A 288,358-nucleotide genomic window follows, 5' to 3' on the forward strand; every position below is an offset into this window, starting at 1 on the left:
GATGACCATAAGTACATAGAATTCAAAATGATACCCAGAGGGCTGCACGCCTGACAAAAAGCACCCCAGACTGTTCCACGCCTTCTGCCTCTCTGATTTTTCATTGTTTATTGTTATTTCCCACCCACAGGCTGCGGCAGGCGATTCAGTCAGCCCTCGGCTTCTGACAAGGTTTTCTGGGAGTAATGATGTAAACTGTTTCAGCCGCCACAACACAAACGGCCACCCTGTCTGCCCTCCAGATTGACAGGCAAGGTCAGAGTCTGCGTCAATGCGTTCAGCAGGGACCGTTTAGTCTGTCACACTTATTTCCATCATATTAAAACCTCTTCCTCCTTTTCCTAAGTGCTCATTGGAAAGGTATCCTTGGATAACATCTTGTTCATTAGGCAATTAATGGTGGAGATTGCGTTGTGGACAGAAAATTGCTTTCTGAATGTGACTTTGGTTCGTCATACAGATATTGTAGGCTAATAGCACCTGCCAAGGAAGGTTCTGTGAAGGAGGAAATGTATTCCTCCGCTCATTTCCCAATGGTTTTTAATAATTCAGAATCCCCATTAAGATTCATGTAAGTCCACTTTGATTTTTCTTTTAAACAAGTAGCAGAACATGTACTTGTAAAGTCATCACATAGAGCAGAGCAAGTTGAAATAATGATGTGACAGGATATGTTATGAGTGTGTCAGGAACTTGCCAAAGAGCTTTAACGGTGGTGTTTACTCCCTCACTATTCCTGCCATTAGATCATTGTCGCCAAACATTACATCTTTTACAGTAGCACAATGCTGTGTGCAATGCTACTTTCCTGTATTTAGCTAACTCTGTTGACCCTAAAACAAACATTGCTGTGCTGTTATTGTTAGAAAGGGTTTAGCAGTAAAGCTTTCCTAATAGCAACATCAAAGTTGGCCATCCCACAGTTATCATATTGAAATGTTCAACATTATTGGATCAATTTAAAATAAATTTTGTTGCAATATTCATGTTTCTCAGAGGTTTCATCCAAGTGTAATGACATGTTTTTGTATTCTCCCCCCACCTTCAAGTTATTATGTGAAATGTATCTCAATCATATTCACATCATTTTGTCAAATCTTTGGTCAAATTTTAGGTACTTAAATTCTGTAAGATCACTCAATACTCAAATCTACTCAGTTCCCCCTCTGCTTGAGCTGTACTAAGTGATATTGCTAATTAGTAAATGTTAAAAAAAAAAAACTAACATGGTCAATTTGGTGAAACAATAATTCTGATAAACGTATCAGGGTTAGCATGATAGTTTGCTAGCATTAGCATAAGTGTGACATTTTTACTTCAGTTTATTCTCCGGAAAATGTCCAAGTATGTTTACAAAAATATAGGATCAGATTAAATGTACAATAAGAGAGGCTTTTATACGTCTTGCTCACCATTAACATTCAGATTATATTAACTGTACGTGTCACACTGAGAACAGCTGCTGACTGCAATTAACAATGAACATGTTTTTAACTGACAATCATCTAGGTACACTTGGAAATATAATTTCATATCAAAAAATGTAATCTTAGCAAATTGTGTGAGAACTAACTTTAAGAGGCAAGGATTAATTACACTTATTGTGCAAATGTGGAAACAATGGAAAATTAACATAACAATGTTTAGGCAAACTTGTGGGGGTTTTTATGTAGTTCAAACAGTACAACATACTTTTTAACAAAAAGCAAAAAGTCAATAATTTATCATCATTTTATTCAATCCTCCCAAAGGCAAATGAGTGATTCCTGGCATGGTGTGTGAAAATCATTTAATGATTTGTTACCACATGGTTCATATATCAACAAAGCTAGCAGCAGTTTTTTGGTGCAACATTCAGCCTGGGGTAGATGATTCCCCTTCTGTTGCCATTTCAGGTCGAAAAATGAGCTTCGATTCCTTTCTTTTGAGTTCAGCGTGTATAATATGAAATCCTGGGGAAATGTAATAAAAGCAGGGGTAGAGGGAAGGAGCTGAGCCGGGTGGGCGTTGTTGGTTTAAAAGTGAGGATTTGATGCGCATTAGGACCTCGCCCAGCAGTGGTAGGTGTCTGCCCAGAGATAGCACAGGGGAGGTATTGGAGCAAGCATCGGCCCCATATGAAGAAATCTGGAACTATTTGGACTTGCTGCATTTAAGCATGTGCATTTTTACATTCAGTCTGCACCTGTATGGGTTTCTACGGTCATGTTATGTGCCCATGGGGACAAACGCTGTTACCCCTGCAAATGAATTTCAATTTGAAGAAGTGATCTTTTGTGTCATGTTGCTATTTATTAGAATGTTGTTGTTTTTGCCTATCTGCTGTGTTTTTTTTTTTCTTCTTTCCAGTGGCAGATGTGTTGTGGTGGGTGGCAGCTGCAGAATGGAGGAGCACAGCTTGCTAAGTGATTCACCCTGCTCCTGGCGTCTCCGTTACCCCATGAGTCTTTTCACTGACAATGTTTTCATTTCTATTTGCTTTACGTGTAACTGGGATGGTTTGGCTTTGACAGCTCTGTCAAAAAAATGACAGAGCTGGTTGAATAAGGGTGGAAGGACCTAATGGTATGTTTGGAGGCTATTTCAATTTACACTAGCCTTTTTTTTTTTCTTCAAATTTCTCCTGTGAAAAACAAGGTTGTTTCTGAATGTGACACCATGTTACATTTTCAGATGTTGCTGGTGCTCTGTGTAAAGAAAAAAAAAAGATTCTGCACATGAACTCAGTATGTAATGACATTTGTCATTTCTTTCATCACAAGCATAACAAAAGCGTACACATGAGACATGAGAAAGCCCCTAAAATTAAACTAATCTATAACATCTGACACCATAGTTAAATAAATGTTGCAGTCCTGAATCAAACGTATTCTATCAAATAAAAAATACAGAAAAAACAGAAACTGCTAACATATTTTCTCGATTTAATAAAAATACAACGAGAAAGTTTGTTTTAAAATAGTGAAAAAGTCAGAGAACATTTCTTGGTTTCAAACACAGATCCAAGAAGTCAATTATTTATAGTCACTTCTCCACCAAATTAAACTGACTTCTTACAATGTAGCTCTTATCTACAAAACTTGCATTCACTTACCGAGGCATGCCGTAGTGGTTGCAACTTATATTTGTTAATAGGGTATTAAATAGACCAAGGGGAAGGGAATTATATTTGGGAAGGAAAATGGAACATCAAATAAACATGAAAACTCAGTTTAGTTTGTATTTATGTATTTATAGCTTCACCTGATCCAGCTCATCAAAACCCACTGGATGGCCTTAAACACATTCTATTCAATCAGATGTAATCAGGGAAAACTGGTACTTTGGTATTCCCGAGGACATTTTAGGGTCTGTTGGCGTCAATTGTTTTTTGCAACCCACTTAGATGGAATTAAACACACTGTGGTGGTTGGACAAAAGCTGGGATTTTAGCGTTCCCATGTTTTTGGTAATGCACACACCGGAAATAACAGTGTAGAGAGGCATTCATTTCTGACAGCAGAATTGCTGTTTTGTTCACTTCTGTCAAACAGCACTCTCGCCCCTCACCAAAATCCCCCGTTAGGTTCTCTCATACAAATGTCCCCTCTCTTTACACTGCTCTCTCTCTCTCTTTACACTGCTCTCTCTCTCTCTCTCTCTCTCTCTCTCTCTCTCTCTCTCTCTCTCTCTCTCTCTCTCTCCCCCTTTGAGCCATTCATACTGTTGATTCCACCTCTAGAGGAATACATCAGGCATAACGCCCTTTTCTTTCATCAAGGCAGCAGCTTTAAAGTAATTTTCCTCCTCTCACAGGGAGCCAAATGGAGACGAGAAGATGTCGATTCTCTCATCTCTTTGTCTGTCCCCTTTGATCTCTCTCAACATGAATTCCCAATGCACAGAAAGTAAATGGGATTTTTTCTCTCTCTCTTTCTGTCTTTCTCTGGAGCATGGTTGATCATACAAAATTGACCAGAAATGACTCCTAATGACCCCTGTGTTTTACTCGTACAAGAAGAAAGGATACCTAAAAACACACTCCTGGCTATCATCCCTCATTTAAATAAAGGATGAATAATTCAGGGTGCACTCATATTGCTAACAACGCAGTGCACCAATGCTGGGCATAAAGAGGGATGTTCATGAGTGTGAGTGGGTTTTTTTTTTGTTTTGTGACACAGGACAAAGGTTTCAATAGTGTGCACGTGCTGGTGTGTGTTGTCGTACATCGCATTAACAGACAGCAGTTGTGATTTATCTTGTATTCCCAGTGCAGGGGCCCCTTCTATCTCACTGGAAAGGTTAAAGCATACAGCCTGGAGGCGGTACAACAAAGGTCAGCACGCAGTTTAGGGATGAGGGATAGGACGATGGAGAGAAAGAAAGTGAAGATATGTACTCCTGTCCTCTCTTAAGCCTCTGAAAGCACACACACCCCTGATTTTTTATGGCAGTGTTTATCTTTTATTTCTCTATTTTTCATTTTCACAACACATCCAATATCACACGCCATAAAAGTAGATGACCTTGGGAAGCCATCTCCACATATTTAATGTGAGAAAAAAGGGAGTTGTTTAGTAAAATGATGGCAGGTAACAAAATGGAACAGTAAAGAAAAAGGCGTTCTTTAAATGGACCTCTCTCCAAGCATGGATGTGCTCAGCACAGAGACAGCTGGTGATAAAAAAGTGAGGTGCTAGGACATTAAAGACGAGCAGGAGAACAGAAACAGAGAGAGGTTGCAAAGAAACACCAGCGTCTTTGGTGAGTCAGATGTGTTGAGGTGATTTATCTGCTTTGGCTGTGTCCTTCACAGGCCTGATGCCCTGCAATGATACAGCGGGAACAGGTTGCCCCCTAGTGGAGAAGCAGGGGAACTGACTCGCTCGTCTTCTCAATGTCAACTTGCCGTTTTGAAGGCATAATCTACGACTACTCAACAAACAAAACAAATATGTGTTACTCAGTCTGTTAATAATGTATTTGTTTTGTCAAGAAAATGTATAATGAAGATGAGAGAGGCGATTGTAAATGTGTAGTTTCAAAAGCCCCACAGTGACTTTTGGATTAAAGATGCATACCATGCCAAGGCAAAGAGCTTTGTGTAAATTTGGGCAAGAAGTCTTTTTTCAATGCTCTTGCTTACTTTCTCTTCATATTGTGTCTCTCTCTATTTTGTAACTGGTCGAGGCTAAGGCTGAAATTAGAGTGAATATATCTCATTTGGTTGTTGCAAGATTGTCTAATTATACTTTCAATGACATTTACCAACTATATTTGAGGACTTTATTCAACCATTAGTAAGCTAAACCTTTAGCCAAAATAGACATGAAAATAATGTTATGTTCTGTATTCAATATAAGTGGAAGAACTTCTGGAATTTCTTACGCAAGGAATTGCCAAAAGTATATAGTAAGGTGTCACTGAAGTCTAACTTTGAAACAAATGTGAGAGAAAGCAAAACACCACAGCAATATCTATTAACAAATTATACATACTTTAATGCCAATATAATATGTTTTATTTCCAATCAAGTAAAACATCTCAGACATTTTTATAAATCCAATCCAAGATTCACAGAAATAAAAAAAAGACAGGACATTTATATCGGAGCTAAAATAACGTGTGATGATAGAAGAACATTTTTCCCATTCAAAAACAATCAGTGCTTAGCTCTAGATGTTCTCCAGGGAAACTGAGACCAGGAGAAACTCTCACTGGCCACCATGTAGAGTAAAAAAAAAAAAAATAAAACACATGAGAAATGTGAGGATATTTGTCAATACGAGGAGGTATCTGCACTTTAAATGCCTGGGTTCAATTATGAGACCCTTTAGAGGTCAAATGATCCAGTATGATGTTATTTTCATAAATACAATAGATCAGTTTAAAAAAAAAAAAAAACATAGTACATGATCGTTCCTAAAATACATTGTTTCCCCAGTCAAGTCAAGGCAAAGATTAGCTGATAAAGGCAGCAGTTGAGGTATTTGTACTTCATTAGGTCTGCAGTTATCTACTGAACAACCACACGAGGGAGCAGTGGGAGAGGCTGCTGAGGATTCCCTGCCAGTTAACATATTATAGTACAACCTGTCTCTCAATGAGCGTTTTATACAACACTGAGAATAATGCAGGTCTTTGTCTTGTTATAGAAGCCTAAATGTGATGTTGGGCTTTCTTTGAACCATGTGTGCATCATTTCAGCCATTTAGTCCCAAGCTGTAAAACATCTTGACAGTGCTAACACTTTTACTTTAATTATATTAGCTAATTTTATTGTAATGCTATAAGGAATCATAATTAATAAAATTAGCTATAATAAAACTTCAAACTGCCATCATTTTTATTGAGGCTCCTTCTAAAAAGGTTCGAGAAAGACCTGCCCCCTTTTTGAAATGTAACTGCATTTTTGTGTCATAAATACATTTTTGCTTGGTTTTTGTGCAAATATTTGACGATTTGTAAGATGTGCGGGGACTGTATGCAACGTGGTTGACATAGTTCAGCTAAGTGACAGCTTTGTTCAAACATCCACCTAAGGCTCACCCATAAAGCAATAATATAACATTTACGCCTACAGTAGGCTATTTCTAATTTATCCGCAAAAAGATGTTTACAATTTTGTGGGATCTTCAGCTGAAGCCTGCTGGTACGGTGGATATTTGTGCCTCACCGTTGACTGGGCACAAGCTGACTGTCTCCAGTAAGCCGTGATAACTGTGCAAAAGACTCCTTGCAGGTTTCAGCCAAAGAAAGGGGAGGGACTTCTGCAATCAATATGAACGCGAGGTCTTTAATTATAACGTAGGTCTACGTTTTTAAATAGTCATATTTTACAAATAGCCTCGCATCGATACGGAGCCTTTGTCCACATGGAACCTTCCGGCTCACGCTATTCGCGAGGACAAGGACGGTAGTTTTGTGGAAATGATTTGTAATTTATAACAAAGTTTCTGTTCGTGGGGCTTTTACAGAACAATTTAGTCGCAGACTAATCGTCCGAGATAAAAGAACGAGAGGGGTCGCAGCGATGTCAAAGAGAAACAGCAGGATGACGAAGTAAATACTCCCGCTTATAGTTGTGAAGGGAGTTGTAGTTTTTACATGCTCACTTATTCCAGTTCTACTGTGTAGAAATCTTGGTGGAAATGTTTTGGAACAACTTGACAAATGTTCTAGTTGGTATTACGTTTACAAAGGAAATTGTAAGATAACTAATAATTTTATAATTATAATTTTGTGTCAGAAAACTCAAGTAAATGCTAACTGAAATTATTTGGATAAGCAGCTCGCTTAATAGAAATACATCAAACCAAGCCCAGTTTGACAATAAATATTAAAATGTTTGTCAACATAGGGTCATAATTAAAACATTCAATAACCTTTTACAACAGTGAGCTAATGCAAATGACTCGGGTGTTAGTGTGAAGTATTTACAAGTAATTACTGTATGATGAGCACACATTGAATTTCTTGTGTTCTTACTTGTGCTTTCGGTTTAGATAATTTGACCAATATTTAGTCTATTGTAAGATCTGTGAAACGTGTGATGACTACATGGGAAATACTTTTTGTTTGGTTGTCTCTGGTTTGCTTGACTGTAAATTGAAAACAAGTGGGGAAATATTAAAAACATAAATCTATAAATTTGTTATCCTACATGCAGCCTTGGCAAACACCTATGACTACAGATTGATTGTTACTACATTAAGGAGAATAATCTTATAAAAGGTTACTCGACTGTCTTAAACTGAACTTGACATTAAACAAGAGATAAATTATTACAATGATTGGAAACTAATATAAAGCTACTTACAACAATTATTCTCTATTTTGCCATCTTTGTTTATTTTGTGTGTCTGCAATAATGCCAGCTAAGTTTGAGTTGTAATACTGTGGTTACATGCACAATCAATTTTTGATCTCAAGAGTTAGTTTAAAAAAAAAGAAGAAGGTACTGATAACAATATTCATCTTCAAAAACATTTTTTTAGAATGAAGTCTACGTAATGTCACCATTAGTACAAAACCTATAGATTTCTTTTATGTTAACAATGACGCTTTAAAGTACAAATGTCCTTTTTTTAACAGGGGGCATCATCTCCAAACCACACAACTTCTGATTATCTTAGGCTGTAAAAATGGCTGACAAAGTCCATTACCATGGAGCCCACAAGAGAATAAAAATCTATTTGGTCAGAGGTAAAAAAAAAAAAAAAGAAAAAAAAAACTGAGATAGGCACTCCTCGTGTGAAGTACAATCCAAGTCTTCTCCACCTTAAGCCCATTCTATCAAGTGGTTACAAAACGGTAATGATGAAATACGTACAAACTAAAAATAACAGTCCATGTCTCTGCAAAATGTGTTCATAAGGAGTTTTTGATTTAACAAGTCAGTATCTAGCCCAACAAACGGAGGTAAACTTGCTGTCTGTAGCTGAGTCATGATTTATACACTGATGAGGAAAGGCAGAAAAACTTGACAAACTTGCCGTTCTGAAAGCTTGTGTTAAAAACCTTCAAAAAGAGATCTGATTGTAAGGTATTTTTGGAGTCACAAGTGATGAGCCATTTCAGGGCTGATTTGCTGAGAATGCAGAGCGACTCGTGCGAGCAAGTGGCAGTTTAGAAAAAAGAAAAAAAAACTGCATGCAGGAGGTAGGGGGGACTGGGAGGAGGTCTGAGCTTGTGAAGGAACAGCGTATATGAGGTAGGCTTTTGCTGTAAACAAAAAAAAAAAAAAACAACAGTTTTGTAGTAAAAGGGGAAGAAAGACCAGGGAGTCTGTGGCAACACAAGGGAACTTCTCACACAATACCTCAGTACAATAGAGACCTAAAAGTTAATCATACAAGCTCATCAAAAAAAAAATACAAAATAAAAAGAAATGCTCAACTATGTATAACTCAAGAGGTAGTTGCTAAAAATCAGTACATAAATCAGTCACATATGTCACGTCACCGTTTCTTTACAGAGTTTGTTGAGTCTGTCAGTGGATGATTCCCAAAAGAATAAAATACACTTTTTTTTTGGTTAATTCCCTGAGAACAGTTCATCATCCTGAGAGGAATTGTGTGTAAAAATGTAAAAATACACCATACAAAAAGATGTTGCTTCCATAAAGGTTTGAGCATGGGCTGTGCATGTGTTGTTTGGTCATTCACTTCTTTTTTTTCTCCTTTTTTTTTTTTTTTTTTTGCTCCTCTCATGCTGCATTGTTGAGATTTGATTTTAATGCACGCACACATTCAAAAAGCTGTACATCCAAACAATTACAACTGCAGTGTTTGCACTTCCAGCAATAAGTCTCTCTTATTGTGAAAAGGCAAGGATAACAAGCACTTCAGCAAGTCTCAACTTTTAATAGCCTTCAAAAAATAATAAAGCCAAACTCTTTGGTATTGAAATATACCAAAATAAAGTTGGTTGTCCACTTAGAGCTTAAAAAACACACAAACACACACACACACACACACGCTAGATTCATATCATCATACAAAGTTATTTTGATTTGTCAGAACATTAAGATACAACTCGGAAGTGAACTTTTTGTGAGGCGTCGACTTCAGATAAGCTCTTTTCACATTCAATATGGTCAGAGAAGAGTTGTTAGGTCACAAATAAGTGCCACTAAAGCCATGCTTGGGAGTCAAGTTATACCAAAAGCAGCACTTTATCTCTCTTTCTCTCTCTCTCTCTCCGTCTCTCTCTGTTTAGAGTGAGTCTAAAAGCAGCAGCAGTGACGGCGTCTCTAAAGAGGATCGGGCGTTACCTGGCTGGTGCTGCTAAACTAACAACTGGTAGGCACAGATGGAAGAGGGACATGTGGTTGGATCTCACTGCTGGGAGAGCAAAAAGGGGGAAAAAAAACAACAACAAAAAACAGCTTGACCGTTTGCGACATTCATCTTCAAGAGGAATAAGTGGTGAGGTATTTCATAAGTAGAGCAGCTGTGATGATACTGAAAGGGTCTGAAACTACACCTTTAATCAAACAAGGTGAGTGTTGGGTTTGTGCTGGGTCGGAGAGGTGATCTGCTGACTAAGAACACGTAGAGTAAAAAAAAATAAAAATCTGATTTGTGGTTAAATAGAGAGAGAGAGAGCTACAAGATATCAGACAACAACAAAGTATCCCATGCAATATACAGGGCTATTCACCTATGTCAGCTAATTCCTTATAATATACGCATTACTTAAAGTTAATAGAATTTCAATTATATCTTGTGACATTACATATATATTATGACTTATACTATGATTTATAAACTGCCATGTTATTTCAAACTAATAATGCAACCAAATGGAAGTCTAATGATCAGTCCATTACTTTTGAGTCTAAATCATCTGGGTTATATGAAGTCATATTTAAGGCGTGACTAACTCTAACAGGAGGATACTGAGTGTTAATAGTGTCGACCCCAGTCTTGTTTATTTTCTACGCATGCGCACCCACACACACACACACACACAAACTCTCAAACACACATTCTCACTCTTTGACAATCAGTTGGTCCAGTCTATTTCATGGAGGAGAGAGGTATGTAGTGAGTGTTTTCAAGATTACAGAGAATGTGTTTTAGCAGCCCGTCGTCTTTTTAGAAAGAAAGAAAAAAAACCCTCTGCAATCCATGAAGTTTCCCTCTAGATCATTAAAAACCAAGCTGATAAGCTTTGGAGTCTAGATTATCACTCAGAGAGTCTCGAGCTACCGTGTGCGCTGAAAGGATGCATCATGTGTCTACGGAATGATCGGCAGATACAGGATATATGTTTACGGCTTTACGGTTAACAGGAAGGAAAGCATTCAAATATGGCGGACATTTGGTCCAAGAGGGATCAAAATAAGGGGGAGAAGGAAAAAAAATCATCGAACCAAGATTCATACCATGTTGTTTCACTGTTGAGCTGCACTGATTGAAACAAGAAAAACAGTCATTCTCTCTGCAGTCACCTTTCCAGCGGTGGTTGCCATAGCTGCACCAGATGACTACAAGTCAGTCACTTGAGTTTACACATGTCCGTACCCCGGTGATCGTTGCCATAGCTGCGCTGGTTTGAAACATAAAAAAAAATAATTAAGTATAGAAATCAAGACCTCCCATTTTTCCACAGGTGTGAGGTAGATGAGGGGGGGGGGGGGGGGCAGGGGGGGGGGCATCAGGTATCCTTGATTCAGAGGAGACATGAGGGTAAGGGGCTAGCGGTGAAAAGGTTCACCTCAAACTGGCTGTTTTCAGGATTTCCTCCACCTCTGGGTCCGGGGGCCGCGTGTGTGGGAGTCCTCGGGAGAAGAGGAAGAGCCCTCCAGGGGAGACGAGCCGGAGCGCTCCTCCTCCTCGGGGGGGCAGAGGTAGGGCCCGGTCCCCGGGCTAAAGGCCGAGGTAGACGCTTGTTGTTCCTGAGAGCCTGAGGCGGGCGCCAGCGCCTTGTGGGGACATTGAGCCACCATGTGCGTGATGCTCTGGCAGTAGTGGCATTTCTTTGGCTGAGGGGGCAGGCCACACTCCTTGGCATGGTGGTCCAGACCTCCACAGTTATAACAGCTAGAGGAGAGAGGACACACGGGGTAATGAGAAACCAAATCCAACAACACTAGTCATGACTGCTCACTTATTTGAATCTTGAGACAGAAGTTCAGGAATGTTTTGTTATCCTTTGAACACACATTGAAGTCGCAAGAACAAGAAGTCGAGAGCACCCAAAGTCAAATCTTTAAACGATTGGACGCTGGACGCCAAGTTAGAAATACTGAAGATGATGAAAGGCTGCTCAGAATCAAGACCAATCAGGCTGATTAAATAATATTCCAATAGTGGATGCAAATTATGACAAAACGATCAATTAGATTATATGACTACAGAGAGTGCTGTCATCAAAAATGTCCATCATGCTGTGATCCATAAAGGACGCACACCAGTTGAAGTAGAAAGATTGAAATCTGGGGGATTAAATATGTGGAAACAGAAGAGATCAATATGATTGGACTTTTATTTTGAAAGTTGAGGCTGTAGGTTAATAATAATAATAACTTTATTTATATAGCACCTTTAAAAACAACTGCTTACAAAGTGCTTTACATATAAAAACAAATACAACATCATTTAGAGAGGAACAGAGGTAAACAGAGGGACCAAACTAAAAGTAAAAGGCTCAAATAAAAGAACTGAAAATAAGACTGAAGGGGGGTGGGGGGACATCCCTTCACAGGCAGAATGAGGATTAAAGAAGAGTGTGTACTATAATGCTGTGTTATTGTTGTGATCCAGATCGAGGTTTATTTGAATCATCATGCAGACAGGATCAAACACTTCCTGACTGAAATGAAAGTGAATCATCTTTCGGCTGTTTGGGCTGCGCTGCAACAGGCTGCTCGTTTTGTATTGTTGCGTAAGTGCTCATGATGGATTAACGCTGGGTCTTTGTAACATAACACAGAGTAAGGTGTTTGACCTGCTCTTTGTTAAGTGTCTCAGGATAACACTTATTATGAACTGGTGCTCTACAAATAAAGATTGATTGATTGAGTGGTAACCTCCTTTGAATTTCAATGTGACACGTTTCAAGTTTTTTTTTTTTTAAATGGTGATTAAAAATGTTTGATTGATTGATCGCAGTAGAAATAACTCCAAAGTTTTGAACAGATTTATGGTCACATTTCTTGATGACACTTAATGATATTCAGCCTGAGGATACAACATAGTGGGACTACAGGAAGTAAGAAGTCCACTATTCTACTATCTAAACAGTCTTACTTACTACCTGTTTACCTTTGTCAGAGAGCTAGATTACCTCACTTACAGTGGGTACAATCCTGGCAAAATGAACTTTTCAAAAGCAAAGAAAAGCTCATTTTGAGAACATATCAAGCTAGTGACAGCTTGAGTAACTTTTTCCCTGAAGAGGTTTTTTATGGGATTTTTGTATAGCACTCACAGCTGCAGGCACTGCCCCTCTTTACCTACATGTTTGTTTTATGCTCTTTAGTCTGTTGAGGATGTAAATATGACGTACCACTACAAATGACCAGATTTTCAAACAGGAGGTGCTGATAAAACATATTGATCGGTATATTGATCTCTGCTTGTTTTAGCCATTACTACTAGTCACTGGTTACTTCGTGAACCTCTCACGATACAGGAGTGGATTGCAGTGTTTCCCACGAGGTTGGAGTTGGAGCAGCGGAGGTGAAGTCGAACAATAATTTAGTTTTTAAAAGAAATCTTTACAGTAATTATTAGCATTTATTGGACAAAATAATCGTCTGACAACTACACTATTGTCATTAATGGCTCGTTGGTAATGGCAAAAGAAGGGAGGAGTCAGAAATGGACCAAAGAAAATGAACACTTTATTTTAGTTCTTATTGCATACCTCTTCCACAGTATTTAATTCTTCATATTAAAAAACTGCCTCATTGTTGTGTAATATTGTCTGCCTTTCAAAAACTAAACAAATGTCAAACAATAAAAAAAAAGTTACAGAATTCTGTAATTTAAAGAACAACTGAGGACAGTCCCTAGTGTAAAAAAGTGCATCCTTACGAAACCTCCTAAGTTGTATCTGCTCGCCACTAGATGGTGCTACAACACAAGATATCGCTGTGAATGGACTGAAAGCAGCGCGCTGGAAGACAACACAGTGTTATCACATTTGACAAGGAGCAATTGGCTGATGAAAGACTGGAAAAAAGCTGTGAAAGAAAATCAGCTCGATGGTCCAGCCTGCCCGGATGCTGCCGAATATTTCAGCACAACATCAAATCAAAGAGACATTTTGAGTGGGTTTAGGCATTCCATTTTCATTAACGCTGGTCTGCTGTGCTCTACTCTCCTCAGGCCACAGAGTCACGGACATGTGACTCATCCTCTGTTTAGTCATTTTCTTCATACCAGTTAAACACATCACTGGGCTTCACGATGACTTGATGTTCAAATAATGTCTTTACAGAGAAGCTAGCCACATAATCATCAAGCTGAGGTTCACTATGAATACATTCCAATTAATCCAATATGATGGCTAATGCACAAAGACAAGCACGAGCACAGAAACCCAGCATGTTAAAAAAATCACTGCTACTAGAAGAGAAATGTAATCATGCCTGTTCATCCTCAAAACATCTTAACATGGGCTAAAATATCCACCAAAAAAAAACTCATCTTCATGCTCTCTCACTGGAAATAAACGCAAGTTAAGCTGGCAGAAAATGAATACATTCATAGTTCTGGTTGAAAGTGTATTTCATTTTGTGGATTTTTGCATTTCTTCTTTATTAAAGTTAGCTTTACGTTAGAGCTGGACAATCAAAACCGACATTGAGCGTCTAATCGACGCATTCTTGCCCATGTTAATTATTTCGATTATTTTCAGGGCGGAGTCACGTGACGACATGCGCATTTCGCAATATGGAAGCAATGTCTATTTTGTCTTTAGGGAAGACGACACGGAACATAAAAAAATCAAATGCAAACACTGCAAAAAATACTAGTTATTTATCTTCTACTGTTTTAGAGAAGTCTACTTTAAAACTAAAATTTGTCATTACAAGTGATTTCAGTTTGAAAATACTCAAGATATTCGATCCTCAGATATTCTCTCTTTCATCAGAAAACATTTCCCGATAGTTGCGCACATTTACGTGAGGATCATGTTCTGACATGTCTTTTCTACTGAAATGAATGTCAAATAACAGATCTTAACATTCTACAGTGTAGTGTTTTTAACTTTTTGAAAATACCCAAACATTTGAATTTTGCAACAAGACTTGAGGAACAAACATTTTGTCATCGTTCTCTCTGAAATAAAGACCGTCAGCACGTATTCAAAGATAACATGACTAATTATTCGTCTATGCTGTATATAAAGAAGCTGGAAAGCACCTTAGACACTGGTCTAATGAAGACAAGATGGCTGAACATATTTGGGAAATAACTCATAGCATACCAGAGCAGTGTTGTTTCATTTAATGGAGACATTGTCTCGAGGAAGCAATGTTTTTGGGAAGCATTCCAGATGTGTACTTCAGTTACTATATCCACAAAGGCTGAACACAACTCCTCCATCTCGAACACCTTAAGAGCTGCACACTGCAGTACACCAGCATGAAAAAAACGATTGTCACAGCACATGGTTGCATAACAGAGTGGCCAGCAGGGGTCAGAGCAGTGTAACTGCCACAGGAGCACGCTCACAAATTACGTCACAGTCATCTACCTGCCATGTCTGAATCCAACACTGCCTTGGTGCTACCACCTTAGCAGAAGGTAGCGACACTTGACCTAACACTGGATCAATTATCCCAAATAAGCTAAATTATTCAGCTGCGTAAACCAATCAGGGAGCCTTTTCTCTCAGATATTGTTTCCTCATTTCTAGCACAAGCTTCTTCTTTTTTTTCCAGACAGAACATTGGATCTTACAGGAAACAACAAAAGTGGTATAAAAAAAAAGAGCTGGACTTTCATCATCATGTGACTCCTTCCCAGATTGTAATTCTCGCCTCCGCCTGTCTCGTTCACCATACGTCATTCTGTCTCTTCTCTGTTTTCAACCAGCAGGCGTTTTCAAGGAGCTCCACATGGATCCCTCTGGCAGATTTAAGCAAAGCAAGATTTTACTGAATACAAAACAACTGATTGAGCTGACGCCGCATTGAGATGCATATAAGCCCAATCCATCTCTGTGCTAATGCTACCTCTAATGTAAAAGCTGGCAAATTGACATCAAACAGCGGCGATGGCAGGCAAAGTGCTCTATTCAATTCCTTATTAAGGTGCGCAATAACCATAGCAACAGGCATATAGTCTGGCAGATTGAATAGATCTAATCTATAATCTCAGCCCACTCAGAAATCACTCGCTGCAGTGAGATGTACATATAACATATGTCTCCTCCCGCTAAAAGCAGCTTTCTCAATGCAGCACTGCACTCTTTTTTTTTTTTTTTTTTTTAATGGTTGAAGCAGAGACTTATGGGAAATAAATGCATACATACATACTGTGTAGCACAACATCTCTGCAGACATAGAAAAAAAATACACAAAAAAATGTATTTTGTATGATTCCCAAAATTTCCCACACTCACCGGTCTCCCTTTGGTTTGCGTTTCTGGAGTGGGACCTTCCCTTTGGGTCGTCTCTCGCTGCCCGCACAGGGTCCCCCACCTGGTCCGGTCACCCGCAGGGACTCCAGCCCCTTGGAGGACTTCTTATAGGTGAACTCCACCTGCTCACCCTCCTTTAAGCTGCGGAAGCCCTCCATCACCAGTTTGCTCTGTTGGGAGGAAAAAAAGCAATTATCCATTTAAAAGCAGGCTGGCGCTTATAGCTCAATGAATTCATAATGATAATGCGTCCAAATACACAAGGGTCTGTGTTAAAGAACGTGGAGGTTCAGTTTTGTTGTAGGCTACGAGTACTATAGAGGAGTGCTCATGTTACGTGACATTTTATTTCACAATAAACATTTGTCTCTTCTTTGATGGCATGATCTATATAATGCTGTTCGTGATGACAGCAACACTCGCACAGGAACACAGCAGTGAGATCACATTCATCTGAATCAATGACATATTTTTACCTTGACTTTTTTTCTCTCACTGAGCTGACAAACAATGAATGCTATATCTTCATTATGTGAGGGGAAATGTAAAGAGAGCCTCAGTCTGAACATCATTTGTTCAATGAAAAGACTCCATTTTGACTTTCTGTCAGTACAGAACAAAGCTCAGCAGTCAACGCTGCTTTAACACTCAAATATTGTTAGTGGCAAAAAAAAAAAAAAGAACGAAAAAGACAATCAGATCAGAGTGTTTTATCAAGAAGGTCTGTTCCAAACGTCTTCTTGGAGGGTTTCGTACGAATTGCTGCATGCAGCAAAAACACAACCTCCAGCACCGCATAATGCACACATCCATTCAAACATGGTGGATTGACTACAAGCGGTTAGCTCCAACTGCCATCACAGCCTGTGCACAGAGGGACTTATCGCGCACACGGCATCTTTTCTTTACTTTCTTTATCTACTTTTCACAGACACACCACTTCCTATTCCTTCTGCAGGGAGAACAGACGAGAAAGTCGCAACCAAGCAACCCTTTTTTTTTTTTTCTCTCTTTTTCTTTCCACACATCCACCATCCATCTTATCTTCATGATCGCCACTATTGATTTAGTTACTCCATAACCACCGGACAATGATTTATGTCTTCATGATGGCACAGAACTGACTGCTTATATGCACTGTTCCTGTGACCTTCATGAATCGCAGCGAGCCCTGCAGATCTCAGCATAGGTAAACACACCCACACAAGCACGCATTGTGCCGAGCAAAACCTACTACCTACTATACATCGAGGCCTAAAAATAACAATGCAGGCGATCTGTAAATTCAGCGCCCGCTGTAGAGGCAGATGTGTAGGAGACAGGAAGAAAAAGGAGCAAATGAGCAGAGGGAATCAAAATGTGAAACAAGAGAGGAAGGAGAGAAAATGTGCTCAGCAGCGTTTTTTTCCTTCTATGATGTCTGTCGACGACAGCACCTACAGGTGCTCCATACGAGCTCTATTCAGAGATATAATGGAAATGTAAGAGAGCAGAATAAGTGGGAAAGGTAAAAAGAGAAGCCAGGAAGTGACAAAGAAAGTGTGAATTAATTAAACACCAAGAATAATGTTTCAGATCTGCACCTGTACGTTACACGTGTAAGATTACAGTGACGTGGGAACATGTTTCAGATTGCTTCGTTTTATTGAATGTTATTTAAAAAAATACAAAATAATAATTCATCATTTTAGTTATAAAATAAAAAAAGAAGGGAACAGTACAAACTGTCTTTGAATTAATTGCACAACTTTTAAATTTCAGAGAAAAAATTAACTTTTCAACATTTTATTTTGATATTTTAAAAAATAAATCTTTTAATCTACCTGAAAACCCAACTGACTTAATGTCACTAAAATAATATTTATAATAAATGAAATGAATGTCACGGGATTGAATTAATTCTAAAAGCAGATTTTTCGGAGTTACTTTAAACCTTCAGAATTTCTAAAGTTTGTGTTTAGATTTAAAGTTTCAACAGTGAATAAAGAAAAATTTTGTTTTGTTTAAAAGAAAATAAACAGGTTGACTTTGTGAGATAAGATAACGAAGGCAACATTGTTTATTTATGGCCAACAAATATGTACTCCTAGAATAGCTATAAATCTGACAAAACAGTTGCAGACATTTACAAATGTTTTTCTTATTCACGTGAATTGTGAGATTTATTTTGTAACATGTATTTGTTCAGAACGTAACTTTATTGCTTGAATTAAAAATGATGAATAATTAATAGCAATGACTAAGATTAATTCATTACAACCAACTGATATCAGATCAATCAAAAGATTCAAATTATGCTTCAAACTTGGACAATTAAAAAGTTAAAGACGGACAAATCTGCCTTTAAATTGTCTTTAAAGCTCCTTAACACTGTTTCATGTTTTCTTTACTTTTACTTAAGTAGTGCTCATGTTTTTAAAATAACAAACACAAGAATTTAAATCCAATCATTGCTTTTCCTCTTAGATTGTCCTCTCTGGTACTCTGGCTGTGAGGTTAGTTAGAGTTAGAGCTTCGATTGGAGCCGATTGCTGATGGAGGACTCGTTCAGATATTGGATTTGGCTTTGAGGAAACGATGAGGATCAGGGGATGGGAAGGAGCCAAAGCAAAGATTTGGAACGTATAGGTGGGATTTAAAAAAAAAGAATGAATGATGAAGGCAGAAACACACTGAGTTTGTGGCTTTAAGCAACCAATTAAGATCGATGACAAGTGGCAGTACTACTGCTGCTGCAAAAAAAAAGAACATTCCACAATTCAATAAACAATTTATGTGTATGTACACACAACACATACATACCTATTCTTTATAAATACACTGAAGAAGCTCAAACATTCATAACCCTGCTCTTAAACTAAAATCCCACTTAATAAAGATTTTAATCATTAGACCATCCAAATGACTTTAAGACTCTGCTGCTGCAGAGACCAGAAAAAAAAGCTCATTCAAATGTGCGCCCATTCCCCAAACGCCCTCTGAATAATGATGAATTATCATTGACTGGTCTCCAGACTGTACGGTGGTCCTTCCTCTCCTGTCTTCAGACCACAAGCAGCTCGTCTCTCCAGGTCAAAGTTGAGTGGTTTGTCTCAGCACCCTACCCCCTCTCCAACCCCGACAATGCCCACAATGCACCAGTGAGGAAACCACACAACCCCTTTTGTTCTGCAGAAACGCAGGAAAACACATATACATACATTCTCACACACACACACACACACACACACACACACACACACACACACACACACACACACACACACACAGTCTCCTCGATATAAGACAAGGTGTCCAATCGGGCTTCTCATGTCTCAGATGAGTTTAGTTTTTGTGAAGAAGCTCAGTCTCTCCATAGTTACATAATAAAACATAGCATGTGGACATACATATGTCTGTGTGTGTGAGTGTGTGTGCGTGCTTCCATGTGTTTGACAACAACAACAACTTCACAAATCAGAACCTGTAACCCGAGTCACCTCCTCTTGAATGACATGGCGGGTGTCTTGACCCGTTTCAGTTTACGCACAGAGGTCATGAAAGGGCACGGCCACGAAGAGGGAACGAAAGAACGTCAGAGAGAGAGAGAGAGAGAGAGAGAGAGAGAGAGAGAGAGAGAGCGTACGAGAGATCACAAAATGGAGGAGTGGCCTGGAGCATGGGGGAGGTGGATATGGGAGTGGAGGAGTGGGGGGGGGGGGGGGGGGGGGTGTTTCATGGAAATGCCTCCAGCGCATTCTGTTCAGCTCCAATGGAGGAGCAACTCCTGATCAGTGGCTGGACCTGGGGGGAGCCCAGGAACAAAACCCCCATTTGATCAGGAGCCCCACAGGTCAGCAGCAGAAATCCCGGGGTCAGCGGTATAACCATCCCAGCACCCCTGCCCCCCCCCCCCCACCAGAGTGGCAGACCACACCAGCTCTCACACTTTCACTCAAGAGCCACCAGACCTAAAAAAAACTGAAGAAACCGAGCCTTAAAATGGACACCGGCTTCGTCTAGAAAATGCTTGCAGGCTTCCGTATATGTAATAAATATCTTCCTATAGCACCACATGTGTATGTGTAGGATGGAGCCAGCGATCAATACAGACTCCCAACATCCTGGATAGAAATAGCCCTCCTTTTCATCAGCCAGGCCCTCGTCATCACCAGGCCCAGCAATCAATACAGGAAGCTGTAACGTGAGGGGATGAGGAAGTGGCAAGAGAGAGAAGAGACCCACCATCCTCTGCCTGTCCCTCTCTCTTTCTCTCACCGTGGCGACCACCGGGTATGGAAGGGCTAATTATGGGATGCTTTAAATCAGAGGTGGCCCGAGCTGGATTTTGTTGGCGTTAGAGAGGAAAAAGGAGGTGCGTGTGACAGGGATGGCGGTCACCATGTGGCGTGGTGCCATTAAGTAGCTTTTTACACACAGGAAATGCTAAGTGGACAAAGCTGGGCCAGATCAGCTCAGATGGACATAACCCAACAGGACGCATATAAACCAAAGAAGAAAGAGGGGAGAGAACAGGAGCGGCGGAGAAGAGGAAAAAAAAATAAATACGCCGATGAAACCCACCAACAGAGCTGCTCTTCTGACGCTGACACCCAAGCCCTCCTCAACACGTTGTCATTAGTGGCCCTGACCCCTGAACCCTGCCCAACCCCCATCAAACACTTAAAAGACTTCATGTTTCCCCTGCCTCAAATTAACAACATCCAACACCCCCGATTATGACTGGGGCAAATATTTGATCTGGGGGAGGAAGCACTAGATCATCTTGCTACGTTTATCAGCATGAGAGAGGAAATGAACCTCTGAGGTGACTGGTGATAAAACACACAGCCTGCTAATAACTGCAGCCATTCAAAACACGAGCACGCTTACAAGACACTGAAATGTTTCACTTCTTTCACAAATGTGAGGAAGCAACTCGAACATAAGGAAACTGTACATACAAAATTAAAAATAGCAAAGATATATATTAATATATTAACCATTAAAGGCAATGAGGTTCTGTGATATGATAAATGATCCCAAATTTGGTGTGAAGTAAATGTACCTTCTGTGTTTGTATATAGTCAGTACTGCTTTTTAAATACAGCAGAAGAGAAGATTTTAAATGTAATATTTAAAAATCAAAGATGTGACGTGTTGCACTTAAACATGAAGCATTTCAAAAACTATTTCAGACAAAAGTAGACGCTCAACAGATTCTTTATTCTCATTTGCTCTGCACTTTTTTTCCTCTTCCGTTCCTCCTCTCCTTCCTGCAGAGAATCATTTCTTTATTAATTTGTCATCAGTTGGCAGACAAACAAATCATCACAAAAAAGCTATTTGAGGACCTGATTCTTGAGGGGTTTTTTTCCGATGGATTATCTTCTATCAACTGTGTGAACAGAGTGTTGTTTTTATATATTCATTGTTTCATATTTCATACTTTTGTCCCCTACTTTACTTTATATTTTATTTCAGACCCATAGGTGAATATAATAAAAAAATCAAAAGAAATACAAATACAGGATATTAAGAAAAAGGAATATAATCAATCTGTTTTACTGTTTGTTATAACACAAAGACACTTTTACACCAGTGTTTCCAGAAACACAAGGAATATCTTGTAATTGGTTTCATTTCTTCTTTTTCAGTCAAATAAAAAAACACGTTCTTTTTAAACAAATATTGGACTCTCCAGTGTTCAAGGTAGCAAGTGAACCATTTTCTCAGGTTTCAAAAATGAATGAATGAATTATTATTGCAGATGACTGATTAATGTCATTTTTGGTAGTTGCCGTTTGTTTGTGACTTGAGGAGTCAAAGGGAAACATTTGAATAGTTCGATCTTCTGCTAAGAAATTCAACTAAAAGAGAAACCTTAAAGGAGTAAATGTCCACCCAAGGCTCATCTATTTATTTACGTAAATAGGTACGGTGCACATTAATGAACACAAACATGTTAATATGCCAGATTATAGCCATCGGCTCATTCCCTCCCTCGGCAGGTTGGTGCGTAAACAAAGTTACATAAAACCACGATGACAACCACATATGATTTACTGCTGAATGTTTCAGTCTGTGTCGATGTATTTAATCCAAATTGAATTAAATTAAATAAATGTCAGGGGGTGTGAACACAGCCAACGCTGTGCGGGCACTCTCTTTGTGTTTCAGGTGAACTGCGACTTGTTTGGAGCCCTGCTCTGCTTTCTATTCCGCCACCTTTCCAATTACCAATCATCTCTGCTCTCTGTGGCCAGCTCCTCAAAAGGAAGTCACATGACTAGCCTTTCTTCTTCTTCTTTTTTTTTTTTGCGTTTTTTGATGTGCTGAAGAGAAGGCAGGGTTGGTGGAGGAGGAGCAGGGGGGAGTGTGTGTGATGGTGGTGGTGGTGTGTGTGTGTGTGTGTGTGTGGGGGGGGGGGGGGGGGGGGGGGGGGGGGTAGTGTGGCTGCAGGAGAGACAAAGCCTGATACTGGCTATCTGGAGGCAGGGATGGGTGGGGCCTGCATGCCAAACGGTGACACGGACCAGAGGTTAATCTCACTAGGGGCCCACTTTAACCTCGCTGCACAAAACACACACACACACTCTTGCACGCGCGCACACACACTCAAAAAAAAAGAAAAAAAAAAAAGAAGAAGAAGCTAAAACATCTTACAACGGTTCACATGTAGACATCAACAACCTGGTGGCAAGGAGGGGAAAGTAAGATCCACACACACTAACTTACAGGGGGCTCCATAAATTGAACACACACACTCGGGAGAACAGCAGCAGCAGCAGCAAACTGTTCAACATTTCAAACTGATTACCGACAAAGGGCAAGCAGCCCCCCACCTCACCCACCACCCCCTCCTCACCCCACCCAACCCTCCTGCCTTTTTGTCTTTAAAGAAATTCCTCTTTTAAAAGAATGCCCGAGGAGAGAGCACCCCCCGTGTCCCAGCAGGAACTCACACACACACACACACACGCGAACACACTTATAACACATGAAAAAAAACAAAAAACACTGAGTGCAGGTAGAGAAGAGGTTGACAAACTAACTAGATAATGAAACGGCTTTGTGTGTAGAATCACTAAGCAGAGAGGTGCAGCGGGTGAAGATGCTTAATTACTCCCCCCCCCCTTCCCACTCCTCGCTGCTTCTCTCCCTCTCTCTTTCTTCCTGACACACACCTTCAAAAAGGAAGTGATCAGATAGGAGCCCTGATGAAGAGGCCTCCCAGGAAGATACCCTCTCGCTGACTCGTACACACTCTCACCCCTTCCTCTCTTACCTCCTGCTCCTCCACTTGCTCCTCTTTTTCAAACTCTCTTTGCGTATATGTTTTCCTTCTTGGCTACTGCTGGCTGCCGCCGCCCCCCAACCCCCCCCCACCACCACCACCAACACTTTTTTCCCCCCACATCCCTTCTCTTTCCCTCTCCTATAGGAAAACTCCTCCTCTCTTCTTCTCCCCCTCTTTCTCCTGTCCTCATGCTCACTCGTCCCCCTCCCAATCGCTCTTACACCTCTCAGCCCTTCTCTTTTCAACACACAGGATCAGAATCGTGCCGGAATATTTTTCCACTCATTTTTCTTTGAATAACCGACAAATAACCTTTTATCACACATGCAAAAAAAACAACCTATGAAACGATGTATGCGTCTCTTACAAAGTCGGATCTTTATGCAGGTCTGCACTGATTTAAAATATTCCCTGAACTTCCATTACACAAATGTGTATGTGAGATTTAACATGTCGGATAATGTGTAGTATTTTAATGAAACATACATCCCACACATCAGAATGGACTAAAAACACCTTCAAATAGCATCTGTATGTGAAAATGGCTTCTGAGTGACAGCAGAAAGACAAGAGGGAGGAAGAGTGGCAGAAAATGAGTGACTGATTTAATGAGAGTGGATAGATGCAGAGGAACTGTCTGTTTTGCATACAATGTGCCTATGAATGCATATTGTGCACACTACATGACAGCTGTTTTGTTTCAAACATGTAGCTAAAAAACACTTGTGTAAACATATAGGCCTAATTCATTTTGTCCCGTAAAAATAGTTTTTTGGGGGAAATAATTTGCTCTTTAAAAAAAAAAACCATTTAAAATTGAAATCAAATGTGCAGTATTTAAGAAAATTATTATCACATGCAAACACTTTCAACATTTTCTTTTTCACAATCTTGATATTACAAATTCATAGTTCAGCTGAGGCTTTAAAATCTCTTCATGCATTTGAAAGATGTTCCCTCATGGCAGCAGCGTTTCCTGTGCTAATACAAACTGCTGAGATGGAAACCATTCGTTTGACTTCTGCTCCGCATTTTAAGCTTCTTTCCTCAACAAAACTTTCCTTCCTGTATCTATCTTTCTGGAATCATCCATAACATGTCTGTCCGGCAGTTTTCGACTGGATATAGATGCACACATTCAGTCGATGGAGCCACAATAAGAAGATATCAATCAAAGAATGAACTGATACTGCAATACTGTGATGTGCAGCACTTTCATAGGAATCCTCCTTTATTTTAAACATTTAGAAATCATATCCTCACAGTACAGGCAGGCAAAAAAAAAAAGAAATCAAATATGCGTTATTATTTAAAGTATAAAAATCCACCTCATGACATGATAGGTACACCAATGTTTCAGCTTAATTGATTTTTATTATCACCAAATTTCCTGCAGATTTTAAACAATTTCATAATAATTGGGTTTACGTGAATGTTCATGTTCTTATATGAAAGTCACAATAAAATATCCGGTACTAACTTTCTATAATAGCGTTGAATGAAGGTACACAGAGACTTCATTAAGAGGAGAAGACATGAGTGCAGATCAGTTTAAATCATTGGAAAGCAACTCATTTAAGGGGGAAGGAATCAACAAAAACGTCCCCCTTTATTGTCCTGCTGACTCACAACAAAATAGATGGGGGGGGGGGGGGGGGGGTATTGATTAAGCTCAACATCCAAATCAGAGGACTGCAATGCAGCTTTTAAAAATCCCAGCAAAAGCTTATTTAAGTAAAAAAAAAAAAAAGACTTAAAGGGAGACACATTCAAACATTTTTAAGCACCATTTATATTCTTAAACACTCTTTTACCTGTTAATGATCAGTGGAGCCTTCTCTTTTTATCTGCCTCTACATCACTGCTGACATCTGACCTCTAATGCCCCCCCCTTCCCACCAGTTCAGCACAACATCCTATGAATCAACAATAAAGACACCTCAAGGAGAAAGGTGTCAAATGAAAGAAACTTGTGAAAAAAAATGTGTCTCATCCTCTGCTGTTACTCCATGACAATTTTAGAGACACTTTACAGGACTGTTAAAAAAAAGCACGATTAAAAAAAGAAGGGAGGACAGGCTGATTGTGCTCTTTGTTTGCTGCAGAAAAAAAAAGTCGAAAAACAAGGCCTGAGAAATGAACTCTATGTGCAATAAATCATGGAAAGCAGTGAGTGGAAACCTAACGGGATGTCGTGTTGCAGTTTAACTTGCATGCTGGAGGAACAAAACAAAACTGAAAGGAGCTTAAAACACGGCCTCCAAGTTTATACGTTTTTCAAAAAAAAAAAAAAAAAAAAAAAAAACCATGTTGGCTGAGTGCATATAGGAAGCGAGCTCTGCTGTCCATTAGATCCAAGTGTGAAACAAACCGTGTCACAGCCACACGACATTTCTTCCCTTCCCTTTAGTGCAGAGGGAAGCAAAGGGAGGGAGGAAAGGGGGGAGAGAGAAGGACGCATGTTGCTTAAAGAGGAAACTTAAACGTGTTTTTTTGTCCAGCCCGTGGACAACGTGTGATTACACACTAACATGTTGGCCAATGCAAAACATCCGGATGGTACAATGTGGAGGAGGACTAAAGGGGGGCATGTGGGGTTTAAGATGCTTGGGGAGTGAAGTGACAGTGAAATAGTAGGAATAAAAAAAAAAGGAAATTTAAACTAATCAATCAACCACCGTTGTTTAATAGGGGAGATCAGATCCGGGCGAGGCCATTGCAGATGTATACCTCGCGGGGTTTCGTGGTTTATTTTGTGTCTTTTTTCGACGGTAACTTACTTGGTGGACGAAAACATCCAGAGGGGGGTCGACGGGGCTCCCCTCGCTGCCGGTCATTGAGATAAATCCAAAGCCCATCCGGACGTTGAACCACTTGCAGAAGCCAGAACCCGACAGAACCTGAGGAGGTCGAGTCCGGTCCTCCTGCTCGGTGGACTTGGCGGGGTCTTCTCCGCCACCTTTACCCGGCCCTCCTGGAACAATTCACGGGTTGGAGAGGGAGCACACGGAAGAAGCAAGTTAGAACATTGTGTTGACTGTATTTACAGGATAGCTATACATCCACCGTCGCGCGCGCTCCCGATATAAGTTTAATGGGCGATGTTGCGTAAAAACAACTTTCTTGAAGAAGCGAGGGGGGAATCCCCCTTCACTCGCAAACAGTAGCCTATGTAAAGTTCACGGCCGGTACGTGTCCTAAAGGCTACTTCTGCTATCTCGACAGTATAATCGGCGCGTGGCGATCGAAACATATCGTCTGAAGTAGTTTGTTACTTCATGACAGATGCTCAACTCTGTCGCGTGCACAGGCACGCTCAGCATAGTGGAACTTGTGCTGGATTTGTCTCGTGCATCTGCAGCCCGCTCCTGCTATAGTGTGTGTGTCTGTGTCTGTGTGTGTGTGTGGAGTTGTAGTCTACGGTATCCTAAAGGCAGGTGTACACATGGTTCCTCGAGCTTTACCAGTGGGCAGAACAAGCAGACTATACGCGCTAACATTGTTCACATCTTAGCGCAGCGAAACATGCTTCAGATGTGTTGCTCGCGAGGGGCGGCTCGAGTCGGTTTTTCTGATTTTTGAGGTTTTTTTGGAAGAAAAATCGCGTTGCACCTTGCCGCCTCTCAGCGCCCCCCCCAACCTCTCTACTCGGCACGGGAGGGGGAAAAACTATGCAGAAAATAGGAAAAATAATTGCAGAAATAACCTTCGGCCATGTTTCCCCGCGGACCCTCTGCGCCCAAGTTGCGATAGAGAAGCTTCCTCTGCGAAAACGGGCTGCGGTCGTCACCATTAATCCGACATCCTCGATCCCATCGGTCACCAATTGAGCTCGCATGGTACGGCGTGCTTTCTGCCTTTTGATATTTTTGTCATGTCTCTCTTTCTTCCCTTCAATCCCTTCCTCACTCACACCACCTCTGTTCTGCACTCTCTCTCTCTCCCTCTCTCTCTCTCTCCCTCTCCCTCTCTCTCTCTCCTTCGCTCTCATTCGCTCGCGAGCTGGCTGTGCCCGTTCCCGTAGTGAGCACACGTGACTTCGTCAATTACATGCTTTCTTGCTACTAATTTCTACCCTGAGAGTGCAGAGCACAGAGGGAATCGCACTCGCAACCTTCACCATGCAGCAGTACCAATTTCTTTTAACCTGTAAGTTGAAAACAAGCAATGTGAGTTTGAATTAATAAAAGGCTGCGTACTGTCCATTTACAGTGTGCTGTAGGAGTGATAAAAGTGCAACAGAAGGGGTTGGTGTGGCCACATGAAGCTATTATACCCTGAGATTCGATTAGATGGGATTCAATTAAATTTTAATGATTCCTTTGGGGGAGATTGATGTAGTCATAGCAGCAGGAAAAATAGAAAACATAACATAAATGTGAAGAAATATAGGAAGAAAAGAAAACTATTAAGAAACAACATCTACATAGGCTATGTTGATTTACACATCTGTGAACCTTTAAAACAGATGTAGTGGGATTTGAGTACGTTGTGCAGAACAGAACAAGACTAAACTTAAAAATAGCACATTAGGTTGTTATGCATATCCAATAACATAATAAGCATAATGTCGACATAGCCTACATTAAACAATGCCACCGCAGCAGTAAAACAACTGTCATAAATAAAAGTCATTTCTTGACATAACCTTAACAAAGCAAATAAAAAAGTTACTTTTCTGAATGTTCAACTCAACATTTGCAAGAAATATAAGTGTTTCCTGCCTACACAAGTACTTAAAACGCAAAGAATTTGGAAGATGACTTTTACATCTTAAGTTGTTTCAATAAAACATGGAGACCTAATGGTTGTCTTTATCTAACACTTAAATGTGAACATGGGTTAGTGAGTTTTGTATTTTACTTGAATGAAACCAGACATAACATCAAGCAAAGCCAAGTGAGCAGACTTCCCTTTCCACCCCAGACCAAAGTATCTTATCAAGTCCAAAATGTAATGCTTATTCTCCATGCTTCCATTCATGGACTTGTTGTTTTGGAGCTCATGTTCCTAACGTAGGACCAGTTACCTCCCAGCATCATATACTGGGCACCAGAGGAGAGCTGAACTCACAGCTTAGGAATGTGACTGGAAAACCCAGAAAAACAAACCTGGAAACTGCAGAACAGTCTCTGATCTGCAGTTGTCAGGAGAAAAGTCAATCGTCATAAATACTTTACAAAAATTTCACTGACATATTGAGTGAGCATTTAATGTGGATACGCTTGGAGCATGTACACAGAGAAAGATTTGCCATCCATTTAGAGAATGTGTTTCAGTTTTTGTAAAGTTCAAAAGGACAAAGGCACATTTTTAAGTTGGCTCTGAGTGTGAACATGTTTGCTTTTGGTTTAACATCACCAAGTCATCCTTGGAAATCAAATAGAGAAAAAAAACAAAAAAAGAAAACGTGTGCTTGGTTGTCAGTGTGCATCATGTATACATTTTTTATGTTAATCTGAAGTGAAGTTAAAGATATTTTAAACATAACTCTTATCTTTATACTTAACTTTAGCCAGTTTCATTCTTCTTATTTTATTGAAGCGCTTATTTTCAGAAACATAAGTTTAGATTCATAAATTAAAACTCACTTTTTGATCCGACTCTTATCTTCCCAAAAGTTCCTTTAGGATATTTATCCAATCTCAAGTAACACACTCTTCTGTTGTCACTTTAGTGTCTAACACCAATATTAGTTTCAAAACGTGTTATCGTACTTTAGAACAAAGAAAGTAACAACAGTTTCATGAACATTACATTGTTTTTGTACAACTTTTATCCGGCTATACATCACTCCTTTTGCTTTCAATGTTTTAACTTTAATAACTAGTTTATCTTTCTTTAGATCCCCGTTCAGTTTGGAAACTTCAGTCATGCTTTGAACTGTGAAAATAAAAACTTCAACAATGTTTTTATAGCTTCCTCGATGTACACATCAGGTCCTGATGACTTTATTCTTTCTTGTCATTAAAAAAACAAACAAACTTGAAGTTACATAAACAAACAAACAAGAGATGTATTTATAGCGTTGTTCTTGCCTTAGATGACATAACTTTGGTTCTGTGCACTTATTTATGCTCGTCACTTTAAAATGTTTGTCAAGTTTCACCAAAACATTTCTAAAGTTGTTTCTTCTTCACATGATGTTTGTCCGATTGATTCATGTTTAATACTTTAAACCACCAAAGTGAATCACAGAAATAGCCTAGAACAACTTTTCAGCAGTGACTTTCTTCTTCCTTGACATTATGTATTTATTTGGATTTTCTGTCCTACTGCTGTACATATCACTTTTTTACCATTTATATCAGTGCACATAAGGAATGATGTCACTCCCCCACAATAGATAAATGAATAAAACAACGTGTATAAAACTGAAGTGTTAATCTTTTCTGAAATGGTGTATCTTGGATTTTTTTTTTTAAATAAGGAAAAAAAGACAACTTTATTCTCAAAGTTGATACTTTAATAAAACTTTTACTGAACAATCAAGTTCCACTCCATGTCCACCAACGTGGGGGAGACAATGCAGAGCAAACATGCGGTTACTTGAGGCCACACAGCAGATCAATAACAAGCCTGAAAAATACTACGCTCATTGAGAAACGTCCTTCTTATCTCACAAACTACCCTGGTGGGATGTTTCTCAGAGGGGTTATTCCCGGCTACGAGGAAAAGAGAAAAAAACACGTTGGAGGAATGAAACAACAACAGGCCCATCTCCACCCACCGGGGCTAAAGAGCCCACCCTCTGGAATTCACGAGCTTTCCCCCTGCCCCCCATCCATCCCTCCATCCCAGCCCCCGCGCTTGGGCCTGTTTTTGAAGATGCTTGCAGAGGAGGCCTCGCAGTGGCCACAGAATTACTGTTTGGGTCACAGGGTTGGATACCAGCGTCAGATGTTATCCACTCACTCATATCCTGACAGGACCTTTCTGATTAGGACATGTCGGGGGAAATCATTGCAGAGCAGCTCACTGACGTGTGCAAGGAAAGAGTCAGATATGGCTGCTTAGGGTGTGACTGTTAGTCAAAGGAAGAGAGGAAGTGGTGCACTTTGATGAGGCTGAGAAGAAAATATGACTGATCAATGCTGATAGACGTTTGAGTCTGCTAGTGATTTTTGAAATGTGATTTATCCCTTCTTAGTTTGTTTAAAAATCCACACCAGCTAAAAAGTATTGTCACAAATTGAATTTGGCGTTTTAAAACTAATCTATAGCAGACTAGCTGTAAAACTTGTTTTTGATTCTAAAAGTTTTGATCCACATCAACCAAAAAAAAAAAATCCTAAAACTGTCATAAAGAAAACATGAAAGCACTGAGGATATTTCCCCTGGAGATGATTAAGTATTTCTGATTCTGATAACACTTCAGAGTTTAAGGATGGTAAGGATAACATTGTTTTAATCTGTAGAGCTTCTTATTTAATGAGATCATTCACATTCAATAGAGCTGCTTTTTCTTCCTGATCTTTTGCGTTAAATTTGAGGTTTCCTTTGGTTACACTTCCTTGGTTTACATTATTGTTGTTTTTTTTATTTATTCACACATCCAGAAGACTTTCTTAGGACAGCATTTTTTTCCTGGTTCTGATTACAAACTTCTTTTTAGATCTTTGTTGTTCGAACAGAACTTAAAAAAGAAATGCATCAAGTTTAAGCAAACAGAAACTAGACATCACTCTGATGGATATTTTGTCTTTTAATCTCCACAAACTAGAAGTGTAACCTTTTATCTCATTATTAAAGTACTAAGGACTGTGGATACTTTTATTTGCTGCAGGATTTGATTATTTTAAAAGTTGTTTGAACTTCTTACCAGCTATTTTCTCCATTAATGCAGAGAACCATCTTATATATTTTTTTTACTTTAAGTTCTGCCTAAAGTTAGCCAGGATTTTTTTGTTGTTTCTTCACAGCAAATTGTCCCAGTACACATTGTTGACAAAGTGAGACAACATTCACATCATCACCAGCCTTAGCTACATCTGTTTGCCGTTTCTGTGCCGCATTAGATTGGTTTAAACTGTTTTGAGTTAAATACGATTTTAAAAAGTTCTACTAATGAAAAGGAGCACATAAAAAAGAGGAACTTCTCAAAGTTTGAGTTATGTTTTCATGAGTTGGTTCCTGTTAAAGATCCAGTTTTGACAAAGCTCTTTTAATAACGTATTTCATCCTAGCTAGGGATGTAAAGGTGAATCGTGATAAATCGAATCAAAGGTATTAAGGTTCACATCATTACTCCGAAAAATGGGGCTGATGGCAGCTGTAGAGCAGGATTTTGAAATTGAGGACGCACTACTGTTTGAAGTCAGAGGTGTGGAAGCATTTCGGCCTCCCCAAGACAGAACATAAAGGAGGTGAGAAGATAAAAGATGAGACAACAAGTGTGTGCAAATATTACAAGAAGACAAGGAACTATTGAAATAGAGAAACAGAAACATCTGAACACTGACCCTGTCCTTTACATTTCCTTTATCTGGGTTTAGAGCAGCAAAACAACAGACTCATTTTGGCATTAGGCCTGTGCCGAAACATCAGTTTCTGTTTCACTTTATAGTCTTGTTGCTGTCTTGGACTTGGAACTGTGTTTACTGTCCAGTGTCTTTTTTTTTTTTAACAACACAAATAGCACAGCCAACATGATGCAGCATTTAACCAACACCACAATGAGAAGCTCCAATTACCTCCACTTATTGAGAGGCAAAAAACATGAAAAGGCCAAGCCACACTGAAAAAACAGTTAGCAGCCCCTCGAGGGATTTTTGTCAGTCATCATTAGTTTTCAGTCTCATTTTGTAATATAAAAATAAATTGTAAAAGAATCATCTCTTGAACCCAGAATTGTAAATAGTATCGTGAGTTTATTGAATCGTTACATCCCTGTTTTTTTAACTGAACTTTAAGACTAGTATAAAGTTGTCAACAGCATGGTTAAAGATAGAAATTTGAGTGTTAGGTTTTTCTGTCGCACTAGATTAACTGATATGAATATATCTGACACATGAATAATGTATGTTCATAAATATCAGGATACAAGAGAAAAGAAAACATCAAATGTTTTCTATTTTATGAATGAATGAATCTTTGTGAAGTGTTCAGTCAACAAAGATTCAAACTCAGGCGGTGTGTTGGTTTTCTCTCCCTCATCAAAAAACAACAACAAAAACGTGATCAACAGAATGAAATGTATCAACATGTTTGCCACACATGATGGATTTATGTCCATCTTTGTGTGTGGTGTTTCACAACCGGTCACAATAAAACATTTGTAAAGAAGGGATAAGGGAAAGTAAGAGAGAAAAAAGAAAGTCAGTGTTTGGTGCAGTCAACAAGAACAGACAGCCATCATTAAGGTCTCATATTAAACCGAGCATGTCACTTTTCGAACCAAAATGCAACATTGCTCATTCATTCTTGATTACAGACACAGTCAAGGAGAAACTCTGAAAGTCTGCGTTTGGAGCCCTTACGACTGACTGAAGTGATGAGAGTTGAATTCAGTCTGATCTTCTACTTTAGCAGTTTGGTACCTCCACCAAAAACATCACCAGGAGCTTTAAAACTCCTTGGTAAAAGCAGATTCCTGAGCTGTTTGAATTGCAACTTTCTGAGCAGACTTCGGACTCTGTCACCCCATCTAACCCCACCCAACCCCCACTCCTCACTCTGTAGGCTCCCAGAGGAAATTTGCCTTTACCCTGATGCTGTCAATGCAGTTCAAAGGGTTCATTGAGTTTCCCTCTTCCCTTTTACTCCTTTCTTTTTCAGAGTGGGGGTTATTTTTCTGTCGTTTACTTCATGCATTCCAGACACCAGTCTTTCACTTTTTTATATCCTCCACTGAGAAGCATAAACAGTGTTACAAAGGCAGCTCATCTGCTCTCAGTTCTAGTTAAAGAAAAGAAGAATGTGGACATTTGATATGTGTAATAAAGACAACATGATTAATTTCAATATGTATTCCTCATCAAGAAATTCTAAACTATAAGGCCAATATGAATGTGCTTAGATTTCATTCATATAATCTAAGAATTTCTTCCTCTCAAAGGACAATTGGCAAAATCAATAGGCCTACTTTTTCAAAAGTTATTTCTTTAACATTTACTCAGATTTCGTTAAGAAATATTTTGAGTCAACGAAAAAAAATCAGATCATTCTAAAAAAAACCACTCCTGTGCCACGTGCACCACACTTAGCTTTTCATTCACAAAAGCAAAGCCAAAAACTAGTGGTGCGTTTTCTGTTTGTCCATGCTTCACAGGAGATCCATAACTTCGAACTCTCGATTTTATTAGCAGTTAATTCTTTGTAAAGCTGCATTTAATGTCTTCACAAGAAACATTTAAACCGAGAACTTTCTCGAACCTCTGTGACTTGTTTCCTCACTTTTTGATCTACTATGATTTTATCTACTTAAAGGGGAAGAGGGCAGACACATTTACAAAATAACATGTTGGGGAAATGATGCCTGACCTGTTTTCTTCTATCCGAAAAGTCGAACCAAGTAGTAGTAAAGAGGCTGCAAATATCCGATGCATTATCGGTGACGTCAGAGATAGGGGTGGGGGTGGGGGGCTCTGGAGCGGCTCTGGAGCTGGTTGCGCCATAAAATGAAAACTGCGCACAATGGAAACAAATCTGCGTTTATACTCCCCTGATTCAACATTTCAACGATTCGTTTTATTTTTTTTCCTGCTGGGATTCTGCGGGTCAGTATGACTTGATTCACTTTTTCTTTGTTTCATTGAACTTTATCTTTTTAATGTGTCCAATCTGTTGATCAGAAATGTTTCCTTGTCCACTGACAGACTGATCGATCGATTTTCTTAACGGAATATCGAAGTATTACTTTAAAATATTTATTTAGCTATACTCTAGTTAAAGATGACTCAAGATGATGGATAAACATTGTTTGTAATCACTTTACGCTTTCTTGTAAGGACTGCAGTTTTATTCATGTTTTAAAATCAATTCCTTAATCGATAACTTTAAATGCCATGCGCGCGCATATTTAACTTCAAAACTTTATTGAATGGGTTTGATAAAGGAGCCGATCCATCACTGTGTCATGTTGCTAAAGGCGGTCATTTCAGGTCAATGAAAAGCAGGTTCTACAGCTTCAGGGGGTGAGCTCAGTTCAAACCAAATACCATTCAAATTTAGAGCCATTTGATGGGAAATTCGAGTACTGGAAAAGAAAAGGTTTGCTTCTCAAAAACAGGGGAAAAAAGTGACTTACCTGAAGGAGAGGGAGCGGACATCCTCCTGTTTATGAATGAATGAGATGGCACAGGCAGGAGAAGTGTTTCTCCCCTCTGATGGATTTTTATGTGGAGGGGAAAAAAAGTTTGAGCCTGTCTGACTTGAAGCTTGTCGACGCTCTAGTTTGAGTTACATGTTCAGGGTTGACTTTAACCTGGCAGCGTGAAGCCGAGTGACCGGCTGGAATCAAAGAGATTTTTCCATGGATGAATATTTTATATAGCGACTGTAACACAAGCTGCAGCAGCCCGAGGGTCAGGCAGATTTAAGAGAGTGTTACAATTACTGCAGGAGCCTGCCTGCCTGCAGAGGTACACATCTGGAAACGCATCCCCAAAATGATCTGTAGATGAGGGACATTTTTCATTGTCAGGTCCCTTTTTTTATGCTAAAGCCTGCTTCTCAGAGTGCTCCCCATTTTCATTCTCAAGAAAGTACTGGAGCTGAAGTCGACTGCAAAGGGAGCTCTCATTTGAAAGTTCTCAAACAGGCAGACGTCATTTTAGGCTAAATCAAAGCACGTCCAAGAGCTTTATCATCATGGCTCCTCAGACCATGTGGCACCCATGTCCTCCCCCATCATTCTCCCAGGCTCGAACCATCTCTCACTCTCTTGATGATAAGTGTCCTTCTACCCCTCCCAGCTTATTTACAGGCGCTTAAACCAATCAAAATGATTCAGAAAATACAGGATTACAGGAAGGTCTATAATAATTTATAAGCTTATATCTTAATGCAGAAACAACCAAAAATTCTGCTTTTCTCTCACTCAGTTTAGTACAAGAAATACTGTCCCAATCCAGGGAGATGATAAGACCAAAGAACTGTAGGAATACTATAAATAGCGCCATCCAAAGGTTCCCTAAAAGACTGCCCACCGATGGATGGATGGATGGATGGATAGATGGATAGATGAATAGATAGATAGATAGATAGATAGATAGATAGATAGATAGATAGATAGATAGATAGATAGATAGATAGATAGATAGATAGATAGATAGATAGATAGATAGATAGATAGATAGATAGATAGATAGATAATATGATTCAGAATGTAACTAAAACTTTCAGCAACATGTTTAACATTTCTGTTAAAGTTCACTACACACAAAAAAAGATTGATTATTATCAGAGAGACAACAGATTGTCATGTTTAGTTGTAGGCTACAACTTGATATTTATTCATATTTTTAACGCATGTTTTAAATTCAATCAGAGCTTTGTTACTGACATATTTGTTACAAATTATCATAAAAGACCACAAAGCAATTGAGAACAATTTAGCAACAATGTAAATTCATTTATCTATTGTTCTTCCGCCAAGTAAAATAGTACCTCAGCAGTGGGTGGGCAGCGGTTTCCATTCGGCGCATTAATATATCAGAGTTACCCTAGGTATGTTTCTATTGGGTGTTAAGAACGTCTGCAAACGTGTCAGCCAATCAGAAAAGGAAGCTGATCCACCAGGTTCGAGGCAGTCGAGGACTGACGTAGAAAATCAGGCCTACATGTGAAAGTTAGGCTTTATGCCCTTTTTTTAAATCATACTTCTCGGACTAGACTACACACGAACATGAAAAAAGGCCTGCTGGTTTTCATCCAATGCACCAGCAGCGTTCTTGTTCTTGAGAGTAGGACTGATATATGATTACGTTTTTGAAACTCTGTGGGCCTGCTTACAGTATCGACACGAGTGTGCAGTCTCCTCAGGGTGCTACAGGACCGCGAGGCGCCCTCTACTGTTTTCATTATGTGCGCGCGCGTGCATGTAGACGCGCGCAAAAATAGGCCTAAATGAAAACATGATATAGGCTATGTAACTTGGTTAATGTGCTTATACCGAAAACAGTTTTCTTCTCACACTCATAGTGACCAGCTACGTCACCGTTTTTCATTCAGTCAAACATAGCCTATATTCAATAGGCTTTATATGTTGGATTTCCTCTCCTCTTTTTAAACCTACTAAACTATTTTTACATATAGTATCTTATGTGAGAATAACTACATGGACTGAGAGGATACATGCTCCCAAAATGCAGAATGTGAGCATTAAAAATGTTTTAAGCTGACGTTTTTGGTGTGAAGGAAAGATTTCCTTTAAAAAAAAAAAACAATTCAAATAATATTTGTTTTTTTAAAGAAGAATCAACTTTGATAGCTGTTTGAGGACAGATTGAATTTTTAGTTTTCCAAGTGTTTCTCCAATCAAAGCTATAGTGAACCATTGCTTAGTTTTGTAAATTAAGAGCTTTCTTCATGTAGACTTTAAATGAATAATAAATCTTAAAAGTTAAAACTATCAGTCATATTAACTGTGTTTTGTCTATTTACTTATCTTTTAAGTGTTTTTAAACCATTTTTGATTAATTAAATGTTACATAATTGGATTAGTTGGAAGAATTAGGACCCTTTAAGACTTTAAATCACATAATTTTTTTCATTAATTTCTGTTTTTTAATGACAAAAGTTGAATCTGTTTTTTTTCAAACAAAGCAGAAATGTGAATGTAAACGTCAATTCTAATTTAAATGAAAACTGATTTGTTGGGGTTTTAGGAATCCAAGTACCTTTTGACAAAAGTATATATGACATAGCCAAAAATAATTTCATTCAAATAGGACTAATGTATTGATGTTGTTAAATTCTCTTATTAAAGTCCATGTGATATTTTTTTAATACTGTTCAGGCATTTTCATATTTTTGTTGGCTTAAAGAATTTAAATGTTTCATTTATGTAAGTTTAAGAAAAGAGAAACCTTACAGAAACAATAGTCTACAGCCTCATTAGTTTTGTAAATGTTTTCAGTGTTCTGTTCCAGCCTTTCACTGTTTAATTTCTGCTATTAAACTGAATGTAGGTATTCATACTTTTTCTAAATGGAAAAATAAAATGAAGAATGATTCTAGGTTGTCTTTTGTCTCCTCTTTGTGAATATAATTTTCATGTGAGATTACAGCAGACTCAAACTCAGGTTAAGGACATGGTTTGTGAAGTTTATTGATACTCTTTTATAAAATGTCCTCCCTGAACATGAAAGAGAAGTTATTGAACAAGAAACATGCATGTTGAGTAATTCACATGGGGCCCTCTTTCAGACCACCCTCATTTTCTGCTCCTGCAGCACGTGTTGGGGGATTGTTCAGGAGAGCTGGCTGCCCCCTGGTGGAGGAGCTGATACTTACACACTCACTGAAACAACAGCAGCTGCATTAATTCACATTTTCTCTTTCTAATCTGGACTAACAAAACATCAGAATGCTTTAAAGTGAATCCAATCGTTTTGTTTGTTTGTTTTTTCTCAAAAATATCGAATTTGAGTATTTTCTTTTATTATCATAATGAAGTAGCTAAACGTGAATCACAGAACATTATGACACACTGTGTTTCATATCATATTTATAACAGCTCCAATTCTGAATGCAGTTCCGTTTCTATTTGATGTATGCATATACTGAGGCCAACTTAAATGGTTTATCACAAATTTGAAGCTCCTCAGTCACAGGAACACATGCATCGATATCTTTCATTTTGTCATTAAACACTCCTAATGTGACAGAATGAACAAGTGTGATGAATCACTGTTTAAAAAGTTGTTTATTGTAGTTGTGGCATTGTGTTTTGTTTCCTCTCAAAGGTAAACAATCAGCACATGTCAAGAGGTAGAAATCATCAGTCTGAAAGAAAAGTGGGGACTGACATTTAAACACACACACACTCTTCCACACAATGCAATGGGGGGTTTTTTTTGCCTCTTTTTTCCGCACACACTCACAGCAACACTGTCGACTTCCAGCATCACGTTGCAATGAGCTGTTCCGTCAGAAATGTACACGCTAAAGACAAACATCCAACCGTCTCCGTCCTGTGCACACAAATAAATAAAAATGTATGTTGATGCGCCAAGAAATGATCTTGACATAAATGGTTGCCACTTGTACCTTTTGACTGTAACAGCTGATTGGCTGATTAATGTAACCATGGAGATACGCCCAATTTTTGACATCCACCACAACACAAGCGATACTTTTTTCCGTTGGATACAAAAAAAGGCCAACAGGAGAGTGCTATACGTTGGCTGAGATCCTGAAGAGTTTGCGTCCTTACAGGCTCGAAATGAGAGGGGGAGGGGCTAAAGGAAGGGCCTTAAACACATGAGGTCCTAAAAAAGTGGTTTCAACTTGTCCTTTCACACATGACCTACACTACGGGAGATTGTGGGAGTGCCTTATGTAAACCATATAAGGATGAATCCATATTAAGAACCCAAGAGTAGAAAAGAAACTGGCAGCTGAGGCGAGAATTCCAGATTTAAGAGGCGAAACTCTGCTCAACATGGACATCCTCAACCAGCCGCAAATATTACCTGTTGGGTTTGCACATTGGCCAGAGGGGATTTTAAACAGACTCTGATCAAGAGTACGTCCATGGAAGTCGGCTTAAAGTCCAGGTGAAAGGATCCAAAGTTGTCGGGTATAAAATATAATGTTTAGGAGTGCAGGTCATGTGGGAAAGGAGCTGAAGACAAACAGAAGAAAAAGATAAAGTAGCTACATGAAATGTCAAACATCCGTCGGTGTAAAGATATAAACACTGTGTGAACATAGATGCTTATGGATGAGAAAAGAAGAAAACACACTTTGACTGTAGTTTTCAGGTTATTTGACCCAGGAGATGTTGAGACAGCGAGCGATAAAGGCGTAGGTGTCGGCCACCTCCTGGATGACCTTGCTGGTGGGCTTCCCTGCGCCGTGGCCCGACTTCGTGTCCACGAGGATGAACAGGGGGTTCGTCTGCTTGGAGCTGCGGCCCACGATGTGCTGCAGGGTGGCGATGTACTTGAGGGAGTGCAGAGGCACAACCCGGTCGTCGTGATCCCCCGTGAGCAGGAGCACTGCAGGGTACTGGACCCCGTTCCCTTCGGGGATGCGGATGTTATGGAGCGGAGAGTATCTGGAAAAGAGGGGAAGACAAATGGTACAGAGTTCAGATAACGGAAATCATCCCTTTGATGTTAAAAAAATTGCAATGCAATCATTATGCAGAAGAAACAAACCAACTCTCACCAACTGCAATGCAGAAACAAACTAAGAAGATTAAACAGATGTGGTTAAATACAATTACTGTTTGTTTGCATTTTGAGAATAGACTTTTATTTTGAAATTAGTCACCGTTTGCTGTAACAGATGTGCTTTAAAAAAAGAAAAAAAAAAAGATTTTTCAAATGTCACTCAAATAGAGTTCCATCAGTGCAGGTAAAAAAGTTCTTCACGGATCAGAAGAAACAACGTCTCAAGATAAGATAATATAACAGGATCAGAGTGCTCGTTAAACTTCAGGGTCATCTTGTCACATCACAAATACATCATATGGCTTCCTGAGCACTTACTTGATGAGCCAATCAAACTGCTCTTTGTCTTCTGAACAGCCGAAGTCTGTGGTCCAGGCGTGACCGATGGTGAACTTGTGAAATTTGAGCATGTCCATGACGCCGACCTGAGCCACGGCACAGCCAAACAGCTCGGGTCGCTGGTTCACACAGGCGGCTGAAGGTGGGAGCAGACACACGCATACACACAGACACAGACACAGACACACACACACACACACACACGGGGCTCAGAACTCTGCAGCTACAACTCATAACTGACATGAACCCCTAATTGTGTTTGGACACATTCTCAAAACAGGAACGTTCCCCACAGACGAACAACCTTTGAAGGAACTCAGTGTTTCCACACATTGATGAAAAACAAAGTCCTGACCCCGCCGAGCATTTTACCAGCTGTTTGTCTAGATCACATTAAACTGCAGCCCATCTTAAATCCCCTGCATGCCATCATAATGTTCAAATGATGGGGCCTCACTGCTCACTGACATGGCGTCGGCAGCGGGCTTGAAAGCGAGTGATGCAGCATACGTACCAACGAGCAGGCCACCGTTGGAGCCCCCGTTTATAGTCAGCTTGGAGGGAGACGTGTATCCCTCCTTGACGAGATATTCAGCGGCACACTGGAAGTCTGTGAAGCAGTTCTGCTTGTTGGCCAACATGCCAGCTGAAAGACCAAATAAACAGGATGTTAACCGCTGTTTAAGATCGAGAAAGAAAACTTCAGAGCAGCAGAGTTTGAGGAGAGGCGAGTGAGCATCACTCATTTCCAACGATTGGAACAAAATGTTTCCAATCTCGAACATCCATACAGTAATCTTTCAAATACGCGTGTCGCACAACAGCCTCACCTTTGTGCCAGGTCTCGCCGTACTCCCCTCCTCCCCGGATGTTGGCCACGGCCAGGACTCCCCCGAGGTGTCTGACGAAGATGAGCCGGGAGACGCTGTAGCTTGGCGTGATGGAGATGTTGAATCCGCCGTAGCCGTAGAGAAAACCCGGATGGGAGCCGTCCAGCTTGATGCCCTTCTTGTGAACGATAAACATGGGGATCTGAGTGCCGTCCTTGGAGGGATAGAAGATCTGGCAGAAACACGGGGAAAAGACGGGGTCACCAAAGAGGACTGAGGGGGAAACGGCAGGAAACAAACTGGAATCTGAATTCAAGCGAGGAGGATTTCATTCCTCTAGAACTTCGGTTTATAAACTCAATGAAAACACAGAAACGTGGTTTTGGATTACCTGGGTGGTCTGGTAGTCAGACGGGCTGAAACCTTTGACGGTGACCTCTCTGAAGACGTGCGGCTGCAGCGGCTCCTTCGTCAGGTCGCAGTGGTAAATGATGGCTGAGGGCGGGAGAAAGGAAACACCGTCATCTCGTTTATCCGAATATCTTTGAGGCGTGCGTTGGGAAATGTCTCCCCAGGCGTGCAGAGCCACATCATGTACCGTGCGAGTGGCTAGCGGCGTCTGCTAAATAAATTGTGGAAATCGTACCCGGGGAGAGGAAGGAGGTGAAGTAGTAGAAGATCTCAGAGTCCCTCTTCCGTCCCGTGAAACCCACCACGGAGCCGACATCCAGAGGGAAGGTCCTCAGCTCCTCCCCCGAGCTCAGGCCGTACATTTTTAACACATTCTTCACATCGTGGAGGAAACACACAAACAGGTAGCTGGAGTACGTACAGGTGGCAAAAACTGTTGGGGAGGGGAGGTGAAAAGGAAGGAAGTTAAAATATGTAGTCCACTTCCTTGATAGTACATGCCGTACAAGTGTTGCAGAAGCTCACCAATCACGTCCTTGTCGTGTTGGGGGATCAGCTCCTTCCAGTTGCTCGGAGCTGGAGAGGCAAAGTCGATGTTGATGAGGCGGTAACGCGGGGCGTCCAGGTTGGTCTTGAATGTGAACACCGTGCCCTCGTTGGTCACGTACTCGTATTCGGCGTCAAAGTTGTCGATGAGCTTCACCCACGGCAACAGACCTAAAAACACACGGGGAGGGAATCAGAATGGGACGGCGCTGAACGTGCGCACTCTCGACTTAAACCCAGACGATCAAGACTTTGAAAGACAGACTAAGAGAAGTCGATCATATTTCCTGCTTAAAACTATGAAATAAAAGATCGTACATATCTCATATTAGTTTAATGAATCCCTAAACTAAGTCGACAAAGATTTACAACGCAAGACATCAAACATGTGTCCAATAAGAACAAAGAAGTCAAACACATGAATGACCTGAGTATTTGGGACAAGTGTCACACACCTGTAATACCCTGAGGAGTGGTCTGAAGGTCACAGTACCACAGTCTGTTGACGGGATCACAACCTTCCCTGATTGACAGCAGCACATAGCGTCCATCATCTGATACCTGCAGAATACAGGACACTTCTAAGCACCAGCAGAATATGAAAACACACACACACACAGAGAGAGAACCTATCCAGACTTTAAACTTTACCTCTGCTCCACTCATCCATTTCGGATGGTCGGGGAATTCTGCGCACAGCACGTCGTCAGACTGAGGAGTTCCCAACACATGAAAGTAAAGCTTCTGGTGCAGGTTAGTGGACGTCTCAGTGCCTGCGCAAAACCAAAACCATTATTTTGATTACTGCCCTCTAGTAGTGGAAAAAAAGAAATCGGATAATCTTTTTTTTTTTTTTTTGCAGCGTGTCAAAAAATGCAGCCTCACCGTCGCTCTTTCCCTCCTGGTCAGGATACGAGTTATAGAAGAGTCCCTTCCCATCGTGAGTCCAGGACATGCAGCTGAACTTGACTCGCTCCAGGCGGTCTTCTAGAGGCGTAGCGTCCTCCACCCGCAGGAAGCGCATCTCCACCCAGTCCGAACCGCTCGCACTGGTGCCATACGCTAGGTACTCCCCATCCTCAGAGAACGCGTAGCCTTTAGGTAATCAGAGAAAGAGAGGCTTAGTGTAAATACAAGACAGCAGGTGCAGTTAATGTAATTCAAGGATTCCACAAACAAGACGTCAGCACAGATTCAAATCAAAGTTTTAAACCACTAAAAACAACGCCAGCAGTCTTTATGATACCTCGCAGTGCAACCGTTCCGTCATCTGAAAACGTGTTTGGATCCAAGAAGACTGTGGGCTCGGCGTCCAAGTTCTCCTGCACGTACATCACACTCTGGTTCTGGAGGCCTGTGTTGTAGAAGTGAAAGTACCTGAAAATGAGAGGGGAGAAACTGTGAACTCATGTTCAGAATCAAGCTGTGCTAATACATCTACTGTCGAAAGCAAATCAGTATTCCCTAGAAAGCATGGATGTGAAGTGTTTTTTTTAAGATATTCCTTTCATACCCGACACACACACATGCACACACACATGCACGCACGGAACTGAAGTCTGAATGTGATCATGTCGTACCTGCTTCCTCTCTTAAAGGGACAGCTATACTTGGGGTAGTCATACAGCTCAGTCATCCGCTCCTTAAACAAGTCTCGCACCTCACAGCGCTCTAAATACGGCAGCGTCAGCTGGTTCTGAGCACCAACAAATGCCTGGAGAGAGGAAAAAAACACACCAACACAGATTTTAAAGAATAAAAAGTGTTTGATTACATTTGATTTTTGTACCACTTCATCTGAATACGCTTGCTGAGTGTTTGACCAGAGAAACAGGCTTTTAGGAAGAGGCTTTACGTTGCATCTATGATTGTGTTTATGTGCTCATTAGTGTCACGGTTTAGATCTGGTTTGGGATGTGATGTTTCCATGGGAACAAGAGAAACCTGCACACATAATAATGACAGTATCTACCTTACTAACCCAGGGTGTTTACAGATGTTTGCTTAAGATAATCAATATATTATCTATACACAGGCGAGGTTAATCACGTCTATTGTTATTCTGCATCCTGGCTAATTACAATCTCTCACAGCTCCTTCAGATTTAGCCCCTCACAGGACTTTGGCTCTACCTGAGTCTTTTCACTGTCCGGGTCTTCCAGCCAGCTGTATGGATCTGGCACTTTGCGTCCATGATAATCGTCCACCTGAGAAAGGTGAGACAGAAATAAACGGTGAAAATTATGAACAAGGTGTGGCAAAGAGCAAGACACTGGTAAAGCTAACAGACCTGCACCTCCTGGTGAGTTAAATTAAAATAAACATAGGAAACATTAGCTTGATGTAAAAAGGTGCAGTATGGCAAACTAGAGGCGGTTGCAAAGTCAGTCTTGGTTGTCAAACACAGCTAAGCTAACTAGCGTGCTAACAAAGCAGACGCCCATACCAATGAATGAAAAGGCATGATGATTAAGCAAGCTAGGCTACTCTGCTAGCCGGATCTACTCACCACTGCATCGTCACGGTAAGCCTGCGGATACTGGAAAGACATTTTGGATGTCAGCTTTCGGGAGTCACGTATCAAACAAAGTCTCCTCAGAGAGTGAAATAGCGGTTTTGTAATGACTCTCTGGATCTTGCAAAACATCAATTCAAGGCTCTGAGATGCCTCCCCTCTCTCTCTGCTTACACACAGTCAACGAGCAGCTCAAAGAGGAGACCGCTGTCTGCTAAGTGAGCAGCACTGATGATAGAGCGCCCTCTGTTGGTAGAAAACAGACCTCACAGCAGACTTCAGAATAAGACACGATTACTTTATTGATCCTATAAATTCAGGCGTTTCAGCCGCAATACAGAGATACAAAAAAAAAAGAGACAAAAAGCGAATTTAATAGTAACATGAATACAATTTGCAAAATAATATAAGAAGATATATTCAGACGACTATACATAATGGGGTGAACTCAACAGGACAATGAAGAAAATTATGTGTAGTGGACATGTGTGTTCAGAGGCAGTGAGTTATGTAAACAGCAGCAACAACAGTTTAACAGTTATAAAGTATAATATAACATAGTGTAATAAATACAATATTCAGTTATGATACTGAGTTTAGTCTCATGTGGCTATGGGCGTTCAATACCATCATATCTTGCCTGTGTCCCAATGCTTACTCCCCTTTTCTCCTGCTTCTTTTTCTCTCTCCAATGAATACAGAATGGATCTCCATCTTTCTTTGTTGACGTTCATCAACAATCTTTGGTTTTCACAGCACGCTTAGCAGGGCAACGAGAGTGAGCGCTGTCAGACAAGGCCCCTTGTCAGGAAGCTTTTCCTACTGTCGTTGCAAAATGTGTGCACACTTAGGACGATTGCTTTTGTTTAGCTTCAGCCCTCAAGGAGCTGCAGACTGCCAGTTAACAAGCAGGGCCTCTGTGTACACTGGAGTGGCTTCGTACAAAAAAAAAAGATGTGGCAAACTAGCCTATGCTACAAATACTAAATAAAATGTTAAGCATGATCAAACATCAGCCCTTTTGATATGTGTTACATTATTATGGGGCTCCTACCTATTGAATGGTTGTTTATGCCTTTTTATATGTTCCTCACATTTATACTTCTAGATTCAGAAGAGAAAAGACACTCAAGGTGCTTCCACTGCAAAGTTGTATAATTAAGCTGTGAACTGAACAATTTAAAGGAACAATGTGTACACCAATATGAATTCATCTATAAAACATCTTGAAAATAGAGCAATAGTTCAGACTCAACACTGTCCATAGTCCTGCAGAGATACTAGAGCAGTTGTTCATTGTAACTTAAAGTTTCGTTTGAGGTTATCTGAGTCCACTGGGAATCTCCATCACCACTCTTATCTGTGTGACAGAAGGGGGAGAGGGGTCAACCCTTCACTCCTCTGTCTTTCTGTTCATCATCCTCCCCTCCCTTCCTTCTTCCTCCGTATTTAATCAATCAAGCCTGATCTGACCGTCATTATCACTGGCACCTTCTTCAACACAATGACTGATAGCTTGAGATAAGGCTCACTGAGGTAGCACCAAACAGGAGGAAATGAGTCGCTCCCCTCAGGTTAATGATTCATTTTAGGGGATGAGATTCCTTTTTGTTTTAAGGGTATCGGAAGTTTTGGACTTCATCTGGTTTTATTTTGAGTTACTTATACTTAAAAAAAATACATGTTCCCTGCAGAAATTGAACACTTAATGCTTGTTCAAGTCATGCTTTCTCATAAAAGGTGTTGCAGTATGACACATTATTATGACTGTAAGTCATTCTACAGCTATGCAGATAAAAGCAACAAGACAGGTTTAATTACATGGCAGTAGTTCAGTCAGAAACAAATCACATTGTTTAGATGCCAGTGCTGATGAGACAGTCAGATGTCCAGGAGGAGATTCCAAAGTATTGTTACTTTCAGATTCAACTTGAAGCATGTCAGAGCTGTCACGCTTTGAGCCACATGTTGCATGAAGACGATTTGACAGTTTGGCAGTTTTGTAAGGTTGAACAGACAGTGAAAGTTGAACATACGGCTGGTGGAGTGCGGGGAGGAAAATAGAAATCTTTGTCTCTGGAAAGAACATTTTTGTTTTTGTTTCTTCCTCTATTCCACACTATTGTGGTCTCCTTAATTTGACCTTTGTATGGTAATGTTTTGTAGATGGATGTTTTTTTTGGGGGGGGGCAAAGCATTCATGGTCTCCCCCTCCACTTTATTCTTTTTCCTATCCTTAAGCTGTAGTCAGGAATACCCCTCAATGCCCTGGGAATCACCTCCTGTTTGCCTATGTCAGCCTCAGATTTGGGTCAAAGACCTATTGTCCTCTGACACCTCTGTTTTCCTATAACAAAACAGAAACACAGACAGATTGAATGAATGAGTGTGTTTGTGCTGGCATTGAAATACTGACTTTATATGCTCATAGAGTGGGTGGGTTTTATGTGTTTGTGTGCTCGACATAGACTTGGGTTCCTCAGGAAGTGGCCATGCATGACTTGGACCTTCTTGTTCCTGTGTTTTTCCTCCATTGTCCAGAGTCAACAGTGATGTGTCGGAAGCACCTGTCTCTGCTGCAGAGGACAGAGGAGGATGGCCACCTGTTGTGTTTCAGTGAACATGCAGGGTGACAAGGTCATTCATACGCGGATACAGCTTCCCCCTGTGAAGACGTGGACTTTAAAAGAATAGTTTAGACTGTTAGTATGCCGTCTGATGAACTCATAAAGCAGAAATCATGACTAATGGTGAAGTTTTTACGTCATAACATCAGATGAACCATCTCGTTGTTCCACGATGAATCATTTTACCCTGTTGGTCAATCGCCGCCCTCTTTTAAAGGCAGATAGATTTCCTCTTTGATGATATGGCACATAGTCAAATGCCTTCATCACGTTGAGAGGACAAACCGTGATAAGCTGGAGACAGATTCTGATATCCATCAAACTTTGCATGATTAATAAGAAAAGCATTTTGTTTCGCTATTTAGACTTAAACAGGATTCTGGCTCGAGATAAAGGGTTGTAATCAACCCATCGTGGCAGCAAAGAACAGCCTTTACTTACTTTGGATTTCTTTGTTGATCTTGAAGTCTACTATTGTTTACTACTTCCACATCTTCCAAATGTCTATCCATCATTATGAAACATTCCCTTGTTTATCCGTTGGTCAATTGCACACCACTTTGCTCAGATTGAAATATTTCCACAACTAGCATGTATTGCTATGACATTCTGTGCAGAAATATAATCCCAAGTGGTAAAATACTGATCTCAGTATAGATTACCCTTGGGCTGGTGTTTATGGTTTTGAAGAAAGGAACACATAATAGATGCCATAAAATGAAGTGAAGGCGTCAAGAGTTTGCCTCAGGAAGTCCATATTTTTTAAATAATCAATTGAAATATTGAATGTAAAAAGACAATACTGGAATATTGGGCTTTTTGAATATTTGTCAATAACTTTTTTCATGAATGGTATGGCAAAGGACAAGGTTGCATATAAAGATGACACTCTTCGGTGTATGTTGCTTTTTTTTAAAGTCACAGATACCATGATTTGTAACGGATGCACGTGTTCCTTATATTCTCACCAAACCTCAGTTAAAACCTACTGTCGCAGTCAAGTCACAGTCATCCAGCCTAATAATAGTAGTCAAAAAGGATCCTGACGCGACACAACAATACACAAGCAATAATAAGGACGCTGAGATCACAGAGGACAGCTTCCTGTCTGTTTCTCTCATTCAGCTGTCATTAGCAGGGCCAAGATAATAGTGTCTGATCTGTTCTGCCCTGTGTGTGATGTGGTAGAGGGTCAGTCCAACCTGTCCAGTCCCTCAGATGTCCTCAGACAACAGGATGTTATGGAGGATCAAGTTGGGGGGGTGAAATTACTACGTGCTGAAAGAACGGATGTAATTGGTCCACAAATTAGAGGAAAAGCTAAATGTGTTTGTTATTTAATGTTTGAAGCAGACGTTTTCTCAGTTTAAAAAATCTACTACTTGTCACTGCATTTTCTGGGCATTAATGAAACTAAGTCTGAGGTTTACCAGTCGTGATTTCATTTATGTCTTTTTCAGGAGGCTACATGTAATAAGGTTCTTTCAGTATCTATTCAGACGTACAGTCTTGATTTCTTTCAGCAGTAAAAACAGTGTCAATAAGATCAAATCAGTCAGCCTGACGAGAAGGGAAGTTTGTCATTGTTTACAGCGATCATGTTGAAAAGGGAAAGAGAGCACTCAGGTTCCCCAAAGCCAACTTGCTGAAAGAGCTGAAGATAAAAGGAGGACCTTTACAAAAACACCATTGCATATTTATACTGCTGGTAAATCCTACAGAGTTGGTAATTTCAGGAGAAAGAAATGTTGATGTCATGTCTGAATATAGATCTTTATCTTTCTGTCAAAACAAGTCGTGTCTCCATCTGTCAATTCTTCCTTGTCAGACTTGATTGTGCACATCATGCCCCTACACTACACATCTTAGTCTTACCAAAATAACATTTCTAGACGGATCCACTCTCACCACAAACATCTGAAGAAACTTTCTTGTCTTACTTAGTCCAGCTAAGTGGTAAAACAAAGCTGAGATCTAATGACGGTTGAGGAAATGGTTTGTAATCAGGTAAAGTTTGCTCTGACCAAAGACAGAAAAACACAAGTTTCCCCTTGTCATTAACACACAGGAACCAGTGTCTGTCCATCATCTGCACTTGTCCTCATGATTTTTTTCTCTATTTCTCCTTTGAACTTCACCTGCTTTGTTTTCTGGGTTTGTCAGAAAAAAACAAAGAAAAAAGGGAGGAGGGTGAAGGGGAGAAAATGGAACGTATTGCTTGCGTGCAGACGGATATTATCCTTTTAAAAGGCAAAACAAATATGTGTGTGTGCAGGCCCTGTAATTTAGCTGTTGACATGTGCACTTACAGTGGGGATCTGGGACCCTGGTAATGACTGGGACAGGTAACACTGGAGACAGGTGGAGGACAGTGCTGTCTGACTGGTCCTACAATAGAGAGAGTGTGTCTGTGCATGAGTGTGTTCAGGGTGTCGGACACAGACTGAGGTGTGCAGACAGACACAGTGGCACCTGATGATGTCACTGATGTTGTCAATGAGTGGCAGTAAAGTTTTACAATGGAATCCATTCTTGAGCAGCCACACAAACAATTTAAAACACTGTATTGTGCAACCTTAGTACCATTCCTCCATACAATGAAAATGCAGTAGGCCTATTGCACTTGGTTCTCATCAATATGTGTAATGAAGCATGTATATGCTTAAGGAAGGTGAAACTATGGGGAAATATCCTATTCTTTATTGTAACTTTCCAAAGAACCTGGTTTGTCTTATCTGTCCATTTCCATTTTTGAATCCATTTCTGAAATGAAGATAGCCAGCTTAGTTTATGCTTTTGTGTAAAAATCTAGATTTACACTTATCATTAGCTCCTTTTAGTACCATACATTGCTAACTTAAAGCAAACGTTATGTGGCTACAGCAACAGGATCTGTCATTTCTGTCACCAAATATGTAACAACTCATGGACTTGAAATTGCAGAAAAACTCGAGTCATGATGTGAGCTAATGAGTACTATAAGAAGACACCACACTATTTATGGTTTCTTCTCTGGAAAATGATAAACACCACCCCCTCTGAAGGCTCCACAAGGCCACTAAAAATCCTGAGCACAGAGGATAGGTAGACCTGCTAGCTTAGCGCTTTACAAAGTTGAAAACTGTTAGCTTATGTTTGTTTTAACACAAACCCTCAAGTTAATCATTTCAATATTGATGGTTTTGTAGAAAAAGTGAACCATGGCATTATTTATTATCCATCTTAATTTCAGAAAGTTTCAAAAAGTTGCTTACACAAACACAGTTAGTTTAAATTAGATTAAAGACTAAAAACAGAGGGCAAACTGCAGGCTAGCCAAGCTGTGTTTAAAAGGCTATAGTAAGAATAGTTGACTACTGTATTTTGTTTTAAAGCAATGGTGTAAATAATTGTACCAATGCACTTTTTGTATGATTTCAGATGAAAATCTAACATGTTCATTTGTGATCTTAAACGGTAGGCCTAGTGGTTTTGTGACTCAAAACATCTAATATGGCACAAAGTCAATTTAATAAGTGTCCTTAATTCTCAAACAATATTTAGCCTAACAATTTTATGCATTTTCATAAAGCGTTTGGTTCTTTTTGTCAATGAACATTTTTCTTCCGTTATTATCACGTTTGATGTAGTGATAGTGCTTTGCAGAACAGGTTTCACTTGATTCTTTGTTTGAGGTTTTATAAAAAAAGCACCAGATGGGATTAGTGTCACAGACGCAGACTGAAATGAATGTATATATTGCATCCGCTCTGCTCCAACAGCAGTCACAGTTGGCAACTCTGAACGTCTCTATTTGGGATGTCAGGGAGGAAGATGGGAAGGCTATGTGTCTGAGAGGGAAAAAATTAGGGGAAACTCTATCCTGTGCCAAAGTGAGACAGCATGGATCGGGTTCACCTCTGTTTGTTCAGTAGCCATCCAGAAATATGGCAGGAATCCGAGAACAGGCAAGGGTGACTGAGCTCAATTGGGTAGCTGCTCCTGAGAGACAGAAACAAACAGATAGACAGTCAAACATATTATCAATCATACACATCCATCAAAAGAAACATTATATTCCACAACACATTTCATTCATTTCATTCTTTTCTTTAATCTGAAGAAACCTCTCAACTTCTGTAGGAGTGTGTTTGTGTTGGAAACGTGCAAATTTGCCTGCATCCTTCCCGGAAGATGCGTCTCAATGCTGGTCATTATGACAGTCTGCCTTAGTAATCAAGAGGAAGACAAAACAATGTAAGGGGCCTTTAATAGAATCAGGTGTGGCTCCTGGGGGGTTGACACTTCCTCAGTAGCACAACTATCCACCATAAGAGGTCAGCTCATTTGGTTTTTATCTGAAATTTTCTTTTTTTCCCTCAGGACTTCAGGTTTCAGTTTTACTGTAAAGCTGCAACACTCATTTATGAACAGTTGAACTTGTAAAAAAGCAGACAAGAAAATACTGCCATTGACTTCTTTGGATTTGCAGTTGAAGGTGTTAAGTGTGTGCAGTATTCTCTGCTAAAGGCCAATTTCTAGTTATACCATTTTCATATTAGTGTTGGTAATCTGTTGAGAATGGTTGAAAAACAAGGCTCAAAGAGTCAAAAGCAAGGGTGGGAAAAAAGGAAGCACTTCACTTGAGACAAAATACCCAGAAAGGATGTTTTTCTTTTTACAGTGTATTATGTAATTAAGGGTCAACCACTATGGGTTAAGGTCCACTGTGTGAGGACATACAACATTTTCTTTAAACGAGGAAGAGGCAAGTCTTTTTTTAACTTTAAAAGCAAGTACTTGTCAACCTTTATACCTTTTAAATCACAGATAAAATATAGTTAACATGTAACCATTACAATCGATGAAAAAGAAAACCAGGAGCCTGATGGTCATGACAGCTCATTTTAAACGGCAAGAACTAACATTGACAATGCAGGAGTGTCCAAGCCTGCATAGTTATTGACAGCCAACAGGCTGCTACTTACTGTCGCTAAAATAAATCAGATGATGGAAGGGAAAATTAGTCAATCTGTCATTAGATTTTTTTTTAACCTTTGTAAACTATTTGCTGGTGACTTGCTGGTTTCACTACCAGTTTCAATTTTCTTTTTCCAGCAGTTGTGTCCATCTTCTGGCCAAAGGATTTTTATCTTGTGCTTTCAAATCAAAATAATGTATATACACATTAATTGTGTGCTGGTCACATACTCAGTAAACAGTCTGTAACAACAAGGCAAGCTAAACAGCAAAATGATCTCCACTTAACACATGTTGATATGTGACAACATTATTGAGTTATTTAGTTTTATCTCCTCATATATAGTCCTTGTTACTGATACCTAGAGTGAAGTGAGCAAACAGCTGCTCATCAGGGTTAAGAACGTGAGGCATTACAAATGTTAGCCTCTTTCAATGACACCTAACCTGACACTATGGGCACATGGGATTTCCCCTCACTTAATTTCTTACCTGCAGCTTTCAGCTTTGGGAGATTTGACTTGCCTCATTTCAAAACCTAAGGTAGTACAGGCTGTTAAAGTGAAACCAGACTATAAAAGAATAATACAACTCTCTTTTCTAAGGCTCTCTGCTTAATATTGTCTGTGAATGTGGACACCAACCTTGAATGTAAAATAAGTAGGCATGCATATGTCTTAACTATGTTGACAGTTGTGATATTGTCAATCACTCACAGGTTACAGACATGTACACAGTGGGTCAGCCGAGTACAGATGATCGTGTTCTTTTTCATCTCTGTGGGTGGTTTTGAAGATTTGAATAGACATCTGTTGAGAAGCGCAGTAGCATTCCTGTTAGCCCTGAAACCACGATAATAACCCTTGGCTTGTCAACACGAGATCATCCACCGGTTGAGAGGAGACGGTTGGTGGACTAGGTGGGTGGTTTACACCGGCATGGTGCAAACAGTAATTCACACCTGAAATAAAAAACAGGGCACAAAATAATATGAAAAAAGACTCAGAATTATCTGGGTTTTTTTTTCCTACTTAAAGCTTCTGTAATGTCAGAAAACTCAAAGTGACCTTGGACAAGGTGATGAAGAACTGAAGAAATGAATGTGCATATGAGTGATTTCTCAACCACAAGCTGAGAGCAGAACGGTAAAGGAAATCACTTTAAGTAACATGAAATGGATGTGCAGTTTGAAGAGGCTGACGGGCTGATAACAGCACAGCATGACAGGAGAAAAAGTGAGGGTGGCATATTGTGAGACTGAGAGTAGGGGGACTGTGACAACAAAATAGCTGTGATAGAATGCAAAATATTTATCCTCCAGTCAGCCATAAAACTTCAGAAATGGGAACGGTGGAGGTCGCTTCAAATGTTTCAAGCTGTAATGGGTTATAAAATGGGCTCGGGCGCAGACATCTCAGCCAAAGATCATTGTCCTCATCCCAGGGGGAGGTGACAGGGAAGGAGTGGTCACCTTTAGTGCTGCTGCGAGAAATGACCCAAGGCAGGTACAGACTCAAGCATGGAAATTACAGGGCTTAAGAATTCTACAACATTTACAGAGGCCTCAAAGGCAACCTGAGCCTCTCTGTATTTACTGTATTTACATTTACTGTTGACTAACTTGACCAACCTTCTTTCACTAGAAGAATGCCTGGTCTCCTTTATAAAATATTCTTTTAGAAACACAATCCCACGTACCCCTTGTCACCGTTTTGGTTTTATTCAATCAATCATGTAAGATATAAACATAAAAGATTACAGCCTCAGTACCAGGTGGATTTGCAACTTTGCTTATGACAAATAAATCATTGTCGATTACATGTAAAAAAATTCAGCTACAACCAGGTCCTTTTCTCCATTTCTATTAAATCTATTGTTCAATAACGCTTACATCACACAGAGCAAAACTGCAGGTTTCAGGTCTCTGAGGTACTATTTTCCTTGAGTACAAAGAAGTTCAAATGAAACCTGCCAATTGGTCTCTCATTCGAGTGATGTAAGAGGGACATGTCTAGTAACGTTATTGAATTAACAAATAAAGAGATCAAATTAAGCGCCGCATAAGATAGTCAAACCGATGTCTCAGAATCAGGGTGGAGGCAGACATCAAGAAGTCTGGTGACTAAAAAACCTGAACACGTCAAACCAAAAGTTTTTGTAGGGCTGGAAACGGTAAGAACAAGAGGTCACACTTGGGGACATGAAACTTGTCAAATAAAAAATGACTTAAAATGAAAAAGTAGAACTGAGTGTTTATTGTTTATTGTTATTGCAGAACAGTCCTTACATTTCACAGCACATCTGTATGAGCATGTGACAAATAAAAATCTTGAAACTTGGATTTACAAGATCTACAATATATAGACTTGAATATTTCACAAACTTACGCTCTCTGCTTTTTAGGCTACCTGTTCTGATATGACCAGTAGTGTGAGGTGGAAAATGGTATAGCTAACTTTATTGGGGTTTTTTTAAATATAAGACTTGTGTAACTGACATGACTCAGAACACAACTTAGTTCACTTACATTACATCTCTTGTCTTTTGTGCTATTACTACTACTTAGTATCGACAGAATGCTAACTTTAGCAGTGGTGTGGCTACATATGAAAATAAAGAAGCTAATAGAGGCAAACAAACCGGGCATGACTTCATCTCAATTAAAATTCATAAAAAGCCTGCCTAATGAATGTTCTTCGTAAAACCTTGAGACATGACGTGAAAGAATATACAAATGTATGGTTCATTCAGAAGCTAAGCTAACCTCTCTGCAAACACACTAGCATCGTCTCAGTTGGCACAATAGGTATTTTTGACGAACCAAAAATAATTTTGTAGTTACTTTTATGCATATAAGGCTTTGTAAAAGTTCTCTTAACTTAGTTTAAATAGCTGTTTCCCTGCTGCAGGAGGCATGAGCATAGCTTAGCGACATGACCTGTGTCGTCTTGCTTCTTTCCTTTAAATTTCTAAAATGCAAATAAACTATAATGCTGTAGTGATACCCCAGTTATTATCAGTTAGTGAGCTTGTTCTTCTTGTCCGACGTTCCCCACATTTAGGGACATTCGTTTTCATGTCTCTATGAGGCTACTCATCATCCTGTCATTTAAAGAATGCCATGTCAAATATCAGGTAGACCAACTACCGACATCCACCCACACGCAACCAAACGTGTGAGTGTAATCGCCAGCCATTGCACGAGGCTCACACAACTCATACATGGAGTTTCTGATGTTATTTTGTGGATAACTTGCACAGCTTGAGTAATGCATGAGTAATATATGTAGTAAAGAAGAGGTTCAGATTGAGAGGCATTACAGAGGAGGAGGAGGAGGAGGAGGAGGAGGAGGAGAGGAGAGCTGAATAGAAGGTGACGAATGAGATGACTGAAGGCACGGAGAAAGAGCTGAACAGCAACAGACAAGTGGATTTTAAATTACATGGTGGCTCATGTCAGCAGCCATAATTAGTAGCTTGGTCAGGTGTGATGAGTTGGACAGGAAGCATGAAATGAAGGACGAAACACCGCAGGAACCAAGAAGAGTTTAGGAGCAACAGGATCCACTTGACACATGGCAGAGCAACATGAACTTCCCCGAAGAGGAGAAAGTCAATGAGGACAGTGTGCATAAAAAAGTGCAGTGGAAAGTCGAGGGTTCGATCCCCAGCTCCTGCAGCAACATGTCCGATGTGTCCCTGGGCAAGACACTGAACTCCACATTGCTCCCGCTGCTTTGTCAGCAGAGTATGAATGCGTATGAATGGAATTAGGTACTTCTGATGGTCTCACTACATTGCAATTTTAACAAGTGCTGCGAACAGTTCAGAATTTTGGTAAGAGGTTATTTCAAGTCAAATTCCCCGAATTGTTCAATGTGAGAATGACGGATCCTTCTGGTCTGACGTTGTAATATACAGTTGTTGGTATCAAGCTGCTGCTAACACAAGATAAAAGGATCTTAATATCGGGGATATTGTCACCCAAACAATCCATTGAGAACATTGAGGTTTCAGTGAATTGTTTGGCTAAATATTTGAATACAAATATTTAACCAACATTTTTTGTCAAGTCACTATTGTTTGTTTCTCTGAAATAAAAGCTTTCTGATTATTTTATTGTTGATGTCTTGAGTCAAGATTGCAGTTTCTTATCTTCCAAGTTTTTCTCAGCCACAGGAAACTATCAGTTAGTTAGTTTTTCACAATTGCGCCTCAGCTCAGTCAACATCAGTGAGTGTCGAGAGTCAAACAGGAAACAGTCGTGCATTGAGTGGAAGCCTTTCAGTCTGGAGCCAATGCTGTGATGAAGAGTTGAATTTTGAAGGTATTATTTAAGATGTGTCGATTCACCTGCTGTGTTCAAAGTTAGTTTAGATTTAGCAGCAAAATCACAAGAAATGTTTTTGAAAATGAAGCTTGAACTGAAATGACTTCTTTTGAAAAAAAACTTTCCAAATCTTGCTTCACTAAACACAGGCATGATCTCATCTACTCCTTTCTGTGCCCTTGACTTCCGAAACACAACACAGGTATGACTGAAGATGAAGTGGGTGGCTGTCAGAAAATGAAGATGTATTTGTCTGATCCGGACATAGCTGTGTGACAGCCAGTGCACCCCCCTGCCTGGAGAAAGCCTCACGCCTGGGGGCAAGAGAGTGACACACACACACACACACACACTTAGAAAAACACTCTCCAAGGAGGAGTCATGGGGCAAAGGGGAGGAGGGAGCAGCAGAGGAAAAGGGAGTGTATTTCTCTCTCTCTCTTTTCTGTCTCAAACACTCACCTTCCCTCCTCCCATACAAGAAGCTAAGAGTCAGACACTCAAGTCTTGAGTCGTGCAGTGACAGGTACACAGGATACTGAGGTTGTGTGAGAGACTGAGCGAGAGAGGACAAGAAACGGAGAACAGATACTGGTTGCACAGAAATTCTTGAGGAGGGCACTGACAGCCTGCCCTATGTGTGGCTCCTCTCAAGGCTTCGCAGTAAGTGTTCAACGTACTCTTTATATCATTATTTGATACACATGTAAAAATATAGCTTGGACATATAATCATTCAATATTTAAAAGTAATACATCTTAATTGATTATATTCTACATGTCTATATTTTTGTATTGCAAACTCATCAATGACTAAATTGGTAAAGAGAGGTTTCTAAATTCAACCTTTTACATGTTCGAGCCACGTTTGAGCGACAGCTGCGCAACTTTGACTCTTGATTTCCAGGGTAAATTTAATGCTGTATCACCGGGTACGAGGGTTTCACTTTGAGTTGTCACGCTTGCAACAGTCATTTCAAAACAGCTGTAGTGACACACTTCAGAGAAAAATAAAACGTAATCCATACATCTAATCTGTGAACTTTAAAATGTGTTTTTTAAGTGCTACTATGTGATTGCTTTGTGAGTTTCGAAGGATTTGTGACTGCTAAACTATTTTTAGTTTCAGTATTTCTATTTAGGCTATCAAATCTAAGATTTGTTTGTAAAAAAAAATAAAAATAAATGTTCAGGATGTATGAAATTTCAGCCCTTCAACATTTGAGTAAGGATGTCAATTCACATGAGTGTTTACCAAATATGACCAGCCTTATCTATCACTATCTCAGAGCCAAAGTGATGAGCACGTGAAGGGAAGTGCTAAGATACATCTCTGAACATATCTGCATTGTCTTTTAATCACAAGTTCTCTATCATCGCCTCTTCTTCTTTCTATCTTCACTCTTTCAACACTTTGTCAATCTGGGAATTACATTTTTATCACTGGTCCAGCCGGGGGGGTGGGGTGGGGTGGGGTGGGTTGGGGGTAGATAGCGTAGAGAACGGGTCGGAAGAAAGAGTCTCGATCTGGCTCAGAGCCAAGTCTCAGCCAGTTCAGAGGAAGTCTGGTCGATTCACTGTGAGCGCTGATTTCCTTGTGAAAGTGGTCTTGCACCGGGGATGACGTGCACAGGAACCTCCCTTATAGCCCAGGGGTTGTGATTCAGAGAGTCACAGGATGCATGGGACAGTGGGGGCGATAGGGGAGTGAGCACGAAAGGTTTCTCTTTGAAGTTTGTTTGTCCGGTAGGACCAGTTGATGGGAAAGTTAGAATTCCAGCTGGGAGTCTTTCTCCTCAACACCCCCAAACTTGCAGATGCCTCCTCTATGTCATCTCTCACACTCTGGAGTTTAATTTTAGCTCCATTCTAAACCCGACTTCCCTTTGTAAGACAGCTGTTTGTGTTGTCTCTGTTTTTCCTGTAAAATATGACATCAAAGGAAAATGGAAAGATGTCTTTAATCAACAATTACAAATAACTACAGGCATAATAACTATTTTTTAAAAGGAATTTTTTAAGGAAATACAGAATGGCAACATGTTGACATACTTCCCCACTTTAATATCTCCATCTTTTTCTGCAGGCCTCCTCCTCTCAGTGCAACACAGGCACGCTAACATCAGAAAGATCGCTGCAAAGCTCAGGGATTATCACAGCAGCGATGCCAGAGTCACAGGATGTAGACATGACATCATGGAGAGAAGAACACTTTGAGGAAAAGTGCACTTACATTGTGAAGGACCAACCAATTGAAGAGGAGTCTGAAAACAAGCGCTGGACACGAGCTGAAAGATCCTTACCCCGGAATCTGGTACTGAAACGCTCCCAAGGCTCTGCAGAGGTATGCAGCAAAGAAGACCATCTTTGTTTGTGTTTTGAGCAGGAAAACTGCTGTACAAAGCAGGAAAGAGATTCATAAAATATATATAGGTGGCATAAACATGTACTGCAGTTGTTTATGTTTTGATATAACCGCAGACTCTTTGCGTCACACCAACATCCTGCCATCCACTCATCCATCCTCAGACGGGAAGTACTTGACATGTTGTTGTCTAAATTTGGCCTTTCCTTTCTGCTATGTATGTGTTTAGGCAGAGACAGGCCTGTCCCTCAGCAGGAACAGAGCCTGGGGTCTCAACGATTAGTAGCAACCTCAGATTCCCAACCCTTTGTCCAAGCACACAATTACACCATAAAGCAGGGCGGCCAGGACTGGGACCCGCCTTATGGATAAAGCTATAAACTACATTAAGGATCAAGTGTGTGGCAGTGACAGTGATTTATAGTGGAGGATAGTTTATGTTTAACTGGATGGACAAGGGCAGTGTGGGCATGATCAAAGATTAACCCAGTGGCGTATTCATGAAGAGGAAACATTAAATTTCCTTAAGCACAACGGGGGTTGAGCCTCTGTCAAAGAAAGATGGTAATCAGGTGAGTTCAGAGGAAGTAAGTGAGGCGTCTGCGGCAAAATACCTGCGCCACCACTTTGACCTTCAAGTAAAGTCTGTCTGAGGTCTGGGTGACGCGAGGAACAGTATACGTTACAGTAACCTGTGACACAAGGGCACCTGGAATAGAGCCTTCAGACACAGCCAATAAAAGAAGGGGCTGAAACTCGCAGGATAAACCGGAGACATAAAGCATATACAGCAGTTCATCAAGCTATATAACCCATGCCAGTATTACACTAAGATGAAAGAGAGAATACATTTCCATTGCTTTAGGGGGTTTTCAACAGAGCTCAAGGTGTAGTTGACTGGTCAGGGTGTGCCCATGATACCTTATCCTCTCTTTCACACCCCGAATGCTCGAGACTGAGGACTGAGATTTACATCTGCAGCTCGGAGATCAAGAGGAGTCGTGATAGTTTAATATGGCGGAGAAACAAAAGATAACTTGGTTGACTGACTTTTTCTACATGGACAATTCGCTGACTGATCTCATCATTTGTGTTGACCACCCAGAAGAAAAAAAAAACGGGGCATTAAGAGTCAGATAAGAAGTTGGCATCCAGGAGTTTGCACATGGCCTCCAACGTGTGAGCTTCTCCGTTGTTTGATGATTTCATGTCCATCTTGTCAAACAGGTGCTTGGAGTGACCAGCAAAGAGGTGATTCCTAAGGGAACACGTTTCGGCCCTCTCGTCGGAGAAAGCTACACCAACGAAACGCTTCTGAAAGATGCTGACAGGAAGTACTTTTGGAGGGTAAGTAAGGCCCATGTGGGTCTCTTGACGAGTGCTTGCATGTGAAATTCATCTGTGTGTATTTCAAAACTATTCACATCCTGTACCTCCATCTGGAGACACTGCTGTGGCTCTTGCGTGGCACAACTTAGCAGCTGTGGTCAATGCTTGACATCCTGTGAAAGTATAACTCTGTTTATCAGTGCTTCAGTCTTTTGAAAGGCAACAAGAGCAGATGTATCAGTGTGTTTGCCAGTTCACTTCATGACTTTCTGAGGTCACACACAGCTGTTAGGTTTCAGTGACGCAGCGGTTCTCTTCTCTCTCCGCTTCTCTCGGCAGTGGTATCACTGCCAGTAAATACACCATAAAGATGTCCCCACTTCTCCAGACTCACAATTCTCATACTGACTAAGCGAGGAAGTGGCTTTGAGCCTGAGAACGGTTGTCTTCTAAAGCAGCGGCATCAGGACATCTTCCATTACACACAAGCACTCGATGTGCGAGTCAGCAACCATGAAATCATGCAAACCCAACCGAGGCTTGCAACAGCCATAACACAGACGACTTGTTGATGTTACAGTCATGACTCAAGCGACGGCACGGCTTCAAAGATCAGATAGTAAAAAAGGACTGACCTTAATAACAACTTGTTTAAGTCAGCTAAAATAAAAAAAGGCTTTGTAATAGCTCAGTGGTTGCAGTGATGATTGCACTACAAAGGTGAGAGAATTAGTGGGCGTGATAGTAAACCCAACTCTGCGATCCAGTCATACAATGAAACTCTTGTTCTATAATGATTGTGCAGATGTGTCAGCTGAATGATCATATTTACCATAAAGGTGTAGGGAAACCTGTGACACCCTGATTTCAGATCCAGAACACTTCGCGATTTTGATCAGACGTAATTATCTCAATACTTGTGGTTTTTTTTGTTTTGTTTTTTGTAGATTTTCTCTGAGGGGCATTTACACCACATCCTTGACGGTTTGAACGAGGAGCGGAGCAACTGGATGCGCTACGTCAACCCGGCCTGCGCTGTGGAGGAGCAGAACCTGGTTGCTTGCCAGAACGGTTTGGAGATCTACTTCTACACCATCAGACCACTTCAGCCAGGTCAAGAGCTTCTCGTGTGGTACTGCCCTGAATTTGCTCAACGCTGTAACTACCCTCCACTGGGACAACTGGCCATTGACAGTATTGGTAAGTTTCCAGGAGAGATAGGATGCAATTAATAACTTGAGTGTTTCTGGACACCTTAATGCAATAGGAACCATTCTTGAGCTCACGCTGAGACACACTGTCACTGTCGAGTAAGCCTGCTCATCAAAGAGCCGGGGCAACTGACACACTCTTTGTGTGGTTTTTTAAGAAGTCTCTCAGTCACACCCACAGCCCTTTTGTTTGGGAGGGACACAAAGAATAAGAGTAGAGTCCTGAAAGCAGAGAGGGTCTGTCTCCAGGTATAGCCATAATACTTGAGTAAGATAAAACCATTTTCAGGACTTTAGACAATGTTTCAGTTTCCCTTTAAAAAGAAAAAAAAACTCCACACAGAAACACAGCTGGCCGCTCTTTGACACACAATGCATTTGGCTTTCATTCACAAACACAAAGAGCACATATACTAGCACCCACCATACACCAAAATACTCATTTTCATGCACGCTTCTACACAAGCTCACACAACAAGAGGCGACCTGAGGTGCTGACAGCATTCTGGCAAGACTCTTATTTATTTGGCCCTTTAGGAGGAAGAGAGGTAGGAAGCGCTCTAGTGACTACTTGAACTTCCTGACAAAGGAACCCGATGACAGATTGATATCTCAGTGTTGGCTGTTTGTTTGCTGGAAGCTAGACGCTCACAAAAAAGAGGGGGGGGGGGGTAGCACAAGGAGGAGATAAAGGTTGCTCTGTGTCTGCAGGGGTTAAGTAGGTGAAATGAGCATACATACTTCTGTATTTTGTTTTTCCTTTGTTTGTCAGCTCATGTCCTTCATCTGTTCTGGAGCGAGTCAGTTGAGCTAATCCCTCCTTAAAACTTCCTGTTGGAAAGAGAGACTCCAATGCAAACAACATGCTGTACCCATTAACTATGCACTATCAGTATGCTGATCAGAAGACAATTGTTTTACATGTGGTGTCCACTTTCACACACACACACACACACACACACACACACACACACACACACACACACACACACACAGACAGCTATTAACAGCCTGGTATAAAATGAGTTCAGATGTCCAAAGCTCATTTCAGTCAATAAAACTGACAGGGGATTTTTTTTCAAAGGCCACTGTTTACATATAATAAGGTAAAGTAATTTGTGCATACATTTGCATAATCAGGGGTCAATTGAATTATACATTCTAATAATAAAAATAACACATTTTATTTGTCGCCCACTTTTCATTAAAACACATCTTAATAGTGCTACAGAAATAGGAAAACATGATCATGAATATAAAAGCAAGTAAGCGCTTAAAACATTTCTCTATTGTGTATTTGTTCCACAGAACAGAGTCAAGCTCAGGAGAAGACAACAGGGAAACGAGGACACAGTGTCTCTGAAATCCTCCGAGACGAGCCTTCCAAACCTTTGTCTCAGACCAACCTCTCAGCAGCTTTTCCCCTGTGTCCCCGTGTTGTCTACCCAGTCCAGCCCCACTCTGAATCCATCAATGGCCATAGATATGTCCCACTGCAATCCCTGCCATCCTGTAGCCCTCCAGCTCCTAAAAGGCCAGCTCTTTGTAGTCCTTCCTCCTCAAGATTGCACTTCAACTTTCAGCACAGTCAGGGACCAGTCACAGCCAAACCTTACCAGCCCTCTTTGCCTGATCAGGTCCATTCCACTCTGAGGCATTCTCCATATTTACCACCTCACTACTCACTTGGCCAGAGCAGCATTCTACCTCACTCATACTCTCTGTACAGTGAGGGACTGAAACCCCACCTAACACTTCCATCTCCTTTAATGCCTTTTAATAATTATGTACACTTCCTGCACCCTGTGGCCAACAGATACAAAGACTTGACACTTGCACTATCCAACACCAAACAAGACCTCATTCTTTCACCAACCAGGGAGCTCAAAGACAACAAAGACCTCATATCCAAAAGGAAGAACTACCTCAGGATCCCCTCGGATGATCTAGGAGAATTTAAATGTGCAGACCTTGCTATGCCTGCCACAAAAAGTGCCTCATCCATGATCACCTCACAGAATCGCAAAGCACTGCCCTCGCTTGCACCTGGAGGGTGCTCACCACCAGTGGCCATGGCCGCCTTTTCAGACTGTCTCCCTTCCAAACCCACCTCTGCTACTCAGAGAAATACAGAGGATGCCATGGACCTCAGGAAGACCAAACTAGTTGGGCAGATGATTGGCTACAAAACCCTTTCTTACCCCCTCGCAAGGCAAAATGGAAAGATCCGGTATGAGTGCAACGTCTGTGGAAAGGTCTTTGGGCAGCTATCCAACCTCAAGGTTAGTTCCTCTTCATCATATTCATACAGTTAATGTCAACTTCCCTTTCACTACGCTTTACATGGCAAGGGAATTCCCACATTTACCAGCCAATAAACTCTGACGTATACCTCCTTAGGTTCATCTACGAGTGCACAGCGGGGAGCGACCATTCACGTGCCAGACCTGCAATAAGAACTTTACTCAGCTGGCCCACCTGCAGAAACACTACCTTGTTCACACAGGAGAGAAGCCTCATGAGTGCAAGGTATGGCTACAGTTCACACATATGTAAATATGCACGTCAAAGTTCATTTGGGGAACAGCTGGAACACAGATAATCTGTCTTTTTATTCTTATGACTTTAAAGTCAATATTCAGTTAAAGCCATGCACATAGTTAGCTCAGTTTAGCATAAATACAGGAAATATGGAGTATATGGTAGTAATAAAACATAATTACATTGAGTTTTATTATTTCTTGCTCTTCTAGACGGTCTGAAGCTGCTCTTGACGATATAACAGTCATAACATAAACCAAACATATGCACATACCATAAATATGTTTTCATATTACAGCAAATTATATGTTACTATTAAGTTCACAACTCCTCCTTAAAGTTAGTATGTACAGCTATTTTCAGTTTCCTAAACATTTTCTCCTCGGCTGTTTTGATGCAGGTGTGCCATAAGCGATTCAGTAGTACTAGTAACTTGAAGACCCACCAGAGGCTACACTCAGGCGAAAGGCCTTACCAATGCAAACTCTGCACAGCCCGTTTTACACAATTCGTCCACCTTAAGCTGCACAAACGCCTCCACACCGGGGAACGACCTCATAAGTGTCCTCGCTGCCCCTGTGCCTACCTACACCATTGCAGCCTCCAGGTTCACCTCCAAGGCTTCTGCCCACTCTCCTCGTCGGCTTCCCAAAGGCACACCCCAGAGGAGCTACACCGGGTCAACTCTGAGATTGAGAGGTTTGACATGAGTGAGACAGCAGAGCAGCTTGAGGCCATGGCTGCAGAGGCTGTACTGGACAAGGGGAATGTCACTGATTTTTTTAAGATGATGGAGGTTCATAAATCTGGCCACAGGGAGGACGCAAGAGAGGAGACCAAGCTGAACATGTACGAATCAGCAAAGGCTGTGCAGCTGCTGCATCTTGGCAGCCCTCTACCTCTACATGCAACCAACATCAAACTGGAGTCAGGCTGCACAGCAGAGCCCTAAGACAGCTCTGCTAATCCAACCATATAATCCTTACAGGTCAACTCAGCAGCTGTGTGTTACAGCCCTATCTGTAGAAGACCCTAATCTCAGCCATGCATTGCCTAGCCTATACTCTACAGAGGCTTTAGCGTGTCAAGAATCAAGATGTCACCAGCATGGCCTGGGACCAGAGACTTGATTGGTTTAATTCATACACCTTTGTTAATTTATTTTGTTGCTAATATTATACAGAGAAAGACTGTAGACATTTTTTGTTATTTTTTTGTATCACTGGAAAATCTTTATAAACGGAACATGAGACAATGTATAAAAGTGTTTACCTTTATTTGTCATTTCACTGTCTGAATGTTTTGTTGGGTGCGTGGTTCCTAACTAAAGTAATAATTCCTGCTAAGGGTTGGCAAGTGTCAGTGAGCTAAACGTCAATAACAGAGAAAACCTCAGTTACTTATGAAGTTTATATGGACTTGCTTTTTATTTGTAAACTCTTGAGTCTGGTAAAAAAAAAGGACCTATGAACTACAATAATCGTAACCCCCTTGTCTTATTGGTAATTACGCTCCTCACTTTGTACAGTTTGTTTCCACGTTCTTGCAGAAATAATCAAGGGATAAGTAGAATCACTCTCAAATAAAACAAAAGCTAAATATTAAAGACAGGTAGACATAAAAAATATTTGTATATAACACTTTCTTGCCAAAGGCCTGCCACACTCTGCACAACCCTCTGTGATCCTTCAATTACTCGAAAGAGTATTAGGTTACCAATTGTTTTAAGTGGCAATATGATGAGGCTATTTCTAACTTACAGTGCATGCTTCTTCAGGGATGATGAAACACCTGATCTGGTCACGGTGTATTCATCAGCTACCATTTAACCCACTATACTGTAAGAACATTAGTGGATTTGTTAGTATTGTGCTGAATATATTAAACTTATTGTACACCAACAAATATCATGTAGGCTATATTCTAATTAACATAGTAGCCAGATATACTTTGAATAGGGGCTTTAATGAGTTCAATTATTTTTTCAAAGAAGATGAATAGACCCTACAGCCCAAGGTGGCGGGAAGGTGAGCTGTTTACACTAACAGTTGGCCATTGGTAAACTGATTCCCCTTTAACACCGCGCGCGCACTGACGTCATGTATTTTTGACGCGCGGAGGGGCAGGCAGCTGCAGAAGAACAGAGCGGACGTACCCGGGGTAAACGATGCCCAGGATAATGTCACGGGTTTATTCGCTCTCCCACCTCTCTGTATCATGATGAACGCTGCTGGGGCGGTCGTCCGCAGGATGCCCTCGGCGGCCCGGCGGAGCGGATGCTGGATAGCGTGGTGCCAGGCGGCGCTGCTCGGCATGTCGGCGCTGGTTATCGTAGCCGAACGGAGCGCTCGTAAGTGGGCATAGAATTCCACGCTGTGTCGTGCTGCTATTTCTGCTGTTATGGGTTTTGAGTGAATATGAAAAAAAGACAGGGGAAGGCTGTTTTTTTGCGAGTATTTTTCATAGGCTGTAATAATTGCAAATGCTGTTGCTCAGCCATGATGCTTCGTGCTGGAGCTTACCCAGCAGCAGGTTCGAAACAATTCAAACCTGCTATTGCACCACCGCTACTGCTGAATTGGCGAACCCAGCTCTATAGTTCCCTCTTTGTAATTTGTCATTTGCATGTGCCAGGCTTGGAAGGTTTGCCAGACTGGGGCTCTATTGGCCCTCCAGGGGTCATTCAGCAGGGTCACATGATTACATTTCCCGTTGACCCCTTTAGTAAAGGGGAGACCTGTGGACTGAACACTCACCTTTTTTAATTGAACCTGGACCTATTTACCGAAACTGATTTTAATTTTTATTTTTTTTCATCAGTATCACTGCTAATGTTATCTTTATTATGAATTCTGATGGTAATGAGAGCACATCTGGAGTCTACATTGAACAAAGCCTGCAGAACTCTCAGGTGTGATGATTGCCTGACTAAGCAGATCAATGGGGCAAGGACAGAACACCGGGAGGATGAGGTGACTGCATGAGTACAAAGTGTGACTTTGTCCTCAGCTACCCGTTCCTAGAGGCAGAAATACTGAGCTTCCTGTTCCACAGACCCCACATTTAAGTCAGCCTGTTACTGACAAAATGAGGCGTAATTGAAATGATCAATTTAGGAAGAAGATGCACTTTCTTGTCCTTGACTACATTATTCGTATTGTGATTTCAGGGAAATAATTGGAGACAGACTTTGCATCATCCTGTTAGAACAACTCCCCTCATAATTAAAGGACAATTCACTAAAGGAAATATGCAAGTGTGCTTTAAAGTCTTAAGGGGACTCTGAAGCTCTGCGTATACTAATACGCATGCTGGGTTTTAATGTGCTTCCTTTAAAAACGGCTTGACCAAGAAGAATGCATAATTCTGCAGTCTTGACTTAAAAAAACATTGGCATAGAAACACTAAATACTTACAGCTCCTTGCATGTGCATCTCTGTATCTGCATGTGTGTTATAGTGATCTACTGTATCGGGTTTTATCTTTGGAATGAGGAGACGCAGTGGGCGGGCCTCACTCTCGGCCTCTTCCTACCGGGTACAGCGGTTCAACTGCTCAGTGTGAAATGGTACTATGATGATGGTGATGACAGGCGATGCTACCTCTCTGTTATTCACATACTGCACTTGGGCATATTCAAAAGGTAAGATCAAAGCATCTCCAGATTGTGAATTGAAAACACCGCATCATTTCTGTAAAGACAAAAAAATACAACAAAAATCTATTTTCTGTGTCATTGAAACCTTCACCTGGAGGTTACCGTATCACTACTCTTGTCTCTGTCTCCCTCTTCTGGCAGGTTGTGGGACTGCATGAGGTCTGTGTTCCGCATGCAGGACTCGGTGGCGGATCTTGGAGCTGCGGTCATGCAGCAGGCAGATGTGGCTGCTCTCTGGCTGCTGGAGGCCCTCGTCCTCACGCTACCTCAGAGCCTGCTTCAGGCATATGTTGTGGTGTCAACTGATGTGGGCATCATGTCCCCAGGTATACTGACGACAGCATATCTACATCTTGTTTGTAATGTTTGAAAATAGATAATGTATGATTTTTATATCCTACTCTCTGGGTTTTACCTTCAGTGGCCTACTGCTGTGGCCTGTGTGTGCTGTCTATTTCCTGGGCGCTGGTGCTCTACAGCAGAGCCTGCTGTCTGATACGACCAGGCCACCTGGCCATGCCTCCGGCAGCCCTCCTGTGCCAGCTGGTGTGGAGGGCTGGCATGCTGGGTGCTCGGGTCACCTGCCTCATGTTCTTTGCCAGGGTCTTTAACTGGTGGGTCTGTGGTGTAGCAGGTAAGCAGCAGGCTCCACGGGCTGATACTTGTTGTCTGCAAGAGGAAGAGAAAAGATGCAGATATTGATTATAAATGATGTACAGAAACACAACACACACATATCAGTTTGAAATGAATTAATCCAATTATCCTCTTTGATGCAGCATGTCCTATAAATCCAGTTTTCACTTCCCTGCATCAGTTTCTATCATATGCATGTATCTCCTAATGCCCCTGTATCTCATTGTCTATTTTTATGTTGACCTCCAGGTTTTCACTGGCTCACGGCCTCCTTCTGGCTGGTTTCACAGCAACCAGACATCTGCACCGGCCCTTGGTGTTGGCGGGCTTTTAACGCCATCATGGGGCTTGTCCATGTCTTCCTCTTCCTCAATGTTAAAGATGGACCGTCGCGCTTCCGCATGGCCAGTTTTTATGCAGTAAGACGTGATGAAATCCAGTCTTGTTTTCACTCTTAATTTGGACCGCTGTTGTCAGCATGTTGTTTTGTGTTCCACATAGAGTGCTGCCTCATTGACGTACAGATAGGGGAGCTATACCCTGCACGGGGGATGTTGTTTGCATCGTCATCCTCACTTTTTTCGTCCTCAGCTTTCAGTGACTTGCAGCAGTCTGCTAATGACTGATGGTTTGACCTTCTCTTCTTTAGTTCATGTTTGTAGAGAACGCCACTTTGCTGTTGGCTGCCTCTGACTTCCTTAGCGAAGCATCATGGGACAGCATGACCCTCCCAACCACAGTGCTGTGCAGCTTTCTCCTTGGTGAGTCCCAACTCCTAAAAAATAGTTTCATAGCAATTAATAGAGGTAGAACAAACCTCATCTGTGGTATCAATAAACCATATGTTCTTCAGTTGAACACGAACAACTTCAGTAAGCAATTCGACAACATTGAGGAGACATTAAAGACCTAAATCAAAGAAAGTAAAATATTGTTGAATTATATAAAGTAAGTCTGTTATGTTTAAAATAAACATAAAATAAAATAATATAATAAATAATTATAATTCAAAGTCAGAGTGGATGTAGTGTTCTCCTCTGCAGCCCTGGTAATTTGGACTCTTATGTAGTAAAGCATTTGTATTACTTCCTTACAGTTTGTCCCTTGTGCATGTTTATGTTCAACTATCAGGAAAAAAAACAGGTTCCAGAAGGTGTGTACAATAATTAAAGTTAGAGGACTAAAGACTAAAATCAGGACATGAAAAACACATTTACTTCATAGAAAGTTCTCCAAACTGAAGTAAGCATATAAAGTCTTCTGCATACTACACTTGATCATTGATAGTCAGTTGTACAAAGAAAATTGCTTTTTCTCCCCCCGCTTCCCAGGTGCTACCTCTCTGGTCCTATACTACAGATTCCTCCACCCGAAGTCCACAGAGATCTCCCAGGGAATAAACCGCAACCACATGGGCAGCACATGCATCGAACAAGGGGAGTCCTCCTTCTCTCTCGGGGATAAAAGCCTACCCGCACCCTCCATTCAAAACCACGGAAGCTTCTCGCTCTCAGGTGTAGCTGGATCTCTGCTTGAGCACCCGGGAACCTGCGGAGGCCAGGCTAACAGCTGCTGCCCATGTTACCACCACCACTGGCTCCTCATCCGCCTGGCTCTGAAAACAGGAGACCTGGGGAAGATAAACAGAGCATACGGGGCAGGCGGAGCGGCAGCCATACTGGACTTGGAGGAGTACAACCAAGAGTTTAAAAGTAACGAGGGCATGACCATCACAGCAGGAGGGGAGGGCATCTCCACCTCTGAGTCTCAGGGGAAAGGCCTTGCACCTCTCTCAGACTGTAAAGATGAGTTCCAGAGTGTGAGCGAGCCCACATCAACAGAACCACATGAGGAGGAGGATGACAGTCTGGAGATGGAGAGCCCGATGGAATCACCAACATCCGATTTTAAACGTAGCTCACCAGAGGGAAAGTCTGTGTTCGGAGACAGCCCAGAACCTTATTTCTGTCCAACAGAGTCAAGTTCAACCTTATACTTCAGCGCTGATCCTCAGTCTCCAAGCAGTGCTAGTAACCCCCGTTTGGATCGGGACACTGTCGAACAGGGTGTACATCTAAACTCCATACCAAGCGATCCAGCCCTTCACAGGGATGTGCGTGGACTCATGGGCCGTGTTGGACCACGCTGCACTTCCACTCCTAGATTGGACTCTGGAGTGTTCGACTCCCCATCTAGTGTCCCTCATCTCACAGGACCCAGGAGGCAACTTATCATGTCCCGGAGAGATGAGGACGATAGCTTCTAACATCAAAAGAGATCGTTGAAGAGGAGACCACCAACTGTTTGAAGGCTGATTTATTGACTCAGTGCTGTCGGATTAGCTGGCCAGCAGAAAATTCACCTTTCAATGTCCATATATACAGCACACATTAAAGTGTACATATGAGACAGTTTTGGGGCACTGCTAAGCTAGTCTGTATTTTTCTCAACTACGGTACTTTTTTGAAACGCACTGCTTTGCCTTGATGCTGGACAAACAAAAAATGAAACCGTCAGTGTATTCATCAGACATCTTGAAGATGCTAGAAAGGCTAGTTGTCCAATAACGTGGTGTACCGAGCTTAGACACACTGTCTACCTGATATCAAGTAAACTTTTTTTTTTAAATTAAATCTTTTGGCAGCAATTAAATTAAGAATAACACACACAAAGAAGAAGCACAGGTTCTGCTGGAGTGCAATGAGATATTCAAGAAGTAGCATTGAGATATGCCAACACATTTCATTGGAATTGTGCTGAGTCTTTATAATTCAGACAAATGAGGATCTCTATATTATATACAACAGCTTCTACTACTAATTGTAATATTCATAGCAGTTGTGTAAATGGAGGAATAGTTTGACTATGAAGAAGACAAATGTTTGTTTTCTTCATCGTTTCTGAGTGTGAGCCTGAGCTTTGTAGACTTATTAAAAGCACAAGTATCTACTGTACCATATTTTTTTTGCTGATTTGTTTTTTTGGTATTCCCGTTTTAAAAACCATCCCGATTTTTAGAAAACAATATGCTGTTTTTTGTATTATCATGTCAACTGACATTGTATTACGCAGGGGCTAATGTGTCAACTTGGCAAAGCTGTGTTGTTAAATGTTTTAAACTTTATTTACATGTTGACCATGTAATTAATACAATGTTTTTTGAATTGACATGTTGAGAGAAAGTAAAAATGTCTCAGGCACTGACTTTTAAAAGCTTTCAAATGTCTTACGTGTGACAAAAAGAAGAAGGCTTTTGAAGTACTTGTCATCATTTTTTACGTTATCTTGATTTCTTTTTCTAGGGGACAAATGCTTATTTGCTGTTCTGTAAAAAGGGAAGAATTCCATAAACAAAACAGATGTGTGGCTGGGTTTCTCTTGTAGCCAGTTGACTGCCTATATTCAACTTTGAACTGTGAAGTGAAAGGCCACTGGTGGCTTAAATGAGCAATAAATACCCTTTTTGTTCGGGTGACTGGAATTTCTTTTGTTGTTATTTGAATATTTTATCTTTTGTATTTAAAAGTGTGTAAATATGTCGTTGAGATGCTGTGGGTTTCCTGTCTTGCCATGTCAGACAGAACACAGGTGCTGATATTACCATAAATGTGTAAATGGCCTCAAAGAAGGTATTTATGGTACTTGCCCTTTAAGAAGTCGCGCATGCGCAAATCAGTGAGAAAGTTAACTCCTGAACTTCGTAGTCAGAAAAATTCAGATTTATAAAATAGCAGGGAAAACAGCATTGAGTTGCCATGGCATTTCGGCGGAGAAACAAGAGTTACCCTTTCTTCAGCCAGGAATTCTTAATTCAAAACCATGCCGACATCGTCTTCACTTTGGTGATTTTCGTTTTGATTGGATTGATGTTTGAGGTGAGATGAACTCAGGATTATCTTTTCTTTTTCCTCGTCCTGCTCAGCTGTTTGAAGATGGCAAGCCCCGCTGCACATGCAAAGATGTAACTTGTTGCGATGCTTCATTGTGTCAAAGTAGTGTTTGAATGCATCCGAGCCTTGCAACTTGTAGCCTTGTGAGTGACAAAAGTTTCGCGGATTTATAGTGGCTGCAGTTTTTACAAGTATTGTTAACCATAAATGTGGCTCTTTGTAGGCTACTGTAAAAAAAACTATTCTATTATTTCAAACGCGTTAAAACTGAAAGGTGCTTTTATAACAAACAAATCGAAACGGTTTTTGGGCTTGTTTTTAACTATACAATCGAAGTTTTCATTGTTGCGAAAATAGTTTCTTTAGTAACAAACTTTTTAATTGACTTAGTCATAAGTGGCCTCTCACAAACAGCACTGTGTAGCTTATATGCTTACTAAAACTCACGTTTTACCATCTCTTGTTCCAGTTTCCATCTAAGACAGTCCGCTGCAACATTTTGATTCAGAGATTTGTTAGTTACCACAAAAATCTGCTCGACAAGGGAAGTTGGTAGTTTTTTGACTTTCAAATTAAAAGCGCTGCCGTTTGCTGAGAAGGCGTTTCCCTATTAGTTGGACCATTTTCATGTTTTATTTTGAAACGCAACGAAGGAAGCCCTTTGACTTTTTGCTTCAAGCTTAACGGCTGTAGTTAACTGCCACGTCTCAATCTCTGAGCCACTTCTGCTGCTGGTTGTGTGTGCTCAGCTGAAGTGAAGACTACCTTGACCTGAGGGATTTCACCACTGACATTCACTTTATGAATGAGTTAGGTGTCTCATCGGCATTTACAGCGCTTAAAAGGCCTCCCAGGACGCTTTGCATTATACTTTCAATCCGGAACTTTGGTAGTTCACACTCAGCTGGCCGAGAGAGAAATAAGAAGGGGATTTCCTTTTTTTTTTTTGTGTTTCGGAAAAAAGGGAACAGCAATGCCACAGCTTGCCTTTAATTCGGCTTTTTGACGATGACAGATCACCTGTGGTTTACTTAAGTGCAGGAAACTGACTGGTGGTGCCAAAACTGACACCAGGGTACCAACAGGATCAATTGTCACTCATCTTATGAAGTACCAAGTCATAAAAGAAAACTTTTATTAAAATCCCACCATAGTGCTAAGTTTTAATATACATATCAGAGCTCACACATTAATAATAATAAAAAAACAACAACATGGCACTACATTTTTTTAAGTTTTCTTTTAACACCCTTTGTCCTGCAATCATCTGTCAACTGACAACAGCTGATTAAATCATTTAAATCATTAAATCATTTTTCCAATCGGTTTATATATATATATATATATATATATATGCTGTCTTTTTGTATGAAAAACACTTAAAACAGCTTTATATTACTCTATTTCTTTGGATTATGAGTTTTACAAAATAAACATTGATCTATTGCATATTCCCTTGCATGCTTAAAATAAAATAGTGTTTTAGCTTGGTTACCACTTCGATTTTCTGCTTCCAGCAGGCTGTCATGATGCCACATTTACACCCGAACACCTCTCATAAACCTTCAGACCTCGATGACACTCTGATGACTGACCTCTTGCTCGACTTCTTCTTCACATAAATTCTCTGAAATATGTTGCTAATTACCATGTTGTCTAATTTCCAGGCAACAGCCAAGACGGCCATACTGTTCATTCAGCCTCAGTACAATGTCACCACACTGTCACCAGGTACGCAGTGCCGTTCAGGAATTAGATCCTTAAATATATTCATTTTAATTCACAGTCTTTGAACTGCAGAATAATCAACCCATTTCGAAAATTAGCACACGTCACCGTTTAACTTTGGGTGCTGCTGCACGTTACATTATTGTACACGTGTTTTAGAACTGTGATAACATAATGAGTTGACGAACTTGTTGAACATGCCTGTCATTGCAAACAAGCTGTGTGTTTGACCCCTCCTGTGTGTGTTTAGAGGGAGAGTTGACGTTGTACCATTACGGTTGGAAGGATGGTGCCACCATCCTCTTCTACTTCTTCATTGCCATTATCCTCCATGCAGTGGTGCAGGAGTATCTGCTGGATGTGAGTATACAGTCACCGCACAGTTATTGCACAGAATATTCCTTTTGTTATAACACAAAATAATTTGAATTTACTCTTCAGGACCTTAATTCTCTATGTTAATAAAATGGTGTGCTTGTCTTTAGAACAGCTTCTCATCTGAATTCATGGGCCCGAAACTCAAAGTATTTAGTTGAAATACGTACCTAAATTGTACAACATAACATGATTTCTTTAGCACGCACTTAACTACATGTTTCTTTTATGTCAACTGTCAGAATTGATGGAAATTTTAGATAAAAGAATTCAGTTATTACTGCTGCATGCAAAGTTGTTTTTTTTCATGCAAAATCCGACAGCAAGCCAGTTTGAGTTTGTCTGAAAAAGTGGATGCACCAGGAAGCAGGAAGTAAGATTGGAATGTGACACCATCTCAAAATCTGGGCCTGTGAGTCGGTGTTTGGAAGTAGGCCTTCGAGTAAGGAATGATGTGTTATTTAAGCTCCATCAGCACAGTAGTTTCAGACGCGTCTTGAAAAGGATAGGTTCTTCAGAGGAGGGTTTTCAGCAGCAGCTATAAATAGCGCCTGCTGTCTTTTCTTGCTCTAGTTATTTGTGTTACTGTGACACTTCATCAAGCATGACAGTGACAGAGATAACATGCCATCCATTCTGACGGCTTCAAGCTGTTATTCACTGCATGATCTTTTTTTTTTTCATCATAATGCAGAAAGTGAACCGGCGCCTCCACCTCTCCAAAAGCAAGAACACAAAGTTTAATGAGTCGGGTCAGCTGTGTGTATTTCACCTGGTGTCGAGTGTGTGGAGTTTTTACGTCCTCATCACAGTGAGTGGTCACATTGTACTCGGGAACAGTGACGGAAAGGTCACATATTCATAAAAGCATACAACACTCAAACAAAGAACAGCTTCAAGTGCGTTTTTTTTTTTTTTTAATCTTTGATATCCGCAGGAAGGATATCTCCTGCATCCCAGCAGCCTTTGGGAAAACTATCCCCATCTTCACCTCAGGTATGACTCAAGCTCAAGTGGAAGTCGACATAAAAAAAACCCCTGTTTTTTGTTTTGTTTTTTTGAGACAGCAGTGAAAACTCCCTTTTCTAGTTTACTATCATACACATCTAGGAGTCAGCACATTTGAGAAACTATTGCATATTCACTTAGAATAATCCAAATTAGGAATTAATAATCCCAATTCTCTCTTCTTATTTTCTTTGATTCCCACTGTACAACATAGGACACCTGCACGGTTACTGTTACTGTCGAGCATAGTTGCTGTCTGCTGTTTTGATTGAATTCATCTGTAATAATAATGCTGCCTTGCATTCGGTTTAATAAGATCAATTCCTGTTACAGACCAATGGTTTTTGTGACCTTGCTAATCTAAATTTAAACTAAGGAAAATAGATTGAGCCTTGAAGGAATCAAACACTCAAAGAAATAGATCACTGTAGGGATTTGAGGGTTCAAATTCTTGTTGGCCTTATTTGATTGGTTATGTAGCTCTTGTTTTAGCTCCTCATCAATTCTGCAGTGTTCCTACTTGCTACATGAAACCTCTAAGCATGCATAATCTCAGAAACGTTCACGCAAAAAGAGAAGCAGGGGTTCCTATTTCAAGTCGGGATAACAAAAATAACTCACAGTCAAACTGTGGCTTCCTACGAGGTGGATTCAGTGTTTTTTTTTTTAACTCTTTTAAGTCGTGAAAAGATACAAATCAAATCTGTGAATGTACTTGATGTATTTCTCTGACTTTCTCTCCGCCCTGCCTGTTCTTCTTCTTCTCCTGTTCGTCTGTGTGTGTTTTTTTTCCGCTGCAGGTTTCAGGTGAAGTTTTTCTACCTCACTCAGCTGGCCTACTGGCTCCACGCTCTGCCAGAGCTCTACTTCCAGAAAGTACGCAAGGTCAGTAAGGAGGCCTGGGAACCACAGGAGCTCTGGAGTGTGACTAGATAAGCTGCCTGTGTGTTCTGCATGTGTTTGCATTACACCGACAGTGGCTCGGAACAAAAACAAGCCGGTGTTACAAAGTGCTGCACCTTTTACAAAATCGCCTGTTTGATTTTTCAGGAGGAGATTTCCCGGCAGCTGCAGTACATCTGCCTCTATCTGCTGCACATCTCTGCAGCCTATTTGTTAAAGTAAGCATCCAGCAGCGGAAAACCTGCAAATGGAAAGTGTTGTTAAGAAAAATGCATGCAGTAAGAAAACAAATGCTGAAGGGAAGTTGTTCTGTTTGACTGCCTCTGTAGATTTAACAAAAATGGAGATTCTTTGATGTGTTTTTTTTTTATTTCTAATATCTGTGCAAACATGGATTACTCTTTTTAAATCATGTCTCACCTGCCTTCTCTCTTCTTTCTCGCGCAGTATGAGTCGTGTGGGTCTGGTGCTCCTCTTTCTTCAGTATGTGTCAGAATTGAGTTTCCACATTGCCAGGCTCTTTTACTTCACTGATGAGAATCATCAGAAAATGTAAGTGTTGTCACTGGACTTCGTTCATTCATTTCCATTATTATAAACTCGACTTAAAAGAACACGTTGCTCTTCTCTCCTCCTCTCTGAGTTGCTGTTTCACATCCTGTTAAACCCTTGTGACTCATAATGTCTTTGTGTGCTGTCGTGTGCCAGGTTTGACCTGTGGGCGGTCAGCTTCGTGTTTACACGGATGGCTACTCTGACCCTGATGTTCCTGGCCGTTGGGTTTGGTTTGGCTCGAGCTGAGAACCAGGGGCTGGACTGGGAGACGGGCAACTTCAACACTGTTCTGATAAGGTACTGAACTCTGTGCACATACGAGGACAAAGATTCATTCTGTGGGGCTGCTGTTCTATTTTACAGCTACTGTAATGTCTGATGTAAAAACACACGGCGTCGTCTAGTTTACTGGTAAAGAGCTGACTTTGTACGTTTTTATTGTTTTACAACAGAGATTTTGTCAATCTTGAAAATCTCTCTTCACAGACACAGAAAAGCACTCTGCTCTGTTTTAAATGTCAGAATTAGAAATGTGACCTTTACACCAGCTCTAAAAACAAACAACACATCCAAGCACTAGAAACCAAATTAAATCTAGAAACTGTTTAACTGTTTGTTTCCTTTGTATTTTCAAAAAAATGGCAATAAAAATATTTTGGGGGGAGAAATGAGACCTTTTTTAAAAAAATAAAATAAATGAATACTTCTGTTAAAGTAAACATCTAGTCTACAGTCTCAGTCACACTAATCTTCTTGCCTTGGGGCCCCTCCAGGATGATCGTTCTCCTGCTGGTATGTTTGACTCAATCCTGGCTCCTCTGGAAGTTTATTCGCTTCCAGCTGAGACGCTGGAGGGAGTTCAGACACGAGCAGGCTATTCGAAAGAAGACCGCCACAAAACAAGCCCTCCGGCCCCTGAAGAGGGACTCACGTGAGTTACAACACCACACGTATATAAATGCACACTGACGTGATCTTCTGATAGATAGTGACAGAAGGGGTCATGTTTTAAAAATATTGCGTTAACATTCATCTGGGCTTTTTGCGTCCTTCTTTCCCTCTAGTTGGTCATCATGAAAACGGCGTTCTTAAAGCTGAGAATGGAGCCTCTCCTCGGACCAAAAAGCTCAAATCCCCTTAAGATATCACAGTGACGCCTGAGCAGCAGCCTTGGCGCCGGCTGAGGTTTCTCAGCATGAGGAGGCTTGCGGACGCTGGCCGCCGAGCTTCTCGTCGAGTGTGTCCTGAGATGTTACAGGGACTCAGTCGCGACAGACTTCGGCTTGAATGCTGGAAAAAAACAAAAATCCACAGGAATCACTCGAGCCCTAAAGACATTTACTCTTCTCATCATATCAGTATTTTTATTTTTATTTTTTAATACATTCACGCAGTTTGCTATCCCACCCTAAGGTGCACCATTATACGCAGAATGATTGAAACGTAAAGTGAACACGGTGTGCGGCACACGTTGCTGTGTGTCAGTGTTGAATGTGTTGATCCTCATTCAGAAGTACTGTATCGGTCGTAGTGTTGCCTGATGTTGCAGCTGTTTTTTCAGCTCTCGCCATTGAGCCAGCTTTGCTTGTTTTCTAGTTTTGTCTATTGGAGCAGAAACATGTTACTGATGATGTTATGGTATGAGATGAGCTCACTGTGTCATGACCTTAACACAAACTCCTCACCCTGACAGGGCAGGAATCCTAGAACAGTCCTCATCATGATGTATCTCTGTTTAAAAAAAAATCCTATATTTGTCACTGGTCACATAATCATCGAGCATGTATGATGGACATTACAGCATGTCATTCCATGTGTTTTCCTTTTCTATTGTTAATTACTTTATTAAATAATTCATTTTTCTGAACTACGTTTTAAGTTGGGAGTTTTCTACTTGTTTTCATATTTCCATTTGCTTAATATATTAAAAGGTTTCATTTTTAATTGATCTGTTGCAGTAGTGAAACAACTGGCAGATGTCAGATTGAAAATCGAGACAGAAATGCAAAGGTTTCACCAGTCCTGATGGTATGGTGCAGGTTGACTTCACACACAAAAAAAAAAGCCCCCAGAGAAAACCTGTCCCTACTTTAAAAGAACTTTGAATGTGCCAAGCATGAGTGTGGTGTTTTATTAGCCCAACCAAACAATTGGTGTATTTGATCAACTCCAGAAGCCGTCACCTTTTTCAAAGAAGACTCAGTGTTTTATAACGGTATATATTTATTAAGACTCACAAAAAGGTTGAATTTATAGGCTTGTGGTCGAGAATTAGGGGAACAAACATCCCTCCAGCCTTCTCTGACATCAGGAAGACATTTCTGCTACATCACCTGGTTAAGAATGACAAAAAGAAGGAATCTAAAACTTTAAAGAAACACAACAGATGTGATTTGATTGTATCCACACAGGTACGTTTATTTAATGGCTGATGTGATTTTCACCATTTTGGTCAGCTGTCTGGTTATTAGCCGTCCCCACACCCAGCTTCTGGCGCAGAGAGTCCAGTGTCTGAACAGGAATTTGGCTCGAGATGGAGTCAAGATACTTCAGCACAAAGTAGTCGGCATCCGTTAGCACAAAGCGATGGCTGAAAACTAAAAAACAAAACAGAGAAAGTAGAGGACGACGCCATGAGCTGAGCTTGTGAGTTTTACTATGTAATGATTTTCTACAAGAAAACTAATTTGGCTTAAACAGGACATATTATCCCCTTGTTCAACTTTTCAAACACTCCACTTGTGGTCTAAATGAAACATCTGGGCTGTGGTCCAAATATAACATGACTCAAGAACCAGAGGAGGTAGAAACCAGCTCTCTGAGAACGCTCTGTTTTGGTGTGTGTGTCTCTTTAAATGCAATGAGACCCCCTGAGTTTTCCCAGTAGACATCACTCCTCTGTAGCAAGAATAGTAATGGTGAACCTGCACAAAAGTTTTGCTCTAAGCTGGAGGTGGAGTTCATGGGTGGATTTACACTCAACAAAAATATAAACGCAACACTTTTGTTTTTGCTCCCATTTGTCATGAGATGGACTCAAAGATCTAAAATTCATTCCAGATACACAATATTACCATTTCTCTCAAACATTGTTCATAAATCTGTCTAAATGTGTGATAGTGAGCACTTTTGCTTTGCTGAGACAATCCATCCCACCTCACAGGTGTGCCACATCAAGATGCTCATCAGACACCATGATTAGTGCACAGGTGTACCTTAGACTGTCCACAATAAAAGGCCACCCTGAAATGTGCAGTTTTTGCTTTATTGAGGGTCTGGGGACTCAGAACCAGTCAGTATCTGGTGTGACCACCATTTGCCTCATGCAGTGCAACACATCTTCTTCGCATAGAGTTTATCAGATTGTCAATTGTGGCCTGTGGAATGTTGGTCCACTCCTCTTCAATGGCTGTGCGAAGTTGCTGGATATTAGTGGGAACTGGTACGCGCTGTCGTATACGCCGGTCAAGCACATCCCAAACATGCTCAATGGGTGACATGTCCGGTGAGTATGCTGGCCATGCAAGAACTGGGACATTTTCAGCTTCCAAGAATTGTGTACAGATCCTTGCAACATGGGGCCGTGCATTATCTTGCTGAAACATGAGGTGATGTTCATGGATGTATGGCACAACAATGGGCCTCAGGATCTCATCACGGTATCTCTGTGCATTCAAAATGCCATCAATAAAATGCACCTGTGTTCTTCGTCCATAACAGATGCCTGCCCATACCATAACCCCACCACCACCATGGGCCACTCGATCCACAACATTGACATCAGCAAAGCGCTCACCCACACGACGCCACACACGCTGTCTGCCATCTGCCCTGAACAATGTAAACCGAGATTCATCCGTGAAGAGAACACCTCTCCAACGTGCCAGACGCCATCGAATGTGAGCATTTGCCCACTCAAGTCTGTTACGGCGACGATCTGGAGTCAGGTTAAGACCCCGATGAGGACGACGAGCATGCAGTTGAGCTTCCCTGAGACGGTTTCTGACAGTTTGTGCAGAAATTCTTTGGTTATGCAAACCAATTGTTTCAGCAGCTGTCTGAGTAGCTGGTCTCAGACGATCTTGGAGGTGAACCTGCTGGATGTGGAGGTCCTGGGCTGGTGTGGTTACACGTGGTCTGCGGTTGTGAGGCCGGTTGGATGTACTGCCATATTCTCTGAAACGCCTTTGGAGACGGCTTATGGTGGAGAAATGAACATTCAATGCCCGAGCAACAGATCTGGTTGACATTCCTGCTGTCAGCATGCCAATTGCACGCTCCCTCAATGCTTGCGCCATCTGTGGCATTTTGCTGTGAGACAAAACTGCACATTTCAGAGTGGCCTTTTATTGTGGGCAGTATAAGGTACACCTGTGCACTAATCATGGTGTCTGATGAGCATCTTGATGTGGCACACCTGTGAGGTGGGATGGATTGTCTCAGCAAAGCAAAAGTGCTCACTATCACACATTTAGACAGATTTATGAACAATGTTTGAGAGAAATGGTAATATTGTGTATCTGGAATGAATTTTAGATCTTTGAGTCCATCTCATGACAAATGGGAGCAAAAACAAAAGTGTTGCGTTTATATTTTTGTTGAGTGTATTTCAAACTTTGTGGATGAAGAGACACTCAGATTACTCACATATATGTTCAAAAATGCTGTAAAAGTGGATTTTTTTTATAACATAAAACATTTTTTAATAACATATCCCCTTTAAGTTTTGGTTCCAGATAGATGTTCGTGCATGTAAAACGTGAAGAATAGATTTATCAACAAAGGCAGTTCAGCAGAAAGATTACCCTCCACAGTAGCTCCAATAGCGAAGTCTGCAGGTGAGTAGAACTTAGGACTTTCAACTGTAGACTCAGGCTTGGGAATACGCGTTTTTTCCAGGAACTTGCCCCCGATGATGCCAGAGTTGCGTGTGGGCTTTTCAAAGATACTGATCATGTCATCTGACAAGAAGAAGGACACCACAAAACGTCGGCCCTCGTCTTCGGAGTTCTGGGAGTCCTGGAATGTCACAGACACAAGACAGAAAAGAGAAATAATGTTTATTGTTTGTTGCAACCACGCGTCACTTAGAAAGTGTAGTGAAAGAAAAAGCACAAACAGTCAAATCACGCCACATGCCGTCTTACCAGCCTGGCACTGAAGCGCAGCACTTTGTTGCCGTTTTCTAGTATCTTTTGCACGTTCTTTTTGGGAGGATCAGGATGTAATGACAAACAGTTCTGCAGAGAATCTTCGAGTGAACCGAAACCGTTGTAGGGAGGAATCTCCTGTTATCACATACAAAAAAATGATCAAGTGCAACAATTTAAAGTCGCAGACCCTCAGAATATAGGAAAACTAAGAAAATCTGAAAAAAAAAAAACATTCCAGTGGATCACCTTGCTCTTCTCCTGAAGTCTGTCTGACTTCTTCGGTATCTTTATGGTCACCATCTCCAGCTCCGGGTGGTTTTTCTGGTAGTACTCTTTAGTAAAGCCATCGCAGTCGTACAACTGGAAGCGACGACCCAGCAGTTTGATTGTCTGACCCAGCTGGAAGTCTTTGGGGGAGTTGTATTCATCCACTTCTTCTTTTGAGACTTCCAGCACACAGCTCGGAAAGACCCCTGGACACACGAAGACAACACCCACATGTTGGATTTTCAATGATAGCTTTTGACTGGCTTATTGTTCATTTCAAATGTCAGGTTTCTTAAGGCTTGTTGCTTTCTTACGATGTTGCCTCTTTGCGTTATTTCAAATACTCATATCTCCTCTCTTTATATTTCTTCGTGGCTCAACCTTTCTTGTATGTATTAGACCAAATAAAATTCAGCATCGAGCGCCTCACCAGACTTTGGTTTGATTTTCTTGGGCAGCTTCTGTCTGCGCATCAAGATGGGGAAGGGATCACGGCCACTGTTGGGCTCATGGACCTCTCTGATCTCCACTGTGTCGTCTACCAGGAAGTAATGGATTGTAACAGGTCTGGTCTCCCCGTACAGAAAGTCTGACTCGTCCCACATGGCAAAGAAACGCAGCACCTGACCAAGAAGAAGTTTACCTCAATAAGGTAACCTAGTGTTGCAGACAAATAATGCTCCCTGGTATTTTAAAGAGCCAAAACAACATTGTGGAGGGTATTAACACAAGCAGATGTTCTAAATGACTTGAATAGGAAATATTATGTCAGTCCTGGAGTGAAAGAAGTCTCCTGTACCATACGATCCAGGGTGAGAAAACGATACATGGTGTCGAATTCAGAGGGTGTTGTGAAAGAGGGCTGGGGATTTTTGCGACGTTTGCTATAAGGGTCTTCAGGTATCGGCACAGGGTCGTTGAGTACAATGCCCTCACTCTCCATGAATTCCTACAAACGACAAGAGAGATATCCACTAGTTTGTTTGAGATACACAGCTCACGACAAAGCAGGAGCATAAACTCAGATGAGTACCTTTGTAAAAGTGTCACATTGTGTGAGGTGGTACTTGACCCCATACACCTCCAGATCCATGCCGAGGTTGAAGTCTTTCCAGAGATAGTGATCTCCGTGTTCATTCTTGGGCAGTCGCTGGCGTTTGAGCCTTTTCCCCTGTGGTATCCCAGAGTTCTCCACCACTGGCTCAATGATGCACATGCTGTCATCCTCGAGGTAGTAGTAAATGTCAACGGGCCGTACGCGGTACTCCTCGTCAGTGGAGTAAATTATGCTTTCCTCAAAATAAGCTTTAAAGTGGAGAACCTACAAGACACAATTTTGGTGAAGAAAAGACACACTTATTAGTTAGACAGAAGCTGAAGGATTTACATTCAGGCATTATAAGTGTTACTGTACCTTCTTGTCAAGAGCAACATGAGCTGGGATGAACTCTTCAGTTAGGCTCTGTGCAAAGGAGCCATATGTAATATCTGGTTTTTCAAAACACATCTCACTGATCTCCTGCTGGGTCAGCTGCTCTGACAAGAGGGGATCCTGTCCAATGCCCACGGCCGGGCGGCGAGGCAGAGCATAGCCATTCTTATATTTCAGAGTCTGAGGACGATGGAAGGCCGACTTCTGAAAAGAAACATCATCAGGAGGAAGTCAGTGAACTTTAGTTTTAGATTCAAAATTGAGATTAGTAAGTACAGAATCATCAAACACGGGACATGATAGAAAACTGTCCACTGTCAACACGTCATCAGTGGCGTATCTTTGAATCAGGGGGTATTTCTGCCTTTCAACACCAAAAGAGGGGAGACGGATTATCCAAGCAAACATTGAGTCAAGTCAAATCAAGTTTATATAGCACATTACAAACAGCTTCAGCTGGCCAAAGTGCTTTACAGGCACACAAACTGATACTTTCCTAGACTAAAAATAGTCAGGGACTTAAATCATCAGAAGGGTAAAAAAAACAACCAGTCTTTTAAATACAAACCATCAAAAGGGGACGAAATAACTATATTGACGTATATATTAACCTTAAAAAGACTGTAGAAGTGTATTACATTCAAAAAGCACATTATTGTGTCTTGTCAAAGTGGTATGCACAATACTGTGATACACGAAGTGATGAAGGAGATTTTAAGGTGGACATACTGATAGGAGCTGCTCTAGTATTATAAAACTGTGGGAAAAAATCTTCAACAGGTAATTTTTTTTATCTCACAAATCCTACGTTTATGGTAGACTTTAATGCAAACCAGTATCCATCTGCAGGTGGCAATTTAAACTACCAGTTTAAAGTGTTTGAAGCCTGCAAAACACCACTCAGTGACAGAAACACTGGAGGAATGAAGAAAGTAAAGCGAAACCACAAAGTATCATTTCAATACAGTTATAGCCGGTGAACATTAATGTTTGAATCATATTATTTTAAACGGGACTTTATTTAAGTAACGTTATTTATCTTGGATTAGGACTAAAGGTGTAACTTCCATCCTTACCGTCACATCATGGAAAGTGTATCCCGGCAAAAACGGTAACCCGTGGCTGTTCCAGTTCCAGGACATTGCACTTTTCGATGAAGATTTTTTGGATTTCTTGTCTTAATAACCCTAATTTGTGGATAAAACTCGGTTACTACGGGTGTTTAAACCTCGGGAACAGCAGTCTCTGCCGTAGTAAGTTTGTAGTTTCCATGGAAACGGAACGAAAGCAACATTGAAAATACGAAAGGACATATTTCTAATTTAATTACAAAATAAATTAAGAGCAAGGGAAGACAAAATCATTATCCAGAAAACATCTTATCAACGTTAGAAAATAACAAAGATTGAATTTGCACATTTAGTCGCTTTTCAGTGACATTCTCTGACGAGCAACCGCTATATTTCTCAAACAAAAAAATTAAGTCCACTTAATACTAAGACAGTTACTTGGTAGCCTGTTGTTGTAATAGACTGTATCATCAATGATATTTTATTTACCCACGCTTAATTTATAGCCTACAAACTCAAGATCACTGTTCACCACCAGAGGGCGATCAACCCCAACACATCTCACTCATCTCAATGCCCACAAGTGTTTATATATTGGCCTACACAATCTATTCATGATGCATTTTTTGTAGAAGATATATCACCGTGAAACAACATCAGTTCTTTTCTGTATCCCAAATTTAGGAGTTAATCATAACTATTCATAATAACTAGTATAAGATATGTCATGTGGGCCTCTCCATTGCCATTTCCACGTTCATCCTACATGCAATGGACTTGGCCACAAAGACAAAATGTGAGGCAAGGAATCAAGAATGTTAAAAAAAAAAAAAAGAAAAAAAAAAGATAAATGACATAAGAAGATGTGCAAGAAAAGCAAACAGAGATCAGTTTTATTTTTGAACAGTTTATTCCAAGCACAGGAGTCATATGTTGGTCTCAATTTACCAGCTATTGGCACTATTTAATCCCATTCAAATTTAAACACATTTAAAACTGACTTCATAAAAACTATATGTGGATGACCCTAATATGTCCTGTGTGCTCTCAATTAAACTCTCAGTCAGGAAAATAGCAAGCCTTTTTCTCCAACCTATTTTACACTTGAATCCAGGGCAGCACATACACAACTGGATTGACGATAGCTTATTATAAAACTGGCAACACGATTTAAGAGTTTGCATTTCCACTGTTTTCATTTCTGGTTCCTTCTCCAGAGTACTGTCACAAGCATTTGACCGACACGAGACCTCACATTTGTACAAGAGCGAGGAAAAAAATGGAAATTAGAAAATTAAATGGTAGAAAATTGCTATATTCTGAAAATATTTCTAATTTTGGCGTACATATTTGATGAGATAAATTTGGGATACCCAATTGATAAATCATTTGACCACCTGATACTCCAGCTGCACTGTCGACAAAAGCAATTTAACTGCTAGAAAAGGCACTGCACTGTGAATTAAATGAACTGTATCAAAAATAAGCTTGAATCACTAAAACCTCTTTGAGGCTCTTTATAGATAAGATAGATCTAACTCTTTTTCTTTAAATGCTGACATCACTGTTTAAATGGGCTGATCCCCCTTGTTCAGGAAGCAAACATCAACCAAACACAGAAACACTAGGATTGCATCCCTGAGGTGCCAGACAACCTTCGCAATAAGTATAAAAATATCTCATAAAACAAACCATACTTGAGAACAAAAAATACACAACATCAATAAACTATTAAATATTATAAAATAGATTTCATATGGGGTTGAGATGATTTCTCAAAAATATCTTTTGGTTTAATTAAAGTTCAAAAGGCAGCATGGTTTTTCTTGAAGATTGTCTTAGATTGTCCCACTGCCCAGTACAATGTTTTCTGCTCTCGCTCACTCTCTCTTTAAAGTCCACACTTGAATACTGGAGGTTGCTGAGCCGGAGTCTCAGGCTTCTGCAGTTCAAACAGACTCATCTGGCCTTGGTCCTTCAGACACCATGTAGTCTCTGCATGCCTGTGTGTGTCTAATGTAGCTTACCCATAAATCCCCACTTCAAAAACAGCGTGCTGAGGTCATGGGCAAGGCTGCATAGCCTTTCACCCCTTGCTTCCGGCAGAAAGAGGGCAGCTAAGAGGCGAGCTTACCATGCAGAGAGGGAGCTTATTCCCTTACAGCTTATGATACCCAGAGGAATATGCAATCCGACTTTCTTCAAGTCTGCAAAAAACTGCTCTCAACAACGCGAGTCCACAGTTACTTCTGCCTGCTGGCTTGTAAAGCTTCATAAGGGCCAAGTGCATCCTTAAGTTTGTTCAAGTCCCTTTGCAGTCTTTAGTAATACCTGTTGAGGCTCCGTGTCCCTGGAATATCTGGCTGTCCGTTCATCCAGATCTCTCGTATGATCCTCTCTCTTTCCTCCAGCCTTTGCGCCCTCTCTAGCTCCTCCGCCGACGTGAACACGTTCATGTTGAGCGTGCGCTCAAACCGCCGGTGCCGTCGAGCAGACAGGTCCGAAGTGGTGTCCCAGTCTGAGTCAGAGTCGCTGGATTCGGAGGACGAGTCGGCGGGACGGGCTCGTTTTTTGGTGGGAGGCCGCTGCCGGGGCTGGCAGTCGGTGCGACAGGAGATCTGGACCACCAGGGCGAAGAGCGTTAGGAAGAGGCCCAGACACACGCCACAGACGAAGAAGAGTGCGGCCCTCTCTGGGTGGTCTGTCATAGGGGAGAAAAAGAGATGAAGTCTAGCTTTCTTACAGATATATTGCTTTTATACAACAGTTCTACAAACTACAAGAAGTAGACAAACAGATTCAACCTTTTGAGGTTAAGTTCACCTTCATGTGACTCCACCAACACAACTCGGTTGTGACTGACTGGGACATTTTCCTGCACTGTTGCTACCTTGTTTGTCTAAACGTGTCACAAGACCAGCTACTTCATGTTTCGTACAATTATCTACAAGTTTACAGTTATCATCAAACAGTAAACTGACACAACAATAACTTCTGTTGTAATGCTAATGAACTGTGTGCAGAACCCCGGAGATGGAGGGATACTTGGTTTTTTTTTCTTTCTAAGATTTATTTTTTGTGCTGTTCGTGCTTTTATTCTAGAGAAAGCACAACAAAAAGAGTCAGAAACCCGGGTGAGAGAGAGTCTGTGACAACATGCAGGAAAGGAGCCACAGGTCGGGCTAGGCTTCTGCACACGGGCCTGATACACCAAAGTTAAAAGTCCCACTGCTGTTAAAGTGAATGAAACTTCTTGTCCAAACAGATTACTTTGTCCAGTCTTACTGTTGTATAATCCTCAATAACAACCTTTATATCAATTCTGCTCAGAAAATTAATAACTCAAAGGCTGATTTTGTTTACCTTAGATAGCTTTAGCGTGCTTATTTAACTGCATGTCTAATGCATTTCTCAATGCATAAGCTGTTTATTTAGGTTCATCTGAGGTAATAAAGCAGGAAGTATTCACAGTATCTCAGCAGCTGGCTGAAGCAGGTGACTGACAGGGTGTATGTGGCGGTTATCTCACATCTTGCATTCCTCTGGCCTACATTTACCCTCCTTTCAGTCCCAGGAAAAAGGAAATGGGGGATATTACCAGAAAAAGATAGCATGCCACACGCATGTGCCATTCATGAAAGCATGCACTAAAGCTGATAATGATAACAGAAAGCTAGATCCTGTTCTCACTAACTTTAATGAACTTTAATGAAGATAACTCTACCTGATATGTAAGTGTAGGCTGCCAGTGCGTTGCTGATGAGGGCCATGTTGGTGCTGGGGTTCATGTCTGGGGGGCGTTGTGGACTTTCCCCTTCTACAGCAACTCCTCCTCCTCCTCCTCCTCCTCCTCCTCCAACTCCTTCTGCGGGCCGTGGAAACTTCTCCTCGTTCGGGTTCGTCTCCCTGACCTTCTTCCTATCTGCACGAGACAAAAACAGTTCATTTGACAACCCTGAGCAGGATGTTTTTTAAATAAGAAAGCAGTTCTGTTTTTGATTTTTTTTTCAGAGCCACATTTACAGTCAGATGGTGACACCACTGTTTTGGTCATTTACAGTAAAGTAAGTGTATTGTCTCCAAGGTATTGTGACTACAGCATTCAGACCACTGAGTCATCACCCTGTGAGCTTTGTGTGGGTTTCATTTCAGGAAAATATGCTTCTGTAGAAAGGATACATCACACATAACAGACAAAAACACACGCATATTCTCAGGGAGTTGTGTGATTCAGAGGATAACACAACATCCGCTTCTGTAGGACTCATTCTGACTCAGGTCATTAAGAGACAGAGAAGCACATGGGAAGACTTTGCACTTTGGCAACAATTCAAATAGCTCCCTCCAGAAATGTCAGAAAACTATTTATAGACGGGAACAACTGCTTCCTCCTCTGTCTCTGGATTTTCTTCACAGCGTGGCTCCTTAAAGTGTTTACATGCTGCAGTGTGTTGGGTGTGCAAGAGCGGAGGAGAGGAGATGAAGGACCAAAGGAGTGCAGAGTGATTTGATTACTTTCATTTTGCAAGCAGTCGCCTCCAGTTAAAACCTGAAGGAGTGTTTAGGTGTTACAGTAACTGTAGCTCTATGAGTAAGCAAAACCTCACTGAAAAAAACCAGCTACTCTCTTTGGCTAAATAAACAAAAGCATTCAGTGCAGTGCTCCGAAAGTCATGTTTAGATGCATGATTTTTGCCCTGTGTGTGTAAGCATGTTTCGGTGAACTGTCACACAAACACACACGCGCACACACACACACACACACACACACACACACACGGATGACCTCAAATTGCAGCGCGTCGTCTAAGGTGTGTCAGGCTCACTTTATCTGATAAATGCAGTTTAGACTGGAATTGCTCAGCGAGGAGGTAAATGTTTCCACCTGGACCCACTGCTGTGATGAAGCAAACATCAGGTAACATTCTGCCAACAGACCACAGTCTGTCTCTTTTTAACACACTTAAAGAGAGGCAGACAAATAGTCAACAGAAAACACATAAAGAGTGCAAAAAAACAACAGAATATGAATGGAAAATGAAGCTTTTCTTGTCACATGATTAATTCAGAAGAGTATATGCAATATATTCGATGGAAGACATGCTGCTTCGGATCGATGAGCTCTTGCTCGTGCAGATATATCACTGCAGTAACAGGAAGTTAGGAGGCACAAATATAGAGACAATAGAAGTTAAAAACTTGCATTTTAATTTCTTTAACTTGATTTATCAGTTTCTGTTTTTACAGAATCATCCCATTCTGCTAAGGAGATATCAAGGTCATACCGTTTTATTTTAAACTACTGATGCCCTGATGCCCTGGCAATGTAATGGTGACAAAAAGTCTCCAGAATGTCCCCGCAACCAAGCCAAAAAACAATTCTGCCCACGTCACCTCAGAGTTTGTCTTTTCAAGTCTCTGTACTGAGCTAATTAGCTGTTAGCTTAGATTTAGCAGCTTTTAACAATTTCGTCCTCGAACCCTTGTCTCACTGACACATGAATAAAAAACTAACAGTAAAATCTATTTCTTTACATTCTCCCTTTTGTGTAGAAACAACAACACATGAGAACAATTAAGAGAGAAACTCAGAATGTGGGATATAGATAGATAGGAACTTTATTCATCCCATGGCAAGGTTCCCTCAGGGAAATTCAGTGATATCAAAGCATATTTACACTTAAACACTGATTGTTGCGCCTTCATATTCCTCCCTTGTTTCTCAATCTTTTTTTTCCCTCATCCCCTATCAGAACATCAGAGGTAGAAACAGGTTTATCTGGAAAAACCCGGAGCAGGAAATGAAGCCACTCATGTGTTTCAAACTTGACAGCAAGCATCTCCTGTCGGCTCCCTCTCCTGAGTCTTTGTCCATCCGTCTATCCTGCTAATTAGTACAGAGCCGGTAGACGAGGAGAGTTCTTCAGTGTGCTGGACATGGGCTCATGAATGAAGCTTTGTTGAACTTTCCTTCCTCGCTGGCGTCTCCTTGTTTTCACTCTTTCATTTCATTGTTCTTTCTCTGTCTCCTCCGTCTTTTTCTCTTTATGGGACTTTGACCATATAGCACACTGTGGGCACATATAACTGGCTCTTGGAAAGCAGTATATTTTTAAAACCAATCATCATAAATGGTCCAAACCGACGGCTCATGGCTCTGCTACATATGGAAACAGTTGAACTCGTGTGACTTTAAATATACATACATATCTGGCCTGACTTTAGACCTGAGTTACTGTTTGTCTTGTTGCCTGGGAGGCCTCGGGACTGTTCAGTGTTAACTGCCCTCCACGGGAGGCAGCGAGAGTGAACACGCTTATGTGTTTGTCGTTTGGCTCACCTGGAACAGAGTCCGGGCTTTTGACTGAGCTCCCTTCAGGAGGGCTGTCTCCCACTATGTTGGGGTCATGGGCTCTGGGTGGAGGGGAGAACACCGGTGGTCTGGATCCCTGCTCCTGGAGCAACTTCTTTGGAACTTCAAAGAGAAGAAAAGGTGGAGGACAAGAGGGAAGGGGTGAGGGAAACAAATACAGACACATTAGAACAAATCAAATCAAATTTAGCAAGGAGGTTAAACATTTTTGTTTTTGTTCTTCATAAAGGCAGAAATGTCAGGAAATCTAATCTGGTTTGAACCTTTTTTTTTTTAACAAATCTACCAGGTTAAGAAATACCAGTAAGTCTAGAAATAGTCAAAAAATAATGCTGTGCATATTTCACAGGCTTTTTGTTTTGGCCAAATGGATGTCAAGAAAAAAAGTTGTAAATCCAATGAAAAAAGAAAAAAAAAAGAAAAACACAAGTTCCCATTTTGCAGATCTCACACACAGAGAGCAGCCTCAGTATTTATGGAGTAGTGTTTCTCACCATCCAACACATTTCCTAAATTCACTGTTTGTGGTCTCCATCTCACCCAGAAAAAAAACAAAACATTTCTGACACTCAACTGCCAAAGTCCCCAACATGTTCTTCAGTTTGTATCAAGCATTGTGTCTGCTTTCTAAGGTACTAAGTAAAAAGAACAAACCTAATCAACGACGCTGCAGCCAAAACAACGAGCTGTAAGATGCTGAAATGCAGGAATTGCAGAGTCAAGTGAAAAGTGAGGATGAGGTCTATTTTTTTATTCAAAAGGAGACATATCATTTATCACCATATAAATACAGCTCCTAATTTACAATCCAAATGAAAGGGTTTCTTGTAAAAAATAGAAACCTGTTTATATATAAAATGATTGTGGCTGAAATATATTTTTTTCCATTTAGATAATTATGAGAGTTTTCCTCAGGCTCTATTCTAGGACTGTGGCTGCAACTTACAATTTATTCCCATGCCATTTCAGTTCCTCAAAGCCAGAAGTGGACCTGATTAAATTGCTTGTTATGTCAAACAGGCTCTCCAAAGCCAAAACCAAAAGTTTCCTATATAGATCATAAAACTTTGCAAAATATGCTGATTTATGGCTTTTTTGCTAGAACCATTTAATTTGAAAGAAGGTTGCAATTTAGTTTTTAAATGATTGATTAATTGCAAGTTTCAGCTCCATCATTGACTGTACTTTAATTGAGACCGCACAGACAAGTCCAACATTTCCAACAGTGTCAACATCATTTAAATGCATATCAGCTTTCCCTAAAGGACTTCATTCTCTCCTGGAGTCTAAAACATCTCTTAAACCTTTAATTTAAGCTCAAATAAAAATGACAGACGAGTATTGTGACTGAGGGTGTAAGAGCTACAATAGACTACATCAAAGATGGATTTATTGTCAGATGGGTGGAGCTTGAAAGCAGCTATAAATGTCATTCTTTTAGCCTTAATACAATCCAAATGGACAAGTAATTTAAATTTCAAAAAATGTAAATGTGGTCGAAATAGCTAATTTCTGGATCATCACACACTGTACGGGGTCTGAGTGAAACATCCGTCTGGATTTTAGGAATATAATTATTTTTTATAATAAGGGTTGTGGCTGACCTGACTGACGGGCATGCATGTTTGTTATGAGGCTTAAGCCCACTTCAGCTCCTAGCTAGCTTCACAAAAAGGTAGTTTGAGACAGCATTTCTAATATGGTGACACTGATGGGTTTTAAAAGTCATCTTCACAAACCAGTGGTTGATGTAACTGAGGCTACGTCCATTTGTATATCCAGTCTATGGTATGAACCAGACAGTAAACAGCAGGATTCGTACACTCCTCGTGACCTTGCACTTCAATTCCCGACAGTTATGCTGCCCCCTCCTCCTCCTCTTCCTCCGCCTCACCTTCTCACATCCCCGAACCTCACAGTGTACTGTGAGTCAGAGAGTCTGCACTCTTTCCCTCGACACAAAACCCACAATGCAGTGGGCTATACATTCCTGCCCTCTCACATGTGGTTTCGGAGGCCTGGCCACACTCTGGTCACTGGGTGTTTGCTCTGTCAGATCAGCCATGATTTACAGCTGCACAGATGACTGTCTGTCCATTGGCCATTCTTAGATTTCCATTGCTTTGCACAAACTAATCAACAATGGCGAATAATAGCTGGAGGGGTTCTGCTGACATCAGTAACAGTACAATTATGACATGTAATTCTGGTGAAAACAGACCGTTTGTTTCAATGCCGACGAATAAACACACAGATCAAATTTCCAGAAACCGATTTTGGCAGCTGTCCAAAAGTCAATCAAAGAGCAGGAAGCAGCAGAGCAGACCTCACAAAGCTGCGCTCCACTGGACACTATTTATGACCTGGATCGATGACAAGTCGTTTCCTATTGTAAGCAATGATTAAAAGGCTGAAAATGAATTTTTGACTGCAGACATTTACTGTACAGTACTTCTGATTGTTTAATGACATACGATATTTTCCCTCAAGAGCTCATACACAGTCATGATGGACAGGATGTTCTAATGTACATGGCGCACGCCTTAGCTGAATTACACCTTCAATATGTTATTGTTCTGTGATATTTTGAAAACCAATTGATTAACTTGCAGAAGTATTGGTGGATAGCTACATAAAATAAATTGTACTAACATAGGCGTTTTTTTGTTTTGTTTTGACTCATAAAGGTTCCATCTGTCATGCTATGAGTTGCATGTCCCAATGGATATTAGCTCTTTTTTAAATGCCAAAAAGGTTTGCTTGGATGCAATAACGTTTGATATCAAGCTGCCAAAGAGAAAATAAATCACAACTGAGGATTTTTTCCTGGTGTCATTATCAAACTATTACATTTAGTTTGTACATCTGCAGTTGGAAAAACAGGAAAGACTGGCATGCAACATTTAAACATGGCTTAGTTTAGGTTTGAGTGACAACATTAGGCCAGTGAAGTATTACATTTTGTAACACACGACTGATTTAATCCCATCATAAAAGAGATATTTGTCTCTCACTAAGTCATGTAACAATAAACAACAACAAATACATCCAAGTATCCAAAGTCACACTCTCAAGTACTCGAGTACTGCAGGGAGCGTTGATGTGAGAAGGTTTTAATGCAGAGCTGCTCGACTGAAAGTCAACGACTTCAAAGAGCTTGTTCAAATGTGTCCCTTCTTCGCCTGCCATGAGGGAAGATGTCCTGAGGTTAATACTAGACTATGAAAGGAAGTAAATGATTTCTTGTCTTTATTTAAATCTGCTCAGGCTGGCTCACCTGACAGACAGCAGGAAAGTTCATATGGTGTCAGGTTTAGTAGCCAGTTGTTAAAACATATGGTCTTACATTTAAATACCTCTCTGTAATTGCATCATCCCGTGTGGCAAACCGCACCAATCTGTCTCATAAATAGGATAAAAAACCAAGAATTTGAAACTCCCATTTTCTCCCGGTCTGGTTGGTATAAACTAAATAAACACAGCTCACCACATGGTGGTGGAAAACGCAGAGAAATTAAGAGTTCCTCTGCCTTGCTGACCCGTCCTTCCTCATCCGCCTGACACACTAATCACAGATCTTAACACTCCCCCCGCTGCCACGTTGCCACCGTCCCCGCGCCACGCCACGCCCTGATTACAGCCTTCTGATTGGCCCTAATTGGCTGCACATGTGGCCCAGGGTCACAGCTGAGAGACGCCATCATGTGGTATATATATACACACAATGCACATTTCAATGTAACACATGCAGCAAATGTTCAACACATGCAATTACGGAAATAAAGCTGCAAAGTCAATAATACCATAGACAAACCCAGCTAAAGATGGCGACGTATAAATAAGTCTAGATTTCAAGGAAACGACTGACAATAACTTGTTATAGCAGGAAAACATTAAAAAAAAAGTATAGTTTCATGTCTGCTTTGGGCCTCCGTACTCATCCAATTATCATTGTACATCGGCTCCACACTGTTGACATAAGTGGGCACAGTACAGTCAAATGACTCCTGCTGCTGCTATTCTAAAAATAATAGTCAAAAAGCTGCAATCTCTCGACGCATACAGCCTCAAACCACACTTCAAGAGCCAAGCAGTGAAGAGAGAAACAGTAAAAAAAAAAAGAGAGTGCAAGGGAGAGAAATCGAGAACATAAATCACACGCTGCACTGCAAGCCTGCATTATAATAGCGTGGTCATATAAACGCATTGCAAATGAGTCTAAAACATAAACTCCACTAAACTGGACCATCTCCAGCCCCAAACTTCTCTGAGCTCTGGATCGCCACGGGATGCAAAGACACGAGGCGGGAAAAGAGTGCCCATAACAATGCCTGTGTTTACACTGGCAGAGCCTCGCTTTGTTTTCACTGTGGTCTGTGTGTGTGTGTGTGTGTGTGTGTGTGTGTCCACTGCATGTGTGGTTTCGTCCATGTGCTGACCAACGCAGTCAGGACAAAGCTCTCCGTAAGCCCGAGCGGATATAATGAAATATTAAACCAGGCTAAATCTGAAATGTGATCAGACCTGGGCCAACAATTTGACCATATTTTAACCTTTTTTTTTACGTTTACATGGGGGGGGGGCTGCAGTGTAGTAAATATCTTGGAGGTTGTTTCAGAGCTTATTTTGAGCTCAGTCTGCTTTAGCTCTCTGAGATTTTGGCCCTAAAATGACAGCTTAACCTACGATATGACTTTTTCTGTGGTGCACTCTAAGCTCCCCTAATGTGGTGAACCTCGTCTAAATGATACTCTTATGAGGGTGAAGCTAAAGTCAAGAACTGCGTGCAACTTGACCCAGGTCTGGTCTAGGTCGAGATTTACTGTATAATCATAAAAGTGCGGGACGGGAGTATGAGAAACTTCAAAATCAATTGTGTAAGACTGAGATTGGAATAGTTTGCAGCTACTGTAAATGAAGGAATGGAGAGCCCTCGATAACTAAATGATCGAGATTACGAAACGAGCTAATTTTAGATACTCATCTTCAGTTCAAGGTATATCTCTAACACATTCTGGCTGAAAAAAAGGTTGGAAAGGGTGCCTTTAAACACCGTGCTGGGGTGTGTGTATGTGTGTGTGAGAGAGCATGTGTGTGTGTGTGTGTGTGTGTGTGTGTGTGTGTGTGTGTGTGTGTGTGTGTGTGTGTGTGTGTGAGCATGTGTGAGCAACAAATCCAAGCAAAGCGTCTGGTTTCAATCAGCACACAGTGAGAGCTCGCTTAATCTACAACATTAAAGCTCTGTCTGAGACCCACTTGATACACACACACACACACACACACACACACACACGGCAGCGCCTACAAAAACTTGAATCAATAATTCTAAAAATGGACTTAAGAAACACATTCAGACATCACACAGACAGACACGCAGACATCTGCCCGCTCACATTCACGAGTCCATCCGCACACACAAGCATTTTCCCTCAGCTAATGGGATTCCAGCAGAACAACTCGCAAGGTGAATAGGGCAGAACCTGAAGGTGTTGAGATTGCATTCTTCCTCCTCTCCTCTCCCTCCCTTCTGTTTTGTTTTCCTCCCTCCGACCCCGAGCGTCACTCTCTAACAGCAACCAGCTGACAGCAGCCGATTGAACGCCAGCGTGTTTGTCTGCGTTGAAAACCTCACATGTAAACAAATGTGTGTATTGTTAATAGTCTAATAAAGGACAGTAAGTTTGGAGGCTTTGTTGTCATGTTTATCCTTCCCCACACTATCTACCTCCGTGAAGATAAATAGCTACATGCGTCTACATTCTTGCCTGAGTGTGGGTCACATGATTAGCACACTCGTTACCCTATACTTGTATATGTGTAATGACAATAAAGTTGAATCTCATCTCATCTCAGTCTTGTGTATACAAAGTAGAGCAGGTTTAAGGTCCGGAACCTTCTCTACTACTTTATAAAGTTACCTTCAGAGTTTGTGACTGGTCACCATAAAGGAGAGTTATATTAAAGAGTCTACATGTCTGCACTTGAGTGACGTTGGAAAGAAATGGAAAGTAACCAAATACTTTGTCAGTGTACTTATGTGGAGTTTCTTCATCCTAAACTGACTCAATAATGGCATCATTAACTGCTGTCTGTTTCATCACCAGCTACAAACTCCTCACTGAAGCTTTACAGTGAAATAGCTGTATTCACTTAATATCACATCTCTGATTCAACAGACAATCCTAACCTTGCTTTAGTATTCACTTTTGACAACTTATTCTTTAACGCCAACATTTGAACACCAATTACTCGTACCAATTATACTTTTTTTGATACCTTTCCAAAATTAAAATTACCTTAAAAGTCTTGAATATAAGTCGCACCAGTGTGTATACGCCTGATTTTGCGGTTTACATCAGCTTTCAATATTGAGCATTTTAATTCATGATAACTGGAAAATGATACATGAGACGTGTTAGCATGATAAATATCACATAACATGACAACAAAATGTAGAATTATCCTTCGTCTCACTATTACTTTTATACTGTAGTTTATTTGCCAGAACTTTTCACTTTAACTTCTGTCGAGAATTTTACGTGTCAGTACTCTGGATGAAGTAAAGAACGTTTGCACTTTTGACACCACTGTCGAAAAGAAATGGACGATTTGTTATCATACTTTTAAAAATAAATTCAGATGGATTTGGGGAAAACAACTTAAAGGACAAAATCAGGAGATAAAAATAACAATTAATAATCTGCCTTTTAAAATCCAGACACAAATGATGGCTATGGTACCAAAAGTACCATCCATGTCCTTCCTACCTTAGGCTGACGGTGAAAATCTGCTAGGAAGTTAAATACAATAGATACTTGTAACTGCGTAAATGAGACACAGGCATGGCTAAGAACAACCTTTAAATAAAGTTATGAGAACCATCTCCAAAACTCAGAGATCCTGGAAAACTTTGGTTGAATGGTTTGTTTTGTCTAAAAAGAAATCCTGAGTTGGCAGGAGCTTCTGCGCGCCAATTAGCGATAAATTCATCCGTTCACATTACTGTGGCGTTCTTATGAAGAAAGACAAAGCTAGGTGGTGACACATTTCAAAAGCATCCAGAATCTGAGGTTTTTGAGGGTTTGGAGTAAATTCCAGGATGGAGAGCGAGAACACAACCCCCCACCCTGCCTCGCTGAGACCCCTGCCCTATATTCAGCAGCAGGATTTACCCCCCATTTACTTTAATGGATAACACACATCCCCTCTGCAGATGACACACACTGATGCCGCAGCATGAACGCAATCACTCTCACTTCACCACAGACATCAGCTATTACTCCAACATCCCAGCTGTTTAGGCTATTTAAACACCGCACATGTGCACACACACACTCAGCTGGTGTCATTAATAGAGATGCAGAGACAGGAATAGGTGCTCCGATGACAGTGTGGGGTGGAGTTACAATGCAGACCCCACACATGCTAGAGTGCAAATGATGTCATTTATACAAAGAACATAACCTTGGTCAAAGAATGACAGTGAATCCCTGGTTCTATTCTCATCATCAGTGCATGAGAGATGATGTTTGTCTTTTCTGTTCACTTCTGACTTCAAAGATCAAGACAATTTGCACAATCCGTTTGGTTCTACTTTTCACGTTTCACAAAGTGTCGTGTCTGACACCTACCCCCGACGCCGGTTACATTAATAAATAATCAAAACAGAAATATACAGAGAAAATCAATCTTATTTCAGATGGTTTTGTTTGTTGTTGCCGGTCATGCAGTGTTCATTTTAGTCTCTTTCATTAACAGCTAAAAACTAATCAAAGGAGCTTTAAGAACCCTGAAATATATAAAAGAAATTTTTTATTTAACTTTCTCTGTTGACGTGCATTGGTCTAAACTCTCTAGTAAACTATCCTGAGCATCTTCATGCTTAAGTAAGGTGGTCCTTATAATTGTAACATGCGTGTAAAATATATCTTTAAAAAAAGGCGTCTACCTTTTTTTTTTTTAAAAATAAATATGACTCTTGGTATAAGAGCTATAAAAACTCATAAATCTGAAGACGTCCTGACTGAGATATACATTTCAAAAATCTACTGTCCACAGCTATTTGACAACTGCTCTCTGATAGCTCCAATGTTTTTTTTTGTTCTGTCTTCATTGCCTGGACATGGGAGATGTGGGTCCACTTTGAGAATCAGCACAGCCTCATCATTATCTGATGTCCCACTGGGTCAACAAGGATGTAACCAACGCTGAATCATCAAACCACGCCGCCCGCCTAAACTCACTCCTCCATAAAGTTATGAGGTAATGGGACGCTGAGTTTTGCATGGGACAGAGATCTGCTGAGGTCGTCAAATGACTTAAAAAAAACAGTGAAGCCAGTGATTTGTCATTTGTTGTACGTGATGCGGATTTGAGAGAGGACAGATAGGGGCGGGACTTGTCTGGGCGCAAACATGACAGAAATAAAAGCAGGAACAACAAGCATGTTCAAACATATGTCATGGTTGATCTAAACAATGGAGCTATCTTTAGCTGAGGCAACAACTGGTCAGTCACTAATCAAATCAACACTTTGAGAATTGTAATGTTCAGGGAGCAGAGGAATGAATAACATTTGAGTGAAGGATAAACTAGGATTAGTTAAATATAGCCCTGACTCAACAAAGTGGTCGTTTATTTGTACAGTGATCGTAGATCTCTGTTTTTATGTGACTACTTTAAGAGATGAATACTGATTCTCTCTCTCTCTCTCTCTCTCTCTCTCTCTCTCTCTCTCTCTCTCTCTCTCTCTGCGTAAGGTGTAAAAACTGCGAAATTCATCTGAGAATTGCGATTCACTGGCAAATACTTGGGGAGTAGATGGCAAACTATTATATGCACCAAGTGTCTAAACGACCAATAGGAATGCTTGATTTCAGTACGTTCAGAAAGATTGATAGTAAGAAAAATCTGATCAAATGCACATGGTTAACTATAAAAGATGGCTTTAATGAATAGAGTCCTGTATCTTTGGTATGTGAACAAGTTCCAAGACAAATGTTTTCGGATCTTTTCAATCCAATTTAGTGCAGAGTCGACATCATGTAAGTCCCAAAGGTAATACTGTACCAGTAAGAAACTCTGCTGGACTCGATCAAACAACAGAGACTCTTCTTGAGGTTCAACAAGTTCAGCACTGACTTTTGTGAAAGGCCTCTTTCACAAAGTGAACTCAATTAAAAAGTAAGTTGGAGGCACACGAACAACGTTGAGAAAATAGGTAGAGATATGGATCCAATCTTGTATCTTACATCCCTGTTATATAAATGTCTGGGTCCCTTAAGATTTCTTTGTCTTTTCAAAGCTCTTTTCACCTCTCTTTTTTTTCCTTTTAGGACCATGTGATTAATTGTGATTTAACTGTTATCGTGATGAGCATTCCCCAAAAAGACACATGGCAAAAGTCTGAAATGATCGCATTAAAAAAGAAAATGATTGTGTAAACACGTAATGATTTCTGATCTGGCACACACATTTATTTCAAAATTTGAATGGAGTCCTCGGTAGTATTCATGCTTTACACCATATTGAGCTCAAACTAGCTTTAAGCTACCATCAAATGTATTGGAGCGAACTTAGAAGTGAAAAAATCTATTTAAGAAAATGTATTTTAGATTCAGGAGAGTCATGTTGCAAACATGGCTAATGTTTAAAATATGAGACATAAAAACTAAGACTAAAAGCTTAGGCACTCACTAGTCTTAATTTAAAGCTTTTCATATTGTTATTGCAAAACTGAATAGCGTTATCTTTCTTACATCGTGCAGGTCTAGTTACTTTCAGGACTTTCACATTCATTATTACAAACAGTGACCCTTGGAGTGGTAGAGAAAGGTCACAGCTTACTACACTTTAAAAAGAAGGAAAAAATGCTGTGCACTGAGGCAGTTAGTTGGACCAAAGAGTCCAAGGACAGTAGAAATACTGTACGAGTAGGACTTCAGAGTCACACACACTGTGTAGAACACACTGGCTTTTCAGTAAACACAAGAAATGATGACAAGCCATTATGCTAAATGACGAAGGATAAACCCAAGCAAATAACACAGAAGACTTTGTGTCAGCATCTGTGTATCATTATGAGCTCTATGATTTGATACTGGCCACCACTCTTCTTGGTTTCCCCTTTATCATTTTGGTAAAACCACCTACCTCATATAGCGCTCGTCTATCATAGGTGTGTGTGAGCCCTGTCATTGTCAGGTAGTTAACTGTGCCCTAAGTGACAGTAAATCACAAGCACGAGTATTTAGTCTAAGTCATACCTCTTCCACAGAGAAAGAACTGACGAAAACCTGAGCATACATAATGTAGGAGGCAGAATAAGAGCATGAGGCGTGTTTTTTTCTCCATGTGTTGACAGGGTGCTGCTCGTATTAGCGGTCAGGTCTGGAAAGAGATAATGGTGGTGAGGTCTGGGTCAGCCGGAGTCTGTCATCAGCTACAGCTTATCACCATAAATACTCATGCATCTTATCCAATGTCTTTTGTTTAGTTTGCTGCTTACTAGGGTTGGCATGGAATTTGGTATTATGAAATTCTTTAAAAGCAATCCATCCATCCATACTGTATCAGCAAACATGCCAGTCAATGGGTTAGATTACATGACCCCACAAATTAACCCTTGACAGGTAAATTCTGGTGCGAGCAGAGAGTATTTTGTTTGTCCAAGCTGGAAAAAAACCCCATTTTCCACTCGTATTTACACAAATATTTTTTAATTACAGAAGGATTGGATGGGTACTCGGTCAATATCAAGCCATCAGTTAGGTTTCAAAATAATCTTTGGAAAGATCGCATTGGTATATCTTCAGCTAACAGGTGATTTTCTGTATCAGAACAGTATCACAATGTACAATGTGTCTGTGGTACTTTGGAAAAATGCAACAGGTTTGAACAAGTGCTTTCCATCAAGCTACCTTCTGTAACTAAACTGGACTGAACTTGTCCCATCTGGACACACTTTTGACATCACTGTACTACGAGCTATTATTAGAGCCAACTCCGAAAATAGACCGTAGTAGCAGCTGCTATCACTGTGCAGCTGTTTGCGATCAAGAAAGAATAGAGAGGGTGATAAAAGAGGGAAGAAGAGGGGAACAACCTTCAAAAACATCTTTCCATTTCTTCCCCAAACCCCAAAAGTTTCTTTGACTAACAGGAGGACATTTCCATCCCTTCAGCAGAGACTTTCTTATGCGTTTGTCCTGCTGTCTTTATTTCCTGTTACATTCAGTCTGTGTCCCTTCTTCTTCTTCTTCTTCTGCCCCCGTCAACCTAAATGGTCTTAAAACAGCTTGAGCCACAACAGATGGAAGTCAAGTCCCTCAGGGTTACGAGAAGAGCAAGAGAGGAACAGACAGAGGGGTAGAAGCATTGGCCGCCACAAACACTTTTACAGCAGTCTTTAAAAGAAACACCTGCTGCCATTGCTGAAGTGCCAAGGGAACATGAGAGATCCTGCAGTTTGTAAGTGCAGCTCTAATGAAACTGAGCTAACAGATTAATGGCAGTACACATTAACGTATAAGTCCTGGAGTCTCAGTCAACTATCCTGTACAGGCATACTGCATAGAAAAACACAACTCAAATGTCATGCCAGGGAAGTAGTAGAGGATAAACGTCCCACTTTAAATGTAAAGTTAAGGCACTGTGTACTATATGAAACTACTTTTAGCAACATGGAAAGTAAAGGCCTCTTTGAATCAGCAAAGCTTTGTTTGGTGAACAAAATCCATATTGTTTTTATAATGTCTTTGCTCTGTATTCAGAAAAGAGATACCAAGCAGTATCACAAAATCCACTTTGAGATTATTCCTTCCATTTGGCTGTTGTGTCAGGGGTGGGAGAAGAATAGAAAGACTAAAAGGTCAGGTCCAGAAAGAACATTTCATTTATTGCTAGCCCAGGGCAAACCTTGATGCATTCTTTGGTAGCTGCCAACTAACGTTGATTTTATTGAGCCCCATCCCAGAATGCAACTGGTTCATGTGAGTTGTCAAGCAAAACTTCTGGAGCATGACCTGAAGCTTGGTCACGTCGAGTTCCTTCCCACAACAAACCACTCCAGAATATTTGACAGATCCAAGACTACTTCCTCTAGGAGGTCCCTTAACTCAGATTCCCCCCCCCCTCTGGTGTTGAAAAATTAAGCCACCAAGAAGTGACACAATACTGTTGTAGCTGTTTGTCAAGAGGTTAAATGGCCTGTCTAAGCCATTGCAGATGTCTGTTATCAGGCAACCTGTAAATGAGTTTGAGGCAGCTTCTGAAGTCCACTTCAGAAACTAATAGGTGATATGACTATGTCATCAGAGTACAACATAAACCTTTTCTGGATAAAGTGCCACTCACAAACGAATCAGAGTTAAGTGCAGGAAAGTCTGTTTCAAATGTTTCACCATAAGGTATCATACTTATAGCTCTAGTCCGGTCCTGACAAGCAACATGAGTTATTGTACCTGTATTGCACCACAGACTGTGCTTTTATTGTATGAAAATGCAAAGTGTAGTAGATCTCTATTTGAATTGTTTGACAGCTTTTTAGAGGTACAAAGATAAATGGAAGAATGACAAAGAGGCAGGATAAAGGATGGCTGGATGGAGTAGCTGAACAATATGTAGAGACTACCCATCATACAACCTTGAACGCAGAAACAAATAACTCTCTACCCAACGGGAATCAATCTCTGTGCTCAGCCGAGAAGATCCGTCTTCTCAATCCCCGGACCAGCGTGCAATATTTTCATTCCAGCTGTGCTGTAAATCTTTCCGGTATCAACCCTCTCCCAGAGGGCCAACTGGGGCTTAGAGAGCTACAAAATGCAATATGATCCACAATGGGTTTGTCCTTTTTCACATTGCATTGCTGGTGGGAGGTTTTGTGCAGATATGACATAAGGCAGACGCGTACAAGCACAGACTGACATACAGGTCAACATTTGGCACTTTAACTCACACACACATTAAACAGAACACCTCTGCAGCACATATATTCAACCCTGAGACAGAATAGGGCAGGAAGTAAGAGTGGGAGGGATTGGAAGACAAGGAGAGAGGGGAAATTGATGGCTCTCCCTCAGGTTGATGCAGGCAGATCAGCTTAAACCAAACAGTCTGAAGTATTTGCTTATTCTACTGATAAAAGGCCGACCATACAGAAGTCCAATATGAGCTATACAGATGACTTGGACAGGAGAAAGATGAGGGAATATATAGCAATGGTGTATTTTAGGGGAATAGACATATTTAGCTTATTCGCTTTGTTTCAGTTGCTAAACAAACTTGGAATTTACAGAAATGCATTGCTCCTTTGTGAAACTTATTCAAAAACCCCATCTGTTAAATGATCATTGACATTCTAACACTGGTATTTCCACTAATTAAAAAAATAACATAAAACACCTTTTCAAGTGAGTCTTGAATCAGATATTGAATTTCCCCCTCCATTATTGCATGAGCCAATAATGACATGAACTTATCAGACCCGAATGATTTTTTTATACTAGGCTGCAAAAAAGTATGTTTCCGCTGTAATAATGGTCATTTTTATTTGTATGTTTATTTGACTTCCAGGTCATTTGAAGGCAGCCTCAATGGACACACTGCACAGGGGTAAATCATGATGATAATGAAATGTTATTTGGAGCAGCTTTTGGAGTGCAGACTTAGTCCTCCTTTTGTACAGTATTTCTGTCCAGCAACCAGTACTTGTGAATTTGGGTTTGCATGCCGTTTTTTGTTTTTTTTTGCAAGGCTAAACTTAAAACATTTCTGCATCTGCGCAACAGATTTATCCTTGTATCAATTCTGTCAGCTAACTTTTATAAAGAAAAAAAGCCAATAATCAATTTTCCCAAAATGTTGAACTATTGCTTTACTCTCTTTCTTATGAATTTATCGAAATGTATGCTGACAGATATTGATGCTAATGTCTAGCCTATTGAAGAACATACATTGTAAAGTGGTTCTAGCGGGATCAGTGATTTGGAAATGCTGGAAGGAGGCAGGAGTCTTTCTAAAAGGATTCTTTAGAAGTACAGGACCACCCATAAGTTCATCAGATCTGACCTTTATAGGGCAACTGTCATATTAAGGCATTTTATGAGCTGAATAGAAGAAAAGAAAATCTGGGATTGAAACATTAAACATGTGGGTTTCTATAAAGTTTCTAAAGGAGTGCTGTGGATCCTTAGAAACTCTTTTAAACGTCTTTGTTCATTTATGATGCAAGAAATCACATGTAGTTATTGCAACCTTTGATCTGACACAGCTAATGTTTGTGTCTTTGTGGGTGGATGCTACCAATGAAAACTGAAACACTCCCTACGTATGGTCCTGAATATGTGTACACTCTGTTTTCTTGCTTAACTTTTTGTCATATTAGACTGTTATTATTATTAGTTATAGTTAATATAGTATCAATTCCTCATTTACACATTTCAGACAACACAATAAGATTTGGCAAAAAGAATTTCAAGCTGGAAGATTATTCATCAACTTTGCTAGAACAAGGTCCTGTTGATCAACTGTAAGCCATTACGCCCTGACCCACCATGGGAGGTAGAAACAGAGGCATAACAGAGGGGATGTACTGTATGTGGGAGACAATGGCAAATGTATGTGTATGCATCAGTGCGTGTGCCATCTGTAAGCAACTACTGACAACAAATGTGGTTGCTTGCGTCAGCAAGCTCCCAAGAGTTTGGATTGCATAAAAGTTGCATCCCAAAATGGTTTGGCCAAAGCTATAACCAGACCTGTGGAGGTCTGGATCCACAGTGGCCTCTCTAAACAAACACAACTTGGAGGTCTGGCGTCACTTTTGCTGGCCAATGTCATTATGCACAAAGCAAACACACTGGCAAAGAGAGAAGTCCAGATTTCGAGTGTGGACCTGGTGGGGGCGGGGGGGGGGGGGGGGGAATCCCCATCTGATAGAGAAAAAGTGAATAGCTAAGGTGCCTTTTTGCGAATGGACAGAATGGGCCATTTTTGCCAACTGTCAAGCGTCAAAAAACAATACTACCTACGACTAACTGGAAGTAAAGGTGAATGTTCAGACACCTTTCACTTTGCCTACTTCATAGTCAAAGACAACAAGTGAAAGAGGAGAGTGGGGTTTATCCAGGTTCATGCAGCCAGCTCTATTACTGTTATTAGTGGAGAAAGGCCAAGATCCAAACAGCGAGTGCCACTTTGAAGCAAATATGATCTACCACTGCTCAGACAAAAACAGCTCATTAAAAATACCAGATAACATATCTGCAGGTTTTAAGATTTTTCCACAATATTTACACATTTTCACTCAGAAAACCAGCGTCAGGGTTTTCAGTGATAAGTTCAAAACAAAGAGTCTAACAGTCTTAATCTAACAAGTATGAAAAAGAGCATTTGGTTGTTGACAAAAAATAATGCATTACCACATCACATACACAAAACAATAAAAAAAGCAATCAGTTCCACAGAAGTCAAAGGTTCCCACACATTTCAGTGAAAGAGTGTTGAACGTATCACACATGGATCACATGAGAGCACATGGGCCACCTTGTACCAACATAAATGACAAGTTATATTAGTATAGGAGCTAATCATAAACCCCACAATTGTACATCTCCAAGAGAAGCAGAACCCAATCGGGCGCTGGTGTCGTGTTGCAGACAGGAAACAGATGGCCTACTGGGGAAAAAAAAGAAGAAGGAGAAAACATGCCAAAGAAGGCCAGAGAGAATGTTTCCCTCTCTCTCTCTCTCTCTCCCTCCATCATGCATTCATCCTCGGTTGGAAGGCAAAGTAGGACTGAGGCCATAGTGGTGTTTGGAGCCTAGATCAGTGGGTTCTGGCTCGAGATCAGAGTGATGGAGTTCTCTGGGAGATTTTTAAATAACAGCCCAGCATGGCTGTACTGTACTGGTATAGACTTAGCCTGTGGGCTATTTAGGATTGTAGGACACAGCCCAATGGATGAGATTATATTTAAAACCTTTTGGTAATAATTCTGCCATCAAGTCCAGCTTTAGCCATTAACACTTTAAAAATAATTCCTGCAAAATTCAGCTCGTCTAAAAAGGAATCGATGGTCTCACGGTACAGTAAAAGTTAGTAAAGACACATTGCATGAAAAGCAGTGAGTATTTTCTTTATTATTAGAGTGTTATATGGGTAAACTACAGTCAATAATAGCTTAACTTAAAATCAGGAAACAAGAAAAATACCCTGCCTGTCTATTCCTTAAGTTAGACTGCATTAAATAAGTTCTCCACTTGTATCATATCTTGTTTGTTTAATCTCCAAAGCAAATCTGGCTCCATCCAGTTTGAAAGTATTCAAAAACAGTGCTTAATTATGTTTGACTACTTGTTAAAATAATTAGCTTCCCAGTTACATTACATAATATTTCAATAGTCTAAATGTTGTTAGTTTTGGTAGAAACATGTTTAAACATTGATAAGACCACGTTATCTGTTCCTTAGTATTAATGCTAATGAAAGGCAACTACCATAACCTCTAGCTCCATTCATTGGAACCCCAGATGTGGGTGTGATATTTATCCTTGTAATTATTCGAAAGGAAATTTCAGTTCTGATTTAATTTTTCTAATCATTTTAACTACTAACTAGAAGAAAAAAAAAACTACTGAGACTTGATATGTCTTGACATTTCAGCTTTGATCTTGGTGAGTATACAGTGTTAGAGAGGGTGAAATGATGGCCAAGACTTCAGAGATCCACACTGCTCTAGTTCTTCCTTTTAAGCCAGTGAAAATAAGCGGAAAAAAGTTGCAAGAATCCCTGAACAAGATCAGACACATTTAACAGATGATCTGTAAAATTGACTTCCTTCAAAACAACCTCTTGACCTCATCCACGTACACAAGGATGACCTGTTTGCTGCTGATGGCAGATAACCCTTGACCCTAAAAAACAGCAATTAGACATCAATATTGTCTTGAAGAAGGTCAGTCTCCACAAAGGACACATTGTTACGTGGACTGTCCTGGACTCTTTGAGGTTGTGATCCTTCAGTTGTTTAGTGGAGCTGTTTGTCTGGTTTTTCTGAATCTCTAATCTCAGATCTTTATCGTTCGGAACCTTTTAAAGTCCACGGCAGATCATCTGATGTCTGGACAGTCCGTAAAATTTACATTCAGGGACTTTAAGAGATTTCATGGGGACTTTTATTCAAAGCCTCCTTCTCAAGGTTTTAAATCATGTTTAAAGCCATACCTTAGCAAATATCACTAGTTACATTTTTAAATACCATTTTTTAGCCCTCAAAAAATTGTAAAAAGCTCCTGTGAAGAGTGTTCTGCTGGTTATCAAACAAACTGAAGGTTTCTTTTTGACCCAGAAAAGCAAGCATTGTCAACAGCAACCAGACAGATGATTTCTATATTGTTCTTTTTAATGACTGAGCTGCTGAAGAGTAAGGCTTTATAATGAAATGATTATCTGCATGCTGTTTTTTTTGCCACTCAGTGAGTGATTCATTTGACGGTAGAAAGAAAGCAGGATAACATTTTGTAGACGCAACAAAATCATAAAAGAGATAAGACATACTGCTTTGTCTAGGGGGCGGGGCAAAAATAGACACAAACCGAAAGTTCCTCAATGGAGCTTTAAATAAACTTACCTCACAGTAGACGCAGTCATCTAAAGGCCTGTTTAACATCTGCAGCTAGTCATTTATTGCTTCATTCAAAAGCCATTGGCTGTAAAATCTACAGACTACATTTAAACATGTCTGCTAATTTATAAAACCTGAAGAACGGTGATAAAACTACTAAAAGCAATACAACCCAAAACACATGTTTACTGTATACTTTAAAGACATGTTTAGAAACTCCTTTCAGCGTCTTCAGTTGGATGTTTGGTCTTCATTAAACATGCACCCTGTAATCCTTCCTCATAACATTTCACCCTTTATTAGAAGTTTTGGTGGATTGTTGAGGAGTGCTCTGGCTTTTTGAAAGTCTCCAGGCTTCTAATGAAGCATGAACCAAGCCAAGGTTTGAAAACTTAGCTGATGTGAAAGGAGTGTGCCGTCTCCCCTTTATTCTCTTGCATTGTCTTTGTCTTCTCTTTTGCCCCCTCACGTCCATTAACCCATAAAAAGAAAATGCATTCTTCCTGTGTTAGCCATAGAGTACGACAATATATGCTGATGATTAACTACTTTATTATGAATACCCCCCCCCCCCCCCCCCCCACTCCTCTACCAATCTGTCTCTCTCTCTCTAAGCCAACCGTGATTTCTTCTTCACACTACACCATTAAATCCTCCTTTAAATCAAGTTTTTTTTTTGCCTTTGTATGCCCATGCAGCACATGTTTCAGAATCACAGCCATCCTCTCCTCTCAGAACAAATTGAGTTTAATGGGGGTGAGGGGGGCGGGGGGGAGCAGTGGGAAACCAAAGAGAGGGCTGTAAAACACACCACATGGTACTTCTTGCCAGTTCCTACGAGGAGAAGAGCGTTACTCTGACATTATTTCTTTACACTTAATCCAACTGGAACACACACCAGCAAGAACAGACACTCACTGAAAGGCAAAAACACATCTGAACACGTCATGTAATGAGGGATTTTTGTTCATACTAGTTTACTCTGTTCGACAGGAATACATGTATTCTTACATACTAAGAATGACTCTGAGCAGAACAAATGTCATTTGTCTTAATGTCTTAATACACCAACTCTGTGATGTGTTTAATGTGCCTCTACTTTCAGCATACATTGTAGACAACCAGGCCAAACAGGGAACTAAACAAACATACACACCTTTGACATGAGCACACATACTATGGTTGGTATGCTCTTGAACACTGCTCTTTTTCTGCTCTCCTCACGATGCAATGCTGTGGTTTAATTAAGTGGATGACTGCAAAGGTTCCTTTAAGGGCAGTGAGTCCAGGAAAACACACACACACACGCACGCACACGCACACACACACACACACACACACACACACACACACACACACACACACACACACACACACACACACACACACACACACACACACACACACACACACACACACACAAAGGTTTCCTGGGTGAGCATGTCTTGCTAAAGGGCAACTGAAAAGGCAGAACGCCAGGTGAATAAAACCATTCAAGCAGTTCTTTGGTATATTGATACTGTCCAGGCCTGTGCCTGACCTGGTCACACACACTGCTTTATAGACCAGACGCTGTACTTCACTGTTATCATTGCACAGTTTTTCTTACCATTGCAAGACAAACAAGAGTAACAGCATATCTAAATATCCCTCGAGACACATACTTCCTTGTACTGACATGGCTCATCTCATAAAAAATAACCAACTCCTGCATTTCTCATATGAAATCTAGTGGCAAGGATGGTCTAGTGGTTGGGTTACGCTCCATGTACAGGGGCTGTGGTCAAAGGACTGGTCCCCAAATAATAATATACTCCTTACATTTAACATCTTTCATAATTCCTAAGTGAAAAAATATTGTTAGTGCAGTGTTTGGATATGTCAAGTGATTTTTTTTTTGTTAACCACAATTCTTCAAAACCAGACGCGTGAAAAAGAAGGTACGTACTCATTGATCATTTAGTACAAGACTTGATGGATTTCACTTTTAAAAACTTACAAAGACTTTGTAAGTTGAGAGAGGCTTTATAATCCACTAGATGTTCTTTTCTACAAGGATCAGATATCTCCTGTAATATCATTTTTGACTCTCCATGATGATCAGTGAGTCTGTTTTGGATCTTTATAAGTTCCATCGTCATGTTCACAACTCTCTGCTGTAATTGTCACCCACCTCGCTGACCTTTTAAATCTTGCAGGATCCAGGGAACTTAACCCCTGTATCTCACTGGGAGATAAATGACTCCCTACAGCTAAAAAACACTCTTCAAATCCCTCCATGCAGGACCAGTCATAGAGATAACACCGATATAAGAGCTTTAATGAAACCCGGTTCCCCCAGGAGAAATCTTTTAAAGCACAAAGAATTGGCACGGAAAGTTTGTGAACATGAACTAAATTATAATGGTGGGACCTTGCTTTTGGAAACAGAACTGCAGTGCGTACAGTCAGCTTGTTAGCAGAGAATTGTGATGTTGGGATGTTTAGGACTGGGGGTCCTGGCAGTTGTTAAAGGGGACGAGTCATGGCAGCAAGATGTGGGGAAGATAATGGCATGGAGTTGTCAATGTAAAACAGAAGAGGTGGTTCGGTGCAAGAACAAGGGTAGGATATGGGGGGGAAAGGAGAACTCCTGCACCCCCTGCAAGCAGCTGCATATTGGTGAAAGCTTTTTTTTTTGGGGGGGGGGGGGGGGGGGGACCCACATCTGCTTTAAGTATCAGGAGACCCATTTACCCTCTCTGCACACTTCAAAATGACTTCTATTTCAGAGGACTTTCTGAGCCTTGTTCAGGACGGAAGGTGGAAAGGAAGGGCAGTAGGAAGGAAAGAAAGAAAAAGAAAACAGCCAACTTCGAGGGCCGAAGCCATTAGGAATGCATGCTGAGTTTTATAAACAGAGAACGGAGAAGAAAAGGATCAAAAATCAAATCAAGGGCAGGGAGAAAAAAGATGAGGGTTGGAAAGGAAAGAGGGCTTTGCTTTTCTGTGAGAGAACCAGGCCAGAGCTTAGTCCAGTGCCAGGTTCCATTCAGACTAGACAAAGTAAATAAAACCGCTTGATGAGAAAGAGCAAAAGGAAGCCAATGGAAGGCGGAAAGAGCGGTCCAAGCAGGGGGGTACGAAGCTGTACAAAGTTACAAAGATGTGGGAAGAGAGGGAAAAAGGTCTGTCTTTCTTCGCTCTCTGTTTTCACAACCCAGCAGTCCGCCTTATCTGATGGCCAGACACAGATTTACACAGATTATCGCAGGACTGTCAAACATGAACTCCAATCTTTGTGTGTGGGGTTGGAAAAGGAGAGGGTAAAGAAAAGAAGGGAGCAACGCAGAGATACCATTCATCTTCCCCATTAAATCACATGTCATCTTAATCTCTGCTTCTATCTCCAGAAGGCTAATCTGGAATAACAAACAAAAAGTGAGCTAACATCAAGCTAAACAAAACCAGCACTGAAACAGGCTTGCTTTTATTCCTGTTCCTGTGCCGTCACACTCCGGCCTGCCCTCTTCTCTTCTCGTAACACAAACCACACACTAATTCATAAATTACAAACAAAGAGTCCCTTGTGGTTTGGGAGGGACCGGGCCTGCGCTGCAAACTGGCGCTACAGGGGAACGGCCTCGCGTCAATTAGAGGAGAAAAACTGTAGGTGTGGATGCATGCACAAGCCAACAGTCTCACACACTTACGGTCCTGCAAACACGGCGCACAGACCTGGTGTAGACACATCAGGCAAGAACGAAAGCAGCGCACGGAAACTGATGGCAACATTGTCTAAAAGAAGCAGCTCACTGGGCTTCTCAGCGCTGTTAATGAGGGGTGATGTGTGTTAAGGTTGCTGTGAGTGCACTGCTGGGGGTTTTTGGCTGCCGCTGTGTTGAGCTAAAGGAAAAAATGTGTTGAATTTAAGGAAAGGTTGCTAAAACTGTGTACGTACATGGATTGAACTCCAAACGCGCAATGATTTTACGCATCATTAAAAACTGTTTAGAGTAAACAGTCTGAAATGAGTATAATTGAAGTGAACTCCTTTCCTGATGTGTTAAATTACAAAACCTGAATTCAGGGTTATAGCCACTTCCTTGCTAACAGCTGTTAGCTATGTTGTTTAATGTGAACTTTACCTGGCCTTAAGGAGAGGTTGATATCAGCACAGCAGCTAAAGGCTTCGGTAAGAAAACTCAAAAAGCTGATCTTAATTCTATTCCAAGAAGTTACAGATCAGTGCATACAGTTTATAATCCATACACAAGGATTTACAATCTTTGGACACGGGTTTGTAAACTGCGCGCACAGGATCTGTGCTGTCAACACTATAACTATTCAAGCTTCCCCCCTTTATGATGTCTGAGGTTGTTAGTCACTGTTTGATTATGGGCAATGAATCAAATATAAAAGATTGTGAGCACATTTGATAAACCATGTTCACAGATTTATAAATAGATTTGACTTCTTCTTACTTGAGCCTTCCAGGGCTCTGTAGTAATCAAATCAAGTGTTTAACCTGGAAAGTAGGAGCTTTCCTTTAGTTGTTTATTCATCAGGTGGTTACATTGTGCTAAAAAAAAAGGAGAGTTTTTGTTGACGTTTGTAGATGTAGTGTCTTTTCAATGAGCTCATCTCTGCTGCTTGCCATGAGTCAGCACAGTGAGGGACAACTCAATGTTGTTGTTGGTGGTTTTACTGTATTGTGCCCTCTGTGGTTAATTACTGCAGAGTCAAACGCCTACCAGCGACACTTTAGGAAAAACACACAGAGCATCAGCTGAGAAATAGAGTTCTTCTCTTCCCGTTAAAAGGTACCAGTGCGAGTGTGGTGCTGTGATCTCATCTTGTTCCTCACTCACCTCATCCGTCCACGCTTGACAACTAACACTCCCTGTCAGAGTCTTATCCAGTCAGTCATATTCACAGCTGAGCTCTTGGGGAACTTGTTTCCTCATGTTTTACAGGAAACGCACACCAGCTTCCAAATAACAAACACACACAGCAATGTATCCATATGCTACTCCATGACAATGAGACCAGAAACAGCCACCACATTCCTGAGAGTAATGCAATTTTTCGGGATTTAAAGTTATTATCAAGCAAAAAAAGTAACACAGTCCCATTTCTGAAATAACACAAACGTAGTCAGGCAAGAAAGCAACAGGCAAAATGATCCAGAATACAGCCGAGAGATTTGGAAAAAGTAGGCAATGTTTTAACTAACAATTAATCTACTGATAACGTGTAAAGAGAAATCCCCATTAACATCATACAAGTTGTAAGTTGTCCAACAGGAGAGATGGTACCCGACTTAAAAAACACAAGAGCAACAGGCGAAGCAATCCAGATACTGAAAGATCGAAAACGTGTTTTCAGGCAGAAGTGGAGATGACACTTACGAACACATAGCTGAATGGAAAATCCTCTGGGGTCCAGGCTGTTACTTTCTGTCTGAACGTGTGTTTGTGTGCGAATGTCTGGCTTGTCAAACACTGCCCCCTCCTCCTCCTCCTCCTCCTCCTCCTCTCTGTCCCGCCAGGAGAGCTGACTCTAGCTTTGCCGTAAAAACAAGCGCTCACGTGAATATTCCACCGTAGGATTCGATGGAGCCCAAAAAAGGAGAAGAAGAAAAAAAAGCACGTGGGAGGTAAAAGTAAGAGGAAAGGCCCTTTAAAAAGGTACGCTTCTTTAAGGTGACTCCCCCCTTTGTGGGAGTTTGAAGAGTTTCCTCCTTTTTTCTTCTCATCCAGAGAGACTCTAATGCTTCTCCTCTTCCTTCCTACTCTCAGGCAGAGGGAAAGTTAAACCTGGCTTTAGACAACAGGAATGTGACAGCAGGAGAGAGAGAGAGAGAGAGAGAGAGAGAAAGAGAGAGAGAGGTGGTGAGGGAGGGAGTGTGTGTGTAAGACAGAAAGGCATGTAGTGTCCACCTACACAGCCTGCTGCTGTGTGAGCGAGCAATCACAGAGAGGTAGGAAACGGAGGGAAGGAGGAGGCAAAATAGAGGAGGAGGGGGCTATGAGTGTGATCATGTGTGTGTATGTGAGAGAGAGAGAGAGAGAGAGAGAGAGAGAGAGAGAGAGAGAGAGAAAGAGAGAGAGAGAGTCAGTAGTGCAGCCCCAGGGAGTGACACAAGAATTTCATTCAGACAGGATTGGACATTTGGTAATGTGTGTTGTATAGATGAGAGGGTTAAGGCAATGTGACCAGACAAAACGTATGTCAATAGAAATGTGTTTCTCTACCATTTTACATAAAATTGCATCATCCCTTAAACATTTGTGGTTGAATAAGGTCCTTGTAGGCAGACTTAAATCAACAATCGAATCATATATTTTTGTAAAGTTGCCATTTTTTAAGATTGATTTGTGGAATATTGTAGAAAATGTAATTTAGAACATTTCTTAAAACAAACAGTGTCCACTTGATATTCTTTTATTTTTGCGCATATCTTCTCAATTGCTCTTCAAACAAATGTTCAATGCCACAAACTTTAATCCACATTTGCCAGTATTTCTTAAGATTAGCATTGTTGTTAGCTTCATGTAAAACAATCTGGGTTTTTCATAAACGCATTTCTTATGAACGCATCTATCCTTACAGGATGTAACATAAACCAAACAGTTTTAATGACACGAAAAGGGTCACAATTCTTTGTTGTAAATTCTCCATTGATTTGAAACATTTGTGCGTTATACCTCTAACCTTAAACTTTTATGAAGAAGGGGATTTTTTCCTTCAAGATTTTTCAGTACTGACAGTATTCAGTCAGTATTTTTTTTCTTACTTTCTAATAATGTCATAAATACACTCATCTTTTTGCTTGCTGCCTTGTTTTTTCCCACCTGTCGTGACACATTTCTACACTCCACGGCCACAAATAAACCCCCAGCAGGAGGTGTACGGCAATGCGATGTGCAGGAGCATCCTTTAGTGCACGTGTGATACAAACATTGCAGGAAAACACGGCTCAATAATGCAACTGGTGGCCCAAAACTAGTTAATGACGCTGAAGTTCAAAGTTTCAGAGGGTACACATTTGCTCCTCTGCAAGCCTCTGATACTTATAGACACACTCCTTCCCGTGAGAAACCACAGACATATTTAAATGTATCTGACACAAGTTTAATTCTAGCTTAAGATGCCCTGGGAATTTCTCCCTCTGGTTCCCACCTCCTGAGACTGCCCCTACTGACACACACACTCACACACACACACACTCAAATTCTCCAACTCCCCTTTCTCTGCCTCTGTCTTTATCCACCACAGGAGGAAAACTGAAACCAGCCACAGACTGGAAAACATTAGTCTGCCCCCCCCACTCCTCTAATTCAACACACTTTACATACAAAGTAAAACAAGAATGATGTATTACAAAACACGTAGTATTCACCACGAGCACAGAGCGACGGCATAAAAGAAGTGAACACAGTTTACAACTACAACTAGCTGACAAGGTTGGCAGAGAGTTCTTGTCCAGAGCTTTGCTTATTTTGCAGTTTCCAAACCAACAAAGAAGCCGTCGCTTATTTTGGAAATCAGGCCAAGTGAAAATCACAGGACGGGGGATGTTTGTGTGTTTGTGTGTCTAGTGCTTGTGCATGTACTGTGTAATCTATTTGTACATGTGTGTGCGAACATGTAACTGTATGAATGGTAACTGACTGCATGCTCCTATTATCCTACACAAACAGCCTAAAGCCAAATGCAGAACATTCCTGGGCTCTGGAAAGTGCTTCATATGTTAGAGGGTGAAATGGACAGGGGTACGAGTGGCTCTGATGGGAGGGGTGGGGTGGGGTGGGGTGGGGGAGTAGAGTAGAGTGACAGACTCCAACATGATCATCAGAGAGGCCCTTTTTTTTCCCCACAGAGTAGTGCCGAGGTGAACGATGGCCTGAATTAAGGTGTATGAGTGGTCACAGTTGAGTAAGCAGTGAAGACAAGTTGGGCAGACTGCTTTATTGGAAAAGTCATGTGACTGTCTTCAAAAACCTAAGTTAAAACAGGAGAGGACAGAAATGTAATAAGTAAACTGTTCTGCTTGTAAGAGCACATGGCAATATTTAGAGAGAAAACCAAATGATCCATAATAAAGCAGGACCTTCAGTGGAGCTTGTTTGTTCTTTTTTATTTTTTTTTATTTTTACAACCAACTTGTGAAATACAGGGGGCTTGGACACTGGCCCCGCACTACATAAAATGACTATTCAGTGTTGAGTCCAGATGCTTCCAGGAACTTAATGTTTTAATGTTTCCAGGGATGATGGTCCAGTCGGACAAACACAGGCACTTCACCCTTTGGACGGGGCTACGATTCCCAACAAGCAGTAAGTGGTTTGTTTTTGTTATAGAAGATGTGTTATGTGACTTTTTATAGTCTTTTATTTTCAAGGTAGGGAAAATGGATGAAATAGGAACTCAATCGGAGAGAGTGGGGAAAGACATGAAGGAAAGATGCAGAGGCTAGGAGTCTAGTCGAGGACTAGAGAATCTGTACATAAGGCAAGCGACTTAACCACGAAACTAACTCGTATTTTTGCAAGTCTAAAAACTTTAATGGTTTTTTGCAAACTTCGGTTTGTGAAGTCTGACAGTGTACGTTACATATTTACCATACTTGCTCATGAAAAATTATGCTACATTAGTTGGTCAATCATAATGCTTTTCTTCTATTGTAAAGAAGCTTTAATGTTTTATTTATTTTTTGGTTATTTATTTTGGTTAATTTTGTTAATTAAGAAAAATATATTTTCGTGTAGTGGGGCGTAATCATTTATTTATTTTGTACAGGAGAAGACATCCTCTTAGAGTGGCATATTTATGACGAAAAAGAGATCAGACAAAGACTTGATTCTTTCCTTCAGTTGGTGTTCTAAATTACAGTATTACGATAACAGTTTAATCTTCTGCTTGGGTAAATGGTGATGAACATTTTGATGTCTGACAACAAAACAGAGCGTGCTGAACGCCTCAAAGGTTCAAGCTGAGTTAATCAGACCCACGATGATTGGTTCACAGTCATCCTGTCATGCTGCGGTCACCTGAGTTATCTGTCTGTATCAGTGCATCCCTCTGATCCAGATTTCCACGTGTTTACAAAGCAGTCTACAGATAGTCGACTCAAAGCAGCTGAAAGGTCGCAGCGTTGTTTCATTAAAACAAATATTTTTGGAGCTGACTCACATTTGTCGTGGATAATGGATTAAATGCCCGGCTTGTGGACGTAAAAAACCTACAGGTGACCAATAGTCAAGAAGTTATACCACATCTCTTTCTCACAACACTTAGTTTGTTCAATTCGCTTGTTACTCGTATCTCAAAAGAAAATAATATTCATTTTAACTGAATTGATGAACAAAAAGATAAATAGATTGAATGATGGATGAATTACTTCTTAGATTACAATCTTGGTAATTCTAAAAAACTGAAAACACTAACGGATACGATTTTAATCATAGTAATCCGGGTAACAGAATGTAGTGTTTTGGTATCGAGCAACCTCCTTAAGATCTGGCCTCTTTCCATGCAGTTTACTTCAATCCATATTCGTGTTATTCTTTATTGTAAGTGGCAAGCTCTAGTGGCTGTAGTAATCACAATGTGAGCAAAGTAGTAGACCAGGTGACAGTGCAAAGAGCGAAAAAGTCTAGAGATGAGGTCAGGTGTTTGTAACACATTTGTAAACCAAACATTCACTTACTTACTTAAGTCAAGGTATAAAATACCAAACATATGATGACTTAACTGATTGAAATTACATTTCAACCCAAACTATGATATTTTCTTTCAGCTTAACAGTAAGCCTTTTTTCCAAAACCTTACCAAACATTGACTTCTAACGTAATGTTTGAACACTAATGTGCAAGTATAAATCAATGTCTTTTTACAGAGAGGAATGTTAGCTTTGGAGTCATAGGTGATTGTCCAAAGCTGTTATTTCAGTATGAGGCTGTTATTTTGGTAAGAAGCCTAATTTACACCAAAAGTTTAAAGGATTAGTCGCAGAATACGTTGTGCACATTTACTGTATATAAAGAGAGTTTCCACTTTAAGAAAAGAAAACTGTCCGCTGTTCAATCCGCTGTAACAATAGTATCTGCATAACTCGATTACTCTCTGTGACCAAATCTCCTCAGAAAGTCAGGGACATGAGCCAGTCAACTTCCAGCTCAGTAACCTCCAGGCTATCTCAGTTTGCATGGTCGGAAATGATGGACAGAGGGAGACAGAAGAATAACAAGTAAGAGTGATGAGATGAAAGGCAGAGGTTTAGTGGTTTGGGAGGGTGACATGGAGGGAACGGTAAAGAACATTTACTCTATTCAGAGTTAGTTAAATGCTTTTATGATGCCTTACTTCTGTCTTCCATAGTGTTAACCTTAGGAGGTTTCTGAAAATCATTGTAAATCTATCACTTCCATGTTGAGCAAATGAAAAGACAATGCATGAAAATGTGGACCGAAGTCTTAAAAAGAATGATTAAAAAAAAATTGTATTAGCTATCAGATAACAGCCAGCATTGGCAACCAGTTACCTATGTTAAGAAGTTTATTGACTCTACAATTACAGTTTGCTAGTTTTAAAAGGATACAAAAGAAAAGGTTTACATTTCTAGCTTATAGTAGCTAATTAGTTGTTTATTAGCTAACAGCTAGGAACACATTACTAGCATAACTTTCTTACTAGCTTGTGTAATATTAGCTAGTTGTTGCGTCAAGCTTATGATAATGAGAAATATATTGTTTTATTTCCTAATATGGCCAGATTTTCCTCCAGATGTCAATGCCAATGTTCTTTCCCAGGTACCAAATATTTTAACAACTAACAACTTGGATTACAGGCTTGTTGAAGGTTTTTGAGCATTTGTCAGAGGAAAATGGCCACTGTGTGAATGTGTTGATTTAACAGGAGACAGAGTTAGAAAAAGATAGCAGACTTCAGCCACGCACAGTGAAAATCTAAAGTCTAACATACACATATGTGGCTGGTGAAGTAAAAAAAAAAAAAAAAGTCAGAGAAGCTGTGAGAACATAAGAGAATTTTACACCTTTTTCATGATTCATGGTAATCTGATAAAACAGAAAGACAGACCTTCCACTCCGGGCCAATGACCACATTGGCTGAGTATTAAACTCATAAATGATGTATAACCACACAAAATTAAGTTGTGATTAAACTGTTTTTAATTTTTGCTTTTATGTGTGTGTGTGTGTGTGTGTGTGTGTGTGTGTGTGAGAGTGTGTGTGTGTGTACGTGAGAGAGTGAGAGAGAGAGAGAGAAGCAGACAGCAGCCGATGATACAAGTAGAGCAGACACCAGCTGACTGAACATGCTAGCAAAGCACAATCCCACAACCCCTTGAATCAGCAATCACCATAGCGACAGGGTGTTCCCGCCAAAAAGAAAATCCCATCATGTTACTTTTCCTGCTCCTGCTCCAAACTTTAAACCATGCAGTTCAATTCAACAAACTTCAGACAAGCTTAAAGAATACTTTTTGCCAAAGACAAGTTATTTATGTTGTGCGTGTGTTAGTGTGTGTGTTTGGTGTATGACGAGAGCTTAACAAAGATGATGTCATACTGCAACAATAAAACACATTTCCTTTTTTGGGCATTGGCTGAACCAAACACAATCACTATTAAAGCAACACACTGACATTTACACACACACACACACACAGACGGGTCAGGTGAGGTCACGTGCCGGGGGTTTTCTCGCAGCAGTGTTCCTGAGAGTGCCAGCTGCTGTGTTGTTGCAGCTTTCTGCAGACTCAGGTTTGTGTTGCGAGGCCAGGGAGCGTTCAGAGGGGCCACTTCATTCCTTTCTGCTCGCTTCTCCACTCAATAAAATCAGACACACCATCGGATCACAGCCGGGTCAATGACGTTTTCAAAACTCCGCTCCCTGGTTCTTGGTTTGTTTCAACCTCAAATGAAATACCCAACAACAGGTGCAGTCCTTGGATTTATAATGATGCATTAAAAGTTAAAACCCTCTGGCGTATACACTTTAGGATACTAGAGGGATAGCCTCCAGCTGGCATTAAGACCATTTAAAACTGCTTCAATGACTTCAATGGGCCACACCGGCCTCTATAATGTTCCTTAGATTTGTTTTACTCTTGTTGCCTGACAGCTTCTTGAACCAAGGTAACTTTAGAATCTGACAAATCTGACCATCAGTTATATCGAATCAGGTATGCCCCTGTAGCCTGGGTTTGACTCTGACCTGTTGCTCCTTTCCTGTATGCCATTGCCCCCTATCTTGGCATTGATTATAATGCTCGGGGAAACACTGGGCCTTAATTCACATTGTGTCCATTGTCGAAGGGTTGTATTGGGCCCAAAAAAATTCTAAAACATCTTTCCATTCATGCAGAAACTTGAAGTTATTATTGGAAAATGTTATTTTTCCGTTTTGCCCCCCAAAGAATGCATCAGAGGGTATTGTAAATGGGGGTTAGGGGCCAAACATGACAGAGTAAAGAAGCGATATTGATAATGAATAATGACATTAAAGCATAAAAAGCCCTAAAAACACATGTCAGGAAAAAAGACAATCAAGTTGAAAATATTATCTCAAAACTGTTACGCTGAAACTGTGAGAGCAAACCTGCCTATGATTTTTTAACTTTCTTCACTACATATGGTAAATGTGCATGTATTCTTGCTCGTCTGCTGCAGCTATAGGATGAGCTATACGTACAACGAGCAGCAACAGCAGCTCCTGCCTGCTGAGCTGCAGTTCTGCACAACCAGCCAAAACAAACATCTTCTCCTCAGTCTCCTCTGCTGACATGACATGAATGTGTGGGAGGGAAGTTCGAGGAGTGTGCGGCTACCAGTGGTCACATGTGCACCTCAAGTCTCTTTGTGCATCTCTATTTGTGTGTGTGTGTGTGTGTGTGTGTGTGTGTATGTCTACATAACCAATTCCAAAATCCAAACCCTCCAGCAAACCTCTGAATTACATCTTTATCTTCCTCCATTCTCCCCAGTTACATCTAAATCAGCCGCCCACCAAGACGCATGCTGGCAGTCGAAGCCTTCAGCGCTGGGACTGGGTCCATTCAAAACACCAGAAGCAGTTCAGTGACCACACCTCCATCAGTCCCTACAGTTTAGTCTTTGCAGTCATCAGAATGTATAAAAGCAGCTCCTAGAGTCTCTTTAAGCTGCTCAAGGAAACAATGAAGGAAATGTTTAACAACTGGTCACAATATAATAAGGAAATTTAATCTGAAGAGAAAAAAAAATACAACATCAGATGAATGTTATTTGAGTAAAGAGTGACTTTTTTTCACACATTACTCTGTAGCCTGCCTTTTCTTTGATTCAGAGAGACAGGGAAGTATTTATACTTCAACCACTTAAAATGCACATGTTCCTATATAACTTTAGCTGTGACAACATTTTTCGTTATTATTGAACGTTTTATGAGTTTTGTGTGGAAACTGAAACATCAAAAAAAGAAAAAGGGGGCGCCATGAAATGGTCGCATCGTAGCTGTTTTCATAAATGAGTTTGAAGGATTGCATGATTTGTTTTCACATCAGAATCTTTTAAGGCGCCTGATAGCCAAGTGGTTATGTTGCACGCCTCCATGTACTGACTCTAATAGATAGATAGACATTTTATTAATTCCTTGGAAAGGTTCCCTCAGTGAAATCCAGCAACAGGTAGAAACCAAAAACAGGAAAAAGGACTTAGAAAAAATAAAATAAAAATATATTTTATATAATGATATAAACTGTACATACTGTAATAGTCCTCTTTGTAGCGGCTGTGGGTTTGAATCAGACCTGCATGCTTTCCCCCCACTCTTTCCTCCGAACATTTCCTGTCTCTCTTTAACTGTTCTATCAAATAAAGGCAACATGTTATAGAAAAGCTATGAAGCAGCTCTTAAATGGACACTGTGGTTGTACTGTTTGTCCAGATAATCTTTCATTTGATTTATCGTGAAGGTTCAGGGAGTTTTGGAAAATCCGCATTGAATTTTTTTTCTTATTTCTGACCAAAGAACCATGCAGAGTCATGGCAGAGCTGTACCTCTATTTGAAAACACATACAGGATATTAATGGGTTCATTATATCTTCATTAGGATATTCTGGGGGTCCCATTTCCATTTTGAGGCTTCATCCCCTGGGCTGGAAATGCCTGAGTTGCCTGTTCCACTACACACCCCCACCTTCATGACCATTTTTCTCCAGACGCCGATCCTCATGTTAACTGGCTAAGGGCCGCAATTAATCCATTTCCTGCCCAGAAATTAGACCTGTTCATTAGGCTTTCCATTGCCTTTTATCCCCCAAAAGTCAGCTCTGTGCGGTTCAAAAGCGGCTGTGTGGCTTGTTCAGAGTGATCCATTACACCACAGTGAACACTCTCGAGGGGAAAAAGCCTTGGAGGGAAGTTTAGAAAAGAGAGGCCTCCTCATCTTGATAAAAAAGTTTGAGGCTTTAATACGTCTCGGAGGAGGAAGAGGACCGTGCTCCGAGTATAGGAAGGCCTGGCTCAGGAAAGAGGAAGGGAAGGTCAGGAAGATTCAACGCCATAAATCGTACTTTGTCAAATTCATTTGAAGGTTGAAGCACGGTTTTCTGGTCCGACGTAGAAACAGGATGCCCTCAGGATACATCTTTTCACTCTGAGGGGGGGGGGGTTGTGAGATAACATGCTCACATGATAAATCAACCCGTCACCTGTTGAGTTGTACAGATACTAATAGGAACAAAGTTGCCCTTTAACAAGCACTAGAAACTATCTCTACTTGTGATAGCTGGCAGCCCATTCAGGCTGTACCAGAGGTTGATCGATACTGTCATCAGCATCGGACCAACACTACAGACATGCTGCATATAAGCCACGACTTTTTCGTCAGTCAAACGGGTTGGGAAATGTTGCAAAGTTTTCATTCCTGCAGCATCAAAAGGCGCACGGCAAACCCTGCCAAAGTACCCAACTTCACATTGAAAAACAACTTCACAGGGGTTCATATTGGAACTTTGCTTTTTGAAGAAAGTGCCTGGAGCAGACTCGTTCATCAATCTCAAACAGCTCCACTCAGAGAAAACACTTCCAAGTTTAAGCTTTGAATAAAATTGCGAGGTTGCTGCGAACTTCTTTTTGGCTTCATCTTGTTTAAATAAAGAGATATTAATCAGACGCCTGGCTTTCTTTTTCAAACAAACAAACACACTGTGGGGACTTCCTCTTGGAGGGGGTCAGCAGATGTAAATGAGGCCTGACAGTGGCGACCGCGTGGAGTGTGTGTGATCTACAGGGAGACTGATGGAAGGTTCCGGGCCATTTGCTGCTGTGTTATTGCTCAGGAGCGAGTCTGACCCCGAGGCTGCGTGAGGAAGACGCCGCTGGAGCTGCGAGGGGTGACGGCTTTATAAATCACAAGCGAGCAAGCTGAGGCCGATACTGAAAGTGGAAAACAACTCACTCTGCGTGTGTGTTAGTGTGTTAGTGTGTGCAGTGCTAACACATACACAGGCTTGACACATACTCATACACTCAAACATTTTACAACATTAAATTCTTGGCAAGCGGCAAAAGCACCTAAAATAGCACTTAGGTCACCATGGGATAGTAAATATTTTAAATGAGTTAACACCATGTGGAATGCTTTTCATTAAGTGGTACACACACATACACACATACACACACAGTACAGCACATGACTTCTAGCATGTCAGGTTGAAATGATTTCATGATTATCAGTGATAATATAGAACTTTAGAGTACAGGAATGATTCGTGTTTTACAGTGGATCTAATCTAAACACGCACATCTGAACCAAATAGTGCGGCTTTCACACTGCAGGGCTCCTATATTCTCGATGTATATCACCAGGGTTCACTTTCAAATGAGGTGATTCTAAATTAAAAACACCTAGCAGCATTTTTAAAATCAAAAAAATAAACACTGACAATGATTTTTCACAATCTCCTAATCTTGACCTTTTTTTTTTTTTTTTGGAAAATTCCAATCCCTCCTTTTCATCTGATTCCTGATTGACTGATGACTTTCCTTAAAATCACACTGCACATTTTTATGTTATCAAGTACGTCTGAGCCAAATATTATACAAGCAACACCACACACACACACACACACACACACACACACAAACTTTATGATATTCATATACGTATGTACAAGAATTCAGCCCGTCACGTGACGACTTACATCCTCGTCCCCCTCCTCCATCACAAACAGGGTCAATCCTACACACACTCAACCACCAATGAAAGAGGATCCTCTGAAACCAGCACTTAGCTGGAGCCTGGAGCCACCAGTGACTTCATGTCTGCAAGCAGCCAGACTCATTTACTCACGTTTAACCCACCGCATCTCTTAACCCCTCAAAACCCCCTCACCCCCCGACCAACGGCACGTTCCTATCTATCTGTTGAACATTTACACCATCCCACATCCGTCCAAACACTCACACACATTTACGGAGCAGCACCAGAGCTGTTTGTGTGTTATCAGTGTTAGATAAGGGGGGTTAGAGTCGAACGACTCTACAAACACAGCTGAGAGGTCTGCACACTCGGGTCTGCTCTGACCGGTTGTGTCTGAGATAACTTCAGGAAGGATTTAGCATTCAGAGACAAACAAGAGGGTGCAAGAACCCGGCAAGGAACAATCAGCTTTGAGAAGACACGCAAAATGCCGATGAAGACTCGAGCTTTAATTCAAAAATCAGGTGAACGGAGGAGAACAACTCAATTCAGAGACACGCTTTGATTAAATCACAGATCAATGAGAAAGATAAATCATAGTAATAAAAGTGACACCAGACCGACAAAAATGACGACCCGTCTGCTCTGAAGCTGGGAGTGTGTGTGTGTGTGTGTGTGTAGGTGTGTGTGTGTGCGTGCTAATGATTTGGGTGGACATGAGAGGCTCCAGACTATGGTGCTGATTGATCGATTCCTGTTGCTGGAGGCGTCTATGTAGAGTGTGTGTGTGCTCGTGTGTGTGATGAGTATGCATGTGTGTTGTAATAAATTATAGTCTTGACAGGTCAGGATTAGCCCAGGGGTGTAGAAAAGACACAAAAGGAGAACCTCTGTGTTCCCTCATCCTCGCAGACTGAAAGTCACAACAGAAGAAACAAAGTGGTTTCTTACCATAATGTTTCCATACTGAATGTAACCTGAACATACAAGAGGTTTAGAAGCTGCATCTTTTTTGTTTGACTGGTATAGCTCACTGTTACTTAAAAAAAATCTATATTCAAGGAAAAGAAGTTTGAGTAAAAGAAATATTGAATTTATCTAAAAGGTATTCAAAGGTCTAGAAAGTGAAACTTTCATTCTGCCCTAATATGAAGTCCTTGGTTTGCTTGTGAAGTTAACAGAAAAGTATATAAAGGCAGATAGGAAACAATCTATCCAGTGAAAGTAACACAATACAATAGGTGGATCCAGTTCTACAGTATCCTTTGGCAGAGAGATCAAAACTTTAACACACTTTGACAAATTAACTTTTATCCGACACTGAAAAGACACATTTCAGTTTTCTCATAGAACAAAACCAATTTGAGATCCAGTTGTGCTGAAACTCAGCCAAAAAGGCACGGACAAGACTTAATTCAATGCAATTGGTGAGTGAATATCGCCCCCTGGTGGCCCTCAGTAAAAGGTGTTATTGGGACTCACCACAGGTGTAGATGACGCTCAGGTACTTCCTGGTTCCAGAGTAACATGGGTCCCCAAACTCTCTTGTGGATGCCTTAACCAGACAGCTTTTCTTCCCCTGGCAGCGAGCGGTCAGGACCTGCAGAGCTTCAGATGACTGGCAGTCTGACAGAGACACAGAGAGAGGGACATGAGACACCCAGACTGATGCAAGAATAAAAGGTATAACAGTCGCTGCTTTTATAACTCTTGGAATAAAAACGAGTTTTATGGCACACAAGTTCCAAAACAAAATCAACTGAGTGAGATTTTTCTACTGAAGACTTTATAAGTTGGTTCAAATTAAAGAGGAACGCAGGTTATACCTCTGCATGATAAGTTTATTTAATAGTTAATGAAAAAGTCACATCTTTTTGCAGATTTCAGTCAATTATTTGTCTAAATGCCCCAAAATAATCTGCTCTAATAAAGTCAGTGTTCTCATAATGTTTATTTTAAAACAAGCTGTTTGAATATGTCCACTTTAAGGCTCCAGAAACTGATTTATGATGTTCTTTTCTGAGATCATATCCCTCCATATATCAGTCAATACTATGGGCTGCAAATAACAGACAAGACAAATATAAGAAACACAGTTTGCAATTTTATTAATGAGTCCCATGAGATACTATTTGAAACGCTTTGACAATGAAAATATCAATATATTAAAAAAAAAAATGAAATCTTCAGAAGAGGTAAAGGGGTTATAGTGGATTTGAAGTGTGTAAAACTGTAGGTTCTTTTTTTTTCTTTTTTGTGAGGGGGAGAGATTTAAGAAAAAACCCAGATATTTGAAAAAATACTTTGACTTTTCCGTTGTATCTTTCCTTAGTAGAAGTACACTAATGTACACAAGTCACAGTGGACTCAAGTAACTGGTTGATTTATTATACTTTTTATTTCACCACCAGGAGCCTATTCAAAATGTTAAAATTAAGTATATATTCAATTAATGGACTTGAATATGTCATTTGACACGTGAACATTTGCAAAATAGTTGCCAAAATAATAATAATAATAATAATAATAATAATAATAATAATAATAATAATAATAATAATAATTAATAATAATAATAATAATAATAATAATAATAATAATAATTTACACTTTATTAATCCCACGAGGGGAAAATGCAAGAACGATAAACCAACGTACAGTACGCAAACCATGAAGCTAACTCCTGTTCTCAGAAATCAAATACAAAATATGCAAACTGCTTTGAAAATAAACACATTTAATGAACAAACAATCAAGGTTTAAAAAATTCTTAGAATTTTAACATGTTGACTTTTGAAATGACGTTTCACTGTGAGCACACAATGGCCATCGCACAGCAAAGTTCCGTGTGGAACAAATCTGAGATAGATGAGAATTCAGTTAATCACACTATACCGGTCACTTCAGTCGATCACATCGTCAGGTGCACTTTACCGTCTACGTCAGTCAAGGTTTTCAATCAAAGCTTTTACAATAGTTTCAAAGATGGGCCTCTGTTGTGGAAAGGTTTGTTTTACTCCACACATTTACCAATATTTTTAACCAACATGATATTAACACAACTTTATAGTCAGTGATTGAAAATGTCTTTCAAGTGAATTTATAAAGTCGTTGAATTTAAATCCTCTCACTGGTACATTATCTTGACATCAGGTTTCAATTCTCTGTTTTTCTGTACAGAGCTCAGTACCTGTTGTGGAGAAGAACCAACCAATCCACAATCCACAGAAAAGGTAACAACTCACAAAAATCAATTTATATATTTAATAGGGACAATGCAATTTAACATAGTTTAAATACAAAGCATACAACTGATGTGCTGCATAAAGAGTATAGCTATTGCTAATCTCCAACTTGTGTCCCTATTGGGCCTTTAAGTGAACAACAGATGATCTTCTTATCATACATTTGTCTCGCACCTGAGCACCTTCATGTCGTCTTATAAATGTAAATAATGAATCAAAAGAGCCACACATGGCCGTGCCTCGTGTCAAACACGACTCAGATGTTGCTTGTTGATCGAGACCACTTGAATGTATCTAAAATGGGTAGAAACAAATTGCAAAAAGGTATTGAAGAACCATTTCACCACGATATCGTGATCAAATGCTTGGTGCAACTTCATGTAAAGCAAAGCTAAATTCAAGTTGTACTGAAGTTCTCAGTGCCTTTAATATGACCCATTAAACGGTTTTGTGATTTTAGGCATTGATGGAAAACTTAAAAATAATGATTTTCTCTCTCTCTCTCTCTTTTGCAGTGTCAAGCTCTCTGACACTATAGATGTGTCCCTTAAAAAGGACAAGAAGAAACATCGGTGGCATAGTCTCTTTGGACACGTTTCAGTAAGTGGCATATGTCAAGTCTAAGTCAATCTTAAATGATAGTTTGGTATTAAATCAGTTGACTCTCATCCTTATATTATTTGTTTCCAGAAGCAGAAAGCGGCCGACAAACAAACCACCAATGGCCAAACAAAAACCAGTGAAAAATCCAAGAAGCCTTCTCGGACTTTTGGCAAGGTCAGTATGTTTGACAAATAGTGCTGCATTAAAAGAAAGATAGATCATCAATCAGTTGATAATGTGATTTAACCATAGTCTTTTCTCCAACAGAAAAGCAATAAGGTCCATCCAATTCAACAGGATGTTAACCCAAAGAAGCTCTGCCCGGCTGCTCCACACCAGGAGGTGACAACTGAGATAAAACCTCCCCAAGGAAAGAAGGAGAAAAAGCCAAATACGCCTAAAAAAATCATTAAAACCCTCAAAATTCACGTCAAAGAAGCCCGCTCCACTTTGACCACCAAGCTCTTTCACCATGACCACTTCAAGAGACTCGGGTAAGTGCGTCTACACGTGTTCACACAAGAAACCAGGTCATAAGAATATGCATCTTAAGTAATTCTTAAGTTGTTGACAACACAGGTTTGTTTGTTTTTTCTCTTTTTGTTGTCAGGCTCCCCAACCCAGCACAGTACTGCTACATGAACTCCTGCCTGCAGAGTCTGCTGACACTTGAGGAATTCAGCAGCACAATCAGCAGTCAGGAGCAGGTGTGGGATTCACACCCGGAAGCAGCACTTCTAAGGTACAGCACCCGTCACTTGTTTTCTTGAGATGCACATTCACTTCCTGAAGATTTTTAATAAAGTTAAATGAGTCTGAACCATTTCTGCCCTATTTTAGATCATTCATGGAAGTAAAGAAGGCATACTTTTCTCCGGATCTACGCCGAAAGATCCCTCTCCTCGTCGCCTTCAAAAGAACAGTTTCACTCCGAAATCCAGAGTTCAGAGACCTCCACCAGAAAGTAAGTAAAACCGGATTCATTCCATTTTGTTTTATTGATCAACTGATAGATTCTGCTTTATGTACTAACTCTTCTGTTTGTGTTTGTTTGGGTGTCTGCAGGACGCACACGAGTTCCTGACCTCTGTGTTCCAGCAAATGAGAGATTTGGGCACACAGCTGAACGTGATGGCAGCCCGAATGGACAAAAGTTACAAGTGTCCAGTGGAAAACCTGATGTCATTTAAGATGGAGAACACCAGAACCTGCAAAGGGTACGACTTTAGGGATACACACACTTTCATGGGGTGAATTGTCTTTAAGAGTCAGTCCACTCCAATAACAAACAAAAAAAGAAAGAAAGGAAAAAACACCTTAAAGTTCAAAACGATCACATGTATCAGATCTGAGGCTATACTGAACTGATGTTTTATCAGTGAAGGTCAACAGCCTCCACAGTAGTCCTGGTATAAAGTCAGTTTATGCATTACTCATTGTTCTTTTCATTTCCAGATGTGGTGTGGGATCCATACGACAGGAAGAATTCACCAACCTGTCCCTGGACTTGTTACCTGGATGTGGGTCGGTGGATGAACTGCTCATGGGCTCCCTTAAGGTAACATACTTCCTCGAATTCACACGGCACAATGTTTCATACACACTTTCTGGCTTGTGGCTGTCATTTTCTAAAATCCCCTACAGAAATGAAACCTGTCTTTTTTCTTGATTGACTGACAGGAAGTCGATTTGGAGTACAGATGCGACTGTGGTTCCATCTCATCAGGCCTGAGCTCTTCTTTTGCCAACCTGCCAAGGTAGGAATACATCTGGTTGAATTTCCAGAAACACAAAATTGCTTTCTATGAATTTCAAACGCACCACATACTCAACTAGACTTGAGAATAATATGGACGGGTGCACAGCCTTTTTTGTTCATCTTTTAACAGAGTTCCATCGACTGGTTCTGAAATATTTCGGTCTTTCTTTCTATAGAGTGCTGGTTCTGCACCTGAAACGTTTCAGGTACTCTTCATCATACAAGCTCGAAAAAGTCTGTGACCCAATCCACCTCAATAGAGATCTGGTGGTTTCAACAAACCAGGTAAGTAAGACCTAAACAAAAAGACTAATAAATAAAGAAATAAGTCAATGTGCAAACTGTGTAATCTCACTCTAACTCATCTTTTCAGGATGGTTTCTGCTACAGCCTGGTTAGCATTGTCAACCACATGGGCAACCAAGCAGACAGTGGTGAGCTAATCCATCCTTCATCTTAAAGTCAAACACAATATCAACAAAGATATTGGACAACAGCCCAGTAACAATGCTTTCTCATCTGTTAGGACACTACATCTGTGACGGGGTGGACCCAGATGTGAAGGTGGAGGATCCAACAGATCGCTGGTTCACCTATGATGATGCATGGGTCTCCAAAACCAGCGGTGCCGCTGTGTGCGACCAGCGGCCAAAAAGTGCCTACATCGTGTTCTACAAAAGACAGGTAAGAGCTGAAAACTTGAAAAAAACTTCTTTGCATCTTAGTTTTAAAAAACAACATTTTGTGTAAAGCACTTTGAACTATATAAATAACCTTTGATTGATAGATTGATCTTGTGTTTTTTAAATATTCTGAAGATACCATGGATAAAAGTTTAAACAATAGGCTAAGAAAAACCTTCACACTAAATTTACGGAATGATTTTTTTTCAGGACTCGGTGGAAAACGAAATCTTGTGACTTTGTTTGAAAGAAGACCAGGGACTTGAAACATCAAGAGTCCTACAGTAAATCCAAACCCCCCCCCCCCCCCCCCCCCCCCCCCCCCCCTTCACCCGAGGCTCTAACACGATCACCCTCAGTGGAGGATGGAAGGAGGACGTGCAGCGTGTCCTGGTTCCCCTAGCCCACAGGAGGATGGGCTTCAACCCCAGAGAACCTGTTTCCTCCCAAGATTCCTTCCTCTTTAACCAGAGGGAGCTTTTCCTTGCCACAGCTGCCAAAAATACCAAATTTAACAGAAACCAGAAATTCATCCCAAATTGTCTAAAATAATTTGATAACTTCCGGCTCACTCTCTGAGGAATACGTTTTAATTAAATGAATGATTCCAGGGTTTCTGTTTGGAATACCTCTGTCTGTGTGGAGTTCACATGTTCTCCCCGTGCAAGCATGGGTTCTCTCCTGGTGCTCAGGCTGTCTCCCATTGTCCAAATACATGCTTGTAGTGCTTGAAGTGCATATGATGACAATTGAATGTGGAATATCAAAACAAATGAAATAAATACATTATAATTTGAGTTTTATTGAGTTTTATTGTATGTTGTACTAATGTTTTTCTGGATTAACTTCATTTAGATGTGACATTTTCAATGCCGACCAGAATGACTGGTATTTTATTTTAGTATAGTGTTCAGATTTGCAACTATTGTTTGCAAGTTTATATTTTTAATGATGACGTATAATCCAAAAGTTATGATTGATGTGTGTTTTATCAAATGCAAAAAAAAAGGTTTTCAAAGTGGATTCAGATCAGCTCAGAGTAACAACGCTCGTCTTTAGGGTCATCTTTTTTTTTATTAAACCAGCAACAATTCCTCAATGTAAACAAATATTTCAAAAATAGTTTAATCCTTCTATGTGAGTGTAAATCAAAGTTTGAAGCCTGAGGTGCTATGGGGAAACTTTTTCAAAGCAGATTCTGATGCATTACACCATTGACACATGATGGGGTAATGAGTACTTTGACACTTGGCACTACGCTGTTAAGCCCCTCCCACCAAATGACGATAAAAACAAGTAAAAAAGAAAAGTCAAAACTGAAGCAGTTATGCGTTTCGTCAAGCATGCGCAGCTAATTCGTTTGTCTGTGAACGATTTCTATCATGAACATCAGTGACTCTTTAAAGGTCTGAGTAGTGCTTATCAAAGGAGACTAAACTCCTGCAGAGTCTAGTGGGAATGTGGATAGGCAGGGGTTCCATATGCACGATCCATCAAACCCCGAAAACCAAGGGGATGAGTCTTTGAAAACGGACACTGTATGCCCTTCTGGGCCCCAAAGAAAGGTGGAGGTCACAGGTTGGTTAAGGCTTGGCTAAGATGGCACTAACAGGCCACAACAAATAATAGGCTCAGGTCAAATGGCAAAAGTCTGAGTCAGGAAGTTAAGAGGGCAATCCAGGAAACGCGGAAATACAATAAATGAAATCCAATAAATGATCCACACCTGGTTCATTACTTGCTTATTGGACGGGACATTCCTAATCAAGAACCATCCCCGATAATGACTGTGTATGTAGTGAAACCAGATATGGTGCGGTAAGTGTCTTGAGAATGTGAACGTGAATGGATGTCTGTCCATTTGGTCGCAGTTCAAGGGGGCAACCGGACACTCCACAGCTGGAGCCGACGCACTGGAATTAGCAACCAGGATGTAGTGAGGTAGAAGTCTCTGGGAACCAGTGAGTGTAACTGAAGAACTCAGACATCTCAAAGGTTAGACCGTTCCCACCTTCTCTTCAGATATGTGAATTCACTGATCGATACCGATGAGAGCATATCGGACTCACTGACCAACACAAACCGGCCGATTAACTTCTGCTTATATCACCGTCATTCATGCCATCAACCTAAGCATGAGGAGCCAAGAAGCGGAGGCACATGCAGTCAGTCAAATTAGCAAGGACATCTGTTAGCAGAGATGCATTTATTTATTTTTCAAAATTCATTACTGGGAGTGTAGGGACTATTTCTTAATTTAGCCGCTACTGGCTAAGCATGGTTATTATTATTGTGTGCTAAAGAGATCATAAACTTTTCCTCTTATTTTAGTGACATTTTTCTTTTTTCGAAAGTAACTACAGGGTGAAATGTCACTCCAAAAGTGGTAAATATGATTCCATGTAAGTGTCTTTGTGTCTGATGCTGCGGGACAGTGACCCCCTAGTATGCATGATGCCCCCCCCCCCCACACCCTTTTTTTTAATGTTCCCAGAGGGCTTCTTTGAGCAGCTCTGTCACGATGAAAGCTTTCCTCTGTGACGAGAGAGCTCACTGACAGACACACTGTTCGCTGAACCTTTGATTTCTTGACTGGGTGATTAGCTGAGCGGGGGTCCCTGTTAGACGGGTGGGGCCTCATAGGTTTAACAGATAGAGACAAAATGATGGAGAGACACACACACTTATTCTTTGGACAATGGTTCTGACATGTACACACACACACACACACACACACATTCCTCAGGGTCTGACTTTTCCTGGCTCATTTTAGCTACTTTAACACAAGCTTTCTTCTGTCTCCTGTCTCTCTCTGTCTCCCCCCCCCCCCCCCCCCCCCCCCCCCCCCAACACACACACCCACGAACAAATAGGCATGAATAGCCCCTAATAACTGTAACCTTTACCCTCAACTAATCCCATGTGCATCCACACTCTTGCCGCCGTCTGAACGACAAGGACAGGCCTGTGGTCTAGATGAGAAGGTGAACAGTAAGGAGATGCAGGGACCGAGACAAAAGGAGGGATTTCAGCTGAGAAGACACACATTTAATCTCCGAATGATTCATTAGAGAATTTATTCACACATCAAGAGCCATAAATAATTCAAGGCAAAGGGTCAAATGACCTATAGCTTCTTTAAGTTACAGACACTGATGAGAAGTGCAGACACTCTCTCAGCCTGTAGGAAACAGTGCTTCGAGGTTGAGAAACGCCTCTGACCTGCATGCATGTGAAATGTGTGTGGATACGCCGCCCGGTACCTGCAGCATCGTGTTGTTTCTCAGCTCCGTTTGTCACATCAGTCATCAGTCTTAACTCTAACTTTCTGCTTGCTTGAAACCAGCATCAGCCTCGGACTGTTTTGCCACCACCTCTGCCACAAAACTATTTCTTTAAGATTTATTTTTGGCCTTTTCGCCTTTATTATGATAGAGAGAGGAAGGTGGATAGATGCGGAAATCAGGGAGAGAGCGGGGAGAGACATGCGGGAGGGGAGCCACAGGGACGGACGCGAACCCGGGCCGCCCGCGCGAGGACCACAGCCTCGCTACATGGGACGCACGCGCTGCCACTGCGCCAGCAGCGCCCCCACAAAACTATTTCAACATGATACAACGTCACACACCTAACATAATACAGTATCTTTGAAGGGTGTCTGTGATCGTTGAGCTTCATGCGTCACAAAGCCCGTATTTTACAGTGTGTATGAAAAGTGAGTGAGTGCTCAATAAATTCCAAGGCAGCACCTTTAAACATAAATACACATCCACGAAAAGCTTTCCCAGGAAAGTCGTCTCGGTCGTGTAATCCACCCACTCACACTTTTCCTGGAATTCCCAAAACAATGGATTGACAAACTTCTCGAAAACTCATCTCCTCTTTGACTCTGACTCACCCGTGCAGAGTATCATTTCATCGGGAGTTATTGTTCCGGGATGAAAGTGTCTTCGTGAGAAAAGTGACGGTTTCAGATGCTGTGATGCGTGAAAAGAAGCCGCACACGCCAAGAGCTTTTTGTGATCGCAATGAATGAATGTGAGAACGCCGTCTCCCACATAGACATTTATTAGAATTGGACAATCACTAAAGGCAGATTTACTTTAAGCTGAGAGAATTCAGTCGGAGCTTTGCAGTTTCCTTTCTTCAGGCTTCAATGTCATTCAAAATACATGAAGCACATTTTTCTTTTCTTTTTTGTCAGAAACATTGCAACTGAATGAGTGAACGGTTTTACTGACTGCGTGATATTGCATTTAAAACATCACATCTTAATTCTAATCATTAGTGAAACTGCGTTTAAACTTTTATCTTGAATAAAAGTTTTATCTTGAATTTCCCTCGGGATCAATAAAGTATCTATCTATCTATCTATCTATCTATCTATCTATCTATCTATCTATCTATCTATCTATCTATCTATCTATCTATCTATCTATCTATCTATCTATCTTATCATGTGTATGTGGAAGTATTTACAAGACAAACTAGGGACACAAAAATAATAAAAATGTTGTTTAAGAGTAGTCGCCAGGTATTGAATTATTTCTTCGTGTTGACCACTGCTGAGGCTGAACTATAGTTTCTCTTTCAGGGCAGGTTTTATCCCTCACAGTTGTACATTTTATCTAATCTGCAAAGTTCAAAACATCCTGCTGCTTATCTGCTCTCGTTGCATCAAAGTGTTCTGACAAACAGATCCAGTTACAGAGAGGCCGCTCGCACCCGAACAAGTGGAACAGGCCACCAAAAGCTGAGCGTTAAATTTGAACTGCAGCTGTGCATGCAGCGCTTTTAAAAGCTACTGTGATCATATGAGACCCCTAACCAGCATGTGCTCTCCGTCTGATCCATCTAAAGAACACTCGGCTCGAAAAGTGAAAGCTCAGTGGCTATCTCGAAAAAAAGAAAAAAGAAGCAGCCCGGGACTCTGCACGCCAAGCTGGGGGGTTATTTAGATGTCAAGAGGTGTGTGTGATGGTAATGGGGCAGATGAGAGAGGAGGGCTGAAGCCCCCCCCCCCCCTTTGCTTTGAGGATTCTCCATCACCGACAAGACCTGTCCAACTCCACTGCTCAAACCCCACCCCAGAACCAAGGAACAGACAAGATCAAAGAGGGCTTGCTTTTGTGTTTGCATGTCTATGCACTAGTTTTTGCATTCACAGGCATTCACAAAGATATTCTCTGTGGAGGTAGATGGGCTGCAAACTCACACAAAAATTATATAGGTTTGTAGAAGCATTATCTGATAAATATATTGGTTGAACAACATTGGAGGGGAAACAGTGTCCTCAAGAATAGTTTTATCTTAAAAATGGACAAAAAAGGAATGTAAAGGAAGGTGATATAGAAAAGAGAAATTTTCGATATTTCCTAACATTGCTAATACTTTTAGAATCCTCCAAAATCACCCACATCATTTGGGCAGATAATGATAGCTGCTGGTGTAGCAATGCCAAATCTAGTCTCAGGAAGACTAGTTTGAAGAAGATTAAAATAAATTATTTCCAAGCAAATTCAGTCTGAGCACATGTCATGTCTATCGAGCTGATAGAACCCTTTATTCCCCTGGGCTGGTGCAGCCAGCTGTGCGAGTTCAGACCTCAGGAAGCGCTGAGGTTGCCAGGGCCGTGTGGTTTAGGAGATTACTCTAACCTCCCTCTGTGGCACATTAATAGAGACCTAAAATCAAAAACAGGTACAAAACAAACTGGCATGTAATGCTACTGCCAAGCCCAAGATTATTAAAGCATGAAGAGCCATAAATACACCGACACAAGTGCATGCACACGTGCACTGCGTGGCGACACGTCACTTCAAACAGGAGGGCAAACAAGAGAGGGAAAGCATTTAAAGATAATTAACAGTGTGTGTCTGAGCTGTCACTCAAGACACCTTCACTTCCTGCTCGTGGTGACACGGGAGCCACATGAAAGGGCGGAGCTGACAGGGGAAATCCCACCATGCCACAGCTAGACTCCGGGGAACAGCCTGAGGATGTGTTTGTGGGTGGTTTAAGTGTGTGTGGAAGAAACAGAAACTGATGATGTGTAGTAGGCAAGCAGGAACAACAAGGCAGTTGTGTACAGTTGATTAAATGCACACAAAAGTTCACATGTGATGTGACAGTAACAAAACTGCTCCTTTGCACTAATCTGGCTTTTGTACAGCTGTAATAGTAGAATCCACTTTCAGTCAATACAAGGAGAACTCAGCTACTGTATTTAATCCTGAGTGTGTAACCAGATATCTGACCAGCCCTGCCTTACACACTACACTTTACCAGACGCACATTCCTGGTCCACCTGCAGTGCAAGAACAGGCTTCAAAGTAGCTCTGCTTGAATGCTCGTATAGAACACAATAACACACACAAACACATACTCAGTCACACAATGCCATTCTTTATATGCATCTCTGATTACCCGATGACTGATGCCTGTGTCAGCCTTCTGACCCCATCCTGTCACCTTCTTTCAGAACAACGACGACAAACTCAAACACCCATAGTTCATTGCTGCTTGACAACTTTATGTACATTTTTGGGGTTTTTTTGCCAGCAAACTCACACCAGTTAACATGTATTCTATTCAGAGCTGCTAATTTGCAAATGTCTGTTAATTCCTGACTTTATCATAAAAAGTTAAGAAAAGCTTAATAAAATGATACAAAGAGGCTTCCCAGCAAAAAAAAAAAAAAAAAAAAGCCATGAGAGTAGCTGTGTTTGAGCCAAGCTTTAAGTTATAAACATTCCCCTAAACAAGGTTGGGGGTACATCTGGATACCCCCTCCACTCATAAAAAACGACACATGCACACACAAACACACACATACTTGGAGGGAACTCAATACTGTCCCTTTTCTCAGGCCAAAGTCTTTTGCCTCGGATGACAGTGACACCCGATCTACATTCCACCCCAATTCCCCCAGCAATGTGTGTGTGCAAGTTTGGGTGTGTAGATATGCTTATATACATCTCCATGTACTTTCCTGACAAGACGAAGACGTTTAAATTGTGAGAGATTGAAGTTTAATCATGGACCCGCAATCACAAGAAGCTATGGAGGAATTATAAAATTGCCAAACCGCAACAGTGTCTTAAGGCAACGTCACTCAAGACAATTCAGGAAGTAAACAACAGGAATCATTCTGAACCTGGCAGGCTTTGTAGCTCTGTTTGTGGTTCAGAGGTGTTTAAGTGCTGATGTGTAAAACCTCATAATGACAAAAATTGATGCCTGGTGTTATATTTCAACAATTCTTCACAAACAGAAGAAATAAAAGCCCAGAGTGACCAGCAGTACCTAGTGATGAACATTAACAAGGAGACTCATAAATCATCATTAATCCTCACTCATCATGACTGGGGTGGTTAAGTGTCTTTTCCAAGGACACATCAGACATGTTGTTCGCTGGTGCTGGGAATCAAACCCTCGACCTTCCAAACCTTACACTGACCTCAAAACTGAAGCTTTGAATAAAAGTTAAAGATAATAAAAATCAACAAATTTGTTTAAAATGATTGTTACCATTCAGAGACCACTCCATAAAAACACCACCCTGGGTTTGTAGGTTACATCCTGCCAAACCTTTGTTTATTCAAGGTATATACGTTTATTTTATGGATACATACATGGAGATTTACTATGTGACTTAGTCTGATGACTCCAACCATTATTAAACTAATCAATTTACTGGTAGGTCAGTTATTATTTGTTAAATTTCTTTTAATTGTAGGTCTCAATGCGTCTGTAATCATGCTAACGTTAATCCTGTTAGTTAGCCATTTGGAACTTGCTAAAGACACCCAACAGATCTTTTTTTTTTTAAATGTATTATTTATTGAACATAAACCTCAACAGGAGAACAATAGTTGTAAAGTGAAACCAATTTTAATTAAATTATACTTTAATATCTACTCAGTAAACATTGACAGTAAAGCTAGTTTAAGCTTGCTACTACATCCTCATTTGCTTTACTTTCCAGCAGTGTGATTGAGAAAAAGAGTTGCCTTACCTACTGACGGTGCCCTCCTGTGGTAGACGGGACACTCCAGGGTGCCTCTTTGTGTTCGACCAAACATGGCAGAATAGACGGCAATCTGCATCCCCCGTTTGCAACTCAGCCTCATTCTCTCCTCCTCACAGACCACTTTACTCTTATACTCGTCTGTAAACAGGGGAAAAAAAATGTGTGATTTGTTGCACATAGCTCTGCAGAAACTGTAAAGGCAATAAATAAAGCAACTTTAGCTGTAAGCTGTAATATATGACCGCATCTGTCATTGATCACTATTGATGATTATTTCCATTTATCACAATCAGATGAACGTTTAGCCTTCTTTTTTTCACTGCAGATATTTGTTTATGATAAACAAATATCTGCAGTGAAATTTGAAACAAGCACAGAAACTAAAGGCCTAACAAAAGGCTTCGTTGGGCGTAAACACGCAGAGGGAGAGCTGGAGTTGCTCAGTGGACATGTACAGCCATGCAGAGGCATTCCTCACACACATCCAGCCACAGTGACCTGTGACAGCCAGAGCAGCTCCACTGGCCAGCAAATAAAAACACAACAGCAGCCTCTCCTGCATCAATGTGGGGAGTGGAACAGGAATGCCGAAAGAAGAGAGTGGACTACTTTGTGGACTAACGCTTGTTTTCTCTCCCACCCTCCTTTTTCTCCTTCACTTCCTCTCTCCTCAATCCACCTCTCCTTTCAGAGGCAGTGACACCTGCCCGTTGCACCTCACTAACACCCCATGCAGCCTTTTTCCACTCCCCTGGGAAGTCATTGGTTAAGTGACAGTGAACAAAGAACTGTTGATTGGCCCTGGGGTATGGCGAAGAAGAAAAAGGTGGGGAGGGCAGGGGGATCAGTGGATTAATGCCCACTTCTGGTCACTCTGCTGTGAACCGCTGCACAGCTCAGTGCGGCTTGGCTCAGCACAGCACTGAGCCGTGAATGGAGACTACAATCTGGGTGGGATTATTGCTCTGTTGTGGCTTCCCTCTGGAGTGACACTTTTAGCTTCCTGATTCATGCAGAGAGAGAAGAAAAAGGATAAAGACAGAGGCACACAAGAGGTTTTCTTTTCTTTTATAAAGGAGCAGGGGGAAAAAAGATTAGAAGCAGGGAGAGTCACATAATCACTCATTCACGTAGTTATATGATTGGAGGTAGTTCCATGAAATGTAAATTTAAATACTCTTGCATCTTTTCATGTTTTTCCTATTGTCCAACCAATCCCATAACTTCAGGATGCAACTTTTCCTCCATTTCTGTCCAAAACAAACACCAAAAGAGCTAAGTTGTTGCACAAGGTGACATGTTTCTTCTTCACCACAAACATAGGTAACATACTTTTAAGATCGTTTCCACAGGCGCCATCATAGAGAGTAAAATAGTGTCTGGTATTACCATCTAATCTTTTTTCATTTCCACACAGCTGAAATTAGTAACTTCTGATTGTGATTTACACAATCAGATGGTTTTTTGAAAGGCAGGATTAATACTTCTGGTCTTGTGTTCTTATTTTAATAAGAACATATGTATTATCATGAACCCCCTTAAATTAGTGCATTACAGACTCAAATGAGGAAAAAAACATTTCATCCCAACATTAAGAGCTCATTCAGTAAACTCAACATCTTTCAAAACTACATTGAAATGCTTTTGTTTGACACACTGAAGTTGTTTTATCCTTGATACATAACCAAAATCATTATATTTTTCTTTTAACAAAAATTATCATATTTTGGTTAAAAGAAAAATCCTCCAGCATGATGCAAGTCTATACACATTGTTTTTAGTAGACTCAAAAGTTAGGTTTAAACTATGCTTTTTACTGGAGTAAATGTAAAAAAGAAAGAGACAAAAAAGGCACACCTACCTAGCTCTATATGAATTAGCAGACACCCTATACTTTTGGTATACCGTTAAAGATTTGCTTTTTTACTAAATATGAGCAGTGTAAGAAAGAAAAAAAGGTTCCATAACTGACAGATATAGAGATGTGTGTGAAGATTTGGAGGGTTGAGGGACTTACTAGGTCTGCATTTGTACCAGACAATGAGGTATTTACTTCTGCCGGGACACTGGTCTGTCCCAAACACGCGGCTGTTGACAAGGACTTGACAGCTCCTTCTGTCCTGGCACTCGTCCAGCATTTTCTAAGGAGGGGAAAGAGTGGCAGAGAGCGGCAGAAGACCAAAGAGAGGTTTAGAAGGAGAACAATAAGTGGAAGATGGCGAGAGTAGCAGCAGGCAAACCTAAAACCACTTCAAACAGGCTGCTTATAGCCCTGGGAATACACGAGAGAGGAGCAGGTAAGAGAAATGAGAGAACTGGGGAGAAAGAAATCTCAGTAAAGCTCAACTCCACTCATTTCCTGGCATCCTTTTGCTTCTCTGGTTTCATCTTCTTTAGGTGGCTGCAGCACAGGTGAGCACATTCCTACACAATACATTCTCCCAGACTAAAATCCTCACTCACTAGAGGAATGACTGAGCGGAATCTGTTCTGAGCTTTTTCCAAATTTAACAGTAAAGGAGAGATTTTTGTAACAACATACTGTGAATTAAAGGGAAAACATAATGCATCTAGCTTGACTGAAAAGGGACAAAGTTTACAACAATCATGCTGCATACTGGGAATCTATAAAAAGTGCTTGAACGCTTAATGCTGCAAACAGATTTGTGATGTAAGGATTACCTGGATCAGTGTAATCAATTAGTTATTTAACTAATTAGTTCCTTGACAGAAAATCCACAGGCACTAATTTGTATAATCGAATTTGTATAAGCTCCTCAGATGCAAGTTAACACAGTTTTTCTCTGTTTTATGTGTTGCTAATCTAACGGGTTTTTGAACTGTTGGGCGCACAAAAACAACAAGATCCTGTGCTCAGGAAACAGTACTGGGCTGCACCAGCTCAGTGGAAATTCTATAGGTGTACAATGCAGGTTTTGTAACTATAATTTTGTCTGAAAATAAATGAGCTACTTAAACTTGTCATCACATTTATTTAGGCATAACCTACATAATCATTGATACCAAGAAAATCCCATCTTTGTTCTGAAAACTGAAATACCAAATAAATAAATGAGGTCTATATGGGATTACTATGTTGCAAAAAGGCATGCAATGAATTAAATGAATGATGCTGTGGGGCTGCAAATAGAATAAAAAGTTTCTTATGAGATGAATGTAACTTTATCCCCATGATGCAACAATTTTAATTGAAGTACTAAATAAAACATTTGAGTTATAATTTACAAAACAAAGAAAAATCAAACACAATTGATGAAACAGGCTGCAATCATTATTTATTTCATTTGTCAATTTATATTTATTCATGTCCATTTCTTTGATTTAACAATGAACGAATGAAGCATATCAGAATAAGAGGTGGTTTTTATAATTGTTTTCCTAATTAGGATAACTTTTCACATGGAGCCATTCATACTGTAATACTAACAGGCCAAGGGTCACAAACAGGTGGCACAATGGGATTCCTCAGGGTTGTACTCATGTGGGTGGCACAGCAGTCAGTCATTCTCTCACTTCAGCACAATGCTCCCTCTGTGTCTGTGCATTCATGGCTGTGCTGGCTATAATGGAAACGGAGGGCGTTCAATGCTAGAAGGCAGACAGGCTAAGAATACACCAAACAGTCCAATGAATGCTGAAAAGGATGTGTTTGTGTGTGTTTATATTGGTGCTGCAGAGCAGGGGTTCTGGTCCAGCAGCATCCCAATTTAGGAGAGGATGCAAAGGCAAAGACCCCATGAAATCGCTTTGTGCCAATGGAACATACAAGCTGGTCTCCTCTTTAACGAGTGTAATTTGCTGGAAAACATCCTCACAAAGCATTACATAATCTGTGTTCTGCATACAACCCCTAGCCAATTTGAGCATTTTACAAAACTCTTTATCTCTGGACGGTCTGCAGTCTATAACTGAGGATGTCTATGTGTTTGGAGAGTGAGCTTACAATGGAAGAAGTGCCAAAACTGAAAAAGATCCAGGTCTGGCAGACATGAGGACAGTGGGGATGAATTCAAAAGAGATGTTGAGAAGCTTTTGAAAAAAAAGAAAACAAGTGACCAAAGTGACAATTTTCTGATAAAAAAAAATAGAGGATTCACCTGTAGTGCAGTGGAAACAGAGCAATAACGATCATCCTCCTGAGCGTTATAAGATCTTAGGAGGGCCTGGTACGTCTGCGGACACTGTTGCGTGTCCGAGGCTCCCTTTCTTCCATAAAAAGCTGATTGGACGGTGATGGTTGTGCGGGGTGGACAGCGAACTGATAAGAAGTCTCCGTCACAGGCCTGCTCGGTGTAGTTTCTTAAAACTTTGGACAGATAACCTAAAAGACAGAAGCAGCAGTTACCTCAAAAGCTGTGACCATCATTACATTTAATGATTGACTTCCTTGTAGCCTATAACATATTGTAGCCTTTTGCTAAACTTGCACAACACAATCTTATAATACCATTTTATCCACTGGCTAACAGCTAAATAACTTCAATAATGAAAACTGAAATAGTGCTTATAGAAAGCCATCCCTTAGTTTCTGAATTCCTTCTTTAAAAATAACGTTGTTAAATCAAAGCTTTGATACGAGGCTGATAAAATACTACCCAGGTATATAAAAGTGATTGTTGAAATGTTTGGCAGCACTAAAGCTGTAAGCTACTTAACCATTTTATCAACACTACACAGAGCACATAGGTAGCATTCTCCAGTCTTATGTTCTGTTTTGTTCAATAATGCAGGGTTTCCATGGACATTGTTGGTGCTGCATATCAACATGCCCTGACAAATCACTGCTCACATCCAAAAGACGCCTCCAGGCCTGAAATACCACAACAACACAGAGAGGGTAAAGCTTTAGCTCATGTAGCTGTTAGCGTCAGCCCCCAGGTCATGGCTGAAGAATATACTCCTGTTTTCATATTGAAAAATATCTGCCAAGAATGACTTCCAAAGCCTCACATTATTAAACTATAAGAGTAGGATATAGCCCACACATGACAATGCCAACTTAAGCCTACTGGACTCTTTCATAACCATGAATTTCATTTTTGTTTTCACGTTTGTTTTTTTCACAGGAAAGCTAGCTCTGTGAGTTATCTGTGTAACAGTTAGCTTAATTTTCTATAAATGATATTAAAGTCATATGGTTCTGTTAGTGTGATAAGCTGTCAACATTTACAGATATTGCATGCTGGACCTATATGCTACTTTTCAGGCTAAATTGCAGTTAGCATGTTAATAGCTGGCTAGTAAACATGTTTGCTTGCCACAAACAAACCAGCTGGTAGGCTATCAAGACAATGAATAGAGACATTACATAAACCATTTAATGGAACAAGCACCAATTCAACTCTAATTTAACCTCAGAGGCTCCCTCGTTCTTCTCAAACATGGAAGTCTCTCAGCTGAACCTACTTCCCCATTAAGGGTCTCTTTGAGAGCTGCCAGTCAGTCTGTCAGTCACACGGGATAAGTGAAGCCATCACAAAAGCTGCCATTAACATTCCTGCGTGGGAGAAGGAAACGGATAAAGGAGATAGCTGATACCCTGGCAACTATCATATAATGTGTTTCTAAACTTGCTGTATTTTTGTGCCGTCTGAAAAAAGGAGAGACAAACACTTTGCTTTGTCTTAGCTCAGCCTCTATCTTTATGAACTGCAAAGCATCTAAATTAAACTTAAACTGTGACAATTCCATTCAAAATTGAGTAAAAATCGAACTTCATACAAATCCAAAATCTCAAAACAACTTCCCAAAGCACCTTGCTCAAACTTCCCTCTAAGTGCTCTGCAAACAAATTCACAGATAAGTCAACACACGCACGCTCACACACACACACACACACTCTCAAAGTGGACACACCACAGTTCAATTACCTTTATTTGGTTAGTGTTTGGTAGGCTAGAGGAAAGAACCAGTGTTAGCTAACATGCACAACAGCATGCAAGCACGTACACACAAAACACACACAGACACACCGTCCCCTTATCACCATGGCCACAGTTAAAAGGAGGAGGGGAAACAAGAGACATTCTCAGGCTTTTGAAAGGTCAGCTTGTCTCTAAATACGGATGGTTATTATACCACCATAGCTATCTGTAACAGCTTTACACCTGTAGCTGGGTTGTGAAAATAGAGAGCAGGTGCACAAGAGAAGCTATTTTAGATTTATTTAGAGACAATTTGCATTCCACAGACCATAAATATAAGAAAAGCAAACCAAAGCAGCTGTCTTAACAAAACAGCTTAGTATTTTATGGGCAACAAGTAAATCCCAGCGATGTTAAAGTAATGGTTAAAACTGCAACAAGGTGATATGGAAAATGATTTATCAACAAAATAGGCCAAATATGTAAATATGAACACAAAACTAAAGAGACCTCAATCAATATAAATTTAAGTGGCAGGCGAGACCTAATTTGTTACACACCACCATTTCCGTACCCTTTGTGCCAAAAAACAATCCACATATGATCCAATTCAATTAAAGGAAACAACTTCAAGCCAATGGACTTTAAAACAACAAAATCAATAAATAAAAGGACAGCAAAGGACACAAATAACAAATGTAAACAATGCACACAAAAATCCCTGACTGAGAGGCAGCAGGGTAGCACCACACAAAGTACGTTTTTTTATTTGTCATGAAAAGGAAACTTGTGGCTTCACTGTTACAATCTAAACTACCTTCATCATTTGTGTGTGCCTTAAGTTTCTCCCACACAAAAATAATCTCTTATTTACACTTTTGTCTGATCTGCCTGACAAATTCCACACAGGGTGAGAGAGATCTTGGCATTTCCCCTGGCAGCCAGACCACACACACACTTAGAAGCATATGCATAGAAAACGTCAACACAAACAGCGTAGTAGGAACAAGCCTCTCTGCTCGGCTCTGGAGGCCTGGGTGTGTGGTTGTTGGTGTAACAGTATCACATTATTAAGGCTGGTTCTTGGCAGAGGGCCAGTGCCATGAGAGACCACGAGTTTGTGCCGCCCTTTAGCTAACTGAGTCCCGTAACCACGGATACCTAGCAGAGGTTAAGAAGAGGGTGAAACAGAAAGGACAGACAGCTAGATGTTTGAATTCAAGCAGTTCAACCTCTTAGGAAGGAGGAGGAGTTTCTTGAGATGGTTGAGCAACAGCGTGACACGCCTTCCTCCACCCTTCAAAGTGGGACTGTGAGTAAAAGGCAAACAGATTATCTCACACAAACCCTCAGGTGTGTTTTCTTCATCCCACCCTCCTCCCACTCACTTCTCCGTCTCTCTTTTCTCCCTCTCTCCTTTAGGACTGTCGCTATTGTTCCCTTCACGCTACCTGTTGAATGAAGCCTCCTTTTCAAGGCCGAACAAATCAGACGGGGTTAAAGGCACCTGTGTAAACCGCCCAGCCAATGACAGGTGTCCCTCAGAGGCAGAAGACTGAACAATGCTGGAGGAACACCCAGGCGTCTATCCTTCTTCCCTTCTCCTTCCTTTTTGTTTCATGTGGGGACAGACTTCTTCCTTAACTAGCTCTCTGCCCTTTCTCTCAACAAAAGCGCTGCACTATTATGTCTGCTGGTTTGTTTATACGGCCTTTAAAAAGACAGGATGATGCGGCCGTGGTGCTGTTCGTGTACAAACAGGTTGCCATTGCTGTTAAATGCCCTGTAAAGTCCATGTAATCTCTGCTCAGGCAGTACATGGATTTGTTATCTACATGTTTGCAGAGGACTGCCTCTGGTATCTAACAGATGGTGTCTTGTCATATGAGGGGACTTAACCTCTCAGGCGTTACAAGTGCTCACATTTGAACTACAAACGCAATCTCTCAGCTAATTGTAAAGCCAGAAATCAGAGGCCCTTATGATTGTTAGCCCCTCATTTGCGGTCATGTGAAGACCCTTAAATCTGACCCAGCAATGAAGGGGGTCAGGTATGATGGAGATTAGTGAAGCCTGCTATGTTGTGTCAACATCCCAAAGAGAAAAAAAGGACTGCTGAAGAAGGTTATCCTCCATGGGAATCATTACTAGCTGCAACCTGGTGCAGGTCACATACTGATGAGACTTCTGCAGAAAAGTGAGAAAAAAGGTGACTTTCATGCTGGAGTCTTTTTTCTTTCACAAACAGCTGCAAGGAAACTTTCCTTGCAAACCTTCCTTGTGGTCAACTGTTTTGAGGTTCTGATTGTCATCTGCCAATAATTGTTTTTATTTTTGACATTACTAAATGTAAAGCGAAGGGACAAATGTAGAGAGGGAGAGCGAAAGAGAAAGTGTCTTGTCTGTCGCTCTTGCAAAGGGCTTCCACTTATGTTTGAAAGATGCCGCCTTCTCCAATTGGCTTAGCCCAGAGACTAAACAATGTACTGCAGCATGAACTATAACTGACACGTTATAATATCTCAGGCTTAGGGCTGCTTATTATTCAGCTGCTTACTCATTAAACTTACTTTGCTTTGTTCGTAAAGCCTCTTGCATTGAGAAAGAATGTATTAAGTTGCAGAATATACAGAGAATATACTGTAGCTTAGTGAAAGCCAGTATCGTCCCTGTTTTGTGATTTAGTGATAACCAACATGCAGTATGCATATGAACCATTAAAACGTATTCCATAGTAACCCAACACAATCTTGAAAGCAACAATATCAAAGGCTGCATCCCGTTTCATCTTGATACATTAGGTATTTAGGCATTTACAGCTTCATACCTTTTATTGCTGTTTTTTTAAGCAAATTATAGCCATCAAACCATCAAAATTTCAAAGATCCAAAGCTGCAGGCCTGCTGCTTGGAGGAGGAATTCCCTTTATGTGGTGATTATGGGGGGGCGTGGAGGTTTCCTTTAAAGAGGGAGGCAGGCCATGCTCTGGCAACACTCAAGAGGAAGCTGGTGGACGCGATGAAGGGGGAAGAAGACGATGTTGAAAAGCATAAGAAGCGATGATTGACAGGAAAGGAGAGTGGCAGATGAAGGCTGACTGGATCCAAAAAGACAACTGCTATATAATCAGGTTATTTAACTCAAAAATAATAAGGGTGGTAGATTTAATTGGACCAAGAAGGAAAGAAAAAATCCTCATCATGAGGAAAAACAGCATGTACAGAGAAAAGAAGGAAGATCTTTTCAAAGTTCTTAGAGGATGTGGCAGCTGTAGTCCATACGCTCTGAGCCGGTGGCTTTATGCCCTGTAGTAATTACTTTTCTTTAAAGACCACAGAGGCCGTACATGAGCCGAGAGCAGGGCATGACTTTTGGATAAACTACTGGTTCTAAATCATAAACTGCACTGACCTTTTCAGACCGAAACTTTGAGTGTACGAAACATGTGTTGGTTGATAAAGTGTGCTTACGTGAAACAATATATCAACCCCCCCCCCCCCCCCCCCCCCCCCCCCCCAAAAAAAGGAGCAAAAGTTCAGGCAGGTGCCACAAAAGATGAAAAATGTAAAATGAACATTATGTCAAAGCAAAGCTACAAGCGACCACCGCTGTGAATGTGCCAAGTACAGTGCTCACTGCTAAGCCAGTCAAGATTTGAGTTGCATTCCTCAAATTCACTGCATTCCTCTTCTTACAGTACATTAGTCTTGATAGTCACGTTTTGGATTAGCCTAGTTTCATACTAATCACACGACAGAGCGGGGCAGCAAAAGAGCGTAGAGATATTAGGCTACAAACTAAGTAGGTAGATTTGTCATAAGTCAGAAGAGGATTAGATTTGAACTACCCAAGCACTGTTGGTGGGTGGCTCGTTGAAAGTTATTTCCAGTGCTGTAATAAGTGTTGAGTGAAACTGTCTAAGATTGTGTGCATGAATTTGAAAAATTGTACACCAGCTTGGAATTCTGTGAACAGCACGTCAATATTTGATTGGTGTCTTAATTGAAGGCAAAAACTGCAAAAAAAAAAAAAGGAGCACAATCGACAGCAGTAAACCTGACCTCGTTACTTTCTGTTTGTTTGAATATTTCTCCGTTTGTCTTTTCTAACTAAGTAGGTGTAGGTCGGGGCATTTATCGTTCTGAATATACCCCAATCAGGTTGAGCTAGATTTACATCAAAATGTGATGAATGTTGGCGGTTTGTTCGGGCATTGCAATTAAAATCTGGTGAAACAATCACACAATCCTGCTGAGGCAGGATGAGGGTGAAATTGTTAAGACAAAGGAAATGTGAAACAGGTTACTGCTAATTAAGTCAATTAATTATCGCTTAAAGCTCAACACAAGGTCAATTAAATCTATTAGCATTTTGGTTCAAGTTAAAAATATCCATTATAGTAAATGAATTTGTATATATGATCTTATTATCATGATCATAACTGTTTTCATCAATAAACTGTTTTTTCACAGTATGAGACAAATATCCACAGCTCTAGTTAACAGTAAACAAAAACATTGATTTATTTAATCTTAACAATGTGCTTTAAATGTTGTAATATTTTGTAGAGCTCATGAAAAGGCCTGAATACATAAAAACAATTATCGCTCATCAACTCATGGTTTCCTTTGATATTACACATTGTCATGTTTTCATATTGATTACAGATTGTTTTTGAACACAGGGGCTTTGACTTGAAGCTGACATGAGCTGTTTTTCACAAACAATTTTCAGATAATCTGAAAATACCTATTTCAGCCATTCAATGTGCTTATTATGAGGGAGCTGATTTATTAGTTTATAGTCAACTTTAGCATGCTGATGATCTGCAGTGTGTTGACAGCACTAATGGGCAGCACATGACGGCTGCTACACAGTGTAAAGTGCAGACTTCCTAGAATACTTACTGAACATGTTAACCTTCACACTGTACACTACGGAGTGGGTGGGGACTGTCAGCTGAAGGGGCTTACTCACATGAGGGTCGGTTCCCTGGTTTTAACCCCCAAATATTCAACTCTCAGAGTATCTCCCTTTTTCAGAGGGGAAAGAAACCCTGCATGATTCACACTTTCTTCCAGACTTCACTTCCTAAAGTGGACTTCAGAAATTTGGGAATATTGAAGTAAAAAAAACTTGACAGTGCAAGAATAAATAAAGAGCAGAACTCGGATGCTTGGATTAGGTACCAATTTGTCGTCGTGACTACAGCATCCAGCATTAGAGTCTGTAGTTGTATATCCTCACCTATTTTCTGTCTGTCATCAGTTCACCAAAAAGACATGTAAAAAGGAAACATACACATTTTTACATTTTGACTTTTCACTGATGCAAGAACATCCTTTGTTGTGGCAAAAGATGAGGGTCTGGGTGTTTATATTATCCGTTTCACCACATGGTCTCCCCTTATGATACGGTGTGTTACAATTTCCTGAGGTGATTATCTCTCAATATGAGAGGCAGACTTGCTTACATCCCCCCCAAAACACACACAGACAGAGGCCAGAGCCTGAGCAGCTGAGGTCAATAAAACCGGAGACACAAACACAAACACACCACTCGCCCGGTCCTCCCCTGGGGAAGGTTTATCTTTGTAACACATACACAGACTAATGTATGTATGTAATGTATAACTAATGCATTCTGGTTACATCAGTTTGGGCTACTAGGCACAAGAAGATGGCCATCATCAAAGATGGCTCACTGCTGCCTATAGGCGTGTGGGAAAGGGGTCCCAGGTCAGAGGATATAGCCTCTGTACATGGGCATGTACACTAACTACTAGGCTACTGGCACCCAATATAAGTCTTGTGGGCCAACTTTCTTACATCAGAAAAAACTGATTTCCAGATAAATTAAACTAAATCAGACCCTTTAGCAACAAGTCTGTTGTCTATATTTTAGTGAGTCAACTCCAACAGACAAAGGGAAGATGTCCACCTGTGGGTCTGTTGTCTACATTTCTTCCCGGGAGGGGGACAGACTTACATCTGCCAGCCCTGATGATGGCCTCTCAGTTGGAAAGTGGCCGCTAAGTCTACCCTAGGGATCCCCCAAAAACCAAACACTGGTCCCACCCAAACACTCCCATGACCTGTGTCAGCACGTGCCTCCCCTTACGACCCTCCAGAGTCAAAGGGCAATGGGTGAGAGAACGCTTTTACTCCGAGAGTGTGTTGGGTGTTTCTTATCATTGGTGGGATGGGATACAAGGTGTTTGGCTGCATGTCCAGACACCCACAGAGGATGTGGGTGACAAAAAAAGAGAGACACAGCGAGATGGGAAGGGAAGAAGAATCAGTCATTTTAATGGTCACTTTTATGGCCGGGAAAAGTTGGGTGGCAGCCAGACCGCCTCTTCACCAACCACAGTCCAGCAAACAGTAGACAGATGCAGCAGTGTGTGAGCTTTAATGTCACTATCTGAACGACAGATGTATCATTCTTCAGTCTTTACCACTGCTCATGAGGTTGATTGTTGGGTGGGTCAGTGGTAGCCTAAGGCTTAGAAAACATCAGCTTGGACAAAGGGATGATAAAGGAACTATTTCTTTTCACTAATGTGCAGTTTAGTCAGAGTTGGCCAGGGATTGTGAAGGGGTGCAGCTGCATTGTTGCAACAGCAGAATAACTGCATACAAATTATGGTTGTCAATAATTAAAATTAACTTTAATTGAACATTTCTGCTGACATTATCCTCTATGAGCACCAAATATTGAAACAAATGAGTGTCCGGGGTTATGTAGTTTAAGATATGTAGGTTTATACCATAACCATCAATTTGGTAACTTGAACTTGATAGTGAAAAGTCATGTTTTTGAGGGGATCTCTGTCGTGTCAGAAGGTACATAAATATCCATGAGAACAGCTTCTATATCTGTGTAAGAGTAAATATTACCACGGTTAAATCATTCTGGAAGCTCAATCGGAAAAAAAGGAGCCAAAATGCTCATAAAAAAGACCCAGAATTTGAAAGTGAGTCAAATCACAGCGGCTATCACTGGTAAGGGTTTTTGCTGAGCATTGTAAAAAGGACAAATAACCTAAACAGAACATGCAATTTTCCATCTTAGCCATATGTACAGGTTCACAATTATAATCCAGTACCTGACCACTTGCTCTGTTACTTTCTACCACTATTGTTATCAAAATCCCACTAAAACCCCTGAAAAAAAAGCCTTATTAATTTAAATGCAAAAACAGCAAGACAGCATACCTCAACCAGGGTCCAAGAATGCACTGTGAAGAGAGTGAATGTTTCCTTAAAAAAAAGGTGGGAGTGGGTGGGCACTGAAAGGCTGAGCTTTTGGAAGAATTAAAAGCATATTGGGGGGGCTTGTTGAAAACAAGCAAAAGAACAAGTCCTGAGGAGCTGAGGGAGTAAAAGGCCGTCAGCAGCATGTCCAATGGGACTTAGCAGGGAGATCTACTTCCATTTACAACAAACCCAGACGGATCTACAGGAATGACCGGACTTAAAGTGGAAGCTTACCTTGCTCCATTCATTCAGAGTCAAACAGAGAGCTTGCTCTTTTAGCTACCAACCAACTTGGGGTCTCCTTGAGTAAAAAGTTGTTGTCTGCAAAGTCCACAACCCTAATCTCTACAATGTCTGCTGCTACACATAAATAGATCAAATATTACATTTTGGAATCTTTTTTTTTTCAACAGCTGAGAAGTAATGTAAAATACACTCGCGAGCCTGGTGGCTTCTCTTAACCAGGTATGTGAACATACTTTAATTCTAGCGACTTTGTGATAAAATTCCATTCCTTTAAATCAGCACAATGAGTTTATATCTGTATATGAAATATCTCAACAAGTTCACCGCTAACATTTGGTTCAAATATTCACATCCCCCTCTGGATTAGTTGAGACAACTCTTTGTGATCCCCTGATGTTAAGCTTATCCTATGAGCCTTAGCTATGCCTTGTGTTTGGTGCTTATTAGCACATGACATGCTAACATGCTATACTGAACAGTTGACATTATACCCTATCGCAGTCTCAGTAAGCCTCTGTAAAGTTACAGCCAATAAATACCATGAACCTAGAAATGATAAACGATAAATCAGTCTGTAGCTCAGGATCTTAAACGATACTCAAAAAGGCTACGACATCACAAATCGTCTGAATAATATATTTTCAGGCTTACATTATTAGGTTTGTATCAAGACTTTATTTTTAGAGTCCCCATGTTGAAAATGACTTAAAATGAGTCTAATTAAACCTATGATAATATATATTGGCCTCAACGTGGAAAAAAAAAAAGGAAAAGGTTTCCCTTCCCCTTTACCTGAGCGAGCCAGAGGGGCAAGAAAGCAACAGATTAGCAGTGCTTTGGGGAGCGGGCTGTTGTAGCGTGCTGTAATGCAGACTGTCAGTCCGACACAGTTGGGGGGCTACACAATGCCTCCTTGTTCACACTGGCCCTTCTGTGCCCCACCTCTCTACCTCTCCATCTCTCTCTCTCTCTCTCTCTCTCTCTCTGTCTGCCTTTCTTTTTTGCCTCTGGGGGTTTAATCAAGCCATAATAACTAATGTTGTTTTCCCTCCTCTCATACACGAGTTAAAACATGGATTGAAGGATGGAGAAAGAACAAAAAGGAAACCAGATCAAGGCGGACATGCTGCCTCCTAAAGCAAACATAAATCAGCTCTCAGGAAACAGAGAGAAAGACAGAAAAGAGGAGACAGAGGGGGACATCAAAGCACGTTTACATTCGGAAAGATGCAGGAGCAGTGTGCTTTTTGTACATAAGAAAGCGTGCGTCACCCATCTCATTGAGCACATAATTCAATATTCAGGTGGGCACAAGGAGATAAGTGCCACTGCACACACCCTTACAGTTTTTTTCTCAACAGTTGTTTCTGCTTTTCTACATCTCAGTTTTATCGTTACCCTGGCTGGTGAAACTCTCTCTACTTGTAGCTGCAGGTACTGCTACTTATCTGATTCTCCATGAGCGCCCTTTTCAGAGTATAACAAATGACGAGGCTTAATTAATAACACAATTGTTGCCTAAACATCTCCGTAAAGATAGCTCGCTATATGCAGCAGCATGCAACAACGCCACAGTGTCACTCAAGAATCTTCTTCACACATTTCGCTGTGTTTTCTTTGGCGCTCCTCTCACCTCCCCCACAGTCTGGGAAGGCAAGTGCAAACACACACCTGCGATGTCTACATATACATCTTAGCCCCCGTCTTCTCTCCCCAATAACAGTTATTACTATACAGCCATTCAACTTCTGTTTGGGTGTTTTTAGGGATAAACTCAAATCTATGCAAAATAATGGTTATCCAATTAAGGGCTGAGTAGTTAAGCAGTTTTTCAGCTGATTATAAGTCTTGATTAAGACATGCAGGTTCATTCAGACGGTAGTTAGAACTCCCCCACAGCTTGCGAGGTCATTTTTAGAGCAGTCTGGATTTAACTTAGGGAGTTTCACCCCAAAATCATGTCAGAGACAGACACAGTTTAAAAAGGTGAATCTACTCTCACAGAAATGATAGTGGTTTATGTTTAGACAAAGGCCTATGTAATCCCTCAGTCAACTGATAGCACTCAATTACTGTATAATGTTTCCTGAGAAAGTATGGGTGTTCAGTTTATTTGATTCTGACTATGATACTATATAGGTTGAAAAACAGACATCTTATACTATAGCATTATTAGGGTTACTTAATGTGTGTGTCAGTCACGTCACAGAGTAAGACACAAGCAAAACACACTTCCTCAAAAAGTCTTGGCTCTTTTTCTTGCTTTGCAGCAGGGTCTGACATTCCTCCTAGAATTTTGGTGCATATACAACTTAATTTCAAAACTAACTACAAGTTAGTTATTAGAGTCATAAAAAGATATTGAATTTAGCACTTTACAAGTACAAGCCCAAATGTCCACAAACAGACAATACCTAAGTATAGTTCCGACTTGTTTTTATTACATTTTTCATTTATTCATAAAACTGCAGCGTGAACGAGAGAAAGAGAGACAGACCGGGGGAGAGAGTGCAGGTGCGTGGCTCCATGCAACATCACAAAATCCCTCTCCACTCCTGAGGAGAGATAAGACAGCAAAAGCAACAGTGCAGAATCACATCAGCTTCAGAGAAAGAGAGAGGACGTCAACTGTTTGTAAATGCACCTTGCTCCAATCAAAACTGAAGATTCTCTTGGCTTCCTTGTAAAAATGGGAATGTACTTCTGCTTGCTGATTCTGGGCTGAACTGTTATCATGTATTCAATGTGTTCCAATGGGCTATTTGAGTATATTTCCCTCTGGTAGTCACTAGACCCTAATCAAATTTTGTGACAATTTGTTTATCACTGAAAGTGATAGTAGCAGTGACAGACATTTATTTTGAATCAAAATCTATTGAAACACTCAACTTTTCCTTGTCAGGGTTGGTAGAATTCTACAGACCAATTCTGAGCAATCTCAAATAAACCAAACAAATTAGGCAAAGCAACCAAAGCAGGAAAAGGTTCAGATAGTATCGACTTTCGTCAGTAAGAACCTTTGAAACATGGCTGCCCACAGAGATATTATTCAGACTTTTTCCGCAATTAAACTTGCATTATTTTTTTTAAGGTTTTGTCTATGTAAAGGATCAGTTATATTTAGAATTGGTAATAAGCGTTTGATTTAAAAGTAACACATTAAGTTAAGCTGCACAGACTCATGGCTATTAATCCACATCCTACAAAACCTTCACTGATTACAAAACAGTTTGCCTATTGAGTTTGAAATGTTTCTTTGAGAGATAGGCCTACAAGGCCCTGAATGACATGTGCCACTAATTCATTTAGTGAAAATTGGCCCAACAGCAGTCAAACCATTAAACATCGTTTTCCCTCACACAAAGCATCAGGACAAAAAACATATTTTGACAGATGCACATTAATATGGATAATGTGCCAGGACCTGACATGCAGAGTTTGCCTTTGAGGGTATGTCTCCTTTGAACACATTTTCTCATTAATCTTATCTACACTTAAGTCAATGCTTTGTCCTTTAACACAGGAATGTCCTCCAGCACAGTGTTGTTTTAGTAAAAAAAAAAAAAAAAAGCAGGAAAAAACTTGATTCATTAAAAAAAAAAAAATAACTCAAATTCTAAAGCATATTTTTCTCTTTAATCAATCCAAAAGTGAAGGTATGATATTAAAACTGTGTTTTATTACATTGTGTGGTTTCTGGTTATTAAAAACAAGCAAGAGTTGTTTCCTCTTGTATCTCATCACCAACACCACATTGTTGATTACAGTACTTTCTGAATCCAGGCGGAGGGACTTAGACAGTAGGTAATGTCTTCCTCGCTATCATGTTGTGCCTTGCCAGACTTCCACCATCAATAACACACACACACACACACATTCTGCAAAACCTGCGTACAGAGGAACACGTCTAGAAGTTATGTACATCTCCGACCTCTCTTCAACACAAGGGCTCTTTAACGTCTAAAGTACTTTTATATATTGTTTCACTGTTTCCCAAATAATCAGAAAATAAAAAGACAATGACATTGGGCACTTTTTAAGGACGTCAATAAAGTTACAGGATATGCATTTCTTGCTAACAGTTAACTATTAACGGTTAGCTGTTTCAAAACGGTGTTTAATCTTGAAATATTCTACTTTGGATTTTTACTATTCAATATTGAAGAACAATGACTGCAATGTGAATATAGTGACTGGATGTATTCTGTCCCATGTATTGTAGACAACACATTAACAGATATTGTGAAAAACAGTCATGGTAACATTAGGGAAATTGTTAAAAGCTAATGTGACTTGGCGGTCGGTTCGCTAAAGCATGTTCTATTTTCACTTATCAACATGAATGGACAATAGCTTGTATTTTGTTTTCTATTTGGAAAAAAGAGCCATGGGCAGAACAACTAGCTAATGGTTGTTTGACTGCTAATGTTAGCTCCTGTGAAACATTAATGGTTCCCTCTTGGTTTATCAAATACATGTTCTTTCCTTTGAAATATGTAATTGAGAGTTCTACTACCTCAGGTCGAACAACAATGGCTAAAGGAATTTGGTAGAATGACATACAGTATATGCTGGTGTATCTATTTTGTTGATAAAGAGCAATGCACAATTGACCTGTTACAGTCATTTGAATGTCAGTGACATAGTTACATTTTAAGATGGCTTTAGCCTTCTTTTCTTTGTTGTTATGAAAGCAACACCTCGATGGATTAATTAGAGGATTGAAAAGGATTTAGAATTCAAAAGTAGATTGGAAAACTAGATTCAGTTGATAAAATGCTTTCAAGCTCCAAATGAATACTTCTGAAACAAACGTCCTGTATTAAACATACATTTTAGAAGTTAAAATCAGTAAAACATGAGACCACAGCCTTAATCATATGTGATGCTTTAACTTTTTATTAATTCAATTTATTAAACTATTTATTCACTTTCTAGCAAAACAATACTTGATATAGAATTCAATCCCTTATTGTTATCAAAAACTGTGTTTTGACAGCATGATGCCATGAATCAAAAACCTCTTGACAGTTCACTCCTTTGAGAACATGTATACAACAACGGCTCCTTGAAAAGCAGCACCCCCCCTATTCAGCTGGAGAGAAAAGCAGCCTTATGCCAGGCCCTCGCTGTCTGCCTTGCCGCCTGCTTTTACCACAGTAGACAAAACAAGAGGGAGGCAGGATTTGTTTAGACAGAACTCACCTGGAGCACACAGACACACGAAACAGTGATCATGCAAGCCCTGGGGAGGAGCAGAGGCAGTGAGGTGGTGGAGGGGCAAGAAGGTAGGGGAGCTAGACAGGGGGAAGGGGGCTCATAGATAAGAGCAGGAGACTCTGTCCTACCTTTACCCCTGGCCACTCCAAAATCCATGAGGATTATGATTTGAGGACCCTGGAGCAGCACTCTGTTATAGTTGAAGGGGTGGGTTTCTGGGGAAGTGTGGGGGTATGCAGTAAGGAGTATACTAATCCAGGACTAGCCCATGGGGTAATAGCATAGGCGGATTTGTGTGTTCGGCTGCAATGTCACGCAGCTTAGAGAACTTGACAATTGGTAGCTGAGCTGTCACCTCGACAGTATCAAGCTCAGAACTTTTACATCACACAATGAGAGGATAGTGATACGTATGTTTTATTATTGGTCAAGTCTGCCAACGAAGGCAGCCAGTTGTGCACTGCTCAGTTTTTTACTTCCAAGAGACCTCCGCTGCTGAAAATACCTCTGGATAGTACAACCAATCTCAGCAAACAAATATGTACATAGATAACTCCAGAATGCAATTCATATAGCTTTTAGGTCAATTTGACGTGATATGATGCATTTCCTTTCATTATGTAAATGATCAACCCTTGCCTTAAAGGTAAAACCATTGTGGATTCCAAGTGTTCTTCAGAAGTGGATGCCATCTTGCTTGTTTCACAAAGAATGCCCCGATGGCGATTAAACCTGCCCACTGCAAAAACAAAAGGTTTTAAATAAGCTGACCTGAATCCACTTGGATGAAAATCTGGAGGTGGATAAGATGCAGCTTCCTGAGAAAAAAAAACAACATGAGCTCCCATTTCTCTGGTTTCCATAGTCTAGTGACAAATATCGTGAACCCAGTGCTGTGAATCGTATCGTGAGTGAAGTGAATCATTACTTCTCGATAACTTTCCATTTCTGCCTATGCAGCCTTTGACACCGAATACAAACTGTTGAAACAGTAACATTGAGCCTGCAGTTCTAATGCTAATGTTTTTAAATGGTTAAAAGGAGTTCCTCAACATAAAATCTGAAGGAGAAATAAATGTAAAACACAGGCACGTGTTGAATTAAAAAGTGCATACATAAACATCTTAATCCTCCTCAGTACTCAATTGGAATTCAAGACTAAAAAACTGTTGTTGTGTTGACTTTCATTCAACCTTAGCCCTAAGCGGTCAACATGTGTGATGAGGGGAACAAAGAGGAACATAGAACAAGATGGATGATAACTCCCCCTAACCACACACTCCCAGTCACTATGGGTTGACCTCAGTTGACCCCCTGGCCCCTCAACAGCCTCACATCCCATTGACTCAGGGTTAAATAGGGGTTTTGCCTTTGGGGTTTTATTGCAGACAAAGAAAAGAAAAGTTGCTTCACTGTAACTCATCAGCAGTGTCAAAGACTTTGCCAGGTAACAACAGCATCCAGGAGACAGATAAACAAAATCCCAGCCAGTATGCCTATATATAATAACAATGTCTTAGCAATTAGACCCCCCCCCCCCAAAAAATAAATAAATAAATACGTTTGGTCATAGATTTCAGATTTTTAATTACTCGTTTAGTCAGTGAAATGTCAGAAAACGGTTGAAATTGAAGTCAAATTTCCTAAAGATCATTATGTCTGTAACGAACTGTCATCATATGAGCTATCCCAAGCTTATGCAGGAAAGGAAGTTTGTGTGTAGGTTCTGTGAAGAAGAACCACAGAAAAGTACTGTCAGCTTTCAAAACAAATAGCATGAATTAGCTGCCTTGCAAGTGTTGTTCAACTCACTCCATACCTCTAATTAACGGTTGAAGCAGCTTTATAGTAGAAGATGATGACAGGGGATGGCAAAGAATTAAATAACCTACCAACTTTGTTTGTTTTCCTTATAGCAATGAAATTTGATACCGACATTACTCCAGATGTCAACATGCCCTATACAGTATGTGTGACTATACTGCAATAAAAGAACACATGATGAAATATTAAAACCTTTTTCTGCCATCAATATTTGTCTTGAAATCAACAGTTGGTTCAAGATTCAAGATTACTTTATTTAGTCCTGAAGGAAATTTGCCTTGGACGTACAGGCTGCTGCATAACACAGTGGTTCCTTCACCACTGTGGAGGATCTTCATTGATGTGACCAGATTGTCCAACCAGCCATCTGACTGACAGATGTTTGATCTAAAGCCACCACTTCTGTCACCCTCCACCTTGGTACCACCTGTCAATCAAACCCCTCTCTTTCTCTCAGTCTCCAGGGATACTCCAGCTGGTCAAGAATGTGAGGACTGAAGGAGGTCTTTGTCCCTGTGGTATTCTGACAGCCCCCTTTCGCATCTTTTCATTCACAGGGATGTCTCGTCAGCACTTCTGTAAAAAGCAGGTTGAATAAAACAGAACTAAATCTTGGGACCCAACGTGGGCATTCCTTCAGGAGAACAACCTGATCTCAGGTCCGTGTTCATCAAACACAGATCCCAGTAAAGAGGTTTACAGGAATTTCCACTGATACTGTGCAGCTGAGAAATAATGTATGTCTTTAATAGTCTCTGCTACAAGCAGTAACTGTTTAAGAGCATCAAAGAACTAATGTAAATTACACTAAATTATCATGGTAATGTTGGAAAAAACAACAATGCAGTAGGCCTCGTCCTAGCAGAGGACATAATGCTAGCAAGAAAGCTAGCATTTTAAACCACTATTATTATTTGGCGTAGGACTTGTAAACCTACCCCAAGCAGCAAAAGCCTGGCATTGGATCGAGCATCTTTTTTGCTTAATTAACCAGAATTTGATGTACTGTGACAAAGTATTTATGTCAAAACCAACAACCACAGAAACATATGTGGCAATTACTCAAATGAACCTTGTTAACAGCCTTCACTACACCAGGATCTTTAGCAGCCCATTAGGTTGCAACATGGACACATTGCACACACAGTTGTACACAAGAGCATGTAACATACATCTGCTCTTAAGCACCTTTCCCCACAGTGTAAGCTTACTCGTTTCCAACCATTAGACCCATTAGAGGCCAATTAACACCGACACAAAGCTCCCTTCCTGTTTTATAGCACCGTAAACAAAACCTGCAGGCTCGCCTTGGGCTCGCCACTGCTCAATAGCCCTTAATGCAACACAGAATAACTCATTAGTTTAAGTAATGTGCTGCCTTTGGTGGACAGGTAAGCCTGCAGAATCAGTCACACAGGATTGCACATAACCCCCATGGTAATTGGCAGGGTGCAGGCATGGATGTGCTTTCACTGAAATCACAGCAAATCATAAAACACTGCTCTATAGTTCCTTTATTCTCTAGTTGTAAATTATAAGTAAAGACAGCACTGGTCTAGACAATAGCATCCATCTAGTGACACATTAACCGCATGATCCCACTTATCTCAAGTGCATCAATGGGATATGTATTGCAGTTGATAAACCAACTCGTAATCCACTGTAGTACAATTGGCTTCAGCAAAGCAGAAGCATGTTGTTTGAAGTTCCCTATGTGGGTCAATCTTTGCAAACTGTGTCAGAATTGGCCAACAGATAAGAAACAATACGGGTCTTTTCCGCGTCTTTAAGTTGTCTTCCAGACGGTTTATGGAGCAATCATTTGAGGCTGCATGCTGGAGCACGCCACGGGCACGGGTCGTCCAGAAATGAGAAGTTGATGTGACACTTCAAAAATCACCTTTGATTAAAAGTGTATAGCACTTTTTTCCTTGCATTTACATCACGTGTTAAGAAATGCGTGTATGCAACAGCGGGAATAAAACAAGTGCGGGATCTCCTGAGCATGTTGTATGATTTGATTTTAAAGTTTGGGGGGAAGATCACACACTACATGTTTCGCTGCAAAAACGACAAGAAAAGCCAACCTGAAAAATCTGAAGATCCCTTGGAGTGGTCGCAGAGCACGGACACACACGTTATTCCCAACAGGAGCGCATAATAAGTGACGGCTGAGAGAGTCCCGTCTGAGAAGAACATCCTTGAAACCTCGAAGTAGTTTTGGGGTTTCTCCGTTGCATTAGAAAGTCCAGCAGAAGCGGAAACATTGGGTTTCAGGAGATGTGAGCTCCCATGTTTCTACTCCTCTCCCCTCATCTTCCTAACACAATCCAGCACGCCGCTGAGAGAGACCTGCAGGGTCGAGGCTCCTCTACACTCTCACAGTGCACTGCTGCTCTGTGAGAGTGCCGCTGTCTGCGTACTGTGTTGAGGAAGCAAGCAGCCCACCTGGGACACCGCCGCTGCCCTGCATGGTCTCAAAGACCCTGAGTTACTTACTAGGCAAACGCAGGGGCAAAATACCCACTGATAGTATTTTCTTCGGGTTTTTATGTTGAAAATAACTTGAGGCCTACATGCAGTCTGAACATCTTAAGTAGACATGTTCTGCGTAATGATAGTATGTCCTTCTTGTTTTATATGGTTAACATTGCATTTCAGATACAGACAGACAGACAGACAGACAGACAGACAGACAGACAGACAGACAGACAGATAGATAGATAGATTTTCTCCCTCAGAAAATTCTGATAACTTTAAATTTACTGATTAACACTATCAGAAAGTACTGAAACGTTTAAGAATAAGAAAGGGCTTGTAAGAAAATAATAAGTCCATGGAAAACTGCAAGCAAACTCCTACACACTATCTTCATTGCACAATGTGTTGGCAACGTATTTGTGCAATATAAAGTATATTAAGTTGAAAGTTTGTTAAAACTTAAAATAACTACAACTTTGTGTGACTTCCTTAAAATATATATATATTGCAGTTTAAATTTAACAAAACAATGACTTGGAGTATGTAGCTCACTTGTTGCACGTTTTTTTTTAAATCTGTTCTCCAGATTATATTAACAGAAAAGAATGTGTAAGGAGACTTTATTATTTATCTCCTCAAATTTGTTTATTTACACCTGTTTTTTTTTAATCTAAGTTTACATATTTTGTTTTGGGGTGGTCTCTGGACTCATAAATGTCCATTAAGGCTGATTATGACTCGTCACGATACAGTCGCGCCATCTCGTGGACACTGGACTAAGTTGCAAATAGCGGGTAAGATCGCGTTTCTGTCCTGTTTGGCCTACACAGCTTCCGTACACGCTCCCATATGGCCACAGAAGGTCAGTCATGGCTGCCTGCGTGAAGGGATTTGACAAATGTATCTTTTCCTTGAGGTTATTACGAAACCACCCACTCCAAAATGAACGTAAGTGTATCATACAGACTCCCTGTTATCGCTTTTACTTCACAGCTTGATATCATGATTGTGTTGTCGTTTTTGTAACGTAGCCAAATATAAGCTAACATGGCTAACGTACCCTTAGCTAGCAGTGTCAACCAAGTCTTGAGTTACGAATCTGTGTCGATTACTCATTTTTCATGTGTTATTTCTAATTTGTTCCAGGGTTCTTGTCCACTTCGCTGTGTCTTCATGCTGCTGGGTCTAACAGCGACCAGCCACCAAAGTTTACCCCTCCACCTAGACCTGTCATCATAGACAAAACACAGACTCAAGCATCACTGCGGAAGTATGACGCTGTTCTTGTTAAACAGACATCAGATATTACTGACACGCACAGATGGTGTATACAAACACTTTGTGTGTATTCTTTGTTCAGTAAGTAAGTGTTGCCTCTGCCTGTCAGGTTTCTCAGCCCAGAGTTCATCCCTCCCAGACAGAGAACAGATCCTTTCAAGTTTTACATCGAGAGGAAAGACATGATCCGCAGGAGGAAAGTGCTCAACATCCCTGAATTCTATGTTGGTAAGAAACCTTTCTATACTCCCTATAATGTGAGGAGTTAAAGAGTGCCAACACATTTTCCTTTTGTCTCAAACCAACATGTGAAACCACTACGCTGAACAGATGTTAAAAACATTTAATTCAGTCTTTGTGACCTTTACTCTTGTTTCCTGTTTGAGTTTTAAGAGACAGTAAAGCAGTTCTCACACCTTAGATTGTATTTAAATTAAAGTCAGTTTGGATACTGGCGATGTGTTTTATTTACAAGTTGTGTGCCTCAGAGTCCAGGGACTGGGATCAAGTCAGACCCTTTTTTTGGAGCTCTATAAAGCACCCTTACATTTCATAAAGTGTCCCTGTAGCTTTTTGAAATCTGAAGAAAAAAAAACCTAACCATGCTGGTTGAGTGTCTTAGCAGAAGCATTAAATGCCTGAACAGAACTGAATGTCATGATTTCTTCAGGAGCTGAGCATCTTCAAATTTGATCCTAAAATCGTCCCTGGATCAGGCTGTGATGTATCATTCTAAATAAGGCTTGAAATAAATGTAGATTTCTGACTTTTGAAAATGTACCAGCTGTGCAGACATGGGAAGTAGCAGGGAAAGTGGCCCTGGCTCGCTTGGAAGGTGGAAGCGTACACATTTCCATTCAGCGGCTGGAAATATTCCCATGACTGTAGTTTTTGTCGAGAGGAAAGATGACGAGAACGTCGTCGTCAGATGTGAAGTGTGAACATAAGATGTTGTAAAGAACTTTTCTTCATGATTCTAATCTAAATGATGTGGCTGATTTTCAGGGAGCATCCTGGCAGTGACCATGGCCGACTCGAATGCCAGTGGGAAAAATAACCGTTTTGTCGGCATCTGTATCCAGAGGGGCGGGGCGGGGCTGGGAGCCTCATTCATCCTGAGGAACATCATTGATAACCAAGGTGAGTTAAACTGATTATCAGTCTGCTGCTTTACTGTCACACAGACTCAATGAAAGTGTTCTTATACATCACTGTCCATGTGAGTCAAATCATTTCAGCGCCGGTCCCTTTCCCTAAAGTCTTAAGCTTTTTTCTGTTGTCAGGCTGAAGCCTGCTCAATATGAGATCTCTCTTAATATAAATATTTTTTTTTTAAAAAAAGCCTTTTGTTAATTTCTCGACATGTGCGAGAAGGTGAAGCATGCTTTAATTTTTTATTTCTCAAACGTGTGTGGCTCAGGTGTGGAGATCTGCTACGAGCTGTACAGCCCTCGCATCCAGCAGATCGAGGTGCTGAAGCTGGAGAAGAGACTGGACGACAACTTGATGTATCTGAGAGACGCCATGTCCGAGTACAGCACCGTGGACCCCAACATGAAGCCTGTGCCTTTCTCCCCCACCGGAGAGGTGCCGGTCAACCAGGTGAGAGATCTTATGAAACCACCGTGATAAATATCCAAGAGCTTCAATGGCACTCCTTGAAACTCTTCTTTTATTTTGAATAGTTTGATGAATCCTTCTCAAACTTTCTGTAGGATTCTTTGTAAGTTTGACTTCAATCTCTAACTTTGCGAATGTTTGCTTAGACAAACAACTATGCAAGAAACGGACAAATGTAAACAAACAGGAATCCGCAAACTACAACCACTGTTGATGAAGCGTTCCTGTCTTTTCAACAGCTCAGGGTGAGGATGCGTCCAAAGCCGTGGTCCAAACGATGGGAGCGACCTAAGTTTAACATCAAGGGAATCCGCTTTGAACAGGCTCTGACCCCCGAGCAGATGGAGCACGCACAGAAGTGGGCGGAGCCTTGGAACGAGTACGACATGCTGAAGGAGTACGACACCTCGGCGCTGGAGGAGCAGGTCCTCAGGGAGGTGCAGCAGGAGATGAGCAAGTGAGGGAGATCCTCAGCTACGCCATCGAGCAACAGACTTTTCATGAGTGGGACGATTGGATTATGAGCTTGGTAGAGATGTTTGAACACTGTGCTAGATTGTCATCTGTTTCAAGTTAATGCAACAACAGTGAAAATAAAGAAGAGGTAATAAGGAAATCTGTCCTCAGTTGGCTGTACAGTGAAGTTTTCAGTGCCCCTGGTCTTGGGTATCTGTCCTGATATATGAAGTCGTTTCTATAATAAAATCCTATAAACCATCTGAGCTTTTGAACAGCATTTTGTTATACACTGAAAAATACAAATCAGAGTCGATGTTTTGGAAGGGTTGCGTCTCTTTCAGATGAGCTATAAAAGAAAAGTTACAGCAACTTGACAATAGGTGGCAGGATTCCTCCATTTAAACTTCCTAAAGCAGTTTTTTTTTTAAAGCAAGTCCTAGTTGTGTCTTTAAGTCTTTTGGGAGCTGCTGCAGTCCTAGATGAACTGAATGTATTATTTCAGTTGAACAGGAAAAAAATAATCAAGTTTACTTAAGTATCTATTTCAAAGTTTTAAGGAACTTCTGGGTTGAACTTGATTTCAATTTTTTGTATAACTGAACAAACCTCCTGGGAACAGACCCCAGCGCCCTGCACTCTGGGAAATAAAAGCCTGGTATCCAAGGATCATACACCAGGGACACCCGGTAGTGTTTTACTGTTGTGGATGGAAAATTGTGGTGTCGAGATGGCATGTTAGAGCGTCAGCCGGGTAGTATAAAAACACTTGGACTCCTTATGTTATGTCTGCTCCGTGTGAGTGTGTGTGTATAAACACCCTGAACGAGTCCCTGCACTCTAATTTCTCCATATTACAGGATGAGACGCGGAGAAAATGGTCTCTAATACAGGAGTAGCAGATGTTTACTGAGCTCATTACGGACCACACACATTTCCTGTGCGGAGATAGAGAGGAATAAAGAGGGAGATTATTCTGCTACGTTTAATGTAATGGGCTGGAAGAAATGCACTCTAACGTCAGTGTGAAGCAATTCACGTTCATGGGGTTATGAGTGGGGTTAACTCTCCGATTCTTTCAGCCACATTTCTGCACCTGTTGAAAAACAATATGTCAGTCTCTTTTCGTTATTACTTCCAGCTCTTTATCCCTGACCTGCAGCAAAGAAAACCATCTGCCTCTGTGTACAGTATTCTGAGACTAGCATCCTGCACATTGTCAGTAAACTCACCCACTGGACTGGCAGGCCCTTTCACCTCTTCGTTTCGCACTCTCTATATTTTTCTGCTTTTGGACTGATTGATGTCCACGTGTGGAGGCGGTAACAGAAATGTTTATCCTCACAGCACATTATTGCAGAGTCTTTAGAGCCATTCCTCTGTGACACCGCTCGACTGGTAAACCAGTTTAAACCGCAACGTTACTCAGTCTGAGTTACTGCTTTTAGGAGACTTCCTGCCTCTGTGTGTGTGTGTGTGTTTCAGGATTGTGATCTCAACTGTATGTGCCTCCCGTGCCCTCAGGTTGACTTCTCTGCACCTGGAGTGAAGTTAAAGCCCCTTGGCTGGGAATGGAGATCAAACACTAGCTCTCAGACGCACACGCACACACACGCACACACACACCTACACACACACACACACACACACACACACAACGTGACTTGCAGACATGCTATCATATCAGCCTTCACAGACAGACACCTCAAACAGTGCCAACAGTAAATGTCTGGGACAGCCTTTTCTGTCAATCCTCCTGCGAAACACGACACCCCGTTCACGGTTGCTGTAGAACCAAGGGCGGAGCATGCAGGTTCATAATCCCACCCCTCAATAACAACAGACTGTAAAGCATGGTGGGCTGATGATAGCTACAGTGCCACACTACTATGAAGGTCAGAACAGGAATGTAGGGAGGGACACACTCCTCTAATCTGTCTTCCTCCCATGACCTTCATCTCTCTCTCTGTCTCTTGGAGGGAGGAGAGCACCAGCTTTGAAAAGTTGCCAGGTTGATGAATTGGAGAGGATGTGATACAGAGTGTGCAGTAACTCCCACAGGTTGTGATTTTTTTTTTTTTTTTTTTTTTGTCTTCCACTAAATGCTGCTTTACTCGATGGGTAACATCTCCGTCAGTGTGATTTCTTACTCTCCTGTCTGGGGAAATTAGTTTCACTCTCTCTGTCTCAGAGTGTGAACTGTGTTTGAGCTGTCTGTGTGTGTATGACAAGTGCAACGGGATACTGGGCCACCCATAGGCCCCAGGTAAATTACACCCTGTCAGCGGGTGTGTACGTGTGTATGCCCGTGTGTGTGTGTGTGTGTGTGCTGGGGCCACCCGTAGTCCTAGGTAAATTACACACTTGAGTTTCACCATATGTTTGCAGTGAAACGACACGACCGTCTGCTCCTCTCCGACTGTCCCGTGGGCCTGACGGAGGCTCCTGCTGCCATCACTCCTTCTTTGTTACACACTCACACAGGCGACCCGACAGTGCGACAGCTGCTAGGAAACATTACATAGCAAGCAGCTGATGCCTGAAGTCAAACAGGCAGACATCACAGTTGTTTCATAATGCGATCCGGTATGTTGCGAGGATCTGGCAGCGCTACAGAAGTCAAGGGTTCCTTTCCAGTCGGGGTAAAGCATCCTTAAAATGTAACGATAAAAGTGTCCATCAAATTGGCAAATGTTCGGGAGCAAGGGTGAGTGTAATGGTGGGAAAAATATCGATATCGCACTATATCAATGTCTTGACTCTTGATACACTTCAAAAATCGCTGGTGCCTAGTATCAATAATACAATAGAAAAATACATGGATTTCTGACTTACATGACTCCTCGCAGAGGCGCTTATGGCATGAATATGTGTAACATAAACAGAAGTTAATCACTGACCTTGACAGCGGGGTAATGTTGGTTAGAGGTGAAACTGAAAATCCTGCTCTTGACCTTTTTAGAGGCATTTCATTCACAGTTCATCAGTTATCTCTATGGACGATGATATGAATGTCTGAAAATGATTGTTTTTGTATATCATCAGTTACGCTGCGTTCCCCACCTCTAGTGACAGTACATGGCAGGACCGAGGTGAAGTAGAAGTTACTCGTTAGCATTGCATCTTCAGGTGAAGGCAAACAAGGACCTCATGTGGGTCAAGTTCCACAAACACACTTGATCCTACATCACAGGAGCTTTTTGTGTTTAACTATCGCTGTGTCCTCCCTTTGGTTGGAATCATCTGTTTTACTCACAAACCAAAGCTAAGATACACATGTGATGTCAGTTGACCAAATTGACCAAAACACCAAAGTGTTTTCACTGGATGTTTTATAGTTGTTCTGTTTGCGACTTGTACATAAACTTTGCATGACATATTGTTACAGTGGCCCTTTAATTTAGATTTTTTTTTTTTTTAAACTGACTTTCTGTCTTGGAACATTTCAAAATAAAGTAAATCCATCTAACTTCCCAATCTGCACTTGTAACAGTCCTTCCTCAATACTCATACTCTCATACACTGAGGGCAGATAGCTCTAATCTTCCTATGCATGTTTTACTGATTCACATAAGTTCATACACCAAAGCTAAAATGATGAGGCTAGTGATTTTCTGTATTTTTTTATGTTTAAGGAATGCCAAGAAAACAATCAATAAAAAAACGGCTGACTGAGATTGAGTCTGGTACCTTATTTCTTTGTTCTCATTGCTTGTCCAGAAACACGAAATAAACATCACAAACATCATTTTGAGTTTTAGCCTTGGGAATAGCCAACTGGAAAATATAATTGTGAATTAATTTAAATTTAAATGTCCCCCTCAAATGCATATCTTACCTCTGTTGAAGTGGTATTAACTATAAGCTAGCTACAACGTTCCCAATATTTGTGGGTTAAAAAAAAGTTTGAGCCATCAATGTTGGGATGGGTTAATTTTTGAAGGATAAACAATATAGAATATCACCATTAATCCCAGTGATGGATTTTACTGCAGGATGAGTAACCAGTTTGAAGCTATTGTAAGATAAGATAAGATCATCCTTTATTCATCTCACAAGCGAATAAATTTACAGTGTTACAGCAGCAAGGCAGGATAGCTAAAGAAAAATCACACTGTGCAAAATTAAAATAGATAAACATGTAAACATTTGAAAAAATATGCATCAAAAATAGTCGTGTTGTGTTTGTGACTACATAAATTGGGTATTTCAGCCAATGAGAAACGAGCTGGAGAAAATAATCATGAAAGTTATGTTTAAAGGTGAGTGAGATAAATATTGAAGCTATTTGGATGTTAAACACATATCAAAGTACAATAGCTAATGCACGTTATCTGCCTAATAAAAACAATGATTCTGCCTGCAGGATGTGAGCATTAAGATAGAAGCAAACACAAGTCACTCATCAACAGTAACAGTGTGTGTTTCACAGACATTCACACATTTATTACATATTGACACGGTGCCACCGCATATTTATGGCAGCATTCCTGCACATCTTCCGCTGCCACCTGTCTGAATCTGTCATTTATGTTTATGTGCTCTCTTCACTCATATTTTGTGTATTGTCATCTTTTAGGATGTCCACATCCACATGCCATCCAAGATAAGAGCACTCAAGGCTGTTTGATGCATTCTTCACATTTCCTTCGTATCACTGCCTGTTCCTGCCACAGCTGGCTTTCTAAGACATGCAAACCAGGTCATAACACAGCACATTATTCGTTATGATGGGATGTTATTCCTGTTTGGTCATGATGACCCCCCCCCCAGAAACAACAAACCATGAGCTCTTAAAAGTTATCTTTGATGTGAAGGAGGCATTGTGGTTGACGTTCTTGAAGTTTTATTGGCTTGCCCCTAGGGGGCAGCCTTATCTTGGTCTCCCCACTAATACACCTCTTGCACAGCTGGTCTACTTCTCTCCTGAGCTGTAATTGCAGCTCTGTCCTGGGAAATAGAGGGAGGAAATCCCAGAGCTTTCGCTGCGCAACAATGACAATAAAAAAAAGGTGAGGAAAAGAGGAAGAAAGCATTTCAGCTGAGATGAAGGAATAAGGGAGGCTTAAGGAGGGAGACGGGAGGTGGAGGTGGTGAAGAGAGAGAGAGGGAGAGATGAAGGAGAAAAAGCAGGGGAGGGGGGATGTGTCTGTGATGGTAGTAAACGCTTGAGTTTATTAACCTCATTTAGCTGAGAGGCTGCGAGTGAGTGAGAGGGGAGGAGTGGTGTGTTCATACTGTGAACGCAGGGCTGGAGTTTGCTAATGAGAGCTGCAAATGCACACACACTCTCTCTCACACACACACTTTCCTTAGCTAATAGCAGATTCACCTTAATCTGATGCCAAGTATGCAAACAGAAAACACATTCACTGGGCACTGCTAGCTCCATCTCTCTGGTAAGTGGATTTGAGAAGCACTTTTCTCGTCTTCTGACTGCTCAGAGCGTTTTATACACCGCAGGTCACACTCACAACACATTCACACACGGCTGGCAGAGGCTGCCATGTAGAGTGTCCCATTCATACAGATTCACACGACACTGACGCAGCAGAAAGAGCTGCAAGCGCCCCGCCCAAGGACTCTTCCACGTGTGACTCTACGAGCAGGGGAACGAACCTCCAACCTTGTCAGAGAGGACCAACTCTACCACTGAGCCACAGCCTCCCTTTGTTCTAGCTCTCATATAACCATTGATACATAAAGAGGGAGAGGATATAACAGAGTTAACGATCCTTTGATTCTCAGCCAAACCGCATTGCTTTAGACTCTCTGACAATCTGAAGTGTGTATTTTGTCATGTGTTGCCAGCAGAGATTGAAAGATAATCACATTCATGGGAAGTTACTTAAACGTCTTAATGGTCATCTTTTCACTCGTGGAGGGAACCAGAGCAGTCAGAGGAAACTCCCATTCTAACTCTGCATTCTAAGATGCAGGGCCTGGGGTCAAAAGGTCAACACACAACTAAGTATAGAGTATAAGATCTATTGAGGTCATATGGCTTACTCTCTTTACTAAGGCAAAGGTTGAATTAAAGAACACATATCACAAATATGAAGCTTTAGAGTCATTAAACAGATGTGCACGATGACAAAATAATTAAAATGTGATGGCAAAGAGATGCTTTGTCTTGAATAAAAAATAGCATCCAAAATCATTGAATCTGCATAACGTTTTTTAATTTAAAAAGAATATTGAGGGCTACAGCAGCATACCACAGTCACAGTAACAAAAGTTAATGTACCTCTTGTTTTCAACAACACTCTCTATGACATTGGCTTTGTTGCAAAAAAAACAAATTTTTTCATCCATTTTGAGGAAGTAGCAACTGAAAAACGGAGTCAAGTACAAAATCCTTCAGTTTGTCAAGGGTCCGCTTGAGGCTGGATGCGGAGGCACTTGAAGTCCCATACACACCCATTCAAAAAAAATTAGTTGACAAGTTTATACAGCCTGTTTCAAAAAACCAAATAGGTCTGATAAGCTCATGTCTCGATTAGCAAAAGCTCTACAGCGGTGAATTTGTTGATGACTCGTTTTTTCTTGGAAGGATAAACGTTCTTCACATTGCCAGGGCTGCGTGATGTAACGCTGGAGAGGCTTAAAACCTGCCTCAGCTCCAGCTCTTAGCCTGTTGTTAGGTTAAAAGTTAGGATGAGACAGCAGTGAAAGTCATCGATGGGAATCCAAAGCCCCTTCCAGAAACAGCTGGGTGATGTCACTCAGGCTTCGTCCATTAATATTTACAGTTTGGACCCACAAACATACTCTTTCATTCATTGAATTAGGAAGGGAGATTCTTTTTTTTAAATCTTCCAATTCCGTATCTATTTAAAAAAAAAAAATGTTTTAATGAAAATGAAAAACTGAGGCTTTTAACACACCTACCCATCACACGTCAAATCAGACACCTTTTGTGAAATCTTGAATGAAGTCTGGCTGTTGAATAGTTGTGATGGCACTGATCTTGTTTATACAGTTCATTCATTCTTTAAATTCACACTTAAGGGAGCTATGATCATCTTTCCAGCTTCGGCAGATGAATGTGAAAAGTAGATTGTGGTGTCGTAATTTGGACATACATGATTCTACAGACTGAGGTTCAAACGTCACATTTAGGAGAAATGGCGATATGAAAATTAGAGGGAAGGGAGGGAAATTTGCAGTTTCTAGTTAGTGAAAAATTAAGCTCAGGATCGTCTGACTCCATGTGTTAGATCTGGACAGTAATGACAGTGTCACTCTTATGCATTTACAGTACTCTACATAAGAAGTGACGTTGTCTTTTTCAAGCCAATTACAGCAGAACAAGCTGTTTTAACACAGTGTTGAGTCATGTAATCAGTTTCAAACAAGAACAGAGAACCCTTCACATTATCCTGATAACCACCCACCCCATTCATCCATTATACAAGCTGACCACTAATGACCTGAGATGGACACAAAGAATGCACACTTAAGACGCTCGCTGAAGACGAATGAGTGAAGATGCACTCTGAACTATTGACAAATGGCGTGAAACGCACACACCATGAACACACACTTAGAATGCAAAGTGAAGACGGATGACACAGTGAAGATGCTCCCCGAACTGAACTGTAGGTGACAAATGACCAGCCGCCTCTGTGGGAGTACTGACCCCCTACTATGGCAGCCCAAAGGTGGGTTATTCTGCAATTTGACAAAGGTTAAGTGACCATTTCTTCACCTTCACTCTCCAGCTGATTCATAGTCCTGTAGATAAACTCCATCTTTGGTTGAAGATTATCAAAACTAGTGTTGAATCTTTGTCATGCTAGCTCAAGATAAAAAAAAAAAAAAAATGAACGGAACTGTAACTGCCCCTAAATAATCAAAAATGTATCAGTGTCAAAGATTGTTTGTCTAAAGATTATTTTAACATTATTTCAGGCAAGTTTTATGCGACAACAAAAAAGATCAGAAATATTGTCATAACGTGATGAAATTTAAGCTCAAACATATCACATTAAACCAATTCATTTCGTAAAGTCACAACTTTTTCCTCGAATTTATTCTTGAACTGTTACAACTTCATCTTCATATTATGAGGTGTTTATTCTCTTATGACTTTGCTCTATTATAATCACAGTTTAACTCTCTTGATATTTTCTATAATTTTTGGGTTGATTTTGTGACTAGAGGATTTTTCTTTGATGCAGGCCTTACAGTAGTCCCTTGTTAAAAAAAACCCCAACTTGATTCTAAATTTACTGATACTATATATTGACAGGCATAGGGCTACAACATGTGGCCATACACTGCGAGAAAAGTGAAGAAGTATTGGCTGGCATTTCCATATCTTCCATATCAAAAAAGGAAAATAACGTAGGATTGTGAGCCAGTATTTTCCAGTATTTACAAGTATTCCTAATCAAACAAACCAAATGGTGTTGTGGTTTCTCACTTAAAAATAACATCAACCTACTTCTCTGTGACTGACAGCTTTACCAAACAGTCTTTGAACTGCTCTGATACAGTAAACCCTTCCCCATCTGGAACTACAACCCTGTTAAAACACAAAGAGTGAAGCTAATTTGCAAATATTTAACCTGAGTCTGATATAAAAACAAACCCTCCAGCAGACAGCAGACTCTATTTGGGCTTTGCCTGACACCCTTTGAGTTGGAAGAATCCATCTGTCCAACTTTACAGAGACTGATTTAAAGAGCTGTGACCGTCCATTCACAACATCTCTGAACCGTTTGTCTGCATGCCAATACACTGCAAGTCACACGCACACACACTGTCATTAAACTTTTGACCCTGCTGTGTCTGTCACTCTTTGACAAAATGTTGCCTCTTTGACTTGAATGACTACTGTTGATGTCCTGGTCAGCTCTGTCACATTCAGTTTACTTGTCCTGTCTCTATTGTTTGGTTGCCGTTATCACTCTTCAGCCTGCACACCTCACACGCACCTGAAGTAACTAAGCTGTTGTGAGCAGACGATAAATCCTCCAGCGGATGGTTAAGCCTCCACAATATAGTGCTCTGACTGCTTTATCTGATCCGCCATCACAAAATTGCACCCCATTATCCGGCAATAAGCCACACTACAAAAGTGCTACAATCTGTTTCAAAGCCCATTTCCAGCCAATTATATGAGAGAGTGATTATTGGTGATACTGTTGGACCGTCAGTGCAACAAACCAGTGTCAACGTGAGCAAACTCTCCTACAAAACACAACAAAAGTTATCTTGTGAGACTTGCTTCATTATTGTTTTTCATAGCTTTCAATATAACATTCAAATAGAATCACCATAATCCACATCATCCACATTATTACATTACGTAAGCCCTTGGCAACATTGGCAACAGAAAATTTCATTTGTCAGCTGTCCCAATTAGATGGGTCAAGAAAGATCATTGTCTTGTAATATTATTTACAGAGATCCAATATTAATCCATAATGCTAATGCATCGTGCAACATAAACCTAAAGCAGAACCAGATTCATTGGTGGACCATCACCTGCCTCATTTAAATGAGCCAAGACAGATTATATTCTATTAATATTATTAACATAGTTCCATCATTAATACACCATAAGCAAATATCTGGTAACTTTGACTATGACAAAGAAAATGTAATTTTACAACAGAATCAGACTTATTGGTAAATAGCCACCTGCCTCAAATATTCTTGTCATAACATTTGCAGAGACCCAATATGTATCGACCAGTATCAAGCACTTGGCAACAGAACTAAACAGAACTGTTATTAACCTCAAGCGGAGGCAGGCAGGCAGTGAGAGACAGACATATTTGTGGACAGCCATCTGAATGTACTGGATAAAAGAGGGAATGGTGGAGAAAAAAAGATAGAAATGAAAGGACAGGGAGACAAACAGATTTATAGAAAAAGGCAATTAACAGAGATAACAACTAAAATATGGATAGATTCAAGTATGACTGAAAACAACAGCAGAATCAGCAGTGGTCTCAGTTGGTATCATATGTTATTAGCATGTGGGTGTGGACTAGCCAGTTTTTACACAGCTAAGCCAGCTGATAGCCCTGATAACAGCACCATATCCATTACTCGGTGCTCGGTCCAGCCACCATTAGGAACTACCTGGAGGTCACAACCTCTGAGTCACTCAGCTTCCTTGCCACTCTCCCCCAGACAACTGCTGGCCAGTACCACTCAATACCCCAGGTCCAGTTTCCCCATATGTATCAAGCCCTCACCCTCCCTCCATCGGGATGTGTGGACTGGACTTAGAAGGGTTGGGGGGGGGGGGGGGGGGGGGGGGGGGTTGTTGGCGCCTAAACAGCAGCAGATGTGGCTCCGCTGAGAACACCGGCCCTAATTAACTTCAATGGATTTCCTAATGCGACAGCTACCATATTTCATTTACCGCGCACCCAGACCCCAGCGGACCTGACGGGGGCCAACTGATACTTCCACCTACTTGCAGAGCGGAGAGTGTTGGCGATGGAAGGGTTTCTGGTAAAGGGGTGACACTGAGAGTGAGTGGGGGGGGGAGGGGGGAAGAGCTGGGGAATGTGAGGCGGAAACATGAACTGAAGATATGACCCCTGTTACCGAAGGGAAATCAATTAATTCAACATTTTTATAGCGCAGGCAGAGGAGCTTCAAGCCAAGTCAGCTATCTGAGGCAGACATCAGATTTAAAAGCAAAAGCTACTTGACATTTTATGGCATCGAACATCAAACTGGGGAGAACTGATTATCGTTTTATATATATACTTGTTAGCGTTTGATTCTGTTGCCTGTTGACCTGACAGAAATGTTGGATAAAGAGAAGGGTGTTTGGGGTTAAAAGAGATGAACAGGGACGCTAACTGAGATAGATGCAGGGGAAGAGAGTGAGTAAGGGAATTTATGGTCCCGGGTCTTATTGTTCCTGTACACGTGAGGTTGCACAGCTGGGGGAAAAGAGGGAAATGGGGTACAGATGTAGTGTATCAAACACAGAGGCCTGAACTTCAATAGATACATTACGATGTGCTCCCCTGCTGCACTCCCTCACTGAAAAACATCAAAAACCTCCGTCTAACTTTTTCTCACCCTTAAGCTACTCGTGCCCCCTCGAACCCCTCCCTCGAGCACACCATTTTACCTGATAGCCCAGTTCTTTTGCTAATATCCGTGGCCTGGTCCTGTGTTTTTTTCTTTCTTTTTGCTGCTCTGCATTCAGTCCATTTTACTTACCCTCCTTTAAAGGCGCAGCAGGTAGAAATGGGTTCTTCCTTTGAACTGCAGCTAGTTTACTTTACCTACCTTAACACACGTACACATACACACCTTAGCATGTCCAGCCCCTAATGACATGCCTATATTATCATGCCCTAGACACCAATACATCACAGCTGTTCACACTTGCCCCCACTGCTCCTTCCACATCCCTTTAAAAAACACACACGAACACAAATCATAATGAGAGGATGTATGAAGGTAAAGTGGGAAAAAAAAGAAGGTGGGAGAGGTCTGTGACCCCTGAATCTTGAGGGTTTTTTTTGTTGTTTTTTTTGCTCCACTTGAAGATTACAAGGCAGAGAAGTCATGTTGAATGAGGATATCAGTGGACCGAAACCCTCAATAAGTGGTCCTCTCTCTCTCCTCCCTTTCCCAGCTAAATATATAAAGTTATATATTTTTCATTAGATTTTACACATTTTTACAGAAAGAGAGAGAGTAAGAGAGAGAGAGAGAGAGAGAGAGAGAGAGAGAGAGAGAGAGAGAGAGAGAAAAAGAGAGAGAGAAAGAAAGAGAGGTTCCCCAAGGAACAGAGCTGAGACGTTGGATAATTCCCGGTGCTTTCCCCGGTGCCTATAGAAGCAGGGGCCCCTCTGGATTTGTCAGTTGTGGCTGCAGCTGTCTCCGGGCAAAATGGACCATAGTGGACCTGACATTTGATCCCTCGTCTCTTTTTCTGCCTCTATTTTTTGTCCTTTTATCTCTCTCTCTCTCTCTCTTTTGCTTTTACCCTATGTCATTCTTGCTTCATCATTCCTTTCTAAGACGGACATATTTATCTCTCTCTCCCACACTTTCTCTCATTGTTTCTATTTTTTGTTCTTGGAAATGTTCTCTGAGTTGGTCCAGAGAAAATTTTAAATCATTATTTTTGTCCCCTCTCCGATTGTGTCGTTTCTTGTGGACAATGCAGCGACAGGAAAATAATGTGAGAGGCCTGCACGGATGCAATAATGTTGCAGCAGTATTGGCAGCTTCTGTCCCCATCAACCAACACTGTTATCACTCCATTTGAACATTAATAAAGGCAATCACTTGTTTTTTGTCACCCTACCTGTAAATGTTAACTATTTAGATTCACTGATGTCTCAGTGAAGCCATGACAGAACAGCTGCTCCCCATAAATCGAGTTACATTTTAGGGCGTGAATCATTTCAAGATGCTGAACTGGTAAGTTGTTTTACAACATAATATCAAAATCAAAAATAAATGTATTGAAAAATGCCCCTTCAGATGCAATTTTTCCCCCCCATTTCAGTAATTACATCTACCCTGCCTGTTATAAACTGATAGATACAACAACAATTTGTCTCAATGTCCCACTGAATGATGCTGAAATTGGTCTTGAGCATAGGCTACAGATATTTTAAATATATGAGGTAAAAGTAAACTGTCAGAAAAGTTAACACTAACAGGCACTTTTCATAGTTGCTAACAGTGTGTTTAGGTTCAACTTTGTGATTTAGAAAAAAACAAACATTTTACTGTAGATGAAGACAGCTTAATGAGCAACTTAATTGACAAAATTCTTCTTTAAGCAGACAAGCTTTCAATATTTCACCACAGCTCTCTCCTTTGCCTCAAGTGAAGTTTAATTGACTTATCAGCGCCTGTACCTGAGAAAAGTGTCTCAAGTAATTGGCTCACTTTTGCTCATATAACACATCTGGTTCCCAGAGCTGCTCAGTCAGGCCCAGAATCTCTATAAAGTGGAACACCATCCATAAAATCTCCATTAGAGTGGGGCTGTTTGGAGGTCGCCGTGAGGAGAATCAGGGGGTCACATCTCCACTGTAATGCCTTCACACATGGGGTTAAAGGTTAGCGCTGTTGACATTCCTCCCATGACGGTCTGATATTAGCATGATTGATTTGCCACAGCGAGGCTCTGGGAAGTACACTCCCCACTTGGCTCCTGAAATTAAACATTTATGTTAAGGTCCTGCGTCTCTCAATCTTCTTCTTCTTCTTCTCCGTCTGTGTGTCTCTTTCTTTTTCTCTCTCTCTCACCTACATGTCTGGTGGATCTCTGAGCAAGGCTTTGGTGTCACACAGGGATTGACCTTGGAGAAATGGTACCAGAGAGTGTTTATCTGGCTTTCCTCTTAGCTAAACCAGATAAAAGAAGAGAGTCCTGATTGATTGCCAGCTCTTTCTGCCGGGCCTTCTTAGGGTTTTCTGTTAGCAGTTCCATGTTAGCTACAGTAGATGGTTGTGAGTTATTGCCTCGTCAAATTCCACACCCTGTGAGTGCCATTGGCCTTGGACGGCAGGTATAGACCTCTGCTGATAGATCTGTATATGAGTGGTACATTTCTTTCCCTATTAATAGATTCTCTGGTTTTACAACCCACTTTGACACAAGATGCTCAAAAAAGATGAAAGTGATGTGAGGGGATGAGCTGTTTCAAGTCCTTTCTTATATTCTGCTTTATGGATAGCCTTTAATAGTGTATATGTTTGTGTGTCTCCATTAATTTCTGTCTCTCCCTTTTATTCAATTTCTCCTGCAATCCTGATGAAGCAGATTGCTGCCCACCTTCTACTCATTTTTTTTGCCTGTGATAGCAAAACTTTTTTCTGTAAGTGCATTTACATTGGTGGATTAATCTTTAGTCTTTGTGAATAATACTACAGAGAAAAAGACCCATCCTAAGGCAAGAGATGTTAAAAGACGTTTTTTCCTTGCTACTGTTGCTAAATACTTGCTTATTGGTGGATTTGTGAAAGGAATATTCTCGTTTCTTTATGTAAAGTGTCATAAAGGAATCTCATGAACAAAATGTAGCTAATTAATCCAACATGTAGGTGGGTTGCAAACATGCGTCTTCCCCACATTGTAAAATCAGAAGGAAATTACGAGTTCTTACAGTAAAGAGACAATTGTACAAAGCACACCCAGCTTTCCCGTAGGCCGGTCAGCCATTACAGACCACTCACAGTCCAGCTTATCTCTCCCAATCAAATACACCGGCCCCATAATACCCCAGGATGAACTAAATCACATGTAATTGGAGGCTTTATTTTTTCCAACTCCTTCCAGCCTCTGCAAGCTCTGTGAAGATAACCCTTCCCGCTGCCGCAGTCTCTGGTGTCTTTGAGTAAACAAACAAACAAACAAACTTGGAAACAGACGGTCAGAGGCTGGGCGGGCTGGTCAGGGTTCAGTCGCCAGGGCAACGGGATCCCGAGCCGTTTGTTTTCCCCCTGGGAGGTGAAGCGGGTGAGATCAGGGGGGCGACTTGTTGTTTATTACTATAATTTGTCTGAGTGGCTCTGGAGAGATTTCAGGGCTCTTTGAAGAAGGGCTGGATGAAGCCTGGAGCGTGGCATGCTGTGCCGGGCTTTGGGCCCAATTTACAATTCGCGCAGACCCCTGCCTCCGCCAGACCTACCCCTTTCTGTAATCTGCCGTACCAATCCTTTAGCCTGAGCCGCGTCATCTCGGATCTTTGTGGATCTTAAGGGCCAAACAAATGGAGAGGCATTTTCAGAAGTCTACCTTTTATTTATTTTAAAAAAAAGTACTAACAACCCTACATGTTATATTTCTCACCACCCACACAGTAGTTAGAATAGGACATCTTCTTGTAAACAACTAAACGTTTAAATAAATCTCTTTTTTCTAAATCTATTAAAATCTTACAGTTTCTAAGGATTATTACACTGTACTATCTAATAAAAAGTAGTTTTCCTAGAGGATGTGAATCTCTCTGGCAATTTGAGTGTAGGCTCGACCTTATTCTTTTCCAAATGATGACTGTCTGTAAATGTTTCATTGTTGAATATAACAATCTATCTAGTAAGAATAAATACGTGTACTAAAATAGGAATAACAACATTTGCTGAGTATCAGCACCTTATTTCAAGGTGATCAGCCCTTGTGCTGACATTGTTTGAATAAGCATCTTTTGTTAAGTATTTGTAGCAGTTTTTTTTTTCCTGGTGAGGCCAGATATAGAATTTGTAAAGGTCCTGCAGTATACAGGGATGGCAGTGGGTCAGTTAGAAGAGCGGGTTGTCCATCAACTGGAAGGTTGGAGGTTCCATCCCCAGCACCTGCAGCAACATGTCCTTGGGCAAGACAATTAACCCCAGATTGCTTCTTCTGCTTTGATAACTGTGTATGAATAGGATTAGTTACTTCTGATGTCACTTTACATAACCTCTGACATTGAATGGGTAGGTGTGATCTGTGGTGTGAAAGCCTTTTGAGTAGTGAGAAGACATGAGGAGTGCCATAAAAGCTCAATCTTAAAATGTCATTTTTATGTAACTGCCAGCAGTTGTGGATGTCATGTCTGTAGCTTTTTGTTGTACCAGAGGTTACTTCTACTGAAGTCAGAAGAAGATACTCTGAAGACAGGCGCTGTCACAAACACTAATCCCTTCAGCTGCTTATTACATTCATGAATGTGGCATGATGTCATACTCGAAGATTGGAGGCTAGTTAGCCTAGCTTGCTAGCTTCTGGTTTCATGACGGTGCACAAACTTAAAAGAATTACCAGTTCTTCATAAAGGCCTCCCAGACCATACCATATGACCAAGAAGTGCTTGTTGGACAAAATGAAACAAACAAAAAAATCTCTGAATTGTTTTATTCTATCTTTGTGATAGAATATGCAGCTGTTTGATTAGTGAAGCGATTAAATCATTCAACATGTGATAGAGTAATTTAATGTTCAGAATTACAGGTAGCCTATTTACATCTTCAAATGCGTTCAAAGATAATTGACTCTGCAGCCAATGTGAGTGTATGGGTGTGTTATTGCTGATGACTGCATTTGTTCGTGTTCTCATGTTTATATTGTATCCTAGGGAGTCCTCTTACCCAGCTCTCAACCATCATGCATGGCTGTGTGTGTGTGTGTGTGTGGGGGGGGGGGGGGGGGGGTCCTCAGTCACAGAGCAGGTTTAATTGGTGTCAAGCAGGCCTTGGTGAAAAGCCGTCAGAGACTGGAGATGCTCAGTGAGACAGGAAACCTTTTATGAGGGGACTTCCTCCAACTGCATGACTCTGTGTGTCCCAGTCTGTCCTATTGTCTCTCCCCATATCCCTCCCTCTTAAAATCTCTCATCACCGCTCAGTTTCCATCTGCTCCCCCTCCTCCCCCACTCACTCTCAGTGGGCTTCAAACATTTGCTACTTATCACTGGTCCTCCCACCCTCGATGCTCTCTCTCTGTTTCTGGTGTCGGTATTGTTTTTAGGTCTGATGTCTGTCCTTGAGTGAGCGAGGGAGTTTGTCTCTGGGGGAATCCGGTGACCACAGAGGCACACCAAGCCAGCCGGCCTAATGATGAGAGCACTTCCTGACAGCCAACAGACACACTCATCATACACACACGTCCAAACATACCACGAGACAGCAGCTGCACAGCTACTTAGGGGATTTTTATTTTCAGAACAGATGATCAATTATATCAGGATATTCACAATTCGATTATTTTTATTGTGTTAAACTTCAGGTCTTCTACCAGTAAATATGGCATTTAACATAAGGAGATACCACCAACTTACACATGATTGTATTAGTTGCATTATCTATTATTGCTTGCACTTTTCTACCAACTTTTATGAATATTGGGTTTGGAATTTGTCCGAAAACCTGCTAAAACAACAAAGAGATCAATAATAAAATGTCCCCCTGTAACGCAACACATGAGGTAGGTTTTTAGGGACCACACAATCGGCACATTTGAGTATGGGCCTTTTTAAAGAGCTCAAACATACATACACATGACATACATGTTACACAAAGAAGTGATGCAGCAGTTAAATGTAACGTCCTGATGGGTGTCTAATGACTGCTGGTCTGACTTCTGTCCCCCTCAAGGCTTAAAAACACCACAAAGAACCTCTTTCAGAAGAAGGGGTCTTGCCTGTTGATTTAATTATGTTGCTCAACCAGTCTGCCCATAGTGTCCATTATCTTCTATAACTGGTTTGAGCAATCAACTGCTGGCCTGCTGCCAGTTGTAAGGACGTCAACTTGTTGTTTGTGTAGTCTTTAGGTATGAGATAAGTCTGCAAAGTGTTTTGTTGTACTAAGCACTTTCTTGATGGTTCTTATGTCTGACTTTTAGCATGGGATATCTTCACAAAATCACACAGTGGCTTCATCAAATATAGATCAAGCTCTTTACTTAAGCAGGGCAGAGTTTAGAACCTCTTATGAGACGCTTCTCAAAAGCATTTTTGTTCTTCAGGGAGAATCAAAGGTATAAGCTAGCGTGCCTGCAGTCAGCGTAGATGTCAGCTTCAATTTGCAGTATTAGTTATGTAAGCACTTCATGTACCTTTATGCTGAAGGACTATTGTTACTCGTTACTATTGGCATATTATCTTTTCTGAAAGTAATAATATATACTGTATACACACACACACACACTCACACACACACTCCCTTACATTTGCATAAATACACACAAACACGTCATGCAGATAAAAGAGCAGCTGCATTTCTCCAAAACTGCCTGCTGTGTTTTGTCAGCAAGTTTAACTGTAACCGTAACTTTAACTGTAATTACTGTTGCACAACAGCTAACAGACCAAGAACACACACACACACACACACACACACACACACACACACACACACACACACACACACACATCTGCAGCGTAGACAACTTCTCTTCCTACACATGCTCTTAAACTTACTGGCAGAAAGTCAGTCAAACACAGACACACCTGCTTTTCAGGTAAGATATCTTGTATTACAATCTCTCACGTGTTCTGGGAAGTTTTTGAGAGTCAACATTAATGCTTTCATTTTTTGGATTTACTTTAAATACCAGGGATTTTTTTTGCAGCGATAGTGGTACATTGAAAACACTTGTCTTTAAAATGGAGCGGTGCCAAATGTGTTACAGAGAAGTTTCTTCAGCACGTTCTCAGGCATAATTGACTTGGACTGAAAAGTGCACAAACCACAAAGGAAGAACATGCCTTTCTGTGCCGGTTAGGATACGTCACACTCAAAAGCAGAAAAACCATATTTGTAACAGGAACCAGGAAACAAGGACAAGCAGAGACTCATCCTGACAGCTAAGCTGCAGCGGTAGACGCCTAACTGCCATTGTTACGAAAGCCTGCACAAAGTTCATTTGTTTCGTGACGAGACAAGCTCTCACTCTCCTACAAGTAAAAAAAAAAAACTATCAGGATGATCTTTGTGTACCTGCAGAACAGGAGATGTCTGTTAAAACAATCCAGCAGGTTTTGGGCCTGTTTCCATAACAACAGTTGTTAATGGAGGTGGAAAAAAGGAAAGCATCCCAGCATTTATCTTTAAACGAGACACTCTGCAATCAGCCCCTCTGCCAATCTGTCTCTATCTTCCCCTCTTTTTTCTCTCTTTGTTCCTTTTCTCAATCTCGTCTTTTCTTTCCTTTCAGCCTCTCCACCTTTTTTCTTCCACTCTCTCTGAATTCACCCCCACTCCCACTCCTCCCCCTTCTCTCTTTCTCTCTCTTTCCTTTCATTTATTCCTGAATGCAAACCTTTTCTCTAAGTCCCCTTTTCTCTCTCTCTCTGCCCTCCATCCCTCCCTCTACACTTCTCCTCCACCCCTCTCTTGTTCGATCCCTGACTCAACTTTCACATTCCTGGAGCATTCCTGTAGGATTAGCCTTTAGCATTCTCAGGCTATGCAGAGGCCACGGCCCCCCCACTGTGACGGTGGCAGGCACTAACGGACGACAGTGAAAAGTGCCTGTGTGTGTATGTGTGTGTGTTATCCTCTTGCTCTCTTTCATCGCCACCCTCCTCCTTCCCCTCCTCTCTGCCTGCTGCCCCAGTTCCATCGTGCTCAGCTTCCATCACAGTCAGCAACCTTCACTCAGCACACCCTTGGTGTCCTGACTGAGAGAGAAACTCTGCACATCTAGGCTAACAGATGGACTTATTCATCAAATCAGAATGCATTAATTATCCTCATTTTCTTTTGGTACAAATTCTATAATTCATTTAAATATGTATCAAATTTCTGTCGATGCTTGAGGACCAAGCTGAGACACAGACTAAATCCATACAATTAGTTTACCCATTACTCACAAAAATATTGATAAAGATATGCATGGTTACATGTTATTATTATTATTCCAATACAGAATTTGTATCCTATCTAAACTGTAAGTGTTTTTTAATCTTCTTTAATAGATTCATTGCTTCAATATTTGCCTCTTGGGAGAATTAAACGTTTTTGTGCTACGTATATAGTATTTTTTATTTTTGTCACTTTATAGATGATCATTTATGTACTCTTCAGCATCTATGGTTTTTTTTAATCAACCCTACTCTAATTACATTAAAGAGTCTTATTATTAACACAATTCTTACTAAATTAGGTGGATTGAAGAGATAGAGTACATATTAAGTGTAATACTCAAGAGAATTACAAAACTTGAATGTATAGGTGGCTTACAGAAAAGCGGTGCAATAAATTTGATAGCAGACATGTCTTTGATTTTTTTTTTTTTTTTAAATAGCCTCCATTTTAACTTACACTTTGTTCTACATCAATACTGGACTGAAATGAGAATAAAACCAACATCAAATACAGGGACAAATCTGGGAGAAAAAAACTGGAACTCAAAATAACCCAGAAAAAACTGTGTCACAATCACGTTAAGTGACTCTGCTGCCTTTATAGGGTGCCCTAATTTAAGCGTACTAACTGTAATAATCAGAAAATAAAAGTCTCATTATCTTTTATTTCTCTGTGTCTCTTTAACTGAGTGTGCGCCAGAATGCAGCTGCAAGTGGTACATCAGCACAGCAAGTAGATTCATGTTTGTTTCACTCACACTAATGATCCTCAGTTCCACAGTTGGATCTTTAATGACCCATTAAAGTTACTGTCAAAGTGACCTGTCCAGAGTTCCACAAGGAATCATAGGACTGAGGAAAAAGTCATGGAATTACCCAAAAGGTGGTCAGTCTTACAATTAATTGGATAAAAACATTTTCAAAATATGCGGTATAGTAATTAATTGCTTATTCCTGCTCTCCTTTTCCTGACTCATTCCTTTCTTCATCCAAGTCTCTGGCTTAAAAGTGAAGCATTGTGAGGTAATTATGGCCTTTTTCCTGTTTGCTCTTCTGTTTCTATAAGGGGGCTTTGTGTCGAGTCAGTGTTACAAGCCAAACTAGTAGCACCGGCCTACCACATGTGGAAACACTCACATCACCTCCCAGGACAAAAAAACTTGGCAGAGGCAGAAGAGAGGAGGGGGTGAGAAACAGAGAAAGAGTGTGTGTGGATGAGAGAGAGACAGAGAGGGACCCTTTTTGCACAAAGTATCACCTTACTGCAGCCAAAATAAAAGTGTGATCAGAGCCAAAGACGCACCTCAAAAACCTCTCAGCTGTTTCCCCCTTCTCTCCTGCCAACATGACTCATTTTTATCCTCACCTCCCCTCCCTCTCTTCCTTTCCTCTCCCCCTGTTTGACATACAGCCTCAGTTGGCTCTTCAAGAAATGTTACATTTCATACAACCCTGGATTGGTCCAGCTTCTCAAAATGCACTGTTTTCTTTTGTCTGTGTTATATCCACTCAGATGTTCTCCTTGCTCAGCTCTTTCTTCATTGTGTACCTCAACTATTTCCACTCTCTCTGATTCTAATTTCCTCCCTTATCCATCCCTATATCTAAATCCCTCTCTTCTGGCTCATATTGCAGCTCTCTCTGTGAATGTACAGTACAGTATTCTGTTCCTCCACATCAAGCTGATTGCTTTCTGTCAGCCTGTACCACTGTAGGGGTCCCAGAGGGGGCCCGGTCCCTCACATCTAAACATCTGTCCATCCCATTACTGTAACTGCTGCCGAACCTGAGCCCCTTTTACTCACGCTGACAGCAACACTGGCGAGAAACGGGGAATGATATCCAAGGGAATGTCGAGTTCCCGGGTGTCTCCTCAAAGCTCCTGATTATGTGAGCCAGCTGGTTGAGAGACGTGAGGAGTCGCCAGGCGGTGTTCCACAGGGGCATATGAGAGGGCCCCGGATGTTTTCAAAGTATGGGTATGGTTATGGAGCATGTACAGGGATCAGTGTGAGGATGGGAATGCTTGCCCTGTGTCGGGCATCAGTCGCCTGGGTCGTTTGGTTGGAATGTGACTCAGGAAACCCATAATGGGGCTTACTGTATGCGCTGTCTGGATGGCTGTTGTCTTTTAGCACTGTGAGGTACAGAGGAAACGGATATGACCAGGGGTGGTGGTAGTGATGATGATGATGATTATGATGATGATGATAACGATGATAAGGGTGAGTGGGGGAGCCAGGGCAAAAAAGAAAATAATCTTTAACATATACAAGAAAAAAGAACAATGATGATTGGATATATAGCTAAACAATGCTATTTTCAAGCAATATCATCAATTTTCTTTGTAACTCTACACACTTAATCAACATGTGCAGAAACCAAAGACAGTTGTAAATTATGCATCCATTTGTAGTCCATTTGTTTTACTTTTGTAGTCCATTTGTTGCAGTACTGAGGCCTTGTTTACATTTGGGCAAAGTCTACGTCATGATAAAAATGCAGCTATGTTTTTTTTTTGTTTTGTTATGAGTGGATATCTGTAAATTGCTGATAGCTGCATAGACTGATTTTTAACAAAAACCACTTCTACAAAAGCAAAACTCTCACGTCATTATTCCAGCTGATGTCGGCATAAAAGGCGAAAACACGGAGAGAGGATAAGCGCTCTCCATTGTTCAACTAGCAGGGGAGGCAGATCATACCTTATCAAGAACAAATCATTTGTCATATCTACCAAAACACAAACCAGTGATAAAGCCATTGACTTCCACTGTTGTTCATCACTCCATTTACAATACCAGTTACCTATATGTAGGTATCCACTCTTTAAGTCTACAGCAAAGTTATTTGATTGTTATCAGAATTTGTTGCAAACATTTCCTTTAACACCACCACAGTTTTGTCAGAGATACTGCTGTTTTATGCTAGCGATGTCTACATGCTAGCTTAACACGCAGATTTAAAGAAGGATTTTTTTGTCAGCCAAATTCTTTTAATTCTATTCTTTTTTTCATGTTCAAACATCTTCAGTGTCAACCAAAACACTGACCCTGTGAATGATAGGAGACAAAATTGAAGTTTAAAGACAGGGCCCTAATAAAGGGGAAGGATTTTTACAGCATAACAATACAACAGATTTGTGATAGCAGCAAAGCTATATTGCATTGATGTTGTACGAGCTTCCTTTGCACTGCTATAACAGTCAGTCGCAATTCCATGGGCAAGACTGGAATTTGTAAACGACCAAGCCAGAGAGACAGTTCTGAGATAAATGAAACCACATCCATCAAGAGCCGCCGGAGTTGTAAACCAGAAGTTTTTCCTGAATAATCACTCAAAACTAGACTTGTTTCTGCTGTGTTTGTATATTTAATGGGGACTGCATTTGACAAATTTTGGTTTTCCAGCTTTGTCAGTGTCCATGTGAGCAGGTAACACCAGATCAGAGCTAATGACCCTCTGCGATTCGACCTTCAGATGGACTAAACGTAATCCTCCCTCCAGCATGTTGTGACTTTGACCTCCTGTGTGGCCGGATCAGATAAGAGCTACAGGTAAACACAAACACTGTGAGAGGAGGGAAAACAAAGAGCAGATGATAAATGACGCACACACGCTTGGACGGACACGCAAACTCTCGCAGTGTGAATAGAAAATAAGAAAAGCTGCACAAATGCAACGATGCTCGTGCACACACAAAGCAGTGGACCTTTCACCTTTGATTGTAGCACGCTGAGTAATGAGGGGTCATTTGCTTCAGTTAAATATGTTTAGGTTGTGTCATGGGGCGTTCAGGGGCATAACCACATGCAGACATACACAGAGGCATTAATACTCATGCATGGTCTTTTACATGTTTATAAATAGACAATCTACACTTATTTTGATATACTAAAAAAAAAGAAAGAGACAAAACCAGTATCCAAATCCGCATCTTCATGTACGCCATCACACACATGCCCCTAGTCTCCACACACACTGCACACTTGTCTTTTATAAGTGAGATGTCTTCTGTTTCAACAATGTGTGCAGTGTGTGCCGACTGCCTTTTCTTCCCTTGGCAGAGTTACCCAATCCCTCTGACACGCATTCTGCATGGATGACGGCGAGCTCTTCTCATGACGCCGCTGGAGCCACCCGTTTAGTTCCGCCTTGGCTCTGTACACGCACAGTTCACAGGGTCAGAGGGCCCAGGGGTGCTGCTCACTAGCCCGCCGGGTGGGACCAACACTGTGTGTGTGCAAATGTAAAAAAAGCATATAGCAAAGAGTCTGTAATGAAGAGCTTTGATGTGCTCAGTTCTTGTCTTGGAGATATATCATCTGAGTTGGCCCCCTGAAAGTACAGGGGTCCCAAGTACAGTGTCATTCAGTGTGAAATTTAACAGACCCAGAATCTGATCTCTGAAAAGCAAGAATTGCAACCAATGACAGCAGCGACAAACCTTGCCCTGACCTTGCTGCAAATCCACAGATAGTCTGTGTGTTCACATATGCGTGTTTGCATTTGTGTGTCCTCGCCTGTGGCTATGCCCTCACCTCTGCTAACCCCCGAGAAAGAGCTCAAAGGCGCAGAGGTGACGCTCTCTGACCTCCGACTGAATCCCAGCCAAATTAGAAAACTCCACTCATTTATTATTGCAGGTCGTGACGCTTCCACAGATAACACGAGAATGCGCTCAGAAATCAATGCCTGGGTTGAGACCTGCTTGTTTACAAGTCACTGATTATCATTCCTCATTTATTTACAGATGGTTTGCTCTGTTAGCTTGTTGCTTTTGTGAGATCACAGAGAGAGAATTTACTGCATCATTTTGATGATTTAATAAGTGAGTGAGTCAGCAGATTAGTCCCAAACCTCCAGTTCACATGTGGTGATGTTTTTTTTTTTTTTTAATCTTTCAAGGGCTTTACAGCTCGATATCGTGGGAGAGTGAAGTGAAACATCTGAATCGAAACCAAATTAAATCTCAGGCCTTTTGTCCATAATTGGTGGCTTTTTTTTAAAAGCATGCTTCTGCATGCAGCGCCTGAGCCAGCAACACCCCAGAATCTCCTCCCAGCTGATTCCCAGAGCAAACAAGTTGCAAGCCTGTGAGACTTTCAATTAAGACATACTTAGCTGGTAATACTCAGCCTGAGGTCTGGCACATGGCTCCCATACTTTCACACTTTTTGTAACGCTCTGAAATCTCAAATATATCAACCTACTTCTTATATAATCACAGTGCAGAGGTCAGTTTATTTAAAGTGCACATATGTGTGCGTGCTTGCATGTGTAAAGGTGTGTTTGGGAGAAAAGTCAAAATAGCATTGTGTGAAAGTGTGGAAATACTTAATTGCTTCTGTTAAGCAAGTGAGTATGTGGTGTATGTGGGTGTATTTTGCAAAAACACACAAGTGAATGCTTGCTTAAACCATAATGAAAAAGGATGCACGTACATACGGGCAGACTGAGGTTTGGCATGGCTTCCTGTGAGACTGGCAGGTTGTGGATTTGTCACACGGTCATGTGTGACGCTGCAAGTTGCGTCAAAACACCGAGAAACACAACAAGACAAACAAGAGAAAGAGGGTGTGAGGTAGAAACAAAAGATGCTTTCTCTAAATCAGGCTTTCAGAATGCTGGTAATGGAACATGAACAGTTGGTAAAGCAAAGACAGAATATTAAAACAGCAATTTGATTGCTCAAGACGTAGTGAGATTAGCCTTGTCTAGTTTGTTTCACAACTGTGTTCAGTGTTCGAACATTCCTTAATGGAATTAAATGCTCTACATAGTGGCTCTTGAATAGCCACAATAATGAAGATGATGTGTCTGTGGTCTATAGATTACTTTCTGCGGTAAAATTATGTTTTTTTTTTATGAGGGCAAAATCAATCAATTTTTGCAATAATGTATCCATCAAGATTCTGCTAAGAAAAAAAAACTGTAGGTGCAGAACCACACTTTAGTGTCAGAACGGTTCTTGATTCTGTGAAGACTATTATTGTTTTTTTTTTTGCCTCATTAGATAAGAGATAAAGAGAGACAGGAGGGGTAAGATAAAGAGAGCGGTGACGATGCACATCGAATGGTCGCAGGCCAGGAGAGCTCATCAAGAAATTTATCATAAATTAAATATCTTTAAGAAATCACTGCATACAAATCCATATATCCATCCTTTATCAATATGACTGTTTCCTCTGTCTTACATTAGTACATGTTTCACTCAGTTTGCACTCAAAGAGGAAGTTGTAAGTGTAGGCAGAAATTCCCTTATCGCTAACACTTGATATGACGCTCTGAGAAAATGCTCTTTGTTTTCCCTCCTCTCACAAAGTGATTTTGGATTCAGTTAATGACTAACTTAATCAAACCTAATGAAACATATTGGGCCAGAATGGACTGAAGCAGAATAAAGACGAAAGAACACGGATATGAAGAAGAAGAAGAAGAAGAAGAAGAAGAAGAAGAAGAAGAAGAAGAAGAAGAAGAAGAAGAAGAAGAAGCAGGAGGAGGAGGAGGAGGAGGAGGAGGAGGAGGAGGAGGAGGAGGAGGAGGAGAAGAAGAAGAAGAAGAAGAAGAAGAAGAAGAAGAAGAAGAAGAAGAAGAAGAAGAAGAAGAAGAAGAAGAAGAAGAAGAAGAAGAATATGGAATAGTCAAGATTCAAATCCATGACAATAAAAGCTGGCCTCTACATACACAAGTATAAACAATAATGGAAAGTTCAATACTGTGTCCCACCCATTCCTGTACATCCTGCCCCCTTTAGCTTTTCAGATGATCTTTAGGACCTCGGCTTCCTTCCAGGGTTACAGCCCAGGCCTTGGCCTTTCACCAGGTGGCTCCTGTCTGGACACCCAACACTGTCTGGGTTACGAGAGCACCTGACATATATGTCTGCAGTAATCTCTCCACGCTTTGTGAGACATAATCTGGTCATCCGGTCACTGAGGATTTTTAATGATCTGTCTTTCAGGTTTATACCACCATCAAACCATATTTTAAATAAAATACTATTCGAGTTTGACTGACAACCTGATGCTATTGTGTCCTCCTGCAGCTCACCCTTTCAGAACTGTGCAGGAAAAAAAAAACCCTGAATGAATTTTAGTATTTCCTTGCTTGATCTTGGGATGTATCCGTTACACATCCAGCAGCTCTGTCTTCCTGCCTCTCTGTTAACACCTCCACTCACTTCCACTTCTCACAATCCCATTGAGACTAAATGTGTGTTTGTATGTTTTTGCACACAACATAGAGATAGTTGTGATGTCTTGAATCTCTCCTTCATTTCTGCATAACTTCATGTTCAAGCTTTCTTCTTTGTTTATCTTGTTTGAGCCTTTGTTTGCCTGCTTGTGTGTGTGTGTGTGTGTTTGTGTGTGTATGTGTGTGTGTGTGTGTGTATGTGTGTGTGTGTGTGTGTGTGTGTGTGTGTATGTGTGTGTGTGTGTGTGTAGGTGTGTGTGTGTGTGTGTGTGTGTTTCTGTATGTCATTAAAAGGGAAAAAGCAAGGCGGATGTACAATGAGGACTCCTGGTCCAGACACCTCAGGAACAATTAGAGGGTCTCCGCTTTGTTTCCTGTTTGACTTTTTATTGGCTATGCAGTCATCAGCGTGGCGACACAGACAGGAAGTGCTGCAGAGCTACATGATGGACAAATGGACAGGAAGATTAAAAACACTTGGAGAGAATGTACGGATACGCTCCCTCATCTATTTCAGGCTCACCCTAACACACGCACACACGCACTGAGGATGCTTCGCTTCCTGATCTTTGCCACCAGTGAGTCAGACGTTTTTACTCTCGCTGTGTTATGTTTTGAATACCTTTCACTTCCTTCAAACAGCATCAAGTCTGTTTTGTGGTTACATGACATGTGAAAAAACCACGGGTGTATAAACAGTTGTGTTAGCTGCCACTTAAACAAGATACAGTGTTTATTTACACTAAGTGCAGACTCCTCAGAGTTAATTTGGACTACGTAAACACTGAATGCACATAGCGCAGTCTATCTCAGACAGATGAAAAGCATATTTTATAAACATACAACAACCAGTCCTTAATTTAAAAAAGGTTAAAGTTTCGCGAATGCAGCGATCGTCCAATGATTTCTAATGTTGGTGATAGCTAGTTTATCTTGAGCTATTTCGATTTAATGGCTCTCCTTACATAATAAACAACTAAACAAATATTTGAGGAAATGCATTTAATAAGAAATAATACACTTATTGGGAATCCAAATGGATATGCACTCCAAGGCAGCGCTTAATCAATGTTACTAATTCAGCAACATGTTTTTATATTTAAAGCAGACAAGCACAAAAGCAATAAATTGTGATTCCATTTTCCATTCAATGGTAATTAAATATCATTGGGGCGAAAGGGAACCATTTCCATTTTTTCCTCTTTAAGACACAGCTAATTTTTGGAATTCACATGCCATGTATGTGTCACTGCTTGCACCCAAACCCCCCAGTATAGAAAGCAGCCTAGACAAATGATTTTACTAGCCAACAGTTAAAAGCTTCAGCTCTTCAATCGGCTTCTTCTATTTGAGTCTCTTGATTGAATCCTGGGGCCAAATTCACGAAGCCTCCTAAGTACTAAAAGTTGCTCCGAGTGACAAAATTCTAAGAAAATTCTTTGAATCATGACATTTTCTAAGAATTTCCCCGCAAAGTTCAGACAAGATCCTTGTAAAGACGAAGGTTATTCACGTTAGCCCTTTAAAGATCTCCTCAGGTGTAAAACCGTTAGGAGTGAGGAGGACTTCCAACAGAGTTTCTCCAGCTGAGGAAAAAGAAACTGTTCTTCAAACACATGAAGAATATTTTTGACTCGTATTGAGCAGACAAATGATTTGTGCAGACATTTCAATCCATCACTGACTTTTTTTCAGTGCAAAGTGAGACATGCATGTTGAGTTTTTCTTCATGCGGTCACCTCCACAGGTGCATCCAATCACTAATAAAGACCTTTTGCCTGTTGATGCAGGTGAAAAAGCTGCTGCACAAGTGGGCACGTTATTTCAAACATCTTGTAGATTATATACTTTAACGTTAGTCTTACAAAGGATCACACACCGCCAAGTGTTCATGATTACACAATGTCTGACTAGATTCTATGATTGAATTTTTATCTCCATTTTTTTTTTAATTAACCAATCACAGCTTCTGAAAAAATGTGTCATACCTACAACGGGGTCAACTACGTCTCCTCAATAAGAAAAACGTTTCTGTTCATTCCTTGCTCTGAAGTGTTCTGAAAACGTTCCTAAATCACTCCTCAGGCGAAGACGTTAGGCGTTAGGAGCTTGTTTGTGAATACGGTCTTTAGCGAAATGTTATTGAAATGTTGTGCTGTAATACTCCCATGTGACCACAGGGTTCGCTGTTTCCTAAAAGTGAACTTTAGGACTCAACAAAGTGAGAGGTGTAAGCTGACAAACATTGCAAAAAATGTTGGTGGAGATTTTTTTCAAATCTTTCATGACTTTTGTGTTTTATTTTATCTGACAGTAGAGCGACTGATGTAGCTTTTATTCATTACTGGCTACAGTCTTGTTTTTAGAGCCGTGTTCATGCCCACTTCCCATCTCGCAGCCTTGTTCCCAGCGGAGTTCCCAGTAATCAGCGCTCCTTTGATGGGGAAGCAGTGCAGGGAGAGGCACTAGGGATTATGACTGAAACAGCCGGAGCTTTGGTTACAGCCTCTAAGTTTTCTAAGCCAGAACAACAGCAATCTGGGAATTTTCCACTGAATCATTGAAGAAGAGATTCTATGAAACATGGCTTGCACACGTAATGACAGAAAAATGTGCATGGTGCATATGTTGACTTTAATGTGCAAAGAAAAGCATGCACAATGTACCCACACACAGCAGGAATTACACTAACAACATCTGAATGTGGTTAAAGGTCCCCCAACATCCAAAAGTTATCCATCTCAGACCAAATGTTTGTCCCCCTAAAAGCTGAGAAATTATTTTTTAAGCCTTAACACAACAAAAACTTGAATGTAATGCATATAGAAGCAGCCATTACAGACTTTCCACAGTTCTCTTAATTTCCAGTTTTGCTTTCTAGGTGAACAAAAATCTCTCTCATTGCCTCCAACAAAATGTAAACACAAACTTCCCATTATTTTTTTTCCAATTTGATCCTTTTTGATCTTATTTTAGTTGCTCTATTATCATCAAAGCTTCTATTAAGATGCATTCCCACCAGGGATGAGTTATAATAGACCACTTTATTGCATATTCATTTTAAGATCTTTAATTCCCCAGAAGAGTACATGTCTCATATCACTGTATGAGAGTGAACAGAGTATTTCATTACATCATGACCTTCTTTCAGGGCCTCATTAGCCTTCTTGTTATCTCATTAGCAAATTGAGTGGACCTCGTTAGCACCTGCAATCTCCACCAGGATCGTACTGGTTAACAGGATGCTGTTTGGTAATGAGATGGATTTATCAGACACAAAAGTGTTCCACTTTTCTTTTCTTTCTTTTTTTCATTATTTATTGATAGATTTCCACTCTTAAGAAAAATTAACGAAGCGCTGGGCTGGAGAGAGTCACTTTATCACCATGTATGACCTCATCCAAGGTCTGAAACGTGTGAGTCTGTTTGTGTCTGTGTGTATGTGTGTTTGTATCATTTTGCCAACTCAAAGCCGGAGCTTCCAGCCCTGAATTTGTACCACAAACATGAGTCACTGGCTGCACGCTGATGTTTAGATGGTTGAGAGGAATGTTTAAACTTAATAGATAGCAGCATCCTCTTCAGTGCTGGCAACAACAAACAAACATACAAATGTAAAACTGCAGCAAGAGACGTTTTCTTTTCACAAGGATGAAAAAGAAACGGAGAAATAACAGCTCGGCTTTGTTGCTCAGCTTTTCCTTCTAAAGAACTTGCTTGAATTACTCCCTTTATTTGTGTTAAGTGCCTGTGTATTTCTGGAAGTGGACAGCCTGAGGAAAGAGAGGGTGTGGGGTGGAGAGTCGATGGTGTCCTTTGGGTTAATTTGGCCCTATTTTGTCGGTGGTCATGCCAAAATTGTGTATCGCCCAGAGGGACATGCAGTTATGGAGGGGTTGGGTGATTTTTTTTTTTTTTTCCAAAGGGGACACAAATGCACAGAGGAAACACTGGTAGCACTTAGGAAAAGCCAAATAAACAATTTGGTTCCAAATGATTCACAGGTGCAGGCAGACAGGCAGGACCGCCATCTGTGGCGGCAGGGCCTCGGTGGCACCCCTCCCACCCGATGGTGGCACGGTCCTCAGATAGAGCACAATTATGTAATCACTTCAGCTGTTGGTAGAGCTCAGACCAAATCCCAGAGGGAGGGAAGATAGGTGCTGTCAACTTTCTGGTGTGCTGTTCAAAATGTGTCTTCCATGAATGAGTGTTTGTGTGCGTGCATGTGTTGCATGCTCAGGGTCCCTTCTTTTCAGAGTTCTCACGTTCCTTGTGTGTTTAATGGTTCTTTTATGCCGGCAACTGGTTGGTGGTCATTACACAACGTGTCTTCTGCTGTACTTCTACCACCATATGATAAACGAAATTCTCCTGTCCCTCATAACGGACTGTGAAGTGGGTGACGTAGAGGCCATTCACAGAGCTAGTTAGTGAACTGCTTTCAAGATTAAAGATGTTTATTGTTACTCTGAATGTGAAGATGTGTAAAATATATGTTGCAGGTTGGCTCCAAAAAAAGGATGAATGCTAAATGTAAAAGTAATGTCAAATATATATATATTTTAAAAAAAGATTTAGAAAAATAAAATAGTTTCACAGTAAAATAATGGAAATTGCAGTAAACATGTCGAAAAAATATCCATAAATATCCATTGAATTGAAAAACACAGATTTAAGCAACAAAAGATGCCTCGATATGAGATTCCCATTTATCAAAGGTCGATCAAAAAATTTGACTTTTTACAGGTCAATTCTGGAGTCTAAATTCACAAAAGATGAATTCATTCCAGAGATCAAATTTACCTCCTGGAGCCTTCTGACTGTGAAGAGTCCATAAAAGAATGGATTGGCCACAAAATGTCCCTTGTTCAGTGTGACAACATTGTAAGATTTGCAATGGTGGTGCTTGTTGAGACCATTATTGAAAGGAAATCTCATAAGTTCTGGCGGAAATCAATGCACTGACGGTAAAGGTTACCCCCTCCCCACCCCCCAAAAAAGAAAAAAATATTGAACAGAAAAAAGGAAACTCAATAAGGTTTGTTAAAGTCAGCCAACACAAACACAAAATTCTGCTTTTTGAACAATCTTCTTTCAATGATGGCCACAACGGTCTAAACCATAACTTGATTAGTGAGATAAACATCAGCTCAAGAGCATTAGAGCTGTATGGTAAAGCGGTGACCTCACTGATAATGCACACTCACACACAGGCACACATACAGACACACACACACACTTAGCAAGCACTAAAACTAAGCTAAGCATGGGCAGCTGCCAAGGCCAATCAAAGCCCTCTGTACATCCTGTGCACAGCTGTCCGCCCCAATCATAGCTGCACGTGTGTCATCTGCTTTTCAGTTGGAAACGAAGTTCAGAATAAATAGCACTGTGTGAAGCCACAGCATCCCTTTTTTCGGCTGCATGTGTCTTCTTATCAGAGGAAAGGGAAGGATAAAATATCTTAAACCCTGAAAGCCATTTCGAATTAAAAAAAATCATTCTTGTAAAGGAATTTGAACATCTGAGCCAAGAACATTCTGCCAACAGAAGCACGGGATAAATGTAAATATGTTCCAGAATAAAAACAATCCCAACTGCTTACTTTTAATTATCATGAAAGGCCTGGGTCTACCTTCTGTCATCCTCTATGATCCCTGTAATAACAGGTTAGTCGAGGAACCTTCCCAGCAGGCGGTGGAGCCTGGGATTCTCACTATTTTACCCACCATTACATTCCCTAATAAGCCATCAAAGTCCTATCAGTGTGCGCAAACCTAGGCAGACTCAAGTGACCTCTGACGACCTCTGTCCAGGTCAGTTCCTGTGCCCAGGGGCGCCTCAGGGCTCCCGATGAGCCAAAGGTCACAACAAGGGGGAGAAAAGAGGATACAAGGAAAATAAGTTTTTCAAAAAAAGATGGAAGTTCCCCCCCTCAAAATATACATGTGAGTTGAGATTATCGGAGGATAATCAACTGAGGTGTAAGTGTTCTCCAGAGGGGGCTGGGACAGAGAGAAGCCCTGTTTCCTTTGGAGCACAAAGTGCGTCTGTGGTGAGGTCAGCTGGTGACAGCTGAACGCTCCCAATCTGTACACCTCAGCCAGCCAAAGCTCCACATACTTACTGAAAAGGCTGATTCATGCATTCATCCTTGTAGCCAAATGATTCACAGCCCGCACACAGACGCACACACACACACAGAAACACACGCACACAAACACACGCAACACAAACACATTTAGACCCCAAGCAGGGGCTGAGAGGTCTTAACACAATCACCTTTTCTTCTTTGTTAGAAGGCAGGAAAAACAGTGGAGCGACACGGCGGCTTCTCTGCCCATGTGGAAAGACTCATGGCAGATTATCGCAGAGGAGCCTGCGCCGGAGCTGAACAAGGACCCAGCTGTTGAACAGGAAGTCACCTCCAGCTTGGCCCTGCGCCGCTAGCAGTCCTCCTCGCTGCCTGGACGGCAGTTGGTTGAGGGAAGAAAGTCAAGACTGACACTGATACAACAAAGTCTTAAGAAAGCTACCAGTGTGCCTGGACTTTGTGTGTGTGTGTGTGTGTGTGTGTGTGTGTGTGTGTGTGTGTGTGTGTGTGTGTGTGTTTATAAATTTGAATCAAGGCAGAGAGATGGTGGAGGGAGAGCAGTTGGAGACAGAGACTGAAAGAGAGACACATACTCCATAGAGAGAGTTAAAAAGTGAAGGAGAAAACGTGTTAAGTTGACTACTACTGTATCAACAGAATTAGCAGGGAAGACTCATTTCTCTATGGGGAGGGTATTATATGGTATTATGTCATACAGTATATCATTTCATTAAAAATCTGTTTTCTTGAATCTCCAGAGCTTCTTTTAAGTTGCACTGGGAGTAAACGCGTGACTTTACAAGGAGATGTTTTACATCTAAAGGAAAATTGAGTGAGGAGAATTGAACTGTCCCACAGCTGCTGTTCTGTACTGCTTTCGCCTCCACAATGTTCAGCTGATGGCGCAACTACAAAGAAATGTTGCAAACAGTCTTTTTGAAATGACATTTACTGTCAAGATTGTGCCACAGTCAGTGCACAGCTGAGCCCTTCTGCTTCTTTTGACGTCTGCATGGAGCTTTGATGCAAACTCAGATGTTCCGCCCACGCAAGGGAGAGGGAGAGAGAGCGAAATTTGTGCTAAGGCAAAAAACAAAGAAGAGACAGAGTTGCATAGAGAAAACGCAACCTCCCTGCCAGAGAGAAACACAGTCACTCGCTCAGTCATTAGCATTGCAGATACCAGCGATAGGAAGCGTGAATGGGCCTCATGCATAGAGCATGAATCCAAACATTGTCCGAGGACTGCGCAGTAGTCCTACTGTACGGCAGGGTGTGGGAGTGTAAGAGTGCGATGCAGTGGTCGGGTCCACTGTGGATATGTGTGGGATTCAAGGCTTTCTTCTTATCACAGCCAAATGTCAAAGTGAGGATGTAGCGGCGCGGAAACAGAATAAAGCATAGCAGGAATAGTTCTCAGGCTGTGTCAGCAGCATACTTTACATTCACTAGCAGACTCAAGTTGAGGCACTCTCTTTTTTTTAGCTCCCAGACCTACAGCTGATATGGTGATACAACTGGGATTTAAAGATGAACTGTAGAACTTTCTCCCAGCTTCTATTTCTATACACAAACATACCACCATCAGCATAAATGATCCAACTTTTCAGACAATAGACTTTACATGAAAAGTAGACAGCCTCTGTGACATCTATAAAAATCCAACACCGAAATGTCATGAATACAGAATTGAGTTGCAGACATTGTAAGGCCTCTTGAACTACCCCTTTGATTTGTCTCCCCACTTCTCTGCAGCACTATGAGCACCCATACAACAACATATAAACAGAAAAGGGCATCTGTGAAATCTTCTCACTTCCATTATACAGTATGAACGACCTGATCTGAGTAACGTTTGCTCTACGTTCAACCATGGAGTGACCCGCGATCAGGTATTGCAACAGCACAAATGTAGTTGATTGTCTTTTTTAGAAAAGACAAGACAGCTGACATGGGTAAAGAGTAAAGAGAAGTAGCGACTAAAGAGAACATTCATAGAAATGTAGAGGGGTCAAAAGTATAATACAGTATTTGTCTTTCAAATGTAGAATAGTAAAACTAAGGTTTCCCCAAAAAATTATACTTAAGTATAGTACAGAAACTCAAAACTTATTCTCAAGGACAGTACTTAAGTACATTTACTTTGTAACTGTCCACAACATTGTATCATATCGCATCTGGGAAATATTTTCATATATCTAACGTTGAAGGTGTTAGAATAAGATTCAACAAGAACGCACTGATCATATCAAGACAGGAATCTCAACTCTTACTTGTCCTTGACCTCGTCTCCTGAGTTCCATTAAGACTACAAAATGCCTCTTCTCTTCTTTGGCATACAAGACTTTTTATCTGTACCAGGCTGTAAAAAAGTATATATTCTGTTATAAAGATGGAACTTAAACATTAACTATAACATTTAACATGGACTCTATGGGATCGTAAGCAGCTATTGGGTGGATCTACAACTACTGACACTGATCTACTGGCTTCTCTTGTGATCAGCCCTGAACATGATTTATTACAGATCCAGTTGGGTAGTGGACAAAAGAAAAAGAAAAACTGACCCTGAACTAACAAGAGAAATTACATAGACAGGAATAACCATGTGAAAATACATATGATGTAAAACCTGTTAAGACCCCTTAATTCAGATCAAAACTGATTTCCACGTTGTAAATATGTTGCTCTTCTCCTGTAAAGTCTGGGAACCTAACATGGTGCTCTATTGGGATTGATTGATTTGCTTTTAGATCAAGACTCAAGAGGCCAATCCTGGAACTAAGTTTTGTTTTTTACACCTAAAGGCGAAAATTCAACAATGGCCCTTGAGACTTGTGGTTGTGCCAGACATTGAAAGCATTGCTTAAAAAAAGAGACACTGGTTGTTTTGGCATTGATAAATGGGTTAAAGGTGAGGAAATCCCCAGTTACCTACTAACAGCACTGGCCAACTTTGTAGTTCTGTTATCTCATGTAACCTTCATGATACCTCATCCAACATGATCAAATGCAGCTTAGCTATGTTAGCTCTGCCCTAACCACCCCTTTACTGACCCTCATTAACAGGGTCTGTCTGCTCACTGCATGCTCCGTCAGTTCTGTTTGAAGTGTGCGTGTCACTGTCGCCTTCAGCTCTGTGACAGGTGACCCGACGACCTTGTCCTTCAGAGGGCCAAAGGATCAATACATACTACAAAAGCTCCTCCTGCCATCATCAAACAAACTGGATCTGTGTGCGTTTGGATGAATGTGTGTGGTTGCATGTGCACACAACTGATTCTATCTACAGCTGGTGTACTTCTGACTCTTGAAACTACAGATCAATATACTTGAGGGCGTTGTAGATGATTAGCATTAAACATGTCTATTGATTAGGGGCATCTGTGCTGAATATTCCCTGATGCCCACTGTTGGGTGTTTAAGCACAAGATGCTAATCTATAGGCACACAGCAAACACTGTTTTACAAACGACAGCACAACGTAGCCATTTAGCTACTTCTACACCAAGCTTTTTTAAATTAGTGGACAGTAAGGTAACAAACTTTGGTCAATGGCACTTTTTTATGGTTTTGTCCGAGGAATATCCATATTTATTGAAATATTTTTAAAATGGAGTTTATTACCTCAAACATACACATCTGGTTTTTTGCAGGAGGATGAACAAAAGAACCTTTCTCACAATTTTCTTCTGGAACTTTGATAGGGCCACGACGACAAAAAGCGTACAGAAATAGACAGCAAAATTAGAAAAATGAGGTAAAGCACAAAATATTAAATATTCCCCAATTTGATATTGTTTTGTTGTTGACACTGTTTACGTAATGTTTCAGTATTAAGACATGTGTGCACACGTTGTTATAGTCTACAATGCTTCTAGTTAGAGTTACATTTTATATTTTTCTGACATTACACTGAATATCAGAAAAATAATAAATGCATAAATTATTATTGCAAATATAATGTCATTATTGCAAAAATGCAAAAATACTTATTGACTTCTATTGCCACGAGCCACCAGAAGTGTAGTGGTTAGTGCGCACGCCCCGTGTGGGGAGGCTGCAGCCCTCCAGGCAGGAGGCCCGGGTTTAAATCCAACTGTGGCAGCTTTCTTGCACGTCTTTCCCATCCCTCTCTCCCCAATTTCTGACTCTCTCCACTTTCCTATCTCTAAATGAAGCCTAAAGAGAAACATCTACAGCCAGAGCTTCAGCTTTATTCAACCTACCCACATGTGCATTGTAAACTGGATTACGGCAACAATAACTGCTTTACTGCGTTTATGGTAACTCTAAAGGAACACGAAAGCCAATGCAGTGCAACACATTTGGCATTAAACTTGCACATCTTAGAAATACTACTTGGATGTTTAACCGCATCAACCACTTGCACTCAAAGCAGAAAGAGAAACCAGCTGAGACAGAGAACAGGCATTCTCTCACTTCATTCATTTCAATCGCTTCCCATGGCAGCACATCTCGTTGTGACTAAAGCAGATCGAAGAGGAGGAACCACAAACATGGTGACTGGAGATATAATCCTACATTTTGTGGAAGAAGATGGCTTCTTTGAGCTGATGGTGTTTGTCCAGCCGGAGTACAAGCCACCATCAAGGCTAACAACAGCTACACGAGTGGGCAAAATTGTGCAGCAGGATTTGGCAGAACAGTAAAGTGTCTGTCACGACAGACTTGTTGACAGCTCTCACCATGGAGTCTTATGTTACCATCACTTGTCTTTTCATTCAGAACTGGGATTTGAAAGGCCACTGACCTACAGACAGACAGTATGATGAGTGACACACCACAGAAAACATAACAGACCATGTGGAGGTTAGTTCCCAATGTTTATCTTACGTTTAAAATATATTCTTCTAGGATGCTGGTAGCCTAGTGGTTAGTGTGCATGCAGCATGTACAGTGGCTGAAGTTCTTGAAATTGGGCGGCCCGGGTTCAAATCAGAGTTGTGGCTCCTTTCCTGCATGTCATTTTCAACTCTCTTTCTCTCCCCAAGTTCTGACTCTATCTACTGTCCTGTCCCTAAATAGAGGCATACAAATCCCCCAAATAAATGTTCATCATAGTTTTATACTCAGCAAGTACTCTATAACTTATTGCGAGTACTCAAGTATTTTGTTTGCTTTCTATTTTTTTTATCAAACTGAATAGAAACCCTGAATAGAAGATGCATTCATCGCTATATTTAGCACTAGAAAGTAATATGTAATAAAAACCATCTGACTTGCATCCTGTAATACATCAAAAGATAGTTTAAGAGATGTAATTACTCACATGTTGTATTTTTCCAATTTGAATAAGAGGGCTCAATATGAATGTGTTTGGGAAACACCGAGCACTGCAGCGACAGTAAAAATGTCATCTCTGCCTTTAAGAATGGCTCACACTGAAAGTTTCTTTTTACATCTGTTTACCTCAAATATGCAGTCACAGCAGCTCTCTGGAAGTATGGCCGGGCTGCATAACTTGAGGTGAAGGCGTGTGTACTTTCCATACTCACACAGCATGGAGGCAGATTCGTCTTCTATGTCTCACGGCAATCTGTCAGGGAACCACAAGCAGCACGCTGACATACCAAAACAGGGGCTCCATTCTCCTCAAATGTTTCTCAACCTAGATGAGTCACAGAGTAACTGGCACCGCTTGAAACAAGCATGACGGCCCGTCGGTTCCTTGTGGCTGAGGCTGAGGGGATAATAAGAGAGCTGGTAGGAACCAGGGGCCTATCTGGGCCTAACCTCCACACAGACAGCACTATTATAAGCCTTGTGTTTAAGTCAGATTACATGCTACAATTAAAGGAGGCATCGGCAGGCTGCTTTATGGGAACCGCTACAGCCAGCCGAGGGCAAGGGTTTGGAGAGGTTCAGAGAAAAGTCCTCGTTTGTGGAGTTCAGAAGCTGACAAACCGTCCTAGTGGTAGCGCAGGAACGGTTGAGTCATGATCTTATGCTAAACATGGGTGGAGATGCATAAACACGGACAGCACACACAGGAATATATTCATATACAAAAAGAGGAAAAATATTGAGAAAGTGTTCCTACACATTTTATACACAGCACATGAACAGAGCGTTGAGTCATACCAGAAGTATGCTGCTGGCTCTTTAAACCTCCATCAAGTTGTTGTCTGTTTTCTTTAGAGAAATCTAAGTGAAATAAAGAGGTGGAAACATACCTGTTAACACTCACAGGTCCTCACACAGCCACTTACATGCACACAGTTATACATTTGCAAACAAAAGTCGCAGTTCATCTGTTGGAAGGCAGATGACAGCTGGATCAAAACCAAGTCAATAGCAAATGAATAAATGAATAAACAAATGTGTAAATGAGGAAGCAAACAGACAAGTGAATGCATAATTGTGAAAGGCCTTCTGTGCGCTCCTCCTCCTCCTCCTCTTCCTTGCTGCACACAGCAGCGGGTGTGTGTGGCACTGACGAGTGGCCAAGGGGGAAATCAGTGGAGACTCTTTAAATGCCTTAATGCAGTCAAATTGTTTTCAGATTTCCCATTGATGGACAGTTTCCTTTCAACCATTTAACCACACACACACACACACACACACACACACACACTCATCCACAGCAGCGGCCAGTTGCCCTAAGTCTGGACATCGTTACGACGCTCTTTGCTCGACCCCTTGCCCCCTGACCTGTGATCCTGAAGTGCTGTTGCATCGTGAGCCACTGAGGTGGGCAGGATGGAGGACTAATCTGGGAAAGGAAGTCATGGCCGGAAGAGATGGAGAGATGTTGGTGAAGGCTGATTGATATATACCCAAATAAACCAATATAGATCAAAGGCACAGATAAGCCTTGGAGAAGCGCTGAAATCCTTCATATCTGTTTCTCTCTCCTCTTCTCACAGCCTAGCAGAAACAGAAGTCATGAGGTGTGAGGGATATTTCAAACACCAGTGGCATCCGGTTTCTGCCCAAACTTGTGCTTTACACCCGATTAGTTACAGGAGGGGAACAGATGAGAGCAGATGAAATGAGACGGAAGACACAGGGAATGGGAAAAAGAAGAAAAGGGCTGCCATACTTAGGCAAAGCTAATGCCTCTTATCCTCTGTCACATTGTATTCAGTTGGAGCTAATCTCCAGTCATCCTAATACTTCTGGGTTAGTCAGTCCACTGGAGAAGCAACACCCCCACCCTTGTCTGTAAATGCAATGACAAACAAGATAAAGAAAGGTACTCATATCATATGCATTCATGAATTATTGCATGGCATACTGCATGGGTTAATTTACTTGTTCTTGAATTGATTTAACTGGATTATCTTTTCCTGCATTTTCATCATATTGTTCCTTCAACCAATAAGTTAAAAAAGGGGCCCTTTATGTACTCATGTCTTTCCTAGATTGTAGAGAACCCCTAACCCTGAGGAGTTGATGAGTAAGGCATGTCCAGACAAGAATCAGAGTTTAGGGAAGAAAAAAAACCGAGGGATGCATGTATTGTGAGTATGGGGGTTGTGGGCATTCTGTGAGCTGGTGAAGAGAGGAACAAGTGGCCAGATTCAAACCCAGAGAGACAGTGTCCTGCAATGTATTCACCTGGAATTGCAATTGTCTACTAATAATCTACGAGTAGAGTTGTGTAAATCCTCTCGTCTTTTAGAGGTAACACATTTACAGTCATGTTAAACCATAATGACTGCATTAGGTGGACACCTTGTTAGAGACTTCCGTTTTTAGAATGTGAATTTTGGCCATTACTATCTTGATTTTGTGCTTTCTAAACAGCCATGACCACTTTATGTGGACATTAGGGTTTCTCAAAAAATGCTATTGAAGTGCCACTTAATGACAGTGTTTGGGCTCCATTTAATGAACATCTTTCAGAGCAAATGTGTCATTTTTTCAAATCAGTTTTCTTTCTTGCATTTCATTCTCAGGTCTTTATACTCTCTTTTACTCCCTTTTTTGGATGTTTACTGTTATTGACCCAGCATGCTTTGCAATATTTTTGCCCTTCATTTGATATGGATTTTCCCTGCCACCTTTAATTCGTGCGCTAGCAGCAAATATAAGACTTCAGGTAACAAACTTCCCCATCAAGAGGCTTTTCCAAGAACAATAACATTATGTGACCCAGGAAGCACAGACAAGCTCTCCAACCCCTCTAACACACAGCGCACACAGCAACATCTGCGTGTGATGAAGCGGTCAGCACTCCAGTAAAATTGGATGAGGCTTTAAAGACATTCCTCCACTTTAAAGCGAGGTGAGAGAGAGATGGGCGACGGTAATGAGGAGGCGAACAGTTTGAGTGTCGTTGAAGCAGCAGCACCTCCCTGATCCCTATCTTTGCTTTCCACCAGGCCAAACAAACAAACAACAACAGGGCAAACAATGCAGAGGTAATTGACATTCCTGATGAGGTGGAACACAGCCCCCTCCAGGATTGTATGTATGTTTGTTTGTTTGTGTGTTTGTACACGCTCCATCCAGCATCTCACATACCAGTCGTGACGAGGCTCACTAGGTGCTCACTATTCAGATTCAACAAGAGGATGTTGTCTTTGTTACAGTGAGAGGAGATGAGTTAAGTTAATGTGTGACCAGACACACAGAGGCGCCATGATTTCAGAGATTACTGACCAACAACTCATTTAACCTGACTTCAATGACTGACTGAATATACAGTTTCAAATATTCAAATGGAGAGTCTTGCTTGGCAGTATTGGTTTAATGTGGAAAAAGCACGGTAGTGTATTCTGGTGAAATAAAGATGATAAACAGCAGGAACTCAACTTAATATTCTTTAACACAAAACAATGCCCTGGTAACTGTCCTGCTGGTGAAAAAAAACCCATTATGTACACAATCTAAGAATCTGTCATCTGTCATTGGCTGTCATGTTTGGACAATAGCCTCTGGGAGTGAAGACTGAATTTTCAGGGCTTTGGGTCAAGCCGGCTGCTATCTAGATCAGTGATAAATCCTGCCTCTTTTTTATGATAGCCTGACAGAAAACTTACGATGTGAGAATTAGTTGGAGTTGGGAGACAATGTCTACGAGCAGAGACATGATAGCTGTACTTAATTGGTTTCATTGTTATCATGAGGTCTATGGGTGTATGGTTGCAAAGAATAGTCACATTGCCAACACTACCCGCAGGATGTTCAGATTGCCTTTAAAATGTCCTATAACCTGAGCAAAATGAACCTAACCACTTCTAGATGTGACCACGTGAATCTGATCACAATCTGATATCCTAATTACAAGTCGAGACACTGATCAGATGTCAATAACAGGTGTGAACGGGGTCGAAGGGTAAGGGTTAGGGCTGAGGTTGTGCTTCTGTGACATTCACAACTTTAAGCAGCAATCCTTCTTTGTAAAAAAACAGCTTGTCAGATGGTTATCTAGCTTTAGAAAACCATGTCCTTTTAGGCCTTTCCTACATCTCATCTGAGAAATTATGCAGATCCCTGAAGAACAATCCACATTTAGATCATAGTGTCCCTCCTTTTTATGATCCAGGGTCAAAAAGCTCCTGCAACACAGATGTGCCTTTCACTCCTCGTGCACCTTGGTAGTTGGTGAAGTTTTGCCTTTAAGTGTGGCTGTTCGGATCTATCACCACTTTTTTCCACCAATGAATCTGTCACCTAGGACAACTTCCCTCATTCAGGTTGCAGGCAAAAAATAATCAAAATGAATTAAACATTTTGTTCCACGTGTGACTCGGATCGGATTTTTCTGCAAATGTCACATAGAATCTTTTCAAATCAGATTTGGACCATATGTGGTCTTAAATTAGATACATTTAGGATTGCACAACCCCATTCTGAAGAGCCAGGTGGCAATTCATTTGACGTGGAAGTCACTCCCCACTGATGTAGCAGCCATTGCTCCAGAAAAGCCTTCATTAAAAAATGTGACTATCTTTCTTTCTCCTCTTCCTCTTCCTTACCACCATCTGCACGTAAATTTAACGGCTTCCACTGCACATGAATTTGAAAATAAAACCGTAAACCATGAATACATCAGTGGCAGCCATGTTTACTGCTGTAAACACTGCGGTGCATGTGACGTCTTTATCGTTGTTCTTTTGCTCATATGAGTCAGTTTAGGGCCGTGTCGAGTTTACACAGGAATCTGATTCAAGCCACATTTAAAAAAGTAATGCCAGACAAACAAATAAATACGATCTGAGTAATAAATCCAATTTGAGCGTAAAGACGTACAACATGAATGTAGCTTAAATGGTTCACACTAATTCTGATGCTGAATACCGAGGAAACAAAACAATGTAATGTCAAAAGGATGGCCGTGGTGTGAAGAGTGCAGGAAACTATATTTGCTGAGGTGCCAGGAACTTTGATGACATATGTGATGTACAAATGTTAGACACACTAGTAACTGTGTCTAATGTCCTATGACTTAGGCTTGAGAACGCAGTAATTAAAGACTAAAGAGAGTATAAACAGTTTAATGAAAGAGTCAAACGACCTCTAACTGGCTTGATCCTCACATGGATCCTTGACAAACTGTTTAACATAAGTATTGATCATATCAATCAATAGAACAGTTGTCAATACAAAGCATGATTTGCATCCACAGCCCCTAGCTAGCTCCATATTATCAAAAAAAGTGTTCATTCTTATGTGTAACTCACTGAAAAATGCTAAAAAAAAATGGAAATGAAAGGATTGACAGACCAAGAGACAGGCTGACAGATAGATTGACAGCTCTCTGCTGTGCCACATTCCTCCTGTGTTGAGTCATGACACGCTGCGCATCAGACACCACTTTCTCAGCAGTCTCTCAGTGACTGGGTAATCTGGTGTGTCACACACTCTGCTCCAATCCCGGGCCAAGCTATCCAAACAGCGCTGGCGAGCAGGGGGAGGAAATTGAATTTCCCCCCTCAAAGACAGGCCTCCAAATCCCCATCAACAGGAGCTTAGAGAGCCTGCAGTCCATCAAGTTTCATCTGCCACGGTGGTCCGGCCAATCAGGTTCCTCCTTTTTTTTGAAACACAATGTGTTAGCATGCATGATTGCACATGCAAACATGTCAGGATGCATGCAGAAATACTGACACTCACGCGCGCACTCAAGCTCTCACAAAAACTTGCATGCACAAACAAATCAATACACACACAATCAAGGAAATGCAAACACATATACACAGTCACACAAACACAAGCACACATAAACACATACACAGTCCTACCCCTCCTCTTAGTGCCCGCTTTAGCATCAACAATCAACAATCTGAGGCATTGTGGAGACTGTGATCCTGTGACCTTCAACCTCTGGAGTTAACCCCAGAGCAGCCAGTGCTGAGAGGTGAACCAGGCGGCTCATTGAAAGGCGGCGAGGTTCCCATGAGAACAAGGACATGGGGAAACTCACGTGGGGAAGAGATCGAAGACCCTGGTGATGTTGATGATGATGGCTTGCTGACTTGTCTGGTGAATTCGTACTTGGAAAATTCAGTGATGTTTGATGCCTCTGTCAATCCAGTTGTTAGGTTTCTCCACAAATGCGACAATGAGGTAACGTAAAATGTTTAAGAAGGTTTCAAGGATGAGCACAAGAGGAGTCAACTAGATACATTCCTGCACTTTCATACTAACTCTGAGATGCATTAAATCTAAAGCAAAACCAAGCACTAACTGTTGTAACCCAAGGACAAACTTCAACCGAATCTCTTTGTGCCAGATTTAACCCCCTCCTTCATTGCTGTGTTGACAGTCTAACACACAACAGCTGCTCCCAACCAACACCAGCAATGTCTCTCCAGAGCTTCATCCCAGCTGCAACACCTCTCACTGGGCATCCAGGTCAGTGGCCCCTGTCCCTCCCTCAGAGCTAAGGGTCTGGCATTTAGGGGACCAAAATACCCTTTCAGTGTATGGAATTGGGTCAAGAGTTAATGCTGAGTGCACTGGCTACCACCAGACAGTTTTTCAACGTGGCAACAGTCTATCATTACTAATTGTGGTCCAAGGATTATGAGTTTGGTAATTAATGAAAGTGTAAAGTTTGATTACGAGTTGATGTTTTTTTTTTTTTTAACCTTAGTACTCATTTCAAACCTAACCATGGACTTTTTCCCTGAGCCTGACAAAATGGTTTTGATGCCTTAATAATACAAAGGTATGATGGCTGAACACACAGAAACATCAACCGTGTCAAATATTTCATCGCTTGTTATTTTATTGAACATCCAATAATCACAATATATGATAAGTTGGTCAACAAGTTCTGTTTTGAAAAGAGTGGCCGACTGGCTGCAGTATCGGTCATGAGCTCAGCATCTTCCATGTTAATAACTAATACATATACAAACTATCAAATCATGGTTACTGTCTTTCAAGATAATTAGAATAAAATACTTTATTATTCCTGAGCCTTTCGGCACCCATTTACCACTTACTTGTTGTTTGGCTGTTGCTTGTTGTGGTTATATATAAATGTGTACATGTGAAGCACCAACCTGCTACAGACGGCTACAATCTGGCATATTAACTATTCCCCTATTTTAAGTAAACAAAAGAATACATTTGGTCAAGTCAGACACAACACATAATATTGACAATACAATCACAGTACACAACAAGTAAATAAATAAACACATTTAACCCATTTGAGACTTATTGCACAGCCAAGATTTAGAGCTACAACTATGTTGATTACAAAGCACCTTCTGGCTTCTTCAGTATAACACAGGAATCACTAGTCGCTGGTCAAAGTCAATCTCAGAGCCAGACCTTCTGATCAGCTTGTTGATCCTGTTTTTATGATCGACACAGATATTCTAAAGATCTAAGCTTTTGGAGGAATGGGAATAATACAGGATGTTTTCCACATGAACAGAATTTTTAATGACAACGGGAAGAAAATGAAGAAAGGACTTTAGGATTCACGCAGGATGCAGCCACATTAGCAGAACATAGGAAGAATGGCGGAATAAACATCATACACAAACACAAGAGTCATTGAGCTTTCCATTAGCATGACTGACACATTAATCGTGTTTATTGGTTACTTAAACATGTCAGGGTTCGTAAAAGAGGGTCAGTGTCAAAGACTGCAGCAGAGTCTGAGAAGCTCTGGCTTACTTTGGGACAATGGGAAGACGTTGATGCATATTGGTAATATTTTGAAGCATTGGGCCACATACTGAGCTGACATATTTGATGAGTTGGGAATGAGAACTTCATGTATAGATATAAGCCAAAATCATGCTCAATTTTTAAACCTCTAGTTATGATGCTTTAATAATATGCAACATGTACATTACAGTGAAGAACCACACCAAAGAAATGAATTCCAATGAATCATATGACAGTACGCTACATTTAACACTTTCAGTGGTACTTTAGTAATGTCACGGTATTAGGAAATTAGAAGGAACATAAGCAGCCAGCTTTAAAGCTCTAGTTAAAGCCCCTGCTAGTTATATTGTTTTGATGTCTGCATGGCTATAATTAATTTAACACAGACTAATTTGTTGCTGCAGGCAAAGAAAACTAGATAGAGGGAAAGTGCTTTAATCTATGAATCACTCAACAAAAAGTGCTCCCTGTGATTCAGCACATCCAGGAAACGGAGTTCTTTAATTACAAGGCTTATGTCTGCAAAGTCAGTATAGGCCATAAAACAAGACTAATGGGTTGAACATAAAAGATATGTTTTTTTTTGTTTTTTTTACTTATTCACCAACTGTCCCTGTTAAACCTTTACTTGAAGGTCTTGACTCTTTGTCTAAAAGGCAAACAAAAAAGGGACTGTGTTAAAGCGCTTTTAGTCTTTCAACCTCTCATGTCACATTTACCCATTCACACACTCATGGAACGTCTGTTGATCCATGTCTGGAGCACCTCTGAACGAGGGATGACAGTATACTGAAGAGATTGCATAAGACTACTTTCAAAACAGAAACCCAGCTGACACTGAGTCAGTGAGTGCACTTACTGTTTATTTGAGAAATCTCACAGTTTTGGTAAGCAGCAATGTTGCTCACACTCACTCACACACACACACACACACACACACACACACACACAACAACATCTACACCTCACAGAGGCATGAGAGTGCAAACATTTACTGGGATAAGTGAAGCACACGCTTGCACACACACACTGCAGACCCATAAAAGTCTCAAGTGGGGCACAAGGCCTCACACCTTTTTGATCATGTGTTACACAATCACATACACACACACACACACACACACACACACACACACACACACACACACACACAGACACTTTCAAACAGTTGTCTCCATCCTGTGAGGCAGTGCTGCACAACCTCTAAACAATGTATCCTTCAGATAAGGATCTGATCACTGTGTATGCGTGATGAGTGTGTTTGTGTGTGTGATGCTGGCTATAATCGCCAGTATTCATGCTTGCACCGGGCTCCCAGCGTTTCTACAGCTGTCGCCCCTTGTACTCACTGACCTCCACCAACAGGTCCTCGGGCCATCAGGCCTCATGGCAGACACTCAAACCCTCCACTGTGTGAGCAGATCCGAGGAGCTGCGGAGCAACAAGCGAGGACTAACAACAAGCTCGCAGTAAACTGGGAGGACACTCGTGCTGCATGCAAATAGTTCAGTCATTAATCAAGACGGATGGAAAATACATACATGTTTACAAATACAGGCTGACCCGATAAGATATGGTCAAATTTTGAGCTTTTCAGATTTCAGATACCTTAATTTGCTCCTTCTTAAAACAGGTTTCTGATACTTTCAATTGAAATACTCAGCTTTGTAGACAGTTAGTTGGAAATGAAATACTTTAACATGAACTGTTGAGGTGCAGTGGCCGTTCAAATTGGACCTCAGGCCTTTGCCACACTTCTCCCAACATTTCCTGTCTCTCTTCACCTTACCTATCAATAAAGGTAACAATGGCCCCCAAAAAAAATGTATCTGAAAAAGTAAATGGGTTAGGGTTAATGAAAGCATTGTTACTTAGTTTCAGAGAAAGACGGAGAGACGGAGAGACAGACGGACTGACGAAGCCGCAAACGGAAATATATCAGATTTTGCACTAAATGAGTCTAAATGTTAAGACTTCAATTGTGAATTAAAAACATTCTCCCATTTCAAATGTGGCTTTAAAACGTAATTTCCCCAAATTATTTTCAAGTCAAATAATTAAATATGTTAATGTAAAGAAACGTGTGATAATATTGACTTTTCTAAATATGAAGCGCCTTAACAAGTTTTTCTTTTCCCACACATATGAATTCACAGACAGAAATCCAGACTTCCCTTATAAACACTCACATCTCTTCATTGGTTCAGTAATGGCTGTGGAGCGCTCATCCGGGGGGGGGGGGGGCCTCAGAGAGATAGATCTTCTCTATGTGGACCCTCACCCAGTCACATGAGCCTCATGTGTACGTACCAGAACAAGGCCCATACTGACACAGTGTGATAGCCATCACTGATGCCATTCATATTTCCCAGCTTTGAGTCCGCAATGAGTCCAAATGTTCACTATTGGAATCATGTGCAGACAGATAAGTGCCAAAGACAAACAGCTGAATGGGATGTGACGGGGCGCTTGAATAGAGAATGTCCAGTCCCTGTTCAGTTACAGTCGGGGTCAACTTAAGTAAAACCATCTCAGGAAAGAGTCACCATCATCATCTTCATCATCATCAGCAGCAGCAACACAGATGCCCATCTGTTCTTCCGCTCTTCACTCCCCCTTCAAGCCTCTCTAACATGTACACATGCAGACAAGCTGCTCTGTCAGCCCAAGATGGATGTTCACTTCACAAATGTGAGGATATGAAGTCCGGGGATTCCCGTTTTCCAGAGGCCTTTGGGTGCTTGGATGTCTGTTACGTAAACAAAAGGCAACTGCACTTCCTGCTCGGTCAGAGAGAGCAAGCTAGCAACGCTTTACTTCGATTCTGAGACAAAACACGGATCATGCAGGAGGACGCGGGAAGAGCAGGGGGCAGGAGGAGCGGGGGTGGCAGAGGAAGAAGAGGAAGAGCCCTTTCCCTCTCAGCTGCACCTCCACTTCCCGTGGGGAGGAGGAAGTCCCTTGTAGGGTGCGCAGTGATCTCATCCTTGGTTGTGAGGAACTTCCGTCAGGACGAGCTGCGGCGCTTTGAACCGGCAGCCATCGGAGGAAAACGGAGGAGTTAGAGGCACATACACAAACACACACACACACACACACACACACACACACACACACACACACACACACACACACACACACACACAAATGCCTGTCCTGATTATCACAGTGGAAAACATACACACACCCACACAGCCAGCCTGACAGGAAACAGTGCTGCTCGGAACAAACAAGCACTTCCTGTGAGTGCTGGGGCCCGTTCACAGAGAGGGCCCAATCAAAGTCCAATGTCCTGTTCACTGCATCATTATCACCATCATTCAGGGCACATTACTGCTCATTTGCTAATAGCCACAAGGCTTTATTTATGCCTATAACCCCCCCAACACACACACACACACACACACACACACACACACACACACACACGTCCTCTGCAGCCCCCTCACTGATGACCCAAGTTTGGACATGTTTCTCTACATGGACGTCCGCCTTTCCTTTAAAAGTTTGCCACTAATTGAAATACATTAGACCTAAATTGCCTCTTTTTCCCCTTTCACCCATCATGTTGACAGACGAGCCAATATTTAAGTTTGCCTCTCTAATTTGTTGTAGAAATACCAAAGCAGCGAGGCAATGTGGCTCAAGGGGCTACAGGGCTGTTGGTTTACAGTACCATTACATTGAGAGATGGCAGGAACAGAACAGCCATTATGTTCCTAGTTCATAGTGCGGTCAACGCAGGAACTCCTTAGGGTCTGACCGTGGCCATGTACAACAACCAGGGTGTCCTTTTTTACTGCAAACATCACAAATAAATACTGGAGTGTCATCTATTACTTTTATAATGACACTAATGGACACACATTTTCATAAAGTCTCTGTAGATAAAGACATCACAATACACTCGTAATGCGTCAAAGGTGATGATTAATCAGGGATCATTTTTGTATCTAGGCTTTGGTGATTGTTGGAAAATTCTTCTAAATCTACCTTTAATTGTATACAGAGGAGTTGCAGCGTTGAAATCAAGCACTGTTGTTTGTGACTTGGATTTTATACATTTGCAATACCAATATCAAAAATGGGTTGACTTTTTTTTATCGTGTTTTAGTTTTTTGTTCAACATCATCTTATGTTAACGTTTGTTTAAATCTTTCAAGGTCTTCACTGTGAACTTGTACTGACATTTCAGTCCTGTTTGATTGGTGACTGTTGTTCTTACTGTGCTCGCTGTACAGTACATTATAAGGTTTGCTGTCCTAGCACACCTGTATTTATTCTAAAGGAATCATTGAGGGCATCATTTACAATGATGTCGAGAGTACAATTGAAAAATAAAAGACAAATCAACAAAGACAAATACATCGAATATAACCTTAATAATAGCTATATGTTTACACTACAGCCAAGCAATATTTCCATTAAGAGGAGTACAGGAAAATTAATTGTAACTTTGCTCTAACCGTGGGCGGCTGTGGCTCAGTTTGTACAGTCAGTTGTCCTTTAATTGGAAGGTTGGGGGTTCGATCCCCAGCTCCCGCAACCAAATGTCCGACGTGTGCTTGGTCAAGATACTTTAACCCCAAGTTGCTCCCGTTGCTTCGTTGGTGGCGTATGCATTTGTAAGTATGGGATAACTACTATAAATTACTACAAGGCAAGGAGAGACAATAACAGGACAGGTCATTGTCTTTAAATTGTAAATCCCTTGCCACTATTTTTTGATGTAAATATTTTGTTCACATTTTTGAGAAATTAGATTATAAACACAGAAAATAAAGGAGCAAACTCCTCACTGTTATAGAAAACACTCGAGTGCTCTTGATAGACTTTGGTAAGCATGAAGTTGCCTCTTTGTCACATCGGTTTTCTAGCAAACAACAACAACATATATGCTTTAAATCAGCTGTGAGGTCTAATCAATCATCCAAACAGAGAAAACTGAGCTTTTAAGTAACTCACTGACTGAGCAAAACAAAGAATAGACGTTTATCAATCTACTTTTCCGTTCTTTTGAGTGCAATAATCTACGTTTTAAAGCCGCTCCTGCATTTTGTTTGTGTTTCAGCTCTGTTTTGCTGAATGGATCTCCACTTGTTCTCCCTTACAGTTGGTGTGGTTTTCAGATTGCAACACTTTGCAATTGTCTTAATAGGGATGTGAAACAAAGGCTCTTTTATCAAACTGAAACTTGAATTTTACACTTGAACCGCACTTACCCTAAATACTCAACTACCAGAAAAACACTGTACTCTCCATACATATTTAAAATAGCTGTTCTGGTAGACGGCATTCTGGAAGCTAATGGATACAAAAAGAATTAATGATTAAATCCCAGTCATGTCTGATCTACTTGATCTATTCTGTTTCATTTAGTAGCCCAACCAACAGTGTCCACTAAGCAAATTCCACAACTAACTCAACACACACAACTCCAGTCTTTCCAAATCACTGAGTCACTCCTCAAACAAATGATACCTGTGATAACACTCCCCTGTTTGCATCCCAGACCCCCCGTTTTTTTCCCCCCTCTTCTGTATGTCTGTCTTTCTGCCTTTCTTTTCTCTTTGTGTGTATGTTTGGACCAGGAAGCAGCCTTCTTATCTGAACATACAACCCCGGTGGACGGCAGGGCCGCCTGTGGAAGCTCAACTTTGGGTAAACTTTGCCTTAACTTTGAAGCTGGCCGAGTGAGTGCTTGTCCTCGGGGCTGCTAGGAGCACTCAGCAGCAGTGGCTCTCCAAAGGGGAGGTCAATGGGACAGGTAAACAGGAAGTGCCGGTGCGATGATTGACAGCCTGTTTAGACACAAAGAGATGGATTCTCGGAGAATGCTGACTCAATGACAAATCACCTCTTACTGACCGGATTTAGAATAAAGATGCTGCAGGCCATGAGGGAGCTTTTCTATGCTCTTAATCACCTATTTAAAAATAAAATACCTAAAAGCATTTATGCCTATTATTTGCACATATTAATCTAATTCCTTACATGTTGTCTGCCTATCTTGTGAATCCAAAGAGAACCTTGGAAATTTCAGGAAGGGCATTTGGGATATTTTTGGCCACATGATGCTACTCACCACGAGTGCCACGTCTTTTCTGGAAGTCAGCTTCAAATTGCTTTTTATATGTGCCTTTCAGGTCAAAAAGCCTGTGTGCCAATCAATATTTCATCCAGCTAAAACCATTACCGATGCTCCAAAAGGGGGCTTGGACATATAGTAAAAGGCAAAATGTTTTTACACTGTCTGGATTTGTTTCCCAGGGGGAGCTATTTGTTTGTGGCGCAGCACTGGAGGAGGAAATTGCTTTTCCCACAAGTCTGAATTAAGTTTTCTATGAAAGGTCAAAATTCTCAACTATAACTTATCTTTATATATCTTTTATTATCTTACTCAACTATATGGGAGTTACAGTATTAGTGCGCCTACCGCCATCATTCCCATAATGCAATGCTGAGAGTGCTTGCAGGCCAGCAGCAGCCTGGGTGGCAGACTGAGCACCGGGACTGCAGCTTGCTCAAGCTAATCACGTTGATTATTGCGATTACAAACCATTTCCCCCTCCTAGTGTCACGCTGCAACTTACTGACCTGTATCTGACTTTTAAAAAAAAATCCTGTTGCCATAGGCGATTTGTCCGTCCAAATCCTCCATCCAACGTAACAACGGCCCCTCCCTCCTTCTTTTTCCTCCGCTCACACACGATCAGACCCAGAGGTAACTCAGGGACTGTTTCCTCATCTCGAGCAAATCATGACCAAGAGGTTTACTCGAGACACACACACTGACACACGCACACACACACACACACATTTCTGTCTACATTTCCCCTTTCAGCCAGCTTCCTCTTTTTCATTAAAAGCTGGCAGGAGGATAAAGTTTTCCCTGCTACTGTGTGGCCAGCAGGCGTGCAGATGTTCAGTGCTGCTCCTTTCCACATGTGTTTATCAGATCACTGCTCTGTTTCATAATCTACATTATAAGTACTGAGCAGATAACAAAGCCTTTGATTTGAGCCTGATTTCCCCCTGATACTCCCCATGTTAAATTTAGCACAGTGATTACTGACTGTGATTACAGCCCTCTGTGGCCCACTGTAAATCATATGGGACCCACACACACCGCTGTCCTGCTCAGAGGAGGGGAGCCTGCATGTTCAGGTCAAACAGGAAAGTTATAGTCAAGTATGTCAACATTTATATGTTACCTCAGTTCACCTGCCCTGTCTGGCATTTTTTGCTTATGATCGCTTATTTCCAAGAATCACAGACATGTTTCCTTTCTGGCAAAAGTTTTAAAGCTTAACTCCTCTATGTGGTGTTTTATAGCAGATTGGAGGTCATGTGTTGGCAACCAAGCCAGATTTTTACAATATTACTGGAAAAACCCGATCAGGCTGTTTTGTTAAAGGAGCTCAGAGGCCAGTCCAATAAACAAAATAGGTCGGTGCCTTCTGGTGGACATACAAAGAGAGAAGAAGAATGTAATGCAAAGTGTGTGCTTTTTTAAACAATGGCATATAGTTCTGGTTTTTAACTACCTGGCATATATTACACTTTAAGTTTCAATTATTGCTACAACAAACTGTTGGGGGCTTTTGAGTTGTTGTTTTTTTACAACCGTAGTTAAGGTGGAGGGCGCATGGTTTTAAGGCAGGCCGCCTTACATTTACAGTGCTGATCAGTACTTTGTCCACAGGGGGCGACAAGACTGACAAAAAGATCCTTAGAGGAGCTTTAATAGAATAAAGTGAAATAAACCAGTTGGTTACAATACAGCCATGTTCTCTATAATGAAAGGTTGGTCTGAAAGGGGTCTTTTCAGTCTTGCTTTCCAATCAGTCAGTTATAAATTTTCCCACTGAAGCACTGAGCTCTATAATCACAGCCTTCTACCTGAGCAGATCCATTGCTCTTCTCCAGGGTCTTGACTTGACTGTATAAACAACTACACAGCGAAAAGAAAAGGATGGAAGTGATTTTATACTTTCAACACCATTGCCAGAAAAACAGACAGACAATGGATGAAGCTTTAAATGTTTTTTTAAACAACTCTCAAAGACGTCTGTGAATGAATGATGAAAAGGAAAAACAGAGGTATATAACTCCAAGAAAGCAAAGACACTTGGATGTTTTAATATGTGGATACAATTTAAAGAAACTTCAGATGTTGAAGGTTTTCTGCCCACACATGCATTTTTGGATCAGCTCCAAAGAGTATATACTTCAAACCTGGAAACAATGAAAATAGAGAAACAGCACTTGAGCCAGAAGCTGTTCCCCATTTACTCTTTCACATGAATTTCAACTATTTAAACACATTTTCCTGAGAAGGTCAAGCCTAAAAAAAAGAGTGCATGTGAATAAGTATTGTTTTGCTGGAAATTGATCTGGATCGCATGTTATCAAGAAGCTTGAAAAGAAGCATAAAAGAAGCTTGTTTGTTTAAAATTTGGTCCAAAACATTTGTACGTGTCCTGATTGGTCACACTTGAACATGCAGTGAAAAGTTTCAGTCAGGAAAAAATAGCAGAAGCATGATGAAACATAAATGATTGAATTATATCAGTTAAGTGGTGTGGAATTGGGTTTCCACTGTTCAGGACAAAGATAGGGACAAAGTCAGCACAAGTCTCCATTTTCTTCTTTTATCCCTGGCCGACAGTCCATCGCCACTCCAATCTTTTGAGGCGTATTTTCAAAAATTGGTTTCAACTATCCACTAAAAGAGTGAATAAAAGCGAAATAAAATGTAAAATATTTTGCATTTTCAGAATAATTTGCATCAGTTTGATTTTTGTCACTCCATTCCAGCTGTGACTTCAACAGACTGCTGCACCGATCAGCTGCTTCCTTCTTGCTCCAGTTTTTCTTTTTTGCCAGAACTCATTTCTGGCGGAACCGGGGACCAATTATAAATGTTTCCCGTCATAAACTGGAGAATAAATCACAGATTGCTAATCAAACACCACATGCTTGTTCTAATTGAAGGGGGGGGGGGGGGGGGGGGGGGGACAGACATTTTGTCGTGAGGAGGAAGAGGAGAGAGGGCGTCAGTCATTCAATGAGAGAAACCCCCGGAGGAAACGCTGGCGTGACCTCACAGCAGAAGAATGTAAGATGCGGCTTAATTGATTAGAGGACCACATGATGGAGGTCTTGAGAGAAGAGGGGTGGTCAAGAGGAGGAGGAGGAGGGATGGCCAAGCATTTTTTAGAGAGGGGAGGGAGGTTGTTGACCTTGCGGAGGGCACATAGGTCACAGGCCTGTAGGCTACTGGTGCCTGTCAGGAATCTATCCACAAAGACCTTCTATTCTAAAATATTCACATCAATTGACAGCTAAGCATGATCAATGATGACAAGACAGGGGAGTCTGCTGGGGCCAAGGGTGGATGTAGGAACAGTGCATCTCTGTGATTGGAGTATTGTTCTCCCCATCCTGTCTTTTTCTCATTATGTCGAATATGTCACTTCTCCGCCTCTCAACCTGCTTCTGCTCATCTTTTTCACAGTATTTGCTTTTGTGCATGTTTTTCACGTCCTGCAACAAGGTGGGTGACATTTAGACAGCAGGTGACTGCGAACAACCCTCACACACACACACACACACACACACACGCACACATGCACAGACACACAGACAGAGCCTGAACAGATGGAGCGGCATGGTCTGTCTGGCAGCACACCTTGTCAGTGGTTGGATTGAACCCGATAACCACCAGTCCCTCTCACATCAAATCATCGCACACATACACACACACACTGACTGTTTTGTTGTGTCCCCGATCTCCCCACCAAAGTGTTTTCTACCTTGCATGAGTTATTTTCATCCCTTTTGTTTCAGTTTGACCTCCAAAAACATGAAAACATAATTTCAAAACAGAAGCGTCTAAATATAGAGCACTTTGCATAACTCGAAACAAAAGAGATCTGTTCGAATTCAGGTGTTTGAAGCCACTAGGATTTAACATTGCTGCCTAATACACTACTTTTCCTCACTGGTTCTTCATGTGTCTGATTTCTTAGAGACTTCTTGAGAAAAAAGCTCAAGGGAGAGAGAGGTGAGAGGCAGGGAGGAGGAGAGGGAAAAGAGAAGGAGGCCGCCACATGCCTGTCAATACTCGAATCAAAGCCAATTCTCCAGAGACGGTCAGGGGGACAAGAGAGCATCGCTATGACAACCCCTGGGCCCCCAGAATCAGGACTTCAAAGGTAGAGGGGGCGTCCTATTGAGTGAGTGAGAGACCACCTCCTGCAGGCATTTACATCTCATTAGGACAGGGAGGAGTATAAATTAAAACATACATCTTACAGGATGCAAACATTCGGCGGTTGTGTACTGCTGCAACCATTTAGGGAATTAAGCTAACTTTTGATGTTATGTAAAGTACAAGCAATTATATAACATGGGTACAAAGTCACGTCATTTGTCAGATAACGGAGCAAACTATCTCTGCGATACAACACTTCTGTGTAATTCCCATGTCTGAAATCTTATTGAATATCTTTGTGTTCATTGTCCTATTTTTACTCCTGCAGGCACTAACAAGATAATGTCAGCCAATATACAGTAAGAACCACTGAGTGCATTCACACACAAGACTCCTGTGTTGTGTCTATATTTAAAACGGCGAGTTGTTGATGAATCCTTCCAATGGGAGCTTCTTGGTGTGCAGATCTTGTTTTGCTTCCCTTTACCTATGTGTTTCTTTTGGATCCAGTACCCACTGAGTCCGTGTCTCTTTCGATTTTACACACACAATACTCTCCACCAAAAAAAGGTTGGGCTTTTGTTCCTTGAGGTGTCTCTTTTTGTTCTGCACACACAAAAAATCTCTTGATCACTGTTAGACGATGCAATCATGATCATAAATGGAACAGTGCAATGTACCAGTTCTTTGTATCTACGATATAAATCAAGAACACAATTACCTGCTGCATACATAGAGGCCAGTATGGAAACTGCAGCTTAACCAGGGCCAAATTTGGACAAACAGATAGGCTACCACATCCACAAGCAGTATGTATAAGTATATGTTCTTCCAGTTACTTATATTTAAATCAACTTAATCTCTATGCACAGGTTCAGCAGAAAATATCCAAGAGTCCAGAGGTTCTTTATGGTGTCCTGTTAGATACAACTCATGCCCAAAAAAGGCCCATCATCATACCTTCATTTTATTTTATTTGGAAGATATTTTAGTTCAACATTTTGCTTCATGTCATTAAAAGGGAACGATAAAAAAAAAAAAAAAAAAAAATCATATAGCCATCCGTCTGTCTGTTCTTAGCAACCTTTATTATTTTATAACATTGAGGGATTAATAGGATTGGGATACACTGGGATGGTTATACCTTTTAGGAGGCAAACAAATCGGGGAAATGTTTGTACATATGTAGTAAATAATCGTCAAGATTAGAATAATATATTAACTAACAGAAGAAATGTAATATAGGGGTAGGAATATATAAGTTTTTACTTCTTCCTACTCCTTTTCAAATACTTCTGTTTTATCTATTTTATTTTTTGTTTATCTTGTTCTTTTTAATGTTGTTTGGAAACAAATATTCAATCAATCAATCGGCAGACGATGGCAGATGAATTTGGAGATCAACCAGTCAAGACCATGTATTCATCTCAAAATACCTTCAATAACAGTAAGAACTATATAAACCTTACATACTGTAACATAACAGCGAGGCACACTCTCACTTTCCTTGGTATTATGATTTAAATCAATTGGGACAAACTGAAAAAACATGTTTATAATAAAGTCACATCATGATATGATTCATATGTTTTGTACATTGAACCTAAAGCTCGAAATACTACAGGAGGGTCCAGCACAGGAGGAAAGAATCACTCATCACACAGACAAATGGATCCGTTGCCCACTGATAGCTGAGCGCTGTTAGGATGGCCATTTTTCTTTAACCGCTGACTTCCTGTTTGGGCCAGAGGCTCAGCCAATCACAAGTGATATTGTTAAAACAGTGCCAACAACACGGCTGCCTGTCAACACAAACACTCACCTAGAAATTTATAGCCTTGGATTTCCGTTTTCTCACCTCAAAGGCAAATAATAATTGTTGTTGGATTGGGTGAACTTCTTCTTTTTTCTCTCTTGGACCCCTTCCCTCCCCTATACTAATTCTCGTAAGTCATGCTAATCTGACTGCAGCGGCCTGACAGGACGGAGCATGTTTGCAGGAAGTGAAACGTTCCATTTTCTTCTTCTCCAAACTGCACATTGATGATGTCAGGGGTGATATATCGACTGGGAGGCTGGGAACCCAACCCTCAAGAAGGAATGCATTTCGACACACACATACATGCGCGTACAAATACACACACATGAACCCACACACAAACACACACACACACACACACACACACACACACACTGAAGGTCTCTCTTGCCAGAGGTGTTGAAATGCTTGTAAGTCTTGAAATGCCAGTTGAGATCCTGAGCTCCGCTTTCACACGGCGCACAGCCAGAGACAAGAGAGCTGACAAATGGATGCGTTGAAACATATTAACCATCTCCCTTTGTGAGCAGACAAACATTTAATCTGGCTAATGACCCTGAGGATCAAAACAAATGCAGGGAGATAAAGATGGGTGGAAAGGGGAGGGGGGGACTCTAAACGGAGCTCATTGACCTCCAAGAGGACTCTGCAGGGTTCAGAAGGGCCAAGGGCTTCTGTGTATTACCATATAAATAAGAGCAGGAAAACGAATTAAATGCATCATCTTACATCCTATGATGTACTATTTTCTGATGCATCTAGTTGTATGTGTAGTGTGGAAAAAAATCCAAACAAAAACGTTCAATATCGTGGTCTCCATCAGTACTCACAATAAGCAGTCACGTATCATGACACTATCTCAGAAGTTTTCTTCCCCTCAAACCCACATCGTTTCTCTACCTGCTGCCAGTGATCCCTAAGGTGATGTTCTGATTGTACACAAGGTATTATCTCTTATCTGTACTTCTATCAAAACTAACCAACAGCTGCACAAACCAGTCAGGGTAGGTCACCTGTACTGTCATGAAACGGATGTGAGTCTTTTAACACCAGTACAAAAACTGCTTTTTTCCTGTTATCTTTCTGCGCAACTTCCATTCACGTTTTAAAATACTCGCAAATAGATTGAGCCTGTCTGTTGTGGCAAAAACTTTGTATACATGTATTTTTCTGGGAAGGAAACACAAAGTATAAAATGGGCCATTTCCAAACCCATCTATGAAATAATTTAATTTTCCTTAAAAGGACAGGTAAAAACACCATGCTGACATTGTTTTAAGTTGATATGGGAACTTGCCTAGTGAACAAAACCCTGTTTTAACAGAGGTGGATCTTCTCATTTATTCATTATTGGGTGTCTTGACACCTGAAAAGCATGGTTCCAGTGTAGCTCAGTTAAGTTTGTCGTGTATCGTCACTTTCTTTGTGCGTCTCCTTTTTGCTGCTGAGCATTTGGGTATATTTTTGTCCACCCAGAATGTTTGCTAGCAAGTAGATGTTGGCTACATTTAACAGGTTGTCTTAGGTGTTTGTTTTTTTTCAGTCTGAACAACTCCATTCAACTACTACCACAACTAAAATGTCATTATTTTAGGAATTCTGTGGTTGATTATCTTTATAGCGAAGAAAACGTTTGTTGAGATTGTATTTTGAACTCTTTTCAAACCTGATTAGCAAGATGCAAAATGATTTTCTCTCTTCACAACCAAAGGCCACCAGCTAGCTGTTGAACAGTTGGACGTTAGTGGCGTTAGCAGTAACACAGGAGCCTTTAAGCTTGCAAGATAGATAGATAAATGTTGTCTTTACTTTGATAACCGTTCATTTACCAGTCTGTGACTCTCCTGTCTGTGTGTCTGACCCGTACTTCAACATCAGTTAAATTAAGCTTCCTTCCCCTGATTCACGACCCAACAAACTCCCCGAAGCCTCCCTTTATTTTTTACAAAGAGCAACAATAGGCCTGTAAAACTGTCAAAGCAAAACTAAATTTACGTGCAACACTTTTAACAGTTGCTTTAAACATTTCTCCCTGAGTGCGTCAGAAGAGGTTTGGCTGGAGCTGGGGGGATGTGGGTGTACATTTTAAAACAGGCCGATCAAACCGATTGGATCATGCCGTTGGTGTTGGTGCCCATGCTGTTAATCCATCACTGATATTGATTTCCAGTTGATCGTCAGCCCTCCTAATGATGTTCACCTTCAGGGCCAGGCTCATTGATTCATGTTCGTGACTTGATCCATAACTTGTAATGTGATCCGTGCAACAACAGTGATGCACAATTACCTCCCATTTTACGCTCGGATTGTAGCTGGTGCAGACTCAAATGATCATCCAATGAATAAATAAACAGATATCAATAAAAATGGTACAAATCTATAAAAAAAAACAAATGTGCACAGATGAATTCTAAGGGTTATCATGTCATATGATCCCCTGAAAATATTATTTTTACAATTACCTTCAACCAAATTATAAGAACACAGAGCCTTGCATATCACTTTGCATCTCTAAAAAGCTCCCACATACAGAAGATGCCTGGTTTTCGTCCGCATGAAATATTTTAACGCATTCCTCACCTGGTTCACAAGTTTGTAAGTGCATTACTTCCAGGCAATTATGTGTTGCTTCCTTTCACTGCAAACCTCTTCGACACAAGTAAAACAAACCCTATCCTACCTGACACTTAGATATGAGAAAGCAAGACAACTTTAATTCTGGTAGGCTTAATTCATTTACTGAAGAAATATTCCTGTAAATTGGTAAAGTGCCAATTTCAAGATTGAACTCCTATATGTACAAGTCTAAGACCATCCTGCGCGAAAATAATGAAAGGAGAAGAAAATAAAGTCGTAAATGTACAAGAATAAAAAGATGGAGCATCATGTTATACTAAGTAAATGTTTCTCAAATAAGGAAATAGGCTACGTCCTTGTGCAGTCTATAAAAAAAACAGTCAGTTCAAGAGAAGTTTTTTACATTAACTTGCAAGGACTTGTCTGTAAAATGATGTATAAACAGGACACGAACTGGCTCTGCACATAACCTTGACGCTTTAACAAGTCACACAAGTGCAGATAAAAAATATCATACAGTTGTGTTTGGGCTTTACTCATCCAAATTATGAAACGACACATGCTTTTGGCACATCATCATCTTCACATTGTTGTAAAATATAAGGACCTTAAAAGGATACTTGCAAGAAGCGTTTCTGAAAAGAGAGACACACTGACTTGGAGGAAATTTTGTCTGCAGAGGAATAGTCTCTAATATTTCTCCAGTCCTAGAGTTTAATCTAGAATTTTTTCTTTAATGTGGCCGTAAACCTCCATCATACAACAGTGATGCTGCATAACTGTAATAATTATGATTTTGTATGAAGACATATTTCCAGAGAGGACATTCTCCAAATACATTTTCTAATTTATAAAATCAAAGCAATGATTAACAAGAGAGGAATGGATTATACCTAAAACTCTGAGAGTAATACACAAAAGCATTACCAACTTGGAAAAAAAGGGATGTTTATAAGCTCCATGAATCATATGATGTGTCGGTTTAATTGTACAGAGCTGTCGGCATGCTTACTGTAGGCACAGTTTGAGGGCAAGATCTAACAAGACAACAACCCTTTCCTTCATACAGGCACACTTCTCACTCTTAATTGTTAGAGCCATATTTCCTTGACAAGATTTTTCGACCCAAAATAATCTTCCTGGGAAAATAATTAGACTCGATGGGAAATCGCTTTTTCCCCCAAAGCATCTTGTCATTTAAATGTGTGATCAAAATACTGCTTAAAAAATGTTTTGGAATGTTTGCTATTAAGTTCTCACACAAATTCCTCACCGCTTTGTTGTAACTCGCTCCTGCTTTTCTCTACAAGGCATAATATCTCTTGCAAAATCTCAATGAAGTCATCTCTGGCAGCAACACTGCACATTAAAAGCTTCTTTTTACCTGAATCATCATCTGAGGGTCATGTACAGTCAGATTCTATACAGTAAATAACTGCTGGATTAAAAGCAGAGTTAACCAGTGCAATGCAATGCAAACTGAACCTCTATTGTAACAACCTCCATCAAAATGTTGAACAATGTGTTTTTCAGGCTATATGGGATGTGCAGTTGTTTCATGGCTATTTATCTGTGTGGTGTTCTATTTTGATCTTGTGCTATGGGCAAAGTGCAATACATGTTTGTATGGTAGAGGCTCTGTATATTAATACATGTTTTTTCTTTGTCTTCATTTATTGACACTACTTTAGAGGCAGCTAGAGTTGTGCAGTATGTATGTCCCAGACAAACTCCTCCATGGTGACATGAAATGTTATGGTATGATACAATCAATCAATCATTTATTGTATAGTGCCAACTCGTAAAAATGTTTATCTTGAGACATTTTACAAAAGAGAAAAGAGAAAAATGGGATAAGAATTCAGTATGGTGTGGTTTAGTATTGTACACTATTGTATTGTGTCAATCCGCCACTTTGAGTTGTGTGCCCTTGAGCAGTAAAAATAGATTGGTTGTTTGCGCTTTTCCAGTCTCCTGACAACTCAAAGTGCTTGAACACCGCAGGTCACACCGACCCATTCACACAGCGATGGCAGAGGCTGCTATGTAAGGTGACTCTCAGAAATAAGTGATCCCTATCATACTCATTTATACGCTACTGCCACCGAAGGACAATGAGGACATATCGCTGTAGGAGATCGAACCCCCAACCTTCCGGTTGAGAGACGACGACTCTACCAACTGAGCCACAGCTGCCTCTTTCAACATTTTAACAAGACATGAATTTAGAAAGAAATTATCTGGACATAATGGTACTCAAAACAAAGAAGAAAAAAAATGCAAAAGAAAAATACTTGATGAAGTCGATCCGAGATGTGATATGAAGTGGTTTAAGCATATAAAGATTATTCCTGGTTAAGTTTGGGGTGAGGTGAAGGTGAGAGGGGAAGGGGAAGAGGAAGGTGGGGGATGTAGGCTCCGGCTGGGGTGGAGGGCTTGGCTGGAACTTAAAGGTAATGATGTGGATCGTGGACAAACATGGTGTGTTTGAGCACAAGATGCCACTGTGGAATCGGACTGGACATGAATAAAGAAGAGGAGACTTGATGCCTTACGCAGACTGAGAGGAGAAAGTGAGCTGCTTCCTGTTGGGTTATGAATGTCACCAATTGACATTAACATAATATATTATAGGCAGCTCTGATACATGGATCCATAATTAGTCATTCAGCTTCAATATGATTTCACTATTTCCAAAGTGACATTTTCCATACATTAAAAGGGGCCTTATTCCCTGGATACTTGTATGTGCATGATACAGTTAATACTTATATTGTTAGCTCAACACAATTTAGGCTGTTTGGTCTTGTTAATATTGTTGCAAGAAACATTTTCAGTGGGTCTGCTGCCACACACTCACTTTTTCATATAGCTTTACACTGTCAGCTTCAGAGAGGAAGGAGGAAAGTTTGTCCAACAATCTAAGAGATTCACTCGCCAATATTTTCATTCAGTAGGCCAATCTAAACTACATGGATTTAGGACTTATGAAAGCACTGATTGAATGGAAACCAGGTCACACAAGACAGTACCTATTCTACTGGGTATTGTGGTGTAAAACAGTATGTTTCTGTTTGTGTGTTACCTGCGTTTATCAGCTTTGTATGTGCTTAGTTATATAAGTAGAGTCAGCGAGCTCACGTGAACCTCTGCAACTATTTTACAGAGAACAGCACACGTCAGTATCAAGCAAACACAATGTACTCTCCTCTCTCTGAATATTAAACGACGGTGAGCTGAGGTTATACGAGTAACTGCAGTATTTATTCATCTCAGCGGCATCCTGAAATGTTTACACCGAAAATAAAACGATGACATCAATAAGAGCCTCACACCCAAACACACAACAACACACACAACAACACACACACACACACATACTGAAACGATGTGCGTGCTCTCTGTCCAACACGGCCCCTGTGTCACTGCTGCAGGTTTTACTGACAACATGCTTGTCTTTGCACTATACACTGGGTGACATATGAATCTTTTATCAAAACTGGCCTCATTGCTTAACCATCCATGTCCCGGTGCAGTGGAGGGAGGGAGTCTGAGCATGCCATAACAGACATTAAAACAACAGGCGGAGACGCCAGCGTGCATTGGTCCACATTTGTTTAAGTCTGCCCTTTTCTCTCTGTCTTTCTTAAAAAAAAAAATTAAAAAAAAAAGGAAAGATTTTATTAATGCTCAGCAGCCCCATTGGGAGCATTTTGTCTTATTTTTATGAGAGTTTAAGTGTAATTAGCAACAACAAAATAACCTCTCTCCAAATCTGGTAACTTACTTAATTTATATCACTCATTTGAATAATACTTGGAAAATATTTACAAGCTCATGTGCATTTTTTAATTAGTGCATGTGTATAAGTGAGTTATAAGAGGTTTACTGTTATGAATACAAATCAGCATTAAACAGAGATAATTGTATCAACATCTGGGTAATTTCAGTGCAAATCAATGGGTGGGAACATGTGCAAATCAGTGTGAAGGCAAGTGCCTTTATTTCCAGGCAAACCACTCCAGCATACAACCGTTATTCCCCCTCCATCCATCTGCTTATTTTTGTATGTGTTTACTCTACTGCTGCACCGAAAACAAGCAGCAGTACACAGCTTCCTGTCCTTTCCCTTCTGTTCTCACTCCCACTCTCTGCCCTGTCTCACAGCAAAGGAAGCTGCTGCTGTTCCTCTGCAAGAAGGTCAGAAATTCACTGTAGTTTGAGAAGACGGAAAAAAAAGATGTTAGTGAAGAGGACAAGAGCCTATGGGGAGTTTTTTTTTTTTACTCCCAAACCATCTTCCCTCTCCAATTCCTGGGAGCTGACACAGGCCAGTCCCAGGAAACTCCCCGCTATTCCTCCTCTGTGGACTAAACAGCTGCAGATTCTCACTTTTCACTCGCTTTCAGTCGTTTGAAGTGAACCCCAAGCAGGGGGGAAAAAAATCCTTCTTTTTTTTCCAGGCAGCAATTAAAAAGTGGCAATTTTACAACAGTCCTAAATATCTCTTTGTATATAATTACTACATTTATCAATGTATACCTGTGTATGAACAGTATGACAGTTTATTTAACAGTATGAACTGTTCAATAAACCACGCCTATTATTACACACCTCTAAAAATCATTAACACAAACTGTTTTCTCTGTCTCTATTGTCTGGCTAAAGAATATTATTACAAGATCATTTTCTTCCTCCCAGCTGCCCTTTAACTTGAGATCAGCTTTCTCAACGTTTTCCCTGGATATGTCAATATCAGGAGCTGTGTGTGCGCCTGTGCCTGTGTGCATAATTACAGATGCGCCATTCCTCCTAAGCTGTCATTAGAAAAGGGAATGGGAATGACTCCAGGCTACAACCACCGCTCGCGGTTACGTAACATGCTCCTCTCGGATCCTGTCATCCCGGAGACAGCTGAAAACATCCCGCTCCTTCTCTGTCTTTTTTCTGAGTAAACGCTGCTCCTCATAGCACAACTGACGTTTTTTTTTATGATTTCTTCATCATAGTGTTGTTTTTGTCCTTTTTTTGCTATGGACTCGTTAGTATGTCTTTGTCTGCTCCGCTCCGTTGTGCGGATGTGCGGTTTCTATAAGCTGCAGTTCTCAGAGTGTCCGTGTGAGGGCGCAGTGAGCCTTAATTCGTCTCATCCAGGGATGCTGGTGGCCCTCAGACAAAAGAGAAATGATCAGAGCTTTACAGGAAAGCAGGAGGAGGGTTCTATGTGTAAGAATACACAACAGTCTGTTATGGTTATTCATTTGAACATTATTTTATAACAGAAATTCAAATATCCGTGAGTGTTTCAACAGGACATTTAGATATCAATTTTTTGAAAGGTTTTTTTTTTTCAACGAAGCTAAAACGCCTTATGAATGTAAATCAGTTATATTTAAGTATTTGTGTGTGTGTGTGTGTGTGTGTGTGTGTGTGTGTGTGTGTGTGTGTGTGTGTGTGTGGGGGGGGGGGGGGGGGGGGGATTTTATTGGTGCCCTTCACCTGGACGATTTAAACCTTAAAGGTTAGCAGTAACATCTAGGCTGCTTTAATGCCTTTGAGCAATCACTAATAGCCCCTAGGTTTATTCGACTGTTTCATGGCTGATCAAGAGTCTGACAGGAATGATGAGAGAGAACAGGCAGTTTTCCTGAGACTGTCAATAATAGACACCCCCCCCCCCCACACCCCCCCTTTCTTTCTTTTACGCCACCTTGTTTGTTTTTTTTACTTGCTTTCATTCTTGCTGCGATGTTTAGGCTATTTTCTAGATTCACCTTGAAAGAAAATCTCCAAGCCAGCCTGTCTCCCGCGTCGCAACAAACCCAAAGAGCCCAACTGTACACCCCCCCCCCCCCATACACACACACACCCCCAGCCTGAGAGGGAGGAGCCAGCTCTCGTCCCGCAGAACTCAGTGTATAACACTCTGCAACCAGCCACAATGTGTGTCAGAGGACTATCTGTACTCCCAAAGTAGATGACTGCTCTAAATCTGGTGTCTGTATTACTCACTGCGAGATACGAGAAGAATTGGCTTACACATTATCATCCCGAGGCAGGAAAAGGTGAGCATTTCACTCATATAGCGGTTAAATGCAGATTTTTTTTTGCCTCTTTTTTAAAAAAATTTTTTTTACAGAAAACATTGTCAGTTTGATTGTTGTCAGCCATGTGTTTCTGTAAACATGTCTTTTAAGTCTTAATCCCACTTTCTGGCATGAATAACCAGTGTTGTGTCCAGTGCGTTTTTGCACAGTTTGTGCGTCATGGTCACATTTACGCATATTCTCCTTTGAGATTTGTGCGGTTTTTTAAACCCTACAGAGGAGTGAGTGTGGAATTCAGTGGATCAGACTGTGTGTCTGTGTGTGGGCTTTGACTCATGAGTCGTTTTCAGGTGTGAAAGAGGAGAGGGAGTGCTCAGAGATTGCTTTGTTGTTGTTTTTTGGAGAACTAAAGTGTCTTTTGTTTCTTAACAGGTTTTTCGACTGTGGGATAGAATGCCAGCGATCATAAGTAAAAACTCCGATATGGAGTTTGACTCCTTACAACCGTGTTTCTACCCGGATGAGGATGACTTCTACTTCTGTGGTCCCGACTCTGCGCCACCGGGGGAGGACATCTGGAAGAAATTCGAGTTGTTGCCCACACCACCCCTCTCCCCAAGCCGGGCCGCGCTACCGGGGGAGCCGGCTACTGCCTCCCCGGAAGTAGACCCTCTGGGCTTCGGCTTAGGGGACCCTCTGGACTGGGCTTCCGAGCTGCTGCTCCTGCCCGAGGACGATATTTGGGGGGCGTCCGACGATGGGGACCTGTTCGGCTCAGTTATGGATACTACTAACCCCAACAGCATCATTCTCCAGGACTGTATGTGGAGTGGCTTCTCCGCCAGGGAAAAGCTAGAGCGGGTGGTCACAGAGAAACTAGGAAAAGCTATTTCCACAGCCACAGGAGGCGGCAACTGCGGCGGGAGGAACGTGTGCGTCAAGGCGCCGGAGGTGGTAAGCCGCAGCTCTGTGTCAGAGTGCGTGGACCCCACAATAGTCTTCCCTTTCCCGGTCCACAAGAAGAACGGGAGCAGGGACTCATCCGGGACCGTTGACACATCAACAACGCACTCGAATGTAAACAGTGACTCTGGTAAGCATCTGAATACGTACTAAAAGTATTTGTTGTCATTTTTTGATAGACTAATCTGGTGCCAAGAATTTACACAAAATTGAGAAATCTTGTTTTTTTATTGTTGTTTTGGTACTGGGTGGAGCTTGTTCATATGACTGGCCCAGAATCGGATTATCTTGTTACATTCCACGCACACGCACTCTATCTCACAAACACAGCAAACTGAGAGTGGAGTAAAGTGACACAGTGAACGAGGTTTATGTAATCAGCGGGCTCTTCATCCGGCAGATGGCAGTAAAATGGGGAATTGTGTGCCTTCTTGAACTCAGTTGGCATCCGATCCAAACAAAAAGACAGTACACAGTCAGTGAATGTAGCAGCCGGAGCAGGTTGCTGGAGGGGATAGATGAAAAGGTGTTCTATAATGCGATGACCAAATAAAGTGTCAGGTTCACGGCACGCGAGTGCTCTCATTACGCATGGATTAAGGGGACAATTTACGCACAGTGGGGGAGAAATTGGCACTTATTTGGACAGTGTGTACAAATTGTCGCATTGAGTAGAGTACATAACTAACATTAGCCCCCAGGAAAAAATAGATTGCAATATTGTAGCACAAAGATAGCCAAACACAAAAAGAAACAACCGTCTTCCCTGATTGTTTTGAGGTGTAAAAAGAAATATTAAGAAATGATATCTGAGCTTATTTAATCGCCCTGAGATTTCATCTCACATCTATTACCACCTATGAGTTCCCTAAACAAACACACACGAGCTCTTATCAGCATGTTTTTGCAGTGAAACAGTAGTACAAAGGCCTCCAGCTTGGCACAGAGGGCAGACTCAGCCGGCCTTGCCAAACACCTCCTCAAAAGCTAAGAAAAAGGAGCACGGAGGAGGACCCTGGCAGGCTGCTGGCTTCGTCTTTCAGGGGGACGACAGCTTTGAAACAAGCGCTCCATCTCGACAGCTGTCTTCCTGGCGCCGTTCCAGCTCTGAGGCTTAAAAAAGGGGGTGGTGATCTGATCGCCTGCCGAACCACCACCATCCTGGGGCGCGTAAAAGTGCTTCCGCCGCTCTCAGCGTTCTGTTCTGTTTTTTTTGTAGTTTCTGATCAAAGGGACCAATTAAAAACACTATTATCCCTATATCTAGATCAATCTCTCTATTGAAGAGACCTTCATGTAAGCAGATACTTGGGTTGTGCGCCTACAAAAAACACTTTATCTACTGCTTAAGGCACTTTTTTTTATCTCCATATGCAGACATGTTCCCTTTCTTTTATTTATGCATTTTCAGCTTTAACAAATGAGCTGCTCCCTTCTGAGAGAGAAAAACACACTGTACAGCTAAATCCCAGCTTCACATGTGGCAAGCTGGCCACGCCTCCTCATCCAGCCAGCTGTGCCCAGCTTTGTTTTGATGGCAGCAGCCAGACTGTGTATGCATGCTCTCTCTGTGTGTGTGTGTGTGTGTGTGTGTGTGTGTGTGTGTGACAGCATCCTGGTGCAGCCCTGTCTGAAGTGGGTTACTGTAAGCTGTAAAATGCCACACTCTTCACATGCTCCTGAGCTGATAATGAGAGCCATCATTATCACAAAGGCATTTTTTTTTTAAACCAGGCCTCACACTTCTGTGTGCTTCACCATTGGCCCACTTCCTCTCGTCTTCAAAGGCACGGGTTTGTGATAAAACTCAGCTGCTTGGCAAAGATTTCAAAATCTCAGGTATTAAGCAAATGCTGCAAAAGAAGCAGGACTTTTTTTTTTTAGGCTAGAAAAGGTCAGAGTTCATGTGAAGTTTCTTAATTCCTCTGATACCAAAGTGAAGTTCTTAATGCCTCAGACAGACTGAAACTGCTCTGATAGACTGAAGGCATCTGTATTAAAGCGTCTCGTCTCACCGGAGAAGATTAGAAGAACTTTTGAAGGAGGGATCGAGTCTGTCTGTTCAGCACTGAGACTCAACATGTCGACGCCTGCAAGCTAGATTAGCTGAGGAGTGACTGACACTAAGCATTAAGAGGGTTCTGCTTATGAAAACAGCGTTGAGCAACACTCTCGCTCCCACATACACAAATACACACGTTCCTGATCTCCCATACATACACACTCACATACATACCTGTCACCTGCTGGTACGCATGCATGGCATTGTGGGAATACTTGGTGTGTCAAAGCGATTGAGTCACTCACATTCTGCTTCTTCTTTTTTTCCCCCCAGAAGACGAAGATGACGATGATGATGAAGAAGCAGAGGATGAAGATGAGGATGAGGACGAGGATGAGGACGAGGATGAGGAAGAGGAGGAGGAGATCGACGTGGTCACAGTAGAAAAAAGGCGCTCCACAATCAGCAAGGCGTCGCCCATGGCAACAGGCACTGTCACCATCTCTGTGCACCCAAAAAGCCAAGATTCGAGGGGAGCGGTCTCAGGGTCCAGTGGTCTTGTGAGCCGCTTTGTCAGCCGGGCACCTCAGGAACTGATCCTGAAGAGGAGCTCAGTCCACCAGCAGCAACACAATTATGCAGCCCCCTCGCCGTACGCCTCAGACGACGATCCAACACCACCTTCAAAGAAACAGAAGACGTTAGACACCCCACGACCCCCAACCAGAACCATATCCTCCTCCTCCTCGTCTTCCTCCACGTCTTGTAGCTCCTTCACCAGCATGTCAGGGGCGCGCAGCAAACGCAGCGCAAGTGGGGACAGCAGCCCGCGCGGCAGCTCTGATTCAGAGGACAGCGAGCGCCGGCGTAACCACAACATCCTCGAACGCCAGCGTCGCAATGACCTGCGTTCCAGCTTCCTGACACTGCGCGACCACGTGCCTGAGCTGGCGCACAACGAGAAGGCGGCAAAGGTGCTGATTCTGAAGAAGGCTACCGAATATGTGAGCTCGCTGGAGACGCAGGAGATGAGGCTGCAGCAGGAGAAGGACAGGCTCCAGGCCCGCAGGCAGCAGCTGATGCGACGGCTGGAGCATGCAAGGACTCGCTAACAGACAACCACTACAACACGGAAACACTCACACATACCCTGGAGAACCCCCCCCCCACCCCCCCACCTCAACTGAGTCTGAAACACAAGTACACAAACACACACACACACACACACAGGCCTTTACACTTATGCACACACACATAGGCCTGCATATCTGTTCATCTCAGAGGACGTTTATCTTCAGGCGACACACACACACCTGCAGGAGAAGAAGAAAGGGGAGGGGAGGGTTTGCCGGAGGGATGCTTGGACTTTCACTGCCGCCACTTTTTTTGCACATTTGTTGACGTAAAGAATGTTTAGGGTTTACTTTTTCAATCCAGTCACATTGAGGAAAGATAAAAAGAAAAGAAAGAGGAAGCAGAGAGGACACACCTTGTTTTTTTTTAATGGTCTTCCCTTCCTCTGGTTTTTAAATCATTTCTATTTGTATCTTGTTTTTTTGTTTTGTACTCACTGTGACACCAGCCTGGAATCTGTGCGATTCCCACATGATGGATGGATGGATGTCTGAGGGCACTTTGCTTGGAGAGTTCACGTACAAGAAGCAGTGCACACTTAACTTTGCCTTCACCACTGCAAAAAAAAAAAATTAATAAACTGAAGAGACTATGATGACGTTTGAGGTGTCATGGTTCACAGAAACGATGCCACTACAGGTTTCTCTTTCGCTCACTCCTCACACACTGGTGCTCAAACCAAGTTCAGTGGATGTATAACTGTGCACCTTGCTAGCCGACACTTTTGTATATAACAATAGTGTACAGACAAAAATACACTCAGATCTGCCTTGTTTTGTAAAACATTTTGTCCTTGTTTTTTTTTTATACATGTCAGGAAGCTGCCAATAACTAGACTGGAATTTATATATCTTTAAAGTACTGTAAGGCCTCGATTTTTGAGAGTCATGAACTTTGTAATATAACAATATATTGTTTTTTTTTCTCTTCTCTTTTCTTTGTATTGTATCATATTACTAATTCTACACACCTTTATGCTTTTAGTGTGACCCTGATACATACTAAATTTGATACTTATATTTTCGTATGAAAATGAGTTCTCAGTAGATATCACTTTATCTCGTCATTTTTTTCTCCTATCTCAGATAATTCTTTTGTACAGAAAAAAATGTGTTCTATCCTCATGTACCTGCTCTTTTTACTTTCTTCTCCTTTTGTTTATATTTGTAACTATCGGGTGCATAGAACTGGGTAAACGGATGAAAGATGTTTTTTTTTTTTTTTTTTTTCACTTTTAAAATGTACATTTAGTGCTGCAACTCATAGCACTTTGAAATACCTCATTTTGAAAAATAAATAGACATCATAAAATCCTATTTTCTGCATTTGTGGATTCTTTTATTGCTTCTGAAACCAAAGAAATCACTAAACCCTACCGCCCTCGCTCATACTTGTCTGTTTCTGTTTTTCTTTTTGCTATTTTTTTTACAGTTTTCAGTGTTTGTTTTGTTGCTCCAAAAGACCCATCCTGACAAAGAAATAAAGAATGTGTCTTCTGAATCCTCTCTGTCTCAGCACCCTGCAGCTACCTCCCCCTTGGTAGCCTCTCACACCCACCCACACACACACCTACACACTCGCACACACACTTCAAGTGCTCGATTGCACACACTCGCCTCTTTCTCTATTTCTGTTTCCCTCCCTCACCGACACAGCCCTTCCTACTACATTGTTCAGGCTGTTGCCATGGAAACTGGAGCAGCTGCTGAGTGGCAGACAGCGAGAGTGAGTCTTTTATTTGTCTGTTTGTAGTCTGTGTATTTCTGCCTGCCTGCATGTGTGCGTACGTGCATGTGTATGAATGCAAATGTGTGTATGTGAGTCTACCTTTTGTCCCAATCTGTGTGTGGCCCGGGCGCCTGAACTCTGCGGCCTGCCACCGTGCCAGGACGAGGCTGGATACTGTTTACCAACATCAGCCACATGGCTTTGGCCTCCTCCTCCTCCTTCTCTTTCTCCACCCCTCTGCGCTTCCATTGCTGGGCCTTAACCCAAATATGTGCCACTCAGGAGTCTGGCTGAGCGTTTTTTTGGAGATGGCTGAAAGAAAAATCTGTTGCCACGGTCTGAGGAGCCTTTCAGCACAACAGTGTGTTCACAGAGGGAAAGAGAAAGAGACTCTGCAAGAAGGGAATTAACAGGACATAAAACACACATTGTTGATGACTTTGATTAATCCTTTTATCTCGGAAAGCAATGACTGCGAAACACCATACGGCAGGGTGACTCTTCTTCTTCTGCAAAACCAACATATTCCTTTCGAGCGATAGAAGCTGAATCAAACACACCGATCTTTACTTTGTCAGCGTCATGCTTTTTCAGACTGATCTAAAGCAGGAGCATAATGAAGCAGAGGTATGTACACTCTGTAACAGACAGGGCTATACCAAGACTGATTACTTAGTTTTGAGTTTAGACAGCCCAAGACTGAGCCTCTTGGTGGGGGGAGTGTAACTGGTGGATTACATAACAGGAGGCTGGTAGGTCTGGTGTCTTTTTGCACACTTACTGTGCGTGTATGCGTGTGTGTGTGTATGGGACAGGAGTCCAGTATCTCTGAGAGTGCGTGTGCATGTATGTGTGTGTGTGTGTGTGTGTGTGTGTGTGTGGGTGTATGTGAGTGTGTGTCCTCTCGTGGGACTTCCCCTAACCATCTGCCTGATGGCTTATCCTGCTAAGTTATAGGATGAAAACAAGTTCATGGACAATAACAACCCACATAAAAATGAAAAGACGAAACAAAGTGTTTAAGCCAAATGACACAGTTTGCTGCCGATGGGACGTTAACTAAGATATTGAACACCCACGCATGTGCTTTGTGTTGATCAAACACACAGAACCATACACAAATCTTCAGCGTGTCCAGTATCACATTTTCCATCTACACTCTCTGTGTTAAACAAACAAAAAACGTACTCCCTCACCTCCTCCTCAGCCCCCCTACCATACACTAATATGCTCACACGCTTCAGCTACAGTTAAGCTTTCGACTCGGCGATACGAGGCTAATTGTTTCAGAGGAGCGCTGACGTCCAGCGAGTAGCCATCTCCTACGTTAAACAGACATATGGCCGTGGCTTTTCCCTGATTAATACCCATTATCCCTCTGCCCACTGAGTGCCTGGCTGGAGCTGCCCAGACACACACACGACTCGACTCTAATGGGCTTACACCCCACTGATGGATGTGCATGAAAGCAACACAACAAAATACAGCATGTTTGTCTTTTTGTGTGTGTTTGTGTGTGTGTGTGTGTGTGTGTGTGTGTATGTGTGTGCGCGCGCGTGTGTGTCTTCTCGTCTTGTTTTGAGATCTTCATCCCTGCCGGCATTAATTGACAACACTTGTCACAACATTTTTTTTATTGTTCTGTCGGGCACCTGATCTGTATTCAGCATGTTAACCTTCCCATATGGTGGACACAATGGCTTCAGTGTGTGTGTGTGTGTGTGTGTGTGTGTGTGTGTGAATAAACAAGTGTGTGTGTGTCTCGAATGTGCCCAACCTCTGTAAAAGGCATGCCCGTCACCCATGCGCCAAACTTGCCTTCCTTTTTGCCAAGAGCCCTGCTATCTGTGAGGGAGTGTGTTTATATATGTGTGTGTGTGTGTGTGTGTGAGGGGGCTGTTACCATCTGTTGTTGGGTCCAGCACAGGGGCTCAAATGATGTGTGTCGGGGTTGTGGTGGGTAGAGAAGATGAGGCCAATAAAGAGAAGATAGCAGGGGTATTGGGGCAGAAAACATAGATGAATGTGTGTGCGTGTGTTTCATGGAGGGGGGGCAGTTCCTCGAGGTAACCCGTTGCCCTAGCTGGGTAATATGCAGGCCTGACAAAGAGCTGCGGAGCTACAGTAATTGCAGAGCACATAGTGGACAGAGGAAAGGGAGGGAGTTAGGGAGGGAGAGAAAAGGAGGCCTGAGTGTTTGATCAAAGTTGACCAAAGTCGGAGAAGATTTGCATACAGATGGTACTGTAGCCCGGCCCCCAGAATACCTTTCCCTCTCTTTATTTTTCTTTCTTCGTCCCTCTCTCTCCCTCTAACACACACACACGCACACGCACACGCACACACACACACACACACACGCACACACACAAGCACTCCACACAAATGTAATAGGGTTTCATTGAAGAATCCATGAATAGCCTTTCAAGAGCGTGTTCTGAGGAAGAAACGGCCTTGGCTGCACAACACAGCACCTAGAAAGAGTAAGAAAGAGGGAAGGGGGGAAAAAAGGGAAAGAAAAGAAGATATAAAAAGAGAGAGAAAAGCAATGATTAAGATATCGAGAGGATGGGGGGGGGGGAGAAGAAAAAGCCCTCCACGGAGGTCTAATTATTAAAACAAATAAACCCCGTACAGTTTACCTTTCAGGGGCCATGAATCGCAGGAAGCCTCCACTGATATAATATATCTCTACTGACATCCATTCACATCCTTCATTCACCCTGTCCTACTGTCACGTCCTCTGTCCTTTATTGATTTTGAATGCCATTGTTCTGTGGGCATTGATTACATAAGTGCGCTCCTCTGAGTAAGTTAGATGTTCCTTTGAATCCATTGTTTTGAGGCCAGCTTCTGGCAATTAGCCTGCTGTGCCAAGTGTCCTTTCAATGTGTGTGTCAGCGCCTGAGCACCTACACAACATGACACCTAACAGTTAAAGCCACATGCAGGTCCACGACCAGCCTGGACTTGCTGTCACATGCTGCGTTGTTTGACAGTACATTAGGCCGTGTGTAACTTTAATGTTTGCGTATCAATCACCGAGCGACGCACCTTTTGTTTGGAGACACTCAGCTGTCAGTGAGTCATCTAAAAAGCACTATTCAGAGGAGTTACAAAGTGCTTTAAAGAAAATAAAAGAGATGCACAAGAATGAAAAAGGCCAAGAAAAGACGGGACAAACCTCAAAAGAGGAGTCACTCTAAGTTGTAATGAACTTCAAAGCAAATGAATGAATAGTAAAAGGTCAATTCAAGGACAAGACAGAAAAGGACTTTTTAAAAATTTGAATCACAGCATTTAAACTCTCTGGACAAACTTAGCACAATCTTTTGGAGATGTTTCTGTTTTAGTATTGTTCGGGTCCTTAAAAAGTATTGAGAAGGTTCAAGCAGAAAGATGAAAAGAAATGGAGAGAGAGAGGGACGAGAAGCAAAGACATGCCACCTGAGTCCGATTGGGAAAACTGAGATAAAAGGCGTCGTACCTTGCTTTCATTTTGTTTGTATTTTCTGGATTTTTTTTTTTAGCTTATGGATACAGACCAAACATTACAAAACCAACAAGACCAGCAAAACACAACGAAGAAGAACATTCTGAAAAATGGCGTTACTTTTTCGGAAAAGATTATGTGAGATGTTCAGGAACCATAGACATATCTGACCTCACCTTGTCACAGCCACAAGAACAGTTGGTCTGAATTTATGACTTCAAGGTTCAGGTCTTTTGTCACCATCAGGGTCAAAGTAAGGGTCTGCTTTAGGGATTGCTTGAGATGGTCTAGTTTTTACATTTTTCATCAACAGGGGGATGAAACATTAGGCCAACAAAATGTTAGGTTCAGCTTTCTGTGATTAACTGATGTTGCATCAATGCACCATGTATCGGGATGCCATCATGTGCATTTGATGACTTCTTTATAAAGGCTCCGTTACATGACGGTAGGATTTATTGTGGTCTTTATAAAAAAAAAAACTTGGCCTGCAGTAAACACAGTGAGGCCATGTATTATGATTACTACTCTTTTAAAGTAAAGCCTTTTTTGAGCCAGTTTGTGGGTATGTGAGTGCACACCCAAGCCTCGCTTTCTGTGTGTGTGTTTATGTGTGTGAGTGTGAGTACTGTTTATTTGGAGTAATCACCGAGGCGCTTCTGTGTTTGTACATTTGTATCGAGATTGATTCATGGCTGTTTCTGCAGAGGAAACAGATAACAAATGGTTTTCTGGTCCAATAAACACTGTCTGCCTGTAAACTAAATTAGCCTAAACTAAACCATCCTCTGCTGAAGGCTGAATGGATGGCCCATTCAGACGCTGTAGTGTTCTGCCGTTCAACTCAATGAGAGACATATTGCCAGAAGGCTAATTGTGGAGCGTCAGTGTCACCTTAGGCCTATAAGCAGACTTTCCAGACTCCCCAGTGATTTGGCTTACTAATCAATGAGTTTGAGTTTGAATGGAGGCCATGTTCGTTACTACATTCCTCAAAAATCAACACCATAAGTGTCCCCTTGATTTTATAGGTCAATATGCCGCCAAAAGATTGCCCTCAAGATTAGGAAATAAGAACGAAATAAGAAATGATTTAACGGTCATTTGGGGTCCGCTGGGGGCCAACTGTTTGATCACTGGAGAGCATGGAAGGGTCTGACCCTTGGCCTTTACGCTTGCAAGGAAGGCTGACGGTGAAATGGGCTAAAGGTGGTTCACCTCAGATTCAAACTAAGATGTATGTGGTATTTTAAATCCAGAGCAATTATTCATACAAATCTTTATGTATTTCTTTGCTCATTTTGTATTTTCATGAACTTCTATGTCTCTGTGGTAAGAATGTGTTGCCATTTTTTAAAAACCAAACAAAGGAAATCTGGTTTAAAGAGTCAATAAAATCTTAGTTGTCAGGCCAGTCAGGCCATTTATTCATCCACTGACCCTCTCAGTCATTGCTGAAGCCTCGGTGATGACTGTGTACACTGCAAATCCCTCTTTGCCTGCCCCAGGGGGGTTTGCAGAAGGCCTGGATTGGGGGCGAAAGCAGGATGTACTGAGGCAGTTGAGGGACATTTTGCCTGTTCAGCAAGAGTCTGCCCCCACAGCCCAACAAAGACACAATACTCTGAATGAAAACGTTCAGCTGTTTTTCTTTTGAAAAATCTCCATCAAATTTGGGAAACAGTTCTCAGCTGGGATTGGATGAGTCATATCAGAAGATATGTAAAAATCGCAATACCGCCGAAACTCCCTTCTTTTTTCTCAGCATTCCCGAGATGTGTAGTTCGAGGAATATTGACAAATGTTTGTAGTCCTTACCAAAGATATGCATGTTTATACACAAACGGCCCGAATAAGTGTAGGGTCTCATATTTTGTGGTTGAAATGTAAATGAGATAACGATGATCAATTTTTTTTTTTACTTTAACTACTAATGACACGATATATGATGTTTTAGATTCATAGCTTTTGTTAATCGATTATGACTTCTGCTTTTTAAAGCAACATATCAATTCTTGCTAATCTATCTACTTAGACAATAAAGGCTCCAAATCTCATTATCTCTAAGAGTTTTTGCTCTTTATCATTAAAACGCCTTCACTTCTGGAGAGCAATGAATCCAAAAACGCGATGCTTGACAGCAGAAAATATATATAATGGTAAGCAACTCTGAGGTAAAATAACAGAGCTGGAGAACAAGGTCACTGACACATCGGGGGTAACCTTGCTTTCTCGACAGTTATCTGTCGGTTTGATGGTGAACTGGAGTGCGACAGGGCAGAGGACTGGGCCCGGCGGGATGGCAGAATCCTCAGCAGGCGTCTCGTTGACACATGTGGGACAGAGCTCAGTGGAAATCGGGTTAATGAATCGTAGAGAGCTGGAAACGGCAGGGTTACTCTTCTTTTTCAATATTCCCAAGTCATTATCACTCGGACCTGCACTCATCTGTTCACCAATGGGACAAGAAGAGGACAGGGGGGTCAGTAGGTGACATATCTGGACCTGTGAAAAGGCTTTCAAACAATAGATCATAGATGTGTGCAAGACAAAGCAGCTTCTTCTGAAATGTCATGTTCAATTTCGAACGGCAATAAAAGACGGTTCTTTCTCTTTTTGTGAGTGTTCATGTAGATGATTCACAGTGAATATAACCGTTAAGAATCTTGTCGAATATTTCATAGATTATTTGTTTTTTTATAAATGTCTCCATATGCAGTCTCCTCTTCCAGCTGCACTGGTTTTTCCATCCTTTTGTGTGATTGTATTCTCTGGTGTGTCTTTGGTCCATGACCAGTCCATTACAGGCTTGTCTGCATGGCTGTCACTTCCCTCTGATGGATCAGTGAGCTCCAGACAGAACCACCAGTCTCAATTTTAATAACACCAGCCTGCTTCTGCACTCAGACCCAACACAGATGCAAATCACTGCCTCTTATTAGATTGTGCTTAAACCAGATCACTCACCCTCTCCTCCCCTTCTCCCAGCAGTTGTTACTGTTGTAGACTCGTGTGTTCTGACAAGCTGACTCTGACGAAATGAAGCTTTTAATTACGAATGAAAATTGGGGGAATTAGGACAACTGACCCGCCTGACTTCAGTCTCATAATACACATAATTCACCCTGTCTAAGAGGATGAAACATATTAGCATATTTAATTGGTGGCTTATGTCCATGTCTTGTGTTTGACAGCTGTTGAGTCAGATGAGGCCATTGTGTGAATGTGAGTCACTGCACACTAATCTAATCATAAAACCTTGGTTGTGGATTGAGTTAGCATTTTGGACATCCGTCAGCAAGCTCTCAGGATTACACACAAGGTTAATTATTAAGAATTAGATTTGGAGGGGCAGTAGCTTTATCATTGTAAGGGTAAGGTAATAGTATTCTCGAGTCAAAGGCCAATGTAAACGATGGCCAGAAGAACAGACCACTAATCACAATGCTGTGGTAACTCAGGCGTGGCATTGATTAGTTTAATTGGTGGACTGGGAGAGGACAATCAACATTGAACGTGATTTTACCCAGACGCCCCCCACCTCCGCACACACTTCAAATACAATCCACCGATGCATTGCTCATTGTTAAATGTCTGAACTACCTGGAGCGTTCAACATCAATCTGGAAATCTGCATCAAACAGAAGCTTAATTTTACAGTTCCACTTCCCAGGCCCTGCCAGCACTTTTCAGCGTCCTCCAATACGACCTTAAAGGACATTGATTTTAAACTAGGAAGTGATTTTTCTTTTTGTTTCTTCTCTTCTTCGTGATTTTTTCTGGTGGCGCAGCAGCAGTGCACACATCATCCCATGTATAGAGGCTATATAAAACGGCAAAAAAAAAAAAAAAACTTTTTTTTTTTTTTTTTTGAACTTCATATCAACCCCCACCTTGAAAAGAAAACTGAGGCAAAGAGTTGAAGACACAACATAAGTCCCAGAAACCAAATTTAGAGTAATTCACCATTTGGTCTGTTACATCTGTTACAGCAGTGGCAGAACCGGCCCAAAACATCCACATTTTGCATGATCACACAACCTGGTGTGAACAAGTTAGTCGGAACGATGATTCATTTTTTAGTTCCTCTGAATTTGCCATCACATCTTTCCTTGAAATTCCATCATCACGATTTCCAATAACATCCAGGAAACAAATCTAGAAAAGATGTTCAACACAATAATAACAATAGATTTGACTTATATAGCACTTTTCAAGAAACTCAAAGACACTTTGACAAAGAGAAACAAAAAAACCCCAATGTTGTTAATTTGACCAGGGCCTTTAACCTCTCTAATTCACCATCCTTCGAAGGGTCTGCACAGTAATGTGGCAATTTTGCAATATATTTGATTAGTTTTATTTTGCCCCCATGAGCAAATTCCTATTTCCTGGAACTTTTAAGGAGATACATGAATTCTGCCAAATATTCCTTGCTCTTGAGTGCCCAAAGTTTTTGCTAAAACCACATTCTATTATAAGACATATGCTGCACTCACATAATGTTTTACGTAGGGTTGTAAAAAGAAAATTGCTTGGCAGTTGGCACAGCTGCATAGATAAGACCTTGCCCACTTTAAATACATTCAAACAACACAATGATGTACTACAGCAAACTTATTGAGCACATGCTTCCTCTTTTGTTCCTTTCACTCTGTTGAATGAAAACTCAATGATTAATTTGCATCATCAGGGTATTCCTGGCACGCGATCACATTCTCTGTATCTTTGTCCTTCCCCTCTCTCTCTCTGTCTCTCTCTGTCTCTAACACACACTCACACACACACACATACACTCTCACACTGTTAAATAAGACACACATACACCAATACGCTGACATCGAGTGAGTGAGCGCCGGGCATGCCATTGATGCTCTGCTCTGGCTTCATCCATCACTGATAATGGCCGAGGACAGCTGTGTGTTCAGTCCTCCCCTCTCCATCATACCACAAGCTTGAGGCGAATGGATAGAGGGGAGGAGGGGTGTATTTATTCTGCCCAGCCTCCCAATAACACACCCCTTATCCTGTAATACTGTCCTACAACTTCACAACCCCCCAACACACACACACACGCACACAAACACAAACACACAAAAACACAAAACAGCTCAAACATCCCCCTACCCAAGAGAACGCCACCCTGGGCCACTCCAGGCCCAGATGGCCATGGCCCGCAGCGGCCGACGTGTTTCCGCTATCTGGCTCTAGATCTTCTCAAGGATTGGAATTGGAATCAGTGATGCAAAGCTGGGGTACACAGACACCCACAACCACAAAGGTGACGTTGGCCCTATAAGGGCATGCATGTCTATGCATACTCTAAGTGTTGCAGTGTCTCTTTCAGACACATTCATGAACACACACACCAAAGGCGGACGCACTGTTTAGACTGGAGCTAATGAAGAGATAACAGCTGATGTGATTATTTTCCACATGAATGGAGTCCCTCACTGGGTTTAGTGTACATGAGTGGGAATAGGCTTTCGCCAAAGTCCTTGAACTACCTTATTTATCTAGGTCAGATCACGATGAGAAATTGCAATGTAGTCGAGGTGGGAACTCAGGAGATATAATTCTGTCTTATTGTCAGCCTTAGAGCCTCCGGTGCAGTTGGGCACGCCTTGCTCAAGGGTAATTCATTACTTACTCTAAGGAGCCACTCGGGCTTTTATTTCCCAGTTTTTAGAGGGTCTATTCATCGAAAATTACACATGTTCAAAAGCCTTAAAGGCATGGTTTATTTGGGTTAAAAGATAAATTGTTCGAAAGTAAACAGTTCAGAATGACATTGGCTATCATTCTAAATGAGATCTTGTTAAATTTCTTTTATATACTGTGAAATAAACGCAATATCATTCTGTCCATCGAACATACGTGGAGGCAGAAATGTCAAAGTGACACATAAAGGAATGTACAAAACCCTTATCAAATAGATCAGTTATTGGCTTGATCATGTTTTCGTGTATTTCCAAAGGTTAAGCCTGATGTTATCGTACATAAAATCCGTCCACATTAATTCATCACTGTTTGGTGTGCAGATTTTCACTTTACGGGAGTTTGCTTGTGACCGAATTCAGAGATAAAATATAAAATACATCATGAAACTGTATCATTGGAAACCAAAATGCAAAGTAACAATTACAATAAAGTAACAAAATGATACTGTAGGATGTCGCAGTCTCCTGTTGGATGGGGGTGAAAACCTTTAGTCATAGTCTGTCACCACAAGTCTTTTTGACCCCCCCCCCAAAAAAAAAAAAACCCCTAAAAACTAAAAATGGCAATTCTCTACATGACTCTTTCTGACATACACATTGCTAATCTGAAATCTAAACAGTCCACTGAGGTCAGTTCCAGTAAATCTCCACAGATGGCAAGCTAATGTTATTCAATTAGCAGGTGATGGGGAAGGCTGGAACCTGATCCCCAACAAAACACCAGTCCAGCACACTCCCTTCTATAAAAGACACCTGTCAGAAACAAGAGCCTCCTTTACCCTGGCTGTTAAAGAAAAGCACTCTCCTTGTCTCATCATCATTTAAGACTTAGGCACTTCAAAGCTGGCCAGGTACAATAGCTATGAGCAGGCTGCCTTCAAAAGAACAGCACAAGTTATGGCGAGGCCGGCAGAAGAGAAGAATGGCCCTGTAAATCATAATAGAGAGGAAAATATAAAAGATGAGGCAGAGAGACGCAGTTCACCTGTTCTCTGTAACACAATCACTTAACGATCCTCAGGGCGCATTGTAAGGGAGAGCACTCCTGTAGCTCGCGCCCTCGCTTTGTGCCCTGCTGGAGCACAGAGATCATCTTCCTCCTCTCCACAGACCCTCTGACCTTCTCTCTGTTCCACTTACACACACACACCCATCGAAATTACCCTTACTCCTCACAGATTAAGATCAATGTCATTCATGGCGTTTAGAGTATCAGCCTTTGATTCAGACCAGAGAAAGGGAAGGGAGGGCATATGGGGCACCTGGGAGTTTGTGTGAGGGTGAAAAAAAAAACCAAAAAAAAAAACCGTCCTCTGTCAGATTTGGATAAAAGTCGCTTCTTTACTTTCCCCCCTTGAGCTTGTGTGTGCCCTGTGTGTGAGGGGAAGTTATCTTTGAAGTCATATCAGCGAAAGCAAAAGAGATGTATTTGCATACAATTTATATCTCAATAAAAGGTTCCATTGGAAATGTCTCTACGTCATGTCTTGGGTAACTTCATCACAATAACCAAGGTCTGTTTTGGAGAGGCAAGTCCAGATTGGTGATGTATGAGTAAGGGTGCGTTCAAATAAAAGCAGAATAAGGCAAGTTGAGTCACCCTCTATGCACAATATATTTTGGACATTTTCGCCTAATGGGGAGTAAGCAATGGAGACTCAACCAGAAAAAAAACAAGGAGCGACAGGAGGATGCCAAGTAAGATCCCTTGGAGAGAGATACAACCCAGACGCAAACCAGAGAGGGAATGAAAAAAAAAAACATCTTATGCTTAAGCACGGTAGAACGCAGATGTTTCTTGCCAAGATAAAGTGCCAACATGTTGATGAAATACAAACCAGTGAATTGACTTTGTTGTTTCACACAGTTATGGACCCATGTTGTTAATTCTCTCTGTGATTACCCCCCCCCCCCCCCCCCCAACACACACACACACACACCACCACTACCTCTGCTTCTTTATGCTTCACCACAGGGAATCCTCTGTGTGTCTAGTCTCTGACCTTTGACCTAGCCTATAGGTAAGCTTAGCTTATGGACTGCACTGACTTTTTTTCAATAGATTGCATTTTTTCCATTGAAGTTACAAGCTCTTGCATCTCCTCTCTCTCTCTCTCTCTCTCTCTCTCCCTCTCTCTCTCTCTCTCTCTCTGTTCACCTACCTCCCCCCAACATCCCCTGCCTTGGAGTCACCAGGGTATGTGACGGTCTAAATGCCCCCTATTGTTGGCAGAATGGACCTTTTGTCCACACCCCCTGTATGTGCTGACTAAGGGACAACCAGTGAGCCCACTTTTGAGTCCAAACAGGGCTATGAGAGTGCTGGATGCATAGGGTTAGCTAAGCCCAGCAAAGATCCCCCCTCTCAGAGTGTTTTAGGAATTTCCTGATTCGATAACTTTTTAAATGGCATGCTCCCTTGCTTTTGTTTACTACCCAGAGAGTCCCCTCTCACACCTTGCAGACCAACTAAAAAGGCCAGGCCAGAAAGAAATGAGGCACACATTTAAAACAAGTTAATCTGGCTATATCATGAGTATAACACTGTCTTACTGACAGGACAAACGAATGAAGAGCATTTTTTTGATATGGTGAGACCGCCCAGAGCAGTGATTAATGTGCCCTGTTAATACACAAACCTCTGAATATGTCATAAAAGATAGTGAAAGCTTTGTATGTGAAAGCATCTGAAAAGAAGGGGAGCATGTTTCAGAAGAAAGTGGAATAAGCTGATAGAAAGAAAGACAAATGCGAGCGTTAGCATCTGGGTTATTACTTTATTTCTCTAATGAGGGTCTGCACACACAGCAGTTTGTGGACCAATACTTAATCTCTTTAACATGCCTTTTTTAATAGACCTCCATTAACATGCTTTTAAAAAGTGTTGCTTTTAAAGCATACCTGATTCACTGCATAGATGAGAGCACACATTAGTGCTGAACAGTATTTACTAGCCATCCTTTAAACAACTCCCTTTAAAATCTAATCTGCTAATGTATCCAAATCACACGCCTGTCCCGGGCCATATATCTTTAATTGTATGTCGGTCCACTTTAACAAGAGTCAGATGCGTGCTAAAGACTCGTCTACATCAAAAAGCTGCCGCCAAGCACCTCATATCCTCTGCCGTCACAATGCTGCCATTTCACCACCCATGTTCATAAAACGCAGTCCTCTCCTCCTCCTCCTTCCCCCGACCCCCTCCTTTCACTTTGATTGGGCTAATTGTGTTTCCTGCTGAACGCAGTAAACTTAAGGGAAGCTAGGAAGTGCATATGCACATACCCTGGAGCGTGCATACAAACTCAAATTCACACTGTAGGCGGCTTTTCTAATAAGAGGCCATTAGGGACAATAGGTAGGCTCATTCACTTTTTGAGGGTCCAATTTACATAGCAGTGAAAGGTACTAAAGCCTTTCAGCCCAAAGAGCTACGGACTCCTCTTCTGACACCTCTCTGGTTGTATGTTGGGAAGCGCAAATTGTATCTCAGAGGTTTAAAACATGAAGATCAATTGCACTGGTGATGCATCCATGGATCTGTTCTGTCTTAGAAAAAAGAAACCTGCGACTCACCCTGACCTTTGACCTGAAAAGCAAAAGTTATCTGAAAAAAAAAAAAAAATCACATTTTCAGTTTCAGTCATGGATGTTTGAACCTTGGCAGAAGTGTAAAAGAGGTATTTGATCGCAAATCAACATCTGGCCCAAAGAGATCGGTTAACTCAACAGTTCTTACCCAGAGAGCCATCAAGAAAACCGCAGTTTGGTTGTCTTTGTTATCACAATGTGTCACTCTATTTCTCTTCATCCCTCTATTTGTCTTTGTCAGTCTGGGTGAGCTCCTGGTCTCTGTGGTAAGGGTGGGCAACACTGGACCACTTCATAGCCCATCCAGAAAACCGCACCAAGCTTCTTGTGCAATCAAGGGGCATATTTCTCTTTCTCTGCTCTCTCTGTCTCCCTTTATCTGAAACCTCATCCCTCTCAGTGCTGGTGACCTGGTCCGTGTGTTGCGGCCTCGGTAGAGCCAGACAGTGTTTTAGTGAATGGGAGGGAAGTCATATGTTAGGAGTTTGAACCTACAGCCCCAATTAGAGGCAGCTGTTGCTTGCGCTATCGCACCACAGCGAATGGGAGGGGGGCTGAATTTATGGTCTACGTCTCCGTGGCGACCCCTGTTTGATGTGCAGATAATTAGGAAGTGAATGGCTTCCTGTGGGTTGCTGTTAGAAGGGGTAGCTCCATACAATAATAAAAAACAGAGCAAACTGAGAACAGGGAGAGGAACAGCTGAGAAGAGGGATGCATATTAAAATGGTTGCAGGGTCAGGTGGTGTGCCAACAGAAACTGGAGTTGCTTGCTTTTTATGGGCATTGCTACTGTGCACCCATTCCCCCCTCGTATAAATGTGCACGTTTTCAGTAAAGAGTGAAACTCCGACACATGATTTTGCACGCTGACACACTGGACCGGTTTCAGTGGGGATCTAGATTTAGTCATATTGTAAGACTAAATCAGTCATCACAGTGCTGGAATCAACTGTGAGCTCTTCTTCTCTTCAAATACCTTCCTTTGACTCACACAAGAACACGCCTGTGCAGGTTAGCGGCTCAAAACACATTTACAAAGTTGGCAAGGCACTTTAACAGTCCATGAAGAAGAAGAAACACAGCAGATCAAAGAGTGATAATATATGTTTCTATAGATTAAAAGAAAACTCCACTCCACAATTTGTCTCGACATGCATATTCAAAGTCTTGAGTAATCATTTGTCAACGAACTTTCTGCTGACTCTACCCTTAAGTCTTTCACAAAAACGCTGGTCTTAACTTAGATAACACTTGGCCTGTGCCATAGCAACCCTTTGCTTTTCCTTCTGCTTTTTCAGCACCTTGCAAGTCATTTCAACTTTAACCTCTTCAGCCACAAGTCGTGACCCTCAACCATTGTCTTCTGGATTCCCCGGAAGAAAATCTGAATCCAGACATCCAATCTGAACAAAAAAAAAACCTCTTGAATAAAAATAAATAGCAATTGATTCTCAGGATACCTCACAGTGAACTTTTAAGCCAGTCAATAAAACTTCCTAACAGACTCAGCTGGTCACTGTATGAGCATCAATAGGGGCAGATTGTGATGCTCAGTCCCTTTTGTTTCTCTACAGCTTTTCTGGTGAATAACACACAATAGGAAGGAATGCATTTGTTTCTGCTTGAGTACTAAACCCAATCAGGATGATAACAATGTGCTTTAAAGGACTTGGGGAGTCTTAAACTATCCCCCTCAGCATCAGATTAGCATGTTACAATCTTACCCCCTGTGGTCAACTATTCATGTGCAACATAAGGCCAACACTAAACAACAACACACAAACACAAAACCTTCCTCGCATTTGGCATATACACTTCATTGTATTCATGTGATTTTTCAGGTCACTGATTACAAATCAATGAATAAATCAGCTGGGTGCATTAAAACATTGCACTGTCACCATATGCGGTGGAAAGTGTTATTTATTGTTAAAGGTGCAAAAGAAATTTGGGATTGTGGGGTGTCTATATACATTCTCTCAAGTTATCTTACATAGCAAAGTATTTAAATCAGTGTTTGTTTAACTTTAAGTTCTCATTTCCTTTCCTCTCAACAAAAGCCCTGGCATTTAGCAGACATTTCATGTTTTTTTTGTTTTTCTTTTGGACATCGTTATTGAAGTCCAGGCAGCATCCTCTGGGATGGTTTTGACAGTGTGCCTTAATCTCAGTGTCTAATTGATACATTGTTCGTGGATTTGCTGAATTGTTCATGCGTAGTTCTTCATCATTTGTCTGTATCCTATTCGTAACCTAAAAGTCAGTCTCAGGTAGAAAAAACATGCAAGTAAACACACATGTTGACATCAGAATGTAAATAATCAATAAATGCTTTCCAATAACTAATCAATATCCAATGTTCAAACAATAGGAATGCTTAAAAGCAGATAGTTAACGCTAAATATGTGTATGTTAACATAAGGTGTATCAAATGGCATTCAACACTTTATCAAGGAATAAAAGAGTCACGGGTGTTGATACTTTCCATGCAAAAAAAAGTAAAATCATTCCAATTCATATTTCACAATAAATAATAGCAATGAAAGAAATATTGAATGAGCTCTCACAAAGAGTACGGTCTGGACTTGCTCTTTTTGAAAAAGTGTCTGAAGATAACATGTGCTATGAATTGGTGCTATCCAAGCCAAGATTGATTGATTCATTGAACTAAGTTGCAAGCTATGTGGGACATTAATAAACTCAATTGTGAGTCAATGTGGGACTGTCCACTTACATTGGTAGAAGTGATAGTCCATGTGACGATCAATCCACCCAGGGTTAGATTTTAGACATTGCTGTAAGGCCTTGGAGGCCTCTCGAAACTATTGTCATTGTTCCTGTCCATTAATCAGTTTAATCTGCTTTTTTAACGTTCCTGACGTCGAAATAGAGTGATGCTTGAGTGATGGCAGCACTACACCTAACATCTATCCAATGTTTGATGTCATTATATTTTAATATCAAACCATAAACTAATTGACTCTTTTACAATTAGACATCTCAGCAGCCTGGATATAAATTCTGACATTATGGATGCAGGAGGATCAGGGTTAGAAGACCCAACACAACCCATACACTAACCACACATTCATGCATCACATTTATCACAGTCAAAACAAGCTCTCAAACCAAGGACCCTCGCAGCTCTGCACTATTCACAGGAATGCAGAGAAAAGGGAAAATATTCTGATAAGGGATTGTTTTCTTATGTGCAACTGGGAGGGGTCTATGGTATCTTGTTATGCTTAGTATTTGTTTTACTCGATGAGAACATGTGATGTGTCTGAGTCCGTATCTGTATTCCCATTACGACATGTGCCTTGGGGCCATGAGAAAAGTATGCCTGCCTGTTGCCCGAGGAAATTATCCAAGGCTTTGATGAGTGCACGGTGAGAAACAGAGCTTAAATGATGGGGCGTGTATTAGTCGAGGGCCCTGATTTGCAATGCCACTTCATGAAATTAAAAAAGAACATCAACACCAAACTTAATATTTTAAACGTTTGGTTTTCCCTTTTTTCGTCTTCTGTAGAAAAAAAATAATCAAATACCTTTGGCTCCTCCCCCCTTCACTGCTCTCATGCTTTTCTGTGCTGAGGGTCGCTGACAAAAGGAATTGTGCAAACGAGCCTTTAAAATCCCTAAATGGTTGTGGTCTTCGCACAATGGCCCAAAGAATGCGGCACTGGACAAAGGCCGGCCCTTGCCCCAGCACTCAGCCCTGCAGTGATGGATCAGAACGGACGCATGAACGTGGGCTGGATTTGGAGCTGCAGAGGCGCCACCTCGCCCCCCACTGGGCCGACCAAAAGGGACAGGCCTCTCGGATACACTGGAACCCCGGCCAAGGGCCTCAAAACAATCATGAGCTGCTAACTAGCCTTGCCATCCATAGGCCTTGATTGATATGGGAAAGGCATTGCCTGCATCCCCATACAGCTCCCACCATCCTTTTTTATCATCCTCAAAGCCTGAAATTATTCTTCCTTTCAAAGCCAATGGTACAGATTAGATGTGGGCAGCCATTAAATGCTGATTTTCTGTATGTAAAGGGTTTGTATTACCCCTAAAATCACGTTTTATGAGGGTCCAATATGTCTCACATAGATGTAAGCTGTAACGAATGGCAAAGAAATATGAAAGAGCGATGGTGAAATCAGAGAATTAAGGTATGATCAAATAATAATGAGTGTTTTATAAATGGGGAATGCCCCCCTCAAGGCACACACTACTAAGGACAATGTTAATTTGCATGGTTTGGGGGGATGAAAATGTGGTCTGACAAGCCTGATTAAAGTTAGAAGACAGGATGGTGCATTGAGGAGCAGTCAAAGCATGCTTTTTCTTTTAGGGTTATAGCAGCTGCACTAAATGTTTTTCAGTTGACAATTTCTCACCAACAAACTAGAAGAAAATTGCTGACATTCAAGTTCTATTAGATGTATGTCTATTCCTAAACTTGTGAAATGCAGGATCAAAACACCCTGTTTTTATTTCTCATCTTGTCTGCCTGGCTTTGAACTGTTGGAGAAAAGCGAAGCACCCAGAGGAAACCCAGGAGGACTCTTATTGTAGCTGATCTACTACTCTTCCATGCAGTGTTGCCCAAACTAAAACTTTTTTTTAAAGAATAGAAACACAGCAAAATGTAAAATACATGAATATTGTTGTTATGTAATCCATCCAGGATGCAGCTGACGATGGTGGACATCCTGAACCAGTCAGATTGGCAGCCTATTTCCTAAAACTCTTTTGTTTCTTAGGAAAAAAAACAGAACCTTTTTTGGTTCACAATAACAACATAATCAGTGAGAAAGACAAGCCTAAGTGTAGCTTGTTGTGCAGGCTTCATAAGAGCCACCAATTTGTTTAAATTTACATCCTCTAGGTCACATCTGATTTCCTGTTCGCTGTATTTGCTTAGACAAACAATCTTTTGGACACCGAAGGTCTTCAAAAGCCAGTGGCTAATTTCTCAGAGAAAAAAGGCAATAAAACGTACATTTATTGTAAAGCAATAAAAGCACAGCACAGCAGGAAGATAAAGAAGTACTCATAGAGCTTAGGGTAATATATTGGAACAAGTTACTATTCTCTTTCTGAGTAAAGTAGTTGTGTTTCAAGAAGTTAGCGTGCTGTTTGTGTGCATGTTTTATGGATGGCTTGATTCAAAGCAGAACACAAACACTATTATCCAATGACATACAGACACATGTTAGAAATAACCCCCCCCCCCCCCCCCCCCCCCCACCCCCCGTTTTTTATCTCTTGCACAAACCTTGTTCCCACGCTTTCTTTCACTTTCTCTTTTATTGTCCAGACAATAAACTGTAAAAGTTACATTAAAGTTCATTGTTTCGGCACTGTTTATTGGAGCCTATAGTGATAAGATACTACCAGAACAAAAGAAAGTCGGTACAGATTAAAGATCTTTTGAAGTGTCTCCGCATAATGGCTTTCAGTAAGTTGGTAAGTTGGACACAGATCCAGCTTTTTTATACTTCATCAATTCTGGATAGTACTAATAAAGCCTTGATATACTCACACAGATTCACTTACCTTTTTTGTATATTCAGAAGCCTGGGGCTTATATTACTCACAATGGGGGTATTTTCTAGGCCTGACTTCATATCCTGCCCTTGTTTTTGTCTTATTTGACCGGGGGCCCCAATCCTCTTGGAGGGTACACCCAGGTCTATGTAAATGCCCCAGTCATACCTCATCTGCACTTAGAACTACGTTGATTACATAACTGGCACAACTGCTGAAAGGTTGAGCAAACACCACACAATCAAACGTGCCGTCAAACTAATAAGTAATCCTTGCTGTTTCATTTTAAAGCAGAACAATGCTCATGTTCATTCACGAAAGCAAGAAAAGTAACTGATAAAATACTGGCTGTAAATCTTTAACAAATTTCCTTTTGTTTAATTTCCTATCAACTTCCCTTTCACTTCTTAAAAGACACACACAAATCAGTACACATACACCCACACACAGAACCCCTCCCTGCACTTGTTTTATTGCTTTTGAGTGGGTGGTGTTAGTGATACCTCTCTGATTCACACCGCTGTTTGAAGTAGGATCATTTTTCCAGCTGTGCGGATGCCATTCACTCAGGTATCCACCCACAGACATAGTAATGCCGCGTTTGTCCCACCTTCTACTTTGACTAGAAATGGGTTTTGGAATGTGGTAGATGACTGAACTTAGCGTCATTAAAAGTAGGACACACGAGATGAAGAGAGACAGACGACCAGACGGAGGACAGTTTGGAAAAAAAAAGAAAAGATTTTGAACATGTAAGACTAAACAGAATAGAGAGACAATAGAGACAAAGAGCTCTTTGGTCACGGTCTAAGCTCAGATTTCTAGTTGGCAGTTTATTATAAATCCAGCATGTTGAGAAAAAAAAAAAAGACCGCCACAATAAAACATTTTTTGTTTAGGCCTTTTTACATTGAGATGCAGCACTTTGGGACTTTGTTATTTTACATTTAACCCTTTGATGTCCCAGTATGTAATTTCACATAGGTTTTCAGCACCTATGAGAGAGAGATCCCTACTATCTGCGACATAGTCCTTCCATTTCGATGGTATAAGTCTTCTGGCCAAAATGAAGATGAGTCAAACAGAAAGCCTGAGGGAGATCAGAATTTCTTCTCTTTTTCAAAGAAGCAAAACGTCCTTGTTCATCTGGCAAATAAAAAACAACTTTTGACTTTTGATTGAACTTTTTGCGTTTGATGAACCAACCTGTTGGAGCATATTGAAACAATTAAAGGAGGGTACAAAAAGTCTTGAATAGGAATAAAAGCTTTATTTACTTAGTTATATTTATAAAATAATTGGGTTAAGGCCAGACATGACATAAAAAGAACGCTGGTGGACAGAGCAACACAGTCCACTTTGCGACGCTATAATGACGATAGCTGAGTCATATATCAATGCTATGTGTAGTTCAACAGAAAAAGGAGCGGAGAAGAACACACCAGTAATCAGACGACATAATGAAGCAGTTTAATTAGGTGCTATGTACTATGGTCGCGCTATGATTGCAGGAAATAAACGTCACTGACCCATCCCACTTATTCAAGCTGCATTAGTTCGTTCCCACATTCGCTCACTTGGTTTTTCTGCAGAAAAAAATACGAGGGGTCTGGAAGGAGAAACTCTGAATGAAACATGAAATATTTTTCTGTTTGAGTTTATATACGCAGCTCACCCCAATATTTTTTCAGGCTTTTTTTTTTTTTTTTTTTTTTTTAAATCTGAACAAGTATCGTGTAAGGACAGATTCTATATGTACTGTAGTTGGAAGATCAAATAGCAGTAGTCCCTTAAGCAGTTCTACTTAAGTGGTTTAGGTCTTTTCCGCCAGGCAAGGCTCAGTGCCACTGGAGGCCTCTGTAAAGAGGGACTATAGCTACACGCTATTAATGTTAGCCACACTCCCCAACAAAACAAGGAACAAAAAGCTACACAACTCCCTGCTCATTCCTTTAACCAAAGTCATGCCAGCAAGGGTGCAGCTCAATAAATTAACGTCTGATTAGAAATGGTCTTCTCGCCCGCCAAATTGTCATCAAGTGGCACCATTGATATGGGCAACAAAACCGGGCACATCACCAATCACCCGCTCAATGAGAAAAGGAAGGAGCTAAAAACAACATTCTTGAGCAGGTCGGTCTTTCATGCACTGGATGGGGGGGTGGATGCTGAGGTACTGGGGTATGTAAAGCGGGGTACACAGGACCAAACAAAGGGGGGAGAGAAGAGAAGGAAGGGCCACCCTGACAGCCTTGGCGATGCAAGTTTTTTTTTAGGAGGTACCAGTAGGATGGAAGGCAGAGACTAGAAGGGGGTGTTCCCCCTCTTCAAAGCCTTTCCGCTGGTTTTGGGGCCCTGTGGATGGAGAATGTAAGTGGGGGGTGCTGTGAAGGGGTGAGTATGGGTGAGGGTAAAGGAGAGAAAGGGAGAATTAGGGAGCCCTCTCTTTGTCTGATGGCATCAGGGGGGTCGGTTAGACACTGAACGCCTCGGGAAGATTAACCAGCTATAGGCTCAGTCGGAAGCTGAAGGGTAGGTGGGTGGGTGGGTCGGAGGGGGGGATAATAGGAGCCTGCTTTGTTTCTGGTCCATGATAGGATGCTGGAGAGGAGAGATGGAATGTAAGAAATGGAGATTGATCGGTACAGTGGATAGCGATGCAAGGAAGGAGGGATAAAAAAGAGGGGAGGGGGATGTCAGCGCTAAGCTCCAAGTTGCTCCCTGATTCTCATGTGCTGGGAGAAAGGGGATAACCAGTAGGCAGTTTGAATTTTTGAAATATGGAGGAAATACAGCGTCTGGGAGTTGAATGGTGGGAGTGAACAAGAGTGAAAACTGACAGAAGTGAAAAAGAGAAACGGGGAGGCTGTTAAGGTGAGAGGAAGGAACGGGGGAGGAAACTTTGGGGGTGGGGGGGCTTCCTCAATACGGATTAGTAAAGCTCCGCTGTGGGGATAGGGAGGATGGGGTGAGAAAGGAAAAGGAGGGAGGAGAGGATGAAAGTTGGAGTGGGAGGGGAGGGTGAGAATGAAGAATTGCCATTCGCTTCACTCACTTCACTAGACAGGAACAAAGCATGATGGGAGGTACTTGACATAACACTCTTCCAGGCCATGTTGGTGTGTGTGTATATGTGTGTGTGTATGTGTGTGTCCAGTATCTCAAGTGGAGTCATGGACATGATACATTTTGGATTTGATTATTTCTGCAACTTTCTGGTATTTTATTGTTTATCACTGACCACTGGCAATTTCCCCAGTGATTCATGACTAAACATTCAAACGTAACCGATATCACAAATACATTGATATATGTTTATACTGTATATGTATATATATAGCTTTTTTAAATACAGGGATTAAACCCATGCATGAAAAAGTAGTATTGATTTATCTACTGAGGACAATAACACAAAGAACATATGAACTTGCAAGTAGTGTGTTGGAATATCTTAATTCATCCACATCTTCGAAATTCAAGTGCACGCTTTAAAGTCTGCAACAGCTGAGAGCAGAGTAGCACTTAGCAGCAGCAGTGGTATCTCAGCCTTCAGCTAATGACCCGTGGCAGAGTTTCAGGGCCCTCATTAAAGACTCATTAATTACAGTAATGATCGAGATTATCTCCACAGGTGAGGGGCCCACAAGGGAGACAGTCCCTTAAGGATTACAAATATTCAGTCTTCTTCTGCGGGTGAATCTGTGATTCAACTTTTTTTCTTTTTCTTTTTTTTTTTTATCTTACTTCGATCTTATAAATAGCATCAGACCACACTGCTATCAGATTGTGAGTCATGTTTACTGGAAAAAACAATACCCACGCAGTATCTTCAGAGGAAGTATCAGCTGAGCCAGCGGGGGAGCATTTCTGTTCATGAGGAGGACAGGGGGCATCTTAATATTTTACTAAACAGTTGATACATACTGTCGGCGCAAAAAGTAAATTTCCAACCCTGGTGCACAGCGGTGTGCAGAAATATAAGCAAGCGCCTGCTTTGTAAGTGGAGGTGTCTTTATTAACGGTGTGCAATCAAGGGTGTGACAACCTCTTTCAAATCTGTGTTTGGCTCCAAACAAACAAAGAGGTAGACATATTATCTCAGCAAAACATCCTGTCAGAAGATGTCATTACTCTGCCATGGCATGTCCAGAAATATGGTCCCAGAGTGCGTCAGTGGTGCAGGTCACCCCCGAGCCACTGTCAACAAAAGCAATTTAAGCTGAAGAGAAGCCATTTGCTGAAAACAGACAGCTTTAACGGGCTCTATGAAATTTCTCGCCCTCTTTATTTGTCCTCCTCCCTTGTTCTTTCCATTCCATATTTACTCGATGATGTGAGTTCATGTGAAGATGCTGAGAGCTTTGTTTGGGATCTGTCACTCTGAAGACTAAAGGTAGGGTGGGAGCCGAGAGAGAAGGGAGAGGCAGAGGCATTGTGGATGGATTATACCAGAACCAAAGTGGACCCCTCTCTCTCTCTCTCTCTCTCTCTCACACACACACACACACACACACACACACACACACATGCAAGCTCCCTGCAGGTACAGTACCCCGCCCCCCTTTCTCCCTTTCACCCCTCCCCTCTGATCAATGGAGCTGAAACAAGGAGGCCAGGAGGGGCCTCTGGTTCCCACATCAGACCCCACTGTTGCCGCCCCCCCAAGGACCTTTACTGTACCCCGACCCTGCTATATAACACAAGATGATCACAAGCTATAACCCTGTGAAACCCAAAGTGAAAATTAAGTCAGAACCTCTAAATGTAATTATGTTCAGGCCGATGGCGTTGCAATTATTCAAAACAATTTACAAATAGCCTAGAATCACACCACCATTTTTTTCTTTTTTCCTCCAAAAATCCCTTCTAGTTTTTTGTACATTCTCCAAAGCAGAGTGGCAATGTTGGCCACAAAATACTGCACAGCGTCTGTGATAAGTTGCATCGCCCCAAACAACAACCTCCAGTGTTTAAACATTAGGCCAATGTGGGGTTGCAAAACATTGCAGTTCCTTGAGTGTCCACTTGAGGCTGGCTCCAAAAGACACAGAAGTAGGCCGCAGGAGGGCAACAACCCAACAGCAGGACCACTACCTCCGCTTTTGCTGGTGGGTCAGTAATGGTGCGGGGTGGCATTTCTTTGGGGGGCCCTCAGGGGCCACAGCCCTCCATGTGCTCGCTAGAGGCAGCCTGACTGCCATTGGGTACTGAGATGAGATCCATAGACCCCTTGTGAGACCATACGCTGGTGTGGTTGGCACTGGGTTCCTCCTAATGCAAGACAATGCTAGGCCTCGTGTGGCTGGAGTGTGTCAGCAGTTCCTGCAATCATGAAGGCATTGATGCTATGGACTGGCCCGCCCGTTCCCCAGAACCGAATCCAAATGAGCACATCTGGGACTTCAAATCTCGCTCCATCCACCAACGCCACAATGCACCACAGACTGTCCAGGAGTTGCCGGATGCTTTAGTTCAGGTCTGGGAGGAGATCCCTCAGGAGACCATCCGCCACCTCATCAGGAGAAAGACCAGGTGTTGTCGGGAGGTCACACAGGCACGTGGAGGCCACACACATGACTGAGCCTCATTTTGACTTGGGTCTGCCTGTAGTGTGTTTTTCCACTTTAATGTTGAGTGTTACTCCAAATCTAGACCTGCATTAGTTAATAAATTAGATTTTCATTGATCATTTTTGTGATTTTGTTGTCATCACATTCAACTATGTAAAGAACAAAGTATTTAATAAGAATACTTCACTTGTTCAGATCTAGGATGTGTTATGTTAGTGTTGTTTTTTTTTGAGCATTGTATATATGACAAATGGGTGACGTCACTGAGACTATGTCCATGCTTTATACAGTCTATGATAACTACTTTGACCACTTCCTGCTGGCTCAGTTTCACATTTTTCATAGCCTGTAGATAAGCCTGATATGCCTTTCAAATGTTCTCCATTAGGCTGACTTTGTGGCCACTGAAGGTTTAGTTGGCTGACGTACTGCACTCTTACAAAAGTTGAAAAGGTAAAAATGGACTGCACTTGCTGTACATAGAACCTCTACAATCTTCTGACCACTCATGAAGTTTGAAACTATATCAAAGCATTTACCCTTTCACACACATTCACACACTGTTCAATGCTACCGTTAATCTGACTGTTAACAAACGTTCAGTCACTACAGGCTTCACTTAAAGGAGCCATTTGAGGTGCAGTATCTTGCAGAAGGATACTTTAAAATGTCGACTGGAGAAACTAGGACTCAAACAGCTGATATTCTGAGAGAAGGGTGACCTGTCTCTACCAAGTAAGAGAAATGTTGCTATTTTCTGTCTATACTACCACTCTTTGCTACCACTGATCGATTCAGTCTGAATCAGCAATGGATAGCACTGACAGAACTCGGTGGTTCCCTTACAAGCACAAAGGTCATTTACCGAGCCTAGTTGTTGGTTTTCTTTACATCTCATCGTTAAATAACACACCGTTGAACAAATGAATTGGCAGAAGCTAATGAGTAATAGTTTCCACTACTGATTAGTCACGTATGACAGAGACATTGATGACAAAAAAGGCTCAATCAGTAGTCTCAAGATCCAAAAGTAGGAAAATCCTACTCAGTGGCACAAATACTGTTAAATACTTAAGTTGATACAAAATGATTTCAACTAAAGTAAACATTTTAATAAATCTGTTTCAAGATGGGAAATTCATAACAAAAAATTCATTAAGCTGGTTCAGCAACAATACATGTGACTGTAATGTCATCAATGTGTATTTTTTTCTGCATCATAACTTAAAAACGTGTATAATATGGACTAGAATCTGAGAAGGCTGTATCAAATTGCAAAAAGGCATGTGCATTCCTTTACATGGCTGTATTCATACATACAATAGGTGACACTATAGTAACCCTACTATGGACAAATACAACACACACCACTAACAAGTAATTAAGCAGCCATTTGAAAGGCACAATAATCGCTCCACCTTCAGTCATTAAGAGAGACAAAGAGCTGGAGAAGGAATAGCAGGGAAAGGAGACCCTTGCACTGAAAGAGAAGCCCTTTGAACTTTAGCAACAAGTCCTTTCCCCTAAACAAAAACAAAAATCTTTCCCTTATCTCCTTTCTCTTTCTCCTGGTCTTTTTTTTTTTCCTCATTCTGCTCTCTTGTTTCTTTCCTCTGTAAAGTCAGTGGTCCGACTCTCTCAAAGGAACCAGAGCCCCCAGCCTGCTTCTATTGGTTCCTCCTTGCTCTCCCACACTGAGTGCCCATGGCTCCTGAAGTGATGCTCTTTGTGTGGGGTTCAGGGGTCGTGCCTATTAGCGTGAAGAAAGCCCTGCTGGGTCTTATCCCGGCCCGGAGGAGGACGCAGGGCTCTTCACCCCAACGTCGGCCTGGCCAACCCCCTCCCCCGGACGGGACACTTTCATCCTTTGTCAGAAGGTCAATGAGCGGACCCCCATAGGGGAAGGAGGGCCTCCACCAATAATGATATGCATGACAGTCATTGTATGACCCCCATGGGGGGGTCATGGTTGGTTGAGGTGGGTGGGACGAAGAAGGGGAGGACTCGCTGCGTAACCAAGGATGGTTATCTTATCCAGAAGTAACTTAGTTACAGAATGATACAGATGGGGGGTGGGGGTGGGGGGGAGATTGGGGGGCTCTGCTGGATCGTGACAGACACAATCCATGATTGGACACAAAAAATGTAGGAAGCAAAGGAAGAAGAGCAACGACTTTTATACAGGTTTGTGCTGTTGTTTTGAAGGTCAAACATCATCACAGATGTGTTCTGCATGTTTGCATGTTTATCTTATCCCCCCCCCCCCCCCCCCCCCCCCCCCCCCCATCATACTCATCTTAACCCCTAACCTCAACCCCAACCTTTGCTTGGGAGATGGATTTGTTTTGGTTCACTTCACTCTCTGCAAAACATTTCAGCTATTTGCCTTGATATGCAAATTATATGTTACATAATATCATCAATAGCAGAAACAGCCAGTTCTTCACCGAATGGATATGTTCCTTACATTCAAATATCACCTCCAACAATGAACAAAGTTTTATTTTGAAATGATGGTAACATTCAAGTTCAATGCAACAATAACCCCAACAACTAAAAACACAGTTCTCTTCAGCGTTTATTTGCAATGAAGTCCGACAGGTGTACATTGCTTTCTACCTGAGTTTTAACAATTTCACTAAATGTTTACCATCGAGTATGTTTTACTGTTTCCATGATTGGAAACTTGATGCGTGTGTACCTGTCAGTTTCTCAATATGCGTTCCTCTCTATTCTTGCGTTCTGGCATACCCATGAAGCGTCATCTTTCGCGGTCGAGTTACTGTTCCAATACACAAGTTCACATTTCGCCAAGAACGGTTAAAACTTCCGGAAGTGTTCTCGGTGAGGATTATACCACATAGGGAAAAAAGACAAACGTTAAGTCAGCAAAGAGCGGCCGTCTTTATTATTGTTATAAATATTTTTAAAAACTAATTTCATTGTCGATGCATTAAAATGCAGTTTAATTAAAATGCAGTTTACCATTGGAATACAATGAATTAAAGCCCATTCTTTAGTGAAGTTCTGTGTGAATTGCCAAAATGAGAATAATTTGATCATTCAACCATCTTTACAGGAAAAAGCATTTTCTGCAATTTCCTCCCAGGTTTGAACAGAGCAGAGCTCTAAAGGAACAAAGTTGATATTGCATGTTTGTGCACCAATGAGGGGCAGAGAGAAAGAAATGGAGTTACGACATGTGGGAAAGTAGACGCAAGTCAGATTTGAAACCTGCTGCCCGCTTGGAGGACTATAGCTTCCTTACCCGGGGCATGACCCAACACCGAGGGCCATCTCCACGCCCATTTGTTGTTTTTTATTAGCATTTTTTATCATGAGAATTCCATTTTAACTGAAAAAAACCCCCCCAAAAAAACATGTTTTATAAAGTAAAGCATCCCTAATACAATGAATGTGTCGAAGGGGCCGAAACAGTGCAAAAGAATATTAAGGAGCAATAGCCTCAATATGTTTGACTGGGAAGCAGTACGCTTACAGCTGGAACATGGAAAAGTCAAGTTTACCACGATAAGAAAGACATAATGAATAGAATCAGATGGAGAAAATCAATTGTGAGCACTGAAGGATCTACATTCCTGAGGCTGCAATGTGGGCGAGGGCCGGAGTGCACACTGTTCCTTATTGATTCAGGAATATGTCATCACATCATGTTCAGAAGCTATTTAGCAGCTATCAAGACCCAGACAGTGCTCATCTATTATTAATGTGCTGAGCAGCCCTTTATGGTTGGTTCATTAAACATGAAAACTCCTGCACACAGAAGGTGAACCTCTGAGTCTTCCACAGGGCTCATCGTCTCGCTGCAATGACTTGGAAATAAAAACAAAAAAAAAACTGCATGATTAACATAAAGACAAGGGTATGCTGGAGAACAAATGCTGGAGATTTAATTAAACATCCACACGTTCACATTGTTACGGTTATAATTGTGTCATCACAACACAATAGTGTCAGTCACGACTCGTAGAAGCAGTGAAGGGGGAAGTATTGGAGGTAATTGAACAAAAGGAAATGTGAGGGTGTGTGACAGAAATGTGTGACATAATTTACTGCCTCTCGACTTGATTGAACAACTAATTCAAGTAGACTACTGTAGTTTAGTTATTACATTAAAATAAATGTTTTACTTATTCTACTCTCCTTGGATTTAAAAACTGTTGTCTCATGAATAGAGACCCAAATGTATGATGTTTACAGTTTAAAATGAGCTTACCATAAAAGGAAGACCATGTTAACTAGTCTTAATAAATTGGATCTATTCTGTTGTTTTTTGTAGATTAATCATTTGCATAAAGATTCACGTTTTTATTCCTATAAATGGAACCAAACTAGCCGTATCTGAGACAGTGGAAATGTCAATCCTCTATGCAGCAGACATGAATAGGTCTCACATAGCCAGACTTCTCGTGTTTTAAAACCAGACTATTGATTCTGTCTGGTCACATAAATAACACAAGGCTGTAAGAAGAGTACCAGGGAGATGATGTGACCCCATGACTAATGCTATGGATACAGTTATTGAAAAATCTTGCCTGAAATGTGTCCAGAAGTTATTTCTGCAGGAGAGCTGTGGAGAAATTACAAATCTGTTCGACTCTGAGCAGCAGGTTCCAATAGAGTTATTTACCAATACTATCTAAAAATGTGGTCTGTACACGCAGGACCGGACTATGTTGTTAAAAGTGGTCTGATTTCTGTTTGTGGTATATTTTTAGTAGGAGTAATCCAAAGATTATTGACCAATCACGTTTAAGCAAGGCTTTGGTGCATACAAGAAAAACAGATTGTATGGCAGTGGCAAACATAAATCGGCAAAAACACAATTTGCCATAGTGATGTCCCGACTCCCATCGGTGGTAATCTCATGACGTATTTTTTTTAAATCTCTATAAACAGATATCAAAATGTTAGTGCAGCAAAAAAAAAAAATCCATTCTAGACCAAAAATGTCAACCCCAGCAACACATCTGCTTTGATACTGTGTCGCAAAAGCCAACCAGCAATTACATTTGACTTCCTGGAATGCAGCTGAACGGATTAATTCAGCCTCTTCTCAACAAACACAACTTCGAAAAAGTTGTTTTCTTCACCTTTTGATGACCAACCATGCATTTTTTAACACCTGACCATGGTGTTTTGTCAAGATTAGGAGAAAATATGGTTCTTTTGCGGGGGACATACGGCTGCACTGGGCCAGACTGAAGCCTCTGTGAGACATTAACAGTTTAACTGAGTTTTGTCACAAACAGTTGAACTGCTGCTACTCTGGGGGAGGTGGGGTGTAACAAATCAAGACTTGATGGTGTTTACTTTGCAGGCATATCAGGAGGGATGAATGTTGCTTCAATTTTGATTATAACACACAGTCCCATCTGAACTTGCTAACTGGACCGTGAAAAAAGCCGCACTCTGAAAAGAAAGACTTGGCTGGAAATCGGTTGACGCTAAGTGCTGGCCACCACAGACTTACAGAGAAGTTGGCCATTGTTCCTGGAAGCATATATCATCATCAGGCGACAGCTGATGGGTGCAGAGATTGAGGACTGCTATCTGTCTTAAATGAACTTTTCTAAATTATTTTCGATATCTACTATATCTACTACATCTAAATAAACCACACCAACTTTCATTCTTTAAGAAGAATGAAATTACCATTTCTTTCAGAAACACAGATAATGGTGTCACCTCTAACAACTACATTTAGGTGCATTTTTCTGTAACGTTAGCTCCTCTTGGACGTCAAAATCATCCGTGGCCTTCACAGACTCACATATTGGAAATATTTCCCAAAGCAAAATGTAAATCTAAATTTGGATTTAAAATTCTACCTTTGTGATTTGCAGTTCTCTTAGTAAGAACTATGATGATTTAATTCAAATAAAAAGGGGGGCAATTTAAATGTATGTATATGATTTAATCCCTGTACACTCTTTTTCAATATCAACATACCTGCAGTTTTTATCAAAGCGGGCAAACACATACACAGCCTGTCGATCACTGTGCCACTCTCGCACACATTGTGTCAACTCAGTATTAGCATTATCCTTTTCCCGCCTTACATGCTCTTGGCAGAGTGACGGTGTTAATTAGGTGAGCAGCACACAGAGGCGAGGAGAGACCATTACACAGACAGAGCGAGGAGACAGAAGGAGTATTGGTCGACCCTGAAAGCCTCCTGACTACACCTTCTGCCAACCAAATCACTTTTTTTCTGTCACATTTTGGACGAGTGTCACAGCGACCACAACACTGTCCTCCCTCCTCTGTCTGTCCTCTTGCTGTGTGTCACCAGCTCGCGACAGGTCCAACAGCAGAATGTGTGTGTGTGTGTGTGTATGTGAGGATAAGGATGAAGAGTATTAGCCAGTTCCCTGCTGCTCGAGCTGTGAGTGTGAGCTGCCAGAGGAGAGGGGGTAATTATGGGACCTGTTGTGTTGAAGGGAAGCCAGGCCACCGAGGGGGGATTATGAGCATCAAACTCCTCTTCTCCGTCCATCGTGTTAGTCCTGTTAACCCCCTTCATCTTTATTAAACCTGTGTACCTCTACATTAACTCAGTTAAATATGATTATTTCAACAATGATGCTGAAATACTTTCAAACATTGATTTTAGGGCTTCAATTTGTAGTGGATTGATTGACCTTTCACCCAAAAAAAGTCAATCAGAAGAGAGACAGGAGAAGTTGGGAGAAGAGAGAAGGGTCAAACTCCAACCCGAGAAAGAGAGCATTCTCTGTAAAAACATTATAGCTGTTAATGCTCACAAATGTTAGATATCTGAAGTCTCAAGGTTTCGAATTGTAATCCAGACATTAACGAGTATTTGTTGTATGCAGGCGGTATTGGTCCAAGAGAAATGGGCAGGATGTGACAGCCGTAATATAATCTTGATTCCCTTTAGCAGAAATCTGAAAGTGATTAAGCTGAAATTACACTCTCGTGGCACTGGTTGGTACGCACGTCCCATGTATGGAGGCTGTAGTCCTCAACGCAGGCGGCCCAGGTTCGAACCTGACCTGTGGCTCCTTTCTTGCATGTCAATACTCACCCTCTCTTTCTTCCTGATTTCCAACTCTAGACACTGTCCTGTCCCTCCAATTAAAAATCCCCAAAATAAACATTTTTAAAAAATAAGAGAAATTACACTCTAGTTAAGTGCCCTGCTCGACTGTTAACGTCAACTCCCTTCCTGATTGATAAGCGAGTTGAACTGTAAACTGTAGGAAACAAAAGAGAGAAGGTTTATTTTTTCATCAACTACTTGCTACACTGGAAACTTGAAAAGTTGGCCAACGCTCCCAGTGGACACACGAGCGTCAGACAAAAGCCCAAGGGTTCAGAAACTGCTGGAAAATTCCACCTTCAAGTTTAGAAAAATGACATTTTACAGACACTAACCAATGTGCAATGTCATTTAGTTGAATCGTCCAGATTTCCCCTACCTTCTGGCTCCTGTCTGAATTCAGTTTTTCTCATTTTGTTGTTGTCGGCTCGGCCAGTTGCCATCAAAGCGGACAGCCTGGCATGTTACAAAAGCGACAACAAAACCACCTGTTGTCTCCCAACTGTTCGTCGTCTGGTGTAAGATGCCAGGAGACAACAAACAAATATCCTCATGTTTGATTAAGTGACTTGGTTGTAGTTGAACAACCCAGATTAAGTCAGAAGTTAAGTCGTATACATTGTATTAATGGTACACAGCACACATTTCATGACTAGTTGTAGCTTTGAAAACACAACAGTTAAAAGTGGGACAATAGGAAACTTAACTTTTCTGCGAAAACAGGATTGTTTGGATGTTTTATGAGGATTTTATTTCTTAGTAAACGCATCATGGTTTTGATGATGGAGAATAGGTTCAGTCTAAATCTTGATCGAGAAGCAGGAGTTTTGTCATCTGGATTCATAAAGTTCAGTGCACTCAGTTTGGTATGCAACTTCCTCGGTTAGTATGCCTTGTGACCCTAAATAGCCTATTTATGTCTCCTACTCACACATGCGGAATAAATATTCAAGAGCACGAGTTTTTATCCGGAAACTTTTGGCAGTTGACCAGCTTCACTGTGCTGTGATCAGTGTCACACTTTGTGTCGACCTTACGCTACTGAAGTTGGGTATTTCAGTGGAAAAACTTCAAACGTGTCTTTAAAGACGCTGCCGCCCAAATCAGTCGCTGAACAAAACAAAAAGCTCCGTCCTGCTAGTCCTTCAATCGGGCATCATGTCACTGCCTGTGCCAATGTCATTACTAACGCCTTAGAGGTTGATCTCATATGTGCCCAAGTGACTCGCAGTTAATACAGGATCTGAGCAATAGTCAAAGGACTTGAATCCTGCTAAAACTTCACTGGATTTGTTTTTACTGGAATGTGCCTTCTCGGATTTACAAGCACATGCTGCAGTCTGTCTAGACATTTCAACAAGTCTTGGATGATTAATCTTTGGATTACTATTGTATTTGTGTTCATTATTTTCTTCAACAATGTAAGTGTTCTCATAGCAACCGTTAAATTAAAATGTTGAAAACAGAGGCATGAAACGTCCCAAAGCGTAACCCCACAATTTACAGAACGAACATAGGACTGATTATTTGAATAGAAAATGACTCCTCCTGAGATGCAGAAGTGGTTACTTTGAAACCGTTATAATCTCTGTAGCATGCATTACAAACACCACAATAGCCTTCAATGTAAAACCACTTAAATATTGCAGAATATACCACGCAGAAGCGATCCTCTTCCATTTGTCTTTCTCTCTTCTGTCTCTCTCCATCTTTACCAACATCTAAATGTTCCCCAGAGGCATGCAGAGAACCTAACATCAACCTTTAGTCCTGATGTTAAAAGCCTGTCTCCCCACATACACCAAGCATTTGCACGGACACACAAAAGCACACCATTGTGCTGTGAAAAGCGAGCCCTATGACGGCTCCATTATAATCCCCATACTGGCCAATTATCTGTTTTAGGGTGATTGTCTGGCCTCTTCTACCCCCAGACTGCCTTTGATCCCTCTCATCCCTACTTGTGTCACCCTAGATCTGCGTTCAGGTATAACATTTCCACCTGGGAGCCTGAACGCCTCTTTTTTTAAGTTCCACTTGAATCATTTTTGCAACCTTTAAAGCCAAGAAAGAAAAAAAAGGAGCTTCCTTGAGCTCCTGATGAATCACGGATCATTTCTCCTCTCATCATCTCCTCTCCCTCTCTTATCTGCCGAACCCACTGCCTGTGACACTGGATGTTTCCGGCTGATCTGAATTATGCTGATTGCGAGTGGCAGGTGGCAATTAAACAAGAGCAAGGAACAGGAGTAAAGAAAATGTAAAGGGGTGGTGGGGGGGAGTAAAAGGAATAGACTCCAAAATGGAAAGAAAAAAAAAGAGACGGAACGATGAAGAGGAATTTCCAAAGAGAAGAAAACGAGAGTTCATGACAGAGGTCTCTGCTGGTGGTTTGTTTGATCAGAGAGGCGCAGTAGTTATCTGGGCGAACCCCGTCTCCCTGTACAGTTCAGTCATCAGTGCTGATTCATCCAAATGGATACCAGAACACCTCAGTAGCTCATAGTACAGTAACCGCCTTATATCCCCCGACAGAGCCCTAATATAAACCAGACACACATAATCACTCACACACTGCACCTCACTGCACGTACAATCAATCTGTCGGCTTGGCTGTAATTTCTCAAACTATTGTGATTAGCCCATCATAAAGGCAACGGAATAGGACCAATTGCCAGACATTACTGAGCAACTTATAGTGAAATCGGAGTGTGTTCGTCTGGGGTTTAGATTTAAAAGAAAGCGGCATGGATACCAGTGCAGTGTCGGAGGCTTTGTGTGTGTGTGTATCAACGAAAATATTTGGTTTGTGTGTGTGTGTGTGTGTGTGTGTGTTTGGATCATCAAAGGGAAACAGTTAAGACACCAGATCGGCGGGGATCGGAGCATCCCTACAGAGGCTTAGCGACACACATCCAGACAGAATTGAACACACACAAAAAAAATAAAAACAAGACAGTGAGAGAATATCATGCCTCTTTCTTCTGCGTGTAACCCAGGAAACCCTGGCACCAAGATGTACCCCATCCCCACCTCCTCCGCCACCCCTTTTCCAGCAGGAGGATCCCTTTAGACTCAGTCCAGCGGCACATCAAGTTCATCCCCCCCACACGCTGTTTCCCAGCGGGCTCTTGACTCGGACTGGCGTTCCCTGGAGGCGGGTTTTTTTTTTGTTTTTTTTTTGAGTCACAGATTCACCCTGAAGTGGGGTTTTGCCTGTGTGGGGTACATCTCAATCAGCAGGGGCACGGTTCAGAGAAAGGGGCCCCTTTTTTTTTCCATTCCTTCACCACCTCACCAACATCCCTCACTGGCATGGAGGCCATACCCTCCCACTGACTGGCGTGTATGAAGCAGGGGGTGTAGGGGGACACGTCTTTTCATTTTCAGTCGCTCTGACTGTCCTAGTGTGAACGTGGCCAATCCCACTCTTCTCGGTTTTTTTTAGAGAGAAGCTCACAGAGCAGCGAGGAAACAATGCCAGGCTGAATAAACACTTTGCTAACTAGACAGAGGGTGAGGAGGACAGACGGCGGAGGGCTCAACAGGGACACTGATGGCTTTATACCATCGACTGGAAGAAAGTGTTCCTTCTCTCGCACAGACGTCTCTCAACCCTCCTGCTGCCGACGACAGAAACAGGAGAAGTTGAAGCAGAGAGAAAGTCGTGTGCGGCGCAGGAGGAAGGGAGGGGGAGACGAGACAAGGCGGGACATTATCACAGCAGGGGTGTAGGAAAAGAGCAGAGAGGTTGATGCTCAGCAGTGGCATATCCCTGCCCATCTCCTCTCATTACTATTTCATCGCAGCCTCTGTCTGCACCCCTCATGTTCACTTTCTGTTTTGTTTTCTTAGCTGTGCCACTTTTGTCACTTCTGCTCAGGAGCAAGTCAAGCATGCGACAGGAAAAGACAGAAACTACATTTAACAATGAGTAGGGCTGTGTATCACACTTGATAACTTTTTTTTTTTGTCCAGGCATATTTATGTTTAATATGTTTATTCAAGGTGGAAAGTTTGAGATAGGCATAAAAAATGAAGCTAATTCAAATGTAGCTTTTGGTTTTAGGCAGGGTGTTTAAAATAAGAATAATGAACAAAGACTGGTTTTCTGGAAAAGAAAAATATCAATTTAAAGTTGTCTGTAAGAAGTAACTTAGAGCTAAATGACTGGTATTTAACCTTCGAATGTAGCTGAAACTATAAGTCAATGAATAGATACCTTGATTGAAAGACAGATTTGACTGTAACATGCATCCCCAGTGTGATGATTCAAATCTTTACTTTATATAACACTGTAAAAGAAAAACATTACCACTGGTCCAAAACAAGAGGTTTTAAAATTCACAGTAATGTCTTGGCTATTTCATGAAAATAACAAAAGAAAATAATAGAAAACATATTAATGATCAAATGAATAATTTGTGGTTGGTCAAATGTAACATGTGCAGCAGTACGTGTGTTTATGTGTTGAAATTAAAGATAGATAGATAGATAGATAGATACTTTATTGATCCCGAAGGAAATTCAAGAAGACAGGTTTTGTGTTTCTAAGCCAAGCCTGGCAGGGTCAAGAGTTTAATATTTCTACATTACTAGACAGAAAGCATCCCCACCCCCTTCTACTCTTTTATACTCTACTCTCATACCATCTCTTTTTTTTCTCTTTATTCAAAAACACATCCCTCTGTAACACACAAACACACAGGGCTGCACCCTCCATCCATCCTCTGCTTCCCCGGGGTGTGTCAGACTGACCCAGTTTCACCTCCTCAACCCAAACAACTCGACAGCAAAAAGGCTGATGTCTGATTTCCAGTCTAGAAACTCGGAAGATGTGTCAGCAATAAATTGTTACCAAGCCCACGTCTGTGCTTAAGAAGCACTTCATCGTTAAACATTAAAATATGCAAAATGCCACGGGAGTAAAGTTAAAAAAAACAAGATTTAATATTTAAAACAGAACTTAGTCGTAGTTTCTGCACATGTATAGACAATGCCACCTCTTCAGTGGACAGTTCCAGGATTAATTATATTTTCCCATCCTCCATACGTATGTAAACCACTGCCTGTAAGCACTGCTCTGTCCTCTGGTCATCCTTGGCTAAGGAGTGTCATTAACAGCGTTGTCACAACTGAACCGCCTGGCAGCACTACAGACTGAGCGCCGCCTGGTCGATGCAGACATGTCAGCAGATTTCCAGGGTTGAAGAGCTACTCTGTATGTATGTGTGCGTGTGTGTGTGTGTGTGTGTGTGTGTGTGTGTTTGCCTTCGTCAGCCTCTGCGCTTTCTCTCCGGGATGCATGGAAAATGAAAAACGCTGTGTCGGGACATTCTGTGGTCCAGAGGCTCCCCGTGTTGTTTGTGAGGGACCAGTTTAACATGCATCACTTCATTCATCATTAAAGATGAAAAAGATCATTAAAAAAGCATAAACACATTATTTTATTAATCTAAGTCATTCTTCATCTCATCATCTTTTATCTGGGACCTTTGTTCATCCCTAATGTACAAGTCAAAGACTCAGAGAAGGTGTGGTAAACGTCTGACTCGTAATGTAGCAGCCGTAGTACTGATAAAAGCAGTAACACATACACTGGTAGTATATGTAAACAATAATAAACATGTCTTACATTATTTTCTTTTTAAAACATGCATTGTGGATGAACATTATCCCAGGCCTACTTCCAATAGTTAAAACGCAGGTATCCTGAGAGAAAGTATAATTTGTTTACGTTAGATAATTATATTATTGTAAATGTAGACTTTGGTGATGTGTTTCTTGCAAATGCACAATTTGTTACAGACATAAAATGATCATTGCTTGTGCAGTTCCATTCATTAATTCTTTCAATCTTAGAAACAGTTTCTTTCAAAGGCAAATCATAGTTCAGATTAAATAAATGTCATTTATACAGAGCTTGCTGTGGGGTTTGAATGACTGAATGTGCAGTGTTAGCAGAGCATTTAAGAGCTGCATGGTTGGCATACAATTTGTTATACTGATGTAATATAATATGTCATTTACTGTATATTGTAAATAAAACAGGACCCAGAATTAAGCCCTGCAGAACCCCCTTTGACAATGGCAAAAAACATACAAACGTTTATTACCCAGAAAAACACACTGCTGTCTGTGTGACAGATTGACTTGGAGCTATTTACAGGATAGTCAAAACAGACCACACTTAGCCTCATAACAAGCAAAACATGGTCAACAGTATCAAATGACTTTGTTAATCTACAAAGATAGCAGCCCAATATCTCCATTTGTCATCAGGCCACACACACACCAGGCCACACCATACACCAGGAGCTCTATTGTTTCATTAGAAGTGTAATGGTGTGGTTGTTATTTTAACCTGACATTGACAAAATCTTAAATTAATTTAAACTGAATGATGTCTTGAGATAGAACTTGTTATGAATAGGTGCTATACAAATAAAGATGTTCAGGTTTCAGAAGATGCTAACAACACATTATAACTTGTTTTTGTTTTCAGATATTTTCTAACAGACAAGCTTTTAAAATTGATCTGATTCAATACATAGGAAGAAAACAATCTGCCTCATGCAACTGTTATATAATCTAAGCCAATCACAAACTAATGAGACCACTTTTGCACAGTGACTAAATTGCCCATTCCCTATCTCACTAAGCAGCCTCTAAACAGCCCCTTGGGCAATTTGTGTACTTGAGTGTGCCGTTGTGCGCGTGGAGTCTGTGTGTTATACCACATTCTGTTCGGTTGTAGCGCAGGGCCTCGACGGAGGAGCGAAGCTTGGCTTTCACAGCAGTTGCTTCACAGCCAAACACAGAGAATGTTCTGCCAGCTCTAATATCTTTTCAAACACTTTGCATTCCTTCTTAACTTGCACATAACTTCTTCGACGACTCTCTCTCTCTCTCTGCTCGCCGCCTCTTACCCCCCCACTGCTCCGCATGTTGTTCACAAACACCCTTTTGTTCCTATAGGTTTTTTTACCTAGGTATAAAACATTTACAGCACACCTTGTTGCTGCCTGAGCGTCATCTTGGTAAAGCTGCTACAGAATGAGTTATAGTTCCAGGGTGTGAATGAAAATGGGATGATTTCTTCATATGGTGGTTTTAAGGTTTACCGCTTAGTTGACATTGTGCTGCAAGACAAAGAATAATGTTTGAAATGTTTAAAGGCAAATTCCACAAGAAAACTTTTTTTTTTTCCATATTCTTCAACTTCTACTTTTTAACCAATTGTATTTGCAACAAAAGAATGTGTTAAACAGAAGTATTTGTTCAATGTAAATAATAAAGGTCTGTTTTGAGAATCAATGGTTTTTTTGTCTCTTACAGGAAGACGTCCTGAAATTTCCAACAGTTTGAGGCAACACATTAGAAGCATACAGGAAGTTCAACCCAGATTTCCCCCTAGGGTCTGAAGCCGTTAATCAATCAACCCTTCCCACCTTAAAAAAATAGCTTTGGGCTCTGATCTGCCCCCATCATCATTCTGTCACCCACCCATCCATGCACAAACCCTCCATCTCCCCCCCAGCCCCACACACACACACACACACACACACACACACACACACACACACACACACACCCAGGAATACATGCATACCAACTGCACATTTAAGTGTTGTTTCTTTCCCACAGCTTCACTCTCACCATCTTTACTCTTCCACTTTTTCTTCATCTTGTCTTGTGTCTATTGAACCCTGATCCTGGAGACCTGCAATCCTTATCGGGGATCAGACTTCCGTTCAGTCAAGTGTAACGCCTGGAAGTTGTGAGATCCAGGTGTGACGAGGAGGTCTTGGGAGGGAGTTTGTGTGTGGTTATGTGTGTGTGGTTTTGTGTGTGTGTGTGTGTGTGTGTGCGTCTCCTTGTCCCTCATTGCCCGTAGGACAGAGTTTATACATGAAACTAATCGGATTAGAGGGGATTATAACACCGGCATATCGCAGTTTCTTGGCTCTAACTTGCACATTTTCGCCCATTAGCTTGTTCTTGCGCAAACGCGCACACACACACACACACACACACACACACACACACACACACTGCACAGAAAATAAAACAAATGCCAATACACCCACTCACTTTGTACGTCAGCCACTTGTCTTGACTAAACAGGAACTGTAAAGACTTAAATATGACATCAGGTATGCAAAGTGAAACTGCTCCACTCCCTCCGCCTCTCAGCTCATTGTGCTCGCAGGGCATCCGTCATGTGAATGTCACCTCACTTGGATTTTAACTGCTGTGAGACGGAGCTGTTGAGAAACACAGCAGTAATAAGCAGGTCAGAGGAACAAACCAGGTCCTTTTTTTTTTTTTTTTTTGGAAACCAGCAGCCCTCCATGTGATTTACACCTGGCTGCAGGTTAATGGGGTCTCTGTCGCTGATCCCTTTCATTTTAACTCGTCCGAACTTCTCTTCCTCTTGATGTCAGCTTCTTCAGTCTTCGTTCCCACTTTGTTCCTCCTCTCTTCTGAGTCCCTCTTTCCATCTGTCATCTCTCTCTCTTGAAGGACAAAAAATAAACTCCATGCCCTCCGTCCGCCCTATTAAACAAGTGTCTCTGCCTTCTTTCACTCTCGCTGTCTCATCTTCACTTTTTCTCACACACACCCACATACCATCCTCCGTGTTGGCAAGCAGCAGCCCATCCAGCCTGTTGCATTCGCTCTTCTCAGCGCCATTGGGCGATCAATCACATGATTTGATGGTTCTTATTACAGGCCTGCCTTTCCGGGTCAGGAGGCAGGAATCTTTATAGCAGCAGATATGGGCAGCTTCAAACTTTCACATCCTCTGGAAAAAGAAAAAGCTCACACAGGTGTGATTTATTATCTTTTTTTTCTCCCTTTTCAGGAAATTGTCAAATACGTTTTTTGTTTTTTTCCCTCCCCTCTTGCGGTTATAGCCTCAATAGCGGATTTTGAAACTGGTTTAGTATTTGAACAAAAATAACGACCTGTAAGCTTATTTTCCTCAGGAGGAAATCTGACCTGTCAGCAACGCTGCAAACACAAAACAAAAGCAAATAACAGCAGAGAACAAATAAAACCTCAGCTCCAAGATTTTTGTTTTTGTTTTTTACTGAGTCTTAAAAGAACACACAAAACATCCAAATGCTTGCCATAATAGACTATTTTTTATTTCCTCCCTTTCAGTGCTTTCTGTTTGAATGAAGATAAGGCATTATTTACACAACTTTGACATGCATAACCAAACTTGTAAGGTAAACTATTTCCCCTTAGCTTCCAGGTAACTGTAGATACCTGCACACACTTCCAACACAGTGCACCATTTTTCACTTGCATGTCAGTTAATGAGCTACATCATCTAGTCCTGTTCACAAGAGCCTTAAGAAGTATTCTCATGTTGCAGCTACTTGAAGAGAGACATATCTGAGAGGGTGGGTGCAGATATGTTTAAAGAGGAAGAGACAGCTATGCTAAGCCATAACAGTCACGTTGCCAGCACAGCACAGGTGAGACACGGCTCGGGAATGCAGCCAGCGATGCAGGCCCATTCAGCTCCTGCAGACTGTGGAAGCAGGGAAGTGATTGATTTATGTTGCCGCGCTAACAGAGCAAACAGGGTTAACTGAGAATCTTTGAGTTGCAGGGCAGCATTAGCACCCTGGCTAATGCCAGTGCTAGCAAACATCCGTCAGAGAGCTCAAGAGCTCTCTGCCAACCTCCAGGGTTTTTACCAGCTTTTTTACAGCCTGGCCAGCTCCCCTCGCAGCTATTATCACTGGATTCCTGTGGGCTGCTTTAAAGAAGTGTTTTCTTCCAGTTAGTCTGCTTTTGTGTTGCGAACAATACACTTGGCATGTGGGTCAAAAAACATCCAGTCAGTCCCTTAGTCCATACAGTAGCATGTTCTCTTTAATGTACACATGTGGGTGTTTGGGGAGTGTATGGTCTGGGGTTAATGACGTGGACACATAACTCACCACGCTGTTGGACCGTGGCTTCCAGCTCTTCCGTGGTTAAAATCACACAGCACCTATTTTTGGCGCCTGCCTGAGTGACAGCATGACCCTTAAACTCTGACCTTTACACAGCGTGACCTCCGCAGCCTGATTATAGAGACAGGAAGGTATTAGGAGCGGGGAAGAGTGCGGAGGAGTGCAAGGGGTCAAGCCCGAAATAATGCACTCTGGCTGACCAGGGTAGAAGCAGGCCGCTGTCTTCCTCTTCAGACAATAAAGCCTCAGTTATTGGTCTATAATTGTAGCCGATTGATTACCCCCAATAATTGTTACCATGATGAGCTGGTGTGGATAGCTGGCATTTAGTTTGTGTTTGCAAACCACATTAAAGCCTTCACAAGCGGTGAATGCATGTGACTCACCAGCAGCAGCAGTACAGTCGACACATGGTCAAGTTCCTTCATCAATCAATAAATGCCATAAAAGACATTAAATTAGATACATCTTCTTTGGTGGTGACTGTCATAAATACAAACAATGCCTTTACTACTGATGAATCTGCACGTTTCTTTCCCACTAAAGGCGTCAGAAAGAAACAAAAAAAGAAAAAAGTTTGATTGATAATTAAATGTTCTAAGATAACAAGGTTGTTTGTAAAAACGTAACTCTATTACCACGTAATACAATTTAACATCTGTTGAATACAAATGAGCGACGCTATGTTTCTTTGTTGTAAAAACTAAAGTCTCTCAAATATGGAAGCTCTATCAGACATGTACCTGTACTTTTATTTGTAATAAGGGATGAATGAATAAACATTATATGTGTGCATGTCATGTCATCATTTTAGTTATTTATGAAGCAGAAATGTTACATGTTCTTTTGTTTCAGCCTCTCAAAAGAGCTTCTGTGTGTCTGTTGTGCTTAAATGTTGAATTTCATTCAATTTTTTTTATTTTATTGTTGGTCAGAGAAAACATTATAGGCCATCAGCATGGATTCTGAGAAACTAATTCCTGATTACTCTTTTAACATACAGATCTGTTCATCAATAAAATGAAGAAAATAAAGGTCGCCCAAATTAACATGTCAAAAAACAAGACAAAGCACGAGCAGTAAACACTGGGATTTTTAAAAAAAATGTTTCCATTGGTTTTCTTTTAATGAAAGGGCTTTTAAAAAAATACCCAGCCGTAGGGCATTCGACATAAATGTTAATTTGTATGAATGTGGCTCTTTATCCATGAAATAACATTTTGTTCACACAAACTGGTTCGTATCAGTGTTCTTGGTACAATCCTCTTGAGTCAAAGAAGCTGCTTTTTAGCCCTCTAGTGTCCCGGAGAAGAGCTCATCAAAAGGGTCAGTGAGCCCACTCGGGGGTCTCGTGCTCTGATGGGTATGTACAGAACCAGAGGGCAGGGGAGGCACATAGAGGGGTCAGATCAGAACTCATCAGATGACACATATGATATCAGAGCTGGTAAGTGCAGAAAGGGTAGACCAATTATGCATGTGTGTTGATAGACTAGGTCAGTGAACATGTCAACATTAATAGTAGGGGGTTGTAAATTGTTCAAGGGTTGGCCCTGAGGGGTGTACGGGGCTTCCTGAGGAAGGTTTTAGTCTCTCCAAACAGGTTTTTAATCACTCTTAAAAGGTTTACTTAAACGAAACTCACTGTGAAGTTTGGTTAACAGCACAGAAAAACAGGTGACGAAATATTATTTATGTTGACAAAGCTTGAAGATAGTCGTCTCATCTGTGACTGTGGCCCTCTTTGTCTGCTGTTCGACCTGCCCGGGTTCTCGAAGGGGGCAGGAATGCCGTCTCATTTCCAGATTTCCTGCTGATAAATCCAGGTGAGTGACAGGGATGACAAAGCCTTATCCCACGATTACGGGAAGCTCCTGGAATTCTGGCTCCATCAAAGCACCGTGAACTTCCCAGGCTGTTTTCTCACTGTTCCCTGATCTCTACACACAGCTCCCAGCATATGAAATTCCCAATCCCCCCCCCCCCATCCACAGCATGCGTATGAGCCTTCACAACAGAGGTCAGCACCATATATGAGCGATATCATCTGATTCATCCGGCTCATGGACAAAAACAACGGGATTTGACTGAGTTTAGATAGAGGATCACTGGAAAATTGCAGCGAGAAGCTGGTTGTGCTGTATTACATTAGCCTGCATTCCAAACATATGGTGAACAATAATGAAATGCTGATTAAGTTTTACAGCAACAATACTGGAACAAGCTCCCTTATTCAGAGTGAGTCGTTAAATTGTGGGATTTTGCATGACGCTCTGTAAAAGTTCACGCCAGTTATTACGAGAGAGCAACACCAGAGCAATAACAACAAATGTAATGAACTTAGCATGCCACACATTCACTGCAGTCCCAGTGCATTTCAGGCCACTGGGGCTTGAAACTTGACTCCAGAGAACATAATGTCCTTGCACTTACAAGATCCATAGATGTGAAAGGACGCAATGTTCTCGACATCCCTTCAAGGCCGCTGATTGTTTCACCCCTACATGTTCATCAACTGCAAAAAGTGTGTAAAATGTGCATTTGGTCATGTTCAGCGTCAAAGGAAAGCCAGGTCACTCATCATTCACAAACAAGCACAACAACACTGCAGAAATGCATTGTTCAAAGGAAGTTAATTGGCCAATAAAGAAAGTGTTAAGTTAAGAGATGAAGCATGATAAAAGGGGTAACTGACACTGAAGAGATTGCAGACAAACTTTTCATTCTGCACTTTACCCTTTAAGTATTCTGTGTTCTTCTGTGTATCAGACATTGTGATCAACATGCAATAAAAAATGTTTGTTTGTTCATAATGTTGAAGGAAATCAGAAAAGAATGTAATATTTATACTTGTCATACAGGTAGAGTAGCAGTAGAGTAGAAAGCATTTGCCTCTGTGAAGAATGAACCACTTATAAGCCGCTGAAACCAAGGAAAAAACAATCTTGGACCTGATTTCGTAATGCATTTATTGTACTTACTCCCTTTTTATTAGTAATGAAAAATAAGTTTCAGAATTTCACAATAACCTCCTTAAACCGGGTTTTTTCCAGGATGTTTACGTGTTCTTACATCTTGCACCTTCACACTATTAATCCCAAAGAACAAAATGTCCCAGAGTGAATACTGCCAATTACATATTCTAATCCAGCCTGCCTGCGCCTTCATTAGTAACCGTGGTAACAGATGTAATCTGGTGCTTGTTATTGTGTGTGACAGTTTGTCCTCGTTTTCCTTGAGAGATAAATGGTGTGTGTATGTGCATTTGGGTGCATGTCCACATTGCATGTGTCCATATGTTTAAATTTGGGGGTGGGGGTTGGGGGAGTCGTCTAGCACGCAAACGCCGATGGGTGAAGAAGTGCTAGATGCTCTACTTCCTGTGTCTGGGTCCGTCTCCACAGCTGTGCCGAGACAGAGCGCTGAGGTGCGTGGCTCTCCTGAAAGGCCATGAAATAATGTTTTATTCTCTCCTGTGCTTAACCCCGAACCGCTCTCTCCTTCTTTCTACCTCCAACATAAATACAAATCCTCCCCTCCACTACCTCTCTATGGGTCTCTCCTCTTTAAGGCTCTCCTGCCACCTATAGAAGAGGTTCCACACAGGTTGAGTGCCCCATTGACCTCCTGGACTAATAAAAAAAAAAAAACCCTCCTCAAACTCCCCCCATACTCACTGTGCCCCATTACTTATAGAAAAGGCACCTACCTCACCCTTCTCCTGGCCCCCAGCTCCTTCTTCTTCCTCTTCGTCTTTACTACCCTCCCTCCTTCTTCAGAAGCCCTCCCGCTGCGATGCGGTTGGCTCCTTTGATCTGGCCCAGCACTCTAATTAGAAGGAAGTGAAGTGTAGGCCAGTGAGGTCACGATTACCCGCGACCCCTCTCATCGACCACTCCAAATGTCGTTAGGGAGCGAGACGTTCTCACGCCGTTGACCCGCTGGCCGCGATGGCGGGGGGATCTGGATCACGTTAGGGACCCCAGTAAAAATCAGGCACAATTTACATCTAATTTGAGCTGCTGAAGAGGTCAGTGTGCGGCGTCTCGTTAGTGTCCAACCGAGGAGGGCAGGGGGGGAACTTTATTACTGCAGGACCGGACTGGCAGAACCCTCGTTAAGGCCGCGCGGCTGGCGTGAGGTTAGGAGTTCATCATAAACAGGAGTACTGCGCCGAAGGTTGGATAAGTTAACAGAAAGTCACTGATTTGTCCTGAAAGCTTTGATTGACTTCAACATGCAGGGTTTAACATAAATGGCAGCTCGACATAGCTGAGGGATCAATCATAAGAGCAATAACTTGCATTTCAACTTTGAGATTTGTCATAAAAGCAATAGTGAGGCTTAGTTGGGGGATAAGAGTGATGAAACAACATGCATGACTACTGCTTTTGATCATGGCTATAAAGTCGTGAGGGCTTACAGTGTGTGTTGAGGGATAATGTGTCATTACTTGCGGGATGTGAGTCACTAGAACAAGCAGGCGCACACATAGACCGACAGTCTTAAGGTAAAAAAAAAAAAAAAAAAATGAACGCTAATCACACTTTGACTCTGCTTGTTAAGGGTATTTCCTCTTGCTCGCTTAAACTCCCAGAGTGATTTAATCTCCCAAAAGCTGGTCGAAGCCCTGTTGTACCATGCCTTGAAGACAGAGATCCTGGCAAGCAGTGCAAACTCATGTGGCTGCAAGTACACACATACCTTCACACGTGCACACACTCACACTTAAACACACCACATATACAGTATATGTAGCTGGCCACAAACCAAGCATGTGTGGGTGCATGATCAACTCTTAGTTTCCCGAAAAGGGAACTAAGGAAGGGGGGGGGGGGTTTAAAGGTAAGACATCAAAGTGAGAGGGATATTTTACTTTGCATAGGGTAAGAACACATCAAACGACCAGCCCCCTTTCCTCATCAACCCCCTCCCCGTCCCTCGCTCTGCATTGTGTTGTACCGAAATTAAGGGGGTTGGGTGAAAAATCCATATATCTGGCATGAAAATGTCTGCTCCCTGACAGTTCAAAGACCCTGTCGGGGGGGGGGGGGGAGAGAAATGATTTAATATGCAGTGAAAATATACACCGTGGGTGCATCTGCCCATGCACTTATTTTAAACTCCATCTTCAATTGGGGCAATATTACTAAATTGCTGGGTGTGTTTCTTCATAGTGTGCTTGCCCAAGGTGATGGTGAGCAGTGCTCAGGTGTATGCAGGTGTGTTCATCTGTTAAAAGAGCCACACGGGTGATTTATAGTCTTCTCTTTAAGTGAGGAGACACTTCATGTAATTATCATGTCAAAGATTCTCTTGTATGAACTGTGGGTGTGCTGTGTGTGTGTGAGGGGGGGGGGGGTCTTGTATGTACTGCATGTGCTTCATGCAGAAGCTGTTCAGTGTCTGGCTGTCATCCAGAGAGTTGATTTAGGTGGATTATGTTAAGCCATACCTGCTCTGTGTCTGTCTCTAGGTGATCTCTGAGCCACATTAGGTTTACGGCGAGGCCACCCTCAACTGAGAGCGGAAGTTCCCCTTAAACCAAGAATCTATTCGAAGCGATGGTTGCATGAGAGTCGATTAGTCGGAACAAAGTGGAATACAAAGGAGCTTTATACATTGATAATGTATTCTCCCCTGCTTTGACTTCAGGCAGAGAAATATTAGGACTATATGGTTAGGAATCGCAGGGAAACGTACCAACAATGTGTGATAAAAGGCCAGACAAAGATATCTTAGTGCAGGGATTCTCCAAGACATTCTGAAAATGACACATCACAATGTCCAATTTTGTCCCTACAACAATAAAGATCAGGATTGCTGCTCTTACCGCTGCACTTCAGTGTCACTTTCACTTCTTATCACACTGCATCCTTTAACTTCTCCCACTCTCTTCCTCTGTTCCGTTTGTACTTCTAATGCTACGTTCCTGTTACCTCTGAACTCGGATGTCGGAGCTGGTAATGATGTCACACCAGAGTTAACTGCATACCAGTTGTAAGTCGGAAAAGCAACACGGACGCCTCCGGGATTACCTTTGTTTTGTTAGCTAAAACCAGACGATAACAACACAATAACATGACAACACATCCATAGAGACAGCTTGCCCGATCCCATCGGTGTGATTGATTTAATCACACAAAAAGACGACTAAGTTGCTCAGAAAGGCAACCGTTACAGCTTCAACCTCCCTATAGATGCATGCAGCAGCCATGTTGGATTTGAACTCCGGCTACATAAGATTCGGAACGGAGTCGGAAATGCGACTTCAGGCGGCGTTCCTGATGACGTATCAGACTGGAAACTCGGAGTTTCAGTCTTCCAAGATCAACTGGAACGCAGCATTATTTATCAACCTGTATTTACGCTCCCCGTGACACATGTGGAGTCATGAAGTGGTGACGCAGTGAGTCAAATTGCCAAAGTGATCTGACCACACGTGAGAGTGTGGCCTTCAAAGCAGCGCGACACAGTGTAGTCCGCCAATCAATTCAACAAAAAAGAACGCAACACAGTAAACAAAGGGCAACAATGGAGGACGTCCATCGGAGGTCGGCACCTCTAAAGTTTTAATAGGGCAGTGCTACACGCTGACATTAGTCACAACCCCCCCCAGAAACTTAACCCAGAGGGTTTTGTGTTTGTCCTGTTTCACTGCTGTCACACAGGAAGTGATGATTATTTCGGACTTATCAACAAACTACAAGGGCGTCGAGCTCTACTCTTTAGGTAGTAGTACCACACTGTTGATGTTTCTTTTATATACCACATCAAAAATGTGTGTCTCATGGATTTCAGTGTCAGATTTGTGTTTTGATTGGAGAACCTGCCAACACCCGACACAGCGTTGCTGGCAGTATTAGAGTCAGATATCGTTACTGAATCCAGATCAAAACAACTATCGGACTTAGCGCACTCTCTGCCAAGAATACAATTTACGTAAATGAAGAACGACTTCTTTAAGCAAGCACACACAATCCCTTTAAATACAGAACATCCGATCAGGAGTTATAGGGTTAGTCTGCCATATGCACTGACTGAACTCAAACAATACGACCGGTTACAGAAACCAGCTTTAATGCTATTTCAGGTCAATGTTGTATGTGGTCAAGGTATGTCCTGCTCTCCTCTTCCTTGAAACAATCCTGTTGAGACGTTTCATCCTCTCAAAGATGGCAGCTTCTTATGGAGGTGAAGCTTACTTTTAATGGAGAACATACACACTCATTAGGGAACGGAAAATCCCCCTGAGTTTTGTGTTTTTGGTGGTGCATGAAGTGGCTGGACAGAAACCTGGGGACAAGAAGGCGACTTCCTGCTGTTTCCAAACAGACAGCTCCAGCAGACAAACGGTGTCTTATCATGCTTATTTACTCTGTAGCAAATACCTTTTTGTCTTTTAGCATTTTTACTCCGGTGCATGAGACTTCTGTGGGTGAAATCCCTTCACCAAATCCCCTGCATTAACAATTTTTCCTTAAACACAGGCTACCTCTTACTTCACGAGAAGAATTATCATTCCCGCCAGTGCAGATAAAAGAGCAGAGTCCTCTGTAGCTAATGCCAGGGCTGCTGTCTGATCCTGATAAAACACCCGGGCTAGATAACAAACACACTTGCAGCGGCAGGAAGTTATTCATTCATTGTCATAATCAGACCAATACAACCGCTCCCTATTTGTCCCTTTGTGTGGAATGTGGAGGAAATAAACTACAGAGACAAAAAGATAACTGTGTTAATGATTTGATTGAAGTCACGTCTACACAAACTACGATATGATCAATTATATTTTTATCTGACTCTTTCCTCTTTGTGCCTCGTCTTTTCAATTGAGAAGACGTCTGTAAACCAAGCTATTGTGACCCTCACATCTTCTGAACATCTGCAAGAGCAAAATGGCTCAGTCATTGCTCCTTTCTGTTTGTTCGTATCAGAGGCTCTTCACTTAAACGTGGTTTAGAAATTAATGTTATCTTGTGGGACTTCTTTTTACTCAACTGTTTCGGTCTGAAGGAAGGCGTAACTGTATCATCGCAGCACACTTAAGATCAACTTTTCTCCACATTAAACTTCCGGCCACTTGGCGGTGAACTTTGACCCTTACCTGTCTCCTCAGGGCCGAAGCAGCCTATCACATGCCTCCCACCCCCAGAGGTGGGACCTTGCTAAGGACACCACCTATCAGAGGTGAAGCCAATCACTTCTACAACGACGCGAGAGACCCTCACGCAGGCTCTCACACACACATCTTCTGACCTCTGATCTCTGCGTAAACACACCTGAACACCTGATACTGTTGAGTCAGGCGTTCGCTCCCTTTTCATCTCTACACCTGCTCCGATTTTCTTTTATTCTTTACCTTTCTCTGATTCCTTTTTTTTTTTCCCCCTAATAGATGGCCTTAAGGGGCCGGGAAGAAAAAAAACACAGTGAGACTTCTGACAGCTTCTATTGTGTTCTCATATTTTTATGGGCAATAAACACAACGAGAGGGAGCTGGGTTTGAGCAGGTTCTTGGAAACACAGCTTTCAACTCGCACACAAACGCACACCAACTACCACTGATCAAACACTTCTGCTCGGATCAAAAAACTTGCAGCACTTTTGTAGAGAGGTCAATGACTGTCTACATTTTTTTTAAACTGATAAACACAACAATTCAAACACCCTTTGTTAGGTACACTTACACAAACACACAGTCACGAAACAGAGAGAGAGAGAGAAGGGGGGGTGAGAGAGAGCGAGAGAGGGAGAGAGAGAGAGAGGGGGGGGGGCGGGGCTGCAAGTCTCATGGCTTGAAGTATCTTGTGTTGCTAAATTTAAACCTGTCCTCTAAGTGGGTCTCAACTTTTTATGTCTATCACAGCTTTGTGTCAAGCGCAGAGTACACAACAAAAACACACATGCACATACACACACACACACATGAACATGGTCCATTTGTGTGTTAATGATTAGGAGAAAGAGACATTTACTGGCGATGGGAATGTGGGCAGTGGTCTCCTAAGTGGTGCTATCTGGGTCGCAGGGCCAAGGCTGCTCGGGTCCTTCTATCTGTCGGCTCAGCTTCACACCCAAACTGGCCTGAATGTTCGGCAAAAGCTCCAAAGTTCCTGCACAGGGCTTTGACACGGAGCTCGAACAAATATCTAAAGCTTACAAACAAATAATAAAACGAACACATAAAGATGCAATAAAGTGTGCAACAATAACTCGTGTGTCACAACTTCCATATCAGTGAACGCAAAAACAAAAAGTCACAAAACTCAGGTAAACATAAGTGTTTTTGTCTACTCTTCGTCATCATCAGGCATAAAGTGTCATCACACAGCTATGAAGTCAACTAGTCAACAATTCGATGATACCCCGAGTGTGTACAAAATGTACAGAGCTACGAAGTTGTCCATGCTATCATCGTTCGACATGAAACCTGCGTTCCTCTTGCTAACTTTCAATAATTCACAAGGTCAACTGGAGGAAGGTTTTCCATGTTAAAAAGAAAGCTCTGTTTGAGGATTTCTGTTTGAACTCTAGCACTGATTTTTAAGTAGACAAGGGCCTGTGGGGAGCCACCAGCAGTAAAAGCATGCGTTCAGCCGCGAGCGCCGCTCTGCATATTCACGTGTAGCGTGAGTGACAGCTGTGTCAGGGACGAGTGACAGGGACTCTTGTGAGTGGTGAATCATAGTGACAGAGCATTGGGAGTAGGAGTGGGATGGCTCCTGTGGACGAGTGACCTCTGACCTTTGGTGTCAGAACTGAGGCATCCCTAAACAATAGCATGAAGGGACTGAGAGAACGGGAAGACGATTTTAAGAACGGCTTGGGGTATTCTGTCGCTTCTCTAATCCAGCTGTGGAGCCATATCACTGTGTCCATCTCTGACACTAATGCTGTCCTAATGAGCCTGCTGATAATGCCGGCTTAAAGGGATGTGCTGTGGGAGGGGGGACAAGGTGTCAGGGGTTAATGGGGAGGAGGCAGGGAGGATTTGGGGAACATAAGA

The 288,358-nt window shown here is 41.3% G+C and overlaps 10 protein-coding genes and 1 long non-coding RNA gene across 14 annotated transcripts; 7 read left to right on the forward strand and 4 right to left on the reverse strand.

Moving 5' to 3' along the window:
• Positions 1–10,695: 10,695 nt before the first annotated feature.
• lin28b (lin-28 homolog B (C. elegans)) lies at positions 10,696–27,360 on the reverse strand. 3 transcript variants are annotated; one of them, XM_079348821.1, is made up of 5 exons: positions 27,072–27,360; positions 26,146–26,339; positions 16,069–16,256; positions 11,206–11,531; positions 10,696–11,032 (listed from the first exon to the last, which is right to left on the reverse strand). In XM_079348821.1, exons 1-4 carry the CDS (start codon positions 27,079–27,081, stop codon positions 11,222–11,224), a joined length of 702 nt encoding a protein of 233 aa, XP_079204947.1. In that variant the 5' UTR covers positions 27,082–27,360; the 3' UTR covers positions 10,696–11,032; positions 11,206–11,221. The 3 variants fall into 3 exon arrangements, with proteins under 3 accessions (XP_079204947.1, XP_079204946.1, XP_079204945.1); XM_079348820.1 differs by having other exon boundaries at positions 10,696–11,037; XM_079348819.1 differs by having other exon boundaries at positions 10,696–11,531.
• Positions 27,361–38,217: 10,857 nt separating this feature from the next.
• On the reverse strand, positions 38,218–44,582 carry prep (prolyl endopeptidase). 2 transcript variants are annotated; one of them, XM_079341527.1, is made up of 15 exons: positions 44,344–44,582; positions 43,967–44,041; positions 43,415–43,548; positions 43,081–43,211; positions 42,720–42,929; positions 42,486–42,607; positions 42,290–42,395; positions 41,814–42,005; positions 41,524–41,721; positions 41,269–41,372; positions 40,878–41,109; positions 40,562–40,693; positions 40,027–40,183; positions 39,277–39,590; positions 38,218–39,155 (listed from the first exon to the last, which is right to left on the reverse strand). In XM_079341527.1, the coding sequence occupies exons 1-14, from the start codon at positions 44,479–44,481 to the stop codon at positions 39,296–39,298; spliced, it is 2,226 nt and encodes a 741-aa protein (XP_079197653.1). In that variant the 5' UTR covers positions 44,482–44,582; the 3' UTR covers positions 38,218–39,155; positions 39,277–39,295. The 2 variants fall into 2 exon arrangements, with proteins under 2 accessions (XP_079197653.1, XP_079197652.1); XM_079341526.1 differs by having other exon boundaries at positions 38,218–39,590.
• An 11,447-nt stretch (positions 44,583–56,029) lies between these two features.
• prdm1c (PR domain containing 1c, with ZNF domain) lies at positions 56,030–65,654 on the forward strand. The gene is made up of 7 exons (XM_079365247.1): positions 56,030–56,927; positions 58,350–58,607; positions 59,856–59,975; positions 60,905–61,157; positions 62,477–63,450; positions 63,569–63,697; positions 64,110–65,654. Exons 1-7 carry the CDS (start codon positions 56,901–56,903, stop codon positions 64,659–64,661), a joined length of 2,313 nt encoding a protein of 770 aa, XP_079221373.1. The 5' UTR covers positions 56,030–56,900; the 3' UTR covers positions 64,662–65,654.
• Positions 65,655–65,795: 141 nt separating this feature from the next.
• xkr5a (XK related 5a) lies at positions 65,796–70,957 on the forward strand. The gene is made up of 7 exons (XM_079365259.1): positions 65,796–66,059; positions 67,169–67,352; positions 67,509–67,693; positions 67,789–68,001; positions 68,253–68,422; positions 68,653–68,764; positions 69,335–70,957. Exons 1-7 carry the CDS (start codon positions 65,927–65,929, stop codon positions 70,267–70,269), a joined length of 1,932 nt encoding a protein of 643 aa, XP_079221385.1. The 5' UTR covers positions 65,796–65,926; the 3' UTR covers positions 70,270–70,957.
• A 109-nt stretch (positions 70,958–71,066) lies between these two features.
• tram2 (translocation associated membrane protein 2) lies at positions 71,067–78,332 on the forward strand. The gene is made up of 11 exons (XM_079365291.1): positions 71,067–71,878; positions 73,561–73,624; positions 73,872–73,981; positions 74,691–74,807; positions 74,934–74,992; positions 75,805–75,889; positions 76,055–76,125; positions 76,355–76,459; positions 76,616–76,759; positions 77,236–77,393; positions 77,527–78,332. Exons 1-11 carry the CDS (start codon positions 71,759–71,761, stop codon positions 77,601–77,603), a joined length of 1,110 nt encoding a protein of 369 aa, XP_079221417.1. The 5' UTR covers positions 71,067–71,758; the 3' UTR covers positions 77,604–78,332.
• Positions 78,333–78,667: 335 nt separating this feature from the next.
• Positions 78,668–84,606, reverse strand: efhc1 (EF-hand domain (C-terminal) containing 1). The gene is made up of 9 exons (XM_079365269.1): positions 84,391–84,606; positions 83,297–83,518; positions 82,916–83,203; positions 82,682–82,831; positions 82,313–82,505; positions 81,862–82,088; positions 81,610–81,750; positions 81,268–81,481; positions 78,668–79,059 (listed from the first exon to the last, which is right to left on the reverse strand). The coding sequence occupies exons 1-9, from the start codon at positions 84,454–84,456 to the stop codon at positions 78,884–78,886; spliced, it is 1,677 nt and encodes a 558-aa protein (XP_079221395.1). The 5' UTR covers positions 84,457–84,606; the 3' UTR covers positions 78,668–78,883.
• A 644-nt stretch (positions 84,607–85,250) lies between these two features.
• eva1aa (eva-1 homolog A, regulator of programmed cell death a) lies at positions 85,251–161,887 on the reverse strand. Its single transcript, XM_079352084.1, has 8 exons — positions 161,421–161,887; positions 143,018–143,241; positions 140,917–141,040; positions 138,885–139,037; positions 126,060–126,203; positions 90,725–90,859; positions 88,109–88,306; positions 85,251–87,085 (listed from the first exon to the last, which is right to left on the reverse strand). The coding sequence occupies exons 1-8, from the start codon at positions 161,530–161,532 to the stop codon at positions 86,706–86,708; spliced, it is 1,470 nt and encodes a 489-aa protein (XP_079208210.1). The 5' UTR covers positions 161,533–161,887; the 3' UTR covers positions 85,251–86,705.
• LOC306829186 lies at positions 116,543–121,789 on the forward strand. The gene is made up of 3 exons (XR_013779843.1): positions 116,543–116,703; positions 118,513–118,616; positions 121,377–121,789. It is a non-coding gene; the product is annotated as an uncharacterized lncRNA (long non-coding RNA).
• On the forward strand, positions 128,838–131,162 carry LOC306829168 (ubiquitin carboxyl-terminal hydrolase 37-like). Its single transcript, XM_079352097.1, has 10 exons — positions 128,838–128,919; positions 129,036–129,167; positions 129,266–129,389; positions 129,491–129,642; positions 129,881–129,983; positions 130,106–130,182; positions 130,361–130,469; positions 130,558–130,618; positions 130,711–130,868; positions 131,078–131,162. Exons 2-10 carry the CDS (start codon positions 129,064–129,066, stop codon positions 131,102–131,104), a joined length of 915 nt encoding a protein of 304 aa, XP_079208223.1. The 5' UTR covers positions 128,838–128,919; positions 129,036–129,063; the 3' UTR covers positions 131,105–131,162.
• Positions 161,888–162,618: 731 nt separating the features above from the next.
• mrpl19 (mitochondrial ribosomal protein L19) lies at positions 162,619–165,429 on the forward strand. The gene is made up of 6 exons (XM_079360216.1): positions 162,619–162,762; positions 162,961–163,084; positions 163,202–163,320; positions 164,098–164,232; positions 164,513–164,694; positions 164,952–165,429. Exons 1-6 carry the CDS (start codon positions 162,684–162,686, stop codon positions 165,171–165,173), a joined length of 861 nt encoding a protein of 286 aa, XP_079216342.1. The 5' UTR covers positions 162,619–162,683; the 3' UTR covers positions 165,174–165,429.
• A 65,993-nt stretch (positions 165,430–231,422) lies between these two features.
• mycn (MYCN proto-oncogene, bHLH transcription factor) lies at positions 231,423–236,947 on the forward strand. Its single transcript, XM_079361656.1, has 3 exons — positions 231,423–231,550; positions 231,965–232,625; positions 234,831–236,947. Exons 2-3 carry the CDS (start codon positions 231,986–231,988, stop codon positions 235,607–235,609), a joined length of 1,419 nt encoding a protein of 472 aa, XP_079217782.1. The 5' UTR covers positions 231,423–231,550; positions 231,965–231,985; the 3' UTR covers positions 235,610–236,947.
• Positions 236,948–288,358: the final 51,411 nt, after the last annotated feature.

The sequence above is a fragment of the Symphodus melops genome (assembly GCF_947650265.1).
Source record: "Symphodus melops genome assembly, chromosome: 1".
Lineage (NCBI taxonomy): Eukaryota > Metazoa > Chordata > Actinopteri > Labriformes > Labridae > Symphodus > Symphodus melops.

Bases quoted from the DNA above. Each gene is read 5' to 3' on its own strand.
- xkr5a (XM_079365259.1), top strand. From the start codon at position 65,927: ATGATGAACGCTGCTGGGGCGGTCGTCCGCAGGATGCCCTCGGCGGCC. The intron at 67,694-67,788 runs GTATACTGACGA...TTTTACCTTCAG, and splicing joins TGTGGGCATCATGTCCCCAG to TGGCCTACTGCTGTGGCCTG. The intron at 68,765-69,334 runs GTGAGTCCCAAC...CCCGCTTCCCAG, and splicing joins GCTGTGCAGCTTTCTCCTTG to GTGCTACCTCTCTGGTCCTA.
- prdm1c (XM_079365247.1), top strand. From the start codon at position 56,901: ATGTGTGGCTCCTCTCAAGGCTTCGCA. The intron at 59,976-60,904 runs GTAAGTAAGGCC...TGTTTTTTGTAG, and splicing joins ACAGGAAGTACTTTTGGAGG to ATTTTCTCTGAGGGGCATTT. The intron at 61,158-62,476 runs GTAAGTTTCCAG...TTTGTTCCACAG, and splicing joins ACTGGCCATTGACAGTATTG to AACAGAGTCAAGCTCAGGAG.
- LOC306829168 (XM_079352097.1), top strand. From the start codon at position 129,064: ATGAACTCCTGCCTGCAGAGTCTGCTGACACTTGAGGAATTCAGCAGC. The intron at 129,168-129,265 runs GTACAGCACCCG...GCCCTATTTTAG, and splicing joins CCGGAAGCAGCACTTCTAAG to ATCATTCATGGAAGTAAAGA. The intron at 130,470-130,557 runs GTAAGTAAGACC...TCATCTTTTCAG, and splicing joins TGGTGGTTTCAACAAACCAG to GATGGTTTCTGCTACAGCCT.
- tram2 (XM_079365291.1), top strand. From the start codon at position 71,759: ATGGCATTTCGGCGGAGAAACAAGAGTTACCCTTTCTTCAGCCAGGAA. The intron at 76,126-76,354 runs GTAAGCATCCAG...TTTCTCGCGCAG, and splicing joins TCTGCAGCCTATTTGTTAAA to TATGAGTCGTGTGGGTCTGG. The intron at 77,394-77,526 runs GTGAGTTACAAC...CTTTCCCTCTAG, and splicing joins GCCCCTGAAGAGGGACTCAC to TTGGTCATCATGAAAACGGC.
- mrpl19 (XM_079360216.1), top strand. From the start codon at position 162,684: ATGGCTGCCTGCGTGAAGGGATTTGACAAATGTATCTTTTCCTTGAGG. The intron at 163,085-163,201 runs GTATGACGCTGT...TCTGCCTGTCAG, and splicing joins ACTCAAGCATCACTGCGGAA to GTTTCTCAGCCCAGAGTTCA. The intron at 164,233-164,512 runs GTGAGTTAAACT...TGTGTGGCTCAG, and splicing joins GAACATCATTGATAACCAAG to GTGTGGAGATCTGCTACGAG.
- lin28b (XM_079348821.1), bottom strand. The intron at 16,257-26,145 runs GTAAGTTACCGT...TCCTCCCAACAG, and splicing joins TGGATGTTTTCGTCCACCAA to AGCAAACTGGTGATGGAGGG. The intron at 11,532-16,068 runs GTGAGTGTGGGA...TCTCTCCTCTAG, and splicing joins CGCAAACCAAAGGGAGACCG to CTGTTATAACTGTGGAGGTC.
- prep (XM_079341527.1), bottom strand. From the start codon at position 44,481: ATGTTTTGCAAGATCCAGAGAGTCATTACAAAACCGCTATTTCACTCT. The intron at 44,042-44,343 runs GTGAGTAGATCC...CACCTTTCTCAG, and splicing joins CTTACCGTGACGATGCAGTG to GTGGACGATTATCATGGACG. The intron at 42,930-43,080 runs GTATCATAAAGA...GATTACCTAAAG, and splicing joins CGGAACGGTTGCACTGCGAG to GCTACGCGTTCTCTGAGGAT.
- efhc1 (XM_079365269.1), bottom strand. From the start codon at position 84,456: ATGTCCTGGAACTGGAACAGCCACGGGTTACCGTTTTTGCCGGGATAC. The intron at 82,506-82,681 runs GTACAGGAGACT...CTTCTTGGTCAG, and splicing joins TTCTCACCCTGGATCGTATG to GTGCTGCGTTTCTTTGCCAT. The intron at 81,482-81,609 runs GTAAGACGGCAT...GTGACATTCCAG, and splicing joins TGCGCTTCAGTGCCAGGCTG to GACTCCCAGAACTCCGAAGA.
- eva1aa (XM_079352084.1), bottom strand. From the start codon at position 161,532: ATGTTCTTCTCAGACGGGACTCTCTCAGCCGTCACTTATTATGCGCTC. The intron at 139,038-140,916 runs GTAAGTCCCTCA...CCCTGTTTACAG, and splicing joins CTGGTACAAATGCAGACCTA to ACGAGTATAAGAGTAAAGTG. The intron at 90,860-126,059 runs GTGAGTCCCAAT...TTCTCTTTGAAG, and splicing joins GAGCGTCATCTACACCTGTG to TTCCAAAGAAGTTGCTCCAG.
- mycn (XM_079361656.1), top strand. From the start codon at position 231,986: ATGCCAGCGATCATAAGTAAAAACTCCGATATGGAGTTTGACTCCTTA. The intron at 232,626-234,830 runs GTAAGCATCTGA...TTTTCCCCCCAG, and splicing joins GAATGTAAACAGTGACTCTG to AAGACGAAGATGACGATGAT.